A 284330-nucleotide genomic window follows, 5' to 3' on the forward strand; every position below is an offset into this window, starting at 1 on the left:
TTCCCCAGCGGTCGGCGGAATAGTCTAAACGGCAGCGAGAAGCAACTTTTAAACCGGGTCCCACCGGGACAGCCCCATGCTAAAGCAAACATGAACTTTCCCACATGACTGGCTCTTTCCTCATGCCCTACAGCACCTCCTGCTGGGCTTTGTCACTCATTTGCGTCCTTGTGCAAATCAAAACCTCTCTGTGCCTCAATGTACACAGGTGTAAAATGGATATGTAGGAACCTGCCATGTGGATCAAAAATAAAGGACACTGGGCTTAGTGGACCGTCTCTGACAGCGGCCAGCACCAGCTGCTTCTGAGGATGTGAGAGAACCCACAGTAGCAGTGTGGAATAGTCTGCTCCTCAGATTAGGTCTCTTCCTGCTTTCTTATAGCTAGAGATTGGCTTAAAACTCTGAAGTGGGAGGTTTGCCATCCCTACAGAACTGTTACCTTGAACCATGGAAACTCTGGGTATTCTCATTAGCCATATTAGCATTCAATCCATTTCTGGATCTTGTCAAGTTCTGGGCCCGACGACATCATGTGGCAGTGAGTTCCACAGTAACAGCGCATTGGGTGATGTATAGTGTTCATTATCTCCCACACAGGAGGTGTGTAAGATCATGCCTCAATCTTTGTATTGTATCTATCCTCACAACACCCCTGTGAGGACGGAAAGTGCTCCGATGGCCATGTTATAGATGGGAAACAGGCTAGGAGAACCCACATGACTCGCCCCTGGTCACACAGGAAACCTGCAGCAAAATAGGGCTTTGAATCCAGCTCTCCCCAGTACTGGGCTAGTGGTCTACCCACTGGGCTATCCTTCCGCTCTGAAAGGTACCAGAGAAATAAGGTCATCGTCAGAGCCGGGCCTGAACTATAAACCCCAGCTCTGCTCCAAATGTCCCCAAAGTTCCAGATGCTTGGATCATCCCATTATAGCAATAAGTCCCATCTGGAAAGGCCAGCTTCAGGGCCTGGGCAGTGTAAGGATCTGGGCAGGGGTTGAATTGAACCTTTGGCTGCAACGATAACTATAAAAATGGGAACTGAGCGGGGCACAACACACTAAGCCTGCAGGCAGCCTGGAACCACAGCTATGGGAGAGCAGACAGGAACAGCCCTCTGCTTTATCCAAGGAGTTGTTCACCCTGAAACCTAATGATGGCACATAAAGCATCAACGCCCAAAGCACCAAAGAACTTATAAATCATATTACAAAGATTTGCCCAAAGACAGGCACTTCACGGGCACAGCTTGGTTTGCGGTGGGAACTAGAGGGCATCGCTGGGTACCCTCCCATTCAACTCCTGCACCCCACCCAGAATGATTACGGGGTATTGCCATGGATATGCCAGTGGCTTCAAGGAAAAGGAAGCAAGAATCCCTCTCTATGCACAAGTTACATTGCAACTAAGAGAACCTCCAAGCCCCAGGAACTCCCTGGAGGGAGGCAGGTTACCTGCGCTCCGGACTTGGCATCTGTGTAGCTGTGGCTTTGGAGAGATCTTGCAGGGATCCATGCAGGACCTTCCTCCCAGGGACTGGGGTGGGCTGCTTTGTCCCCATTTCCAGCAGGCCAGCGGGGTCCGTTGGCCCTGCAGCGCTACGGGGCTCCTCCACCAGCTCCTCTGGGCCCATGCTCTCGAGGGCCTCCAGCTCGACTGTGGGAGGAGAGGGCTGGCAGCAGAGGGGGGCAGGGACAGCGCTCCCCGGCAGGTCAGCCCCTAGGGAGAGCAGGAGTGAGGGGATGAGGATGGTGCAGGGGCAGAGGGGGTGGCCTGGCACCGCGATGCACTGGAGCCACGTCGTCAAAACAAAACCCGTGCCCGCCTCTGCTCCCCATCGCCGCTGGGCTGAGCTCACCAGCGCCCCCAGGGAGCTGCCAGCCTCATGGGGTCCAATCAGAGCCAGACACTGGCAGAGCAAGCTGGAGATCCTGGCAACTGCCTCTGCATGGCGAGCCTGATGCCACCTAACCGTCACTTGGATAACAGGAGAGCACTCGCCTGCAACAGCCGGGGCTGCAGGTCAGGCCTGAGGGGCACGGGGCAGGACTGGAATAGCCGGTGCTGGGGATCAGGCCTGAGAATTAGTAGGAGTCAGGCCCAGGACGCTGCCTGGTCCCGGTTATGGGTACTGAAACTCACCCCCTCCAGGGCACTCCTGCCCTCCAAGAAGAGGGGCTGGGATCAGAGCCCCCTGCCCTCACCCCACATCCAAGGCAAAGCACTCTCGGGCCAGTCTCTCCACAGCCCCCGTCGCGCGCTGGGCCCTGGATACTGCCAATCAGATCTCAGGGAAAGCTGCTGATGAGTGGGCCATGCCAGAGTGGATAGGGGCAGGACACCTGGGTCCTCAGGATCCAGGCCAGGTGGCATCGGGGTCCTGATAGCAGCTAGCAACCAAGCCTAGCCCCCATCTAAGCACCCAAATGAGGCGGGTCAGATTTTCAAGGGGGCTCAGCACCCACTCCTTCCCATGGGCCCCAAGGTGGTGGTGGGATGGGTGGGGGTCACTGGTCTGCAATGGGAGCTGGACGATTTTGGAAACGGGGCCAGAGGGAGACAGAGATCGAGGCGTTTACCTGGGGCAGGGGGGGGAAGGAGAGAGGAGACGGGCGCACAGACCTTTGGAGTTGTCGGCCAGAAGCGGGACCCTCTCCCCCGCCGTCGAGCCTGGCTCCCGGGAGCGGCCCCGGCGGGCTGCGGAAAGGCCAGCCTTGGCGCTCCTGGGGCGGAAGAGACCAGCCAGGAAGGGGCAGAGCTCGGGGCGGCTCTCTGGTCTGGCCGGCTGGGGTCTCTGGGTCACCGGGCAGGAGCCGTGTCTCTTCACCAGCGCCGTGGCCCTGGGTGGCGAGTCTGACCGCGCGCGCTTCCGGCAGAAGAAATCCATGGGGGCAACGAGAGGCCTGGCGGAGGCAGGAGAAGGGGGTTCAGTCCTGGCTGGGCAGCTTGCTCCCACTTCGGGGGCTGGCCTCTCTCGGCAACTGGGCACCCAGAAAGGCCACCAGGGACACCGACAGAGTCAAATGCCCTCCTGGCATAATCACTGGGCCACTCGGCACTACACCCCCAACACCAGGCACATAAGCTGGGCCGTGGCTCGCCGAGCAGGTCCCTGGGTGGCACTGGGAAGGCTGGGGTGGCCTCAGCTCCCCCTAGCTCCAGCAGCACCCTGGCTCAGAGGCTGCTAGCCCAGGGCTCTGCTCATGCCCTCTCTGCAGCCCTAGCCACCTGTCGGGCTTGGCCCACAGGCCAGAATCCAGCTAGCGGGCAGATGCCCCACCCTGAGCTCACCTCTAGGAGGCCACAGGAGGGAAACCCTCTGTGCTCTGGGATCAGGACCAGCCAAGCATGGGCACAGCACCCAAGGGGAACTCTGCTCCAGGCTAGGCAGGCCCCAGGGGCCAGCTGGCTCCCTCCCGCCCATGGCCAGGGAGATGCAATGCAAGGGCCATGTTGCTGCTCACCTGCTTGGCCCTGGGTGTATCGCACCGTCCTCAGCTATAGCTCCTGGCCAGGGCCAGAGCTCCCAGGGCTAAAGCAGCCTCTTACCTGGAGGATCCCTCAGGCCAGCGAGAGCAAGAAGCTACAGCTGCTGCCACCTGCAAATAAATAACCTCCAGGGCTCCCTCGTTAGCAGCTCCTTAAAGGGGCAGTGCATCAAGGGCATCATTAGCTAAGGGCAGAAAGCGTGGGCACCCAATGGAGCAGATGGCAGCAGGGCAATGAGAGCAGTGCTGGGGGAGGGAGGTTCCTTGGCTCCCCCAGGTGGGGGCTATTTACCATCCTAACTAGGGCCAGGGTGGGATGTGGGGAGATCTCCCAGCATGAGCCCATTCCCAGTTTCTAAGCTTGGGAGGGGAGCTGGTGCAGGCTTCCCCCTAGGGCCATTCTGCAAACAGGAGGCCCCGAGCCCCTGGGGGATTAACCCTGGAGGCTGGCCCCAATCCCCTTCTGTCCTGTCCCGGCTGCCTGCCCAAATGACTCTGCCTCCTACATTGTGCTGTTGCACATGGGTCCACTTCAGGGGTGGGCTGAGCCCCAGGTGTCTCCACCAGGGGCCAGGAAGCCCTCAGAGATCCATGGGAGGAAGGGGCAGGAGAGAGGCTGAGGGTGATGGGGATACACCACGACTTGTGCTGCAGTCTGTCCTGGCAGAACTGCCCAGGGGAGGAGGTTGGCAATGACTGAGTGAGAGAACGGAGCAGGGGAGCAGAGATCCCTCCCTTGTGCGAGTGAGCACCAGGGATCTGGACACAGACCTCAGGCGTGAGCTCCGGGGGCAATGACTGAGTGAGACAACGGAGCAGGGGAGCAGAGATCCCTCCCTTGTGCGAGTGAGCACCAGGGATCTGGACACAGACCTCAGGCATGAGCTCCGGGACTGGCCACCTCCGCTAGCGAGGGGATAGGCCAGGCCCCTCAGTCAGTGCTCCCCTGCCTCCCCAGCACCAGCCTGGCTCTGGCCGACTGCCCCATCGGAACAAGGGCTTTCCCAGCCTCCTCTGGGTCTCGCCCCTTGCCCTAGGCTCGTGGCGGGCATGGCCCCAGGTGCCGCCGGCCGTGTTGCCAACTTAGCGTCTTTGTCACCAGATTTAGTGACTTTTTGGTTCCCTAGCGAGAAAATAAGGGTCCAAGTGACCAGCGACAAATCTACTGCCAGCGACAGTGATGTTCAGAGACAGACGTCACCAATATGTGTGGTCACCAAACCATTCACAAGCAGCTCACTAGTGTTCATAAAATCATGCCATGCTCTTACTACGTTCTGCTGCACCCCAAGTCAGTGTCATCCCGTCTCGGCGGAGCGGGTCCTCGGAAGGAATCGCATTCCAGGGCTGCTTGGGCTGGGATCACTAATCTGCAGGCGAGGAACAGAAGTTTGTGGGGGCTAATTAAATACGTCGCTAAAGCCAGGCGCACTTTGGAGAAAGCAGCACATTGGCCAGGGCTTGTTTTTACCCAGATGTTCTTTCTCGCTGCTCCGTAGTAGCCAGCACAGCCTGTGATGCAGGGGGAGACGGCTAACGAAGCAGGCAGGGTGGAGAGGCAGGTTAGCCAGCGAGGAGAGCCGCACGGATGGAAGGTGGGGTGAGATGAGACAGGGCCATATGCCCCAATGGAGCAGGAGCATAGTGCCCCCAGGGATGAAGCCCTGACTATAGGATCAAAGGTGGAGCTCATTTGACTTCAGTTCCCCTTTACTCCTTCCCCTGGCTTGGCCTGGGGTTCACTGCCCAGCTGTTTTCAGAAATGAACCCCCGGAAGCAGGGGGAAGGGGTCCAGCTAGCAGATTTTTGTTTTTAAATCTGCTTTCTTGGCCCCTGCAGCGCCAAGCTCAGGTCAGGTGAATTCCCCTTTCCCCCTGGCTCTGGGCTCTTCCTTTCACTCGCTTGTCAGCTCAGATCCAGGCTGGCAAGAAAGGGAGGCTCGGCTGAAATTAACCAACCCCAGCCAGGCTGGGCTGCCCTGTACTGAGCACCCTTCCCAAAGAGCAGGGGTGCCCTCCTGATGATGACAGTGTCCTGGTGTCAAACAGAACATAGTAAGAAGAGCATGGAATGGATTTTATTAACACTACTGATCTGCTTGTGAATGATTTTGTGTGTGTGTGTGTTTCTCTGCTGAATTCTCTGGCAGTTTTGTTTGGTGATATTTGTGATTCCTTTTGAGAGCTTAAACAGCTGCATCTAGGAACTTTTCTGGATTTGTCTGGTGACTTCCGGCTATGGGGATGGAGTTGGCAACACTGCAGGGCTGGCTGAGGGCTGGCAGGGACCTTCCTTTGCAGGGGCGGTTCCAGGCACCAGCACGCCAAGCGCATGCTTGGGGCGGCAAGCCGCTGGGGGCGCTCTGCCGGCGCGGCAAGGGCGGCAGGCAAGCTGCCTTTGGCGGCTTGCCTGCAGAGGGTCTGCTGGTCCCACGGCTTCAGTGGACCTCCCGCAGGTGAAGCCGTGGGACCAGCGGACCCTCCGCAGGCAAGCCGCTGAAGGCAGCCTGCCTGCCATGCTTGGCCCGGGCAGGGAGTTGGTGGGCGAGGTTGTGGGGCCGGGCTGCCAGGGGCCTCCTCCCCTGGTCCCGGTGCCGGAGAGGGAGGCTGCAGTGGCCAGCAGTGGCCCAGTTCCATGGGCCCCTCTGAGCTCAGATGCTTGCTGAGGCCACACTCCCATTGCTTACACCAGCGTAACCCCACTGGCAGCAAGGAGACACCCCGGTTTACTCCAGCACGTGAGTCTGGCCCTGTGTTTACGTCTGATGCTCTCCCCACCTGCAGCGCTGGAGGCAGGGCTGGTTCCAGCCTGGGCCCCCAGAGCCGCCTCTTTTGCAGCACACGAGGACCTGTGTGATGAACTGGGACTGTTCTGACTGTGGCCTGTGAATGCTGAGTGGGGGGTGTTGGCCTGGGAGGACGATCTGGGAGACTGAGCATGTAACCTGAGAACCCAGAAAGGGGTTAGAGGTCAGGGGACACCTCTGCCCAGGAAGCTGAACAAAGGCTGGGGGAGGAGATGCTGGACGCTGGAGTGGAGGAGTTTCAGGAGCTGGCTGGGAAGGGAGGGAAGGACAGACAGGGCTCTGACCCCCCAAAGGGGCTGTGATGCTCCCGGGACCCCAAGATGAGCCTAATTGGGGAGGATCCTGTTGTCTGTGCCTGCAAAACCTGTCTTGGACTGTGTTCCTGTTGTCTGAATAAACCTTCTGCTTTACTGGCTGGCTGAGAGTCACGGTGAATCGCAGGAAGCCGGGGGTGCAGGGCCCTGACTCCCCTGCACTCTGTGACAACCTGTCTTTGATTTTGTCGCTACCACCCTGGCCCAAGCCCAGGGCTGGCACCAGCGCCAGCCTCCAGCCTTGGTCCTGCTGCCCCAGGACGGAGACGGCACCCCGCAGTCTGCAGCAGGGCCCAGGTCACCCAGCAGACCAAAGTCACAGAACCCCCTTGGCCCAGGCACTGGGAATGGGGGAGCTCCACTGAGAACCAGGTTCACCCCTGCCAGAGACAGCCCAGCTCGTCAGCCAGTAACACAGTACCCGCTCCCCCAGGACACCTGGCTCCTTTCTGCTAATCCTGTGCCACTGAGAGCCCTGGGATGCACCTCCCAGCCATTCGCCTCCCCCAGCCCAGCCCTGATGGCACCTGCCCTGGGGTCGGGGCTTGACCACTGCGCTGCCGTCCAGCGCTTCCCCCCCAGCAGCACTCAGCTCAGGCCCATGCTGGGCTGGAGACAGGCCCAATCCAAAGGTCTGGGTTGGTCACGTCCAGCTGGTTGGTTCTGCCATTCATTGGGGGCCTCTGGCAAAGTTTGGATCTGGGTCTAGGTTTGGATCCAGCCCCACGCCCTACCCCCAGGGTCGGGGGGTCATTGACTTTATCTTCACTTTGGAAAGTTTTTGATACCATCTCCCACAGTATTCTTGCCAGCAAGTTAAAGAAGTATGGGCTGGATGAATGGACTATAAGGTGGATAGAAAGCTGGCTAGATCGTCAGGTTCAACTCGTAGTGATCAATGGCTCCATGTCTAGTTGACAGCCGGTTTCAAGCGGAGTGTCCCAGGGGTCGGTCCTGGGGCCGGTTTTGTTCAATATTTTCATTAATGATCTGGAGGATGGTGTGGACTGCATCCTCAGCAAGTCTGCAGATGACACTAAACAGGGAGGAGTGGTAGATACGCTGGATGGCAGGGATAGGATACAGAGGGACCTAGACAAATTGGAGGATTGGGCCAAAAGAAACCTGAGGAGGTTCAATAAGGACAAGTGCAGAGTCCTGCACTTAGGATGAAAGAATCCCATTCACTGTTACAGACTAGGGACCAAATGGCTAAGCAGCGGTTCTGCAGAAAAGGACCTTCAGGTTACAGTGGATGAGAAGCTGGCTATGAGTCAGCAGCGTGCCCTTGTTGCCAAGAAGGCTAATGGCATTTTGGGCTGTATTAGTAGGGGCATTGCCAGCAGATCGAGGGACGTGATCATTCCCCTCGATTCAGCACTGGTGAGGCCACATCTGGAGTACTGTGTCCAGTTTTGGGCCCTGCACTACAGAAAGGATGTGGACAAATTGGAGAGAGTCCAGTGGAGGTAATGAAAATAATTAGGGGGCTGGAGCACATGATTTACAAGGAGAGGCTGAGGGAACTGGGTTTATTTAGTCTGCAGAAGAGAAGAATGAGGGGGGGATTTGATAGCTGCTTTCAACTACCTGAAGGGGGTTCCAAAGAGGGTGGAGCTCGGCTGTTCTCAGTGGTGGCAGATGGCAGAACAAGGAGTAATGGTCTCAAGTTGCAGTGGGAGAGGTCTAGGTTGGATATTAGGAAACACTATTTCACTAGGAGGGTGGTAAAGCACTGGAATGGGTTACCTAGGGAGGTGGTGGAATCTCCTTCCTTAGAGGTTTTTAAGGCCAGGTTTGACAAAGCCCTGGCTGGGATGATTTAGTTGGTGTTGGTCCTGCTTTGAGCAGGAGGATGGACTAGATACCTCGAGGTCCCGTCCAACCCTGATCTTCTTCTTCCCAACAACACACCTTCCCTGGCTCCCCTCAGCGGTGGGTGATTGCCAGGCCTGGGCTAAGCATGTGCTAAATAACCAAGCAGGCCACGCTCATGTGGGGGGCCAGTGGGCAGAAGCGAGTGACCTGCAAGCTGCGCAGGACACCAGTCGGGAACAGCCCAGCCACAGCTGGGACAACAGCGGATGCAGGGGAGAAAGACTGAGGGGCGCTGGCAGAGCTAGGGGAAGCCCTGGGCTGAGGTAGCAGGAGGACAGGACTGAGGTGTGTTGCCATAGCAATGGAGAATCCCTGTCCACTGAGGGGCACCAGCAGAGCTGGGGGGAGTGGTTGAAGAGTGGAATAGCAGGGGGCTGCAGGCCGGGATTGAGGGGCACCAGCAGGGTGTGGGCGGCGCTCAGGAGTGGAATAGCAGGGGGCTGCAGGTTGGGATTGAGGGGCACCAGCAGGGCGTGGGCGGTGCTCAGGAGTGGAATAGCAGGGGGCTGCAGGTCAGGATTTTGGGGCACCAGCAGAGCTGGGGGAGGGGGGCAGCTCAGGAGGGGAATAGCGAGGGGGCTGCAGGTCAGGATTGAGGGGCACCAGCAGGGTGTGGGCGGTGCTCAGGAGTGGAATAGCAGGGGGCTGCAGGTCAGGATTGAGGGGCACCAGCAGGGTGTGGGTGGTGCTCAGGAGTGGAATAGCAGGGGGCTGCAGGTCAGGATTGAGGGGCACCAGCAGGGTGTGGGTGGCGCTCAGGAGTGGAATAGCAGGGGGCTGCAGGTCAGGATTGAGGGGCACCAGCAGGGCGGGGGGTGGCTGAAGAGTGGAAAAGCAGGGGGCTGCAGGTCGGGATTGAGGGGCACCAGCAGAGCTGGGGGAGGAGGGCAGCTCAGGAGTGGAATAGCAGGGGGCTGCAGGTCGGGATTGAGGGGCACCAGCAGGGTGTGGGTGGCACTCAGGAGTGGAATAGCAGGGGGCTGCAGGTCAGGATTGAGGGGCACCAGCAGGGTGTGGGCGGCGCTCAGGAGTGGAATAGCAGGGGGCTGCAGGTCGGGATTGAGGGGCACCAGGAGGGCGGGGGGTGGCTGAAGAGTGGAATAGCAGGGGGCTGCAGGTCAGGATTGAGGGGCACCAGCAGGGTGTGGGCGGCGCTCAGGAGTGGAATAGCAGGGGGCTGCAGGTCGGGATTGAGGGGCACCAGCAGGGTGTGGGCGGTGCTCAGGAGTGGAATAGCAGGGGGCTGCAGGTCGGGATTGAGGGGCACCAGCAGGGTGTGGGTGGCACTCAGGAGTGGAATAGCAGGGGGCTGCAGGTCAGGATTGAGGGGCACCAGCAGGGTGTGGGCGGCGCTCAGGAGTGGAATAGCAGGGGGCTGCAGGTCGGGATTGAGGGGCACCAGGAGGGCGGGGGGTGGCTGAAGAGTGGAATAGCAGGGGGCTGCAGGTTGGGATTGAGGGGCACCAGCAGGGTGTGGGTGGTGCTCAGGAGTGGAATAGCAGGGGGCTGCAGGTCAGGATTTTGGGGCACCAGCAGAGCTGGGGGAGGGGGGCAGCTCAGGAGGGGAATAGCGAGGGGCTGCGGGTCGGGATTTTGGGGCACCAGCAGAGCTGGGGCAGGAGGGCAGCTCAGGAGGGGACTAGCAGGTGGCTGCAGGTCGGGATTGAGGGGCACCAGCAGGGCTGGGGGGGCGGCTTAGGAGGGGAATAGGAGGCGGCTGCAGATCGGGATTGAGGGGCATCAGCGGAGCGGGGGGAGGGGGGCTGGCTCAGGAGGGGAACAGCCCAGCAGTGGGCACGGCCCAATGGAACCAGTGAAAGAAACACCCATCCCCCAGCAGCAAATTAAGGCCTTTACTGACGCGGAGTCCATGCAAACCCTGGCCCTGCCCCGGCTCTCCGGCGTCTCCCTCCTTTGGCTCAGGCTGGAACAGCGGGTGAGATGGCAGCAGGGGCTGTTCCCGCCCTGGCTCCTTTGCGGACCCCCCAGCTGTGGGCAGAGGATCCTGGCCCCCCGCCCTGGCCGGGCCGTGGTGGAGGGAGCCGTGGCTGGCCCCTGCCATGACAACGAGGGAGATCCAGCCCCACAGGCCATCGCAGGGGAGCGCCGGTGGCAGCGTGCCGGGCCAGCGGTGCCCGGTTGGCAGAGCAGTACAACCTCCAGAGAAGGGGAGGGGCCTGAAGCCCGGCTTTGGCGATGCTGTTTAGGGGGTGACCCCCTGCCTTGCAGCCCCTCCTCAAAGAATGGGCAGCTCTGGGGATCACTAATGGGGTCCTTCCTCCCTGGAGTGATGCTGGCCAAGGCTGGCAGCAGCAGGAACGTGCCCCCACCCTACCCCTGAGAAGCCTAGGGGCCGTGGAGGTGGCGTGGTGCTCCCCCCACGAGGGGCCCATCCCAGCTGGGGAGACACTTGCCTGGCTGGTCCCTGCCCTCCAAGCAGATGATGCTCTGAGTGGGTGCTGCCTGAACACCCAAATGGCCGCATTGGGTCAGACCAAGGGTCCCCCTCACCCAGTATCCTGTTTCAGACAGGGGCCAGGGCAGAGAATTCATTGCCATATGGTTCCCCCTGGCTGGCCGTGCCCGCGGGGACCAGGCCAGGATCCCGCCCAGAGTAGCCACAAAACCACGTAGAGAGCACGGAACAGCAAGTCTGTTTGTGGAGAGGGTTCCCGGGGCCTCGTTCCCTCCCTGGAGCCTGAGTCAGCAGTGGGGAGCGCTGAGGCCGTGGGAGATCGTCCACCTGTTGCTACCGTCGTCCGGTGCAGTTCGGTGTGCCCAGGGCGCTGACTTGGCAACCCTGCCCCCAGCATTGTGTACATGGTCCTGCCCACGCTGCAGGGCTCAGGCTGTGTTCCCAGGGTCTCCCCCGGCCGGCTCACTCCTGCTCCTCCTCCAGCTTGCGCGTGGCATGCTTGACCCGGTCATTCTCACGCAGGTTGCGCAGCCGGGCACCCAGGCTGGTGATCTCCTCCACGTGCCCCTGAGGGACCCAGCCCCTCTCCCCGTCCAACAGGCGGATCCCCTCGAGCCAGCCTAGGCGGGAGAGAAGGAAACATTAGGGAGGGCAGGTGGCACTGCCTGGCCTGCCAGCCGCTGCGGCTTTGGGGCTGGAGAGGGAGAAGAGCGACGAAGCCAGGGCCTCTCACCATCGCTGGTCCTCGTCTTGACCCCCAGGATGTCCGCCTTCTCCAAGCTCAGCTCGTCGTGCTCCTGGGCCTTGTACGCCTTGATGCACTGGACCTGGGCGGTATCTGGAAGCAGCAGCAAGACACAGAGGGTCACGCGCCGTCCGGAACCCCAGACAGGGCCCTTGTAAGCAGGGTTTGGGATCCGAAGGAAGGTGCTGAGGGAAACGCAGCGATTGTCATGCTCCGGTTATTATCGCCTTTGCTAGGGAGCGGCCTGGGCTGCAGCAGGAGCAGAAGCCTCCGTGGCTGGGATTCTGCTGCTGCCTTTTGCCGGTCGGAGCCGATCAGGAGCCATGTGCAGCCCCCGGCAGAGGGAAATGGAGGTGCTGCTTTTGGAGCGCCAGCAGGGGGAAGAGCACGGAGCCTGTGGCCTGTGGCCCTCAAGGTTCCACCAGGGACAAAATCTCCCTAGTGATGTGGCTGGACACATCCCCCTGGAGCCAGCCTAGCCCTGCCTGAGCTCAGCTGGGAGCAGTGAGAGGCACATGACTGTGGAAACGGTGCGGCTGGCGCTGGCCTGACAGGAGCGACTGCTCCATGGCACCATGTTACCTGTGTGTGATTGGGGCACCTGGACGCTAGGTGCCGGGGCAGGGGAGTACTCAGGGATGAGGGACAGAAACCAGAAGTCACAGCAGAGCTGCCGTGTCCAAAGCAGGGTCATGCCCCTGGGACCCGAGACCTTGGCAGACTTCATTCCTGCTGCGGCCAGGCTGGTCCCTTGCTGGGTTCAAGGAGGGGGGCGGGTGCGTTCTCAGGGGTACCTGCGTTCTCAGTGACGTGCTCCCTGTCCGTCTGGGGGTTGGACGGGACCATTGCCGAGATCCACCGCTGCTTCTCACTCCTGCAGGGCCAGATGGAGCTGGTCAGCACAGTCTCGGCAGGACAGGCGAGGCTCCCAGAGAGCCACCCAGGCCGACCCCCTGATCTGAACAGGCTCAGAACTGGGGAGAGCCAAACCCAAATCCCAGACCCTGATGCCCCAGAACTCCAGAACGGTTCTGATCCAGCCCCAGGGGCAGCGCCAAACTTGGCAGCCTGTGGACCAGCTCTGGTCCTGGCTGGAGTCTTGTGGAGCCGTCCCGATGAGCATTCTATGGTTCCCACTCCGGTAAGCCCACCTCTGGGGCCAGCTAGGTCCCTCCCTACCCAGCAGCCTGGTGGCTTGGGGGATGAGTGTGATGCCCTGCCACAGGCGGGCTTGGTGCCCATGTCAGCTGTGCCCGCTGCTGGGACACTGGCGCTGCTCAAGGGCTCAGCAGGCCCCCTGCTGGTGGAGTCAGAGACAGCCCCCCGGTCATCGCTCAGCAGCAACTCCCAGAAATGCTGGCTGTCCGCTGGCCAGATCCCCACCAGCTGGCCAGCAAGATGGGCTCCCGTCCCAGGCTGGTGCGTAACCCTCACCCGAGCCAGGTGACAGCGGGCAGGAGCCTCTTCTCCCCATCCCCTGGGGAGCTGAGCTGGGGTGTTTGGGAGTGTCCCATGGAGACGGCCCTGCCCCACTGGGCACTCACTCAGTCTGTGCCCGCAGCAAGACCTGGTGCTTCAGCCGCTGGCTGTCGAAGAGCTGGAGGTGGAAGATTTGTCCTGGGACCGCGTGAAGCTTCCTGCTCAGGTCGGTCACTTTCAGCTCCGGCATCTTGGCGTGAACAAAGACGGCGAATTTCCCTGTCCTGGGTGAGACAGGCAAAGGGAGAGTTGGTGACTGAGGGGCAGCAGCTCCCGGTGCTCAGCACTGGTGCGTGGCAGGCGCTGACATCTGGGGAGCGGGACACGCTGCTCCTGTGCCGGAGGGAACCGGGAAACGAGGCACGGGCAGGATCGGCTTTCACTCTGGGGCCTGCCCAGCACGACAGACGGGCCCAGGCTGAGGCTGCACATCCCCCAGACTCCACTGGGACCTCTCCCCTGCGGGCCAGAAATCGCCACAAACTTGTCTAGGCTCAGAGTGCCGACTGCAGGGTGAATGTGGAGCTTCGAGCACCTGCTCCCAAGCTGTGACTAACTTTCTCCTCCCTGCACAGGGGCAAGCATGAGTGGGCATGCAGCGGAGACCTGGCAGGAGAGCTATCTACAACCTGTTAGCCTAGGGTCTCGTCCCACTGCTGGGAGGACAGCGCACTGCCCCCTCCTGCTCCTCCGGCCCCGTGAGTCCGAGGGGGCCAGCACGTGAACTCCAGCCAAGGAAAGCCAGGCTGGCTAGACCCACGCGCCGCAGACTATCCCATCCATCCCATGCAGCTCGCCTGGCCCTGCCCCGCCACTCACTCCTTCCTCCTGGAGAGGAGGAGGCAGTCGTTGAAGAGGTGGAGATACACCGTCTTCGTGGAGAGCTTGAACTTGGCGGCGAGGGTGCTGCTGAGCTGCATGTCCACTTCCACCAGCTCCCCGTGCTTCACGAGCCAGCGCGACTGCGAGATCAGCGGGAAGATCTGCCCAGGGCCCCGGCCCAGAAAGGAGGAGACGTCAGAGCCGGGAGGGTGTGCAAGGCTTCATCCCGGAGACACGAGGATCACCAGACCAGGACACATCAATGGCCCAGCGTGAACCTCCTATGATGTAGCTGCACCAGGGGCTCAGCTGAAGCCTGGGGCTCAGTAAGGATTTTATTCTGGCTGTGGTTAGGGTGGCTGGGTGATCAGTGAAAGATACAGAGCGCAAAGGAATATGTGGCCATATGGACGAGGCATCCAGAGCCCATAGACGCTACGTCTCCACCCATGTCACCGTGTGAACTCGGAGCTCATCACCTGCATGTTACGAGATTGGACTTCAAACCCCACTGGAGCCTGGGTTCCCAGGCAGGGCTGACCGAGTGTCACCCTGTCCAACTCACACGGTGTTGAACCCAGATGTGTCTGTGGCTAGAACACCTTTGGGTGGGGGCACACTCTGTTCAGAGCCCGGGGCCAGATCCCCACGGGGTGTACATCTGTCTCTCTCCACTGGACACACGCTAGATCTGGCTGATTTGCCCCATGGCATCTTCTGCAGTCCCTGGAGTTGGCCCAAGACGTATATGGCCCAAGACACACATGCCCTGGCTGTATTTTCTCTAGGGGAGAGCCAGTCTCGGTCTGTGTTCTCTGGGTTCACTGCTTTCTGAGGGAAACCGACTTTCCAAGGACTCTGCCCGCCCTCCGCTTCCTGCCACATTAGTCACCACGCTCACCTTACTTTCAAAGTGGATTTTCTTGTTCAGATGAATGAGCTCCTCGGTTCTCTTCATGGACTGGACGCTGGCGTTGCATTCCTTCACGAGCTGAGGAGGCAAGGGAGCCGTTAGCCGCCACCACGTCGAATCTCCGTTCAGTCAGTGCAGAGGGGCCAGAAAGCGCCCAGGGCCGGCCAGCTGAGAATCTCCCCCAGATGGCACAGAGCCAGCAGAACTGGCCCCGGCGTCATACCCAGAGAGCCCAGTACTCCAGGCAGTCCTGGCTGGCATACAGTCCTCTGGGGATACGGGGAGCATTATTGCCAGCTGGTGGAAGTTAGAGCTGCCCCAAGGCTGCTCTAACCCATGCCAACATCTAGGGTGTTGCTGAGGTGTAAGCGATTCCCTGACAGTCCCCTCTGTGCGGCACGGCATTGCTACTCAGTGCCATGGAAAATCTGGGCCAAGACGACAGAGAGGACCCACAATTCTCCCTGCAAGGACACCTGCCCCAGTCACACACACCCCCAAATCAGAAAGGCCCCAACGTACACCCTCCCCTCTCCACACACACACAGCTCCAGTCACAGAGACGAAGCAGTGCCCATCCTGCCGTCCCACCGGCCCACTCCTCACAGCCCATGTGGAGAGAACCACGGGAGAGATGTTATCCCATTCTGAAAGCCTGTCCTGGCCTTCGTCAATTACCTTCTTGAGCTGGTTGAAGGCCTTGGTGGCCGTGGCCTCGTCCCGGGAGCCCTGCAATGTGCGTTTCAGGATGTTCTGCAAGCAGGAGGCAAAAAACACATCGAACTAAGAAGCGTCAGATGCCCCAGGTGTCAGTCCCAAGCCAAACCCCTCAGCACCAGAGATCAGGACCCCTGACCGGTACCGGCCTCACAGATCAGCAGCATGAACCCAGTGCAAAATGTCCCAGGAGCAGAACGGGTCAACAGCACCAGCTGATGCCGGAGCTACAGACTCAGACCTGTAGCGTGTTCGAGGTCGAATTCGGCTGGTGCCCTGTGAAGCCAGGGGGACTTTGCTGATCTCAGCACAGGCACTCGGTAGCCCAACGATTGTGAGTTCTCCCTGGCCGGGGACATGGCTGGTGTAGGCTGAGCCCAATGCACTGTGACCCTGCCCCTGGGGCAAACCTTTACAGGGCCCTTTGCGCTGTGCTCTGGCCTCCTGGCTAACACAGACCGGGGCAAAGCGATGGCAAAAGCTGCCAAATCCATTCCGCCCTCTCTGGTGCCGGTGAGTGTTGCCTCCATCCAGAGCCACGAGGAACGAGGTCCAGTGTGTCCTAAAAAACAACTTAGGACACTCGAGCTAATTAATAACAGTCCTGGTCCCGGGCACAGTACCTGGCCATGGGGGTGTCACGGAGTGTGGGGGAGTCAGGGCCCTGCAACCCCCACTTCCTGTGATTCACCATCACTCTCAGCCAGCCAGTAACAGAGAAGGTTTATTAGACGACAGGAACACAGTCCCAGGCAGGGCTTGTAGGTACAACCAGGACCCCTCAGCCAGGTCCCTCTGGGGGGCAAGGAGCTTAGACCCCAGACTTGGGGTTCCCTGCCTCTTCCCAGCCAGCCCAAAACTGAAACCAAAAACCTCTCCAGCCGGCTCTCTTCCTTTGTCCAGCTTTGGGCAAAGGTGCCGACTCCTCCCAGCCCCTGCCTGGCTCAGGTTACAGGCTCAGGTCCTGTCCATCACCTAAAGTCATCCCCTGCTCTCCCATTCAGACCATCCCTACTGCGTCACAGGGGGTAACACTTACAGTATTAGGGGGGAGGGGGTATATTGAGCCCTCCCACCCCTGTACTGGGAGCTCCAGGCAGCTGGGAAATCTCAGGGCAATCTAGAGTGTCTGATCGGGGTCAGTGCAAATTGGTAGCTTTCCATGGAGGCTTTGGTCTCTCCTGCACAATAATAGCCAGCTCTCAGACGGCTCTGTTATCAGCTCAAAGCACAGTCCAAAGGAGATCAGTATCTTCACCCCCATTTTCCAGCTGGGAAACTAAGGCACAAATGGGCTGTGACTTGCCCGAGGTCGCCTAATAAGCCGGTAGCAGAACTGGGAATAACACTCAGGTCTGGCTCTATCCACCAGGCCACGCTGCCGCCCTTGGTCCCCCGAAGCACCACGGCGGCAGCCAGCGCAGGGAGTTTGTTTCCGGATGCAGAGTTAGGCACCGGGTACCAAAGAAAGGGTGCGTGGATCGAGTGGGATATAAGGGAGAGGCGAGAGTGGTAGCAGGTCACTGATGCCCTACATCCCGGGCCTCTGAAAGCCTTCAGCTCCCGTCATGGGTCTAACTGTGAAGCCCCAGGGCGGCTGCTGCCCCAGTCTGCGGCTCGGATATCTCCAGCCTGTGGGAAGTGGCACATTGGACAGTCTGGGAGCTTTTTCTTCACATCTGGAGCAGACCGTCAGGCAGGGGCCATGCGGGGGAAGCCCTTGGCAGATGCTCTCCAGGGAAGCAGAGAGGGTTCCTTGTGCAGTGTTGGAAGAAAGTGACTCCCTCTGCTATTCTGTACCACTGTCACCTGACAGCTCGCGATCGTGTTATGTTTGCCGATAGCTGGGGGAAGATTTAATAACAGAGCCGGGCAGGACACAGGTGTTCCCGTCCTGTGACAATGTTTGAGGTTCAAAAAAATGTCCGGTTACTTACTGAAAGAAAGCTGAAATCATTCAGAGAGAGCAGGAGAGACCCACCCCAGAAGAGCCAGAAGCCGGGTGGTTAGGGCACTCAGCACAGTTACCAGACACCCTGCTCTGAATCAGGCAGAGTTCCCAGGCCTTGGACAAGCCACGTCGCCCCTCTGTGCCTCAGTTTCCCCATCCGTAAAATGACGCTGCCCTTGTAAGGCACTTAAAACACCCCTACCTGGCAGTTTGGTGGGACATGATCTCTGATCTACATAGAGAGCTAGCCAGCAGAAATGACTGAATGCCCTGCAACCAGGTTTTAAGCAAGCCCTGCGTCGTTGGGTTGCTAACACCACAGGCTCGGGCTTGGCATGAGAGATGGAAAGTGAAACCGCCTAAGACTGACCAGTGTAGTGCCACCGAGAGAAAGGGCGTCGGTGGGTGGTGAAAGGTGACATGGGTTTTAACAATCTCCGGGGGACATCCCGCCATTCTGACAATGGCTTTACGCTGCTTGTCACTCGGGCACAGCCCCCAGGGAGCCCATCGGGAATTCGGCCCAAGTAATAACAAAACAACAGGGCCGTGTAGTAACACTGAGCCCTCCTCAGCTGCAGCTCTCCAAGCACTTCACAAAGGTGGGGTATCCGCATGGGACGGGGGAAACTGAGGCACGGGGCAGGGAAGCGATGTGCCCAGGGACTAACAGTGGTCAGTGGCAGAGATAGGCCTTAGATTGCATGTGGTGCTCTATAATTCAGGGTATTTCCCTTTAATGCCAGGCTGGCTCTGGCCAGACTGATTCTTTCCAGTTACACCTCTGCCCCCACCCCCAAGCTCACCTCCACCAGCATCTGCAAACGCATGACCCTCTGGAAGGGCAGGATGAGGAAGGAAGTGAGAGGTAAGCGCTGACACACTGGCCCTTCTTCCAGCTTTGCCAGAATCCCTGGGAATTTAGGATTGTCCTGCCTGGAGAAATGTGGACAGGAATGTTAGCGAGTCCCCAGAGCTAGCGTGCTAGGGGCAGCACGACGAGCCAGGTCCCCAAAGCCCACCGGGGTCAGCTGAGGTCTTTCCACTGACATGAGTGGGCTGTTCAATCCGGCCACAAGCAAGCGCTGCGGCACCCAGAGCTCTCCACCGCAGCACCCAGGGGCCTCCTCCAGGAGTTGTCACCCCTGCCCCCTCACCGCAGGAGACATCCCTGCAGGAACTAGCAGGATCCCGGACAGGGCATGACAGGAGCCTTCGAACAGGAGGGGGTGGGAAGGGGAAGCTGGTGAGAACCCCCCAGCATCCCTGATGGACCAAATCCCTGAAGAGCTCAGAGGAGACAGGGATGGACACATAGAGATGGGGGAAAGGTTGAAGGAGGCTGTGGGGAACACAGGTTACCTCCCCTCCCCAAGCCCAGAGCTCTCCCCCGCCTGCTCACCGGCCCTCTAGCCTAGAGCTCCCCCCACCTGCTCACCAGCCCCCCAACCTACAGCTTCCCCCACCTGTTCACCAGCCCCCAAGCCAGAGCTCCCTCCGCCTGCTCTCCAGCCTCCCCAGCCCAGAGCTCCCCACACCTGCTCACCAGCCCCCCCAGCCTAGAGCTCCCCCACCTGCTCACCAGCCCCCCAACGTAGAGCTCCCCCCACCTGCTCTCCAGCCTCCCCAGCCCAGAGCTCCCCCCACCTGCTCACCAGCCCCCCAGCCTAGAGCTCCCCCCACCTGCTCACCAGTCCCCCAACCTAGAGCTCCCCTCACCTGCTCACCAGCCCCCCAACCTAGAGCTCCCCCCACCTGCTCACCAGCCCCTCAGCCCAGAGCCCCCCACCTGCTCACCAGCCCCCCAGCCTAGAGCTCCCCCCACCTGCTCTCCAGCCTCCCCAGCCCAGAGCTCCCCCCACCTGCTCACCAGCCCCCCAGCCTAGAGCTCCCCCCACCTGCTCACCAGTCCCCCAACCTAGAGCTCCCCTCACCTGCTCACCAGCCCCCCAACCTAGAGCTCCCCCCACCTGCTCACCAGCCCCTCAGCCCAGAGTCCCCCACCTGCTCACCAGCCCCCCAACCTAGAGCTCCCCCCACCTGCTCACCAGCCCCCCAGCCCAGAGCCCCCCCCACCTGCTCACTGGCCCCCCAACCTAGAGCTCCCCCCACCTGCTCACCAGCCCCCCAGCTTAGAGCTCCCCCCGCCTGCTCACTGTCCCCCTCAGTCCAGAGCTGCCCCCACCTGCTCACCAGGCCCCCCGCCCAGAGCTCCCCCCGCCTGCTCACCAGCCCCCCCAGCCCAGAGCTGCCCCCACCTGTTCACTAGCTCCCACAGCCCAAAGCTGCCCCCACCTGCTCACCAGCCCCCCCAGCCCAAAGCTGCCCCCACCTGCTCACCAGGCCCCCCGCCCAGAGCTGCCCCCACCTGCTCACTAGCTCCCCCAGTCCAGAGCTCCCCTCGCCTGCTCACCGCCCCCCAGTCCAGAGCTCCCCACTCAGCTCTCCCATCTGTGCGTGGCCCCCCGGGGTGGTGCTGTGAAGCAGCGAGGGGCATTTAGTGGGCGGGGGGGGGTGTTCACACACAGCAGGCGCTGGTAGGTCTGCTCCTGGTAGGCCTGGTTGGTGACGTAGGGCAGGTAGACCCGGCGGAAGGCCGGGCAGTGGTGCAGAACGATGTCGCAGATGTCGAAGCGCAGGATGTTCGCCTCCAGCCGCTCCTCCAGCTGTAGCAGGAACCTGCCGGGAAGCCAGGGGGCGAGACGGGGCCTCAGCGGGCAGGCGAACCCCAGCCCAGCCGGCCCCGAGGAAACCCCCCGCCTTTCCCAGCACCTGGCGGGGGCACTATGCCAATGCCCTGGTCACGCCCGGTGGACGCTCGAGACAGCGTTGGGAATGGTCTCCCTCCTGTCTGGAGAAGGGTTTTCAGCTCCCCCCGGCCCTGCATTAAGGTGTTAGACCCTGAGACAGGGCCACAAGAGAGCACCCGACAGCAACACACGTCTGCACCACAACCCCACGGTGCACAGAGCTCCGGCATCTCCAGACCCTGGGCCCACCTGGACCAGGGCGCTGGGCAGAGCTGCAGGGGGAAGAGCCTGAAATGGCCCCTCGGCTCACTCCTGCCTCACCCCCCTGCCCCCCAGCAGCACTTTGCAGGAGGTCAAAAGGCCCCGTCCCCTGGGAGGACTGACCTTTCACTGACGGCCTTCACTTCGGGCAGCTTGGAGAAGAGCCACTGCTTCTCCTGGGCCCCCAGGCACTCGTTCAGCTGCGGCGAGTTCATGAAGTGCTCCACCGCGATGGAGAGGCTGTGGATGTAGGAGGCCTCCGAGGTGATCAGCTCAAACTTGGCCTGCCGGGGCAAGAGCGAGCACTCAGGAATGGCTCTGGTGGAGAGGGGTACCAGCAGCTCCCCTGTCCTGCCCCACTCACCCCCCCAATCCCGGAGCCTGTCTCTCCCTCCCCCAATCACCCTTCCACCCCTAGAGCCATGCTCAGCCGGCAGGGGAGAGAGCGGCGAGCCACAGTGGGAGTAGAAAGAGGAGCAAGGGCCTCAAGAGAAAGAGGCAGGGGAGAAAGTTGGCCACTGTAGTGGGGGTGGGGGTTCTGGGACAGGGGTGTGCAGCTCCAGCAGCAGTGCAAGCAGCACACACTGCATAGAATCATAGACTCTCAGGATTGGAAGGGACCTCAGGAGGTATCTATAGTCCAACCCTCTGCTCAAAGCAGGACCACTCCCCAGATTTTTACCCCAGTTCCTAAAATGGCCCCCTCAAGGATTGAACTCACAACCCTGGGTTTAGCAGTCCAGTGCTCCAACTGCTGAGCTATCCCCCCCCCCCATCAGAGATCAGCTGCTGGGAGGCAGAGCCTGAGCCCCTCCCCTGCCCCTTTGCCCTCCTGGGGGTGTCTCAGCATTTCCTGAATCACAGCTCTGGGGGCTCCCCAAAGTCCTGGCCTGGCAGCCCTGGCGAGAGCCGGGCCCAGCACGGGCAGGTGCTGTCCACACTCTCCAACCCAAACCTAGTGATCCTCGGGATCTGACCAGCAGCCTCCCTGCCGGAGCCTGGTGCTTCCCCAGTGCAGCTCGACCTCCTGGGCCCTGCAGTTTTGCCAAGGTGCACGATTCCCATCAGCTTTTCTACTGCTTGGCTGGGTCTGCCACCCTCACCTACTGCCCAGCTCCCAGTGCCCCTCCACCCTGACCCACAGCCCCCTGCTATCCCAGCCCTGGGCTCCCCTGTTCCCCAGCTCCCGGTGCCCCTCCGCCCTGACCCACAGCCCCCTGCTATCCCAGCCCTGGGCTCCCCAATTCCCCAGCTACCGGTGCCCCTCAGCCTTGACCCACAGCCCCCTAATATCCCAGCCTGGGCTCCCCAATTCCCCAGCTACCGGTGCCCCTCAGCCCTGACCCACAGCCCCCTAATATCCCAGCCTGGGCTCCCCCGTTCCTCAGCTCCCAGTGCCCCTCAGCCCTGACCCACAGCCCCCTAATATCCCAGCACTGGGGTCCCCCTCCCCCAGCTCCCAGTGCCCCTCAGCCCTGACCTGCAGCCCCCTGCTATCCCAGCCCTGGGGTCCCCGTTCCCCAGCTCTGCCGGTGCCCCTCAGCCCTGACCCACAGCCCCCTAATATCCCAGCCCTGGGTTCCCCCTCCCCCAGCTCCTGGTGCCCCTCAGCCCTGACCCACAGCCCCCTGCTATCCCAGCCCTGGCGTCCCGTTCCCCAGCTCTGCCGGTGCCCCTCAGCCCTGACCCACAGCCCCCTGCTATCCTAGCCCTGGGTTCCCCCTCCCCCAGCTCCTGGTGCCCCTCAGCCCTGACCCGCAGCCCCCTGCTATCCCAGCCCTGGGTTCCCCCTCCCCCAGCTCCCAGTGCCCCTCAGCCCTGACCCAAAGCCTCCCGCTAGCCCAGTGCTGGTGATGGCCCTATGAATGCGTTGGGGGGGCAGGGAGGGGAAAGAGCAACTGAAGCTAACGGACAATGTGGGCCTCAGAACAATGGAACCAATGGCAGGAACCTGCCAGCCCAGGAGGGTCCTGCCAGCCCTGGGGTCCCGGGATGGGGTTGATGCCAGGCCTGGCTCTGTGTGGGCGACGGCTGACCAGGTGCTGGGAAAGACTTTGCATCCTGGTGCCCAGGCCCTGAGCAGGGTGCTGTAGTAAGTGAAGGCCCTGATAAAGGCCCAGTATGAGGCCTGAGGCCTGAACTAAAATAATGGCCAAGACTTTGCTAACATAAAGCAAAGTGAAGCTGTGAGCCAGAGGCAGGCCCTGCTCACAGAAACTGGCAAGGAAAGGGCTGATGCTGCAAGAAGATACGTACCTAAAAGGTACTAACACTAGATATCAGAACGTTCACATACTTGCACAGTCCACACAGATAACAAGGAACAGACTGATCCATCCCAATGACAGCGGCAAAAGGGTAATATGATGGATAGAGTTGTTTTGTTCAAACCAACATGTACTAGGTGAGAGGCGGCACCTTACTACGTAGAGGGGTTGTACCTTGCTACGTAGAAGGGTTGTACCTCAATACGTCAGGAGTGATGTGTAAACTGTTTGTGCCTGTGTATAAGAATGCATCCTTGGGGCGATGTCTTTGTCCGGCCTGGGGGCAGTGGAAAGTCCCGCTGGACTGAGCTGAGTCCATTGACCGTGGGTACATATTCGTAGTATGCTCAGTAGACTAGTAATCTGCGGAGAACTACTACTGTATCCAATACGGCAATAAACCTGGCCGACGGGCCTTCGTACCTTACTAGACTCTGTGGTCATTGGGGGTTCTCTTCGGGTCTGCTGTGTCAGCTCTCTGCGCAGAGCTGGGGCAGCAGGCAGAGGGAACACACGCACGCAGCCGAGTAATACCAACAAGGAGAGGGCAGAGCAAAGCACCATACCGGTAGCTTCTGACAACACCTCTGACAACAGGTGCCAGCTCCTCACCTCCTGCAGCTTGCACTCCTGAAGGCTGATGGTGCTGAGCAGCCCGCTGCCCCGCACGTCCGGGATGTCCTGCCACAGCGAGAAGGTGGAGCCGCGGGACGAGCACTGCGAGCGGAATGGGCTGCTGGGCGACAGGTTGGTCTTGGGCGGCGCCAGGGCAGCCTCCTCCTCCTCCGCCAGGGTATCCTCCCGCTGCTGCCGCTGGATCTCCCGGGCAATGGCGGCGTCGCTGTATTCCTGGTACAGGACGGCTAGAGGGGTGGGGGCGGTGGTCAGCGTCCAGGCACTGGGCCGAGGGGGCCCTTCAGCAGGGAACGAGACGCCATCCCCAGGGCGAAGGGGGCACCCCTCGTGGGGCCCTAGGGTAACCCCAGGCGGGTATGACCTGGATGGGGCAGTGGCTGGCACTATGGCTAGGAGCAGGGGCACTGGCCTGGGTCTAAGGGCCGGGGTGGGGAGCAGAGGATTGGCCATAAGAGCAGGAGGGAGGGTCCATGCCAGCTTTGCCCTCTACCATCTAGCCAGGCCAGGGGCACAGGCCAGCAGCTCCTTCCCTCTGTGCCCATTTCAGGCAGGCACTTCTCTCTGGCATCTGTGCCCTGTGCTGCCAGCCGGCTCTGGACCAGGCAGCAGATGCCCCAGGGATAGGGGCGCAGTGGCTGGCTGTGGGGGGGCCCACGTGATCCCTGCCCCGGCGTTAAAGGACTCAGCACGGCTGTCCTGCCAGCTGGGATGTGCGCTCTTGAAGGCAGAGGGGAAATCCCCCGGGAGGGGCGAGCCAGCTGCTTACAGTTCAGGAGGAACCTCGACTGCCGCCTCTCGTGCTGGACCAAAGCGCTCGGGCACCCACCCAGCTCCACCTCACTCCTACAGAGGGGAACACACGGGGTTGGGTGAGGGCTGGAGTCTGCACCCCCCACACTGACTTATAGGGTGAAGGATCAGGGCCTGGGGGCTGAGTCACGCCATGCAGCCTGATCCTGAGTTCGTTCATCCCAGTGCTGATCAGAAGCCACAATGGGACCAGGGGTTCTCACTACATTCACCGCCCCACCCAGCCCTATGGGCATGGCCCTGCTCCTCCATCGCCTGCGCCTGGCACAGGCATCGCACCAGCCCCAGGGGGGTGACATGCACCTTGCAAGGCCATCAGCATGTTGTGAAACGGGTGGGGCCGTGTGGCTGGGTGTCCCTCCCCCTTCCAAACACCAGCGTGGCCAGAGCCCACCTGCCTGGCCAGCTGTTAGCGCCAGCTGAACACTGAGCTGATCATTTACTGGTTATTTTAGGATCTTAAAAAAAATCAAAAATAAATAAGGAGAGAAAAGACTATTAGAAAACAGTGGGGCTGAGAAACGCCTCTCGTGTGCCTCTCCCCTTGGCGTCCAGCCTGGCTCAGACGTGCCTGGGGGGCTGCAGTGGGTGAAATGGGGAACATTCTCCCCACACTGTGGGGCCGGGCTTGGGCCCACAAGGTGGATTCCAGGGGGGCTCACTCCCTTCTCCATTGGGATGCTGGGTTTCTGGGCAGCGCTGGGTTTCTGGGGTCTGGTTCACAGCACTCATCGATAACTGGGTTTGCAGCCCAGTCCCCGCCAGCCCATGGCCTGGGAAATCCAGCTGCTCCGAGGAACTCGGCGTCACTTTCCTCCATCCCCCCTCTCTAGACAGTCCAGATCCCTGCAGCCTGCCCACTCGCCTGTGCTTTCTGGTGGGCTGGGAATGCCCCCCTAGGGTCGTGGGCTCTCCCCGCTGGCTTTACCTGGGCCAGACGTTCCCTGGCTCACTGGGCAGCTCTGGGGACGGGAGGCCATTGCTGCCCGTGCTGCTGCGGCTCTGCTCCCTTCCATTCGGTTTACCTGCAAGGATGGACAGCACCTTCACAGCCGAGCAGGGAGGAGCTGGGCTGGCATCAGGGCGCCCTTCCTCCCCTGCCTCCACTGGGCCATCGCTAACCTGCCTTGAACAGGCCTAACAGCTCAGGGGAAGAGGGAGAATCCTGTCATGCACTTGTGCGATGATGGGGGCAGAGAGGGAAAGCGGTCCAGGATTCCACCCCATCCCTTCGCCACGGCCATGGCGACTCCACCCCCTTCTCACATTTTCCCTGCCAGTCCGAGAGGAAGCACATGGGTAGGGGGGGAGCTGGCATTACAGATGTGCCCCTTCCGCCCGTGTCTCCTCCCAGGAACGTGGTTCTCCACCATCTTCATTCCGGGGGACCACTCAACGAGAGAGGCCTTGTGGACCACCATCACCACTCCCAGACCTCGCCACTGAATGTGGACTGGGAGGGAGGTCCCCCAGGATGGGCACCAAGGACCACAGGCCTGTACACCATAGCGTGAAAGCCACTAACCTGCCCCTATAGCGGGACACAGCGTCTGATGCAAAGGGCGTTGGAATCAATGGAAAGAAAGAAAGAAAGAAAGAAAGAAAGAAAGAAAGAAAGAAAGAAAGAAAGAAAGAAAGAAAGGCCCCAAGCCAACCATACCAGTTTGACCAGTAAGCCCAGTTTGAGAATCCCAGTACCTTCCTGGCTCGCCCAAGCCCCTTTCTCCTTGGAAGCGCTCCTGGGGGAGAGGGACTTGCTCAGCTTGAGGGAGAAGGTCGCCCTGCGCTGAGCCAGTTGCAGCTTGTTCATGAGCTCTGAGGCCGAGAAGCGCCGCCTCTCCTGCTCTGCCGAGCCCTTGGCGCTCCGGCCAGCCGAGCACGGGGGCAGCGCCAGGTCCAGTGTTTCGGGCACCGCATGCGGAGGCCCCTCAGGAGCCGGCCTCAGATCCAGCGGTTCCATCCCCCGCAGCGCGAGCTCCCCCACACGCCTGCCGTCCTCGTGGACTGGGGACCCCTGGAAAACGGCGTCTCCGTCCAGGCTGGGGGACATGTTGCTGAGGGTCTCGGGGGAGTAGACCCTGATCTTCCTCCCTGGAAGGAGAGAGGAGCCACAGTGATGATTAGGCCCCAGCTAGCAGGGAAGTGAGGCATGTGGGAGCAGGGCTGCTTGGGCCCAAAGGAGCGGAGCTGCCCAGGGAAGACAGCTCATGGGGCTGCTCCATCCCCTGGAACTCGTGGCCTGCCACCCTGGGAGCTTTTCCAGCCTCACGGTGCTACCGCCACATGGGACATCAGTAGGGTTTAAGCCCAGGAGTGCTAGCACAGACCTCTGCCATTTGAGCTGAAGGAGGAGCTCCACCCGCTAGCAGCAGCAGAAGGCTATTATCCTCTCTGTGGATTAATCACCAGAAGAGGACACGACACACACAAGGCATGTGCATAACCTTCCTCCCCCGGGACCCCAGAATGCTGAGCCCGTCTCTGCCCGCCCCTACCTGTTTCCACAACAACGCCCGACCTTTACAGCAACTTCTGGCCAGGGGGTCACAGCAAATCAAGCCCCACAGTTGCCCCCTCTGCCCCCATTGTGAGACAGGATGTACCCTGTTCTACAGAGGGGGAAACTGAGGCACAGAGGAAGCCAATGGCTGATCCTGAAATAGAATCTGGGCCTCCTGACTCCCAGCCGCCATGCCGTCCTCCCTCTAGGTACAGCATGAGCAGCCAACGTGAGGTTGCACCAGCAAACAAAGTCATGGGCTCGTGTCTGCACGGTACTGTTTGCAGACATGTTTCCAGATTAAATTAGCTGGGCCCATGGGAGTTAGGCACCCAAGCCCTTTGAGGAGCTGGGCCTCGGACCCTGGCACGGAAGGATTGTATCCCCCCCGGGGCACCAGGGCGTGTGATGTGCACTTAGCCAGCTGGATTCCACCTGCAGCCTCCTTCCCCCAGACAGCGGGAGCAGATGGCAGACAGTGGCATCTGCCCAGCCGTTTGTCACAGGTGCTGCCTCCCGAGAGGTGTGTGCCGCCCTCTATTTCTGTCACATGCGCAGGAGCTGGCTCAGCTTGGGGAGAGGGCACTGGAGTCTGCTCCTGGTGCAGCCCTGCGCTGGGCCAGGGAACTGGATTCAATTCCGGTTCCTGCATCGTCAATGGCAGTGCTAACTGGGTTCCAGCTGAACCCCTGGGCTCGCAGGCAAGGGCCCTGAAACCACTGGGCCGTCCTGCCTGTCCAAAACCAGACGCTGCACAGTAAATAACCAAAGAGCATTTTCCAGGACCTGCTGCTTTCCTATGATCCCAGAGGGCGCTATCCAATGGGGGGCTATTGCAGAGCACCGTGTGTGGCCAGGACAAGGGGCTATGCGAACAGGGCCCCCTGAATGACCTATTGCCTCCTGTGTTTGGACTGCAGCTCACTGAGCTCCTCTTATCTGCTCCCTGAACAGGGCCGGTCCCTGCAAACCTCTGGGGCCCCTTGAGAGCATGGCAGGGCCTGCTAGTTTTGCAGAAATGCTATCCCAGAATGCTTTGCAGCATCCGGCACAGTGAGTTGCTGCTCTCGTGGGGCTGATGGGCTCCGTGGTCCGTCGTTTGCTGACGGGGGCTTGTTGTGCCCACGCTGCAGCTCTCTCCTGGCATGGGTCTGGCATGGAACGCAGGAGCTGGGGTTGCCACTTCTGGGGAACCGAACAGCAGGGCATCTGGGATGATCCCGAGCCCGTTAAACTGGCCCGGCCGTGGCGACTGAGCACCCTGACAGATTTACCGGGGCAGCTACCTCAAACCAGGAACAACCCCGGGAAACGGGCCAGGGGGCCACCCTAAGCTCAGCCCAAAGGTTTGGAGACTGGTTCAGCACAGGAGCCTCCCAGAAACCCCCTCAGCACCTGCCATCACTGACATGACGTGCCCCGTAGGGGCTACAGTTGCCTCCTGGAGTCCCCAGAAATTCAAGATTACGTCATGCAATGAAACTTCCAGAAATACGTCCAACCAAAACTGGCATCTCTGGCGGGGTCCCAAGTCCAGGCTCTGGTGGGGGGTAAATTCTAGCGCTGGTATGACGCTGGTAGACCAGGTGCCAGCTCATGCCATGGTCCCCCTGCTTCCGCTGACTACGGATAATTACACAGCTGGGCGTTGGGATTGTGGAAACAGGCACTAGAGTTATCGAGTGTGCTTAGTGTTCTGACCTGACGGCCTGCTGGTGCGTGGCACCGGCGTTCATCTCACGTGTAAAGCCTGCAGCCCGTATTGTAGGGCAATGTTTGAGCCTTGTGAGCCTCTGGGGCCGTGTAAATCGCCAGACAAGAGAGACCCATTTAGGCCTTGGCTGCACTTGCAGCTGTACAGCGCTGTGAGTTAAACCCGCCTTTGGAGAGCGCAGCAGAGAAAGCGCTGCAGCCTGTCCACACTGCCAGCTGCCAGCGCACTGGCATGGCCACATTTGCAGCATCTGCAGCGGCATTGGGAGCGGTGCATTATGGGCAGCTATCCCAGCATTCAACGTGCTTTTTAAGTGCGGGGTGAGGTGGAGTGTGACAGGGAGCGTGGGGGGAGAGAGTGGGGTTTTGGGCTGCTGAGAGTGTGTCAGCTCCCTGCCTTGTAAGTTCAGACCCTCCTCCCTCCGCCACCCCCTCTCACTCACTGAAAGCAAACAGCAGCTGTTTCTTTTTTTCCCATAGACCAGATAAGCAGCTGCTCGCCGAAACGGACCCCAACCACCACCACCCCCACGCTGCTTCTCTTCAAGCAAACGTTAGCTGTAGCTGTGTTTGGTTTTTTGATAAGCAGCCCCCGAAACGGAGCTTTGAAAGGGCACTTCCTCCTCCGGAGATCACAACAAAACAAGAGAGGCCACTCCAGTTAAAAGGATTATGGGGAGTTTCCGGAGGTCAATCACTGCGTAGTAATGTTACTCCCCGTTTACACTGGACAGCAGCGTCTCAGCCGCTACGCAGCAGCTGTTATTCCTCTCGGGGAGGTGGAGTACCAGCAGCGCTGCAGCCGTGGAGACACAGCGCTGTACGTGCCTTGCCAGTGTGGACGGGGAGTGAGGTACAGTGCTCTGTAACTCACAAGTCTAGCCAAGGCCTTAGTCATGTGAAATGCTGGGCCCCCACAGCAGGGGTTGTCTGCCCAGCAAGGAAGGCCCATCGCATCAGGCAGACTAGCCTGGAACATTAACGAGAACAAAAGACTTTCTCCCCAATGAAGGTGAGGCATGCGGGTGAATTCCTCTCATTAGCTGAGTTTGCAGCTCAGAGCGGAAGAGGGGAAGGGAATGAAAAGCCCTAAACGGAATGAACGGCATCTTTATGTTGCCTGGACTTTGAGGGAAGGAGGGCAAGGGTTACTAGGCAGAAGCAAAAGATCCCCAGTGCTTCGCCTGGGTTAGCCCTGAGGGGCGTCTTTGCTCTTCAGCCTGTGGGCCGCAGACCCAAAGGGGTCCGCAGACCATGTCTACGATTCCCAAAGGGGTCCGTGCCTCCATTCGAAACACGTTAGGGGTCCGCAAATGGGAAAAGGTTGAAAACTGCTGCTCTAGAATAAACCTTCAGATTGTTTATTACAGGATTGGCTACAAAAAATTGTCTTTGGTGTAGGCTCTAACGTGCTATCGACCTGGGGTAAGCGACCGGTCCTGTGGGACGGGAAGTATTCTGAATATTGCTGTGATCCTTGGTGTAAGCGGCCATCCATCCATCCATCACAAAGGCAGACTCACCGGGGGGGCGAGACAGATCAGGGTGCCCACGGGGACTGGCTGGGACTCTATGGTTAGGGCGGTGACAGGGGTTTGCCCTTGATCCTTGGTTGGTGAAATCAGCATATGGAACTCACAGTCAATTGGGGGTTCTGCCCTAAGACTCCGCCCGGAGGTTGGCATTTATGCTGTTACGCCACTGCAGGGCAGCTGGGACCACCTGCAGCTGGGGACCTGGGACCAGACCCCTGCTCCTGTTCGAACCCCACAGGCCTTACCCTTGTGCTGGAGGAGCATGGCCGGAGGGGAGAGTGGAAGATCAGAAACATTCCTTTCTGGCCTTCAGCTCTATGCCTCCTCCCTAGCATGCCCTGCCAGATGCCCCCTCTCAGACACCCCCAGCTTGCGTGGCACTCGTAAAGGAGCATCCAAGGTGGGCAGGGCTCCCACTCCCAAGATGTGGCCAGACCCCCTCTGCCTGCCCTTCCTGTCCAGCCTCCCCCACGAGGCCAGCCTTTTCCCAGCATGCAATACTCACAGGCCAGCTTCTCCTTCTCCACCCCGTGAGATCCTCGCCCCTGGGACTCGGGCAGCAGCGGGGGGCTCGTGGGCCCACTGACGATGTCGTGGGGAGAAGAGTCCCTGTGGGGCGAGTGTGGCTTGAAGGTGGAGCTGTGAGGCCAGCTGTCCGCCTTCCCCACTCCCTGCCGTCCCTGCGGGGCAGAGATCCCTGCCACCCCTGGGTGAGTCCCGGAGCTCCCGCTCGCAGCATTGCCTCCCAAGGGGACCCCGGAGTCTGGGATCCAGCCCAGCCTGGGGTGGAGGTCTGGGTAGCTGTGATGGCAGGGGGGCCAGCCTTCGGGACTCAGCTGCAGGCTTCTCCACCCATCCATGGGGCTGCTGTGGGAGCTGAGGAGCCCCCAGCCCTCCGAGGAGCACGGGACAAGACTAAAGTCCCCTTGACTAGGAGGCTGGAGGTTGGGGAGCTCCACGAACGACAAACTCTCCTGCTTGCAGACGGCCACATGGTGCCTCGCTCGGCAAGGCCTGTCCCCCAGGGCCTGGGGCCCACCCACGGTGAGGATCCCCATCTGCTGGCTCCCCGCTCGGTATGGCAGTGACGTCAGGTGGGGCTGGAAGTCCGGCCGGGGGCGGTATTCCATCACCGAGGGCTGGCCTGCCCTAGACCTGGAGGGGAGAAACAATGGGATCACATCAGGCACGGGCAGACCATGGGCCAGGTCTCCCTCTGAGGTGACGCCAGGGCCAGAAATGCCCCCCAAGATCTGGCTGGGAGTGAGTGGGGAGCTAACCGGGTCAGTGGGGGGGGTGTCTCCGAATGGGATCAGTCTCCCACCCCCCATTAGAGGGTAGCGTCTGCAGCAACCATTAAATCACCCAGTTCTCCCAGCTGGCCTGGGCTTGGCCAGCCTGAGGGGAAAGGGAACAGGGCACCCGTCTGCCCGTTCTGCAAGTGGATCTCAGAACCCGTCTCCAGATGTCACCCTTCATCCCCACTCCCTGTCTGCTCCCGACACGGCCTGGCCGCTGAGTGCATCAGCATGTGCCCGGCAGCCCTGCAAGGCAGCAGACTTGGGTTCGAGACCCTCCGCGGCCGTGTGGGCTTGAGCAGGACGCTCAGGTCCCCCATGAGACCTGCTGCTCTTGCCCTATTCCCTGCAGCGCCTCCTGCTGGGAGAGGCTGGGGCTGGCGTGTCTGTGCTCCCCAACACCTGTTCCCCATCACGGTAACTCCTCCTGGGAGAGCCTGGGCCCAGAACAGGGAACCCAGGGGCATGGGCTGCAATCGGCACAGAGACACCCCTCGCTGCACCCCTCGTCCTGTCACACCCTCGCTGCCGCCCAGACAGAGTCCTGCCCAGCAGACCGGGGCTCTGAGCCCTGCCAACAGGCAAACAGCTATGGAACAAAATCTCCTGCCGGCATTTGCAGCTGCCTGGCTCTCCTCTGCCAAACTCCTCCCCCGCCCCCCGGGAACCTCGGAGCCTCTTGCTCCCTGCCAGCTCCAAGCCCTCGCTGGCCCCCGGGGGGCTCCCAAGTCACAAACTCCTGCAGTTGGTTTGGATTTGGGGCTCGCCCGCTGGGGGGGGCAGCGGATCAGCTGGCTAAGGGGACCGAGCTCAGGGAACACGGATGTGTCTCCCCGTGATCTGCTCCCTAAGAAGGGCTGTAGGAGAAGGCCAGATCCTCAGCTAATGTAACTCAGCCTACCACCATTGACGCCAATGGGCCAGATCCCGCCGGGTGGCATTCACTGTAGCTCCATGGAAGCCAATGACGTTCCCTGGCTGTGATCGTAGTGACACAGCTGTGGGTGGGGCTCAGGGACGGAAGAGCCAGATTCGCTTCCTGAGCCAGCCACCTCCCTTCTCTGGGCCTCAGTTTCTCCCATCCATAGAATGGGGCTAATAAACCGACCTTGCCTTGAAATGCTGGGGTGCAGTGCTCTATGGCAGGGCTGCCCACATGGGTCCTTCCCTGCCAGACCAGGCCCAGAGGGCAGCGTCGGACCAAGTCTCCCCTCTCTAAGGTCTCTCCCGTGTTCGCAGGGTCCCCTCATGCTCCTGAAGCTGCAGGGGTGTCAGTGCCAGCAGCCCTGGTTGCTCCTCCATCGGGCCCGCCCTGCTCTCCCATTGCTTGGCCATGCTAGGAGCAGGGGAGAGGAGGAGATGGACGAGGTGCTGATGGGTAGCAGGGAGCGTCCAGAGGAACTGGTGGGGACGAGGGGGGGCACCCATCCTTGCCAAGGGGGGTTGCAGTCCAAGGGGTCTGTAAGGCGCCCCAGTGGCTTCTAGGTGCCCAGGTGGCCAAGGGCCAGTGTAACCCGCTCTCCTGTGTGCACCTGAGGCAGGAGTCTCCTGCAGGGCCCAACTGTCCCAGCTCACAGCCCGGCGGGTGGCCACCCTACAATCCCCTCCCTCAGCGCGCTGGCTAGGGACACGGACCTCGCCGTCACTACACGGGCTGAGCAGGGCTGTTCTCTGAGCAGGGAGGGCGCAGCCGGTCAGAATGTACCAGACCCCGGAGGGCCGTGAGGTGCCCCCTGCGGGCACAGGGCCCCTGTGTGCCAGGCGCTGCCCTGGTTGCTGCCCAGTGCGATTCCCAGGCTCGCTTTAATCCACACAGCACCCCGGGATGGGCCCCGGCCCCCACCAGCCGGGCGCTCCCTTTACCGCCCTTCGATCTCCACTGTCCCCAGGGGTAAGGAAACAGGGCAGGCTTCCAGAGTTGGATCCAAGCCAGCAGGCATTCCCCAGGTGCCCTCCCACTCCTGCCAGAGCCAGCGTCTCGGGGCTTTGCTGAGGGCCTCTGGAGATGGGGGCGAGGTGTCAGGTCCATGGGTGCTGCCTATCTCAGCCAGCCAACCCTGGGGGGCACCTGTCATTAAGAGTCGGATCTTCCTTCCCTCCATGGTGGTGCCAGCCCACCACAAAGCCTAGAGGAACAGGAGCCCAGGGAAACATCCACCCCCTTCCAGGCCTACCGTTCCTGATGGCACAGGGGGCCACAGAGTCGGGTCAGAGCCAATGGCACCAAATAGGGCTCCCGGCTCTGGGTTCTCAACCTCAACGCTGGCCTAGGAGCCTTGCAAGATCCTGATGAAGGATCCTACAGGATGTGCCTGGCGTCTGCCTCCCGTGGTGACGAGCTCAGGAGCAGAGTCACTCTAGAATATCAGGGTTGGAAGGCACCTCAGGAGATCATCTAGTCTAACCCCCAGCTCAAGTTTTTTGCCCCGGTTCCCTAAATGGCCCCCTCAAGAATTGAACTCACAACCCTGGGTTTAGCAGGCCGATGCTCCAACCACTGAGCTATCCCCTCATACTCTGCAGGGAATGGCCCCTGGGTGGGTTAAGACCAGATCCCGTTTTTCAAGGAACCAGTGTCTGAGTTCGCTATGGTCAATGGGGCAGGTCCCCCCAGCGTTAGGACTTTCAGGGGGCAAGATGCCGTGATTTATTCTTTGTACGACAGTAGAACCTGGAGCCCCCAGCTGAGACCAGGCCCCCATTATGGCAAGCGCTGTACAATTACAGGCTCTGAAGAACTTACAGTCTAACTGGACAACTGGGGCCAGGGAAACTGAGGCCTGGAGAGGGGAGGTGACTTGCCCAAGGGAACCCAGCAGGTCCTGGGCAGGCCCAGGGCCAGATTCCAGCCACGCCCTGGCTCACTTCATACATGACACTGGTACTTTCAGGAGGGAAGCGGTGACTCCTCTGCATGAACAATGAGACACTGCTCCGGGGGAGCGCACGGTACCAGGGCTTGCCCTGCGTTCGGCGACACCGAAGGACTTTGGAAAACCTAAAGTGTTGTTCCCCGCGGAGGCTGTTTGATTGGTCACCTTTCCCCCTGCTCGGAAGGTGAAACCGCCGCATGGCTGCCCAGGTCACACCCGTCACAGACGGGCTGAGAACCCTCGCCCGGTGGCCACGGGGACTGCGTGTTAGCCGGGGAGTGGGTGGCAGAGAATTCAGCACGAGGCCTGTTCATATGGTCAGTACAACCGCCACCCCTGGCTCTGTTACAGCCAGTGCAGTGAGTTGTGTCCACACAGCCGCACCGATCACGCTGGCTACAGCTTTGTACCTCTCTGGGGCAGCGTGGAGGAGGGCTGGGCGGGAAGCAGGCAGCTGTTGCTACAGGGCTCCAAGGGGATCCTGTGGCTTTGCCGCCCAGTCCAGGAGCACAAGGACTTAGCAAGGGTTTATTGTCCCAGCCAAGCTCACTGGGCAGCCGAGCCCGGAGGCCGCTGAGTCCCTGACACAACACACTAGGGGATCCCCCTTCACACAGAGCGCCGGGAGCAAGGAGAACGTGCCAGTCCAGTGACACGGGGGGATCCCCTCTGCCAGGGACAGCCCTGAGCCAGCTAAAGCCTCTGCAGAGCATGACCCACAGGTGGAGACCAGCCATGTTTAGATCCAGCCCCCTTCACTAACTGGTTCCACATTCAGTTAGTGCTGGAGCATATGCAGAACCCAGCAGTTCAAATCCTTCCAAAGATCAAGTGCCCATTTCAACGGGGTCACGAGGATGTAGCGGGTGACTCACTGGTACTCACCAGCGCCTGGCCCCCGACCTTCAACACCTGCACGTCTGACCCGGCCCTTCCACCTGCCCTGTAGATACAGGGAGTTCCAGGCAGTTTGCTGTGCGGGGAGCTTTCAGGAGAGACCCCCAGACCAAGGTCCTCTCTCCTTGCAGTGGATAAGCCATGGGGTTTGCTGAGATGTCCTTTGCCAATATCACTCCTTCCCCAAGCTGTGCACATGCTGTCTGTGCCCTCCCCCAGACCTGGCTGCATTTCCACAGCACTGAGATTAGAGGTACTAGAGAAATTTAAAAGATGTGGATGAGGAGGCTGGGGAGGCCAGGACGGCCCGGCCTCGGGGCTAAGACTAAAAAGCCTGTCCCAGAACCCTGCCTCGGCTGCCTGTCTGCCCCCAGCCCAGGTTTGGCTGGCAGGAGCACTTTTCACCTGCCACAGGAAAGGCTGGAGTAGAGTTTATTGCCCAGCCAGAAACTGATCCCAGGTGCAGATCAAAGCACTGAACAGTAAAGACCTTGGCAGTGGAACACCACCTGCCTCCCCAGGACTCGCGGTGGCGCTGGGCCCAGGCACACAGCCAGAGCCCGCCCCAGCGGCAGGTGTGTGGGCCAGATGTAACTCCAGGCAGGTTGTGCCAGGGCTGGAAAAGGAGAGAGAGTCAGAGGGAAGGTGAAAAGGGGACAGGCAGCAGGAGAGAATGAAGAGGAGGGGAAAGCCCAGGGAAGGAGAAGGAGGGATGGGAAAAGAAGGGGAGAAAGGGATAAAGGAAAGATCAGGAAGGCAGCTCAGGGAGCACCAGAGAAGCCGGAGTTGGGCACGGTGAGGGAGTGGGAAGGGGAGACTGAGCCAAGCGACACGGCAGAAGTTTGCAAAGACTTTTTATGCAGCCCCCACCATCTTCAGGGGCAGATCTCACCAGACTCGGCAGCAATCGGTACCCAGAGGTGAGTCCGCCACCAAAAATCCAGGGCGCTGCAGGAAGTTACTCAGTAGGGGGGACTCGGAGCCAGTGTCCCAACACCGTAGTAGGGGGCACTGTGCTACAGGAAGGGGGAGGTGACTCAGTTTGCCTCATCAGGGCTCAGAGGAAGGGAGGCCAAATTTGGGGTTGTTTGAGTAAGGCGTTCCTGAGATCCAAGCCCCCTACAAAGATCCCACACTCCCCAAATGTGGCAGCTCTTCTAACACGTGGGCTCCAACCCTGGCTCTGACCTACCCCACTCTGAGGCCTGCTCAGAGCTGATCTCGCCCGGTGCTGGCACTTCTTGCCCCTCTGGGGAAGCAATATTGAAGAAGTGAATCGGGGTAATGTGTGGAACTATGGCACCGAACAAAGCAAAGACCAGGGCTCTGATCTGATGCAAGGCAGGGGACTTGCAGAAAGCCAGCTGTCAGAGCACACTCCCGTGCTGGTCATTAAACCTGAGACCCATCCACGCTTTGTCAGCTGATGTCCAGCTTTTCACGAATGGGTGTCGGGCACACTGGCTGCATTCTGCAGAGGCTCCTGTTCAGAGTTTTGCCCTCAGAGCAAAGCTTCCGCGTTAAGAGCTGATGTTCCAAAGTGCTCCAAAAATCCGTGGGCAGACTCCGGTTTTATGGCAGCAGCAATGTCAAGGAGCAGAGCATTAAACTCAAGGGAAGATGAAAGACAGTACCTTGCAGCATCATTCCCATAACGTAATCCCGGGTTTCCTGAACAATGGCACTGAGTGTGATCAAAGAAAAGCAAATATCTGCAACTCTCAGCAGCAGCCTGATCAAAGGGGTCGCCGTGCACCAGGAAATGCACCTATCACAGAAAGCCCTGTTGTCAAGACTGGCACGGTGCCCGCCTTGACCAACGTGGTGCCAGGATTCTGGCTTCAGTCAAACAGCAAGTTATTTTTCCCATGAGAAATCAAGGCAGAAAGCAAAAATCCAACTTTTAACACCAATCTACACAAACCAAGGGATGTCCTCTGTCACTTACACCCCTACAAGAGCTGTTGTTCCTTGGGAAAAGGGGGCTAAAGGAAATCTCAGACACTGGGAAAATATTCCTTACCCCGCCCTTATTAAAACAGTCCTGGCAAATCTCACTCGCCCCCAAGATATTGAACATAAAACAATAGGACTATAGAACTGCTTGAATTAAGCAGGCCACAAACTAAGCATTTAAAAACAGTCCTCTAGCCTCAAAGGCAGCATTTCTGAAGACCTTTTCCACCCTGTTAAAATGAAAACCCCAGTGCGCCCTGCGCTGGGGCTAGGGGCAGGCTTGCAGAAGATTCCCATCCCATCAGCCTGGCCTTTGAGGGTTTCTGACCTGAAGCAGGGTTCTGTAGCAGCAAGCAGAAAGAGCTCGGTGTTGTCCTGCAGGGCTCATGGGCTCGGTTCTACTGTTGCGTCTCTAGGGGAACCGTGCCGGTATGTGTGCTCCCTGCCAGCCAATCCCTCCCCCGTTCCACTACACCAAACCATGCAGGGCAATTACATGCAAATAAATGCTGGGTTTCAAATCAGTGAAACCCAACACAATCGCCTTCTCCCAGTCCTTCCTCAAGTCTTCTGATGGCAGCACCCCTATTGAGCTATTCCCTGCTGCTGTTGCCAGCTCCAGGGGGCAGAGTTAAGGTGAATGATGGGGTAGGGTGTCCTTAACTCCGTATTTCCCAGTTTTCAGTGGGCTAAGTTTATCCCTGTTCCAGAAGGGTGTGAGGCAGTGCTGGGCAACCTGAGATCCCTGTTGTTTAACAGAGGAGAGGGGCATTGTGGGCGACTTCCCAAGAACTAAGGTGCCCACAGGGTCCAGTCTTGGAATTAAGGCTCTCAACCCATTTCTGTTCTTCCATCGGCCACACCGGTTCTTCACCTCTCCGGGGAGGGGATTGGAAGCAAAACATACTCCAGCTGGGCACAGGATCCCCTCCCAGCTGGCTTTAGTGCAGGCAGCAGCATGTGGGACATGGGGAAATCCTGGAATGGAGCTGCGGGTTCCCCTGAAGTGGAATCAGAGAACAATTCTGCACTTCCGACCTGCCAAGTTCTGCCACCCGCGCCAGGGCTGGGGGGAAGATCCAGCAGCCCCCGGGCATACAGCGATCTGACCCAGTATGGCTGGGTTCTTACAGGGGTTCGATGCCAACCACTGGCCCAGGGCTAGGACTCCTGGGTCCCACGAGCTCCAGGCAGAGGAGGGCTCTGGTGGGGAGCTCCCACCGCACCCTGTCAGCTGTCCATGGAGGGACCTGAGCCAGATGGATTCCAGGCATAACTCCGCTGACCTGGATGTCCCAATGTCCATACGTTGGGGGGGCTCCCCGGGCTCCATTCTCCAGGAGGGGGCTGCCCCAAATTGCCTCATCTGAGAGGGGAGGAGGGTGGAACCCAGCGGGGACCCAGTGCTCTGGTTCTGGCCTGAGCCCCAGCGTCTACTTCGCAGCCGGAGACAGCTGACAGGAACCAGCCACTGGGGGGGTCATTGCAGACTCTTCTCCCCCCGCTGCTAACCCCTTGGGCCAAGGCTCAGCGGGCCCGTACCCCGAGTCAGAGCGTTGTAAGGGAGGCGGCGAGCTCGGAAGCAGAGCCTGCCAGGCGGGACGTGTCCGCCCCGCACATGCAGCTGGCTCTGGGGTGGAGCAGCACCGCTGGCCCGGGCGCGCAGCGAGGCCGCACGGGAGCGCAGGACGGCAAGTGGCCCGTATCCCTGTGAAAGTGCAGGCGGGAGGTTAGCGAGGCCTCCCCCTAAGCCCCGGCTCTTGGGAAACGGGCCTGGGGGTCGCTAACGGCTCCAGCGGCTGCCCGGCAGCCCGGATCAGCACCGGCCGGGAGGGGAGCGCCGCTCCGGGGTCAGCTGGCCCCCGCCACACGGCGCCCGGGCCCCGTTCCCGGCTCGGTAGGGCTGCGGACCCGGGGCGAGCCGGAGAGGCGAGTGGGAGCCGATTGGAGCCGCCTAGCCCGGCCCGCGGCTCCCCCTTCGCTCTCCACTCCCTGAGCCCGGGGGCTGCCCGTTCCCGAGAGCCAGGGACCGTCTGTGCCCCCCCCCCCCGGGACCTCCTCCCCCGCTGCCCTGCGCTCGGTTAGGAGCCCGCGGTGCAGCCCCCCGGCCCCGCTGGCCCAAAGCAAAGGAAGGATCCTGCCCCCCGGACCCGGCGCCCGCCCCCCCAGGGTCACATCTCTCGGCTGCGCGGGGGAGAAGGGACCTGCCCGAAGCGGTACCTCGTCTGCGCGCCGGCTCCCGGCCTCCGATGTCACCGCAGCTCCCCGCCGCCCGGGGTCCATCCTCAGCCCACCGCAGCTGTTCCCCCGGGGGTCCCTGGGCCGCCCCCCGCCGAGCGGCCCGGGCCCACCAGAGACGCCGGGAGCAGAAGGCTCCTCAGCGGCCGTGCGCCAGCCTGGAGCCGCCCCGAAGCATCCCCGGTGCCGAGAGATTTATTCGCTTCATCTCCGGCTGCTGCTGGAGCCGCCTGCGCCGGGGGTGGCGCTGGGTAGCCGGTGGCCACCGCTGGCCTGTGCGTGTGACTCCCTCGGTGCCCGGGCGCTGGAGCCAGGCGGAGCGGGAGGCACCGGCGGGGCTGCGCTGACTTGCCCGCTGGCTTCCGACTTGCCCGCTGGCTTCTCCGCTCCCCGCCGCGCCCTCCCCGCTCCCCGGGGGACAGGTCCTCGCAGCCAAGCAAACAGGTTTGGCCGGTAGCGAGGCAGGAGGCAGAGGCAGCCGGGAACAGTGCCAGCGGGGGAGCGGGAGCGGGCGAGCGGCACAATAGCTGCCCTGTGCTCCGGGCCGGCTCCGGAGAGGGAGAGCCTGCAGCCTGCCCCCGGGTAGCCAGAGCGGGCAGCAGACAGCCGGGCAGGGGCTCGGTGACCTGGAGTCCTCAGGGCTGGTGGTCGATCCCGGGTTCTAGTCCCAGCTCTGTCATTAGCCAGCTGGGTGACCTTAGACAGGTCACGCTCCCCCGTGCCTCAGTTTCCCCCCTGCAATAGGGGGATAATGCTCCCGCCCGCCTTGGCAAAGCACTGGGAGCTCAGCCGGTAGAAAGCGCTGGATAAGAACCAGGGGGTTGCCCTGGAGAGAAATAACTTTGCTTGGAGCCCTGCTGGGGGCAAAGAAAACTTCCAAAATATGCAAGTGCCGGTCCTGGAAACCAGCCACATCCGAGAGTGTGAACTGATTCTGGGTGGTAGCTCGCGCCCTAATGATGCCAGCGTGAAAGGCGCCGGCATTAACTATTTCACTGCCTGGCAAGCAGGCGTAGGGAAAATATCTCCTCTCTGGACTATCCTGGACCCAACAGGGCCACACCACCGCTGCCCATCATTTTCGGAGACGCACCCAGCGGAGGTTAGCTGGGCAGGTTGGTTCCCTGAGAAAAAACTTTCCACTGCAAAAAGTACGTGGGTGTCACCCACAAACACGTTATGGAGCCGTCGCAATGGACAGCCCCGATCCCGGGGTGATGGGCCCTTCCGAATCCCGAGGAGGATGGCCAGGGACGACTGACTCAGAGCCAGGCCCCTGGTCTCTTGGCCAGGGACGTGTCTCTTCCCTGCCCCTCATGCACTGAACGGAGTCTGACTCCAGAGCTGGCCTTAGTCCTTCTTGTGTTTACATGGGGGAGTGTGAATTAAACACCCACCAGCCAAATACCACTCCTGCAATCCCCACCACCACTCGTGCCATCCCCTTCCCCCCAAGTGCCTGGAAATCAGGCCTTTCCCATTTCCCCACTGCTGGGTCTGCACCAGGAACATGAGCTGTGTGAACTGACATGTTGTAATTAACACGTCATCATCGGAACACCCCCACCACCCCCACCAGCAGCACCTGGTGCAGACACAGAGGGAGGTGTTTAAGCCCAAGCCCCAGTGAGCTCCATGGGACAGGGGGAAGCTTCCCAACAGAGCACCTAGAGGAGTCATGTGTGAGCCCCTCATCAAACAACCATGACCTGCTGTCCGGTGGGCGGTGATGTTACATTCACAGCACACAGAGAAGTTAGATGAAAACATCAAAACACTCTAGCTGGAAGGGTTCGATGTCACTTCGCTTTATTTCCTAGAATCCAGACTGCTAATGCACAAGAACCCCAAACCAGAGAGACACAAAGCAGGCTGCTCCCCAAGAGAGGCACAATTCACTCCACCTTCCTTTAGGCTGGCTCTCTGTACACTGACTTCTAAAACTAGATTGCAGGCTTCCCTGCAGAGCCCCCTCACCTGCAAGCCAGGCTAGGAAAAAACCTTAGGATTTAAAGTGTGACAGCCTGTAATTTTGACACAGTTTTCAATACACCACAATGGGAATCTCTGGGAAAGCCTTTGTTCCCTTTAACAGATGCCCTTGAAATCACAGAGTAACTGAGCTAGTGAAGAGGCCCTCTGGGATTCCCCAGGAGAACGCTGTGAGGAAGTAGCAATTTGGGGGGTTCAGAAGTTGTGGCCACATTTGTTTAAGTTGTGGGTTTGATGCGGTCGGTTCATGTACCACACACACACACACAAACAAACTTGCCAGGGCTTGCTACTGGATCCCTGCTTTCCAGATGGATTCCCAGCATCTGTTCAAACACACGGGGGAGGGGGACATGCAAATAATTTCCTAGCGCCTTTGTGGGATTCAAACGCGTCCCTCTATCACTGCCTGGCAAGTCATCGCTTGCAACGGGGCGGTTTCCACACCTTGCGTTACGCGTCACAAAATGGAGCGAAAAATAACTGCACCACCTGTAATGCAGAACACGCAAAAGGGCAGTAAAAGATTGGTCGCCAAACTGAACAGTCACTACTTACAAAGTCAGCCATCTTCTCTTGGTCGTTTTACACACACACACACACACACACACACACACACACACACACACACACACACACACACACACACACACACACACACACACACAGAGCGTGGCGTTGTGACCTGGTCATGCACAGGGTTGCTGCACCGCTGAAGTTTGCAGCACCCGCTGCAGCATGTTAAGATTGCAGTCCCCCTCGTCCCCCACCAAATCCCAGCCTGCAAGTTTCTTACAGCCTGGCCCCACTGGAGATAGCCAGCCCCCCCGCAGAGCCCAGCAATGCAGCCAGGGAATACAAGGGCCTGCCAACAAACCGGGCTGTGTGGGTGGAACTGGCATTGCCAGGGCCATGTTCCCACAGGCACAGCCCACAACCTGCCCTGTGTGGCATGGAGACGTGGCCCTGTGCCCTGCAAAGCGGGTCACTGCACCCACTGATGGTGCCACGGCTCCCCTGGCAGGGCACTGCGTGGCCCCACAGCCTCCTGTGACAGACTGGCCATGAAATGAGTTCCCAGGCCACAAAACCACACCTAGCACCAACTGCAGGGGGTAGATCTGGGCAGAGAGGCTCAACTCCCCTGTCAGCTCTGTACGGGGCCCGTTGGGGGGCAGCCTGGCTATTCCCCACTGGTTGAGAGGCTGACGGCCCTCTCGCTAGTGGCTGGCTCACAGGAGAGGCTTGCGAGAGAACTGGGCTGGATTGGGACACAGGAGATCTACGTTCTATTCAATTCCCTGGGCCCAGATCCTCAAAGGTATTTAGGGCCCTAACACCCTTTGAAGTCAATGAGCGATAGGTGCCTAAATCTCTCTGTGGATCCAGTCCGGCCTCAGTTCCAGCTATTTAATGGCAGTGATATTCCTGCCTGCATCCGCCGGGGCTAGTTAGATTGTCAGGGCTCTGGGGTAGGGACTGGCTCTCACTCTGTCTGTGTGTAATGCCCACAGACCCCAGGCATCGGTGGGCGGGATCGACCCTGGGACCTCAGTGCAGGAGCTTCAGTGGTTTGAGCATTGGCCTGCTAAACCCAGGGTTGTGAGTTCAATCCTTGAGGGGGCCATTTAGGGATCTGGGGAAAAATCTGTCTGGGGATTGGTCCTGCTTTGAGCAGGGGGTTGGACTAGATACCTCCTGAGGTCCCTTCCAACCCTGATATTCTATGATTCTATGAGCGAATAGCTAAGGGTGTAGGCCAGACTCATCAATCTCTCTAAGTGGTCTGGGTGCCACTAGCTGGGACACACGCCACACCCAGGAGGTGTGTGGGTTACCTGTGCAGCAGCTGGCACATCGGGGCCCTGGATCTCAGCCAGGCTCTCCAGGCCCTACAGTAATGGGCTATTTCTGAGACAAGGAAGGATACCAGCCTCTTAGCACCAGCTAAGGGAGTTATTTGTCATCCTCATGGCAAATGCCAAAGAGGGACGTGGCCTCCTTGCAGTTTGAGTTGCCACCTGACTGTTATTCCTGGAGCACCGAGCAGTAAAGGCCTCTCTGCTTCCAGTGCTGATGGCGCTCGGGCCTGGCTGGCGAGCCAAGAGGCGAGGTCCTGCCCCCAAGCCAGAACACGTGCTCCTGAAAGCACCTCCCTGTCGCCCATTCTGGAATGGCCGAGCAGGGTTAACATGGGCCCTGGGACGGAGATGAAGGCAGCACTGGCCCGGGCACTGGGGAGAGGGAGAGACACGCCTCCATGATTGGGCTGAGAGTGGGGGTGGCGTGCTGCTACAAAGGAGATTTCTGCCCCTGGGCTTCCAGGGGAGCTCCATGCCGGGATCTCTGAATTCAGCCTGGGGCCGTGAGTGAGCTGGGTCTGGTAGGCTCAGCTGGGATGGTCTCTTGTGTTTGGGGAGGTGGTTCTGCTGTGGTCAGTGTGACAATATTGATATAAACTAGGACCATATAGAACACGGTTTGTAACCAAAGTCCTGCAGTGGCACCATATCTTATGTAAAGGGGGTCATATAAGGTGTCTAAGACCAGGTTATGGGTTGCTGGTTATAATTATGCTGTCTGTATGTCTGTATCATTTTGTAGTTGAAGTTATGAATATTGGCTCTATCCTGTCTGTATTTCAAATGTGTGCTCTGCTTCTGGGAGACACCCCAGATAAGTTGGTGTTAGCTCTCCCTAGCCTGCTTGATGGCCCATTAAGGACCATCAGCTACACAATGACCCATTGAGAGAAGGCAGATACGCCTTGTAACTCAGCAAAGTATGCAGGGACTTGCCCATGTGACTCCCGACTCCATTTTGCTGTAACTTTCCGCAGTAAGAACAAAGAGGTCTTCTTATACCTGGAAGAGCCTATATAAGGCTGATGCCTCATCTGCATCTTGTCTTCAGTCTTGCTTCTTACCTCTGGAGGGACTTTGCTACAAACTGAAGCTCTGCACAATGGACTGATGACCCATCCCAGCGGGGGATGTTCCAGAGACTTGATTTAAACCTGCAGTTTACTCCATCACTGCTACAACCCAAGGGAATTGCTTGTGTGACTTGTGGTTAGCCAGTGGGGTGAGACCAAAGTCCTCTTTGTCTGGCTGGTTTGGTTTTCCTTAGAGGTGGAAAAACCCCAGCCTAGGGCTGTAACTGACCTGTTTAAGCAATTGGTCCTGAATTGGCACTCTCAGTTGGGTCCTGCCAGAACCGCAGCGTCACAGTCAGTCACTGGGCTTTGGAGAGGAAATGGCCCTCACCCACCAGGGTACGGTGAGGTGGATGCTGCAGAGTCCAGGATCTCACTGTGGGGACAGCTGGGTGGCCACCACCATTGCACGGGGCACAATGCTGCAGAGTCCTGCTCCCTCGCTGCTGGCCCATTCGGCCTCCTGCAGAGCCATGGGAGGAGGAGGGGGCAGCTGCCCCTGCCCCCCGCCCCCCCCCAGCCACCGTGCGGGATCAGCAGCGCCGCGCAAACATCAGCTCCTCATTGGCGCTGTGTGGCCGGGCACATCCCGCAGCCCCCGCGGCCCACAGACGCTGCTCAGCGGGGGCCTGTTTGCCAAGGCTGCAGGCACCCTGCCAGCCCCATCCCCACAGGTCCCAGCTCGGAGCTGCGCTGCCGGGTTCTCTGCCACCCCCGGGGGCTGCTCACTGCTTCTCTCCGGCCCCGGAGCTGGATCGCGCCTGCCGGCCCCAGCATGGTGGAGAGTAGGACTGGGAGCCCAGGGACACTCGCGAAAAAGATCATGCTCTGGGTAAAGCCAGGCCCTGCATGATCTGGAGCTGGCGCTGAGCCGCGCGTTCCCACGGGGTAGGGGCAGCTCACTAAAGCTAAGCAGCAGCAGGCTCGGGCAGCGCCAGGCCAGGAGAGCTGCCGAGCCAGGTGCTCCGGGGGACGCCTGAGTCCTGGCTCAGCTCGACCACGCTGCGAGGGGTGGGGAGGAGCTCCCAGCGTCTCCGGGCCCAGGCCCTGCTAGCAAGGGGCGCTTGTTGGAATGGGGCCCGGGGTTCGGGGCTACTCTTCCCCCAGCAGTGGGTGCCAATGGCCCCAGGCCCACAGGAAAGTTCTGGGGTCAGCGCAGGAGCCGTTAGCAGAGCAGGGTGGGAATAGGGTCACCCTGGGCCGGGAGACACTGGCTGGGTTGTATTAGGCCCCAGGTGATGCCCATCTCCTTGCAGCCCCAGCCCCGTGGGAGGTGAACAGGACATGGGGGCTGGAGCTAGCAAGAGGCCTGTGGCCCGGGGCCAGTTGCTTTCCAGCTCAGATGCACCCTTGCGGCTCCTGCATTGGGCTCCTCCCAGGATCGGCAGCCCTGGGCTGGGTGAGCTCCAGGGACTGCCCGGAGGAGCCAGTGTGAGGGATCCAGGGTGGAGCTTTCCCCTCAGATCCGCTGCCTGGGCATGCCCTCCCCGCACTGTGCCCCCTTCCCAGGGGGGCTGGAAAAGCCAAGTGCTGCACCTGTCCCCTTTGTGGGCACCGAAGGGACTAGGGGCACTTTTCACAAGGGCTGAGCAGCCCCTCGCTGGCTGCATCACGCAGCCCTGCTGCCCGGGAGGGGCGGAACCCTCTGGCCAGAGGTGCCCCGGCCCCAGAGCAGGACATGGGGGGCGCTGCTCGGGGCACAGCAGGGTGGTTTGGCACCGTGATGCAATGGGGCCGGGAGAGCTGCAGGCATCAGGAGACGGGGCCGGGAGGTGGCCCAGGGCTGGGGGGGGGGGCGCTGCCCTGACATGATGGCACCACACGTCAAGGCCCTGCGCTAAGTGGGGAGGTGACAGGGCTGCGGGCCCCCATCGTTCAGTTTCTCCTCCCAGCCGGCGGGGAGCTGGAGACCTGAGTCTCAGTCCCTGGGGCGGGGAGGAGTCAGACCACGCAGGCGTTGGCTTGGCAGAAGAACAGGGGGGCACTCCCCCCCACATGGCTGCATCTAGAGTCCGAGCCTGCAGGGCTCAGGTCTGTCACCTCCCAGTGATTGTGCTGGAGTCTGGCCTCAGGGCTCAGCTTCTCCTGCAAGGAAACCACGCTCAGGTGCTTCTCTACGCCAGGTAGATGGGGTGCCCCCAACGCTGCCCCAGCAGTGACTGCCATCCGCATGTGCCACCCGTGGGCACCAGGTTTGTCTCATTTTTGGTGGTGTCCAGAAGGGATCCAAGCAGAGCTGACCCGTCCATAGGACAGACCAGGGCAACCGCCCTGGGCCCCATGCTTTGGGGGGGGCTGCGCTTCAGGGGGATGTGGGGTCCAGGGCAGTTAGTGGGGGGCTGGCACAGGCAGCAGCAAGCAACCCACCTGGCCCCAGCATGCCCTGCTTGGCATTGCTTGGGGGAGGGGTCGAAAGACAGAATGAGATGGGGCAGGGGCTTGGGGGAAGGGGTGGAATGGGGGCTGAGAGAGGGTGAAGCAGGGGTGGGCTGGGGCTGGGTCACTTGCTGCTGGTGGTGCCAGCCCCCCTGCTAATCCCCCAGGCCACCCTGGACCCAGAGTCATTGTGCCCATAGGACCGAGAGGGGCAACAGTCCCGGCCCTGCACTTCAGGGAGACGTGGGGTCCAGGGTGGCCTGGGGGACTAACGGGGGCCTGGCACCGTTTTTGGGAACAGAGTGGGAAATCCACTTTCACCAATATCCACTGCTTAGGGTCCTGATCCAGTGATTCACTTAAGCATGTCTGTGGTGCCATTGAAGTCAATGGGACAACTCATGTGTTGACACACTTTGCTGGCACGAAGCTTAGGATCTGATTTCCCTAAGCCGAAGAATCGACTTTTAAGACATTATCTGTGAAACCTGGGGATGACCCTGGGGAGTGGACTTTGTACCCAAATGTTTGACGTTAGTTATAAATACGCTGATTGGCACGTCTTCAACAACACACTCACCTAGGTGGCGAGGTGTGACAAAGTGGGGCTGTTCTTAATGTTTCCTCTGAATAGTGTGTGGGGGTCTCAGTTCCTGGTGGACACACTGTGTCCTGGCAACTAATGGCCAGGGCCCTTCCCCCCCTGCCCAGGGATGCTAAAGGTGGGGGAGAACAAAGAGGTCAGGTGACCTCCTGGCCCGGGAAAGGAGCTGAGCAGAGGAGGAGGGGCTGGAGGGGGTTTCAATCTGGAGTTGGCTGGGGACGGGAAGTGAAGGCAGATGGGGTTGTCTGGCTCACTGCCCCCCAGAATGGACCCAGCTGAGGGGTCCCATTCTCTGTACCTACAAGCTCTGTTTTAGGCTGTGTTCCTGTCATCTAATAACCCTCTGTTTTACTGGCTGGCTGAGAGTCAGGTCTGACTGCAAAGTGGGGGTGCGGGACCCTCTGGCTTCCCCAGGACCCCACCTGGGCGGATTCGCTGTGGGAAGTGCACGGAAGGGCAGAGGATGCTGAATGCTCCAAGGAGAGACCCAGGAGGTGAAGCCGTGTGACCTTCTTGCCCTGCAGACAGTCTGCTCCAAGGGAGAGAAGGCTCCCCAAAGTCCTGACTGGCTTGGTGGGGAGCAGTTCCAGAGCATCACCCGGGGACTCCGTGACATGAGATACATGGGCCCGTATTGGCTCAAACAGCCTCTTGCAAAGGCCGTTTGTTCACCCTCTAGCCGGGCTCAATTCCCTCCCGTTTGGCAAACAGGGCTGGGCGCATAGCTCTGCGGACGGGTCCCACAGGGCTGGAGCTTTTGCCTGGGTCCTGCCAGGTCCTGCTCTAGCTCAAACCCCAGCAGCCGAGCTCAGTTTTGGAGCAGTGGGTTTGTCTTTCTTTTCCAGAACCCGGCAATCAGGAAATCAGGCCCATGGCCCATCCCGCATCAGCAGGGGGAGGGCGCAGCTGCCCAGAGCAGCCCATGGAGCAATGCCCACCAGGAGGGCCTCACATCCAGGTTTTATTCACCCTCCTTGCACCCAGAGTGCTGGGGGGAGAGTGGATTGGTTAAACAGAGGTGGGCTTCAAGAAACCATCCTCACTGCACAATGCCAGCGTGCTGAGCTAGTTATGGGATAGCACCATGCCAGGCCTCTGCCAGGGTGGCACCTTCTGGGCCACAGGGGTTACTGACCGGGACTGCGCCAGGCTGCCTGAGAACCAGCTCCGCAGCTCCCATTGGCTAGGAACCATGGCCAATGGAACTGCAGGGCAGCACTTGCAGGCAGGGGCAGTGTGCAGAACCTCCTGGCCACCCCGCCACCTAGGAGCCGGAGAGACATGTCGCTGTTTCCCAGGAGCCGAGGTCAGCACTGCCTGGAGACTGCACCCCAAACCCTCTCCTGCACTCCAACCCCCTGCCTCAGCCCTGAGCCCCCTCCCACATGCGAACTCCCTACCAGAGCCCCCAGCCCACATCCTGAACCCCTCATTTCTGGCCCCACCCTAAGCCTCAGCCTGGAGCCCCATCCAATACTCTGAACCCCTCAGCTCCACCTCCCAGCCCAGAGCCCCCTCCTGCACCCCAACCCCCTCATCCCTGGCCCCGCCCCAGAGCCTGCACCACCAGCCAGAGCCTTCACCCTCTTGCACCCCAACCCCCTGCCTCAGCCAGGTAAAAATGAGTGAGCGAGGTTGGGGGAAAGCGAGCAGGGGATGGCATGAGCAGGGGTTGGGCCTCGGGGAAGGGCCTCACGGAAGGGGTGTTCGGTTTTCTGCGATTAGAAAGTTGGCAACCCTCATGCAGTCACTGGTGTTTGAATTAAGTATCTTCCAGCAGGAGAGCAGGGCTGGCTCAACTCGGGTAAAAGCTGGAGATCCAGGCCCCTCGGACAACCACAACCAAATTACTCACCCGACCCCCCACCACACAACCACGCCAGCTGCCGTCAGGTCATTCCAGGTTTTATTCACCCTCCTGCACACACAGCATGACAAGGAGCTGCGTGGCCTGGGGTACACACTCCAGGCAGGCTAGGCTCGGCGGAGTCGCTAGCCTTACGTACGGAGGACTTGGAAGGCGCTGCAAAGCCTGGCACGCCAACAATCACGTCTGACTTGACCCTGCAGCACCTCCCATTGGTGCCTGGTGAGACTGCAGGTGAGCGGGGCAGGGAACGTCCTCACTCAATGGCTCCCCTGGGGAATGCGCATGCACATGGAAGAAATTCAAACCATGGTAGAAGCTTTTCTATAGCCTTGAAATGATCCTCTCCCTGCCCCTCTGTTCTGGCCTGGAACAGCTGCATGTCATTGGTGCCTGCAGCTTGGAGCCGGCTTAACGGGCAGGGAGTGCGTGGCCCTGGGTCCCCCCAGCCCAGCCCTGCGTTGCCCCATCACCCCATCTCATGCATAAACGGAACTTGCTCTAAGTGGCAAGACACGGGGGGTATAAGGGTGGTAGCTTTGTCAGGTTATTAGATTAAACATGGTCGGCGAACACAAATAATTGAAATGAAGAGTCTGGTGGCACCTTAAAGACTAACAGATTTAAGGCGCCACCAGACTCTTCATTTTCGTGGCTACAGATTAATATAGCTACCCCCCCAATACAAATAATTGGGGGCTTTAGGCTCTGCCCGTCTCCACGGGAAAGACTGGATTTTAGTCATGCTAAAGCTGGGCTTTTAGCTAATGTGCTTCCAGCCTGAGAACGTAACCCCAGGTCGTGAGTTCCGTGTGCAACAAACAAGGGATCCAAAGTACAGGCGCACCCATAAAACGGCAGAAATGATTTTGCAGTCAGGGGGTCTTGGAACCTGGCAGTTCGGTAACCAGGCAGTCCCTAGGCAGTTCGACTGTACGGATGTATAGGGACTGTTAAGAAATGATCAATGCAAATGATCCATGTTAACGATCGGCAGTTTGGTTGTGGACCCCAGGCACGGATAACGGACAGGGACAAATCTTAGCTGGCCCCGGAAAGGGATTGAATATGGCTCTGCAGCCCAGTCGATACAGAAAGGATGGGTCTAAAACCATCTGGTTGAAGTCACTACATTTCAGGTGCGTTGGGCTCCTGATTCAGGGCTTCTGAGGTGCTTCATTTCCCATGCATCTCGTTAGCGCAGCCGCGCGGTTCTGGGTCAGTGGGCTCCTTTGGGCTTTATGGAGCTTTGTGCTCATTAGTTATAACAGGGCGTGTGCTCCTTGGGGGTCTAACTAATTGTGTCCCCTGTTGTGAATGGAGCCAGTACCCTACGCAAAGGTGAAGGTCTGCATGGCCCAGTTTGGGAAGGACCTGAGCTCACCCCTAGCGCTGGGGTGGAGTCAATCCACCAACAGTGACAGCCTGGTTCTGACATGGGGCCAGGACGGGACAGACACAGAGGCCTGGGTGTAGCACTGGCTGCTGGCACCTATTGGCTGCCCCCTGGCTCCCCTGCCCTCCTCATGCCCCTTGCAGTCCCGGCGCCCACAGAGGCCAGCCCTGCTCGCTCTGGCCGATCTTGGCCCAGAAAGGATGTGAGTTGGGGCTGACAGATGGATTTCACTGAGAGCCTTGGGAGGAAGGAAAAGCTGGCACAGGGTCTCTGTCCCCACGGTATCTCCGTGCGGCCGTGACAGGAGCTATGGGCCCACGGGGCTCAGCCCAACCGTGTGCACGCGGGGGGATGCACAACAGGGTCTTGCCGCGCTTGCAGTGCATATCTCCATACACCCTTATAGCGGCTGCTCTGTGCCCCGGGGCCGTTTGCCTCTGAACGGGGTGACCTGGGCCTGCCAGCCAGCCCCACTCACAGCAATTAGTAGGGTCCCGCGGCGTGCGCCAGAGTCAGCTGGACACATGGGGCCCCCGCTGCTGATTGCCTTGGAGCGTGAGCAGCTTTGGGGGCAGCGAAGCGTTCGCAGGCTGGGGGCGAGCAAGGGGCCCGCTGGGCCAACTCAGCCAGGAGCGCAGCAGCAGCCAGCTCCAGCTCCCTCCTCGGGGCTCGGGATCCTCCTCACACACCAGCTGCGTCGTTACCAACACCTAGGCCGGGCGCACATCTCTGGGTCCGATGAGCCTCGCCCTGGCACGCTGGAGGGCGAAGGTCGTCCGGGGGGCATGGCTGCGCCGTTGCTGCTTTGCTGGCCCCTCTGGATGGCTCCGGGTCCGCAGCTTCCCGCCCTGCCAGTGGGACGTCACCTGATCGAATGTGGAGGGGGCCCGATCCCAGCCAGCTCTGCCTTCCCATCGGCCAAGCCCCCGGGGGCTGCTCCCGTTAGCTCATGCTGCCGGATGAAAGGCTGCTTGCTGCGCAGGGTGGAGAGGGAACGGCACGGTTACAATCCAACCAACGGTATCGGCTCCAGGCCCGACCCTGCAAGCAAGGGGTGGGGGGGGGCCCTTGCGCTGCAGGATTGGGCCCACACGGTAGCACTGTAACTATAGGGGGTGGCTAGATGGGGGGAAGGAGGTAATAAAATCCTGCGAGCAGGGCAGAGGGTAAAACGTTGGTACTGGCGCCTCATTCCAGCTCTGCAGGGGGACACAGACCAGGGTGGTCTGAAGGGGCTAACCGGGGCAGTGCCTGGGTGGGGGTGGCATTTCCCCGCTGCAGCGCTGCGCCCTTCCTCCAGCTGCTGTGAAACCGCCAGTGCTGCAGTGAGACACCCAAGGGCCCATTTCCCTCTGGCCTCCAGCTCCCCTGCGGCGATGAGTCCCACAGCTCCCACACGAAGAGCTCAGCTCGGTGAAAGCATCTCGACCCCAGCGGTTCTCCACATGGGGTCTGCGGACTCTTTCAGGGGGCCCCACGGACAAAACCCAGAGCCCGAGCCCCAGCGACTCTTTTGGGGCTGAAACCAGGAGCTGTGAGGTTTAAGCCCTGATCCCCAGCGTCCCCCATGGGGCTGAAGCCCTGAGCCCGTGGGCAGAATTGAGGGTACACAGGGATGTTGCCCCCTGTGTTGAACTCGGAATGTTCTTCAGGTTTTCTCTGAATACTGTGGGGGGGCCGCAGTTCCTGGCCGACCCTCTGTTGCCTGGCAACTAATGGCCAGGCCCTCCCCCCCTGCCAGGCGATGCTAAAGACGGGGGAGAACAAAGAGGTCAGGTGACCTCCTGGCCCCGGGAAAGGAGCTGAGCAGAGAGGAGGGGCTGGGGGGGGTTTCAATCTGGAGCTGGCTGGGGATGAGGAGTGAAGTGCAGACGTGGGGGTCTGGCTCACTGCCCCCCAGAATGGACCCAGCTGAGGGGTCTGGTTCGTGGTACCTACAAGCTCTGTTTTAGACCCTGTTCCTGTCATCGAATAAACCTCTGTTTTACTGGCTGGCTGAGAGTCACGTCTGACTGTGAAGTGGGGGTGCAGGACCCTGTGGCTTCCCCAGGACCCCACCTGGGTGGACTCACTGTGGGAAGCGCACGGAGGGGCATATGCTGAATGCTCCAAGGTCAGACCCAGGAGGTGAAGCCGTGTGACCTTCTTGCCCTGAAGACAGTCTGCTCCAAGGGAGAGGAGGCTCCCCAAAGTCCTGCCTGGCTTTGTGGGGAGCAGTTCCAGAGCATCGCCCGGTGACTCCGTGACACTCCCCACCCCCAAACTACAGTGCAAGAGCACTGCCGGGACAGCCCCACCCTCACCGCACCTCCTTCCCTCCCTACCCCCGGCCCGGTCGGGGGTGGGAAGCCGGAGCCAGGCAGTGCAGGACACGGGAGCCATGGGGCAGGCGTGCAGCGTCCCTCAGCTGCTGCTGCTGCTGCAGGGGGTGAAGCTGCTCCTCAGCTCCCAGCCCGCTTTGCCCCCGCCGCTGGTAAGAGCTGCCTGGGCAGGGGACCCGGCTCCGTGGCTGGCAGAGCACTGGGGGAACAGGGGCCACAGGGGAGCCCTCTGGGCACACAGCCCCTATCTACCTCCTGTGCTACCCCCTCCCGTCCCCCCGAGCTACCCCCCTGCCTGCACATAGCCCCTAGCTACCTCCTCCCTGCACCCTGAGCTACCCCCTGCCTGCACTGCCCCTAACTAACCCCCCCCCTTCCCCCCGAGCTACCCCCTGCCTGCACTGCCCCCTCCCTGCTCCCTGAGCTACCCCCTGCCTGCATACAGCCCCTAGCTACCCCCTCCCTGCACCCTGGGCTACCCCTTGCCTGTACTGCCCCTAACTACCCCCTCCCTTCCCCCCGAGCTACCCCCCTGCCTGCACTGCCCCTAACTAACCCCTCCCTTCCCCCCGAGCTACCCCCTGCCTGCACTGCCCCTAACTAACCCCTCCCTTCCCCCCGAGCTAACCCCTGCCTGCACTGCCCCTAACTAACCCCTCCCTGATCCCTGAGCTACCCCCTGCCTGCATACAGCACCTAGCTACCCCCTCCCTGCACCCTGGGCTACCCCTTGCCTGTACTGCCCCTAACTACCCCCTCCCTTCCCCCCGAGCTACCCCCCTGCCTGCACATAGCCCCTAACTACCCCTTCCCTGCACCCTGAGCTACCCCCTCCCTACACCCTGAGCTACCCCCTACCTGCACTGCCCCAACTACTCCCTCCCTTCCCCCCGAGCTACCCCCCTGCCTGCACAGCTCCCAGCTACCCCCTCCCTGCAACACCCTGAGCTACCCCCTGCCTGCACTGCCCCTAACTACCCCCTCCCTTCTCCCTGAGCTACCCCCCTGCCTGCACTGCCCCTAACTACCCCCTCCCTGCTCCCTGAGCTACCCCCTTCCTGCACCCTGAGCTACCCCCTGTCTGCACACAGCCCCTAACTACTCCCTCCCTGCACCCTGAGCTAGCCCCTGCCTGCACACAGCCCATAGCTACCCCTTCCCTGCTCCCTGAGCTACCCCCTACCTGCACTGCCCCTAACTACCCCCTCCCTGCTCCCTGAGCTACCCTCTACCTGCACTGCCCCTAACTACCCCCTCCCTGCTCCCTGAGCTACCCTCTACCTGCACTGCCCCTAACTACCCCCTCCCTGCTCCCTGAGCTACCCCCTTCCTGCACCCTGAGCTACCCCGTCTGCACACAGCCCCTAAGTACTCCCTCCCTGCACCCTGAGCTAGCCCCTGCCTGCACACAGCCCCTAGCTACCCCTTCCCTGCTCCCTGAGCTACCCCCTACCTGCACTGCCCCTAACTATCCCCTCCCTGCATCCTGAGCTACCCTCTACCTGCACTGCCCCTAACTACCCCCTCCCTGCTCCCTGAGCTACCCCCTTCCTGCACCCTGAGCTACCCCGTCTGCACACAGCCCCTAAGTACTCCCTCCCTGCACCCTGAGCTAGCCCCTGCCTGCACACAGCCCCTAGCTACCCCCTCCCTGCTCCCTGAGCTACCCCCTACCTGCACTGCCCCTAACTACCCCCTCCCTGCACCCTGAGCTACCCCGTGCCTGTACACAGCCCCTAGCTACCCCCTCCCTGCACCCTGAGCTACCCCCTGCCTGCACTGACCCTAACTACCCCCTCCCTGCATCCTGAGCTACCCCCTGCCTGCACTGACCCTAACTACCCTGTCTGCACCCTGAGCTACCCCCTGCCTGCACACAGCCCCTAACTACCCCCTCCCTGCACCCTGAGCTACCCCCTGCCTGCACTGCCCCTAACTACCCCCTGCCTGCACCCTGAGCTACCCCCTGCCTGCACTGCCCCTAACTACCCCCTGCCTGCACCCTCAGCTACTCCCTGGCTGCACTGCCCCTAACTACCCCCTCCCTGCACCCCGAGCTGTTTTCAAACTTTTTGAGCTGAGTCCCATTGAGTTACATTTTTTGGCTGTCCCCCCACAGCCCAAACAGGCAGGTGGCCTGCTGAGGTGAGCCGGGGGTAGAGCTGTCGCTCCCTCCCCGGAACCTGCTGTGTGGAGTGGGCTCGACCCCCCTGCCCACCCAAAATAGAAGTCACACTACACCTATGCCCGCGTCCCCGTCCCTCTGGCCCAGAGTCCCCCCATCCCCTGCTGGGCCCTGGAGTTTTTATAAGATGGGGTGGGCTCAGAAAGAAAAAAGTTGAGACCCCCCTGGCCTACATCAAGCAGCCACCCTGTCCCGCTTTCAGTCCCGCCTGCAGGCGCCTCCTTTCCCAGGGTGATTTCTTGCCCCCCGTTGCTAGCTGAGGTTGCCCCGGGAGCCAAATTCTCTCCCAGTGTAACTCCACTAGCCTTCTCCAGCCCCACGGAGACAGCTCATGCCCTCAGCTCGAGGAGCACTGCACCCACTGGCCCCAGGGGAGAGCAGAACGTGGGTGCAACGGTCAACAGCCCTTGGCACAGCCCAGCACCAAACCCGGCCACTGCAATGCAAAGCACTATGAAAACTCCCACCCCATGTGTCTCAAACGGCTCCCCAGGGATGGACCCCACTTCTCCGCATTTCTCATGCCCTGTCCTGGTCGTTTGGGGGTAGCAGAAACACCCTAATAATCAGACCGAAATGGGAATGAAGAGAGAGGAGCAACCCCCTGCGGGGGCGACTCTGGGAGTAGCGGGGGGGCAGTTCCCCACCCTGGCACACAGCCCCCTTCAGCAGTCAGATGGGAACATTGCTAAGCCCACTCTGCCCACAGTGACCCAGCAGGCGAATGCCGGGGTCGGGGCCCACCAGGAGCGTGTGGGGTTGGGCCAGGGAAAGGCGAGCACCCTGGGTGTGGCACAAACAACACAACACACCACACACCACAGCAAGCAACAACTATCGAGAAACAGCAGCAGGAGCTGTTCCCACAGTTCGCCTTATGGGGCGTTGGATCCTAGCCTGGGCTGCCCCCAGAGCCCATTCCAGGTGAGCAGAAGGATCCAGTCTGGGTTAGTCACCTGGCCCACAGGCTAAGCCCCCAACCCCGTTACAGGTGTAGGGAAATCCAGGACTGGAGTTCGTTTTGCCAGAAGACGATTCTGGCCTGGGGTGGGGGGGGAGTGATGGAAATGAGCCAGCTGGCAGAACCTAGTGGCAGAGCAGGACAGAGACCCCAGGAGGTGGAGCCCATTGCAGCAGGCATGGACGGGTTGAGAACAGAGCCCTGCAGGTCAGAGCAGCACGCTCAGTTCAGAGCTCAGGGCACAGGCCTGGGTGCCGGGCTGCCCTCACCCTTGCTCCCTGCTGAGAGCAGAAGCCCTCAGCCCCCACACCTGCCCCGCTGATATGCCCCAGAGCTGATCTACTCCAGCCCTCGCTCAGGCTGAGTGGGGAGCTGAGTCTCCATAGCCCATTGGATCCTTGGCCTCTCTCCTGGGGCAGCTGACAAGGGCGCACCGGGATGGTGGCGTTTCCCATTAAGAATGGGTGTGACCTATGAATTAAAGTTCACTGGTAGGTATCTGGCCCGCAGACCTCGAGGCACCAGCAGGCCTAGCGCGCACCCCCAGCAGGTCCCCGCTTTGCAGGATCTCACACTGAGGCCACCCGTTCCTAACTGCCGAGTCCTGAAGTGACCCATCAGCTCCGACCTGCTTTGTGACAGGAAGTGGCTCTATCCCAGGGGTCAGCGGGCACCTGGCGGGCTAGTGCAGGAGCCCACTTCACTCAGAGATCTGGGGTCCCAAAGGGGACACGGGCTTGGAGGCTTCTGCTTGACCCTGGTGGACATTTGTCCGTATCCCAAACCCCTGCCAACAGTGCGGAGCAGAGCAGGCCCTGGTGCTCAGGAGGCTTAGGCTGGAAGAGCAGGGGAGCGGATGCAGGTGAGGATTGCGGGGAAACAGCGGAGTTGCGGGGGGATTGGACTGGACAGATGGGCACTGAATTCCCCTGCAGAGCTGTGCGTGCGGAATCTCGCACACTCGTCCACGCTCCGCTCCAAATTCCTCACTTAGCTAAGTCACCGCAGAACAAAAATGAGTCTCTCCTGATGCACCAGCGCAGAGAGCCTGTGGCAAACAGCTGGCAGAGGGCAAGGACATAGCGAGAAGCAGAGCGATTCCACGCATGGGGCCAGACCTCCACTGTCCCCCCTCCAGCCTCTCCAGCCCAGGGCCTCCCACTCAGTGGCTCGCTAGCCCTCGTCTGTTTCACAGAGGGACAAGGCCAGACCCGCGCCCACCGGCTCCTCGCACACTGACCTGGCGAAGCTGAGTGGCACTCACCGTCAGCAGCACCTCCTGGTTATCGGCCAGCGCCTGCTTGGCTAAGTACCGCTCTCGCTTGATCTTCAGCTCCAGCGACCCCGGGACATCGGGCACCAGCCAGTCGATGAGGCGCAGGAAGAAAAAGACGACGTGCTGGGGGGGGCGGGGGGAGTGGAGGAGGAAGCAGCGAGGAGAGGCAAGGACAAACAGACAGTGAGAAGCAGCGGCAGATGGACGAAGAGAGCAACAGGGAGGATAAAGGCAAGCGGAAAACAAGAAGAAAGGAAAAGGTTCAGAGAGGCTCCATTCGAAATGGCCCAGCTGTCTCTACCCTGTTAGTCATGGCCAGAGGGGAAGACTGGCCCGGTGGTTAGGGCCCAAACTTGGCACTTAGCCTTGTGGGGCATCAGGGAGTTGTGAGGCCAGACACACTGACAACCGTGTGGGCTTTGGGTCCTACTACGCAGATCCCAGCCCTACAGCAAGGGAGGGCTGCCCACCCAGCGCCACAGAGGGCAGCCGCTGCAAGCCACTGGCCCATTCATTGAGACTGTTTTAAGCAGCAGGCAGGGTGCTGAATATGGCCTGGACCCACACTGGGCACCGCCCATTGCCTCCCTTTGATTCCCAAGTTCCTGGCCCAGCCCAGGTCAGAATTACCCCCAGTCCACGTCCAGCTGCCTTCAACCCCTCCAGGTTTGCCCTCCAACCAAAATTCTGCATTCCCAGACGTTGGGAGCGTCATACCAAACCGCCAGGGGCAGGGAGCCTCTATCGGGTCCCTAATGCTACGGTCACCCACATAACAGTAACAGGGCCTCTCGCCAGAGTCCTGGAGCCTCTGCTCCAGCTGGGCTTGGGTATGCAGCACCGATTCATCGCCCAAGTGTCTCATGGACAGTCAGGAAAGTCCTCCAGATGGGGGCGCTGCACAGCCGGCCTCCCTGGCATGGTCCCCGCGCCTCTGGAGGGAGCCAGGGAGGGCGGAAAGTCAGGTGACAATGCCAAATAGTTGGGATGGGGGCAGGAAAGAACTTTTCTGGTCCTTGGCAAGGAGCCACAGCTCAGGGCTGGTTTGAGCTGGGGTCTCGGGGATCAGGTTTGTATGTCCAGAGTGACTCCTCTCCCTTCAACGCAACCGCCCCGCTCCCCCGGAGGTTTCTGATCCACTTGGAAAGAAAGAAACCAGGGTGATGGGCTTGGTCCAGGACCCTAAAGGGACACAGCAGAGAAGAAGGGGCAGCCCAGCCCCCTCCCCCCTGGCACTCAGCTCCCCGGCCTGGCCTGGGTCCAGCCCAGCTGGCAGGGGCTCCGCGCAGCACAGGGGAGTCGGTGGGAGGATGGCCGAGCCCACGCCTGCACAGTGCCAACCGAGGCTCACCTCGAAAGCGATGATGAAGCCCAGGCGGACGGACAGCAGCTTCCAGTAGAAGAGGGTGTAGTTCCCATTGGCATCCCGGAAGGCTTTGTACCTGGGCAGAGGGCAGCAGCTTAGGGGAGGCTGGCTTGGTTCCCCACTCATGGGCTTCACCTTGGTGGGCGGGGCGAGGAAAGGTACTTGACTGACATCCCTGGCAGCTCCCACACTCCAACCCCCCCTTAGACTAGAGCCCCCCGGGGGACAGGCTGGGAGGTCAGACCTCATGGCCCAGTCAGCCCTGGGTCCCTGCTGACCTGTCAGTGAGTGGCCAGCTGGTGCCAAGGGGGGCAGAGCCTTTCTGGCAGCTGCCCTTTGGGAACTGGGCTGAGACCCACCCACCTCATCTCACCCAAGCCCCCACAGTTACCCGGTGGTGAACAGCTCCAGACCCAACCCCAGGGAAGCCTTGGAAAATGGGCTTGGTTCTGCTCAGCTGGGGAGAGAAGGGTCTTAAATGCAGCTGCCCCTTGCCCTCTCCCCAGACCTGTGTGCTGTCCCACCCCTTTCCCCACTGACCCATCCCCCCTCCCACCACCTCCCCGTGCCTGGCACCTGCACAGGGTGTGGTTGCCGGTGGCCAGGTAGCGCGGGGGGGAGTAGGCCAGGGTGAAGTTGACGTAGCCCTGCAGCTGGCTGTCGTGTTCGTACTGGTAGAGCAGCCGGGGCAGGAAGTCTGAGGTGAAGGCGATGAGGAAGGCCTGAGTGCGCAAGGAGAGGGTCAAGGGCGAGTCATCCGGGGCGTCCACCGGTCCCCCAGCCCAGGGGTGAGAACAGCGCCACCCTATTGAGCCAGGGTTCCCCACTGTGGGGGGCACGGGCTGCCGCAGGGGTGGCTGGAGGCTCGGGCCACCAGCTGCCCTGCTGGGAACAATGAAGGAGAGGAACGTGGCTGGAAGGGGGAGGAGAGCGGCCAAGTCAGTGCAGGGTTCCAGGGAGCACACAGAGATGGAGGCCTGGAAGGGACCTCGAAAGGCCATCTAGTCCAGCCCCCTGCCCTGAGGCAGGATTAAGTATCATCTAGACCAGCCCTGGCAGGTGTTTGTCCAACCTACTCTTTAAAACTGCCACTGATGACAGAGATTCCACATCGTCCTGCGGTTCCAGTGCGTAACTGCCCTGAGAGCCAGGGAGTTTTCCCTAATGTCCGATCTAAACCTCCCTTGCTGCAATTTAAACCCATTGCTTCTTGTCCTATCCTCAGAGGTTAATGAGAACAATTTATCACCCTCCTTCTTGTCACAACCTTTTATGTGCTTGAAAACTGTTATCATGTCTCCTTCAGTCTTCTCTTCTCCAGACTAAACCAACCCAGTTTTTTCAATCTTCCCTCCTAGGTCATGTTTTCTAGAACTTTAATCATTTTTGCTGCTCTTCTCTGGACTTTCTGCAACCTGTCCCCGCCTTTCCTGAAATGTGACACCCAGAACTGGACACAATACTCCAATTGAGGCCATATAAACGCAGAGTAGAGCGAAATAATTACTTCTCGTGTGTTACATACAGTATTCCTGCTAATACATCCCAGAAGGATGTTTGCTTTTCTTGCACCCATGTTACACTGTTGACTCATATTTAGCTTGTGATCCACTCTGACCTCCAGATCCCTTTCCGCAGTGCTCCTTCCTAGGCATTTCCCATTGTGTGTGTGTACAACAGATGGTTCCTTCCTCAGTGGAGTACTTCACATTTGTCCTTAGTGAATTTCATCCTATTTACTTCAGACCATTTCTCCAGTTTGTCCAGATCATTTTGAATTTTAATCCTATCCTCCAAAGCACTTGCAACCCTTCCCAGCTTGGTTTCATCCACAAACTGTCTATGCCATCGTCTAAATCATTGATGAAGATATTGAACAGAACCAGACACAGAACTGATCCTTGCGAGACCCCACTCGTTAAGCCCTTCCAGCTTGACTGTGAACCACTGATAGCTACTCTCTGGGAACGGTTTTCCAACCAGTTATGCACCCATCTTATAGTAGCTTCAGTTAGGCGATATTACTCTGGTTTGTTTATGAGAAGGTCACATGAGATAGTATCAAAAGCCTCACTAAAATCGAGCTACACCACATCTACCACTTCCCTCATCCACAAAGCCTGTCACCCTGTCAAAGAACGTTCTCTCTCTAGTCACCTAAGACCAGATGGAGGGGGTCAGATGGCAGAGATCGGAGAGGGGGATTGGGCGCCATAGGGATGCATGTGGGAGCCTGAATGGGTGCCACAGGGTGCACTGCCGACCCCCAGCCCCTGGAGAAGCACCGGGTGCAGGGAAAGCTGGGGCACATGGGATTCTGCTCTGGCAACCTCCTGTTTTCAGAGCCCATCCCCAAGGCAGACAGGGCACAATCCACCCTCATGTTCACCAGGGCATGGCTCATTTAGAGCCCCGTGTGCACGGCGCCCACCCCACGCAGCTCATGCCAGGGACAGGCCAGGGGCAGGCTAGAGACAGGCAGCCAACAGAGGCAGCTGGGCGAGAGTGAGGAAGGAGGATGCCAGGGAAGCAGCAGGAGGCTGCTCCAAGCAGGGGGGCAGCAGGAATGGAGGCAGGGAGCCAGCAGGGCATGGGAGGGACAGGGTGAGTCGAGAGAGGACAGGGCATTGGATTGCTCTAGGACACAGGGGCTGCTCAGTGCCTGGCCTGGGAACGGCCTCCGCGGAGCCGGCTCTGCACTCACGTTGACGATGACAGAGGTCTGAGCCAGGACCTCCAGGATGAAGAACCAGACCCCGATGTTCTGGGCGCGGTAGGCCACCGGGCGCCGGTACTCACACACAAACTTCTGGGCGTCCAGGCGGATCTCCACCCAGTTATTGAGCAGGGCGAAGAGCGGGGCCAGAGGGAAGGCAGCCACGAAGATCGTGATGAACCCGAACTGCAGCACTGCAAGCCCAAGGGAGCAAGGAGTGAGGTGGCCACTCAGCCAGGGTCTGCTCCCCCATTGCCATCAGGATCCCTGCTGGGAGAGGCTGGGACTGGGGTACCCGGGCGCTCCCCTCCACAGCCAGCACTTCTGCCCCATGCCCTACAGCGCCCCCTGCTGCAAATGCTGGGTGCTCCCCCAGCCAGTGCTCTCTGTAGAATGAATAGCTTTTAGTTACAAACCAAACACTCCCCAGGCCTGGCCCCGGCTCTCCCTCCAGCAGCAGGGCTGGGTATACAGCTCCCTGCATTACGGCTGAAGCTCCAGTGACCTGCGGTCTGGGATTTCCACACAGGCTGAGTCACTGGGCACCAGCTGCCAGGAACCAGCTGCCAGCGTTTCCCCTAACCCGACCGGCTGCGCCCCTCGCTCACCCATCTCCAGGTACTCTTCAAAGAGCCCCTCGCACTCGATCAGCTCGTAGTCCTCTTCCCAGCGCGGGGGCTCCTGGCTGATCTGCGCGCCCCGCACCCTGGCCAGCTTGCGCTTCTGCCGCCAGGCCTTCAGCTTGCTGCAGAGGGGCAGGGGGACGGGAGAATCCGTGGGCTGGTTCTAGGAGTGTGTGTGTGGAGGTTGGGGGCTGCTTTTATACCAGCCAGAGAAAGTGAGGCACATGGCCACGTCTTGTATCACACAGGTGCTGTCCAGGATTTCCCTGCAACCATCACAGGTGGAACCTGCCATCTGCTAGAGCAGTGGGTCAGTGCCAAGGGCCCCCCAGCCTGCCCCGGGCTTGGCAAGAGGAGAAACCAGCACTGGATTTCTGAGCCATCCAGCTCAGCTGCTAGACCCTCCTTTCCCAATCACTGGAAGGACAGACGCATGCAGGCACCTGACTAACTGAATGCCATGGCCTGCCCCCTGCCTTCTGGCTCCTGCCTGGGGTGCCCTGATGGTTCCCAGCCTTATGGGATGGGGTATACCCAGACACAACCCCAATAGCTCCTGTCCTCCTAACACCAAGCTGCCTCCACCGCCAGGCTCCACCAGGCACTCACGGGATGATGAACTCCTGGACGTTGCTGATGATCTGTTTCCCCACCATGATGATGAACAGCTGCTGTGCCAGTTCGATGAGACACCCGCCGGGGCCGCACTGCAGGATCCAGGAGAGAGAGGAGCACACGGTCACTCAGGCCTGGCCAGGGTTAGCACAGCAGCTGCTCGGCCTGCACTTCCCCGGTACAGAACGACCCAGCCAGACCCAGCTTTGGGGCAGAGAGACGGGAGGTCCAGCCCGACAGCTCCCAGCACAGGCCAGACCAGCTCCGTGCTGGGATTGCATGGCCTCTCCCCTGGCAGCCCCAGCAGACTCCTAGCGTGGGAGCCCGCACCCCCAGGGTCCGTCTCAGCCTGGATCCCATCTCTGAGAGCGACCACTGGCAGCAGAGAAGCCCAGCAGGGTCCCTAAGGCTGTTGCAGTGGGACATAACAGGAGCGTCTCCTAAGGACGGGGTGATGGGACCCCAAGGGAATCTGGCTGGTAAAGGACAAACCATCAAAGCTCTTTGGAGGAGGGACTGGCTCCTTGTTCTGGGTTTGTACAGCTTCTAGCACCCTGGGGTCCTGGGCCGTAGCTGGGGCTCCAAGAGGCTCCCTTTGGTGTCCCCCGCCCCGGAGACTCACCTCCTCGTTCCTCAGGCCAAGCAGCGTGCCGTACTGCCCGGGGTACCCTACAAACCTGTGGAGACAGGAGACACCTGGTCGGTTGTTTCTCTGATCTGCGGCAGGGCAGGCATCGACGGGCTCATTTCTCACAGTGCCTAACCACTGGGGAAGACTGCCGACCGGGGGGGAGGGCTCCCCGTCTCCTCAGGGCTTCAGAGCCAGCCTGGCCGTTAGCCAAGCACAATTGCCATGCTCACCACAGGGTGACTGCCTCTGGCCTGTGTCACACAGACAACCCAATGGCCCTTTCTGACTCCACATCTCCTTGCTCTCACCCAGGCTGCCCCAAAGACAGAGCCCCCCCCAGCACCAGCTGCTCTTCCCCAGAAAGGAGAAGGGGCACGGGAGGATGGGGGCGGGGGGGGGAAGCGCTGGGTGCAGGGATCGGACCCTGCCAGGCAGTGAGATAGCTGCAGGTAGGTGCGCTAGCAGCCCCAGCCTCACCAGCTGGAGGTGCTGAGCTCAGGCATCTCTGCAGCAGACACAGGCTGGGATGAGGTCAGGGCGATTCTCTGGGGAGGCTGCTGGACACAGCCAGACCCTGCGGTTCTCTCTGACCTTCAGGCTGCCCCACCCGGCCTTCGCTCTCTCCTGTCGCCGCAGGGGGTCTCCCTCAGACCTAGCCTGGATCCACCCAGCAAGGAATGGGCCGTGACAGGGCCTGCTGGCACATGGGGGCTCCAGGAGTGGGGTCACGCAGCAGCCACACTTCCCTTCCAGCACAGACTCCCCCCGCCCCCAGCATGCCAACAAGCATCACGGAGCTCCCAGATCTGGGTGGTGGGTGCCCATCCCAGTCTCCTCTCTGAAGCAGCAGCTGCAGCCCAACCCCTTCCCTGCAGGACGGTCCTGCCAGCGAGGGAGAAGGAACCTCGCCCGAACCCTCTGCCATGCCACACGCGCTTTCCCTGCGGGGGTCATTCATGGCTGTTCTTCAGCCCGGGGGTGGGGCTCTAAGGGCTCCATCTGATGGTAGATTTAACCCCTGCACTCTTCCCCCTGTTCGTGGGGGCCAGGCTCAAGGTCAGGGGGTTCAATCCAGGGTGGGTCAGGTTTCTGGTTTGCCAGTTCCCAGCTCCAAAGCGATCTCACTTGCGCTCCAGCGACGGGAGACAGAAATCAGGACACCCAGGAGGTTTGGGGTTTTTTCCACATAAATCTGGCGTTAAGTCATCTGCTCCAAGGAATTGCAGCTGCGGCTGGGAGAGCAGGGCGGCAGAGTCTCTGAGCCAGCCAGCCAGCCGGCTGGTTGTGCAAAGCCCCTTGGGGATCTGACCCTCTTTCAGATGCGGGTAGGGGGCTTCTAATGTAATCTATGATGTGTTAACAACAACAGAAGATCCTGGCAATCACGACAAGACCCCACCAGAATAGGGCAGAGCCGTTTCACACGGGGCGAGAGGGGGCGATAGATTCAATGGTGTATTCATAAACCTTTCCCGCCTGTGGTTTTGGGGGGGAATCTCCGAGCCCACAGCTGAACAGTGCCTCCATTGTGCAGGGGTATCGGCAGACACATGGCATGGGGATCCCGGGCATGACTGGAGCAGCCAGATGTTCCACAGATGAGTCAAATCTACCTTTTTTGTCCTCCCAGGTTAACCACATCATTCCTCCCTGGCTGATCACTGAGCACCTTGGCTCCAGTCCCTCCCTACACAGGATGTGACTGAACTGGGGGTTGGCAGGTGGCTCCAAGGGAGGGGTTCCCCTCCCTAGAAAGGGGTGTCAAGAGTCGGCCACCCCTCCCCAGAACCCATCTCCATGGCCAGGTCAGAACGGTGTTTGGAAGACACGGAATTAGGGGTAGCACAACATACCATACAGCCAACCAGCATGCTAACGTGTGCCAGGCATAGCACACGCTGCCATATAGGTCATGCATCCCGACATGCATGTGCCGTGTACAGGCGCATGTGCCATCATGTGATATGCTTACGGCTCACGCGAGTGTGCATGCACCGTGGGCACGGTGCCATACACGCTGGGCACGTTTACTAGCATCATTCGTGTCAGTGCAGTGGAACGCAGCACGGCCCAGGGACAGAACGTCTCTTGAGTGGCCGCAGCCTCCAGCTCTGCCCACGGAACCCAGTTCCCTGCTACACCGTTCCCCTCCCTCCATGCCTCAGGGAGGCCCCAGCCTCACGCCACCCGGGCCCCTCGCACACAGAGCCATGAGAACATGCCATCTCATACCTGCCTTTGAAGAAGGCCACATAGAAGGGGGAGGAGTAGAAGTTGACGAACTGGAAGATGAAGACTTTGAAGGTGAAGGCATCCTCATGCAGGGTCTGGGTCCGGTGCATCTCTGCAAAGGGGACACAAGGGAACAGCGTCAGCAAGTCACACACGGGCATAGCCCAGCGGCCACGGCAACCAGTCAGGTCCCTGGGCCCAGGCCAGCAGGCATGAGGCTACGGGAGGGAGCATCACTTCCTCTGCCACTGAAGATGCCCCCTCCCCTCACTCTACACCTGAGCCATCCCCCGCTCACACCGGCGCCTCCTGCTGACAGACCCGGGCCCACACCCGTACAGGATTTCTGCAATGGTTTCTGGTCACAGCTATGCCATCAGGGTTGAGCCGGGCACAGGAGCAATACACATCCACATGGAACCCACAGTACAGGAGCCAGGGAGTTTGTCCCGCTGTGGTGACTGGCCCATGTAAGAGGGTAAGCATCTACTACTGCTGCTAGCTTATGGAGTTGCTCCTTTAGCTCAAGTGGGAAAGGCGCTTTTGGCCTTCAATCCCCCTTGGCGACCGATGGTGGAAGGGCTGTTACACAGTCGGTGGCTGGGGGACTCAAACGCCTATTGCATGAGGTTTTCTCTCCAGCAGGGCCCGTAATGACAGGGGCTCTCAGCTGGCCTGGGTGTAAAGAGGATTCAGGCACTCGCAGGAGTGTTCGGTCCCAAGCAACGCCCTGTGCAGACCAGTGGAAAGTGCATCAGCCAACCACAAATTCCATACGCCCACTAGTGACATCGGTGCGAGGCTTTTCCTGGTGGGAGTGCCCACCTGGGTCCTGCAGAGCCAGCCCCCTCCTCCCACACAAGGGACAGGCTGAGGTCTCTGTAGTTGAATTGACCTGGGATGGAAAACCATATTGATTTCAGCAGAGCTTGGATCTGTGATACAGCCCTTCCCCGAGCCCCGCCGCTGCCCCCCTCCCACACACACACACACACACACGTCTGCACAGCACCCAGAAGGTGGCCAAGGCCAGGACATGCCAGACCTTTGCAAAGGTGCAGGGTGCCCCCCAGAGCTCGCTTGAGGTGGCACCATCCAGCCCAGAAGCCAGAGTAGCCACGTTCCCCTGCACATGCGTCCGGGGCTGGGCCTAGGCTGAGGTCTTTGCAGGACAGTGGGAGCAGCCCCGGGGGAGTCCCAGCTGGGCAGCACTGCCACTAGCTTCTCCTACTCACCCCACCTGGTGAGCTTCTCCGCCAGGGAGGTGTAGACCTGGCTCATGAGAAGAATCAGCACCAGGTTCACCAGGGTGCTGCTGATGTTCGCTATGTTCCCAGCCTGTAAAAGAGCGAGGTAAGTAACACGTTTCCCTCCGGCTGGGAGCTTCCTGAGTCACAACTCACCCCTGGCTCCTAGCAGCACCAGCTCCCAAAGCGCTTCACAAAGGAGGTCAGTGTCACAAGCCCCATTTTATAGATGGGGAAACTGAGGCGAAGTGCGACGCAGTCACCTGCCCCAAGGCAGAGCCGGGAATAGAACCAGGTCTCCTGAGTCCCAGTGCAGAGCACTAGCCCCATAGCCCTGCCCCAGGTCCAGCAGAGCCCTGGTGTGGACCGGAGGGTGGACTCCTCTCCAGAGGCTCCACAGAGCTGGCAGAGCTCCAGCGCTCACAGCCTTAGGAGCTGCTGTCAGCCAACATGCCCTCCCTAGCTAGGTGCCCAGCAACTGACTGACAGCGCTGGGTCCAAGCAGGGTCCGTCACCCCAAGCACAGCCGGACCCCAGGGCTGTCCGGGAGGGGCTAGCGCCGAGCCCCTGCAGGGCACAGGACTCACCTGGGTCATGAGAATGGCGTTGCCCGTGTGATACATCACCACGCTGACGATGCCCCGGTATATGATCACGGAGACCAGGAAGATCATCACCACACACAGCTGGAAGTGGGCAAGGGGAAACCCAGGCATAAGCAGCGGGAGGTGGGTGGCCTGGCGCTGAACTTGGGGAGCGGACGGCAGGCAGAGCAGTGAGCGCCCCCAGCTGGACTGCTCCGCCGTACCAGCAAGGCACAGGCTCTGAGCCTCCCGAACTGCCAATGCCCAGCCCCGGTCTGCCCTGGGCTTGATTCTCTTGTGGGGCTGGGAGAAGTGAGGGGTCTCTGGTCCCAGGGCTGGTGTCAAACACGGAGGGAGGTGTTAGCACCTCCATGTGGGTCTCACCCCAGCTTTGGGGGACACCCTGACACTCCACCAGGCCCCTTTGCCACACTCCTGGAAGGATCCCACCTGTGGCAGCTGAAGGAGGACAGATGTCCAGTGGAGACGGGCAATCCACCCTTCCCACCTGTGCCAGCGGCTCCTTTAACGGGGGCATCTGGAGAGTGACCCCTGCAGGGGGAAGCTGGAAGTGACACCAGACCCAGGCGCTGTCCATTCTAATTACCGCCATTCTCTTTGCCACGCCTGTTAACAATCAAAGCCCAAATTGTGGGGCCTCCCTCGCAACCCGCCCCTGCTTCCCAGCTCTGCCGGGGTCGCTGCACGCTGCGCTGGGGGGGTGGGATTGGGGCGGCATAGGGAGCCCTTTGCGCCTAAGCTGCCCCACGCCAACAGGGATTAAACTCACTACTACCATGTAGTGGCCATTGCGTTGGCTGGCATGAGATGAGTTTGCTGGGTCTCAGCCCCAGCCAGAGAGGAAGGCTGCCCTGGGGACAAGGCCCGGCTAGGAGGCAGCAGAGCAGTGTTCAAAGCCAGAAGCGTGAGCTCTTGCTAGCAGGAGAGGAGGGAAAAGGACAGGGGACGGGAATTGCCATCAGCACTTTCCTCGCCCTGCTCCAGGGCCTACGAGTTTGATCCCCAGCCAGACGGTTCAAAGAACAGGGCAGTGTCCTGCCCGGGCACATCTCCACCTCTCCCGGGCAGGGGATGTCAGCCCAGGCCACGCCCTCCTCCTTACCATGATGACAATGGCCATGGAGCCTGTCATGATGCGGGAGAGGCGGTCCCGCTTGGCGAAGTACGGCTCCTTCACCCCCGTGATGGGATTCTGCTCCATCCGCGGGGCCATGGCAGCGAACTCGGGCCTGGGCCGCTCCTGCAGGAGGGGAAACGGAGCCAGAGGGGGATTCAGCCCCCATTCACCTTGCGTGACTGGTGTGGTTCCCCCTCCCAGGGCATCCCCGCTGGGGAGAGAACAGACTCTGCTGGGCAGCTGGGCATCTGCAGGCGTGCCCAGATCCTGCAGCCTCCTGGACAAACTTTGCTGAGTTAGTGTAACTATCGTGGGGTTCGCAGCGTTACAACGGCCGGTGTGTGTGTCCTAGTGTTGGAGGGCAAGTGACTTCTTTTCGAGGGAAACGGGGCTGATGCACTCTGGGAAGGTCACGTGTTTCTGAGGACATTGTAAAAACAAGGGGCCAGACACACTGAAGTCGTTTCCTCAGGAAATCTCTAGGAGGAGACACCTACTCTGCAAGGTCTCCTTTCGACGCATCGCCCTGCGGGGGCCTTTTATCCACTGCCTCTCCAGAGACCCAGAGAGGCTAAAGGAGAGACTCTCACACTCACGGGGGTGCTAGTTCTGAGCACAAGCGGCGTGGATATTGGGAGCCCAGGAGAACCCCCTGGGTGGGGTTGAAGGACTAATCACCAGTCAGAGCCCTGGCTCGAGTGGGGTGAGCTCTGCTCAGCTGTTTAGCACGTGTACAGGTTCCTTTATTGGTTAATCGATTTTCTCTGAAACACTTTTACCATACGAATCAATGTGCTTGCTGAGGGAGAGCGGGGTGGTGCCATATAACTGCCGGCAACACACCGTTTGCAGCCTCTGCAGAGAAAGCAAATTGCCAACGCTGGCCACCCGCCAGCCTGCTTTTCTGGGCAACAGCACAGTGTAAGCAGGGGGCTGCACAGCCTGGAAATAGCCCTGGCAGCAGGGAGAGAGACGCGGGTTTCCACCCACGTGAGAGGACAGCTGGGGAGGAGAAGGGTGGGGGCCCTTGGTGGGCTATTGAGGGGAATACAGGTTCAGGTGCCATGAATGGTGCCACCTGCCAACCCAGTGCCACCGCTGGAGGAGTGGGTGCATCGCCGCACTCGGCTCTGCTCCTATGTCCAGGACTGGCACCAGTTAGTGGCTGGAGACCTGAAGAGAGAGTGTCTCCTTAAACTCCTCTGGTCTGTGCCTGTGCTTTGGGGCAGGCAGTCTCGTTCCCTGCAGGGGGAGGCGTGTACCCGGCCACAGCCCCCCTCTGGCCTCAGGGAGGAGAGGGAAGGATCCCCGACACGCACGCCTGCACCCATGCTCGCTAGATGGGCAGAGCCAGCCACGGTGGATGGGTGGTCGTGGGAACCCACCTCCTCCTCTTGGAAGTCCATGCAGTCCCAGTGGTGAGCCAGCATGGCGCTTTTCCTCTTCCAGTACTCCAGGAATGTCACGGCCCAGAAGGACATGAAGACGCTGAAGAAAACCGTCCCGGGGTGATCAAACAGGTACCCGACCTGCAGGGGCACAGAGCAGAGGGGCCACACGGCCTCTTCACCAGACGTAGAAGCTCTTTCCCCCTGCAAATGCATTGCCATTTTCACCGCCTCCATCTCACACCTCCAGCATTGCTCCCTACAGCGCCTCCTGCTGGCGCGGGGGTAGCTGGACGCTCTCCTTGAACTGCTGCCCCTACGCCTTACCCACCTGGAGTTGGGACAGGCTGGCACTAGTTCCTGGGGCTGGCACCACTGTGCCATTTCCTACGGCGCCTCCTGCTGGGAGATGCTGGGACTGGAGTAGCCAGGGGCTCCCCGGCAGTCAGAGCTCCCACTCCCTCCACTCAGCACAGCTCTGAGCAGGGGGAGCTCCAAGGCATGGCTTTGTGAGCGTCTGTGCAGGGAAAACCCCAGAGGTGGGGATTTCTCACTGCATCGAGCCGGGTCCCCTTGGGCAGCCGGGTCTGGGCCCTTACTGCATTAGCCCCCAAGCGGCCTTCCCTTACCTTAGCCATGGGGCAGATCTCTGAGATGTTCCAGGTCTCACACGTGTCACAGAGCGGACACATGAGGAACTGGTCTCCGCTCTCGCAGATCTCCTGCCTGTGGGGGCGAGCACAGGGCTGGGTTAGCAGGGCACGGCTCCTCAGGAGAAACACACGGCTAGCACTTCACCAACCCCACACCCACTGCATACACATACACGCATGCACAGGTCCCCACACACACTGCCACATGTGCACACACATGTACACATACCAGCACATGCACGTGTCTGCACAGACAGGCATGTTCTTGTACAGGTAGTTATCATTAGAGAGCTCCAGAACGACCTGGGATGGAGTCAGCAGAAGTGCCCCAAACTCCCACCCATCCCCTGAACTCGGGTGGGGAGAACAGCTCAGGCCGAAACCAGCCAACATCTGACAACGTCCACCCCAGAGATGGAGCTCAGGTTCATCAGGCTTGGCTTCATCCCAGAGAACCACCCACCCATCTGTCCATCCATCCATCTATCCACCCACCCACCCACCTATCTATCCATCCAGCCAGCCATCTATCAGCCATTCACACACACACACACCTGTCCATCATACAACCATCCATTCATCCACCCACCTATCTATCCATCCATCCACCCACCCATCTATCTATCCAGCCAGCCATCTATCCATCCATCAGCCATTCACACACACACACACACCTGTCCATCATACAACCACCCATCCAGCCATTCACACAACCACTCATCCATCCAGCCACCCACCTATCTATCCACCCACCGCTCCAGCCATTCACACACCCACACCCATCCATCTCTCCATCCCGCCACCCCCCCCACCCATCCATCCGCCCAACTACCTATCATCTCCCCACCTGCCATCCAACAACCCATAATCCCCTCACCCTACCACCCCTCCTTCTATCTAGTCACCACATATCAAAGCCCCTCCTTTTGTCTCCTTCCTTTCTTCCGACAGCTGGGACCCTGGGGCTTTTGCTAGGCCTGGGAGCGGAGAGTGATGGGAGCTGCTGGAGTAGACCCTATAGCACCCCCATCCCCTTAGCCCCCCAGCACCCAGGCTGCACACTAGTAATGGCGGCTGGCGGCAGCCTGCGAATTCCTGTGTCTGAGGGCTGGATGTCGGGGGGCAGGGAGGGGGGAAGGGTAGGATGGCAGGGGTCCTCCTCACACACACCATGTGTCGTCCCCCTCCTGTGTGCCCAACCCCAGCCCCACAGACTCACGCTGGCGTGTTGGTTTCCATGGCAGCTAGGCCTGCGAGGAAGACCACAGTGCCCACGGCCGCAGCAGGGAGCAGCCAGGCTGTGTAGAAGCCTGCAGAGGGGATGGGCACGTGAGACCAGCCCCGGAGGAGGGCAACACCGGCCAGGGGAGACCCCCTCCTTCCCCTCTCCATCAAGGGTGGGGCACCAAGACTCCTGGGTTTAACCCCCAGGGCTGATGCCCTGTGTGGCTTGGGGAAAGTCCCTCCCCCGTCTGTGCCTCAGTTTCCTGAGCTGTAAAATGTGGACAATGATCCCGCCCCACCTGGCAGGCTAGAGGCAGCACTAAGGCACTTGCAGACCTCTGCATGGCACCTTGCTCGCCCTCTTCCACCCCACGCCCGCCCACGCCCCTGTGAAGCAGAGCATGGGGCACCAGGGCAGCAGCCACATGGCACGGCTGGCACTTTGTGGCAGCACCAAGGGAAGGAACCAGGAGACCTGCCCACATGGTCCTGCCCCCCGGCCCTTTTCGTATCAGTCAGGGTGCTGGGAATCTGTCTCTGCCTGCTAGGACACCGAGAGCCCTGGGCAGCGCCACCGGGCAGCACAGGCTGGGTGAGCCTGGCTGGGGGCAGAGAGAAGCCCTGGGGCTCTGTGTGTCCAGCAGGCTCCAGGAACAATCCCCTTGATCCCCATCCCAGCCCCAAGCTGGCCCCTAGGACGCTGCAGGGGGGGCACCAGGGGGTGGTGGCAGTGGGGCAGAGGCGGACAGAGGGGAGGAGGAGGTGGGCTCTCACCCAGCCAGGCGAAGTAGATGGCAATCTTCTCCCCGAAGTACTGGCGGATGTGATCCAGCGGCTGGTACCGGTACCAGCAGACCCACTGGGCCCAGAAGTGGTAGAGGACTTGGCGAGGGTTCAGGGCTTCACTGGGGACCTCAGACTCAGGCATCTCGAAGGGGCCCTGGGTCAAGGCAACAGAGAGGGAGATGGGTCAGTCACCTGCACAGCCAGGGGCGACCGTGGATGGGGCAGGGTCTCTGCGGTGCCCAGGGAGCAGAGCTGCCAACGGCTGCCCGGGACCCCCGCCTAGTGCCAAGTGAATGGCTGCAGTGACCAATGAGGACCTGCAGAGCCAGCAACTGCCCCCCTGGTCCCCGCATCCCAGCTCCAGAGGGATGTTTCTGTCCCAGCCCCCCCCCCACCCCCACCCCAGCTCCGGAGGGACGTCTCTGTCCCAGCCCCCCTCACCCCCATCCCAGCTCTGGAGGGACGTCTCTCTCCCAGGCCTCCCATCCCAGCTTCAGAGGGACAGCAGCCCACCCAGCAGCCCCTACCTCATGCAGCGGGAAGGCAGCGCTGTACACCCGCTCGTTCAGCAAACGGTTGATCCCGATCTCGGCGCGTTTCCGCTTCCCATAGACGGTGCGAGCCAGGATCTCATAGACCTGCCGACCCGAGGAGCACAGCGATGTTAGCAAAGTCCACCCTCAGCAGGAACCCAGCGAGTCCTGGCTGGGCACAGCCCTGTGGAGCTCACACACCTGAACCTTGCACCAGAGCCTTGGGACGCTAATGGGAGCCTTCGCATAGATCTTTCTGGCCCAACCCCCACGGCTCTGATGCCCCCACATTCCCCTTGGCCCATGCTAGGTGCAGGGCAGAGGGAGCCTTCCTGACCCTTCCCCAGGCAATCAGCCATGCCCTGGAGCCTGAGATTGGATTCAAACACGCGTCACTGGTTCCACCGTTTCCCACTAGCTATGGGGCCTGTGGAGGCTGAAGCACACAGCTGGGCCCGAAGCCATGAAGGTGGATTCTGGGTTGGGGTTTCTACATAGAGCTGGGGGCAGGGTTGGGTCTGGGTGGGGGTTTAAATCAACCCATTAGAGAGCCTGGGGATTTCGATCTGGCCGCCCACCATGTGATGGGCCCGTGGAGCTGCCTCTATGGCAACAAGGTTAATTACGGACCTGGGCAGAGCAGGGCTGGGAGTGGGGCAGGCCCCTGAGGTCCCCAGGCTCCCCCCACCCTACTTACGATGCGATGTCTCTGGGTGTTGCTGAAGTAGGAGTCCCGGGAGTCGCTGCCCAGGAACCTGTGGGGGATAAACAAACAGCCCCGCTGCAATCAATCGGGCCAGGGGAAGGGAGAGCAAGGAGGGGCTGTGACGAAGTGTGAATGCTCTTGTTGTGGTCTGGGAATGCTGAGTGGGGAGTGTTGGTCTGGGAAGGTTGCAGGGGAGTTGTGCTGGGACTGTCTGCATTGGGGATGGGAGACTTTCCTTGAGGGAGGATACCTGAGCACGGAACACGAGAACCCAGGAAGGGGGCTGGAGGCCAGGTGACACCTCTGCCCAGAAACTGGACAAAGGGCACAAAGGCTGGGGGAGAAGCGGGGGTGGGGGGGAGGCTGAGTGAGAGGCTGGAGGGAGTTTCAGTTTGGAGCTGGCTGGGAGACTGGAGGCGAGCCCAGATGAGGCTCTGGTCTCCCAATGCAACTCTGGCCTCCCTGGCCCCCAGATGGACCTAACTGTGGGGGTCCTGTTGTCTGTGCCTGCAAGGCCTGTTCTGGACTGTGTTCCTGTCGTCTAAATAAACCTTCTGCTTTACTGGCTGGCTGAGTCCTGGTGAATTGCAGGAAGCCGGGGGTGCAGGGCCCTGACTCCCCCCACACTCCGTGACAGGTGCTGCCTGGCGGGCTTGGCCCCTGGGCCTAGGGTTGCCAGGTGTCCGGTTTTTGACGGGAAGGTCCAGTTGAAAAGGGAAACTGGCGGCGTCTGGTCAGCACAGCTGACTGGGCACTAAAAGTCCAGTTCCCTGCAGTAACCGGCCTCTGCCGCTGGGGCGTGGGGAGAGCAGCAGCTGCTGGTGGAGCCTGGAGAGGCGACTCTGCCCAGCTGCTGCTGCTGCTCTCCCCACCTGCCAGCCGGATGGCGAGAACTGCCTGGCTCCCGCACCAGGCTCCAAAGTAGGTACCAGCGCCGTCCGGGGTGGGGGTGTTAACCGCTCTGCCCCACACACCCCACTGTGCCCCCGTCCCCCAGCCCCTCACTCCCTCCCCGCCCTGCTGTGCCCCAATCGGGCCTCACTCCTCCCAGCCCGGCTCTGCAGACAGCAGTTGAGTCCCAGGGGAGGGGGGAGCGAGGAAAGGGGGCAGGGGTGGAGAGCGAGTGACAGAGGGGGGCACACTACAGGTGGGGTGGGGGTGGGGCCTCAAAGGAAGAGGTGGGGCAGGGGGCGGGGCCTTGGGGAGGGGGGAGGGCAGGGGTGTTTGGTTTTCAGGGATTAGAAAGTTGGCAACCCTACGGCCGCCTCCAGCAGGGCCAGGGCCGAGCTGGGAGACACGAACTTGGGGGGACCCTGCGAGGTGTTGGCCTTGCTCCAGCGCCCTTGAGAGGGTCTCATCCAGGCAGGGGTTTATTCCAGGCCCGACCCCGGGGTAGCTGAGCACCTTCCAGAGTGCGGGAGGTGACATGAGTAGCAGGAAGGGTGGCCCATTGGTCAGGGCAGCTACCTAGGAGTCGGGAGGCCTGGGTTCAAATCCCTGCTCTGCTGCAGACTCCCTGTGTAATCCTGGGCATGTCACTCAGGCTCCCAACGGGATGAGGATAAACCCATCAAGACAGGGAACTGCTCTGATACTGTGGTAATGGGCCCAGGACCAAGAACCTGTGAGTCACCCAGCCCCCAAAGGGATGGGAGGGTCCACCCGACCCTGCAGAGTGACACAGAGCAAGGAAAAGGAGCCTCGAGGGGCGCAGCTGGGCAGGACCAGGCCGGCACTCGTTGAGTGTTCCCTGCACAACCAGCCCAGGAGGCAACAGCTGGGAGTTAATTCCCTGGTGCCACCTGGGTTACTTGACTCCAAACCCAGCTGCGTGGAGGGCTGGAAAATCTTTCACTGAGATGGGAACCAGGGGGCTCTGATCAATGGTTCTCGCCATCCTGCTGCAGCACCACGGACAGTTGGTGCTTGGAGAAGGCCTGGGGGTCCTGGCTCAGGAGCATCCGGGGGGGCCGATGGGCAGGACAGAGGGACATCAGCAGAGCCCTGTGGCTCGGTACATAACTATACAATTATATCGGTCTGGCGTGGGGGGGCTGCAGGTTGGGATTGAGGGGCACGGGCAGAGCAGTTGTGGGGGAAGCTATCGATTTTATGAACACCACATTCCTCCCCCCCAGCAGGTGCCTGGCGAGTTACCTATTGCTGGCCAGGAACTCGTGGGCACCCGGGGGAGGGGAGGGTGGGTGTTCCCTCAGCTCTAGCCCATTGGGAGCGGCTGCCCCCTCCGCCCGCCCAGACTCACTTGTCCAGCTTGGACCTGCGGAACGCGCAGGTGTAATAGTCCGCGGGCTTGTTGGGGACGTGCTGGTGCAGGGCGTTGGGGATGCAGAGTCTCCGCAGGACCTCGCCGGAGCTGTTCCGGTCCGGGTTGGGTTGGGCCTGTGGTCAGCAGAGAGAGCGTCAGGGTTCGGGGTGGCCGGGGAACCTCCCAGACCAACAGTCGCCTGCAGGCAGAGACAGGGCCAGTCCCCCCACTACATCCTGCACACGGGGAGCCTAGCAGAGCTAGGGGGCTGGGCTAGCAGGGGGTTGCGGGTCAGGGTTGCGGGGCGCTGGCAGCGCTGGGGGGGAGCCCAGGGCTGGGATAGGAGGGGGCTGCGGGTCGGGGTTGAGGGGCACTGGTAGAGCTCGGAGGGGGAGCCCAGGGCTGGGCTAGCAGGGGGCTGCAGGTCGGGGTTGAAGGGCACTGGCAGAGCTGGGTGGGCCCAGGCCTGGGATAGCAGAAAGCAATGGGGGGGCTGGTGGGTGAGCCGCCACGCCACCCCCCCCCCACCTGGCACACAGACCTGCAGGGGCGCTCGCATGCACAGCTCCTCAGCGTAGAACACAAGCACGTCCCACGGGGCACTCAGCTTCAGGTAGTGGATGGTTTTCCGCTCGCTCAGCGTCTCCTCCTGGGGGGAAAGCAGAAGGGGGCTGAACACGGAGCCCCCAGGGGGGCAGAGCTGCCATGTGCCAGAGTCCAGGGGCAGCTCCAGGCCAGGGCCTATAGGGCAGGGATGGGACACACAGCCCTGGGGTCAGGCAGGGGACAGCCGCCTTCTCTCCGACTGCTGCATCCTGGGGTCAGCAAGGCCTCGAGAGTCTCCCAATGCACCGTCACCCCAATCGGCCGCAGCCAGGTCTGGCTGGAGCTGGGAAGGATGTGGTGGGGAGCCAGGGCCTTGGGAAGGAGGGACATGGCGAGGGCCTGTGGGGGGGGGAATGCAGCAGGGGGTTGGACCCAGTGGGGGAGGGATGGGGTAGGGGGATGGGGCTCGGAGGGGGAGACGCTGTGGGGGATCAGGCCTGGAGAGGGGAGGGCCATGGTGGGGCTGACACATTATTGATATAATCTGGGACCATATAGAATGTGGTTGCAACCAAGGTCCTGTAGTGGCACCAAATCTTATGTAAAAGGGGTCACATAAGGTGTCTAAGACCAGGTTATGGGTTGCTGGTTATGATTATGCTGTCTGTATGTCTGTGTCATTTTGTAGCTGAAGTTATAAGTATTGGCTCTGTACTATCTGTATTTCAAATTTGTGCTGTGTTTCTGGTGGTGTTAGCTCTGCCTAGCCTGCTTGATGGCCCAGTAAGGACCATCAGCTACACAATGACCCATGGAGAGGAGGCAGATATGCCTTGTAACTCAGCAAAGTATGCAGGGACTTGCCCATGTGACTCCAGACTCCATTTTGCTGTAAAGCCTATAAAAGGCTGATGCCTCATCTCCATCTTGTCTTCAATCCTGCTTCTTACCTCTGGAAGGACTTTGCTACCAACTGAAGCTCTGCACAAAGGACTGATGACCCATCCCAGCGGGGGATGTTCTCCAGAGACTTGATTTAAACCTGCAGTTTACTCCATCACTGCTACAAGCCTGAATTAAGAACTTTGCCATTACTGGGTTTAATTGATTCCATTTAACCAATTCTAGCTCTCATCTCTATCTTTTTCCTTTTATAAATAAACCTTTAGATGTTAGATTCTAAAGGATTGGCAACAGCATGATTTGTGGGTAAGATCTGATTTGTATATTGACCTGGGTCTGGGGCTTGATTCTTTGGGATCGAGAACACCGTTTTCTTTTATTGGGGTGTTGGTTTTCATAACCATTCATCCCCAGGACGAGTGGCACTGGTGGTGATACTGGGAGACTGGAGTGTCTAAGGAAATTGTGTGTGTGACTTGTGGTTAGCCAGTAAGGTGAAATCGAAGTCTTTTTTGTCTAGCTGGTTTGGTTTGCCGTAGAGGTGGAAAAACCCCAGCCTTGGGCTGTGACTGCCCTGTTTAAGCAATTGGTCCTGAATTGGACTCTCAGTTGGGTCCTGCCAGAACCGCATCGTCACAGGGGGCCTGGGGCCCGGAGGTGGAGGGACATGGCAGAGGCCTTGGGTTGCCAGGCGGAATGCCCCATCACAAAGGGACCCTGGTGACTCCGGTCTGCGGCATAACAGGGGCCCGGGGCTAAGGCAGGCTCCCTGCCTGCCGAGAATTCACACGGCCGCCAGGTCGCTGTGGCTCCTAGGCACATGGGCGGCCAGGGAGGCTCCGCGCGCTGCCGCCAACCCTAGTGCCGGCTCTGCAGCTCCCATTGGCCGGGAACCACAATGACCCCCGCAGCCCCCTCCCGCACCCAAACTCCCTCCCACAGCCCGCACTTCTACCCCCTGCCCCAGCCCAGAGCTCCCCTCCTGCACCCCAAACCCCTCATCCCTGGCCCCACCCCACAGCCTGCACCCCCAACCAGAGTCCTCAACCCCCCCCCGTACCCTAAGCCCCAGCCCAGTTAAAGTGAATGAGGGTGGGAGAGAGCAAGCAATGGAGGGGGGGGGGGGATGGAGTGAGTAGGGGCGGGGCCTTGGGGAAGGGGCGGGGTATGTGTGGGGCCATGGAGGAGGGGCAGGGATGTTAGGTTTTGCATGATTAGAAAGTTGGTAACCCAACATGGCAGGGACCTAGGGGGTGGGAGAGAGACAAAGCAGGGGCCCGGGGCCCAGGAGTAAGAGGGATGCGGCCGGGACCGGAGGGGGGAGGCACATACCAGGGGCCCCCAGTATAAGTCTCTCCTCTCACCTTCTCCATCAGCAGCCCAGCATTTCTCAGGTTGTTGAGGAACTTCCTCTTCCAGTGCTCGTGGCGCCCGCGTGGCCGCTCGTCTCTGGCCTCATGAGTGGCCAGCTTCCCCTGCCTCTTCTTTGGGGGCCGCACCTTCTCCTCCCACACCAGCACGAAGTCTGCGGGGGCAAAGGGGAGGGGGCTGCGGTCCGGCCCTGCCAGGGGCCAGGAGTCTCCCACAGGGCTGGGGAGCAGCAGCGAAACTCACCCAGACAATGCACAGGATGGGCACAGGGGCGGGGAGACAGCAGCCCTAAGGCACTGGGCCCTAGAGTGTAGGGGGGGGCCACACTCGCCACCACCGCCCCCTGCTGGAGGGAACATCAGCCCCACTCTGGCACACGCAGCCCAGCAGCTGGGGCACCTCACCACTAGCCTCAGCGGAGATTCCCCGGGCACTGCAGCGGGCGTGACCTCGGGCACTGCAGCAAGTCACCTGCAGGCAAACGGGAAGCCCCTGCAGCCGCAGCCCACAGGAGTGAGCAGGGCCCTGGGAGGGAGGGAGCATCGTTAAGGTAGCCGAGCAAGGGGCTTTGATCATTTCGTTAGTGCTCTGGACAATGTAAGTTAGCCAGTGGAACCCTCTGCCACGATGATGCCGAGGAAAAGAGATTTAGGGAACACATGTTCGCAGAGCAAGGAGGGTCATGGGGCTGGGATGCAGGAGATGAAAGGTCACTTCTTGGCTCCGCTACTGACCCCCTGGGTGTCCTTGGGAGAGTCACTTGCTCTTTGTGCCTCTGTCTGGGGCAACGAACATCTCTGTGCCCAGCCCCCAGGACAGCCCGGGAGGCCCATTGGCAGTTGGCACAATGCAAAAGCCCGTCAAGGCTGCTCTACGGCAGAGGGCAGTGACGTAGGGTGGCTTAGAGACCCCTGGGTACCCCCTAGACTGCACCGGGCCCAGCTCACACAGCCAGAGAGGGTCCTGTGTGGGTACATGTCCCTCTCTGGGCGCCTCTGGCTGGAGCCTGCGGGGCTATTCGGAGAGCCTGGGCTGGCAGCCAGCTCCTCCCAGACAGGGGGCCCGGGAGCTGTCGAGGGACAGGGCAGGGCAAGGGGCACTCACCGATCTTCGTTTGCCCATCTCGGAAGTAGTTGCCCCTGAGGTTGGGGCTGTAGCCTTCGTCACCATGCACGTAGATGGGATCGTCCTCTTCATCTTCATCCTGCAGCGGGAAACAAACAGGGCAGGGGGCAGGGGAGAACCGTGCAGCTCCCGCGCCCCGGGCCGGCCTCATCCCTGCGCCCAAACTCAGATTCGTTGTGTCGGTGTCGGTGTAGGGGAGCAGGGGAATGTTTCAGTGCTCAGGAAACCAAGAGGAGGAACCTAGAGCCAGATGGGCTGCTTCACCCCATGGCCTTGCTGGTGCCCCTCAGTCCTGACCCGCAGCCCCCCGCTATCCCAGCCCTGGGCTCACCCCCACCCCATGGCCCTGCCAGTGCCCCTCAGTCCTGACCCGCAGGCCCCCACTCTCCCAGCCCTGCACTCCCCCCACCTCCAGCACTGCCGGTGCCCTTCTCTCCCAACCCGCAGCCCCCCGCTATCCCAGCCCTGGGCTCACCCCCCCCCCCCACAGCCCTGCTGGTGCTCCTCAGTCCTGATCCGCAGCCCCCCATTATCCCAGCCCTGGGCTCGCCCCCCCCCCACAGCACTGCCGGTGCCCCTCAGTCCTGATCCGCAGCCCCCCACTATCCCAGCCCTGGGCTCACCCCCCCCCACAGCACTGCTGGTGCCCCTCAGTCCCGACCCGCAGCCCCCCACTATCCCAGCCCCAGACTCCCCCCGGTCACGGTTCTGCAGATGGACTACAGAGCACCAGCTATCCTGAAGGCCAAACCTTCGCCTCACTTACGGCTCTGGGTCTGTTCGGAGTCCCCCACCCCTCCACCGCAGGGACACCGACTCCATTAGCTCCAGGGGAAACCAGCACACAGAATGAGCAAGAAACCAGGCTCTGTGGGGGATTCCCGCCCAGGGTTGGGCTCAAATCGGGCAGCCCCTGAACTGCAGGGACCTCCTCCAGCTCCCACTGCTCCCCGTCAAGCCAGGACAGTGGCTGAAATGGCCCCAGTAACGGACCGCGGGAGCTTTGCAGAGGCCTGGTCCAGAGCAGCTACAGACTCGGCCCAGAGCCGCGGTTCTCAGCCTCTTAACCATTGTGGGCTGCAGCCACCCAATGCAGACACTACCCGGGCGGTCCTATGGGCTGATGAGGCTGAGAACCGCTGGCCTAGAGAGAGGGGCCCAAGCTGGGACTAGAAACCCAGCTGCACCAGGGCAGTGGCAGGGCTGGGACTCTGCGTCTGAAATGAGGGAGGGGAAGGGGAGGGTTGGATTACGGGGGGTTGGGCAGCTCCCCTCTGCCCCCCAAACTCCTGCTGGGATTCTACCATGAGATCAGGGACATGAGAAGAGGGCAGCTTGTGAAATGGATGGACTCCCCCCACCCCACCCCAACCCACCCCCCCAGAACTCAGCACCACCGAAGGCGTCATCGCCCCGGGAAGTAGGACTTGGGGGGACGCCAGGAGGGTTGGAATGGAACCCGCTGGAAAAGCAGCATTTCCAGCTGTGGCAGAGCAGGGAGGGTGGGACTGATGCCAGGGGGCAGATGCCCCTGGGGAAGCCTGTCTGGTAGACTGGGAGCTGCCACCCCTGGCTGGCTCAGCTACTGCACTGCAGTGTGGGGGGAGGCTGGCGGTGCGGGAGTCCCGGCTGGGCTAGGACGAACCACGGGCGGGGACGTTTCGCTGCCCTCCAGCTGGGCACTGCGGGGCACGAGCTGTTTCTGTTGGAGCTCCCAGGCTTTAGCTGGAGCAAAGGTGCCTCCTCGGGGCCAGGGGATCCCTGCTCCAGCCCTGCTCACACCTGCCTGCCTGCCTGCCTGTCCATCTGCTGTGAGAAGACTAGAGGCTGCAAACTGAATGTGCAGTGGGGGGCTCACCACTCAAAGCCCAGGCCCACAGAAGCCTTTGGGGACAAGGCGAGAGCTGGCAACACCCCCCACATCCTGCTCTGGGGGCACTCGTGGGAATCAGAGCTGCTGGCTCCCAAGCAGCGATCTAGGGGATCTCTCGTCTATTGCACGCCCGGCTCGGGGTGACTGCAAGGCAGCAGTTCTGCCAGGGCCACAAGTGAAATGAGTTTGTCAGTCTCAGCTCAGTCTTTTGCCAGCGGTGGTCTCCGGCCAGGAAACGATACACGGTTTGGCCAGAGGCGCCTGGCGCTGGGAGCGCTCGGGGTGGGTGGGGCAGGGCTGCAGACTGGGCCGGCGGGATGTTGGCAGAGTGGTGGGTTGGGGGCACAGAGCCGGAGTGGCAGGGGATTTTCCCAAAGCAAATCCCCCCAGTGTCTACACCCCTGTCCGCGTTCCGCCGGGGGGCACGGAGGCTGGGCTGCGGGTGCATCGGATACTCTGCAAACTGCCTGGTGTTTTCCTCATGAGCGCAGGCAAGGTTTTTTAAAACAAGGACAAAACCAACTGCACCCCCCACCTCGCCCTGCCGTGGAACACCTGAGAACACTCTTCCCTCAATCACAACCAGCCTCCTAGCCTGGCAAACACCCCCAATCGCCCCCACCAGCCGCACTGCCAGGGCAAGGCCGGGGTTGCTGAGCTCCAGGATCCTGCTCTCCCGCCCTTGACGTCTGTGGCATTTGCTGGGCCTCAGGAAGAGCAGACCCCGGACCCCTCTCTCTGCAGCAGCCCTGCTGGCCCCCGGCAGCCGCTCTCCCTGGGCTCCCTCTCGTACTCACGAAGCCGGCGTAGGGCTCCCCATTGTAGATGGTGCCGGAGGAGCCGCTGGACAGGCGCGAGCGGCTCTTGTCCAGGGCGATGAGCAGGCTGGTGTCCTGAGCGCCTGCCTCCAACCCCTTCTTCCGGATCATGGTGCTGAGTCTGCGATGCCAACCTCAGGAGCCTGCTGCCATGGCCCCCCGGGGGACCAGAGCGATAGGACCCAGCAGCGATTGCCACCCCTAAGGAGAGCTGCTGGGGGCCTGGGCGCCAGCCCCAGGGCTGCACTGAGCAGCATGGGGAGCCGTGCGGTCTCGACTCCAGGAGCCCCTGTTCAAAGCATCCCTGCGCCTGGAGGTGGATGAGGGGTGATGGCAGAGGGAGAAGGCAGCATCGTAACTCCTAGTGAACCAGCAGCTGCAATGGGACCCCCCTCCTGCTCTCTGGGCACCCCCCGCGCCGGAGCTGCCAGGGGAACTGGGTCCAGCAGCAGCAGCTGCCTGGCGGCAGCTGGTAATTATAGAGCTCCAATCAGTGCAGGATGTCGGTGCTGCTGCTGGAGGAGGAGACTGGAGTCCTGGAAGGTGTGTGCAGGAGGGGGGGGTAGATGGATGCAGCTTTTCCATGCCAGGCAGAGAGCAGCGGATGCAGACCTGCTCCGGTGTGGGGCTGAGGTGTCTCTGGGCCCCACATGACACAGGGGGTCAATGGCAGTGAATTGCACGGCAGGGCGGGAAGGGCTGATGTGAGAGAGAATTACACAGCCAAAGGATTAAGGGCTTGTCCCCCTTTCTATGTGCAGAAGGCAGCAGCACCTAGTGGTTAGAGCTGCGGTCAACTAACTGGTGCCACGACAGCTTGGAACAGCGTCGTCCCCCCTGTTGGCACAGGATCCCAAAGCGCTGCACATGCTTGATGAATTAAGCTGCACAACCCCTCTCCCCGGGGAAGCAGAATCCTCCCTGTTTCACAGATGGGGAAACTGAGGCACAGAGTGGGCACCCACATTCATGGCAAGAATTGAACTCTGACCTCCTGCTTCCCAGGCCAGTGCTCTAACTGCACGGCTATGTGTCTCTCGCTCTAGCCGGGGACTGGTTACTAGCCTGAGGAACCACTAAGCCTCAAGACCAGGGAAAGCCAAAAATAAGATTCCCCTCCCCTGCAGCAAGGGAATGAATTTTAAAACCCCAGTTCACTTTGCTGCATTTCTGCCCTTTCGTGATGGTTTTGGCCATTTTGTGCAAGGAAGAGACGCGTCAGTTTCGGTTTTGGCCAGAGCCACGTCAGTCGCGCTTCCAGGCTCTCCTGCAGCAGGTCAGAGCCGCCGTCTGCAAGCCGGCGTTTTAGAAACACAGCCTCCATTGGAATCCCAGCCCATGCGCCTCGAGTCTCAGCAGCCGTAATCCTCGGGCCCTCGCGAAGCTCGGACCCAGCCCGCTCAGACGGCAGCATCCTCCAGGCTGCGTGGAATGGGGCTCTCTGCAGAGGATGCTGTTAGTGGAATGACGTCAGCTGCGGTTCTTGCGAGCATCTCTCGGCCTCTCAAGTTTGCACAAAGCCCTAGTCCCCAGTGGAAAGAGACATGAAATATTAAAGACGCCTTCATGAAAAAGAAAGCGCGAGAGAAGCCTCTGACAACCAGAGTGCAGGAAGGGAGAAGCAGAGGAATTTTAGCCTCCCAACAGCGGATGAATTAATCTATTCCCCTTCCTGCGCTCTCGCTCCCCTGCAACCTGAGGAGAAGATGCTCGTTGCCTGTTGTTTCACATGAAACAGGGTTCGCTTCCAGGCCCTGGAACCAGGCAGGAGGCCTTGCACGCGGCCCGAGCTCTGCTCCACAGCAAACGAGCTGATGTTCCCACGTGATGGGGAGGCACTGGAAGGCTCTGGTGCGGCACCCGGCTGGGAGACGCAGAGATCTGGAGCGACCCGCTGGCTGCAAGCGGCCCATGCTGACGATCTCAGTTTGATGGCCAGGAGGCTTTGGGCCCAACTGAAGAATGAGGTGGCCGAGCTCAGGCCACACCCTGCAGTTCTGTATGAAAGGCTCCGCCACATGGTCTGGCTTGGCCTCAGGAGAAGATGGAGATTGAGGGGCATCGGCGGAGCCGTGCATGGGGATCCCGGCCTGGAGCAGCTGGTGCAGCTTTGGGTTGTGATTCAGGTGCAGTGGCCCAGCTGGCGAGAAGTCCAGGACTCGAAGAGCAGGGGGGCTGTAGGGGTGGGAGTCAGGACTGGCACAGCAGTGGGGGTGGCTGCAGTGTCTGGGCTGCATCAACCAAAGGCCAGGGGCAGGGCTCTGACTCTCTTGGAGCAGATCACAGCCAGAGCCCAAAGGTCCATTCAAAGTCATGGCAGCTCTGAGCCAGTCTTTCCTCCGCAGGGCTGCAGGCCTCGGTGGGATCACACACAGCCGGCGAACTGGCCGCCGTGGGAACACATCTCCAGCCATGTGCTGTCCAACACCCGACAGATCTGTCACCCGTATTCATCGCTGCTGCTTCCCTGACTGCTGAGCCCCTTGGATATGGGGCCAGCGAACAACTTACCCCCCGAGCTGCCACCTCCTACTACTCTGCTCCCCACTGATGCCACGCAGGGGGCAAAGCACCTGTGATTCACACCCAGCTCCTTCCCCTGGGAATGATCCCTGGGGTGCCCCAACAGCTGGGAAGGATCCGCAGGAGTGGTGGGCAGGCCAAGCTGGCAGGCAGGTGCCAGCGCATGGGCAGGATCCAAATTCAGCTCCGGAGCATCCCAGCCTGGCAGAGGGCACCGAGGCTGGAGGAAAGGCCCCTGGGCTGGAGGGAGGGTGGAGGGGCACTTTGCCAGTCCAGCTTCCCCTCTATTGAGACTGGGGGCACAGGAAGCATGGCTGCAAGGGGAGGTGCTGCAGAGATAGGCCTGACTAGGGAGGGACAGAGTAATGGGGAGGGATGTAAGGCCCCAAATCCCCCTTCCCCATTGTGGCGGATCTGGAGCATGGGTTCAGTTCGGATCCTGCTGCCCACGGATCAGCCCCTCCAGTGCTCAGAGAAAGCCCTTTACACATGATCGGCCAGAGCCCCCCGCCCCCCTGGGAAGCACAGAGCATCAGCCCCTGTTCACAGATGGGGAAACTGAGGCACAGAGAGGGGAAGTGGCTCACCCACATTCAGACAGCAAGTCAGCAGCAGAGCTGGGAACAGAACCAGGAGCTCCCAGCTCCGTCTCACTGTAAAGCCAGCCCGACCCCATGTGTCTCCTCCAAATCTCTCCAGTGTGTTCCATGGGCTGGAAATCCTGCTCCAAGAGTCTCTCTTGAGGAATGGAGGCCCAGGGGGCTGCTATGGCCAGTGCTGGCCAAAAACTCCCAGGACAGAGGGGCCTGAGAAAACAGGAGTCTGGGGACGGTAGTGAATGTCCTGCCTTGCTGTTTCTATTAGCAGGAGAAATGGACGATTCGGGTCAGGTCTTGCTGTGGTGAAATCCTGTTTATTTACACACTCCTGCTCCCTTGGACACAGGCAGGACCTTTGCTCGGAAAGCCCCAAGTCTGAGCCCTCAATGTGTTCTGTGCTCAAGGAGCGCTGTCTCTCTGTCCTTCTCCAGGCCACGCTCAGGACTGCTTCTCTTACTGTCGGCCCGATTTCTCACCTTCCTCGAGCAAACAGCTTGCCAAGCAATGCCCCAGCAACTGCGTTCTTAGCAGGCTCAGGGAAGCCCTCAGATCACATGGCTTCACCCTGCTCAAGCTCTGCCATGCAGACCAGTGCCTTGGACAGTAGCCTCCTATGACTCCTCTCACTCCATAACAGGGAATTTAATTGCTCCTCCTATTTTGCCTGAGAGAAGGGTATTTCATGCACACATCGGCTTTAACCAGGCTTGTGATGGTCTTTAGATCAAAGACCTGCTTGATGGTGGCCACCGACACCCCCGAACATCTGAGTGCTCCCAACCTTTAGAGAGAGGTTGGCTTGAGCTTGGCTCCAACTCCCAGCAAAGACTCCTGGGTGGAGGGATCTTTCTTGTCTGCCTCTCATCATGGCCCCAGAAAACCAGGACACAGTGAAGGTCTCGGCCTCCATTCTCAGCTCTCCACGCCGTGACAGGGCTCAGCCCGTCTCCGGTACAGGGTAGTAGATCTCCAGCAGAGAAAGATGCTCATGTTTCTCTCTCTGGGCCTGCACTGATTCTCTGCTGCCAGCTGCTGTGGGGAGTGGAGGGCGGAGCGGTGACGGTGGAGGTGCAGGGGACGTCACTGCCAGAGCAGTTTCCAGAGGGTGCGTCTGCCTCTGCAGATCCTAGCACAGTGCTGCATGCCAAGGGGCTGCGGCTGCAACCGAGTACAGAGGGGGGGCTGAGGGGCAGAGGTCAGAGCCAAAGCTCCCCAGCGAGGTCATTCTGGGGCTTTCCCCATCCCCTCAAAGTGGGCCTGTACGACCTGCCTCCCCACTCCTCTGCTCTGCCCCTTCCCCCCCACAGCCAAGCTGAAGGAACAAGAGGGGAAATCAAACCCCCTAGGCCAAGGAGAGGGAAGATGGCTTAGTGGTTAGTGCTCAATTTCCTGTGAGACTTAATCTCTCTGGGCCCATCTGTACAGTAAGGACCATTCTGAAGTCCTTAGCAGCCCCCCAGCATCGGAGCATCTGAGCCCCCACAACGTTAACTGGATCTCTCTCTCACACATACACACACAGGGCAGGGCCGGGCTGTTATCCCCACTATACAGATGGGAAGCTGAGGCCCAGGGAAGCTAAGGGCAGAGATTCCAAAGGGAGTTAGGAACCTAAATACCTTTGATGGTCAGGGCCAAAGTGATTTGCCCAAAATCCTACAGAGCAGGGTATTGAATCCTTAGCCATATCACTGCACTGCTCCATGCCTCAGTTTCCCCTCTCACTGTCTTGTCTATTTAGCCTGTAAGCTCCTTTGGGGCAGGGACTGTCTTGCCAAGTGTCCATGCAGCACCCAGCACATGGGAGACCTGGTTTCAATGGGGCCCTCCAGGGGATATGAAAATAAAATCCTCGGGCCGCCGTGCAGTGGATTCAGTAGATCTAAGCTAAGTGGCTTTTCCCCTCACTCCCTGTAGATGAGACCGTTTAGACACGACTCCGATGGGTTGGTTGTCAAGCTCACTTCACTTCCTAAAATCCTCTTTGCTGAACAAAGCACCCCAGGAAGTGCCCCGTTGGAACCCTCCGTGGGTAGCTAGAAAGTCTGTGCCCAGAAGAGGGACGTGATGGGAGGGTCGAGGCAGGGGCAGGCGCACACGGGACACTGCCAGTGGTGCTGGATATAAGGGGGCTGCCACACCCCCCCGCGTGAAGTGGTCTCCATCACATGCCCACCCCCCCCCATACTCACTGTTCCAGTTCCCCTGGACATTGCCGATGCCAGGAGCTGAAATGAACAGCGCGCGTTTCATGGCACGAGTTGGCCTCGTATCTGCGAGTTTGGGTGACAGTTGGCAGAACCTGATCCCCATCATGTTCCGTGAAAGCCGCCCAGGGCCGGGGCAAGGAAGTTTCATGCCCTAGGCAAAACTTCCACCTTGCGCTCCCCCCACAGCCCTGCGGCAGCTCCCCGCCCCCCCCTGCCCTGAGGCGCCTCCCCGGGGGAGCCGTGCAGCACATCCCCACTCCAGCTCTCCTCTGCTCTGTGTCCTCCTCCCTGAGCACGCCGCCCCCACTCTAATTCTTCTCCCAGGCTTGTGGCACCAAACAGCTGATTGGCGCTGCAAGCCTGGGAGGTGGGAGAAGTGGAGCAGTGACCGCGCGCTGGCGGAGGAACCGCTGTAAAAAAAAATTGGGGACACCGCTTTTTGGCGCCCCCAAATCTTGGCGCCTTAGGCAACCACCTAGTTCGCCTTAATGGTAGCACCAACCCTGAAGCAACCCTCGCTTCTCAGGCCATCTGGTGTCTGTCTGCATTTGGAGCAATCCTGGAAGGGAGCTCTGGGTCCAATTCAAGGGAGCATTTAAACCCAATTCCACACCACTCTCATTCCCTCCCCCACAGGCGTTTGAGGCAGACCCACACACACAAGCAATTCTACAGTTAAAGTTGTAACTTGCTTTCCATTCCAAGCAAGATTCTTGTGGCCCCGCTCCCTTCTCTGGAGTGCGGGTGAATATTTTGAGGTTAATCACATGAGGTTTCTAAGATCTGGGACTGGAAACCAGTGTGCATTTCCCTCTCGGAAAAGTCCTCTCTCTTCAGCTGGGAAGCCGTCTCTCTAAAGTAGCTTGGGGTAGAGGCAGAGTCCGTTTTATTCCCTAGCCTCACGTGAGGTCTAGGGCTCTGAACCATTTCTGGTAACTTCCAAACGCTTCCCCCAGCCTTATCTGCACTCAGAGCCTGGGGGACTTTACCACCTTTGCCCAAGCGCTCATGGTGTCGGTGAACTCTGCAGCCAAATGGGTGGTTGCAAGAGCAGCAGATGCCACCTTAACTCTGCCTCCTTAATGTTACCTCTCCTCCCTCACAGGCCTCACCTCACCAATGGGATGAACCCCTCAGGTGCCACATGAGAGAGATGCAGGCTGTGGTGTGCACTGTCTGACTGCTCAGCGACGCGAGGTGTGGAGAAGGCACCCTGTAAACTGAGGCATCGGTGTCGCGCTTATAAGCAGCACATGGGATCTTTTTCAGGGGAAAAGGCAGTACGCCGCGTTTACTGGAGACACAACAATTAGTACATGCATTCAATCACACACACATGCCACTTGATGTTATAGTTACCAGTCCAGCGTCCGGATCAACCTAGTGGCCAGCTTGGTCGATTAGGGGTAGATAGGAGCCGGGTTCTGTTGGTTGCAATGTGAATGCTCCAGGGAAGTCTCCGCAGGATTAACCCAACATTTCATGGCAAGACACCCCGTTTATATAGTGAGTTTCCTTCACTGGGACCAGTTTTGCACCATTATGCTGTAATCAATTGTTACTTGATGAGTGCGTGTTTTCTTACATTGTTTTTCTCATCCTCTATCCTGTTCTTTCCTCAAGTCTCTCAGGGAGTTACCCCAGGCTGGTTTTGATCCCAGCTGTCTTGTCCTCATTGACAGGTGCCTGTCCCACCTTTCGAGTCGTCGATCTGCCCTCCTCTGACATTTCAACAGGGGCATTTGCAACCTCTTCGGTTCCTCCCTAGAACATCTGGTCCGGCGACGGCCTTCACACTCATCTCTCAGCACCCATTCCTCATTCACACACAACACAGAACTGATCTACACGGAACATTTGAACAGGAACATCACACTGCAATGTGAGAGATCACGGCGTCCTTTTACTTATTTTAAAATACTAAACCTACAACAAAGTGATGACCCTAAAAGGTCTGTTACTGCCTTGAAATCAGCTCAGATACAGATTCTGGCTGGTGCATCTTTACCAATGGCCAATTAGGCCATTCCTTCCTGCTTTCATGCTATGTTATTATTCTTTATCCTTCATTTTAAATTATACAAAACACAAACATAAAATCCTCCTACGACATTGGCTCAGGCACGGGGGCCGCAGGCCAGGGGGGTTGGTGCAACAAGGAAAGAGTCAATTTCAAGCGGTTGCGCCTGAAGTGCCACCTTTAGGATACGATCGTTGGTCTGCAGAACCCAACACTGCAGGGCGCAGAGGTGCTGCTGGGGACAGGGTGGGATGGATAGTCCTGCAGGACAACCCAACCAGCACTGGCTTTGCTGGGGGCCGGGCTCCTGGCTAGCACGTGGGCCCATGTTGTCAAACCCAGCCACTAATTTTGTGAGCCGGAGTTTTCAGGGCCTGACAGTTACCCACAGCTCCACTAAGGGCAGGGCAGAGTGTCTTGTGGCCAGGCCACGGCACCCGATGATGCCAGCTCTCCTGTGATCAGCACAAGCAGGGGGCAGCAACTTTCCTCAAGTCCCACAGAGATCTGGACTGCAACCTGACGCCTCCATGCTGCAGGCAGAGCCAGCACAGGCTAAACCTCCACTCTGTCCTCCCCCCAGAGGATAAACTTCAATTCCATCCACAGACAGGTGCTATCGACGTTGTGACAGGACGTGCTCCCCTGAGCCCCAAGCCAGCCCAGATACTAAGGTAACGGGAGCTCCAGAAGTGCCTGCAGCCGAATGATACATTAGCAATGCCACGTCCGAACGCACAGTGGGCTACGATCCCCCCAGCTTGCCTCGTTGCCTTGGAACTCACTACCCCGGAGCCCCAAAACTCCCCAGCCCCAAACAACGCTGCAGAAAGTGCTTCCTCTAGTGCCAGCCTCCAATGGCTCCTGTGCCCTGGCGCCCGGGATGCTGCTGCCGTCCTGGTTAGCTACAGGGATGTAGGAAGGAGCATGCAGGCTGGACTGGCTCTGATCAAATCTAAGGTCAGGAGTGGTCAGTGATTTTGGGTACCCAGCCTGAGAGGCTGGGGGCTGAGGTGCTCTGACCCCGAGTCATGTCAGTGTCAGCTGAGGGCGTTTAGCTCCTCTGGAAATCGGGCCCGTCCTGTCTCAGGGCAGGGCTCCCAGAAACAAAGGTCCCCAGATCAATTTGGCCACAGGTTCACGTGATGCCAGTGCCTAGCAGGGTGCCTCTATGTGATGCCAGAGCCAGTGGGAACAGGGGGTCCCAGATTTGGAGGCTAGAGTGAGTCCTTACATGGCTGCAGCAGAGTCCCACCAAACCAACCTTTGGCAGGCCTCTGGCTCCACCTGCCGGCAGCACCCTGCGTTTTAGCCAAGCTGATTTCAGCCCAGGGATGTCTCCTCTGTGCCAAGCTGCAGTGCTGGGACGAGGCCGGCCATCACTTGGTCCTGGTACCAGAGGTGCTCCGCCAGCCCGTTCAGCACGTGCGCCACATGTGCCAGCCCAGCGCGGCCGTCCAGGGTCCGCCCGTCGGCCAGCCGGGGCCCATTCACGCTCTTCATCCGCAGCACGGGTAGGCGCCAGGCTTGCCGGAACTCGGCCAGGTCCCGCTCGGTGACGTCGGCGTGCATGAACTGATCGAACCTGGGCAGGCACTGTCAAGGAGGCAGCACTCAGCATGGCACGTGGATGGCAGCAGGACGCCAGCACGGTGCACCACCAGGGCATCGCCCCACAACCACCGCACGGCTCCACCCAGATGGGCCACGTTCCGGCTGGGGGTCATCACCAAGTCCTGATGGGAGGAGGTGGTACATGAGTCCTTCCTCTCTCAACATCCTCCCCTCAGGCTGCTTGGACAAGGGGAAGGGGGCCTGGCAGCACTGGCCCATTTGCCCAGCTCTCTGCTTGCCACGGGACAGAGCGACCCGAGTGCCGCTCAAGCCCAGGCAGTGCGGAGATCTGAGGGGGGGCTCTACAGGCCTGCGATTGGCGTGACGGGTGCTTACAAGAAACCTGAGACAGAAACAGGGACTCTGCCCCACTGGACCCCAGTCACACCCACCCCCGTTACCCTCCAACAGCCTGACTGCGGGGTCCCATTGGGGGGGGGGGGGGATGGCGGTGCTCTTCCAAGCTCCGCCTGCCAGATGAGTCTCGCCTGTGAGTGGCTCTGATGAGAACCCACCCGCAGGAGACGGGGCACTTGCTCCACACAGGATCGTGCATGTTCCCCGGCACTGCTGGGCTAATGCAGCCTGGCTCCCCGTTGGGAGGTCTGACTATACTCACGGGCTGTGCATAGGGTTGCCAACTTCCTAATCGCAGAAAACTGAACACCCTTGCCCCGCCCCTGCCCTGAGACCATGCCCCTCCTCCAAGGCCCCGCCTCCCGCTCCCTCCATCCCCCCCTCTCCATCGCTCACTCACTCATTTTCTCTGCGCTGGGGCAGGGGTGCAGGAAGGGGTGCGGGCTCCGGCTGGGGTGTGTGCTCTGGAATGGGACCAGAAATGAGGGGTTCAGAGTGCGGAAGAGGGCTCCAGGCTGGGGCAGGGGGATGGGGCACAGAGGGGTGAGGGCTCCAGCGGGGGGTGTGGGCTCCGGGGTGGGGATGGAGATGTGGGGTTTGGAGTGCAGGAGGGAGCTCAGGGCTGGGGCAGGAGGTTGGGGTGTGGGAGGAGTGCGGGCTCCAGCTAACGCTTACCTCAGGCAGCTCCCGGGAAGGGGACGTGCTGAGCCCCAACCCCTGGAGAGCTCAGGGAGAGGTACAGGCGTGCAGCTCCGTGGGCCCCGTGTTTCTGCTCCCGCAGAAACACCCCACACCTGGGCTGCAATCTCCTGCTCCCTACTGCAATCAGAGCAGGCACCTCCCAGTTCTGCCTTCCCTGGCTGCAGCCTCGCAAACCTGCCTTCCACGTGTCAGCACTGCTGGGCAATAGCAACGTCCCGCCGGCAACCAAGAGGTTGCCAACAAGCAGAATCTACCACAGTTAGCAGTGGTGAGATGAACGGCACAGTTCACACCTCTCCGAGCGACTCCCCCAGGCTCTCTGCAGACTCAGACCTGCAGCAGTGACGCTCCGCTAATGTTTTCGAGGCTTTAATCACAACCTAGTGATGTCACTCCCCCCCACCCTCCCCATGGAAGCGGAGATTCTGCAGAACAAGACAGCAGTTTCAGAGAGGTGTGGGGATGGGGTGTGGGTACGTATTGCCTGTTTCTGAGCCCTGGCCTGACTAGTGCAGTGAGAATGCAGGAGATATGTCAGTGAGTGCCCTCCAACCAATCTCTGATAAGGAGGGAACCAGGAACTCCTGGGTTCTATTCCCAGATTTGCCACTGGCTCCCTGTGTAGCTTTGGGCCAGTCCCTGCCCTGCTCCATGCCTCAGTTTCCCCATGCGTGAAGCAGAGCTAATGATGTTGACTCTCCTGACAGATGCCTGTTAGGACCAGTTCCTGTCTGCATAGGGATTTGAAGGTGTAATTACTGTGTATGTGCTAAAAATTCCCAGCTTCCTCTGCAGCATCACAGGAAGCAAACAGCACTTCCTGTGTCTAGCTAACCCCCACCCCAAGCAGGGGAGGAGCTTCTACTGCTGTATGAGGCGCATGAGGGTGCCAGGTTGGGAAACCCCAGTGGTTGGCGTTACTAGAAGCAATCGACAGGGTGGAGTGGAGCCAGCGCATCAAGGATACTTGGAGCCAATCACTATTTTGATGAGGTTTTCGGATCCCTCCGTGACGCGGGAGATCTGGCTGGGGAGGTCATCCAAGGACGAGCGGTCAGTAAAAGAAAAGAGGAAGAGGATGCCGTCTGCCTTCTCCTTGCAGGCCTAAAAGGGGGCGACACTGTGGATGTCAGACGGGGTACACACAGCTAGTCTCAGCCAGTGCAGGGAGGGACTGGTTAGCAGCCATACCCCTGGACTGGCAGACACATGCGTGTTGCATTCCTGACTGCCACAGACACCTGTGTGATCTGAAACGAGTCATTTCCTCCTGCCGGGCCTTAGTTCCCCAAGTGTGAAAGGCCAAGCAGCATCAGTCCTGGCTAGCACTGGCCCAGCAAGGTGTGCCTGACGTGAGCAGGCCCAACTGTCATTTGCACCAAGGCCAGAGGGGCATGAAATGGAAATGAGAATCAGGCCCAAGGAGTTCTAGAGGCATTTCCTTCTGGAGCCAGGCTGCAGGCTGTGTGTCATACAGGCCCAGCCCCAGGGAGACAAAGGGGAGGGGAGGGGAGGGGGTCTCTGGCCCTGCTGTGAACCCTCAGCTTTACCCCTTCCCATGCAGGCTGTGCCGCCAGCCCATGCTCTCGCTCCTGACAGGGGTGGTTTATTCCTTTAAGAGACCCATTCCTCCCCGGTGGTTTTGCTGTGGTGTAAGTGGGGTGCAGTTTATAGCACCCAGAAGAAACAGGCTTACCCTCCGCCCAGTTCTGAATATCCCCCAAACTTCAGAGGGGCTGAAATCCAGACCCAAGTTCTGTGCTTGGTCAGTCTCAGCTCCCCAGGAGACAGCAGGGCATGGCAGCTTCCCTAACCCCGGGGCTGACTCACAGGCAGGATGTGATCAAATTTCTTCAGAGCTGCTTCTCCGCAGTCCCAGAAGTGGAACCTGAAGATGAGGGCCCTGCCGCTGTCCCTCAGCTTGGCCGGCCAATACACCGTTGTCGTCTGGATCCCTGCAATGAGATCGCCCGCTGCTTTTACCTGCCGAGCTCTCGGAGGGCTGCCAGAGCCCTTTCTCGGGGCTTGGAGGAAGCCATGTATTCAGTGGCCAGTGCACAGGAAACATGGCATCTAATCCTTAGTCTGCCAATGACCTCTTGGGACCTTGGGCTTCATAATCTCTGGGCCTGTCTCCCCATCTGTGACATGGATCTGACATGTACCAACCTCGCAGGGACATTTTGAGGTGTTATCAAATGATGCCTGCTACGCTCTTTGAACAGCGGGCCCGGCAGCCATGCTAAGGCAGCAGCATAGGCCATGGACAGGACTCTGAGCTGGGAGTCACGAGATCTGGGGTCTATTCCTCTCCATGCCATTAGTTTGCTGCGTGCCCTTGGGCAAGTCCCAGCCTTGTCCTGTGCCTCTATTTCCCCACCTGTAACATGGGGAACATCCCACTGTTGGCCAAAGTCATCGGCCTTTAAAGGATGTTTAAGAACAAACAGTTTCCAGGGAGAGTCCGTGGCTGAGACAGGAGAATGACACAGTGCAACGAATAACGACACTGCTCAAGCAGATGCCCGAAGAACAACAGTGCTGCACGTATACATCCAGCAACCCGCTGCTGTTCTACCCACCTCATCGCGGCCCTCACCTTCCCGCCAGGAAAGGGTTAGCATTTCTGTTTCACAGATGGGGAAATGAAGGCCCAGGGGAAATGAGATGATTTGTCCAATGTCACATGGTGGCGGAGTCCTAAACAGAAGCCAGTGTCTTGAGGCCTCAACTCTCCTCTCGCCACAAAACGCCAACCCCTGGCTTTGGCTTGTGATGTCATTCTAGAGAAGTTGCCCTGTCCGCATAATACCTGTGTGCTGTGAGCTTCTGGGAGAAACCACTGCACACCGGACTGGATGCTTAACAGGAAGCATCGTATCTGTATTGGGGAATAGGAGGATGTCACGGAGTGCGGGGGAGTCAGGGCCCTGCACCCCCGGCTTCCTGCAATTCACCAGGACTCTCAGCCAGCCAGTAAAGCAGAAGGTTTATTAGACGACAGGAACACAGGTTTTACAGGCACAGATAACAGGATCCTCCCCAGTTAGGTCCACCTTGGAGTCCCAGGAGCACCACAGCCCACTTGGGGGGTCAGAGCCCTGTTTCAGCTTCCCTCCATTCCCCAGCCACCTCCTGAACCTCCCCTCACTCTCCAGCCTTTTTTCCAGCTTCCCGGCAGAGGTGTCACGTGGCCTCTCCCCTGTTCCTGGGTTCTCACGTTACAGGCTCAGGTATTCTCCCTCCAGCCAGTCTCCCATCCCCCAATCCCGTCCTCCCTCAGCATTCACAGACCCCAGTAAGAACAGTCCCAGTTTGTCACAGAGGGAGAGGAAATGAGGCCAGAAAAGAGCATCTGGACATCCGGCCTGACCCCTGAAGTTGGCCCTATTACCACTTGCAGCCAGTTCCAGGCTCCCTGCCCTGCAGCTACCCCGAATTCTCTCTTGCAGTGGGTTTATCTCACAGGCCAGTCGCTTGCACTGGAAAGAACTCCTTCCTGCTCCCTTGCTGGAAGTTTTTCTTCCCAAGCCGCTGCTCGGCTCCAGCACCTGCTGAGACGGAGGGAGACCCGTCCTCCCCACCCACCCCTGTGGTGTCTGTGCTCTGGACACAATAGCAGAACCAGGAGGAAGCCACTCAAACCCAGCTGGGTTTCAAATAACCGTGTTAAGGAGCTAGATACACACAACCCGAGCTCCACAGATACACGGGGGCTCTGGTAGGTTCTGGTGGCTTCTGCAATAGACAACAGGGAGGCCTCCCAAGCAAGTTAAAGGGACACCACCCAATAGACCCATACACTGCAATGCAGAAGATAGGAGGGTCACTGACAGCAGGGCCCTGGCCCAGAGTAGACCAGCATGGGGCTGACCCAGCATGGGTACGGAAACCCCTTCTGGCTCCCTCTCCTCTAAGTCATCTCTTGGCTTAGAGCGAAGTGTCCTGCTGCTAGTGATCTTGCCAGCAGTTCTCAGGAAAGCGCCGCCTCCCAAAGAAACAGTCCCCCGTCCTGTCTTGCTTCTCCCCAGTGCTGGGAAGGCTGAGGGACAGCCTCACTCCCTGTCAGTGGCTCTTTGCCGCCCTCCAATCAATCACCTGTTGTTTCATGATGCGCACTGGGCACCTCCAGGCCAGCCAGCTTGGCCACCATTGCGGTTTTACCTACGCCGCTTTTCCCAGAGACAAAAATCTTATAGCTGACAGTGTCGGCGGCCATCTGCGGGGGGAGCACTGGCCTTTCAATCAGTCCTGGAACGAAACAGCAGAACTCGTCAGCGGCCCTACATCCCCCACCCAACTTCCACAAGAAGCAGTTTTGTTTTGAGATCACGGCTCAGTCTCTCCACGCACCCCAAGTTGGCTGGGTTTTAACTCATTTATCCCAGAATGACCCTTTTCCTATCCTTTATAGATCCACAGAAGTCCAGATGGGCCCATTATGATCATCTAGCCTGAGCTCCTGTATGACGCAGGCCAGAGAATTTCACCCAGCGAGTCCTGCACCAAGCCCAGAACTTCTGCTTGAGCTGGAGCGTGTCTTTCCAAAAGACACTCAGGTAGAATTTACAGGCCTACCATGGGATGGAGACTGCACCCCGTCCCTATGTACATTCTGCCAATGGCTAGTGACCCTCCTCCCTGTTACAAAAGTGCCCCGTATTTCTAGTTAGCTTCCAGCCCCTGGATATACCACACCCCGTCTCGTATGTAACTACATAAAGCGTCAGGGGACGCAGTAGGCCTGGAGGGGAACAAGGGCTAGTAGCGGGAGCTGGACACTGAGTCCCAGTGGTGGGCTCTGTCCCTGGCTCTGCTATTGACCTACTGACTGGGCTTCAGCAGGTCACTTCCCCCCCCCCCGGGCCTCACTTTCGCCATCTGTTAAGTGGGGATAAGGATAATGACGTCCTCACATATAAGAGCACAACGTAAGAATGGGCAGACTGGGTCACACCAAGGGTCCATCTAGCCCAGTATCCCCTGGCCAATGCCAGGTGCCCCAGAGGGAATGAACAGAATAGATGATCATCCAGTGATCCATCCCCTGTTGCTCATTCCCAGCTTCTGGCAAACAGAGCCTAGACACGCCATCCTGGCCCAGCCTGGCTAATAGCCATTGATGGACCTGCCCTCCAGGAAAAGACAGTTACCTTTTCTGTAACTGGTGTTCTTCGAGATGTGTTGCTCCTGTCTGTTCTACAATAGGTGTGCGCGCTCGACACGTGCACCGGTGCCTCAAGTTTTTCCCCCAGCAGTTCCCGTAGGGGAGTGCCCCTAGCAACTCCTGGAGGGGTGCTTCCATGGCGCATTATAAGGGCACTGAGCACTCCCCCCACCCTCAGTTCCTTCTTGCCAGACAACTCCAGCAGCAGGGAAGAAGGGCCGGATGTAATGGACATGAGCAACACCTCTGGAAGAACAGTTCTAGTGATTGTTCCTGTGTATTCCACAATAGGTGGTTCCTAAGCTGTATCTGTTGGAGGTGGGAGGAGTTCACAAACTCTCGGGACGGAGCACAGCCCTCTCGAACCCAGCATCTTTCCTGGTCTGGAAGACGATCGCATATGATAAGGTGAACATGCGTGAACTGAAGACCATGTGGCAGCCCTGCAAATGTCCCGGATGGGGACATGGGCTAAAAAGGCAGCCGACGAGGCCTGCCCCTGAGTCGAGTGTGCCCGCACAATTGACGGCGGGGGAATTCCCGCCAGACCATAACAGGTACAGAGGCACGAGGTGATCCAGTTGGAGAGCCGCTGAGTGGAGATCAGCCGATCCCTCATGCGTTCGGCCAAGGCTTAGTCTGCTCCAGATAAAAAGCCAGAGCCCGTCTCACATCCAGCGTGTGGAGGCAGAGCTCCTCACTGGACACCTGGGGCTTGGGGCAGAGGACCGGCAGGAAAACGCCCTGACCCATGTGATAGGCGGAGACAACCTTCGAGAGGAACGAAGGGTGTGGGCGGAGCTGGACCTTATCCTTATGGAACACTGTGTACAGGGGCTCAGAGGTCAGGGCCCTGAGTTCCAAGATCTGCCCAGCCGACGTGATTGCCACCAGGAAGGCTGCCTTCCATGAGAGATGGGACCAGGAGTACGTAGATAGCGGCTCAAATGGGGGCCCTGCGGGGCAGCCCAGCACTAACTTCAAGTCTCACTGCAGGACTGGGGGCCTAACCTACGGGAAGAGACGATCCAAACCCTTAAGGGAGAACACTGTGTATCCCTGCACTGGCGGGTGGAAGGCCGACACGGCCGCCAGGTGCACCTTGACAGATGAGGGCGCCAGGCCCTGGGCTCTAAGGTGAAGGAGATAGTCCAGGATAAGATGGATTGGGACAGCCACCGGGGAAACGCCCCATTCAGCCACCCATCGGGAAAACCGAGAGCACTTTGCCACGTAGGCTTGACGCATGGAGGGTCGCCTGCTTTCTGAGAGGATACACTGAACCCCTTCTGAGCATGTCCTTTCCTCCCGGCCTAACCATTGAGCAGACATGTTGTGAGGTGGAGTGCTGCAGCGCTGGTCCTGGGAGAGCAGGTCCGGGTGGGATGGTAACGGCCACAGTGGGGTGACAGCCAGGCTCATGAATGTCCTGTATCAATGCTGCCTGGGCCACGCTGGGGCAATCAGGAGGACCCAAGCCCCGTCCATCTTTATCTTTCCCAGGACCTTGCTGATCAGCAGGAATAGAGGGAAGGCATCAAGAAACTGGCCTGACCAAGACAGGAGGAAGGCATCGGAGATAGCTCTCCGTCCCAGCCCACCCCTGCAAGCAGAACTAGGGACAGCAATGGTTCTGTCAAATCACAAACAGGTCCACTTGGGGAGTTCCCCACTCTTGGAAAAGTCTGTGCACCACCTCCAGGTGAAGAGATCACTTGTGCTGAGAGGCGCAGTCTCTGCTCAAGCGATTTGCCCTTGAGTTCTGGGTGCTCGGTACGTGGTACAATGCAGGCAAATGTCGTGGGCTATGCAGAAGTCCATGTGAACCCTGACCACCCTGCCCTCCAGGTGCAAGCAGAAGGCCACGCATGCCAGCTGGACCGCCCTGAGCTCCTTGATGTTTATGTGGAGGGCCAGGTCCTGTGCAGACCACAGACCTTGGGTCTGAATGTCTCCCACATGATTCTCCCCACTCCAGGTCTGATGCATCGGACACCAGTTCCATCAATGGGGGCCTGCCTCTGAACGGAACCCCACAGACCATGCTCCCCGGGGAAAACCACCATTGTAGGGAGGCGATCCCCAGTTCGGGCACAGTGAGGACCTTGTCCATCTGTCTCTGGCCTGGGAGAACACCAAGGCCAACCAGAACTGGAGGGGCCTCATCCTGAGTCTGGCATGGCGAACCACCTACGTGCACACCGACATGTGAGCCAAGAGCTGGAGACACGCTCTGGCTGTTGTCACTGGAAACCTTGTGACTGTGTGTCAATAAGCCCTTTCAGGGTCTCAAACCTGTCTGGAGGGTCTAGAACTGCCCCGATAAACTCTATGCGCTGTACTGGGACTAACATGGACCTGGTGTCGTTCACCAACAGGCCCAGAGTGGTGCACAGGCACAGGAAGGAGCGCCATGTGATCCTGCGACCGGGAGCTGCCCTTGACCAGCCAGTCATCCAGACAGGGGAAAAGCTGGACCCCACGGTGCCTGAGGTAGGCCGCCTCCACCAACAAACATTTCATGAATACCCAGGGGCAGTGGACAGGCCAAATGAGAGAACCGTAAATTGGCAGTGTTCCTGTCCAGTTGTGAACTGGAGGAAGCGCCTGTGCCCCTCGAATATATGGACGTGGAAGTACGCGTCCTGCAGATCGAGGGCGGCGTACCAGGCCCCGCGATCCAGGGAGGGAATGATGGAGGCCAGGGAGACCATGCGGAACCTGAGCTTCACCCTGTACTGGTTCAGGTCTCGCAGGTCCAGGATGGCTCGGAGCCCTGCTTTGGCCTTTGGGATAAGGAAATAGCGGGAGTAGCACCCCTGGCCTTTGAGCTCCGCTAGCATCACTTCCACTGCTCCTAGGCCCAGGAGCTGCCCCACCTCCTGCTCAAGCAGGGCCTTGTGCTAGGGGTCCCCCAGGACGCACGGGGGCGGAGGGTGGTTGGGCGGGGTAGAGGTAAACTGGAGGGTGTAGCCCCGGGAGATGGTGCTGGCGATCTATCGGGCCGAGGGCAGCCGAGACCACTCCAAGAGAAAAGCACACAACCCATTGGAGGAGGGAAGCTTTATTGTGAGTTGATCCCTGATGAGAACTGGTAGGTGGCCCCCGGGCGCCCCATCAAAACTGCCGTTTCCCTGCCTGTTTGCCCTTAGAGGGCTCAGGCTGGGGGGCAGACCAAGATTGCTCCTGTGGGTGTTTCTTATAGTCCCACAGCTTTTTATGAGGGGGCTTGTATTCAGAGAGGGTGGCCTGGGTGGGAGCCTGCTGAGGCTTAAACTTAGGTCTAGTGGGAGCCGGAACAGAGAGGCCAAGAATCTTAAGCGTAGTGCAGGATTCTGTCAGGCCATGCAGTTTGATGTCCATCTGTTCTGCAAACAGAGCCTTGCTGTCGTACGGGAGGTGCTGCAAGGAGTTCTGCACCTCACTGGAAGACCCAGACAGCAGGAGCCACGACGCCCTTCTCATGGACACCGTGGAGGCCATGGACCATGCAGCCGCATCCGCCACATCCGATGCTGCCTGCAGGGTTGCCCTGGCAGCTGCTGTGCCCTCCTTCACCAGAGCTTTGAACGCCTTCCTGTCACGCACCTGAAGGGACTCCTCGCACTTGAGCAGAGAGCCCCACAGATTGAACTCATACCGGCCCAGGACAGCCTGATGGTTTGCAATCCATAACGCAGCTCGAGAAACATTTATTCATCCTCCCAAATGAATCCAGCCTCCTTGAATCTTTATATTTTGGAGTGGGGGCTGGTTGGCCCTGCTGTTCCCTGTGGTTGACTGACTCGACCACCAGGGAGTTAGGGGCAGGATGGGTGTATAGGTATTCATATTCCTTGGCGGGCACAAAATACTTGCGTTCTGCTCTCTTAGAGATGGGGGCAATGAGGCCGTGGTTTGCCACAGGGCATTTGAAATGTTCACCACCCTCATGGAGTGGCAAGGCCACACCCTGCCTGGCACAGAGGCGGACAGGACATTAAACAGGGAGTCTGAGGGTGTCATGGAGTCCCCGGGTGATGCTCTGGAACTGCTCCCCACAAAGCCCGTCAGGACTCTGGTGAAGTCTCCTCTCAGTGAGCAGACTGTCTTCAGGGCAAGAAGGTCACATGGTTTCACCTTCCTGGGTCTGACCCTGGAGCATTCAGCATCCTCTGTCCCTCCATGCGCTTCCCACAGCGAGTCTGCCCAAGCAGGGTCCTGGGGAAGCCACAGGGTCCTGCACCCCCACTTTGCAGTCAGACGTGACTCTCAGCCAGCCAGTAAAACAGAGGGTTATTAGATGACAGGAACACAGTCCAAAACTGGTCTTGTAGGTACAGAGAATGGGACCCCTCAGTCAGGTCCATCCTGGGGGGCAGTGAGCCAGACCCTCACGTCTGCACTCACCCTTCATCCCCAGCCAGCTCCAGACTGAAACCCCCTCCAGCCCCTCCTCTATGGGCTTTGCTCCTTTCCCAGGCCAGGTCACTTGATTTCTTTGTTCTCCAACACCTTTAGCATCCCGGCCCCGGCCATTAGTTGCCTGGCAACAGAGAGGCGCCATTTATGGGCACTGGCCCTTTGCTCTGCAACAATCTCACCCCTAGAGACTTAAGAAATGCATAGGGGAAACTGAGGCACCCCACCATATTCAGAGGAAACATTAAGAACAGCTCCACTTCGTCACAGAGGGCTCCTCCACCTGCTCTGCCTAAGGCTGAGGTTTGATGCCATCCTTTTCAATACTTCCTGGTGGGCTTTAGATTCCTCCTGTGGGACGGAGGGAGGAGGGGCCACAATTGCCTCATCTGGGGAGGGGGAGGAGGCAGATGCGGTGCTTTGTGTGTCCACCGGCACCAGAGGATCTACCACCTGGTCGCTCTCTGGGCACGGCGCCGAAGATGCATGTCCCACCGACTCCTTCCTCGGAGGTCTGGAGGGGGAGGCCCACGGCTGTTCCAAGGCTCCAGCCACCAAGCGAGTCCCCACTGGGGGCTGCGTCGGGGGCCACAGTGCCCACGGGTACCACTGTGCTTGCCATGGGGCCCGGTGCCACTGCACCAGCCGTGGCACCGGCAGAGCAGGCTGTTCAGCCTGACCAATGATGGACGACTACGAAGGGAGGCTGGGCTGGTGTACGACCTGCCACTGTTCCTGGACCGGGAGGAGCTGCAGCGCTGGGAGCGGTGCCAACCATGAGACCATGATCCCGATGTGGAGGAACAGTATTGCCGGTAGCAGCTGCTCTGTGATCGGCTCCGGTAAGCAGATCTGCAACGACGAGGTGCCAGCAATCGAAGCCCAGGGCTGCGGAAGTGGTGCCGTGGTGGGGTCCTGGAGCGAGATGACGAACGGGAAAGGTGTCGACGTTCACATCGCAACTGGCTACGATAGCCCCTCTGAGAAGAGGGCCTTCGGCGGTGTCTGCCTCAGTCCCAGCGGTGTCTGCTCCTCGAGGCGGACCGGTGCCTGGAGTCTCTGTCAGATAACCTGCTGGGGGTTGATGGCAACCTGTGTGGACTACACACAGGACAGTTGCTGAACGGTGAACGGCATCAGAAACATTCCCTCAACTGTGACCGGTACCGAGTCGGGGTGACTGAGGAGATCCCAGGAGCGGCTTGCCTCTGGACCACAGGGCCAACATTGGCGGTGTTCCTTGTACCGGCATGAACATGACGTCCCAGGCCGCTTGCAGGACCTCTGGTGTGGAGGGCATCCAGACATCTGGAGAAGCCCTCTCCAACTGGGCCGGGCTACTTGGCTCAACCTGGATCGGAGGCCTAGAGGCCGACAGGGACCCGAGGACTGCCCAGCATGGGTCTAGCTTCTCCCCCAGTCTTGCTCCGGTGCTGCGGCAGAGAAGGCCTCTTCTTAACCTTCTTGGCATGCCCTGTGGACGGGGAGCGGTGCCGACTAGTAGATGGCGCCAGGGAGTCGCCGCGCACCGACACTGCAGTACACAGAGCAGACTCGGAGCGGCGTGCCGGAGTCGGGGTCGACGCCGACTCCATCAGGATGGCCCGGAGCCTAACGTCTTTCTCTTTCTTGGTCTGAGGCTTGAACAACTTGCAAATCTTGCAGCAATCGCTGAGATGGGTTTCACCCAAAACAGCATAAACAGTCTCTGTGCGGATCACTCACTGGCATCGCATGAGTTAAAACCCGGGGCGTGGGGCATGCCCCAGCCCGGCCGCACTAACTAAACTCAGTTAAAACTAATCAAACTACTAACTACAGGTACCAGGCACTGAACGAACGAGAGTTCTGGGGAAGAGCTGCAGCAAAGCTGGAGCAGAGCAGTTCCAAAGCATCTTCATTGATGGCAAGAAGGAACTGAGGGTGGGGGGAGTGCGCAACTCCCCTTATACTGCACCAGGGAGGCGCTAGTTCAGGGGTCGCTAGGGGTGCTCCCCTACGGGTACTGCTAGGGGAAAAACTTCAGACACTGGTGCACGTGGCGAGCACGCACACCTATTGTGGAATACACATGAACAATCACTCGAAGAAGAACTTATCTAGTTCTTTTTTGAACCCTGTTACAATTTTGGCCTTCACAACATCCCCTGGCAAGGAGTTCCACAGGTTGACTGTGCATTATGTGAAGAAATACTTCCTTTTGTTTGTTTTAAACCTGCTGCCTAGTAATTTCATTTGGTGACCCCTAGTTCTTGTGTTATGTGGAGGAGTAAATAACACTTCCTTATTTACTTTCTTCACATCAGTCAAGATTTTATAAAACTTATTCATATCCCCTCTCAGTCCTCTCTTTTGCAAGCTGAAAAGTCCCAGTGTTATTAATCTCTCCTCATATGGAAGCTGTTCCATACCCTTAACCATTTTTGTTGCCTTTCTCTCCAATTCTAACATTTTTTTGGGATGAGGTGACCAGATCTGCATTCGAGGTGTGGGTGTACCATGGATTTATATAGTGGCATTCTGATATTTACTGTTTTATTATCTATCCCTTAATGATTCACAATATTCTGTTCGCTTTTTTGCCTGCCGCTGCACATTGAGCAGATATTTTCAGGGAATTACCCACTTTTTTTTTTTTTGAGTGGTAACAGCTAATTTAGACCCATCATTCTGTAGGTATAGTTGGGATGTTTTCCAATGTGCATTACTTTGCATTTATCAGCATTGAATTTCAGCTGCCCAGTCACCCAGTTTTGGGAGATCCCTTCATAACTCTTCGCAGTCTGTAACTAGCTTCAGTAATTTGTATCATCTGCAAATTTTGCCACCTCACTGTTTACCCCTTTTCCCAGATCTGTGAATATGCTGATCATCACTGATCCTAGTACTGACCCCTGGGGGACACCACTATTTACCTCTCTCCATTCTGAAAACTGACCAGTTATTCCTACCCTTTGTTTCCTGTCTTCTAACCAGTTACTGATCATGAGAAGACCTTCCCTCTTATGACACAGATGCCATGGGTCTTAACCAGCACACAACAAGTAATGCTTTGCCCTTCCATCTAAGGATCTCAAAGCACCCTGCAAACAGTACTGAATTAACCCTTATGATCCCCAGTTTACTGAGGAGGAAATTGAAGCCATGAGCCTAAAACTCCTGCTCCCCAGACCCATTCGATAATGTCTATAAATGATCTGTTGTTGAATTTGCAGTTTTATTTCCCCAGTGGTACCCAAAATCAATGGCCAATCAAAGCCTCAGTGGGAGGCAAAGGCACTCAGCAGCCTGATTCCCATCACTTTCCTCAATTACTGCTGCTTAAGCGTGTCCCACAGAGTCATCTCGTCTCACCAGCTGCCTCTAGGGCCTGCAGCGGTAATGGGTGCAGAGAGGACTCACCGAAGAATTTCCGCTTGTTTTTCCGCAGGATGGTGGCTAGGTACTCTTTGCCCTCTGGGGACTTGTGCCAGTCTGGGACGATTACAGATCCAGGGGAAACTGCCATCTCTGGCCAGGTGGCTGCGAGAGTCAGTGTCTGCTACTGGACCATTGTCAAAAATCTGTGTAGGAAGAGAGAAGGGAAGGGAATTAAATCTGGAGATAACAAATTTACTACCAAAGAAAAATACAATAGGTTTACTCTGATTTATGACCACGGGCAATTTAGTTCCTTCTCCGTGCCTCAGTTTCCCCTCCCATCCTTTGTCTAGGCTGCAAGCTCTTTGGAGGCAGGGACTGTGTCTCACTATGTGTCTATGCAGCTCCTAGCAGAAAGGGGCCCTGATCTCAATAGGGAGCTTTAGAGGCTACTGAAATATAGACAATTACTAATATTAATGGGGTTAATTTAAGAGAGAACCGGCAGCTGCCAGATCGCTCTAAGGGAGTGGCCTAGTGGACAGACACTGGACTGGCACTCAGAAGAAAGGGATGATATTCCCAGCTCCCCCACCAGACAACCTTGGGCGAGTCCCTTTGCCGTTTTGTGCCTCAGTTTCCCCTTTCATAAAATGGGGCTAATGATACTGATCTCTTGTGTGACACGCATTGAGCTCTACTCACAACAAGTGCTATGTAAGAGCTCAGGATAATTATTATTACTCCAGACCCCAGGCTTCCAAAGCAGAGATGATGCCTGGTGTTTGTTATATATCTGTGACTGCTGGCAAGGTGGTCTAGGCAATTCTTTTGTTTGTGTTTATTTAAATACGGCTGCATAAAAACATTGTCTCTATCACAAACAGGACTCAAGGGCTGGGAAATCCTAGAATCACTCAGTTTTACAGATGATATTTCTTTTGGTGCATTTAGCACGGGTGTCCGGGACTAGACTGATGGCTTGGAAGAGCTGAGTTCTCCAGCTAGCCTCTGGCTCTTTAGCAGCACACATCTCAAGAGAATGGCTTCTGACAAGAAATGAAGACAAATGCCATGCCCAGTTGAAAGCGGGGGGGAATTTAGATGGGCAGAAAGTAGTGTGATAGACCCAGGCCAGTTGGGAACAGCAGAGTAGTAGAAGGGAGATAGCCTGGCCACTGGATTAGCAGTTTTCTGTTCCCTGAGTGACCAGAGCAGGGGCTGCTCCAAGCTAATGAGAACACCTGACTCCAATCAACCTGCAGTCAGGTGAGGCTGTTAAGCACCTGACTCTAATTTATGCCGCTCTGATGCTATACAAGGGCTCACTCCAGTCAGCCCAAAGGGAGCCAGAGGAGAGGAAGTGTGTGTGAGGAACTGGGAGCAAGAGGCACAAGAAGCTGAGCGTGAGTAGGCATCTTGCTGGAGGAGTGAGAAGTACAAGTGTTATCAGACATCAGGAGGAAGGTCCGGTGGTGAGGACAAGGAAGGTGTTGGGAGGAGGCCATGGGGAAGTAGCCCAGGGAGTTGTAGCTGTCACGCAGCTGTTCCAGGAGGCACTCTAGACAGCTGCAGTCCATAGGGCTCTGAGCTGGAACCCGGACTAGAGGACAGGCCTGGGTTCCTCCCAAACCTCCCAACTCCTGATCAGACACAGGAGGAATTGACCTGGACTGTGGCTTCTACCAGAGGGGAAGGTCTCCGGGCTGTTTCTTGACCCCCAGGGTGAATCTGTGAGGCGAGCAAATCTGCCAATAAGTGCACGACCCACTAAGCTAGAGAAGCTTTTGTCACAGTAGTTACTTGTAGCCTAGCTTGAATCTGGCCAGGCCAATGGGAGTAATTCCTGGAAAGTGCCAGGGGATCCTTCATGGTGGTAAGCGCTCAGGACCATGCTGTATACTGCTACGGCAGGAGCAGAATGCCATGCCAAAGCCCTGATTCCATGCCGATTCCGAGGGAATAATGCCACCTAGTGAATCACTATCACCACTACCTTCTGCTCCTGGGTGTTCCTGGAAGCGCTCCCAGCCAGACACTGCCTTGGCCTGACATGGAGATGGAATTTCACTACACAAGGTGGTATTGCTGAAGGCCATAACAATGAATAAACACGATTGTTCATTGGGGGCCCTGCCCAGGGTTTTGCAAGCACTCCCGGTACTAGCACAGCAGTCACAGTGGCTGTATACCCAACCTCACGTGCGCCTCTCAAAAGGAGGGGGAAGTCTGAATTGCTTTGATCCTCTTCTTAAGGAAAAAGGCAACTGATCAAAGCAAAGAAACTAACAAGCTGGGAACAGATGTGTTAGCTGCATAAATTATTCCTCTGCCAGCTGCTGGACTGATTTTCTAGACATTCAACAGAGTCGATGGCAAACAGTCAGGCCTAGACCTGCTGATGTGTGGGGTCTATTCTTCATGCACAGACTTAATGCTGGCCCCCCTCTCACACCAGACATTAGCCCCCCCCCCCCCCCATTCAATCCTATGTTACTGTGCATTGTTAAACAGCTGTCACATTGCACCCCAGAAGTGGATGCATTTCAGTGGCAGGTGAAGTGTTTCTCCCCTCCAGGTAAAGTGCCTTGGACACCTCAGGCTGAAACACACGACCTGTTATTAACTCACCGATGTGACCATCATTTTCCCACAGGTGGTATCTCTGGCTCATGTTCTTACTATCCCAATGTTATTCATCCCTCCTCCCTCTGGCAGGAAACTCCATGCAGCTGCTGCGGGTGCGTCTCAGGCTCTGTTCACCTGCCCCACAGGTCTCAAGGGCAGAGGAAAGCTCGGGGGCCCCCATGGTAAGTGCCCCCCCTCACAATTACACAGCAGCCTCCTGCGGGGGAGCTGGTGGCGGTCCGCAAAGGGGCAGGGGGTGGTCAGCGCTGCCAGGCCGCACGGTGCAGAGGGGGAAACTGAGTCACGGAGCAGGGAAAGGAGGGGCCCAGGGTCACACAGCAAATCCCTGGCAGAGAAACGGGGGCAGGTTTTGGGGTGGGGGAGGGGAGCAAGTATGACCCGTGACAAAGGCCGCCCCCCGCGCGAGGACTGACGAGCCCGCCCCGCCCCCCCGGTGCCTGCCGCTTCAAGGGGGCCCCGCTCCCCGACCTCACCTGCAGGCGCTTCCGTCTCGCCTGCGTGTGACCTCAGCGCGCACGGCCCCGCCCCGAGCGCCCGCCCACGCCCAGCTCGGCAGCGGCGCATGCGCGAGGGCTGCTCCAGCCCCTGCCCGGAGCCCGCGCAGCGAGGGGAGCCCCGCCCCCTGCTGGGAGCTGCCTGGGTCTGCACCGGCCTGCGCCCCTTGGGCACTGAGGGAGAGAGGCTGGCGCCGGGCGCCCCCAGCTCCTGCCCCAGCAGAGGAAGGTGCCTCTGGCGGCTTAGCAAAGACACTCGCCCCAGCAGCGTTGGCTACTGGCCCTCCCCGGGGTTAGTTCAAGTGGGGCCATGGCAAGGAGCCAAGGGCATGAGCTGCTGCCTGGGCCGTGCATAGAGCATTACACAGCCGTGACAGCTGGGCAGAACAACCCAAGAATGGCCAGACTGGTCCATCCAGCCCAGTAGCCTGTCTACCGACAGTGGCCAATAGCAAGTCCCAGAGAGTGTGAAGCTAACAGGCAGGGATCAAGTGATCTCTCTCCTGCCATCCATCTCCATCCTCTGACAAACAGAGGCTAGAGACACCAGTCCTTACCCATCCTGGCTAATAGCCATTAATGGACTTAAACCTCCCCGATATCTAGTTCTCTTTTAAACCTCATGCGTCTGACGAAGTGGGTATTCACCCACAAAAGCTTATACTCCAATACATCTATTAGTCTATAAAGTACTACAGGACGCTGTAGCCTTTTAAACCTTGTTATAGTCCTAGCCTTCATGGGCAGCCCATGGCTATATAAAAGAGCAATTAGACAGAGAATAAAACAAAGGCTTTTTTTTTAAGTGATTCCTAACATCCTGTTAGCTTTTTGACTGGGCGATGGAGGTGATCTCCACGCACTGTCCTAGGAAGCTAGAGCTTTGCCCTTTCACTGTTGTCAGGTAGTGACTATTAGGGTGATAAATCTCTAGTGTGCACTCTATCTCCACCCAATTCCTCTGTCCCATTCCTTGACACATTCAGCACATTTTCCTTGTTTGTATTACAGTAGGGCCTAGGGATCCCACTCTGGAGTGAAAGCCCAGCGTGGAGGGTGCTGTACAAAGAGTCCATCCCCAAAGAGCTCAGACTAAGGTCACCTCATCTGACCTCCTGCACACTGCAAGCCACAGAAGCTCACCCACTGTAGACAAACAAAAGCTCTGCAGGAACTAGCATTAGTAATATCACAACATGCTATTTATCTCAGGTAGCAGCTTTAAAAGTAGGGTTGTCATGTGTCCCGTTTAACGGCCATGGTGCCTTCTGAAAGGTCTGAATTGGTTACGATATGGTTCTGAAAAGGGAGGGAAAACTGCACTCAGGGCCTGTTTCTGAGAGGCCCTGAAGTGAATGGGGCTCAGCGCATCACTGGGGAGGCTCAGGACCTCTGAAAATCAGTCACCCAGCACCCCATGAGACAAAGGGGTGCCTGATAAACGATCTCAAGTTTTCACTGTATTTGGACACAGTGCCCCTGTGCAAGACTGCAGGTGAGATTTTAGACCCGCTAAGCAAGTTGGATCCTGATCTTGCACCAATGAAGTCAATGGAAGCTTCACCACTGAGATCACTGGGCCCCAACTCCCACTGAATGGGAATTGAGTGCCCAAATCCCTTTGGCTTCTTTGAAAATCACCAGCCTCTGTCATTTTAGTTATTTCAAAGTTGTGTTAAGCTCTTTATTAAGGGGCACCACAGGATCAGAGATGGACAAGGTACACAACCAAAGGATGTAGAGGATCTCATAGTGGGAATTCCCCGACTGGCACACTTACTCAAAGGAATGGAATTGTCCTCTTGCAAGGGAAGGCAGTGTAACAAAACACAGATACATTTAAGGGAAACAGTTGAGAATCTCCTCCCCCTCTCAATTTAAATCTCAAAACTTAACCCTTAAGGCTTGTTTGATGTCTGTCAAACGCAGAGCAACAAGCCCTTAGGACAAGGGGAGAGGAAGGACAGCGGGCGCAATATTTGGTAAGAAAACCAATACACAGAGTTTACATGAAAGCTACACTTAAAACCCAATCATTTAAAAACAATTGCCAGACAGCTTTTTCTCATTATTTATTTGTTAAATTGCTAAAAATTCGTTGGGGGAAAAACATTAACAAAAATGAAATTTACACAGATTTAAATATCAATGAAATCCATTTTCATTCCTACACTTGGATGAGCCTAAAATGACAGTCATCCTGTATGCCTGAGTCACAGCACCAGCTACATTGGATCACACTTTGTGCGAATTACATGAAACCTGTTTGTTTGGGGACAGGATGGGGGAGGATATAAAGACCCACGTTTCTGTCACTCAGAGACCACTTTGGGAGCCATGTTGAAACTATGCAGAACATGCCTTCTGCAACACACACAGGGCAGAGGAGGGAAAGGCAAAGAGGCTAATTTCTCTGTTCCTGGGTCCTTCCACTCCAGTCTGCTGACTTAGCAGAACATGAATGTGAGGCCACAAATGAAGCAAAGCAGTGAAACATCATCATGCCAGGATCACCACACAGACTAGAACAGATGGAAATATGAATTGGGAAATGCCACAAGCAAGACTGGGAAGACCCCCTTACGGTTTCCATGTGGCTTGCAACCCGGTATGAGGCTATTATGATCATGGCCTATAGAATTACCCAGACCACTTCCTACGTCACTTTGTACAGTTTTATCTTGTGCAGTGAACTTCAAGCACTTGAGGGCTGGGGCATGACGAGTGTGTGGGGGAAGGGTATAAACTCTATAGTGACAGACACCAGTGTAAATTCACTAGCAGTTGGCTTTTTAAAACTTCCAATTTTTGCTCTCAAACCACCCCAGGTGAAAGACAGACATGCAAATGAAACATTGATCTCATCCTATATAGGGAAATCCCACTGGAGTTCTGATCAAGCTGGGGCAGAGGACGGGGAAAAAGAATAATCCATCACTGGCTACCCACCTTTGCTACGTTAAGCAGCAGCAGTGAACCCAATGCCATCTTCATGAAAGGCACCTCTGCAGCCATGGAAGGGGTTAAAGCTTCAAGAAGAATGTTTTAAATATTGATAGAGATACTGTGGGGGAGGGGATGTCTCGTTTAATTAAGACAAAACTGGCGTACATGTTAAATATAATCAGAGCTCGACTTAAAGGTTCTAGAGAACAGCATTTAAAGGTGCCCACACCCTCAGATCAAATTTTTCAAGGTTCAAGTGACACTGGAGGATCTGGGAGATATAGACCAGGCTTTTATGAAACCCAGTCCAGCATTAATAAACCAACAGTGATTGAATTTGTTTCTTCTTGTAAAAGGATTTCAAGCCACCCCACCACCACCTTTGCATTTTACCAAACTGATCTTTGCATTCAAGAGCACAGAAATTGAAACAGTCTGTGGGCTAAAAAAGCAGCGTGCAAAGAGGTACCTTCAGTGGCTTTTGGTCAAAAGGAGGCAGGTTTTACTGGAGACATGGCAATAAATAAGGCTGTGGTTGGGTTTCTTTCATCTTTAACCATCAGGTTCAAACCAACCATTTGGGGCTTGTTGAACAAGCCAATACCTTCTCACTGGGGACAGAATGGGAAAGAATACTGGCATTAGAGAAGGGATTTTCCTTTAAAAAGGCTTGTGATTCTAGATTTAGAAAACCATCTTAAGTGACCACCAAAGGTCCAGCAAAACTCAGTGGCCCAGTGGAGACAGTTAAAAGTCCAAACAAAATTATATTGGTACATCCAAATGCACTGACAACTATTGCAGATCTGCCTACTGGGCAGGTTTCACTGTGATTAGGAAAGGATTTCCTACTTTTATGCCACATACGTATTAAGATTGATTTTGTGATTAGTCTGATCAAGGAATGCAGGCAGTTCCTGAACATTTTCTCAGCGCTCAAACACCGCTGCAGGACTGTGTGTGCTCTGTCGTAAACTAAATGCTCCTCTCTTTGAGCAGCCCTACAATGCACCTGCAACAGCTCTCAATATCTCTGGCCAAGACAAAGCTGGAGACTATCGTGATATAGCGAGATAGAGGAAAGCTGAGCTTTGTGCTCAGGGACAGTATTAGCACCACAATGTGGTGTACCGCAGGGGCAGATCGCTTTCAGGCAGGTCTGGGTATTGGCTTCAAAGTGTATTTGCTCGTTCATTATTGTCTAATGAGACATTGTGCAGCCTCGCTTGTCAGTCCCCCCTGCCCTTTATTTTTTTTAAAAACCAGCACTGCCAACTTTCTAAACCTGCTGAACTTTCACTGGTGTTAGCAGCAAGCGGTTTTTGCTTTAGAACTAGATGTAAAAACAACAAATCTTGAATCCTGCACTGTGTGGAGCCCCAGTGACTACATCAGGGCTCTGTGTGAGTGCAGCCCATTGTAGAACAGGGGCCAACAGATTTAACAACCCACCATATCACATGAAAATTGCAGTCTTCAGAAGCAGCCAGGATCACAGGCTAGTGAAAGTTAAACCTAGGCAGGGGCAGCTCCAGGCACCAGCACACCAAGCGTGTGCCTGGGGCGGCAAGCTGCGGGGGGCAGCCTGCCAGACACTGTGAGGGCGGAAGTCAGCTGCCTTCAGCAGCATGCGGGTGGGAGGTCCGCCAATCCTGTGGTTTCGGCAGCGGGTAGGCCAAAGGCGCAGGACCAGCAGACGTCCCGCAGCCATGCCACTGAATCCACGTTACCAGTGGACCTCCTGCAGGCGTGCTGCAGAAAGCTGCCTGACTGCCATGCTTGGGGCGACAAAATACATAGAACCACCCCATAACCTATGGCAAACTGGTGCCCCTTTGTGGATTAGCCAGTCTCTATTGCAATTCTTCCAAGCTGCAGAGGGAAGGAAAGAGAATTCATCCAAAAGTGTACCTCAGTTCAAATCCATTTTGATGCCTTTTGAAGTCTTTGTTGATTTAGGTAAGTGAATTCTCAGCATCAGTGATTACCATGGAGGCTGTTAATGCTGTGCCAGCATTCCACTTCAAACCCTACTTCGCAGGTATTGGTAACTTGGCTGAAAAAAATCCCTTCCAGACTAAAATTTGCCATTTCGGTGATTGCCAAAATACCTTGTACACTCAAAGCTATAACAAGTTCAAAGTAACTGAATACAAAACACTCTAGAGTAAGACTAAAGGAATAGCAAACTGATAAAATGTAATCGGTAAAGGCTGGAGCAGCAGCTTTATAGCTGAATTTCCCTTGCTTTGGTTGGTTGATATTATAATTATAATGTTACTTTGGATTAATGTTATTTTCTGATGCATTATCCAGCAGGATAACTTTAATGTAAACATGAACCAGGGAATCTGAGCAGTAGTAACTTCATAAATTACTAGCTCAAACAAGCTATGAAAGAATCCAATAGGATGTGTGGCTACAGTTTAGCAATGTACTTAAGCACATGCTTAATGTCAACAGGACTTCAGCATGTGCTTAAGTACTTTGAGCAATCTCAGCCCTACGCACATGTTCTCTCTGTTTGATAAGCAAAGATGACCTAAGACATCCCAGGGCAGTTGTCTGCACATATACAAGTACAGAGTGGAGCACTCTTAAGATAACAAAAGGATCCAGAACAAAATCTTAGGGGGGAAAACTTCGAAGTCAAGCCTTAAGGATGCACATAGCCACTGAGTCTCATGAACATCCTACCACACATGTACAAATCAGTCTAAAATTGTAACTTCCACTCTTGAGCATTTTCAAATGTCAATGATGTATGCGCTATTTTGGCAGCTTGCAACTCAACTGTCAGGGGTTCCAAAGTCATCAATCCCAGCTGTTGGATTGATCTAGGGCAGGACTTTACTTGGTGGGACACTAAAGTGGGCTGTATAAATAACTGAAGTCTGGATGATCCTGGCATTTCAATGCCGAACTGTCCTTTCTCCCTTCCAACTCTCCCATTGTATAGGGCAAGAACGGTACTATCAGGCCAAAGCGTGTAGGAAAAAAGGCATCTGTCATTTTGCTGATTAAGGATTTACAATAATGGCTGCGGTACTGGTAGATGTAAAAAAAAATGCTATTTTCCTTATGCAGCCACATTCAACAGATAAGCATAGGTATTTATCAGTGCATACAAGCATACAGCCTCCTGCCTGCAAGTATTCAATATGTTCTTCCAAGACCATTCTTATCAGCATCCCTATAGGGACTGTAATTATAGAGCGAGAGATGAGGGTCCCTCTATACTCCTGAAAAATTCTTAAGTTATTGGATCGTAGACATTTTCCCACCCACTCACCCAAATTCTTGGTCTAGTTACCAGCAAAAAAATAAGGCGCAGTGAAGCTCCTGCTAGAACACAGCAACAATTCATCCCATTGGAATGGAGATTTCTCCCCATTTGTAAACAATCTCTCTCCCTCGCTCGGTTTTTTAAACAAGACTTTCTGAACCGAGCCCAGAGCCAGGATCATAGACTGGAAAGTGGAGGGCAGCACTGCAATTGTGTTTGGCTTTTATTGGTTTGTCGTTCCCTAGTTCACAGTTTAAATGCCTGCGTGACAGAGGAAGGGTTAAAAAAAGAAAGCCACGGAAAGGGGGTGGGGCAGGAGGGCAGGGGTCGAACAGCTTCTGCCACATTATCTTTTTGCTCGCACAAAGTACAAGGCGTTTGTTTTGGGATAGTACTTCACGTTCTGTTTCTTGTCCATGAGGCCACCAAATATGATCAGTTCCCCCCTGCCTTGCACTACGGTGTGTAGGCTGGTCTCTGGTGGCCCCACCACGGAACTGCTATTAAACACTTTCCATTTGACTTGCCCTTTCTCCTTGGTGTCTTTAATGTCCAGCACATACATCTGCATGGGTTTGCAGTTCATGCTTTGATACAAAGGCTTGCCGACATTCAGAGACTGCGGTGGATGGTGGCCCAAGCGACGAGCAATCGGAGGTAAGGAGTGGCTGTCCCCTTGGGCAGAGCCTGGACGTGGTGCTGGTGCCACCTCGGCACTGCTCCCACTCTGGCTACCAGGAGATCCTGGTGAAGACACTAAAGGAGGACTTAATGCTGCTGAACCGGATGCCCCTTTGGAAGACAGGGCCTTGACAGCCTCCAGGCTTCTGCGCAGTGCGCCTGGCGACACCGCCCCTGGAAGGGAGCTAGTGACATGAGGTGGGGTATGGATTCCATTGGTCTGCTCTGGGGGATTTCTCATGCTTCCACCAACTGTCCTATTGTCCACAGCATCCATTTGACAACTAATGGAACCTGGTTTCTGATCCCAATTCAAATCTACAGACCCTAAGCGTAGATCTTTCTGATCTGGTAGTGATCCTCGTCTCGGCGCCAGGGAAAGTCCAATTTTCAGGTCATATCCTTCAGCAGCAGAAGGCGTGCTGGGCGATATGGCCTGTACAGGACTGTCCAATGAGGCACCCCCCACTGCTGCGGCTCCAGGGGATAAACTCCCACCGTTCAGTACAGGTGACCCATCTCCTCTGGATGGGGACAGGCTCCCTTCCCGGGAGCCTGATGGTGTCTGTCTTTGTGCTCTGGGTCTCAGGGTGCCCCAGCGGCCATTCACACAAGGAGCTTCATCGGTACTCCTGACTGGAGATTGAGAGCGGTATTCCCGTGTTTCAGGAACCAGGGCTGGCGGCGTGGCACTGATAGGAGATGGGCGAGAGTTCAAGCTGGGGCTGAGTGGAGCTCTCCCGCTGGGAGCCTGGCTGAAGACCACAACGCATTGTCCCACCTAAAAGACGAAAAATGAGCGCACTGTAACAAACAGCTGCAGAGATGTTCCTAAACCCCTATGGCTGTGTTAGTGCGTTGGGGAAAAAGGTACGCTGGAAACCAAACATGCAATGAATCAGCAGTCACGAGATATTCCATATGAGAAACCCTAGCAGAGACCATATCATGTTAATGATCCAGGAGATCTGACTCAAATAAATAAGCTTTCCTTCCTGACAAATTCCTCCCAGTAATACCACCCGGCCACATTTCCAACCCCCTTACCCTGCACGCGGGATGGCACCATAGTTCAGGGGCTCCATGGTCTTCGTTTTCCACTTTCAATGGCTGCCATGTCCAGGGGCTGGTGCGCATGTGCAGTAGCCAGGCATCCTTAAACAGCTGCAAAGAAAAGTGACACAAACCCAAAGCTTAGGCTTAGTGCAGAGAGATCTTCCCCAGAAACAAAGATTTCCAGAAGCCATCTGCCTACAGATGGCAAGGAATCCTGGCCTGGAAGTGAGAGCACAGGGTGAGTATTCCAGGTTCTCTCTCTGACTATCACTATGGGATTTTAAGGGCAAGTCACCTCTCTGTGCCTTAAGTTTTTCACCCAATCAGGGACAATTCTGGTCTATCGCAGAGGGGATGTTTGTAAACTGCTCTGAGATCCCTGCATGGGTGCTAGAGACCTGAAATGCATTTTATGATGAGTTATTTATGGGCAACTATAGCACGGGTGACAACTACATGAAGTCTACAATTCAGTTGCCAAGCCCATCAGTCAAGATTGCTCTGCAGCACACCAAGAAGCCGACCTATGGAGTTGCTATTGTGATAATGTGCAGCTACAACCACTGGGGGGCTCCTGTGGCCATATACAGAAGCTTGTATCACGAAGAAGAGGCACACATTCTGTGTTTGTATTTGCACACTTTATGTACTTACTGCATTTGGACCGCCACAACCACCAAGGATTAAAATGGTTTCATCATCTATTATGATCTAAAGGGGCAAAGAAAAGGATTACAGATTTTGGAGAATACAACACTATTTTAAGCAAGACCACCACTGGTTTGTCATGAAGCTGTGTGGTTTTGCAGGACCCTAAGCAAAGCAACATCCCCATCCAGCTCCCTCAATGTACCCATCATATCCTTCCTGCCCCAGCCTACTCGCAGAACCTCCTTAAAGAGAGAAGCCCTCTCACCAGCCTGCCTGAAACTCTGCCCCCTTTGCGACTCCACCTAATATTCATGGACAATGAATCCACGAGGTAGAGTCAAAATGCAGCTTGCCAAGTGGAGGGAACTAGTAGGGGAACTGAACTCTGTTCATTTGGCACTCAAACGCCCACAGTCTGTATTTATATGGCCCCCATTCCCATGCTATCCAAGTGCTACGGTGAGGAGAACAGTATCAATACCCTGCTGGTATCAAAGTCAGACAGGACAGGAGATGGGGAATCTCGGGTGGCGCTCTGGCATGCATGCTGTAGGACTCTATGCAGGGTGTCAAGATGGGCTCCAGAGAACTAATGGTCTTACTGGGAACTGTCCATGTCAGTTGAAATCTGGTGAGTCTGGTAACCCAGGGGTCCCCCACAGGACAAACACAAATGGATCTTTATATATTGAGACAGATTGCAGTATTTGGCTCAAAATGTTAAAATGGGAAGGTTTGGTTTTTAGAAGTGTTAATCACAAGTCTTGGCACATGCACAGAACACACAGAGATATTTACCAACTGGCTCACATCAAGCAGTTTTAAAAATGCATCCTCTCAAAGAGCTGAAACAGGTGGAAAGGGGGCAAAGGCCTGGCATGCTGAGACTGCAAAGACGGCTTAGAAAGGGGAATTACTTTTTAGAAGCCCCTCAGGAGAGGAAGGAACGCTGACCACAAAGTGAGCAATGGGATTTTGCTTCTCTAACTTATCCTTGACACTTCGTGCTGGTAACTAGAGCTCCTTGTAGAGCTCACCGCAAGGTACTGCACTGTTTGCTGAATAACTGCAGGAGACAGTCACCTGAGACTGGCCGCCACGTGGGTGAGGGGTAGGCCCAGAGATGTTTGGCTTGGACCAAGCCCACTGCTCGAGATCCAGAATCCAGATGTCATTACTCCTGCAAGGACAAGATGACAAACATGGAAGCAGAGGTACAGAGACAGTTCCTTGGGGATCTCAAATAAGCATCAGTTAGGAAGACTGCACCACTGTTCTCATTACAGACAGTAGTGCCGAAACCACAGGGCACATTAGGGGAGTTAAACTACTGATTCAGGATTACATGTTCCTCCCACAAGCAGGGGATTTGTGTGCACTGGTGCTTCAGAGAAGCACAGAGAAGGGAACCAGTAATGGGCCAGTGGCCATTCAGGAGCATGCATCAAGTACTGATTAAGCTTTGTTCCAAGATGGGGCAGCAATGGCGAGGGGGGGACCAGCAGGCCCAAGGCTTCATAGACACACCAGAATTTAATATTTTCATATATACAAGTTTTCCCACCCAGAGCTGAGGCCGTGCACCAGGAACCTGACTTCCCCTCCGTTATTCCAGTCCAGGGCACTTTCTTGAACTGAGCTTGCTGATGCAGCGCACCGGGAAGTGGATAAACAGTCCTTAACTGAGACCACTAAATTCACTTTCATTTTAAGAGCTATTCTGAACTCAAATCCTCCCAGGTGAAAGTCTAGGGCGCCATGTGGCTGGACCACAGCGCACAGCCTCACTGCAGGTCCATGTGGGCTCGCTCAGTGGTTTCGCTAAGCGGTGCTTTGCTTATCAACTTCACAAGGAGGTATGTCAGCAAAATGAACAAGCTCAGCTCAAGAGAAGAGCCAGGACTGGCACAGCAGAGGGGGAGGTTAGGACCATGGTGCATCGTCACAGCTCTGGGTGGAAAGCTTGCATCAATTCTGCCCCCACCGTACCTGACCCTACCCAATGTTTGTTCCTCACTTTCATGTTCACAGGATTCCCAGTAACATCTCGGAGGGAAGAAAGTTTAGACTTACATTTGCCGAGATCCTAGGGAACCTCCGAAGACAATCATTTTGTCGTCTATTACACAAGAGGAATGGCCTGCCATGGGAGGGGGGCCGTGCGTTGTCACTATGCAGTTCCACCTAAGGAAACAGGTGAGGATAAATTAAAATTTGTGAATTATGAGGTTACAAATTCCCCTCAGATGTCCCCTCCAGAGATGAAAAAGGCAGATGGCCAATTTTTTTAGAAAAACAGTCTTACACCCTTAAATGGAAAACTGCCTCCTGAGAAAGTGCACTGGCTCATGACTTTCTGGTGCTGCAAACTCTAGCCCCTGGGATCTAAACGCTGGTTATTGAAAAGGGGGGCACTATCATTTGTTATATACCAAATACCACAGAGGCCACCAAGAGGGTGGAAAACGGATTTATAAAATGTAAATGAACATGAAATAAAACAAGGTGACGACGCAAACAACAAAGAGAGAAAAAGGATAAATCTGAGATTGAGTATTTTGACTAATACCCTGGTATCAGAACCAGCAGCACAATTTGAATGGAGGGCAGATAAAGTTTAGTTTGGAACCAAAACAGGTTTAAGTTAATAATAATAGTGCAGTTTTCAAACTCAAGTACAGCCGAGGCATGTCAGCGCGTACTGGAGTGTAGCTGAGCTGGGGAAGTCAGTTGTCAGAGAACACACTAGCAGTGCGGAAAAGAAAATACATTTACTTTGCTGGCTTTATATCTGTACCAAATAAATCCCTTCGGGGAGGAAATGGGTTTCTAGTTCCTTAGCTGGGTGTAGCACTTTACAGGCAAACACAAAGGAAAGGCCCTTTATGCAATCTGAAGACCAGAGAGATCAGCAACTTCAAGAATTAGCTCAAGTCTAAATAATATCACAAGAAACAGCAGGCTCTTAAAAGACATTTTATTACAGAGAAGAAAACCTCATGGAAAAACTTCTACAAAGTCCAAATATGACTCAATTTAATATTTGAAAATGTTAGCCTGCTGCAAACTGTTTAACATGACACAGAAAAAGGCTCTTCAATTGATAGTACTGGTATTTTAAGTAACATTTGTCCTCAACTATTATCATTAACTGTTTAGCTACAGCATGCACTGCCCACAACTGCAATAGATAACTGGGCCATTTGGTGATTAAATGCCCATATGAAACAGAGGCAGGATTCATCACTACTTTATTATGGCACTAGCTCACATGGTAACATTTCCATTCAGAACTGATGGAAGTGAACATTTATTCTGGGAAGGGAGTGGCTAGAAAGAGAGTTTTGCCACCATCTTTAATATACTTTTCTGATGTTCCTAGATAATCTTAAAGGCTGACAGAGCAGACAGCAATTTAGAAATATGAGGTCTGCCTGCCTGGATTGGCTATTAGAGCAAGCTTCGCCACCATGGCTGGAGCCCCTGTCATCTCCTGTGACCCCAGACCTCCTCCATCCTAATCCTGAGATATGTCCTGACCCGACAGGGCCAGAGTAAGGGACACAGAGTAAGGGATAGCTCAGTGGTTTGAGCATTGGGCTGCTAAACCCAGGGTTGAGAGTTCAATCCTTGAGGGGGCCACTTAGAGATCTGGGGCAAAAATTGGTCCTGCTAGTGAAGGCAGGGGGCTGCAGTCGATCACCTTTCAAGGTCCCTTCCAGTTCTAGGAGATTAGTATATCTCCAATTATTATTTTATTAATTTTATTATAGATGACACCCCCACCTCCACCAGCTAAATCCGAAATACCGCCTGGGATGTGAGGCTTCATCTGTTCCTCCTCTTCCATTCCATGTGTCATATTTCTACCTCATCTTATTCTCCTCGAACTTTTTACTTTAAGTAAAATCCCTAGGTGTTCAATATTCTATTTGGCTTTTTTTTTTTTAAGACATAATAAAGAATCAAAATGAATGACCAAATGAACATGTTCCAAATATCTACTTCCACTCTCAAACTGTGCACCTATAGCACCCCAGCAGGAAAGAGTTAAGAAAAAAAAAAATTTTAGTTCCATTTTAGTTACTACTCTAAGAAAATAAGGAAGCTACGGCCATCGGGGGGCTCAGATAGTAGGACTTTCGGCACTTCAGGTCTCTGGACATTGCTTAGCTAGATATTTTACCCAGGGTCACAAGAGCTTCAGGACATCTCACCCAGGATCAGAGAACGTTCATTTCTCCTTCTGCCTATATTTTCTATCGGTCACAGAGCGATTCAGCCAAGCTTTTAAGAGCAGTTCTGTATGTACAGACAAAGTGTATGGATACAGTTTCAAGGTAAAAGGCACGTTTCCAATCCAGACTCTCAGAATGTTCTCTTACCAATTTTTGGAAGGCGAGTAGGTATGTATTTCATCAAAGAACCTCTCCGGCTGGTGCAGAGGGTAGGGGCTTGGCCGCGTCCACCCACCAAACAGCACAAGCAAGTCCTTATACACCACTAAAGTGGCCCCAGCCTTAGGTGATGGATAAGAACCTGGAGGGGAGCAGAGAAAGGAAAAAGTTAGCAAACAGCATTTCAAACCAGCAGCCAAGCTGTGCACAGATCTTACTGAAATGTGACAAAATGGAAACTCCCCTCTAAAAGACAGAGAGGAAAAGATGACAAAATTAGAGTAGGGAGCATGGGAAGAAAGCTACTGCCAATTTGTGTCATCATAATTAGTACAAGCCTGAAAGCACATCTCACATTTGGCAAAACATCTGTCAGTCAGTGACAGGAAATTACTAGCTTTCTAACATATCACTTTAAATTATTGCTTTAGTGCTGAATAAAAGCAATAATTACCTCCAAATAACTAGATCTACTGGGTATTTACAAGCCACAGCATATTCTGAATCTCATTTTATGGAATTGGGAAGATGCAAAATTAACTCTACATATTCCCAGCAGGGAATAACAGTCACATCTCAGAATCCGGAGCAGTGGCAGACTGCAGATTCCAGATGACAGGAGAGAAATCTTACAACACGAAGCCCCTTATCTAATAAGTAGGTTATCTCAAATTTGCTGCATTTAAAGTTCTAAGGGCTTACTGGTGCCAGTCTTGGTTACATAGCTCAGATGAGGCATTCTGGGCTGTACTGCTGGTGCACATAAACAGAGGGAAAGGTGGCTGTAGCTTGGGCTTGAACTCTGTTGCAATATATTACCCAAGATCAGAGGGCTTTTATTTTCTATTTTACTAAACCAGACAAAGAGCACTGATCTCAACTCACACTCCATGCCACCAGTACATTACTGAACTGTTTATAATTTTGACTTTTTATTTTTTTAAAAACACTTTGTCTTTGTAATTAGTCATACTACTCAGAATTGGTTCTTAACATGACTATTTTTGAATTGGCCAAGGATAGTCTGCTCCAGAGCAGAGAAAGTCCTCTCTCAAGACCAGTTAGAAAAGGATCACATCCCTTTGAACTACCAGGGAACCTGCCACAATTCACTGAGAAAGTGCAAACCTCCCCTGTGCTAACAGATCGAGGTGCTGCACCGTGACCTTGCTGAATAAACAATCTGAGGCATAAGACATTCTGGATTACTTCCCAGTCAAATATTAAAATTGTCCCAGGCAGAACAGACACAGTGACACTTCTCCCCCAAATACCCTCACATCAATCACCAGATCTGAAGTGATTCCCCTGTACTTTGCAGAGAAGCTTTCTAGCACCTTCTCACCACAGTACTGTAGTAAGGTCATAATGACATCATCTGTAAGGAAACACTACAAAAAGCAAGGGTAAAAATCCAACTGTGCCCACAATTAGAAAGGCACACTTAAGCAAGCCTGACTGCAGGAACTGATGTGCAGTTCTAGGCAAGGCCATGCATTTGGCCGAAAATGTTCTATTATCTAAAATGCTCAGCTAACAGACCCAAGCTAATTAGTTTACAGTGTTAATAGAGCAGTTTATAGAGAGGCGTATTTCAGTGGGTAATGAGACAGAACCAAGACTATTTTTGAGAAGTCAAAACAGCTATTTAAACATTCCGGCCTTACAGGGGACTTGTGAAACTTCTCTCAATGTCTGTAAAACGCTTTGAGAGTTTTGGATAGAAGGTGCTACAGCTGTGCAAAATCACTAGTCCAAGCCTGAATCCCAGATGACAGGAAGTTAGAAACCTACATGAAAGCATCCCCCAACACAAACCAAGACGACAGACTGTCCCCTGAGCCCCACGGTCCTTTCTTCCAGGCATGAACATGTTTTGTTGTTGCTGTCAGATGGGTGACTAGAGGGCAAAGGGGGGAAAAACAGAGCCCAAATGGTAATTCACACACAAATATATTTACAGAAGCTCCAAAAATATTTAGTTTCCCTAATGGTTAAAATGAAGTGGTTCAGATTTGATTGCTCTGTGTCACTGACCAAATTCTTAACAATATCCACTTTTCATGGCTAATTACTTGGCCGCATGAAATTAAATTTTCCCAATGCAACTGTTTCGCATTAAGAGCTCCGAGAACCCATGAGTCTTAAGGAACTAGCCAAGGAGATTGTCTTCTTACACCACTGGTGCCAGGTGAATGCAGAATTAATGGATTCCCATCACAGAAAGATTTAATATGGTGTATGCTCAATCCCCTAGCTTAGTGATGAGAATAGATATTTAGCAAAAGTTCATCTCCCACTGGAAAGGCAAATGCATCTTTCTTTTCTATTGGAGAATAAGACAAAAATAGAACACTACTCTATTAAATAAAGGCTGACTGGTTTGTAAGCATGCAATTAATATGCTGGTACCAACTCCAAAGCTAAAGATGCATTCTGATCAGTTCTCAAAATGGGTCAGAAATTAGTTTTAAACAAAAAAAGCATGCTAAAAGCTGGAACCTGGGAAGAAATCACTACAAAAACACCACAGACTGACTTGATTCCTCTATAATGTACTGTATCATGTACTCAGGTAAAGTGACAAGATTTGTCACTGCTAGGACCTGAAGGTCAAATTCCTAACTCAGGGCTGGTCTACACTATGGGGGAAAATTGATCTTAGATATGCAACTTCAGCTACGTGAATAATGTAGCTGAAGTCGAAGTATCTAAGATCGAATTACTCACCGTCCTCACGGCAAGGGATCGATGTCCGCGGCTTCCCCTGTCGATTCCGCAACTCCGTTCGGGTTGGAGGAGTTACGGAATCGATATAAGCGCATTCGGGGATCGATATATCGCATCTAGATGAGACGCGATATATCGATCCCCGAGCAATCGATTGCTACCCGCCGATACGGCGGGTAGTGAAGACGTACCCTCAGATACACACACAACTCCCAACCATGCCAACTGGAGTTGTTCACCTGTTTATGGGGGCAGAATTTGGCCCTGATTGAGACGTTTGGTCTACTAACAGATGGTGAACAAGTGCATTACAGGAGTGGGGTTTTATTCTGACACGAAGGAGAAATCACAATTTGGTAAGCCAGGAAAGTACTTTCAGAAGATTTAAAGCTTTAAGAAGCAATTTAGAAACCATATAAAATGTGAGACATTTCTACATAGTTTCCTGTGAAGATGGAAACAAACAGAATAACTGTGAAAAACAAGTACACAAGAATACACATCCACCACACTGATCTAGTTGTGATCAAGCAAGGGAGTGACAGAAGGTTGTTTCTGTTCTGAGCAATGGAATAACCAAATTGCACCTTGTGGTGGCAGCAGCAGACGCTTTTCTGAACTGGGGACTTTTAGAGAAAGGCTAACAAATGCAACTGAGAAACCACTGTGATAGAAGCCAATCTGAAAAAGACTTCATCTCAACATGCTAAACCCACCATGAACTGAACACAATCTCCTTGGCTGGCCGTCTACTGACGCCCCATGTCACTTTGCATATTCAGGCATTTGAAAAGGTCAAGAGCTTTTTGGAGAAGAATGTGAAACAAGAGTTCTGTCTGTGCACTCCAAAGAAGGGAGCTGACAGGCAGCCTTCCCAAGTCTCAAGTGTGCATAATACAAAGATGAAGTATGCCATCAAAAACGTCACAGGGACAGGCTCAACTACTTGGAGCTGCAAAATGACTTCTTTAAACAGCATTTCAAAGGCAAACAGTTCTTCAACACAGGTGGGCTTATTTCTCTTTATGACTAATTGTCTGTTAGAAGCAGAGTGACATACAACAGTTCTCAAACTTTAGCAACCTGAGGACCCCCATTTTGATTTCAAATTTTTTGTGGACCCCCAAACCTCCCACTCAGCCCCAAGCCCTGTCCTCACTCCACCCTCTCCCCCAAGGCCCTGCTCCACTTCTCTCAAGTGCACCCCATTCTCACTCCTCTCCCTGTGTCTCCTGTTCCACGGTGTGCAGGAGGCAGGGAAGGGGAGGAGTTGAGCAGCAGGGCCGGTGGCCCCAGACATGATTCCTCCCCATTCCCTGAGTACACCCTGTCCCCAAGCCTCTCCCTCCCTCTCAACACCTCCTGCATGCTGCTGAACAGCTGTTCCCCAGGGTGCAGGAGGTGCTGGCAGGGACGTGGAGGAGTTCATCTGTGGGGCCTGCAGACTCCCTGGAGTACCTTCATGGACCCCCATGGGTCCGTGGACCCCAGTTTGAGAAACACTGCACTACAAGGTGAGCTGTCAACCACAGACTGAGATCTAGTGGGCTCTGTTTTAGAATAAAATTACTAGCTACATGCATCAGCTGACTGTGCTCACCTCCGGGTACTTCCCACTTCAACCTCGCTCACCACTGATTACGATGATGATGTAAAGAGTCTTTATGGGAAGCCCAGTTCTCAGATATTGTTCCTTGAGGGTAAGGATTTCAGCATGCAGAGGGCCTAGCAATGACGCAAGGCACTGCATCTTCATGGCTGTGCCCATTTTGCTAGGTGAGATGCTTCTGGTTACTTAATTTTCAACTGATGAATCTGCCAACTCATGAAGCAGACCTGAATCTTTCAGAGAGGCCCTCTCCAGCCTCCAGGGATGCTTTGAAAAGTATCCTCTTCTCCCCCCCCCCACCCCCGCCTCCCTGAGGCCAGGTCTACACAGAAAAGTTAGATGTCAACCCAGCTACATTTCTCAGGGATGTGACAAATCCTTACCCCATGGCAACATAGTTAAGCCGACCTAACCCCCAATGTAGACAGCGCTAGATTGATGGAAGTATTCTTCTGCCGACCCAGCTACCTCCTCTTGAGGAGGTGGATTAACTATAGCGATGGGAGAACTGCTTCTGTCACTGCAGTGAGCATCCATGCTGAAGTGCTACAGCAGTGCAGCTAGAGCGATTCTAGTGAAGAGACAGTCCCATCAGAAACTGTCTATTTAAGACAGACGCTTATATTGCAAGTATTTTAAATGTTTAAAATACAGGTACCGTAGTACATTTGGGGACGGGCAGTCTAGTAGTCTCACAGAGCTACACCGTGGTAGCATGTGATGTGCAAAGTTCAAAACTAGCTCTGTCCTTTTACCTGCGTGACTCCAGAAGGGCCAGCAGAGACGCTCCTCAGGCCGCAGAATGACCACCATGAAGTGGGGCCTTCGTGATGACAAATGAAATAAGAGAAAATAAGAACGTTCTAAGGGGAGACTTTGTGGACTTTCTGTCTAGGGAGGTTCCAAGTCTACACTATGATTTCATATTTGGAAAGCGCTTTGTTTAATGGTTGGAGCATGCATGGCAACTGGAGCTCTAACACCCCCCTCTCCAGCGCTATTGGTCATACCACCTGTTTGAGAACAGCAACTTGCAGCAGAGGCTGAGAATTTTCCAGAAAAACAGCAGGACCTCACAGGTTCCTGCTTTCCCAAATCCCTACAGTTCATTTAACGGCTTTAGAAACATCTGGGCATGTCCCAATATGTCTACACTGCGTGTGGGAGTGAGCCTCAGTCTGGGTCACAGACTCGCACTAGTACGCTATAAGTAACTGTGTAGATGTGGCTTTTGGCCTGGAGCGTGGGCTCTGAAACCAGGCAGGGGGTGGCCTTCCGAGCCCAAGTTGCAACATCAAAGCACTGTCTCTCCAGTTCTATTGAGCATGCTGGTGTATTATCACATGTCAGCGTACCCACACTGGCAGGCTCGCTGCCAGATGCAACGTAGACACCCACTCTCACCTTCCCTGGAAAGTTCTGTCAGCAGCCTTTAAAAAGGAACTTTGAAAACAAAACTGGACAAGACACTAGAAAAGCAACAATCCTGCCTTGGTAGTGAAATGGGCTTTATTTTACCTCTAACTTTTATTAAGCTGATTGTAAGGGCGGAGAAGCATTTGCAGAGAAGCCACCAACATGCTGCTGGGCCTTAGAAAGACAGCAAAATAACCCCCTAAAATTCAGGGATACTGGGCATATCAGAGATTGCAGGAGCAGAGGAGTGGTGACTTTTCAATACATGTGGACACTGCCGCTTTGGTAAAAGCGGAGCAGTACTGGTAAACCCTGGAGCATAAAATAAAGACAGTACAAGCAAGGCAGTGAAAATGCAGAAAATAAGGCCAACTGTTTGTCTTGAAGCCAGATTTCCATGGGAGAAACTCTGAACAGGCATGGGTATCCGCATGGATTTCACTCTCCAGGATAATCCTGCACGCACTTAATCTTATCAGACACAAAGTCACTGGAACAAATTTAACTAAAGTTCCTTGCCCTCTGTCCCAAAGAAAGGATATAAACCAATGAGTACGGATGGTGAAATCTGGATAATCACATACATGAAGCAACATTCTGTGCCATTGTTAATTGGTGCAGATGTTTCCCAAGCTTTTTGGCCCTCTGTGAAATCAGCCAATGGCAATATATGAGCAACTGCAATGGAATGTAATTAATCAAAATTCTCCTGTGTTTCTACAGTAAGTTTGCTACAACTGTGCAGCAATTCTGAAAAGCTCATTTCTTAGGACCGATTCTGTGCAATTCATCTTGTAACTAACCTCCAGACCCTACAGCAACTCCTCCCAGGAAAACCTGCAAACTGAGTGGCTGTCAATCGATTTTATAACAGATATGAGATTTAACAAGCTGTGCGCATTGATGGAGATTGTTGTACGTGCATGGCTGAAATTACTGCCTTCAACCTCTTAAACCACCACCCCAAGTAATTCCCCAAAGAAAGCATCAACTGTCAAGTTACTGCTTAAATAATGCACATTTCCTGGAAAACAAAGAATTCAGCACTCCTGTTCTCCAATACTACTTGTCAAACAAAGAAATCCATTGCACTAATTCTGAATGATCTATAACAGCTGGTCTGATGTTCAAGCGCACGTTTATTATACTGATTGCTGGGCTTGCAGTGACAATATTTAATAAACCAGATCTTAGACCCTGGCACATGGAACTTCATTCACCTTCATCACATGGGGCATAACTTGGTCCCAAGGACAGGTGTGCTGCATTCAACATAATTCACTACATCATGAGGCCTTCAACAGTTTGATATCTATAAGTCCTACCAAAGGATTAAGGAAGAGAAAACTCCTTGCCTTTGTGATCCAACCCACATTTTTTTCTTCAAAAGCCTTTCCCAAACAGTTTCCTGAGTGCAGAGGTGACATGAGCTGTCCGAGCCTTGGATAGCAGCAGTTCAGAGGTCAGAAAGCAAAGTGGCTGGCAGAGAACAAGGTTTCCTGGTGACCACAACATATGCATCAGAAATAGGAAATAATATGGGGGCAAGTGCTAGAAGAAGAAAAGTCAAGAAGAAATCTCCACGATGTTCCTTGAGGGTACTGATAAATCACAGTTCCAACTCAGTATTAAACCACACAGTCTGGGGAATACTGTAATACAAAATATTCAACTCCTTTTTACCGGTGCCGGATAATCACCTTTCCTGTTTCTGTCCTGAGACATTAAAAACTAGGCAAACATTGAGATTCTGAATGGTCCCAAAAGACATGAATTTACTACTAGCCTAGACTGGGCCTTCTCAACACAAAGACCCTAAAGGAAGAGTCAAAAAAGCATTGTTCAGTTTCTCCTTTGTAGAGCCACCCTCTTTCAATGCCCCTTGTAGTCCGGGTTTGGGGGGAACCCCATTAATTTGCTCCTCCTGCTCCCAAGGCTTCTCATATAGGAGAGAGATGTGCCCTCTGGAGCATCTCACATGGGAATTTAGTTTAATACAGAAAGAATGAAACAAGTCCTGAATTTGACTTCACAATATAGTCGAAATCCTGTTTAATGCATCTAAGGCACCTGGCACACAACTAGCAGTACACAAAATCCCAAATATCTTGATAGGAAAAGAGCGTAAGAAAACCTTTCCCAAGCTCCTAACTGGTCATTTGCTACAAAACAAACTGAGGCACCCAAGAAGATCTTACTAAATACATATGCAGCACACCTCTCAATATTGAAAACTGCTGCTTATTCAGAGAAAGGTTTCCTCTCTGTCTCACTCAAGTGTGGCATTCCCATCCCACCCCCGCGAAAAAAAGTTACCCTGGCCCAAGGCCCAGGAATATTCAGGCTGTCTCCAGTGAAGGATTTAAGGTCTGATATCTTGCCACCCTACGTGCAGAACTAGGAACATGGGTTCTATCCCACTGGAAAGGGGAGATTCCCAAGCTTTCCAATGAGACTGACAGCACTTGCTTCTGTCTCGGAAGATCTCGAGAGAGTCACAATTCTACTGTCCCAAGGGAACAGAAAACTACTGACAGTCGTTACTAGAGGTTGACTGACTGACTCTCTCTGAGCCGTGTAGAATTGGATTCATGAGCTTTGTTACATTAACATTTGTCAGGAATGTTCCCACAGTTGCAGAGCGCTCGTGTAAACAGAACCCCAGATTCCCCCCACCCCATTTGTCGTTTATGGCCGGTGTAACCAAGTTGTTCTGTAACATGCAGCATACACAGAATGTGTGATGTGTGGGGAAAAGGGCTTTTTCAGCACTAGTCTGGGATGAGCACCGTAACGTAACTCCCTTGTCTCTTTGCCCCTTGTCAGTAATATCATTCCAACAAAGCACTGAGTAAGCCTTAGTAAGCGGTCACCAAGTATTCCATATAAACACAAGCAACTTGACAGCAAATAGCAAAGCATGAATTAAATTCCCTGAGATCAGTACCGTTTTAAGCTCTTTTAACTCATGTGTAGAAGCAGAAAGCCAGCCAGAAAACCACCCTTTACTGCAATGCTCTGCTTAATTGCCATGTTTTTTCTGCCCGATATTGTACTCTGCAGGATTCAAGTGATCTGAATAATAGTGAAAACATTACACACAGCAATGCTGGGGCTAATTAAAGAGCTTTCTGCTGGGGGGGGGGCCACGAGGGGGGAGGGAAGCTGATCAGCTCCTGCTGCTCATTTTCCCTTAAGGATGAACATGGAGAAAATGCAAATTGCTTTATTATACTACAAAGTGCTCATATAAAAATAATTGGTGGGAAGGGGGTTGGGTGTGTACGGCTGAGCAGATGAGGGCAGTCAATCTGTTCTCTGCTTCGCAAGCATCCCATTCAACAGCATTGCTAGTTAGTGGCTCTGTTTTATTCACCATGTCAAAAGGAACATTTCCTTTTGGGAGGAAGAGAAATAATACACAAAATACCCGTCAACAAAATATTGCGGTTTATATTTTTACACTAAGTGAAGCGCCTTTCCACAGCACATGTACAGATACTTACACCAAAAACTGAGCAGGGGAGAGCAATGGCTCTACACGCATGGCTGGATTTTCCTGCACAAACATGATTGCACAGGCTGCATGAGCTGTACAATCCCTGGCCTGATGCAGCATGTTTAAAGCCCTCTGTACAGGGATTGTTGACTGGAGTGTATTTTACAGCAATGAGCAAAATCTCTTGGCTCTTTCAGTCCACGTCAATAAAATCAGAGAAGTTACAGGGAATCATTTATGTGCAGTGTAGCTGAGTTATAACTGCAGTGGGAACCAATGAAATTAAATTTCATGGCTTTGTATCGTGTGAGCATCTCAACCATCACATTGTATTTCCTTAAGAACATCCTGTTTGACTGAATATTCAAATAAGCTTGTTCACTAATTACCTATAGCATGATGCTAAAGAAGGACACTATGGTTCTTTCAGCTTCTTGTCACTGAAACAAATAGCTGTTTATTTGAAACTGGGGGACTCCTAATATACAGATGCTCATGTTCTTCTGGATCTGGCTCTCTGCACTTTCATTAAAATGGATGAAAATAAGTGTTGAGGGAAGGGATGCAAGAAAGTGGGAATCACAGCATGTACAGGTCAGATGTACCTGGAGACAGGCCCTAGCAAAAAGTTCCAAAACCAAAACACTACATGCTGGAGTGTGGGAATTTCAGGATCCAAGCCTGGATACAATTTTTACATTTGGTTCACATCTGTAAATCTTACTGTTAAAACCAATTGCCCCACCCCCTAAAAAATGTTGTGGGTGGCAACATATCTTTTAGCAAAAAAACTGCTAAATGCTTTTTTTTTGCTTTAAGTTCTCTTAAAACATGAAATGCACTTTCCCCCCTATTCTGGTAAACTGCTGAAGATAAAGCCCTTTGAATTTTTCCATATGCAAAAATTCACTTTTGGGCTGCAAACAGACCTGATTTAGGCTAGTGCCTTTTCATTCTGGATGCATCAAATCTAATGATTTTTTTTCTAAGTTTGATGATGGACAAGTTAAAAACTGAAATGTTTTTAAACTAAAAAAACTAAGGATGAAAAATTCAAACAATTTAAACAGACCCCTTCTAGTGACCGAAAGTACAGAACAGTCTATTGCATTTCTTTAAAGGTATAATGCTGACCTGTAAATATATTTTTCATTTGAAAACACTACTACTTATTAGCATTTAATTTTTTACACTGGTTAAAGGCATACTAGTATAATTAATCTTACTACTTTTATTGAAAAAGGTTATTTTTCTTTGCATGTGACCCATGAGCATTTATTAATTTTGCCAATTTCATCATGATCATAATGTGACTTTTCTATAATACGCTGCGACAACTATAGTTTTGGGCATAAGGACAACCCCCCCTCAAAAAACATTAATACACACGAACATAGAGAAAATTTACATATTCAACCAACATTAGGGAGTATCACTAACACAGAGGAATGATAAGGGCTTTAACTTCATGGAGCAAAATCAGACAATAGTAAAGCACATTTAGCAATATGATTATTTTAAATGATCTATTCTACTCCTACCAATAAGTGTCTCAACAGTCCACAGTAAACATTAGGCCACAGAATTTTAGAAGGGCCTCATTGTGTTGCATACAACATGCTGCAATTCTTTAATTTCTTTCACCTGACGATTTCCATATGCTTTACAAATGTTGGCAAATTACTTCTCAACAAAACATCTGTACTATAGGCATGATACATATTGGTATCACTTCATTCCCCCATTAAAGCACAGCTGCCTCTGGGGTGGGATAAAGGTATCTAAAAACAACACCATGCAACAGTTTAGAAGAGGAAATGAACACAGTATGCAAATAAAATTGCACGGGGAATTTAGGCAGTTTATCAGGGTGAGAATCTGGCCAAGAATCCAGGGACAATGCTTCTAATCCAGTTAAAAATGCCACATTGGTCAAGGCCTGAGCTTCATTTTTCAGCTGAAAGTCAGCTTCCTTAAGTACACTGATCCCAACACCATGCTGGGACACTGGTCCGATCTGCCAGGTTGATCTGCTTTCTTCCTAGGGCAATCCATTAAAGATATAACAAACAGCAGCCCACTGAATTAAGACACAGATAGCACATATAAACACTTAAGGGTTGCATGTAAGATTTTTTTAAAATGTATTCTTCTAAATCAAGAAAGATTAAGGTTACAGACTTTGAGACCAACAAAAAGCAAAGTGTTCCAAGAGGAGCCTCTTAGAAAGCTGCATAACGTAGCAGTTTCATGTGGAGGACTCGGCCATGATTTCCAAAAACAGGTACCCAAAGGTAGGCTCCCACGTGGCTGATTTTCACAAGTGTTGAGCACCTAGAACAGAGGCTGGCAACCTTTCAGAAGTGGTGTGCCGAGTCTTCATTTATTCAGCCTAATTTAAGATTTTGTGTGCCAGTCATACATTTTAATGTTTTTAGAAGGTCTCTTTCTATAAGTCTATAATATAGAACTAAACTATTGTTGCATGTAAAGTAAATAAGGTTTTTTAAATGTTTAAGAACCTTCATTTAAAATTAAATTAAAATGCAGAGCCTCCCGGACTGGTGGCCAGGACCCAGGCAGTATGAGTGCCACTGAAAATCAGCTTGCATGTGGCCTTCGGCAGCTGTGCCATAGTTGCCTACCCCGACTCAGAAGTTCCCAGCAAAGTCAGTAGCAACTACTGGGTGCTCAGCACTGTTAAAAATAAGGCCAAGGGTTTAGGGTCTAAATAAGGACTTAGGAACCTAACTATTTTTGAATAGCTTGGTCCCGTTATTTACTAACATGAACACAAATAGTTTTCCCCAATTTTGGTATAAAATGCTTGTCAGCAATATTTTCCATGTAACATGAGGTCATGTTTTAAACGAGCACGCATTACACAAAGCTCCACAAACCCCTAATAAGTCACCCTCCTTTTCCTGTTCACGGCTCTTTACATGCTAACTTGGAAGAAAGGAGTAGTGAAAAATTCCTGACACCATTTTCTTTCTGACAAAGCGGCCTGTAAAGGGAATAGTGGGAAAAATTCTTATATTACTCTCAGGAGGGATTCATGCCCAGGGACCTTGTCTGTCAGAATCTAAATCTGATAAGGTTAAAGCAACAAGTTATTTTTCATTCCTTCCTACTACAACCACATTGATATGGTCTTATGGAGGGGCTGTTTTTTTGTATATGTTTCTAAGGAAATAAAAGCAAAGATTGTTCCAGAAATAAAGATAAGATGCTGAATACAAGAAGAGATTTCCAAAATTACTTTTGCTGCACTAAATGAACGCTGGGGAAGGGAAACAGCAGATCCGCAGGGTCAGCTGCTTGAAAATTCAAGCTGAGGGTTTCTGGTAATATAAATCACCTCCCAGAAACATGAATAATTCTGGCAGTCAATAAAGGAGTTTGAGGAGTTTGTTTCTTTGCATTTACAATTTCATTCTCTGAGGACATGCAGGTAGGTGAATGCAGTTTCTCATGAAAATTAGCCTCTGCCTGTGCACAGGATGAACTGAAAGGACTCTTACAAAAAGGCACACAATTGGAATAAACAGTGTAGGTGTATTTTGCTGAACACTTAAAACAAATGTATTTTTGAAATGTATATTTCTCATTAACACCACTTATCTACAAGATTGTAACCCAGAGTCCTTCTTGTCAATACTGCCTTTCCCCATAGAACAAGCATGCTTGTTTGATACTGAAGCGGTGCTGGCATTGATTTGAGCATTGAAGTATTTCTTTTGAAAAATTAAATTACAAATACTGATTAAAGACTAAGTGCTAAGTGTTGTCCCTAACTAGCAAAGTATTCTTTGGAATGCCTAAGCCACCTCATTCCCATGCATGCACGTTTGCTGGTCCTTACAATTGTTGCCATCAGGTAGGAAGCGTCTTCCAGCTTCTAACGTTTTCCTTTGTTAAAATCCAATCAGTTACTTGTGTGCACTCAGCACCCTTTCCATAAGGGAAGAGATATGAGGGGAGAGCAGCTAAGAGGAAAGGGTGATCTGATGTGAGGGGCACAAGTGGAAAGACCCTATGGAAAAAATATAGAATCTGTAAGCTATCCCAGTGATTGAGATTATTTACACAAAAGCATTGGGGTGTTTACGCTGAAGTCTCCCAACAGATATTATACAATATTTACACAGGAAGTTTTATCCTAAAGGAAAAGCAGCACCTTACATTATATACATATGTATATGCAGCCTCCTCTGGGGTGTAGAGTGCCAATCAGTGCAAACCACACTGTACAATGGAGGGAAGGAGAATTTCCCCCACCCACATTAAGAGCACTGGGGCAAGTCCCTCATCTTACAGAAAGTGTCCTTGGATCCAACGCCCACAGGGCAGACAGGTTCCCCGTTTGAGATCTCATCTGAAAGACCTACCCAGTACACTGCATGGAACTCAATGCATCTACTCTCGGACAAAGAGCTAAATCAGATCTACCAGGACCTGAACCTGTTCCAATGCACTGACCACTTGGATTCCCTCTCTGCATCCTGGCGGCTTGGAGAAAACCTCGAAATCCCACACCACCACCAGGAAAAACAGAAGACTGCTTAAAACGTTTGATTCCTTTTGAACAATTTCCCTCCTCGTTTCCTCTGGTTGCTGTCACATTTTCTTTTCATCTGGGCAAGTCCTGCTAAACAAAGCAACAAACATTCCTACCACACAAGGCTACACTCACTGCCAGTGGCAAGCAGCTCCAATAAACTAGCACACATCATAACTGTGAAGTGAACACTATTTCCCTAACGCCACAGTCCACACTATAGGAAGCATGTACTGTTGCATGCCCTTACAGTGTGCGGGTTGGCAAAAAGCAGGTAGTGATCTGCATGCCGGTCTAAGCCACTTAGAGCAGAGACTGTTGCATACTGTTGGAGTTCGGCAAATTATGGAATCTATGTGCCGTGTTGAGGAATAAAAGATGGAATGCCCGTTCCATTTACCAACACCCCTTCTTGGTGGCCACAAGACAGCATACCCTAAAGAGACCATCTCCTCAAAAGCAGCAAAGAGGGCCAATGGGAGCAGAAATTGATCTGGTTCTCTACCGACGCCATGCAGTCAGTGCAGAGCGGGCAGCTGATGAAGGAGATGCACCAGATGAATGAGCATTTGGCACTGTGGCAAAATAGGAATGAGATCAGAGCTCATCCCAATCAGCTGCACCAGTAACGAGGGAGCTCAACTCCCAGCTAAAGAGCTGGATGAGGGAGCCCTCTGCATGCAGCAATGGCACTCCAGCTATAAAAACGGTTAGCTGTTAATGGTTCTGTCCTGTTTTTATTTGCATAGACTAACCTATTCAGAGAAGGGATTTCTTCCTTCATCTTGCACTTCAGGCATGAAGTACCATGTGCACTTCAGCATAATGGATGGAGCAGAAGAAAGCAATGAGGACCAGAGGTGCACTCTCTTTCTTCGGGCTGGCAGCATTCTAAACACCCTCCTCACTCTGAAGTCATAAGGGTCAAGGAGAGAACAAAATGAAAATCGTAGGGTGACTTCATGTACTCTACGATAAGCTCACACCGGGCCTACAAATGTCACTTCTGTTATTCCTGTAACTGAAATGATTTGGAGTGCTCTGGAAACCTGCTCAGAGGCATTGATAAGGAGAATTCAAACAATGCAGGCTGGGTCAAAGGGCACACTGCAGCCAGGCACTGCGGCTCCCAGGTATGAGCAGAGTGGGAGGATTGCGTGGGTGGGGAGAGAAGCTGGCACCGTGACAGAAGCAGAGAAGTCATACATTTCTCTCTGAAAGACGTCAGTGTTTTTAAAAGGTCCCCCAAAAGAGAGGAAGCAACTTTAAGAGCCATAATCCTTTTCATACAGGAAAGTCATTTCGGGGCATGAAATAAAGCTGCTGTCAGGAAGAAACAATTCTATCAGATTAAAAATTAACGGAGTTAAGATTATGTCTTCACTACAAAAGCAGCGAGTTTTCACATCGAGATAGAGAGCTCTGTGTATAATCCCAGTGGAGACAAGGCACAGTTAGTTTCTACCTTAATGTAGCTTGTCAATGTCACCCCCATGTCCCCAGCATGGGGGATCCCTTGACTAACCAGAGATAAAAAACTATCCCCCAAACTGGGGACATGGGGGTGACATTGACAAGCTACATTAAGGTAAACAATTACCTGTGTCTGGCTTGTCTCAGTGTAAGCACACACGTTTTTGTGGTGAAGATATAGTCATAATTGGCCTGACAGCTCGACAGCACAGGAAGCCTGAGAGCTGCCACAGGTCTCTGGATCCCTAAACAGATGGTTACAGAACTCATGCTGGGTTTATGCCTGCAAACTGTAAGCCTGTGGGGGCAGAGAACACATTCCCAACTTTGGTACAATTCTTCCATCATTCATCCCTTTATTACCATGACCATTCACACAATAACATTAGGGACTGCACCACATATGACCTCTGTTGGCCTCAGAGGAAGCAGTTCACTTCCCAACATGGCCTTATGGAATGCCATATTCATTGCCTTCCAAAAGGAAATGGTACTCTCAGAATATAGGTATTCCCAGGACCTCATCTGGATAGGAACGATGGAGAATCCAGCCTCAGACAAAGTAGTTAGCTCTGCTTTCAACTGGGTTGAAAAGTAGCACTAATTGCTCTCTTCATTCATGAGACAGAGGAAAACTAAATCATTCACAGGCTAACTGCAAACAAAGAAAAGGCCAGAGTAGAGAAATGGAGAAGGATTTGCAAGTCAAGAGAGGACAGATCAGTGTTGTGAAACAAAACACTTTGGCTAGGTCTACACTACCACAGTAAATCAACCTATGATATGCAATAACAGTTACGTGAATAACGTAGCTGGAGTAGACACACCTTAGGTCGAGTTACCGTGGGGGGTCGATGGGAGAAAATCTCCCATCGATTTATCTTACTCTTCTCGTTGAGGGTAGACTAGAAAGCAATCTGCAGTCGATTTGGAAGGTCTTTACTAGACCTGCTAAATCGACTGCCGGTGGATCGATCTCAGAGTGTCGATCCCTGCTGTAGTTCAGACCTGTCCTTAGATTAAGTGTCTAATCTCCAGTATGTCTCACCCCTTCTGAACACAAATAGTGATTGATTACCCTCCCAGGGGCTCTCCCTCTGCTCCTGCACGGACACTGCATGGATGAATTCATTTGGAACATGAAAAGTAGCAGCTCTAGCAAACTTGCAATTTCCCATCCCTCAGCCTTGAAATTTTCCATAATTTAAATTTAAAAAATCCATTAAAGACATTTTCCACAAATGGAGATGTGTCAGAAGGCAGGAAGCATAAAAGATCAACTATAGCAGTCTCTCTCAGTCTTTCCAGACTACTGTACACCTTTTCAGGAGCCTGATTTGTCTTATGTACCCCTAAATTTCAGCTTACTTAAATATGACTTACTTACAAAATCAGGCATAAAAATATAAAAGTGTCACAGCACACTATTACTGAAAAATTGCTCTCATTTTTGCCATATAATTCTAAAATAAATCAATTGGAATATAAATGTTTTAGTTCCATTTCAGTGTATAGTCTATAAAGCAGTATAAACAAGTCATTGTATGAAATTTGAGTTTGTACTGTCTACACTAGTACTTTTTATGTAGCCTGTTGTAAAACTAGGTACGTATCTAGAGGAGTTGATGTACCCCTTGGAAGACTTCTGCGTACCACCAAAGGTTGAAAACCACTGAACTACTATGGGAAGAAAAAAACAGACCTAGACATATGAAAGAATTATACTAAGACTGGATTACCACGGGGCACACGATAATCAGATATGTGTATTAATTCAGCCATAGTGACACAGTTGGTAGTATACCAGTCTACTAAGAACACATATGGGTTCAAATAAGATCTAGTAACCCCAGGGCCAAACGCTGAAACAGTCGCAGGAAAGGGAAGTTATGTAATGTTGCTCTATAAGTGCTTCAATAGTGAATGCATGATTCATGTTCTATACAACTAGTAAATGGAGGGAACAGAGCAGAAAAACTAACTCAGAGCAAACAGATTGGGCAAAAATACCAACAGACTCTGCAGTCCTAGTGTCCTATTCCAGAGTATGTTCAGTGTCTGTGTCTGATGAGGGAAGGGTTACCAACTCAAATCTAAGAGCATTCTTCTCTTCTCTCTTGCTAAGTTGTTTTTTTTTAAAAAGCTGCACTGTAATTCAGGTCTGACTTTAATCCTGGTTTTCTACTGTAAAATGTTTACATCCAGAATAAATACTACTCAGCACCAAAAATTCCAACTGTGTTTCATTTTAAAACATTCTATACTGAACTATTTGATGGCGAAAGATAGCAGCTGAGGCCAAAATTAAATGATTACTCAGTGAGCCTTCCTAGGTTTTGACCGGTACAATCAGCTTCTTCTGTGTTCTCCATACCAGATTATCGGGGCTTACTTCCTTGTGCTCCTTGCATGCCTCCTGCTATGGCATGGCTTTACAGTACTTTAGACCAGAGATTCTCAACCTTTTTCCTTCTGAGGCACCCCCAACACGCTATAAAAAACTTCACGGCCCACCTGTGCCACAGTAACTGGTTTTCTGCATATAAAATCCAGGGTGGCCTTAGGGAGAGCAATCACAGCAATTGCCTGGGCCCCCATGCCACAGGGGCCCCCAGAAAGCTGCACTGCTCAGGCTATAACATTCCAGCTACCTCAGAGCCCTTCTGAAGCCAAGAGTGGGCCCATAGCAGTCACATAAGTGGTGTTCATGTATATCATGATTTGAGGAAGGTATTGTTGCCCATTACTTTATATCTATCATGGGATAAAAGTTAATAGATTCCAGGTTTCTGCTTTTAATGCCTGCAGTCTCTAGTGCACTGCAGTTCAGGTCCATGACTGATTTTTGTTAGCACCCAAAGTTTCAGGAATAGGCAATTTCTTTCGGTTGGATTATCCCTCATCCCCAGCTACAGAAGTGACAACCATCTGTGACAGAATTCTGAACAAGGAAGCTCATGTTCGAATCTTGCCAGATTTAATCAGTTACTGCTGTTACAAAAACTCACTACCATCTCTCAGCAACATCTCTCACTGTTCCATGAGCGCTACAAAAGCAGAACTTTTGTTCGGCCTGAGTCTTTTGGGCTGCTTTGTCAAGGTTACACCACAGAATTCAAAGGCCAACGACAGTACAAAAATGACTGAAGGCCAACCTTCTTGCTTTATCATGCCGCAGCCAATGCAGCCTTCCAACACCAGAAAGACTGCATCTAAGGCCATGTCTACATCTAAAATTTTGCAGCGCTGGTTGTTACAGCTGTATTAGTACAGCTGTATAGGGCCAGCGCTGCAGAGTGGCCACACTTACAGCAACCAGCGCTGAAAGTGGTGTTAGATGTGGCCACACTGCAGCGCTGTTGGGCGGCTTCAAGGGGGATTCGGGGAACGCGAGAGCAAACCGGGAAAGGAGACCAGCTTCGCCGCGGTTTGCTCTCGCGTTCCCCGAACCACCCTGCAAACCGCAGGGAAGGAGACCTGCTTGCTCGGGGGTTCGGGGAACGAGAGAGCAAACCGGGAAAGGAGACCAGCTTCACCGCGGTTTGCTCTCGCGTTCCCCGAACCACCCTGCAAACCGTAGGGAAGGAGACCTGCTTGTTCGGGGAACGCGACAGCAAACCGGGGAAGGAGACCAGCTTCGCCGCGGTTTGCTCTCGCGTTCCCCGAACCACCCTGCAAACCGCAGGGAAGGAGACCTGCTTGTTCGGGGAACGCGATAGCAAACCGGGGAAGGAGACCAGCTTCGCCGCGGTTTGCTCTCGCGTTCCCGGAACCACCCAGCAAACCGCAGGGAAGGAGACCTGCTTGCTCGGGGTTCGGGGAACGCGAGAGCAAGCCGGGGAAGGAGACCAGCTTGATTACCAGAGGCTTCCTCAGGTATGCTGGGATACCTGCTTATTCCACGGAGGTCAAGAAAAGCGCTGGTAAGTGTCTATACTTGATTACCAGCGCTGGATCACCAGCGCTGGATCCTCTACACCCGAGACAAAACGGGAGTACGGCCAGCGCTGCAAACAGGGAGTTGCAGCGCTGGTGGTGCCCTGCAGATGTGTACACCTCCTAAGTTGCAGCGCTGTAACTCCCTCACCAGCGCTGCAACTTTCTGATGTAGACAAGCCCGAAGAGCAGAATGTTGGACAGATGACAAGAGCATCTATCCCAGCTCATTCACAGCCTTTTAGATTTACTGAATTAACATCAAGTGCATCTTCCCACTTCAGCTAAAGAGGGGAATTGTGATCCTAAAGCTCAAGTGGCTAAGGTTTGGTGAACCCTGCGCTTGCCATTGGGTGAGAATGTTCAGCATCCTGCTGATCAGTAGAACATTCACCTAAATAAGCGCATTCAGCATTCATTGTGCTCTTATCACCATCACCCCCCGACACACACACACAGTGTAGAGGCTGGGAAGAGGAAACATGCATCAGTGACTCCTGGGGGAATTGTGCACCAAAAATTCTGTGCAATATTTTAAAATTCTGCATATTTTATTTGTTAAAATAATGCAATATAATCACGCTGATTTCAATTATTTTGGTAATTTATTTAAACGACAATACAATGGATGAAGAATGGGGGTGGGGAAGCATCAAAGGAAATTCCCAACCCCCTCAGTAATGTAGCTGGTATAGACCCTTTACTTCTGGTTATTAGTCAAAAAATATATGCAGCCATATGCTCAGTGTTATATCCTAGGCAACCGAAGAGCAGGTGAGGGTTGGGGACTCAAACTCAGAAGTTATATTGGCTACTGACAATCTCCAGGAAGGTCAGCAGCAAACAGGTCATAGAGCAGATTTTGACAGGAAATGTTTTCAGTCCAAAAATTTAGTCCAGTTCTAATCACTAAAGCACCATAAGCATTGATAAGGTCACACTGTCCTTTACAATAAGACTCCTTTACACAACTCTGGCAACGTAAAAGGAGTCTTATTTTTACACCTGTTTTATACTCCTGGGGGAATTCACTAAGAACAATGGGAACAATTCACTAAGCAGGCAAGCGGCTACATTCTGCTCTGCCTGAGAGGACAGAGCCTGCCCCATGCCTACCTCCCCAGAAACACCGCAAAACCCTGCCCCTCCACACAGAGGGTGCTGCAATAGCAAGTGAGACAGACAGTGTCTTTCTCTCATGCACGTGAATGCCCAGCCTCCTGTCCCAATGTGATTTGTCTCTCTACCAGCTGTTCCAGGTGCCCAAACTGACCTACCTGCCTGCACTGCCAGGGAGGGGCACATGACCCCTCTTGCAGTTTCCCTTTGCTTCCTCATCAGAAGTTATTTTTCTGCGGGGAAGCGAAGAAATCTGTGGGGGCCGTGAATTCTGCACATGCGCAGTGAAACAAAATTCCCCCAAGGGTAATCAAGGGAAGGAGAGAGTCACAGACAAAAGGAATAAGGTTAATAAAGCCAGCTGCTGGAGCGATCATCCGATACAAGCACTGTCTTACTTAAGAAAAGCATATATCACCCAGAATATTCTAGATAAAGCTTTGAAAGTGAAAACTTTCTGCTCATCACACTTTTGGCTGAAGCATTACGACCAGGGTAGGAATGTTCTTTCCCAAAGGAGTTGGACCTATAAAAAGGGTCCTGTGACAAGACAAGCTGTCTCTGGAGAACAAGGAAGGGGTCAGTGCTTTTAAAAAGCCAGAATTAGTTTTCCCTTGTTTATGTTTTGTTAGGGCCCCAAGAGTGAAGCTGTGAGCCAAGGAAGAGAGGCTCCCACTTCCCCAGTGACAGAAGGCTGGGATGGCCTGGTATAGGGACAGGAAAGCACCAGGAAGCAGGTTCTGGAAAGCTTTACCCTCTGCTCTGACTGGAAGGGGTTTCACATGCATGTTCACAGCAAACAGGAAGATGTAAGCCGTGAGTGTACTAAACCCTTCTGATATCAGAGGAGGAAGGGAAGGCCATTGCCCAGTGGGCACTTTTCACGGCAAAGCAAGCTCAAGAAAGGGAGGAGTTTGGGAACTGTAAAACAGACAGCTTTCCGCCCCAGGTAGCTGTTGAGAAGACAACACCAAGAAAGGAGGTGGTGGCTGCTTAGCTAAGAATGAGCTGATGAGGCAGAACCAATGGGGAACAGCATTTGGACGTCATGTCATGGTTATTCCTGGGATTTTATCACTTTGGGGAACCAGTTGGTATGTTGTCATGGTTGTGATGCTAAGATAAACACCCGAGTTCTAAAATCTGATCCCTGTGACCTCCCTCAACCCCCCTTCCCCCCACTAGTGAACAGGGGCATCCTGACAATCTACTGTGGACTATGCCTTAGGTCTTCCTCTACTCAGTCAGGAAGAGTATTTTCAGGTTTGACACAAGACCTAAGCACACAGGAACCAAGTGCAGAGCTCCAGAGCAATACAGGTCTGTCGCATCTTACGTGCATTTAACATGCGCGATTTCAGCTTTACGTGGTCGGCAAAAACAAAAAAAAGAAAAACAAAATTTTAATACTGTACCTGTAGTGCGGGCGATTCTGCCCACCATTCAACTCAATGTAATTTTGACTATACATGGTTTTCGCTTTACGTGCTAACCGCGGAACGGAACCCCCGTGTAAGATGAGACTCACCTGTATAAACATATGAACTGAATGGGAAAAGAGACCAGAGAAAAATGTAGATGATCAAGGAGTTCCTTTGGCAAAGATTAACCAGAATGACGACTCTTTGGGGATACACTCTTATGCCTATTTATCAAACAATGATCTATTGCTACACCCGGGTGGACTGATTACTGTAAACCAGGGGTCCCCAACCTACAGCCCACCAGAGCATTTCATAAGGCCTGCAGCCTACTTCAACCCAATTTACTAACAGCCGATTCATTAGCATTCTGTCGGCACGTTTACATCATTTTAGTTTACAGAAGTGTGTAAACAGACAATACTATACATAGAAACAATCTACCTAAATACATACCAAACAAGCTGAATGTAAAATATAAGTCAACACTGGTGACTTCAAATCTTATTGAAATATGTAGAATCTGCTTGGCCCACAGTTGTGCTTAGGTTTATGTGGCCCTCCTGTGTAATAAGGTTGGGCACCACTGATGTAAAATATTTCCCCAACTCCCTTTTCCCTGTCTTGAGGGGACATGGTTCACTCTCTTGGCTAAGGTAGGCTCCCAGCACCTGTGTCCTGTCGTGGTTTCTAGGCACAAAGAAGGAAAGAATCCTATTTGGTGCATTTCACACTGGCCAGGCACATTCTACATATTCCAGAGATCCCACATATAACATTAATGCCTACAGCCTCAACTAGGGAGCCCAGCCACCTCAGTCCTGAATACTGGTAAATCCTCCAAGCCTGGCTGACCTATTTTCCTCCTTAAACCAAACCTCCAGGTGTCCTTTCTGAACTCCCTTCCACTGCAGCTGTTGCAGGCTACCACATGCATTTGTCTCCCTCTCTGGCCCTGGCTCTCCCTCCTCCAGTTGGTGGTGAGCTTGCACGCAAGCCTCCCAATGACCCTGGCTATCAACCACCTCTATACACACTCCCATCTGCCCAATACAGATCTGCATGGAGAAGTGGAAACTGCAGATTGCTGGGACAGGGATGTGGCCAGAAGAGTGCAAGGGTGTAAAGGTTAGAGAGGCTCCCCTTTGCTCTGTTTCAAAATCTGCTACAGGGTATTAATATTTTAGCTCTATTAATGCTAACTACATTGTTAATTAAAAAAAAAAAAGACACTGCCTTGGTTACAGATACAAACAGAGCATTCTGAAATCTCAACAATGGGGGGTTTCCTTTAAACCAGAAGGCATTATTTCACTCCTCCCTATGCCTTTGACAGAAAGCAAGCACTGGCCAATTTTTTTCTTTGAAAGCTAAATATTTACTGCTCGCTTAAGCAAAATATCTCAGTTGGGAGATGCTGTACCCAGCTGGGTTGTCATTTAGTCTAATTCCCCCAAAGGACAAAAACAAAATGAAGACAACAGGTATGAACAAGTAAGTCCTTCACCTGCAGCCAGTGTGATCCATTTATGGAATTCTGGCAGTAGGGATGGGACTGGCATTAAGACCTTTCTCAGCTCATTTTAAAATCCTTAGATTGGACAGATGCCAAAGCATTCAGCCTGGCACTCAGTCAACACACTTCAGCTTGCTTTAAGGAGCAATAGCCAGGTCTTCCTCACTCTCAACAAAACAGCTGTCCAAGAGGCAGAGATAAGATGGAATATGGGAAATATCGAATAACTGATTCCTGAGCCTATGGAATGGGATCAAGATGCTCCTTGTATTTCCTCCAAATGGAAAAAACAGATTCCATAGACACTAAACTAAACTAAACATGTTTCATGCGTCTTCCTCAAGGACCAATTGGATCTTAATATATGATAATTAAAGGTGTACATACTTTGAACTACCTCTGGAAGCAATTCCATTGTCCACTTAGCCATCAATTGTACAGTACCAAAATTTCTTCAAGACATAAGCAGTTTCCTCACTACCTAAGAGACACCCATTCTAAATAAGCACAGAAATTTGCCATATCAGATCAAAACCTTTGCCACATCTAGTATCTGGCCTCCTGCAGAGGCCCTGCCTCTAGATTAAATCTCACCCCATAATGTGTCGCAAGTTAAATGTGTATTGGATCTGAAAGACAGGGAGTTGGGATTCCCTTCCTATCCCCTGTAGGCAGACAGTTTACACTGAAGCATGAGATTTAATTTCCCTGTGCAGAACCAAGTGTTAATAAAATTAGCTCTCCTTTCAAAGCCCATCTGCTTCATTTAACCTCTGCCTCAAGATGCAGTGAATTCCACATGTGCCTTAAATGTCATTTCCTTCTACTTGTTCAAGGACTTGTCTGAATTTAATGTCCTTACTCTGTTTTTCTGCTTTTGCCCCTCCAATTTCCTACTCTTTTCTCCAGGCAGTAGAGAATGCTGTGGCAAGGACATCAAAAGGCAATTGTTATGTGCAAGAAACCACCAGAAGCACTAGCATGGGTGAGTCATCGCATCTGAAGACAGATGGAGAAACGTGCTCTGTTCAGCTAGATTCCCTGTCTGAAGATTCAGTTGCGATCTGATCTGGGCACATGTGCTGATGACAGCATGCAAAAATATTTCCTCAGGGAATCTTCCCATGGGACTTAACTCTGGCATATTCCCACAGGACTTGCTCTTTAAGAGCGCTATTTGTTAGCATAGTGCACATTTTTCTGTACACATTATGGACAGAGGGATCTGCATGCAGATCTGGGTGCTAGCATCTGGAGTCATTAAACACAATCAGAACATTTTTTAAATAAAAACAAACTGCAGGCCATATACTACATTCAGCCTCAATGAAGAACCACTGCCAGTTGCATCGTCTTCCCCACTCCTCACCAGATTAAACGCATTCAGGTTGGGACAGCATTGCAACAACAGGAGAGGAAGAAGAGAATAAGCCAAAGTCTCATCATGCACATCTGAAGTTACTGCATTGTAAGAAGACTGAAAAAACCCTGCGTTTGATTAGACTGCCCATTACATCTGAGCGCCTGCAAGGATTAGTTATCAGAGACAGATCAGATCTCCCAGACCTTCAAATACAAGAACTTCTTATATCAGCAATTTGAGCCTCAAAAACAAACAAACAATCTTGACATTTTCATCAGCTCCCCCTTTTTAATTGTGAGAATGGTCTTAAAATCATTACCATAAAACCCCTCATGACTGCAATCTTGGAACATCCTTGTCTTCTCCTCACTAAGGCTATGTCTACGCTACAAACCAGTAACATCTCCTGTGTAGCCGCTCTTGTCGGCATAATTAAACCGCTCCCAATGAACAGCAGTAGCTATGTCGGCGAGAGAGCATCTCCCACTGACATAGTGCTGTCCACACCAGTGCTTTAATCAGTGAAACTTATGTCGGTCAGGGGATGGTTGGTTTGTTTTTTTCCACACCCTGACTGACAAAGTACTAGTGTAGACAGCCTAACTCAAACCTTTATACACTTTGAGCTCAAGTCTAAGCGCTCACTACATTCTTATTTTTAACCCTTAGATACAAGACATTGGATTTTGTGATTAAAAAACACATTGTTAATATAATCTGCACCCAACTCTCCAAGGTGAGCATGAAAGATACTAAGGGTAGTGGTCATCTTTCTTCAGTGTTTGTACAGACCCTAGCGCAGGGGGTCCCAAACTGGGGGTTGGGACCCCTCGGGGGTCACGAGTTTATTATTGGGGGTCGCGAGCTGTCAGCTTCCACCCCAAACCCTGCTTTGTCTCCAGCATTTATAATAGTGTTAAATACATAAAAAAGTGTTTTTAATTTATAAGGGAGGTCGCATTAAGAGGTTTGCTACGTGAAACGGGTCACCAGTACAAAAGTTTGAGAACCACTGCCCTAGCACAATGGAGTTCTGATCCATGACTAGGGCAATGCCAGGCACTAAGATATCACTACTTATTTGTGTTAACACTGTTCTCCCATTGGCTTCCTTTGTTATAGCAGGGCACCTCACATTGAAATAAATTCTATTTCATCTACTTTCCATCTCATTTAATTTCAAAGAGCTGCCTACTTCTGCAGTTGTTACATTTTTGCAACTTAAATCCGAGTTACATGGAAAAAAAACATGTTTAAACAGAGTTTTAATGTTTAAAACCACTGTGGGAAATAACTTTTAGCCCTTTTCTGCTCTAGCTCACAATATGGGGATTGCATGAGTGTACCTGTTTCCCACGCTCCTGGTTGCTGTGGGTAACCAGCTGAGACATGTTTTATGCACTCCTCCAAATAACTGAACTGGCAACCACCAAAGTTATTCAAAGCTGTCAGCACTGGGACAATGACTTCTATCAACCCAAAAAAAACAACAGGGAGTCCGGTGGCACCTTAAAGACTAACAGGTTTATTTGGGAATAAGCTTTCGTGGATAAGATACATAAAATGCATCTGAAGCTTATGCCAAAATATATGTTAGTTTTTACAGTGCCACTGGACTCCTCCTTGTTTTTGTGGATACAGACTAATACGGCCATTCCCTGATACTTTCTATCAACCCAGGCTCTCACAACTTCCACCTAAATGTCACTCATTCTACATAGCACAAACTAGCATTAAACAGTTTGCTAGCCCACAGAAAAAGCATTCGTGGTACTTGCTCCATAGCACAGTTCTCTGGACGGAAGGACACCAAAATACTCTGTATTTACCACCAGATATAACCTAAAAAGCATTCAGCTAAAGAAGCTGTAAGTATCAAGCTGTGCGGCCCTATAGGGAAGACACTTAGGTACAGCTTTGGGTAGTTCACTGTAAGGAATAAGAATAAGAGCAACCAAAGATCTTTAACATCCATCACCTCTCACCTGATGCCAGAGGCCGGATCCACTCTTTGCTGTTGAGGTCAAGTCTCCAGAGGTCATTGAATGCAGCATTGCAACTGCTCTGGGTGCAGCCACCAAACACATACATTGACTGATTAGCATCATAGTAACATGCACCTAAAAAGGAGACAAAAGAAACAGTCAGTTAAAATTATCTCCCCCACATTTTTGATAAAATTAGGGAATTTTCTCACAGTACAGAAAATACTTGTTATAGTCCTTTAAATAAACACTGAGTAGTCTATAAGTATCACAGACCAAAGTAAACCTACAGCAAAATTGCTGTAAAATGATTATCCAGTCCAGCGGGCCTGTTCCTGAAAATATAAAAAACCCTGTCCCCTCAAAGCTCAGCTGGGGCTTGTCTACACTGCAACGTTGTCAACAAAACTTTTGTCTTTCATGGGTACTTAACCCTCCCCAGCAAAAGAAACATTCTGCCACTCATGGGGCTAGACAGACAGCATTCACACACGCTGACCCTTAGCAACAAGGCTCTGTGGACACAGCCTTGTCGCTAAAAGCTGCATAGTGTAGACAAGCCCTCAGATTAGCTGAGAATAGCACATTCAACATGCTCACTTCTAAGCTAGTCCATATCATTTGTATTGCTGCCAAAAGCTTTAGTAAGAGACAAGGTGAATGAGATAATAACTTTCATTGGACCAGGTGAGACATGCTTTCAAGGTACACAGAGCTCTTCAGGTCTGGGAAACGTACTCAGAGTGTCACAGCTAAATACAAAGTGGAACAGATTTGTGTTAACTACTTATGCTAAACAATTTCACCATCCCCTCCAGTTACAGGAGGGAAAAGAGGGGAGGAGGAGGTTGCTAGTGGGCTACAGATTGTTGTAATAAGCCAGGGTGGCCAAACTTATTGACCCTCCGAGCTGCATACGACAATCTTCAGAAGTTCGAGAGCCAGGGTGCGCCTGCCAGGGCTTCAGCCACATGAGAGACACTTGAAGGGGCTTGGGGCTTCAGCCTCTCTCCAGCAGAAGCCATGAGCCACACCAAGCGTGCCCGAAGTCCCAAGAACCACTCCACACTGTGCAGAAGCCAGAGGTGATGTGGGGGGGGGGGGGGGACATGGGGTCATGTGCTTTTCCCCAGATTTTTGCCAAGGTTTGCTGGCCCTGCTCAGTCATGGGGTGCTGCCAGGCCCCCTCCCTGCACAGCAGATACTGGAGTCAGCAAGCTGGGAGCTGCAGCAGTGGGGAGAGGCAGCAGAAAACAGCTGGGAGCTGCAGGGAGAGCTGATGCTTTTGCTGCTGCCTCTCCTTGCAGAAATAACAGTAGCCCCTCCTTGCAGTTTCCAGCTGTTTGCCATTGCCTTTCCACCTGGAGCTAACATCTGGGAGCTGCAGGGAAGGACCACTGAGGTTGGGAGGAGTGTGCCTGGAGAGGCGAGACTCAAGCTGTTCGGGGGGGTGGGAGGGGAAGGGAACCTCTAAGTTGTGCCTCACCCCTACCCCACTCTCAGCAGGCACCCATTGTCTCTGGCAAAATCCTCTAGCCCAGGTCTGCACAACTCAGCGGCGAGGGCCATATTACTCCAAAGAAAACAGCTGAGGTTGAAACCCCCCGGCCTCCCCGAAATACCCCCCCTCAGTGCCGCCCAGCCCCCCCTGAAACATATCCCCTGCCCAACACAAACACAGGGGCCGCAGGGAGCCTGGGGGGAATGGGAGGGGGCAGCGTGATAGGGGCCAGGGAAGGTCCCTGGACCAGGGAAGGGGGTAGCAGTTGGGGCAGGGCAGGTGCAAGACACACACACACACACGCACACACGCACACACCTACCTCTCCCCTGGGGATTTCCTAGCTGCCCAAAGACAGTTCAAACCCCCCACCCGCTCCCTCCTCGATCACTACGGAGGCCACCCTGGGACCAACCAATGCAGTAGCCCCCCCAACCCCAACTAAAGGGTGGGTTTGGGGGGGGGGTCTTGGCCTAGTTCCCCTCTTCCTCCCCCGAGCTGCAGCTCGAGTCCAGGCCGGGCGGCACTTACCAGCTCTGCCTCGTGCCCAGTGCTTCCCACCTCAGCGGGCCCCGGAAGTGACTCACCTGCTGTATGCCAGGCGGGGGGAGCGGGAGATGGAGACCCGTGCGGTTCTGGCTGTTAGGGTGGTTGGAGCACAGCATGTGGGGCTGTGAGGCAGGGCGCCCCCAGGCAGGCGGTGACCCCAGCAGCCCCACCCCACCGCTTGCCCAAACGCCACACAGTGAGCCCCCAGGGGCCGCATGTTGTGCAGGCCTCCTCTAGTCCCACCCTCCGGTTGCAGGGCAGAACTTCCTAGCTTCCCCCAGTCTGATAGCTGGAGAATGGGGTGGGGGTGAGGTGGGGGGGGAAAGAGTCCGCAAGCTGCACTTTAACTGTAAAACCACAGTTTGGCCACCCCTGTACTAAGCCATAAATCCAGCGTCTCTGTATTCAGCCTGTGATTCGCCTGGTAACGTTATGAATTTAAGCTCCCGGGCTTGATTTCCTTTGAGAAGAAGGACGGATCGGTCAGATAAAGTGATGGTTTTGTAAAAAGTGTTCACCCACAGATTAAAAGGTGTTTCTGTCTTATCACTTTCCTGTGTGAATTCTTTACTACATAACCCTAGCTGTCCTAGGTACCAAAGCCAGGTAGCTATGCCCTTATTTTCCAAGACTGAGAGCACTGTTCCTTAATTATCTTGTCAAACAAAAACATCCCCTTAAAATGCATCATATTTTATATTAACATTCTCCCCAGGTCTCTCAATACACTTAGGCCCCGTCGACACTGGCAAGTTTCTGCGCACTAAAGCAGCTTTGAGCGCTGTAACTCCCGAGATGTGCACACTACCAAGTCACTTAGGGCGTAAAAACTGCACAGTTGCAGTGCTATAAAAAAAGCCACCATGACTGCACTGGGGCTACAGTGCTGCGGTGCCAATGTAGACACCGTGGTGATGTCAGCACTGTGATTAGCCTCTGGGAAGTGTCCCACAATGCCTGTTCTCGCCTCTCTGGTCATCAGTTTGAACTCTACTGCCCTGCCCTCAGGTGACCAACCGTCATCCCAACCCCATACACTCCTTTCCAAATTTGAAAGTCCCCTTCCTGTTTGCTCGGTTATGCGTTCAGTGGTCTCAGCGCATCTTTCCAGGTGACAAAGCCTGTTCCATGCACCAGGTGATCCCCCGCTTGGAGCAATGCCGAGCATTTGGAGAGAAGAAGCTGTGCAGTCCCAGCTGCGCTCCGGCTGTAGAAATTATGATACCTACGGACAGATTTCACGATGCATGATAGAACGAGGCCATGACCGGGACACACTGCAGTGTAGGGTAAAACTGAAGGAGCTAAAGAACGCCTATCACAAGGCACAGGAGACAAACCGCCGCTCTGGTGCTGCGTCCACAAGCTGCTGGTTCTACAAAGAACTGGATGCGATCCTTGGTGGCGACCCCACCTCCACTGCGAAGGCCCCTGTGGATACTTCGTTGGCTCACATGCCAGTTGAGAGTAAACTGATCCAGGAGGAGGACATCTTGGATGAAGAGGGGCAGGGGGACCCCGAGGCAGAGGATGACTCAGAGGCCAGAGATGCATGTAGCCAGGGGCTCTTTTCTACCCTGGAGGAGCCTAGCCAGTCACAGCAGTCAGAGCTTGGCAAAGCGCAAACAGGTGAGGAGGCCCCTGGTAAGTGGATCTGATTTTGGGAATTGCTGAAGCGAGTTGTTGGGGCAGGAGGGTTGCAGGAAGCAGGCCTGTCTCCCACAGCATGCCTAGTCTGAGCGGCGGAACAGGCTGTTGATAGACTCCCTCACTTCACAGGAATCTCCCTCAGATCTCCAGGAAACTCTCGTGGAGATGCTGGGCAAACCACTGCTGCAGGTTCCGCGGCAGAGCTGCTTTGTTTCTTGCCCCATTAACAGTAACTTTCCTGTGCCACTTTGCCGTGACCAGGGGGGAGGGGAGAGAGATGGGACCATTGCTGCACACAGGCTGGCCGCATAGCCGCAGGTTTGGAAAAGACCCTCCCTTGATTCCCTGCTCACCCTTAGCAGAGAGATATTTTCCATAATGAACACAGCCTGTGGAAAATGTGGAGACAGGAATGATTATCAGGCTCTGCGCAAGAGCCACGTGCCCAGTGTACAGCAAGATCCGGGAAGAGTGATTTCTCCTGCCCCTGCAGCTACTCACCATTTTGAGGGTCCTGTGGCTCACATGTGCTTGCCTGGGGTCAGCCAATTAGTGACAGGTGTGCGAGTACTGGCTGTGTTTTAAAGCACTGAATCAGTGTTGTCTGTGTTGCAAACAATACTGCTTCTGTAAAATGTTACATTTAAACTTCACAGAGATGATCTTGGGAGACCAGCCTCCCTTATCGCCAGCAAAATGGCTACACAGAATTAGAAAGTGTCCAAGAAGAACTAAGGAGGACTTTCTGCATGAGGTTATGATGCATTCGGCCGCCGAGAAACAGGAATTGAAAGAGTGACAGGACAGCGAGGAAGACTGAAAGGAGAATGCAGCACGCCAGAAAGAAGCCACAGAGCAGCTCCTAACAGTTATGGAGGACGACGTGGACACGCTCCAGGTAATACTAGCTCTTCAAACCGAGTAGCTCTGCCCCCCCCCTGCAGCCACTGTTGCAAAACTCTTTCCCATGCGCCCCCCAGATACTGCCAACACTCTTATCAACCTCCTGGCTCCACTCTAGCCGCAGTATTCCACTCCTCCCCTGTCACAGTCCAACACTGCGGACTCCCACTACCCACTGCACTCAACACCCATCCCTCAGCTGTTTGGCCCTGCTGAAGTATATCATCCACCTCATTGTACTCCAAAGGAGAAGGTTGGGTATGATTCCTGGACATATACAAATCTGTAGCCACTCCGGGACCCCTCCTCCTCTTGAGAGCTCTCTTTCCCCCATGCCCCCTCCCGACTGAATTTTTTCATTTGACTCTCCCCTCCAGTTGTCTTTTTATAAAATAATTGTGTTTATTTGAAAGCCAATTTGTGCAAAGCCACCCACAATGTCATGCACGTTGTCCAGAGTCACTGTCTTTCGGAGCAGGATGCGATTAATGGCTCTGCACACTTCCATCAACACGACTTCAATGGTCAACTTTCCCACTCCAAAGTGGTTTACAACCGATCAGCAGCAGTCTGGAGTAGCTAGCTTCCACAGTGCCATCACCACGCGCTTCTCTGGTGACACGGCAGCTCTCATTCTTGTACCTGTGCCGCAGGGCTGGGGCAAGCTCATCACACAGTCCCGTGAATGTGGTTTTCCTCATGCGAAAGTTCTGCAGCCATTGCTTGTCATCCCAGACGTGCATGACAATGTGATTCCACCACTCAGTGCTCGTTTCCTAAGCCCCAAAGTGGTGTTCCACTGTGGTCAGCACCTCCGTGAATGCCACAAGCAATCTCGTGTCGTAGCTCCTACGTGTGGAGAAACCAATGTTGTACTCCTCACCTTTGTAGTTTAAGGAATAGCTTCACTGCCACCTGTGACATGTTGGTCAGAGCGAGCAGCATACTGGGCAGCAGTGCGGGATCCATTCCTGCAGCCTGAAAGAGGCAGGGGGCACAGTACACAAACCGTTGAAAGACGGCTCCAAATGCAGACAGAAGCACAGGGATTGCTGAGATGCGAAGCAACGCATCACGGGGCATTGAGACTGGACCCAGGATGCCCCGCGACCCCCTTCGCCTTCCCACAAGTCTTAGCCGCAAAAGAGAATGAGGTGTTCTGTGGGATAGCTGCCCAGAGTGCACCGCTCCGAATAGTGCTGCACGTGCCACAAGTGTGAACTAGCTATTGCACAGGCAGCTGACAGTGAGAACACACAACAGTGGTTTTCCTTCTGCGCTCTGAGCGGTGCTGTAACTGCCGGCACTGTAACTTTGCAAGTGTAGATATGCCCTTCATAGGCACCTACTTCTACTCGTGCCGGTTGGGTGCTTGACCCCCCTTTGCCCCCAGCCTTGCCCCAACTCCACCCTTGCCCCATACCCATTCCAACCCCTTCCCCAAAGTCCCCACCCCAACTCTGCCCCCTCTCTGCCCCTATTCCAACTCCTTCCCTAAATCCCCGCCCTGGCCCTGCCCCTCCTCCCCTGAATGTGCCACATTCCCACTTCTCCTCCCTCCATATTGGAGCTTGCTAAGCCACCAAACAGCTGTTTGGTGGTGGCAAGCGCCGGGAGGTAGGTGGAGGAGCAGGGACGTGGCGCGCTCACAGGAGGAGGCAGAAATGAGGTGACATGGGGCTGGGATAGGAGCTTGGCTGCTGGCGGGTGCAGAGCACCCATTAATTTTTCCCCATGGGTGCTCCAACCCTGGAGCACCCATGTAGTTGGTGCCTATGGTGCACAGAATCCTCCAAATTAACAGGACTACGGTGTAGAGCACATAGCCCGAGTACATGAAGATAGAGGGAGATTTTAAGGAACATAATATTTTAAATCTACAAAGAACTTTTTGTCCTGAAGCAGCACAGAACACTTCAAGCTGCCAAAAGGCAGCTCACTTTTGGGTGGAGCTAGCAGCAGCTGATGTGAAGCAAACCACATAAGAGTGAAAAGAGGGTAAAAAGTGGAAATTTTGGTTACGACTGAAGAAAACCCAGATTCTTACACTAAGACATGGATCTATAATGCCTACATTTTCCCATCTAGGTTTTTATCCCATGGTATCCTCACTATGGGATCGGAGCACCTTCAACAAGAGTAAACAAGAACATACTGAACAGAAACTATAAATAAGTCCTATCTGCCCTAAAAGAATGACAGCAATTTGTTCCTGCCAGCGTTTGAACATGAGGCTACAGGAATTCTGGATATACACTCTCTGAAGTCCAGACTACTAAACTATCCCGACTAGCGAAAGAGGCAAACATGATACAAGATGAACTTCCTTATTTGAGTATTTCCCCTCAGTCTTGGGTTTCCTTGTTATATCTTACTATAACGATCGCTTTCCCTCGTACGTTCAGGAGTCCTGTACAGTTATTTCATCGTTTAGTGTGGCAAGGACACCCTTTTTCACGTCTCTCATCTAAGCCAGTGTCAACGACTGGGACATGAATGACAGACAGCTAGCTGGCACAGGATCACCCAGATAAGACAAAGGTCAGGGAGAGGCAGGCTGGGGAAAGCAACTGGAAGAATTAGCTGAGCTTTCATAAGCCTCCTTGACTGAGGCTGAGCATCTGCTGTTTGTAACTTGAGCTTGCAAACTGGTGAAAGGCAAGAGGGGGGAGAGAGATTTTAAAATCACAACAACTATTCCAGATGATCAGGTTAACAAACTGCAAGACTGTTTCCAGTCTGTGCTTGGTGAGGTTTCTCTCCCCTCTGGGATGCAACTTCGCTAGTTATCCATGCCTTTGTCCCCTAAAGATGAGTCTACTGGAATACACTCTACATGGGGCTACACCAAAAAAACTATTCAGAAACGTACAAAGTACAGAATTCAGCTGCCCGCTTCCATTATGTTTCAAGCAGAGAGCACGTTATACCAGCACTCCATGATCTGCATTGGCTGCCTATTAGTTTCTGGGTGAAATGTAAGGAGTTGGTTTTGACTATAAAGCTATAAGTGGTTTGTGATCTACGGAAAGAGACCGCATCTCACGATGAACAATTCTGACAACTGCAATCAAGCTATCAGTCCCCTGGTCTACCCAGGAATTCAATCCATCCTGGATCTGAAATAGCTCCAAAATTTTAACCTTCAAGGTATGCTGCAAAGTTCACCTATTTCCTCAGAGCTTTGGCAAGAGGCACATGGCATGGCTGGAGGTGGGGGAGAAGTTTATTTCCTGGTATTTAATCTATAGTGTGATTGAGGGCCTGCCTAGACAAGTTATTGCATTTGATTGTGCATTTTTAATATTGTACAAGTATTGGAGTTCTGCAATACACTGGAGAGGGTTCAGAGAAGAGCGACAAGAATGATTAACGGATTAGTAAACATGCCACACCCCTGGCTTCAAATGGTTTCCATCACATACTGGGTTTACAGTTTGGTTCAATTCCTCTGAGCACCTGAACTATATAAATTGTTCCAGCACTCCTGAAACATGCCTTATAGTGATAGACTCAAGGAGCGCCATCTGTTTAGCTTAACAATGAGAAGGTTACGGTGTGACTTGATTACAGTCTATAAGTATCTATATGGGGAACAAATATTTAACAACGGGCTCTTCAAACTAGCTGAGAAAGGCATAACACCATCCCATGGCCAGAAGTTGAAGCTAGATAATTCAGAGTGGAAATAAGGTGTAAATTTTTAACAATGAGGGTAATTACCTATGGAAACAACTTACCAAGGGTCTTGGTGGATTCTCTATCACTGACCATTTTAAACTCAAGATTGGATGTTTTTCTAAAATATCTGCTCTAGGAATTCATTTGGGGAAGTTCTATGGCCTGTGTTAGCCAAGTGGTCGGACTAGATGATCACAATGGTCCATTGAGGCCTGGAATCTATGATTAATCAAGTATCCTCTCTTTAGCTCCGTTCTCCGCTGAAACATCAGCCCACGAAGATGGCCTGTAATGTCAGTAAAGGCTCGGCGTGCCCATTTGCTGTTCCAAAGCTTGATTACATTTTGGAAACCATTTCAAAAAGCAAAACCGTCCCTCTCCAAAACAGAGGGCATTGAGAACTGGCACTTAAGTTTCCATCAGGATTCACTGATTGAATACGTATCAGTACAGATACTTCCAACCATTAAGAAAATCCAAAGTTCTACAGAAATGCACTGAACAAAGTGATAGTAATGCCAATACTAATATTAAACATAAACAACAGAAGTGCCCCCCTGAGGTGGAGCTTACAGGAATGTATCTTAATTTTAGTTCAAGGAATCTTTAAGGGAAAATGAAACCCAGCAGAAAAGAGCAAGTTGTAAATAACCCCCACACACCCACACACAAAAAGAGATGTATGTACAGCAAGACTGAAGTGTTCTAAGCCTTGGGGAAAGGAAAGGGTATCAGCTGGGGTTTGCAGAGAGCACTGATCACTGTCCTTGTCAGGGACAGGGATAGACCAGGAGAAGAACAAATGAGAATGTCAAAGTTCAGCCAGTGAGCCTATGATGTAGATCATTAGCCACAGGCTGGTCTAACACAGAAGTGAAGGAGCAGCTCTAATTACGCAAACAAAACCTCAGCAACAGAAGTGGAAGTTCAAGACCAAGCACCATTATAAATAACCTGCAAGACAAGTGAAGCAAAGCTATACAAGCAATAGCAGATAGAAGGGTGGTAATTCCACCAGGAAGGACAGAAGGCTGAAAAGAAAAGGAAATGCGAGGTTGTCAGAGTTCACTGGAGCTGCACCTTTTACAATATTAGGGCTCTGTCTCTATGAACCCTGATATTTGCTCTCCTTTGACATAAAACTCAAGGAGGACACAGTGTATTTGGAACCTGCACCAGCCCTTCCCTTCCTCTAAATCACAAGTTATGGAAGTAACCAACATCTTGGTGGGAGTAACTGGAGTCAAAATATCAGTGACAGAAAATAGAGAGAAATGTGGAATAAAGGGAGCAAGTGGAGTGATCCTCAAACTCTGGTTGCCCAGGGGAAATCCTTTAGGGTAGGTCGCTGTTACCAAAGGTCACTGTTCAGAGGAATTATTCTGAATTCAAAGTCAGTTTATTCAGTACTAGTAAAAGGGATTTTACTGATCAAATGCCCCTGCCATAATTCTTCAACTCAGTGATATATTTGTAGTGTCAATGACCCTTTATCACATTCATCCCACCAAAGAGAGCCACTAGGTCTAAATGAATTAGATGTAATAAAACTACATTCAACCACTGACAACTTCACTCAGCAGGGGAAGCAATGAAACCCATCTCCTTTTAGAAAAGCCTCATTGTCTGACCTGTGACTTGTCATGCAGATCACCTGCTTCCTCTATTCAAAGTTCACAGAAAAGCCAATAGCTCTAATGCCCTTGGCTTTCACAGAAAAGCCCAGTGCATGAGCTGACCACACAGCAGGAGCTGGGGATTTGCAGATACGGAGCACACCGGGACAATGGTCCAAGTCAACATCTTACACAGAGCATGATCATTTGGCACACACATACCTATATGTATATACATCTTACAACATGTTCAAAGGCAGTGAGTATAATCTAATATTTTTCCTATTTCTCCTACTTAGAATACCATTGCTACATAACAGAAGCGCTTAACATCGACCACACCCACTCAAACCTAAATTACCAATCACAGAATGAGTATTGGGATAGATTTTAGGGTGGATGATACAATGCACCATCCTTGCATTATATTGTGTCTGTACCATTTCCCAAGCTCTGGCAATTCACCTTGAGGCTGACCTGCAGCACTGCTTGCTATACAATCCTGGGCCTCTCCTTAAGCAGAGACTGCCAAGTTTTGCAATGTTTTTGTGATGCAGGCACATGTCTGATAAGGACTAGGCTAACACCACGTTTCATTTTCACATAGTGGCTCAATGCATATTCAAACCCCAGTCTCTACAGGTGAAAGGCCAGGGTACTAGCCCATTAGATCAATTTCTAGCCTCCCATATCTTGCGCAATTTAAATCAATAGATGCACGTACAAGTTTAACTTCATCTTGTTCAGATACAAAGAGATAATGGAAAAATACAAAAGCATTAGAGGCTGCCTGATGGATTCCCCATCAAACTGCAAACCAATCATTTGCTAATAGTGGCAGGTTAAGAGTTATTTAAACTCCACCTCAATCCAAACTCTTGGCAACTGCTGCTTTCAAGCAGCATCACAGTGCAGGCAATTTATTATTTTTTGAAGGGAGGTGGCAGCATTCTTCTCCTCTATTTGGTTTTAAAAACAAGCTAGCCAGACAGGCACCATGACGTCCGCACAGTATGTATTTTAATCATAGACCAAAATAATTTAAACTGTGCTTTCCTGCCTCTCTTTAGCAAACCATTTAAAGCTTCTGGAAAAGGAAGGCAGTTCAATTTATGCAAAAATGACAGTACAACTGAAAATTCCAGTTGTACATATTTAAAGGGCCAGCATCAATCCACCAAGTAGGATGGAAGATGAGGTCCATTAGAAGAAGTTGTGCTTAGAGCTTTTTGCTGGGCAGATGGCATGAGAATTTGAGAACTAAGGGTAGATTTTTCAAAAGCAACTAAGATTTAGGCGCACAAGTCCCACTGAAAGTCAAGCGGATTTGTGCTCCTAAAATCTACTCTGACCACTATCACCTAAATAAAACAGAAACATTGTAAAACACTCCATTATATTTGAATACCTAGAGATGATCAACAGCATTGATTTCAAAAGTTATCTTATTTTAAACACATTTGTGTCTCTAAATTTTGTCTATTACTTCTATGCTATATCACAGCTTCTTATGTAGTAGTCCGAGACAGCCAGCGTAAGGTCAGCGGACTAGAACCGAGAAGGCTGGATTCAATACATAAATCCTTTCAGAGCAAGGAAAGTGGGCAATTTGTTAACTTTACTAAATACAACAAAGAGCATCAAAACTCTTGAGTATACGTACAGCAGTTACCTTCAAGGTCAGAAATAAAGAAAGTTTATCTGTCTCACCTTAAGAGGAAGGAAAAGAAATGGGCTCTATTTATATCCAACTTGCATTTCCCCATCACCTTTCCCAATGAAAATATTGCAAATTCTTTGTGAAGTCTCCTTAGTGGACCTGACTATTGGAGTGTAAGGACAGGCCTTTATATACAATGGTTTTCTTAGTGAAGGGTTCCAAAGCACTATAACAAACTGGTAAATGTTATCTGTACAGATCCCTTCACTCACCCTTGCAGTGCTGCAATTGCTGAGGTGCAATACAGCAACTATTTAATAGTACTGTCCATAGACATGGCATTGCAATTTAGGACAGAAAGTGAATACCACCACCACCACCACCAAAAATTTAGGGAAGCAAAACACAGTTACTAGAGTTAGAATTTAGTGAAGTCACCAGGCCTAAATCCCTACTCCTATGAAAACCATCTCTGGGTTTTTGAATGACCTTAAGTCATCAAAATCAGTTTCCATCTCCCGTCAAAGGCTGCCTTCCCAATAGTATACTGAACTCCTAACACACTGCAGCAGTGCTTCAGTATGGACTCAGAGGAAATAGTGCTATCCACTAAATAATCAGCTACACTCCCTCCAACCCCTGGGGGGTTCTTAGAGCTCTTATCCATGCTTGACCTTGCTTAGCTTAAGAGAGCTGACAGCACCACAGCAACGGGTAGTAAGACTGCAAATTAAACCATATGTTCCACTAGGCCTACAATAACTGTTTACACTACCTACATCAAAAGCAGGAATAGATTTGCACTGATATCATGTCAGTGCCAGTATAGACTATTGCTCCAGACCTTATGAAACTAAACCCTGCATTCCTCTGCTCTGGCCCCCCAGCCCCAATGTCTGCAGTGAAAAAATTCCCATGGTTCTACTTTATATATTAAAACTGTACAAAGGAAAATACATAGTTGGTCTTGTTCCTATTATAGTAAGACATCATATGGGTGAAAGCCAAGCTGACCACTCTTAAAGCAAGCACCACTATAGGTATGTTTTTCTGAGGCCTTGGCTACACTCACACTTTACAGCGCTGCAACTGGGGTGTGAAAAAACACCCCCCTGAGCGCTGCAAGATACAGCGCTGTAAAGCGTCAGTGTAATCAGGGGAGCAGCGCTGCTGCACGCTACACCCGTAAGGGATGTGGTTTACATGCAGCGCTGGGAGAGCTCTCTCCCAGCGCTGCTGCTCTGACTACACTCACGCGGCAGCGCTTTGAAATTCCAAATGTAGCCATACCCTTCACTCTCCCCAGACCCTTGTATAGGTGTGAACATACCTAAGGATGAACATGCCATCTAGGCTGCTGACAGCTATTCAGAATTTTCCCAATTAAAATAACTTCATTAGCCAGTATTCTGGTAACATGCTTCACTACTGAGAAAACAAGATTTGGCATTTAGAAGTCACTGCAGAACCAAGTATTCCATTGAGGGATCAATTCTTCTGGCATAACGTATTACATTCCTTTGCTGTCTGCCATGACCTTTTGATGTAGCTATGAGATCACATCAGCCATTTGTGTTTCACTAGATGAGTCACTGGTCTATTGTAATTGTATATTTTTAGATTGTACTACATTTGTATAATAGGTTCTTATTTATTCTGATCAAGACAAAAGCAGAATGACTTAAGCTTGCTTGAGTTTTATAATACACTTGGCAAAAGTCACACCTATACAATCTTTTAAAAAAAAAATGGATTTTTTTCTACCTCCAGGCTTTAATGTAGGAATCTTCAAAAATATGGAACAATTGATTACCTGGAAGTCAAGAACCAGAGGTCTCTTCGCCCACATTGAGACATTATCCAAAAATCTGACCAAGGACAGAACCAAACAACTTTATTTGAACCAGTTTTTCTGAATACAAAACATTTTAAAAACCCTCTGAACTCGCTGAGGCTTAGATTGGTGTGTGGGATGTGAGTTTAAACAGATACTACTGAGACACTTCTTGGGGCACTCAGGGCTGAGAGTCACGTTATTACCACCTGCCTCCTACATGAGGGGCTCCTGCCTAATCAGCATGTCGGCCACATTTTCCTCTGGGCTACACCGGCCATCTTTGCCTAGCAGGTTGACAACAGCTGCGCCCCAGTCCCCATGTCCCTACAAAGTGTCCCCCTGGAGTATCCAGTTCCTGATCACTGGATACCCACAGAAATCCTAGATCCCCTGCTCCCAAAGGAACAGTGTACCAGTTCTACCATAGACCATCACTCCTGTATCATGCACAGCACTTGAGTTCAGTTACATAAAGGAATTTAAGAAAGAATAGAGATTCAAATAAAAAGCAGAGAGAGAGAGAGATGGGAACAATCGGTTATGTATAAAATGTCACAACCTGCATTCTAAAGCCTAAACTTAACTACCAAGTTATCCTCCTGACTAACAAAACTTCTCTCATCCAAAGTTCTCTCCAATGTTTTCAACCAAGCCTAGCTGAGATCCCTTTTCATGAAGCAAACTCGCTATCCATTTACTTCCTAGATGAAGGATGCTAGTGTGTGTGTCTACACCCTAAATATATCAGAACAGACCGCTCTAAAATTTTCAGCACTAAAAAAGAGGAACTTGTGGGAATTTTCACAGCTTATATGTAGTAAAATATTCTCAAATTTTTGCTTTGGCAGGGGGGTTTTATTGGGTTTGGCGAGTTTCTCCCAAACCTGGAAATCTGTATCTAATCCCTGGCTGCCCCCTTAGCCTGTCTACTAAAGGCAGCTTAGTAAATAGTGCCAGATGGGTGAGGGAAAGTCGTAAGAACAGTGTGCAAGTCATCGTCAGGTGGCTTACTAGCACTGGTACTAAAAACTGAGGGATGTGGGTATGCGCATGGGTGCACACAAATTCCATATTCTGTGCATCATTCGCTTAATATATTACTACTTGGGAATATGAAAATGTTATGACTGACGACACTTGGAATCCTACCAACCACTCACTTTATATTTACCTTTTTAAAATGAAATCCTGTTCCCAAGAGCCATCTCCCAGAGAGGCCAGAACCAGTGATGTAGATGGACAAGGACTGAATTTTTGTTATTTGTTTGCGGATACAGACTAACACGACTGCTACTCTGAAACCTATCATTATAGTTAGCTTATGTTTGTCTGCATTTGTGTGTCCATGCACATCTCCATACCCAGTTTTGGGCAGAAGCAGGCATACCATGATAAAAGCTGCTCTTCACATATTTCTGATCTGTATGGTGACAGGAAATACAGAAGTCTTATGAAAGTCAATTCTTACAAGATTTCTGCATGAAAATGGTTAATTCTGAACGTCAATTGCCTAGCACAATATGACTAGAACCTCTAGGAGCTACCGAAATACAAATGAATTGTCATTTGATTTACGTCCCTGCATGTGAACATTTTTCAATTTTGTTAGAGAAATTTAGAGGTAAAGCAGAGATTCACTCCTAAACTAAGCAGCATCAGTTGAGTTATTGGCTTCTATGAACAAATCATACCAATATAAAAAATGGGATTGCTTCAGTACCTCTAATCTACAATCCTGCATGCTTTACATGAAGTAAAATATAGCTTAGCCTCCTCCAAATAATGCAGAAATATGTAAACATTATCTACTGCAGCAACCCGCAGATGCCAATCCAGCTGCCGTGTACAGGCTCCAATTCATTAGCTCTACCCATGTCACTGCACTGAAGTCATTAGTGTGAAGCTTCTGTCATTTTGACTGCAGAAAGCTAAGAGGGACTGAATATTTAAGAAGAAAATTAGTTAAGTCTAAGGGTGGAGTTTTAAAAAGTGCCCGAATGCCTTAGGAACACACATCCCACTGACTTTCAATAGTTGTGCTTCTAAGTCACTCAGTCACTTTGCCTCTTAACTTAGCATCAGAGGGTTAACAACAAATGGTTTAGGACATATCTATTCTTGTACACTGTTTATGTTGTCAGAACAGCATATTACACATACATGTAATTTTTACCCAACTATAGGGCTGCACACTACTGCTACATCTTGGGTCAAAGTACAAACATCTTGTACTATAAAGTCTCTGCAAACATGACAGTAGCTGCTAGGGGTGGAACACACTGAATTACTGGATTCTCAGAGTTCATATTTCCTTTCTAACTGTGTACTTACTGTGTGAGAAGCGCTGTGTGATTGGGGTTCCAGGATAGGGATACGTGCGACTCTCCCACTGAATATTTCCTTCTTGGACAGCCTTGATAAAGCCATGATAACACTGATGTGCCACACCTAGAAAAGGGAGAAAACAATACTTTAGTATGCTTCTGGCACAAACTTATAGTCACAAGACTAGGAAGAAGTTGTTCCTCCATGATCAGCATTGCACAATTTCCAGAGGAAAACGAAACCCATAATAAACCTGAATTAGGCATGGCTTAAGTCACTTGTCTTGATGAACAAATAGTTCAACTCAATATGGCAAATGCTAAGGGAGCAACAGGAATAAATGACAGTGTAACCATTTCTCCCAGAAGCCATGCATACTGACTTCTTTCTGCAATTCCAGGTCGGGGAAGAAAATGATAAAAAGGGTAATAAATACAGTGTAATGAATGAATGTCATAAGGCTGGTAATGAAGGAGCAGCATGGAAGGTGTAAGAAGGTGGTTAGTGATCAGAAGGTAAGTCCTTGCATTTTGACAAAAGGACTATAACTGCTCCAGTGCAGGCCCACAGAGGATTCATGAGAGGAGAAGACAGACAATTCAAAGCCAGTGAGTGGGCTCAAAGGTGGTAGCTGGTTATAAATGATTTGCACAATTTTTCTGTTTTTAAGACTTCAACAGGCTGATGACAGAATAAATCCTTTGTGCAATCTAATCACATACACATTGTCTGTATCAGTTATCCTCTCCTGTCCAAAACCTGCAGCTACTTAGGGTAACTTACCAGCACTGTAAGATGACCATGTTCTAGATGAGTCTGATTCAAAGTCAAGTGCTTAAATTAGAGTCAGAAATAGTTTAGAGGGCTCAACAGCTGAAGACAGTGAGAATCTGGAGGTTTGGGGGATTATAGGTCAGTGTGCTGAAGGCTAGACTACAGTTAAGGAGAGTCTCTGGAGAGGATATACATGGGGGATATACAGGCTGGTGGTGAGAGACAAATGTATTGACAAAGAAGCGAAGTAACAGCGGCAGGCCCAATGAACCTCCCTCCAAGCACAATGCAATACCACTTCATCTGCCAGCAGGAGCCAGATGCTGGAGAGACCAGGTGAGAGATGGATGTCGGAGATGTCTGGTGTCTATAAATATCTTTTTGCATTGGTGGTGAATAGGTGCTTAGTACACACTTTGGGGCATTAGAAAATAGGTGTTTTCAGATAAACAATGCCTGTGTTCTATGCTGCCACGCAAGCCTGCTGTGCCCTAATCACCACACATATCTGTGCACAACTGCTTCTTTGCCGGATGAGCATCTGCCTGTTTGTTGAAATGAACCTTTGAGGAGTCACAATACATTATAATGAAGTTCTCCGAGCACGTTGGCTGCTATTGGCAACATTATTTTAAAATAAATTTACAATTAACCATTCCTATTAGAACATACTTCAATTAAAATCTGTTCATTTCTCACATTGTTAAAGGGGAAATTTAGCTTCTTCACCTGTGGCCACAAAGGCCCCCATGCAGAGCGGGACCAGAACCAGAGCTGCTGGTTCTGTATGTGGGGTGCGGATTTCTGCTGAAGGATTTGGCCCTGGGGATCCCCCAGACATTGCCCCAAGTGGAAGGAGAAGTGTCTACTAAAGTCTCAGGGCTGCAGTAGCTGTCACAGAGCAGCCTGGCAGACGGTCCATGGCCTGGAAACATCCGCTCCTGACAGCATTCACAAAACCTCCTGAACCAAGCCACATCACTTAAACCAGATACAAGAGGAGAGGATTTAGTTCTTAAAATTCTTAGCAAACAAATACCAGATTTGCCTACCAAGGGAATAGCTCACTGAAAGCTGGATTCTAGTTTCAGTTACGCATCGCTGTCACGGAGACTGGTCTATGCCCCAGACTGTCTCCTGGGAGTGACCCCTTCAGTGTGCCAGGCCCTAAGGACCCACACTGTTCAACAGGGGCAGGCCTGTGGCCTCCAAGATTGGGCTGGCGGCACCAGCATTCCCAATCTCTCTTCATGGCTCCGTGCAGCAAATCCAGCCAAGCCAAACTCCGGCTGGAGGCTTGTACTGTGACCTTTCAGGGCACAATGATCTCAGGGGGTACGTCTACACTGCAATTAGACACCCACTGACTCGGGCTCGCAGGACGTGCAGTCTGAGATTTGAAGCCCCTCCCACTTTGCAGGGTCCTAGAGCCCAAGCCTGGAAGTCTACACCACAGCCTGAGCCCCACGAGCCCAAGTAAGCTGGCTCGTGCCAGATTCTGTTTTTTAACTGCAGTGTAGACATTTGACTTGGTACCACAAAACATTTTGATTAAAAAACTTAGAATATAAAATTAACATGGCACATACTAAATTGATTAAAACTGGCTAATTGATAGGTCTCAAAATGTAAATGTAAAACAGGGAAATAAGTGGCTATGATTGCTAATGGGGGTGAGCAGTGGAGCGACTTTAAAAGAACCTAGCCAGATTTCTTTTTCCTCCTTTGAGATGCTGGAGAAGCAGTGAAGGAGAAATACACTGAAGGCAAACAGATTAAGGTTTTTCTAACAAGGCTTTGTTAGAAAGGATTTCCAGCTAGGCTCAGCTGGAGGGTAATTAACAATTTCTAAGGGCTTGTCTACATCACAAAGTTGCAGCGCTGGTGAGGGGGTTACAGCGCTGCAACTTAGGAGGTGTACACATCTGCAGGGCATCACCAGCGCTGCAACTCCGTTTGCAGCGCTGGCCATACTCCCGTTTTGTCTCGGGTGTAGAGGATCCAGCGCTGGTAATCAAGTGTAGACACTTACCAGCGCTTCTCTTGAGCTCCGTGGAATAAGCAGGTATCCCAGCACACCTGAGGAAGCCTCTCCTTCAAGCAGGTCTCTTTCCCTGCGGTTTGCAGGGGGGTCCGGGGAACGCGAGAGCAAACCGCGGGGAAGCTGGTCTCCTTCCCCGCGGTTTGCTCTCGCGTTCCCCGAACCCCCGAGCAAGCAGTTCTCCTTCCCTGCCGTTTGCTCTCGCGTTCCCCGAACCCCCGAGCAAGCAGGTCTCCTTCCCTGCGGTTTGCAGGGGGGTTCGGGGAACGCAAGAGCAAACCACGGGGAAGCTGGTCTCCTTCCCTGCGGTTTGCTCTCGCGTTCCCCGAACCCCCGAGCAAGCAGTTCTCCTTCCCTGCGGTTTGCTCTCGCGTTCCCCGAACCCCCGAGCAAGCAGGTCTCCTTCCCTGCGGTTTGCAGGGGGGTTCGGAGAACGCAAGAGCAAACCGCGGCGAAGCTGGTCTCCTTTCCCGGTTTGCTCTCGCGTTCCCCGAACCCCCCTTGAAGCCGCCCAACAGCGCTGCAGTGTGGCCTCATCTAACACCACTTGCAGCGCTGGTTGCTGTAAGTGTGGCCACTCTGCAGCGCTGGCCCTATACAGCTGTACTAATACAGCTGTAACTACCAGCGCTGCAAAATTGTAGATGTAGACATACCCTGAAAGACAAGTCACAAACCAGTTTTTCCAGTCTCTCTCTCATTCTGAGAAGTCCAGTTAAAAGCTGTGGGGTTGGTTGGTTTGTTTGACCTCGCAAACCAAGATAGCTCAGGCAGAGCACAGAAACATGTCAAGCAAAGGAAAAGAGCCATACAACAGGAGCTGGAATTAGCCAAATTCCAGGCTGAGGAGATCCAAAAGGAACATGACAGACAGATGGCCAGAGATGAGGCTGCACACCAGAGGGCTATGGAGATCCAGAGGGAGGCCCAGAAGCATGCCCTGGAGTTAGCAAGGGCTAAGCAGGAGTTACCAGCCAACCCTAACAACCCTTCTCTAGGTACTGCTTTCCATCCCAGAGAATTCCCCACCTACAAGGCAGGTGGTGATACTGAGGCCTTCTTAGAAAATTTCGAAAAGGGCCTGCCATGGGTACAGCATCTCTACAGACCAGTACATGATAGAGCTGAGGCCACAGCTCAGTGGACCCTTAGCAGAGGTGGGGGCTTAAATGCCTAAGGAGTCTCTCAAGGTTACCCAGGAAGGGGAAGGTTTTGGGGGGAAAGGGAGTGATCCAGACACTAAGAATTCTGGATGGTGGCAGCAAAACCCGATCTAATTTAATTTTAAATGAAGCTTCTTAAGCATTTTAAAGACCATATTTACTTTACATACAACAATAGTTTAGTTCTATATTATAGACTTATAGAAAGAGACCTTCTTAAAACGTTAGAATTTATTACCGGCATCCAAAACCTTAAATCAGAGTTAATAAATGAAGACTTGGCACAGCACTTCTGAAAGGTTGCCAGCCCCTGCCCTACACTACTTAATATTTTTCTCAATGACCTGGAAGAAAACAAAATTGCTGATACAGTTTGAGAATGACAAGAACTGGGGGAAATGGTAAATAATGAAAAGGGCAGGTCACCAATACAATGTGATCTGGATCATAAGCAAGTCATGCAAGTATTAACATAGCTAAACATACATCTAGGAACAAAGAATGAAGGCCATATTCACAGGATGGGAGGGACTCTCTCCTTGGAAGCAGTGCGGCTGAAAAAGATTTGATGGACATGGTAAATAATCAGCTGAACATCAGCTCCCAGTGCAATGCTGTAGCCAAAAGGGCTAATGAGATCCTTGGATGCATAAACAGGGGAATTTTGAGTAGGAGCAGAGAGGTTATTTTACCTCTGTATTTGACACCTGTGCAACTATTGCTGGAATACTGAGTCCTGTTCTGGTGTCCAGAAGGATGTTGATATATTGGCGAATTCAGAGAAGAGCCACAAGCATGATTAAAGGATAGGAAAACATGCCCTCTAGTGATAGATTGAGCTCCTTTAGTCTATCTTAAAGAGAAGGTTAAGGGGTGACTTACAATCTATAATCCCCTAAATGGGGAACAAATATTTGATAATGGGCTCTTCAACCTAGCAGAGAAATGTAGAACACGATCCAATGGCTGGAAGCTGAAGTTAGACAAATTCAGACTGGAAATAAAGGTGTAATTTAACAGCGAGGGTAATTAACCACTGGAACAATCTACCACGGGTTCTCCATTACAGAATTTTTAAATCAAGACTGAATATTCTTCTAAAAGATCTGCTCTAGAAAATTTTTGGGGAAAGTTCTCTGGAGGTCAGACTAGACAATGGTTCCTTCTGGCCTTGAAATCTAGGACAGTGGAGATTCTAGAACTTGACGAGATTTTCCCCAAAACTCTTACTGAAAGCCCCGTGCTAGGAAAAAACCCAAAAACCCTGAGTATTATACTCCAGGATTTGTGGCAGGAAAATTTCAAACTAAAGCCCTACATCCCTGGGCAGTTGGTCCCCAGGAGGTCACATCGGAAATGTAACCTGAATTATATGATTTCAAAGCAGATATATCCTGACAAACAGGAAAAATTAAGCCTTAGAAAACAAAGCATTTACCTCAAGTGACCCTCTCTGCACTGTAGGGTACAGATGAGCAACTGCTTTTGCTGTAGTTTATAGTAGCTGCTAAACTGACATGGCTGCTAAACAACTCCCCCCACCACAGTCCCAGCGTTAAAGACTAACTAGTCACTCAAATGCATGCTGCTTGAAGTCACTCATCCCTGTTGTACACAGTACGCCTCTCCCACATTCTTTTTTCGGGTGAATCACTAATTTCTACTTCATTCCAGGCTTCTCCTTTATACCTTTAAGCCATGATAACTGAAAGAACAAACAAGCAGGTGACTGCACATCACATAGCAGCAGAGGGTGAGAGTTTCAGATGAGGGGCTGATCGCTCTGCTGCTTGAGGAGTGCTGGAGAAGGGTTTGTTACCTCCCGTAACTTGATGTGCTGAAAGAATTTTGCATTGCTCACTTCCAGAAGTGCTCCATCTGAACTATGACGGTCAAACTCAGAGCAGGGGAGAGAATACTTAGAAGCGATACAGAGCTTTACATGTTCAAAGGACTCAGCAAACATCCATTCTCGATCTTCCCATGAGGTAGGCAAGTACCAATCCCATTTTACAAAAGAAGATTGCACAAAGAGACTTCCAGGCTCCCCACAGAGCCAAGACTAGAAACTCAGGTACACCTGCCTATTTCACTTTTCCCGCCAGCAAAGAGCCAGCAGTAACTTTTGCACATTGTTGTTCAGCTCCGATCTGCATACTACAACGGCCAGCGCACACCGCTCCAGAGACAGAGAAAACCCCTGCCCCAGAGGGCTTAATCTAAGGGTATGTCTACACTGCTCATGTTACAGCATGGCCGCGGCAGCACTGTGACATGGGCAGTGTAGTCAAGCTTTATTGCTGGGGGACAGCTCTCACAGCAATAAAAAATAACCACCCTGAACGAGCAGTGAGCTTTAACGTCAGGAGTCTGGCACCCAGCAATAAAACGCTGTCCATGCTGGCACTTTTCAGCGCTAAAACTTTTGTCACTTGGGTGGATGCGTTTTTTTCACACCGCTGAAAGACTAAAATTTTAGCGCTGAAAGTTGCAGTGTAGACACAGCCTTAAAAAAAAAAAAAACACAGATGGAGGGTTTGGGACAGCAATTAAACAAGCTACAGAGTATCGGGAAAAATCGGCAGAGTTATTTTTGTTGTGGTTGTTTTTTTAAGGGGGTAGAAGTAAGCTGAGGGGGAATTGCTGCAACGTGTCCTCCCCATCCACTCAAAATCTTTTAAACAGAGATGGGGATTTGTGCTTTACCTGCAAGTTAGGTATTTTACAGAAATACCAAGTGGTGATACACAGCTTCCAGGCAGAGAGAAAAAACCTCTGCATTTCAGTGGCCCTCACCTCCAGGAGACCAAGCAAGTGACATTTTCAAACTGCCAGATAAGGTGGGAGAAGGTGCAGAACTCCCTGCTCAGAGAATGCAGCACAGGTCATTTAACGAACGGAACACTGACGGCAACTGCAGGCCTAAGACACATCCCACAGGTGTGACCAGGGAAAAAAATGCAATGAAAAAAAACACTCTGTGTCCTATAAGGCAAGTTTGCCTTTTATAATTCAGGCCTCTCTCCCCTGACAGCTCTCAGCCCTAATCAAATCCAATACCATCAGTACAGTATTTACTGTCTGATATTAATTCCCACATATTTTTCACTGTCCTCAACTTACTATGCTGCATATTTTTGTTTTGAAAACAACTGCCCTGTAGGATTCTGTGCATTTATCCAGTCCACCCTGGGGCAAATTACGGCAATTTAATTATCAAGCAGGAAACCTTGATCTAAATCATTGATTTTCATCTTGTTTTGCATTAGTACTTTTTAGTTATTTTCCTAAAGAAAGGCTGATTCTCATTAGCTGATAAGCATTAAAACATACTGATTTTTCAATTATAGTCTTTGCCCTAAATTTGATGCTTCTTTTCACTAACCAGGCAGATGCGCTATATCTGTATGTATTTATTAAAGTAATTTGTAGCTTAACCTACACTTATTCAGTCTTAGTTTATTATATTAGAAAATGAATTGAATTAGAAATTGAGGTGAATGCTACATTTCTTATTTACTAGATGAATATTTTTACTTGTGTCAGGCTCCGTTTGGATGAAAATTTGAGAATTAAAAACGCAGAAAAACAGCATTGAGGGTGGCTTTATTGTTTTTTTTTTAAGTAAAAAACTACCTCAAATGTGCTGGATACATAAGAAAAAAGTTTATCAAAACATGTTTTGAATTTAAAACTAATTTATTAAACAAAGGCAGTATTATCTGTAGTTAGTGAACTAAACTGATTGTTTCTGGTCACCATGTTTGGGATTTTAGAACTAACGGATCTCAACCTCACATGTAGTTTTCCTACTTTTACAGCTCCCAATTAATTTTACTTTGAACCAACTGCTCACTGAACTGAACTGAACTGGCTGAATAAACTAAATGAAGAAAATATTCTCTTCACCAGCAGAAGAGGCTACATTGTCAAAGTGTTAAAACTGCTTTTGACAAACTCTGATTCCAGGTGCTTAGTCAGTGACTTCCCCTAGTCCAGTAGTCTGACTTTAAAACTTGCACAGCAAGGATGTACTATTTTTTTATTTTAAAAAAACTATTAGATTACAGTAAGATTAAGCCTAAATTTAGGTTGTAAATTTCAAATTTAATTTTAAATAGGTTTATTAAAAATAAACCTGTATTTAAATAAAACATTTTTTAAAACGAATTGATATTTATCCATTCCTGGCCAGTTCTCATCATTCTAATATCTGAGCATCTTGTGACAGGGAATACAGGTAGTGGCCAGGGACATGGGAGCATTTTGTTTCTTGGAAACAAGACATTGGTTGAGGCATCAGCTGCTGGGGAAAGGAAGCATCCTCTCCCCTTTGTTCTGGGCAGACAGAGGTGAATTTAAATTTGGGAGAGGGTCTACCTAATTCATTGTACTTTATAGGGTGCCTATTGCTACAGCATCTGAATGCCTCAATCTTTAGAGTATTTCTCCTCCCAACACCCTTGTCAACCAGGGCAGTGTTGTTATCCATGTTTTACAGAGCGGGAGCTAAGGCCCAGAGAGGCTAAAGGCTTTGCATAAGGTCACACAGGAAGTATGTGGCAGAGCAGGAGACTGAACCCAGGTTAGCAACCTAATCCTTAGACCATCCATCCTCTGCATTTGGATTCCTCATCATCGTCATCCCAGCAAACCCTGAGAGTATCCACCTTTCCCACTATAACTTATCCAATATCTGCCTGTACATCAAAGGATGATAAAGCACCTTTGCTGGAGGCTTCTGCTACAATGAGCAACACTGAAAGAACGCGGATATTTACAACATCGGTATTACGCTTCGAAATTAGTATTACATTGAGGTAAACAGGAATAGCTCATAGCCTGGAACATTAGCCCTAGGGTATCTGCAGACACAGGCAGATATTACTACATAAATTTCATAATATGAACTGCATGTAAATTGATCTTCTAAACCACAAAAGCCAGGGACTTAATTCTGTTTTCACATGAAGGCTTACATTCTGGACCACAGTTATGCAGCAATACGTGCAGCCACATTTATCATAACCTAGTCCAAGATTTGGACCTTAGCGTCCAAAATATGGGGGTTAGCATGAAAACCTCCAAGCTTAGTTACCAGCTTGGACCTGGTAAAGCTGCCACCACCCAAAAAATTAGAGTGTTTTGGGGCACTCTGGTCCCCCCCAAACCTTCCCTGGGGACCCCAAGACCCAAATCCCTTGAGTCTCACAACAAAGGGAAATAAACCTTTTCCCTTCCCCCCCTCCAGGTGTTCCTGGAGAGATACACAGAAGCAAGCTCCGTGAATCTAAACAGAGAGATTCCACCCTCCCCGTTTCCAGCCTTGGAAAACAGACTTACCGAGAGTTAATCTCTCTTCCCCCTTCACCCAGAGGGAATGCAAAGTCAGGCTAGTAAATCTAACACACACAGATTTCCCCCTGACTTCTTCCTCCCACCAATTCCCTAGTGAGTACAGACTCAATTCCCTGGAGTTCCCCACTAAAGAAAAACTCCAACAGGTCTTGAAAAGAAAGCTTTATATAAAAAGAAAGAAAAATACATAAAAATGGTCTCTCTGTATTAAGGTGACAAATACAGGGTCAATTGCTTAAAAGAAATATGAACAAACAGCCTTATTCAACAAGAATACAATTCAAAGCACTCCAGCAACTATAGACATGTAAATACAAAAGAAAAAAAACAATAACTCCTATTGTTTTTTATGATCTCTGTACTCACAACTTGGAAACAGAAGATTAGAAAGCAGGAAATAGAAATTCCCTCATAGCCGAGAGAGAGTCAGACAGAAGACCCAAGAACAAAGGACTCTCACACAAAGTTCCCTCCACCCAGATTTGAAAAAGTCTTGTTTCCTGATTGGTCCTCTGGTCAGGTGGTTCAGATTACTTCTTTCCAGGTGAAAGAGACATTAACCCTTAGCTATCTGTTTATGACATTAGACATGGAGCCCTGGACCTGCTACCGTGAATGGAGGTGAGGGATGTGAATGCAAGGCAGGAAACAATGCATATACCAGTACCTTGGGGTACTACAGAAGTAGTCAGCTGGCTAGTTTTATCTTTGACATTTTTGACAAGCACAGTACATAGAGTCTGCCAGGTTGGTGTGAGACCAGTAAGCAAACACAACACCCCACGTTTTTATAGTAGATAAGAGACTTCACTATGAGGTGCTTTACTGCTAGTCCTACCTGCACAGAATGAAGCAAACAGCTTTAGTTATTCTTCTGGCATTCATTCAGTAATCACAACAAGACTCTGCAACATCCAGATTAAGGTGTGGAGGGAAGGGAAAGCAACAGTGAGAGCTGAATTTTAAAAACACTGCAAAAAGATTGGACAGGAAAACTAATAGATCTTTTATCCTTTCATTTGAGGAAAGACCTCACTGCTGCTGTTTGTACCTTTGATGAGGCGATACCACTGTTTGCAGACAAGGGCAGCGGTTTTGTGCTCCTGGTATGGTGAGAGGAAGGACAGGATGTATTCTAAAACCTCTTCTGGCAGCTCCAACATTGATCGGTTATGCCTGTTCTCCTCAACCTCCAGCTCAGGATGTGGCTCATCGTCTTGCTCCATTGGTCCTTCCACCACTGCTTCTTCTGGGTCCACAGCCATGAAACTGTCATCTTCGCTGTCTGAGGAACTGGCCATGGCATTCCACTCCACAGCTTCAAGAAAAAGGAAAAAAAAAAATCACATTAAAGTTATATAGAAATAGCGTGCTTAGAAAACCCTCAATCATGGATTTAGACATCAGATCTACATCAAGTTCTGCGTCAATAAACTGCAAGGCAAAATATTTTGATATTTCAGTCCTCTGAACTGTGATGCCCAAAAAGTATGGCTCTGGGCAAAGGTCATCTATATTTAGGGTCAAATGTTCAACGTCTCTTCCCCACTGCCATCATTGAAGCAAAAAGTTTGTCTATGTTTGGAAAGTGAGTAAGCCACCTCCTTCCCTTACTGGCCTGCGCTTTGAGAGACTTGTTTTTTATCCCTCTATCCCAGAGATCCAGCAGATCCCCATTACAGCTCAAATGGCAAACCTGGAAATAGGACTTAAAAAAAACCCTAATGCAACTCTCCTCTTGCTCAGCAGCCTGAGAAACTATTCAGAGCAATACTGTCAGTCCCTGGCCATGAAGAACACCTACAGCAGTGACACTCAGACGGAGGCTCCCAAGCTGCAAGTGGCTCTTTAATGTGTCTCCTGCAGCTCTTTGCAGCACATATAAAAACACTGCGATTTAATTAACCAATTTAAGTTGTAACCAATCAGGAGCTTGAACTATGTTAACCAACTGTAGTTGATAAAAGAATACTTGGCCAGCCATTTTGCTGCGAGAATCATTCATACATTATATATATATATGCGCGCGCATACAAAATCTTTCCTGTCATAGGAATATATAGTACTGGTAAATGAAACAATGAATTCTCACATGACTGTGGCTCTTTAGGGTAATGATTGCTAATCTGGCTCCCAAACCAGCAAGGTCCAAGTATCACTGCTCTACAGTAAGTTCTCTAGGTCAGAGTTTTTCAAAGTTCAGGTCACAACTGTCACGGAGTGTGTGTGTGTGTGGGGGGGGGGTCTGGTCCTGCACTCCTCTTCCTGGGACCCACAGTGACTCTCAGCCATCCAGTAAAACAGAAGATTTATTGGACAACAGGAGTGCAGGTTACAGCAGAGCGTGCAGGCACAGTCAGGACCCCTCAACCGAGTCCTTCTGGAGTTTCAGGGTGCTTGGGTCCAGCATAGGATCCCCTGAATTCCCCTCATCCAGCCCAAAACCGAAACTGAACTGCCCCTCCTCCAGCCGGCCGGCGGATTCCTTTGTCCAACTTTCCAGACCAAGGTGCTACCCCCCTCCCCCCTACCTGGCTCAGGTTACAGGCTTAAAGATCCTATCCCTCACCTAAAGACATCCCCGGCTCTCCCATCCCTCATGCAGACAGCCCCTACTCCATCACAACAACCCAGTACTGGATCCCGACATATAAGGCACTGGGTCGCTCTGATCAGCATCTCCGACCAGGACGTTAAAAGGCAGGTTAGTGCCTTCCTGTTCCAACATCATGCTGTGCCCCGGAAGTGGCCAGCAGTGGGTCCAACTTCTAGGCAAGTGGGCCACGAGGCTCCACGCGCTGCCCCTGCGCCAAGCACTGGCTCAGCACTCCCACTGGCCAGTTCCCGGCCAGTGGGAGCTGGGGGGAGGGGTGGTGCCTGCAGGCAAGAGCCGCACAGAGCCACTTGCATACCTCCGTCTAGGAGCTGGACCTGCTGCTGGCCGCTTCCAGGGCACAATGTAGTCCACGGGGCCAAGCCTGCCTCTGCACCCCAGCTGCGGTGCTGACCGGGAGCCACCGGCGGTAAGTCTGCACCCCAACCCGCTACCCCAATCACCTGCCCGAGCCCTGAGCCCCCCCAAACCCAGAACCCTTTCCTGCACCCCAAACCTCTCATCCCCGCCCCAGAGCCCTGACCCCCTTCCGCACCAGCCCTGAGCCCCTCTCACACCCCAAACCCCTTCTCCTCAGTTCCACTGGGTCACGGGCATCAATTTTCTTCCACTGGGTCCCCAGAAAAGAAGTTTAAAAACCACTGCTCTAGGTAACTAATGTTCTTCACGGATGGGCTCCCAAAGTTGGGGGCTATTCAGTTTTTCTTGGCTGGAGGGTTGGCAGCCACACAGAACCTTGGAGAGGGAGAGCATGGGCAGGAAGGCAAGGTGGACAGGGATCCTTGGAGCTTCAAAAGCAACAAGAGAAAGTATAGCCCTTCACTCTCATTCCTTTCACTACTCCTCTTTGCTAACCCTGTGTTTTGCCAGTCAGGCAACTTTGCTTCCAGGCTGTGATAACTATTCAGGGAACGTGGGAGAGGGGGAAGAATAGGAGGGGGGTTTATCCACACTCCCCTTTGGCAGCCCCCTCTGCTCCACTGCCTGCTCTTTCATTTTGCTCAGAGGCTTGTTGCCTTGTCCATGCTGTAATAGCATTAGAGAGAACGCTGCCTAAAGCTGGTGAACAGGCTGGAACCACTACACACGTGTCTACAGGATTTCACAACCGTGTTAAAGAATCATGTTTAAAACCTACAACAAAAGCTCTCTTGACTTAGTTTAGCTGTAGTGTGGATATGGATTGCTGTGTTATGGTTAGCCCTCCCAAACAACTCACAACATGACAGAAACAAGCTAAAGGAGCTACTGCCTCGGCATGTTGTCAGCACCACGCCCCTGCTAAGTGTGGCAGTGATAATGCATGACAATGGCACAAGTGGCCTACTTTAAGTTAGCAAGATGTGCGAAGTAATCAGTGGAACCAGCCTTATGCTGGAGGCCACCACCACCAGTGGTCACCAGAAACAGAATGATTGTTTAGGGGGAAGGGGAGTTTTAATAAAACCATGGTGAAAAACTGAGTTTCCTCTTATGGGTTTTTTTAAGTGTATTTAATTTATGCACAACATTACAAAGTCTATTACCATGATCGTGGGATCAATTTCTAATGTGGATCTAATCCAATACACGACTTGTAGCGACAATGTTCCATCTTATCTGGGCTCTGACCCCAGGCTTAAGTTTTACTGATAAAGAGGAAAACAGAAAATTGAGACTATAGAAGCTCATTAATGTTTAAATGTTTAATGTTTAAAAGCCTTTAAATGAAATTTGCTGCTACTAAAAGTTAAGGTTGACAAGATGTCGCACATTCATTTTAATGGTTCTCTTCAGGTATATATCTAGAGATCACCACAATTAAGAAATTCAGTCCCATATCATCTGTTAATGTAATCAAGAATGGGTCTGCAATTCCCCAAGCAAGGAATTCACCACAGGGCCCCAACAATGGTAGGGTCTTCTCCTCTAGGAGGAGAGAATGGGAAAGTTAAAACTTGAACTGGGAGTTGCCTGCTGCTGAAAGAAAAGGAGGAGGCTGGATCATGGAGCTAAGCGAGGCCTCAAGCAAATGCCTCAACCTCCATTGCCTGCGTTTATGGCCAAGGAAAGGGTTTAATAAATTGTGCGTGTCAATGAAACACAGTCAGTCTAAAGTATTCAGAGGTCACAGCTGCTTAAAACTAATTGTTAAGGGACATATGGTTACCTGTGCCACCACAGAGTAGTGAAGTTGAAAGCAGGAAAAGACCTGTTTGCTGTCATCTCCTCATTTTCTTCACTTCACCCAGTTTGAACAATAAAAACAGTAATAGTCGGAGTCACTTTTCTTATCCCTGTGCTCTAATGTTTGGGTTTAAATATCTCCTAGTTTGAAACCCAAACCAATAACTTATTTATATTTATAAATGTGTGAAAGCTTTTTTTAAATAAAAACATGAAATAGAACCTAAATTTGGAGCCAAAACTAGCTGGCAAGGCCTTTTTAATGAAATAGTCCCCTTTATCTATTTAATCAGTGTCATAAACAGACTGTTACAGGTTAATGTCTCTTGTACCTGTAAAGGGTTACAAGCAGGGAACGGGACACCTGACCAGAAGACCAATCAGAAGACAAGATACTTTTAAATTTGGGCGGAGGGAGGCTTTTGTGTGTGTTCTTTGTCCATTGTGTGTTCTTCTCTCAGAGGGTCTGAGAGAGACCAGACATTACTACAGGCTCTCTAAGTTTCTTTTCAAATAGTAAGTAAAAATAAGCGGGTTTAAGCTTTTTGATTGTTTTACTCTATTTGCAATTGTGGATCTGGCTGGTTAACTTTTATATGTGTAGTTGCTGGGAATATTTTGATTTGTATTGGTACTGGGGGGAAAGTCTCTTTCTGGTGTCTGTAAGCTATAGGACCCTGTAATATTTACATCTTGAAGTTACAGGAGATAATTCTTTACTTTTTCCTTTCTTTTATTAAAAGATTTCTTTTTTAGAGAACCTGACTGATTTTTTTTTCTTGTTTCCCTTGTGTTATTCCAGGGGATTGGGATAACTCACCAGGATGGGGGGGGGGGAGAGATAGAATCTCTCTTTGTTTTCCTTGAATCTGTTTGCCTCTTTGTGGAAGGGAAGGGAAGGGAGATGCTTCTCTGTATGATGATTTAAGAGGTTGGATCAGTATCTCTCAGGATAGCCCAGGGAGGGAAATGTGGGGGGGGGGAATGGTTTATTTCTCCTTGTTTTAAGAATCCAAGGGATCTGGGTTCTTGGGGTCCCCAGGGAAGGTCAGAGTGCCCCAAAACACTATATTTTTGGGTGGTGGCAGTGCTATCAGATCTAAGCTGGTAATTAAGCTTAGAAGATTCAGGTGCTAGTATCTCATTTTCTGAACTCTAAGGTTTAGATCTGAGAAGGAATGCTATGACAATCAGACACTTGCACATGGTGTCCTTGTAAACCATTTGATTTTCATGACAGAAGAGACCACCCTCACCTTGCCCAAATAGTGCCAGAAATTAAAAGAAAAAGCTTTCTATTAGTGAAGGTCTTTCAGCCAGTCACATTTCCATTATTGTCCATCTTTAATTGTACACTTCCTAACTCATCACAAATACAAATCAAAAGCTCCATTTAGAGGTCAGTTGTGTACATAAAGATTGGCTTTAAAAGTAGGAGGAGTTTGCTCCTGATACAGATTTCTAAAACATTGTTAGCTTATCCTGCAGAACATTAATTTGAATATAGCTCTGTGTTAGCCACATGAACAGTTTTCTCTTGCTTATGCAGAACAATGGAGTCTCATATATTTGACAAAAATAGAGATCCAGTTCGTAGAACAGGAGGCGAGTCATCACTTAATCTACTTGTTACATTTACTGCAGAGTTTTAGACAGAAAAGTACTTACTTGATAATTTACTTAGCTGGCTTACAAGTAAGTTGCTATAGTTTAAACAAATAAGAAATAAGTAAAAGATTATTTGAATACCACCTGTGTCCAGCTGTCTATCCACAGCAGGTATGGAGAAGAAAACAGTAGGCAAACTAGGGGTTTATGGCCCTTCAAGCCTCTGTCAGTATCTCCAGCTATTTAGATAGGACTAAAAGTAATAGGATAATACAGGGACAATAGTGCCAGACTAGGAAGTGTTCGCTGTCTTAAACCAATCGCTGCTGGCAATTCTGCCAAACATGTGGTACGCATGTTTCTGTCTTCATTAAGACCATCCTAGTCATTTTAAAAACATCAAATCCCATTTCCCAGGAGAATGACTAATCCCATTTTAGTGGAAGAATTGTGGTAATCTGAGTTTACACACACACACCCCACCCACCCCTGTCAAGCTAAGGCATCAGTGGGATGGGTTGTGCTGCGGCTGCTCCATAATTACATGCTCATTGCTAGTTCAAACCAGCTTTTAATGTTCATTTCAATGATACCATAATGAAGAGCAATATGTCTCCATGCTCCCAGGGAAGGGTTTGTTTTTGTTTTTTTTAATTTAAGCAACAAATTTCCTTTTATGTATAGATCTATTTTAAACAATGTGCTAAATTATAAATGTTGATTTGCAGGTGATACAAAGTGCATCAATCTTTTTCAGCTTTTCCAACAAACTGATTAGTTTAAGATAACTTTGCTGGATTATCAAGGAACATCTGATAGCTCCTAGAGCCAGGAATTAGACAGTCATTCAGAACACTGCTACCCTCTTGCACAGATTCAAGAAAGACTATGATGGGACGATGCACCCTGGGGATGGGAAGAGAATCTAAAGGGAAATTAGCAGTTTGTTTTCTCCCCAGACCTGACTTTTACATCATACGTTAACATAGCAAGCAGTAAGTTAGGAGACTATTATCTTTATGTAGCCAGTTGAGGGAGTAGTCTGACAGTAATGTGACTACAGCATGAAGGAGTCCAATTTACAACGCGAGATGGACTTGTTAGCAGGCAGCTACCAAGTGCATGCTCCCAAGCCTCTCCAAGCCTTCTCCACCAATGAAGGAGAAACTCCAAAGTCAAGTGATCTTGACTTGCTCAGGAAGCTAACAACCTAGAATAGCACTAAAAAGGCACCCAATGAGAAGAGAAACTTTGAACAACTATTTGTCCTGTTGAGGGCGAGGGAAACATTTTCCAGTTGCCAGAACATAGTCATTCTTCTCAAATAAAGACGCTTGATCTATATCTGATTAATACAGAATGTAATATGGAAGGGAAGGGGAAAGATCACTGGCTGGAAGAGTAGCACTGAATTTAGGTAAAATCAACACGTAAAGTACCTTTTCTAAATAATGAGCTTAAGGATTAAAATGTTAGCTGACATGATATTTAACTCTGTGGGTAAAATATACTTAATAGGTATAAAATTTAGTTTATAATATAAATCACAACATTAAATTAACAAAGTTAATAACAAAATAGCAGGAGACCCAGATCTCCCTATTGAAGTAAGTCTGAAGTTAGAATTATCAAACATTCCAACATTTATGTTAGTTGGAGAAGGGTGAACTCAAAGATGGTATAAATAATATAACATCCAATATTATAAAGATGTTTGATAAGATTAGATACAGATTGGTTTTCAAGAGAACCCCCCCCCCCCCAGCAGGGAATTAAAATGCCCATATAGAGGAAGTATAACCCAGACTCCCACAACCGGAGGGGACCAGATGATAATGGGAAATGCACAGATAGGGAGGGAAACAGGATAAGAGAACAAACAGGCGTTAAATATTGTTATGTTTTAATAGGAAGATTAATAAAAATGTCAGGGCTCAATTAAAAAATTTAAAGTAAATCAGACTTAGGATCAGGCACAGCAATACAGATGTGTAAAAAAGGGAAAGCAATATACGTTGGAGTTTTAAAATTACTGTATGATGGGAACTATCTAAAATGTCTTGTTTAAAGAGGCACAAATGTCATGGAGGCCTGGCTAAGGGGTTCACAACTTTTAACCAATGGTAATAATAGGTGAGAACAGACTTGAATTCATGAGTGAGTTTATTAATGTCATGACTGTTACTGTTCAAGGGATGAACAATCCAACAAAAAGCAAAGGAGTATTCTGCTCACTGAAAAAGGATTTCCCCAGTAGCTACAGGAAACACTCGAAGAAAAATGATAAATACCTAAATACTTCTTGGACACAGATACTGTCTCTCTCTCCAGGGCAATCTAACAGAAGAGAGGTGGCAATACTCTCTGCTAAACGCTTCCCTTTTGTTGTTTCTGCACAACTCAGAGACAGAGGGCAGATACGTTTTAATTAAGGGTTCCTTGAAAGGTAAACTTCTCACATTAGCCAATGTGTATATGCTCACAATCAGGGGCGGCTTCTCTTTTTAATTTTATTTTGTAGGGTCTTAAGAAGTTTTAGGGAAAGGGATACTGTTCCAGGGGAGGATTTTAATGAGATGCTTAATCTCACTCTGGATCAAATGGACACAACAGGTGATCAGGAGGGGCAGGAGCAAATTTGTTGCATCAGTGAGGACCTGATGGGCATCCGGTGGGAAATGAATCCAGATGTCAGGGTCTACACATTCTTCTACTCATGGATCTTATTCCAGGAAGGATGTGATTTTTGTTTCTAGGACCTTGGCTAATTTGGTCAAAAAAGCTGATCTGGAAGTTATTACTTGGTCTGACAAGCGCCTGCATATATCAGATTAAAAGACTGAGGCCTGCTCTACGCCACACAGTTAAATCAACGTAAGGCGGCTTACACTGACCTAACTGTGGATGTGTCCACACTAAAATTTTACTTCCACTGATGTAACTGCCCTGGTAGACTGACTTGGTATAACTCCATCTCCACGAGCAGGGTAAAGCCAAGGTTGATGTTGTTAGGTCTACCATGTGTCAGTGTAGATGCTGTTGCTTATGTTGATGGTTACTGGCTTTCAGGAGCTGTCCCACTATGCCCCCACACTGACAGTACAACCGATACAAGCGCTCCTGGCGAGTACGTGCACCGCTGACACAAGATGCAAAGTGTAGACACACAAGTGATGTAATTACTGCGGTGGCTATATGCTGATGAAAGATAAGTCGACAATTTTGTAGTGTAGATATGGTCTGAGTGAAAAAACAAAGGGCCTGGTGGTTGAAATAGCTTGTTATATGACTCCCTCAGAATTCAAAAGCTGGAGGAAGATTTTCAAAAATTATATGGAAGAGATCAATAAAAAATGTTCTCTGGGGTGCTGGAAAGGTCAGAACCTTATAACTGAAGCATTATATCTCAAAAAGATGAGAGCTCTTAAAAGAGTTTGGTTAAAAAACTTTCTGTTTTAGAAGGTAGACATGAATCTACAGGTACTAAAGGAGTGTATAGAAAATAAATATGATGAGAGAGAAGATTCACCTGTTACAAATACATAAGACTGAGCAAACAGATATATTAAACAAATTATGAAAAGGACAAAGATATGTTTTTAGCCAGAAAATTAACAAATAATCAGCCAGCCATCCTGGTTAGAAATAAAAAGGCATTAAACAGATCTCTGAAACTTTTTCCAATCTTTGTACACTTCAGAACATTCAAACCCTAAACTTACAGATATTTGAGAAGTGTGAAACTACTTTAGCTCTCAGAGGAAGGTCTTGATAGGTAAATTACTGCAAAGGAAGTTGAAGGTGTAACTGAGAATTTAAAACCCAATAATAGTAATAATCTGATGGGTTTTCTGGGGAGTATTACAGAGCTCTAAAGCAAGTGCTGGTCCCTGTTATAACTGAACTGTTCAACGGTATATTGCAAGGAAACAAGATTCCAGATTCCTAGAAAGAGGCAAAAGTGTGGTCACTCCTGAAGGAAGAGATCTTACAAATTGTGCAACATACAGAACTATTTCTGATTAACGTGGATGTTAAAATTTATGCCAAGAATTAGCAAGCAGATTGAAAATCATCTTGTCCAAACGTGTTCACCCTGACCAATTTGAGTTTGCTGCTGGCAGGCATTTATCTGGTAATATCAGATGAACTCTGAATTTCATCTGTAATGTCAATTTTAGTAATCTTCCTGAGTGCTGCTTCCTTTAGATGCTGAGAAAGCCTTTGAGCGACTAGAATGGGAGTACCCGAGGCAGATTTTGGTACAGTTTGGTTTGGAAATAAGTTTTATAGGGACATAGCTGCCCTATATACTCATCCTTGACTTTCTGCTATGATTAACGGTCATTAATCCCCCCCTTTTAATCTATCTGGCAGTACGGGACAGGGTTGCCCATTATGTCCCTGTTTGTTTTGGCAATAGAGCTATTCTCAATAAATGTTAAAACAGCCCCTTGGCAAAGAGTATCAAATCACCTTCTGGATCAGAACACAAAATAGCTCTGTATGCTGATGATGTCTTCTTATTTTTTCAGGATCCAGAAGACTCAATTAAAAATTACAGAACAATTTACTTTGAAATTTGGGCAGGTATCAGGTTTCAAAATGATAAATCTGAAATTTTAGGAATTAATATTCCCAAAAACGTCAAATCAAACTTTTGTCAGCTCCATGAACTTAAATGGAAAAAAGAATCTTTAAAATATTTAGAAATACACACTGCAGAGAAACAAAATTTTTAAGGCAAATTGCCCTTCACTGTGGACTAAATAATAAAAGGCCTGGATATCCTGAATATGATATTTCTTAGTTAGGCAGAATAGCCATGATTACGGTTGAGTATCCTTTCAAAGTTATTATTTTTGTTTCAGTGCACCCCTGACAGGACATTAAAAACATGGCAGGATGTGCTATCAAAATTCATACAGAAACATAAAAGACACAGAGTGAGTTTGAAAGTTCTGTATAACATAAAAAGTAAGCTTTCCCTAATTTGATTAGAAAGGAAAAAAAGTGGTCCAAGTAACTACAGTCCTGTTAGTTTGACATCTGTAGCATGCAAGGTCTTGGAAAAAAATTGGAGGAGAAAGTAGTTAAGGACATTGAGGTCAATGGCAATTGGGACAAAATACAACATGGTTTTACAAAAGGTAGATCATGACAAACCAACCTGATCTCCTCCTTTGAGAAGGTAACATCTTTTAGACAAAGGAAACGCAGTGGATCTAATTTAGCTCAATTTCAGTAAGGCATTTGATATGGTTCCAAATGGGGAATTATTAGCTAAATTGGAAAAGATGGGGATCATCAATATGAAAACTGAAAGGTGGATAAGGAACTGGTTAAAGGGGAGACTAAAACGGGTCGTACTGAAAGGTGAACTGTCAGGCTGGAGGGAGGTTACTAGTGGAGATCCTCAGGGATCGGTTTTGGGACCAATCTTATTTAATCTTTTTATTACTGACCTTGGCACAAAAAGAGGGAATGTGCTAATAAAGTCTGCGGATGACACAAAGCTGGGAGATATTGCCAATACAGAGAAGGACCAGGATATCATACAGGAAGATCTGGATGACCTTGTAAACTGGAGTAATAGTAATAGGATGAATTTTAATATTGAAAAGTGCAAGGTCATGCATTTAGGGATTAACAACAAAAATTTTTGTTATAAGCTGGGGACGCATCAGTTGGAAGTAACAGAGGAGGAGAAGGACCTCAGAGTATTGGTTGATCACAGGATGACTATGAGCCGACAATGTGATATAGCCGTGAAAAAGCTAATGTGGTCTTGAGATGCATCATGAGAAGTATTTCCAGTAGAGATAAGGAGGTGTTAGTACCGTTATACAAGGCACTGGTGAGATGCCATCTGGAATACTGTGTGCAGTTCTGGTCTCCCATGTTTAAGAAGGATGAATTCAAACTGGAACAGGTACAGAGAAAGGGCTACTAGGATGATCTGAGGAATGGAAAACCTGTCTTATGAAAGGAGACTCAAAGAGCTTGGCTTGTTTAGGCTAACCAAAAGAAGGCTGAGGGGAGATATGATTACTCTCTCTAAATATATCAGAGGGATAAATACCAGGGAGGGAGAGGAATTTTTTAAGATCAATACCAATGTGGACACAAGAACAAATGGATATAAACTGGCTATCAGGAAGTTTAGACTTGAAATTAGACAAAGGTTTCTAACCATCAGAGGAGTGAAATTCTAGAACAAACCTTACAAGGGGAGCAGTGAGGGCAAAACATATATCTGATTTCAAGACTAAGCTTGATAAGTTTATGGAGGGGATGGTATGATGGGATAGCCTAATTTTGGCAATTAACTGATCTTTGACTATTAGTGGTAAATATGCCCAATGGCCCGTGATGGGATGTTAGAAGGGGTGGGATCAGAGTTACTACAGAGAATTCTTTCCTGGGTGTCTGGCTGGTAAGTCTTGTCCAGATGCTCAGGGTTTAACTGATCGCCATATTTGGGGTCGGGAAGGAATTTTCCTCCAGGGTAGGCTGGCAGAGGCCCTGGGGGGTTTCGCCTGCCTCTGCAGCGTGGGGCAAAGGTCACTTGCTAGAGGATTGTCTGCACCTTGAAGTCTTTAAACCACGGTTTGAGGACTTCAATAGCTCAGACATAGGTTAGGGGTTTGATACAGGAGTGGGTGGGTGAGATTCTGTGGCTTGCATTGTGCAGGAGGTCAGACTAGATGACCATAATGGTCCCTTCTAACCTTAAAGTCTATGATTAAAACGTGATCAACAGGGTTAACGACAGACCACCCAAACACTGGGTAAAACTCAAAATAGGACAGGAGCCCAAATATGGCTATTTGTAATTATTAGGTTAAAAAGAAATTTAGATCATCAAAAATTTAAAAAAAAAATAAAAAAATCACCCACTCATCTACGCCACATTGGCAGCTTTGGACAGTTTTTCTTCTTGTCAACCAAGGCCCTTTCATTGATACTGCCTAAAAATAAATTCCTGGTTATTAAAGTGCCTATTTGTTGCAGCTAAGAGCTGAGATTATGCAACTCGGACAGCTGTTTGTGTGTCCTATTTGAAATCATACCAAGAGATATGTAATAATATAAACTATATAAAAATCTTGTATTTTCAGTATTTATAAGTCAAACATTTTATTGTGAAATTTGGCTACAAGGCAGCTCTATCTAGACCTTTAACCACATTTGTGGAGTTGACCCAGGAACAAGTTGGAACAAAATTTCTAGAATACATACAATTCTGATCGAAAAATATGTTGATAAGAAAAGCAGACGAAAAGATGAGAGGAATTTGGACAAATTATATGGGAAAGTGGGTCTCTCCTCTATATGGGAAAGGGGATATACATCCTCAATTTGGGGAGCTCAAGGAAAATGCATAAGTTACTGTGTACATGGTACTGGATTCCAGTTAAGAGCCATCGTATATTTGCTGCTACAGAAGCTATCCACTGGAGGGTTTTCACGGATACGGGAACATACTTGTACATGTTGTGGTTGCATCCAAGAATTAGACAATTTTTGGAGGAAATTAAAGAGATACATCTTCTGACAAAATGCTGGGTTGCTAGCATTCCCCAAGCTGCTTACTTAATGCTCCAGTAAAGGATCTGCATTTTAAACAATGTGACAAGGTTTATTTTTATCTTTAACAACTAGACTTTGTATTGCCCCTTATTGGAAAAAGGTGATTCCTCCTCCTACGGAATTGTGGTATTATAAAACACGGACTGTCCTTGTAATGGAAAAGCTTTCACACCAAGTACCTACACAAGAAGAGCACCAAAAAGATGATAAGTATTTTGAAATTTGGTCACTCTTTTTCATGTACTCAGAAGAGGAGGGCTCCCCTGCCAATAAACCGGAATCCTTAGCCAAGTTCTTTGAACAGTCACCTGATCCTGAATAAGTAATGTACGATGTATGATAACATTTTACTGTAATTAAGTTATTGTAACTTAATAAAAGAGGTTTGCTTTTTTTTTTTTTCTTTTCAAGTTAGATGGTAACTTTCCTACAGCTGGAAACTGGGGAAACACATTAATCCTGTTATTTAGAACAAGGCCAGATTGAGAATTACAGGAGTATGGAAGGTGTTTTAACTTAAAGATACGAATACATCAGCATAAGTGGAAAATCAATCATAATGTACATGCACAAGAGGACTAAATTAACGCTGCCTAGGCAACTTTAATTTGGGCGTTACCTGACCTGAGCGCTTAACTTTGCAACCAGGGCTTTGGAGAGGAGCCTGGAGCTGGAGTGCGGAGCAGCTCCGGAGCAGTGGAGCTACAGGTTTTTGCCTGGAGCTGGAGCGGAGCCGGAGCACAGCTCCAAAGCCCTGTTTGCAACCTTTATGTTCTTCTGGCATATATTTAGACTGCATTAAAAACAAAGTTACAGCTATTTTCATGTCTGTTGTCTTATCTATATAAAATATTAATGTCATTTAGAGTTAGTGACTTGCAATAATGACGACTGACTATTTTGGACGAATACTGATGTTCCTCGATTTCACAAAAAGAGGGAAAGTACAACCATTTCGTGAGTGAGAGAGAAAAATGACTGGGGATGGGAATCAGAAATAGTGTATTTTTCACCTATTGAGTTCAGAATGACTGTACCCAAGTAGATTAATATTTTAAAAAACAAACACCCGTTGCTGAATCAAAGCATGGAAAAATTCAAACCCCCACAGAATTCTCTCCTGGAATCAATGAAGTGAAAAATGAGACAGCTGGACCATTCTGCAATTAACTAATACAATCATTGCAGGTGACCAATGTGTGTGTCTAGCTTACATCACGTATATATGCATGTCATCTTTCAAAGTTCAGTAATTTCATACAACACATTCTCCTCCACATGCAGGATGAGTGTTGCCAGGTGATCAAAGAAGAGTAATTTTCATTGTCAGCCATGAAACACAGCAGTTTATTTTTACCAATAAACTTGCACAGAAACAGAATCAACAAAGGAACTGTGGAACGTGTCCTGTGAACAGAAGTAAACAAGAAAAGTTCTGTATATATAGCTTTTAGGAACATGCACTGATTGTAAATTTTAAACAGAACTGCTCTGCTTTTGTTAGGTTCTTTCCTGAATTTCTGATAGGCAAAACCAAGTAAAATTCTAAGAGAGCTAGTCTAAATCGGATGGGCTGTCAAAACCTTTGAAATAAAAGTTAAAAATATAAAAAATCAAATTTACAGATTGCTAAGAGCTACAGTTATATCATCTGATGCTCTCAAAATCTTCTAGCGTCTTTACTCCCTAATACAGCCAATGTTATGACAAAGAATGCCTGGAACCAGAATGATTTGACATAACTGCTGTTGCTATCAGCAAACTGCATGCTACTTAGACAGGAACAGACAAAAACATTTACACCCGCCTCCAAAATTTAACAAATGCGAACCTAGAAATTAACAGTAACAGAGTACTCATGGGTGTTCATGTTTCTCAGATATCTACCTTTGTCCTTCGTGTCTATTTCTGGCTAGCAGACGTATGGTAAAACATTTTTAGTTGCTCAGAGAGGACCATGCTAAATGAAGGTGCACGTCTCCTTCCAGGACCCATTGCAACAGCTACCTAGTGCACTATGGCTAACAGAAGCCAAGTCTAAACTCAAGGGGAAGGGACTAAACAGTTGGACCATATGGAAAGACCTGCCCAAGGGGATCAGGAAGAGCTCTAGCCATCTTCCCATCAAGCTGCATAATTTACCTCTTTCATAAAAGCATTATCCAAAAATACAAAGATATAAAATATTAAGTTATCCAAACTGCCATTTTCTGACCAACATCCAACTGCAGCAGCACTAACTGTTTGAAGCAAAACCCTATCAGGGACCGTTGCAAGGTCTGAGCACTTCTGATACTCAATTGCTAGTGTGGACAGGACTCTAGTTAGGTACACTGCACCTCTGAGAAAGGTACGTAGTTTATCCTGCTCTCAGTTTCTTGCATCATCATCCTATCCAGAGGGCACAGAGCTCTTGGTGTCACATTTATAACATTCTGCACAAAACTGCTTCTCTATTTAAGGATCCCACCCACATTGCAATTAGTTCTTAAAAACTCTGCCATACACATTTTCAGCCAGGGTCTATTCAAAGAATCTTTCTTTACATTGGGCATGGTTACAAATAGAGTATCCAATTCAGATTACCAGGTTTCCAGTAATTAGCCCAATGTAGTCACTATTGTCATATGTATATAATTTTAAAATTTATGAACCAAAAGTGACATAATATATTTCACTATTTAAGTCTTGTCTACACCGTACTTAAAAAAGCCCCCCTGCAAAAGACAAAAGTTTTCTTGATGCAAGTGGCACTGTGAACATATCTCTGTTGGCAGGAGTGTTCTCCTGCCAACAAAACTAATGCCGTTCATGGTGCTGGAAGTATTTTTTTGGCGAAAGTGCAGAAAACGCACCAAAAAGGACCATTTACACACGCTGACTTTTAGCAACCAGGCTGCGTTGATACAGCCTTGTCACTAAAAGCTGTGTGGTGTAGACAAGCCCGCAGTCCACTTTCGGTATGTATCTCTCTTTATCCTTCTCTCTCCCTTTCAGCTATTATATGAAACATCTGGTGCCCAGTCTGACTTCCTGTTCACCTACAACCAGCTACTCTGGTCCTCTGTACAACGATGTTCTCCCCTACTCCATCATCGGTCTCATGTCTGCCTATAACGTCTATGAGGCTGCAGCGAGACACTCTATTTCCCCTAAACAGGTATTATTTCCCCCTCTCTATATAGGCTAAAATCTCAGGAAGTATAATCCTAGCAAAACTTTCCAAATAGGGAGCAAGCCCAGTCAGCAAGTTCAATCTTTGGCACAGGCGAGAAAATTAGTTGCCAATAGCAGGGTGGAGAAACTAAAAGCTAGTTGTCCAGGTACTTTAGAGCATGTCAGCACTGCAGGGTTAGCCTGAGTGATCAGCATCTGGGTTAGCCTAGTTCAAGTGTCAGCAGCGCCACTTGTTCCATTCCGTTCTTGTTTCCTTTTCCCCAAATGAATCAGTTAATCCATTCTAATACTAAAATCTTCACAATTTAGTTTACGCTTGACTACATAAAGAGCGCCCTTGTACTGTATGTAGAAAGTGTACAGCAGGGGTAGGCAACCTATGGCACATGTGCCGAAGGCAGCATGTGAGCTGATTTTCAGTGGCACTCGCACTGCCCAGGTCCTGGCCACCAGTCCGGAGGCTCTGCATTTTAATCTAATTTTAAACATTTTAAAAACCTTATTTACTTTACATATAACAATAGTTTAATTATATATTATAGATTTTAGAAAGAAGTTCTAAAAACATTAAAATGTGTTACTGGCACGCAAAACCTTAAATTAGAGTGAATAAACGAAGACTCGGCACAGCACTTCTGAAAGTTTGCCGACCCCGGTGTACAGTAGATGAAGATACACTGTATGATATTGACTAGAACAGTAGAAAGTGCTTTTAACTAATTTGGCTACTAAGCACCAAGTTCCAGTGAATGCACCCCTCAAACATTTATATTTAACACTAATTATCTGTGTAATCTTGAAATTCTCTATGGAAAAAAATCACAGGAAGTGGACTGAAAGGAAGTTGAAACTGGTGGGGCACTGGTATTACAGCACTCAACAGGATTCAAACATGGAAACAATGAAATTACTATTTACTCTCCAAGCAGAAATAAAAGAAATGAACCTAACAATCCCAGCCAGGAATGCATTAAAGCCTGCTGTATAAAATCATGACATTAGAAATAGTTGGATTCTTTCCACTTTGGTAGTTCATGGTTTTCTAAACATTTTAGTTTCACAAATATTCCTCCAAGCCTTTCCACTGTTATTTTTCTCATGCAAACACCCCTCAAATGAGTAACACACTCCAACTCCACAAAAATCTGCATACAAATAGTTCTACACAACTTGATTTGTTACTGTCAGAAAAATCTGTGTACAGAAGCAGTGTTTTACAGTGGGCAGGGAGTGGCTACCACAAGATTGTTGTAGAATTAGTCCATTCCACCTACCTTAGAAAAAAAATTGTTATGATCCCACTCCAGAAGATTTATTACAGAGAAACAAAACTAAAAATAAGAACCTGTTACTTGGAGAAAAAGGATTCTGGAAACAGCACCAGTGACACTGCCACTAACTAAATTGCTAGATGACTTTGGGCAGATCACCTATCTGTATCAGCTTCCCCATCTCTAAAATGCAATAGTGATGCCCACCTTCACAAAGCACTTGACATCTGCAGAGGAGAGTACTATTAGGTAAGGAAGTATTTCTGCCACTGAGTTAATAAAGAACAGATCAGGGCATTCTTGCCTTCTTTCCCTTATGGAATTATTCAATACGATTCTTGTTTTATTTTGAACTTAGGTTTCCCAACAGTCCATTCAGCTATACAGGAAAAAAAAAGGCAGGACTTGCTACCAGACATCATTGACCAGCAAGTTTAGCACTTTGAGGGTCCACTATTTACATTATAATGTAGGCTTCAGTTTATGTAAGCTATAAATATTAATTTGTGCAGCATTAATACTCGAGATCAAGAGTGCATCTATAATGAAGTCATATGATGGCACCACATCAAAAATATATAGTCAAGTCTTCAATCACCCCCAAGATGTAGACAGAGTGGAGCCCAGTTTTATTCTAACAACTTATGATCACATCAATAGGACTGCTCTGAAGCATCCTTTAATTTGTCACCTGATGTATATTCTCCTATTTCATTTTCTGAGAGAAAAGTGTTGTTATTCCAAAGCAGCATGAACATTTCAAAACATTTACAAACTAGCTCCAAAACCTCACCAAAAAGAAAATCCAAACCACTTAAAATAAGAGATCAATGAACAAATTCATAAAAAAACAACAGGGAGTCCGGTGGCACCTTAAAGACTAAGAGATTTATTTGGGCATAAGCTTTTGTGGGTAAAAAATCCACTTCTTCAGATGCATGGAGTGAAAATTACAGATGCAAGCATTATATATTATCATTTGAATATATAATATATATAATCATTATAATATTATATATTATAATATATAATGCCTGCAACTGTAATTTTCACTCCATGCCACGAAAGCTTATGCTCAAATAAATCTGTTAGTCTTTAAGGTGCCACCAGACTCCTTGCTGTTTTTGTGGATATAGACTAACATGGCTACCCCCTGATACTGAACAAATTCATGTAATAAAATTCAAGTCAGGCTACTGCTGATCAAATTTATCTGACTGGCGCCAAAAGCTGTGCCATTGCAACTGGCAACACATTTTAGAACTACTTTTCTCATTTTATAGGATTTCATTTTTTCCTCCCCTCCCTTCCCTTCCCAGATACATTTAAAATGGAACTTGCTTGTTTTAGGAATCTGCTCAAGTGACCATTTGCTGTAGTGTAACAAAAACAGTGGGGAAAGTAGATGAAAGCAAAAAAAAAAAAAAAAAATTACTGTTTTGATCTTAGACTTGTCTTGAAATCTGATAAGAACCACCACAGACTGTTACATTGCTTATATATAAATATTAAAGCATTACTGTCACAGTTACCCAGTATCCCTAGCCAATCTCTCTGGCCAGCACCCCCTTCCAGGTCTTCGGCCTCAAGCCTTTACCTTGCTAGGGTGGCATCCTGCAATTCTTCCGCTCAGACTTGGTCCTGGGCTACAGCGCCCAATTACCAACTCTGCTGCCTTAGCAGGCCCAGTTGGGTTTGGTACATGCAGCAGACTTCCCTTCAGCTTCTCCACACCTTCCCATACACTCACTTCCCCTGGGCAGCAGGCAGAGGGAGCAGGATCTGGGCAGCAGCTGCAGGGAGAAAGTGCCTCCAAGTCACACACCAGCTGCTGACTGTCCACTCACTGGCCCTTCCTGCTTCCTTCACGCTGCTGCCGCCTGGAGTGCACTCCCCACGCAATGGGAACTGGAAGCAGGAGATGAGTAGCTGTAGCAATGCAGAGGAAATGGCCAGAGCCAGCAAGCAGACAGTCAGCAGTCTTGTAGCAATCACAACCCATCCACAGGGAGAGAGGGGCCAGCTGGAGCTGCAGGACTTGGAGGGGGTAGGGCTGAGAGAGCAAAAGCAATGAAACCAAGAGGAGTGAAGCTGGGGAGAGGGAGAGGATGAGGAGCAAGGTGGGTACCCAAAAAGGACGCAATGGAATAGGTAGGTCACCTTAGCAAAAAGTTTGGGAACCACTATGGTACAGCTTCTTCAAAACAAGGTATTTATCTATCTACAGGAATGCAGCAGTCAGAGAGGGGGTTAAGACAAAAGGCCTACACGTCTTACCTAAAGCTTAGCATCTCCCTCAAAGCAAAGGCAGGCCCAACGTATCCCCAGGTAGATCTACACTACAAAATTAAGTCAACTTAAGTTATGCTGACATTCAATTAATGTGGTGGTGGCTGTATCATTTTTTCACGTCAACCCTACATTCCTTCTGTGGGTAGTGCACGTCCTCACCAGGAGCACTTCCATCATTTAACTGGCAGCGTGGGGCATTGTGGGGCTCTGGGCTGTCAGCCCTGGGGGCTCAATCTACACGGACACTGTGGAGTTATTAGGTTGGTGTCGTGGGCGACTTACATCAGTGGGAGCAAAATTGTACAGCAGATACTTACAGAGAGTTACATTGACGTAAGCTCCCTTACCTCAACCTAAAGCTGTAGGATAGGCCAGGCTTTAGGCCTGGTCTACATTTAAAATTTAGGTCAGTGTAGCTATATCACTCAGGGGTGTAAAACAAATCCAAGCCGCAGAGTCACCCGTAGCTATGCCAACCTACTCCCTAGCATAGACACAGCTAGAAGCATGGAAGAATGATTCCATCAACCTAGCCGCCCCCGCTCAGGGAGGTGGTGTTCCTACAGCAGTGGTCACCAACCAGTCAATTGCAATCGACTGGTCGAGCCTAGAGGATCTCCCAGTCTACCACAATCTCCGGCGGCACAGTGTGGCTGCGGCTAAGGCAGACTCCCTGATTACCCTGGCCCGCTGCCCTGGGAGTCTCCCTCCGCGTGCTGCTTCTGCCTGCAAGCATTGCCCCCCACAGCTCCCACTGGGCAGGAGAGTTGCGGGGACACTGCTTGCAGAGAGGGGCAGCACATGGAGCCACGTGTCCCTCCCCCCCAGGGGCTGCAGGGGCACATTGGCCCCTTCTGGGAGTGGAGTGGGGCCAGGGTAGGCACCACCACCGACTGGGAGCAGCCAGAGGTAGAGTGCTGCCCGACAGGAGGTCGCACCCCAAGCCCCACCCTGAACCCGCTCCCAAAGCCAGCATCCAGCCCTGAGCTCTCTGCTGGAGCTAGCACCCCATACCCCTTTCTGCACCCCAACCCTCCTGCACCCCAAGCCCAAGCCCACATCACAGAGCCAACACTCTGCTCCACCCTAAGCCCCCTCCCAGAGCCAGTACCACATACCCCTGCGCTCTTACCCTCCCTCCCAGAGCCCACATCCTGCACCGCCTCCCACACCCCAACATTCTGCCCCAGCCCAGAGCCCCCTCCTGCACCCAAACTCCCTGCCCCAGGCTCAGCCCAGAGCCTCTTCCCACACTGCGAACACCTTGGCCACAGCCCAGAGCCCGCACCCTCTCCCGAACCCCAAACCCATGCCCCAGCCCGGTGAAAGTGAGTGAGGGTGGGGGAGAGCAAGCGATAGAGAGGGGGGGATGGCGTCAGCGGGGCAGTCCTTTGGGGAAGGGAAGGGGCAGGGTAGATCCTGGTTTGCCCTTAGATTCAAAAAGTGATCGTGGGCATAAAAAGGTGAGAGACCACTGTCCTACAGTGAAGGAAAAACAGTCCAGCACTTCAGACTGCATCCACACCATGGGGTTATGCCACCCTAGCTGTGCCGCTGCCATCCCAGTGGTGTAGACATGGCCTCAGTCAGCATTTAATGAGACACTCAAGTAGTTTACAATTGTCGACCTACCTTAAAAAAACACTTATCCAATGGGAGGGGTTCGTCAGAGTCTAAATCCTGAGGGTTGATTTTGTTTTGTTTTTTCCCCTTAAAGAAATCACCTAACAGAAGAGAAAATTCTCAGGTGACGTTTTTTGTTGGATTTGCAGATTGTTTCGTGCCCTAACAGCTAATGCTATCTGCCCACAGACACACTGCCAAGGATGCTGGTGGAAACAAGAACCACGGGAGTAATTCCAATTCCATTAAGAAGCAAGAGTAGAAAATGAACATTTGCCAAATGGGAAAAAATGCCATGGGTAGGTAAATGAAAATGGCTGGCTTTTCTGTACTTAGCCACATCCTTCCAAAGATCGCAGAGCAGAGCAGGAATGCTCAAGCTGTGGGGCAGGGACAATGCAGGTGATGACAACCAGTTACTGGACAGGTCACATATTAACAGCTTCTGCCCTGCACTACAAGCAGTATTTTTAGTTTGAACTAACCCCCTGGAAGATCATAATCTCATACTATGTAGCAAACAAAATGCTGTAGCACTGAACCGAAGGAAAAATGCCTAGGAATAAAACAAAGCGAGATAATCAAGCCTCGCCTGTGCCACTAGCACCACCAATACCCCAAAAACCACAGGAGATATCCAAGCTTCACTTGTCTGTCTTAGTGCTAAAACGGGCAAATCCTATTTTCTCAGTCAAAAATATGGTAGAAAAGCTATTTACAAAAACAGATCGTACAGACTGTCAAGTCCAGTGGAGTCAGGTGAAGAGCACTGAACATACGTAACTGAGGGAATGGAAGAAGGATAGCTCAGTGGTTTCAGCATTGGCCTGCTAAACCCAGGGTGGAGAGTTCAATCCTTGAGGGGGCCACTTGGGGATCTGGGGCAAAATCAGTACTTGGTCCTGCTAGTGAAGGCAGAGGGCTGGACTCAATGACTCTTCAGGGTCCCTTCCAGTTCTATGAGATAAATAATGTATGGAGATATACCTTTTAATAACTCAAGGAATAAAGTTAACAATTCTAAGAGACTAATTGTTTTAAGCACTAAGTGACAGAGGGAAGAATAGCAGGGAGAGAATAGATGTTTAAGAGTGTTAGGGATCCTGGGGTAGATGGAGAGGTAGGGAAGAGATCCTGTAACGTGTGTGTAAAAGTTTTAAATCAATCCTTGAATTTCTGGCCCTCGATAATAAAGGAAAAACACTTCCCTTAGGGAGAGTCTAGAATTCTTTTGCGAACTCCAGTTAGTTCGCAAGGGAAGAGTAGCACTACAACTGCGATTGAAGTAAATGTCACTAAAATGTTAAGAAACACCTGACATCACTTGTGCTGGAACAGAATCCTTTTCCTGATCTTAGTCCAGCAGCAGTGTAGGAAAATGGAAGAGGGATTTGGGCATTACACTACTGTACCTAGCAAATCTGACATTCTTCTGCAATGCTAAAGCACTGGAACACCAATACTAAAAATGGTGCATGGGGTAATGAGCTTCGGGGAACAGAATGACGCGCAACATCCCTCGTCTGCAGAGACATAAAATGGCTCCATCGGATTGAGTCAGACTGGGGCATGGGAAGACGTTTTCTGTAAGCTGTTTCTCATCGCCACCAGCTCTGAGAGTCCTTGGGAGTGAGGTTTGAAGTTGAACTTCCCCCCCCAAACTGCTTTTCAAAAGGATACCCAAAGAAGGGAATCTACCACCTTGAGAAGGAAATAAATGTTTGTGTAGATTCCTGCTGTTTAGCAATTGTTTTCCGTAAGTAGTTCTTTCCTGTTGAACATTTTAAAACAAGTACAGTATTACTATACATAAAGGACACCAGATACAAGCCTGTAAAAACCCATTTCAATTATACAGTGTCCTGTACTGTGTGTTGTTATAAATCAAAATCATAGGACTGGAAGGGACGTCAAGAGCTCATCTAGTCCAGTCCCTTGCACTCAAGGCAGGACTAAGTATTATCGATTCTAGACCATCCCTGACAGGTGTTTGTCTGACCTGCTTTTAAAAATCTCCAATGATGGAGATTCCACAACCTCCCAAGGCAATTTATTCCAGTGCTTAACCACTCTAACAGGAAGTTTTTCCTAAAGTCCAATCTAAACCACCCTTGCTGCAATTAAGCCCATTGCTTCTTGTCCTAGCCTCAGAGGTTAAGAACAATTTTTCTCATGCCTTTTTGTAAAAAGCTTTTATGTACTTGAAAACTGTTATATCCCCACTCAGTCTTCTCTTCTCCAGACTAAACAAACCCACTTTTTCCCAATCTTCTATCAAAGGTCATTCTAGACCTTTAATCATTTTTGCTGCTCTTCTCCAGACTCTCCCCAGTTTGTTCACATCTTTCCTGAAATGTGGCATCCAGAACTGATCACAATACTCCCGCTGAGGCCTAATCAGCGCAGAGCAGAGTGGAAGAATCGCTCCTCGTGTCTAGCTTGCAACACTCCTGAATGATGATTTTTTTTTTTCTAGCAGTGTTATAGTGTTGACTCATATTAAGCTTGTGATCCACCATGACCCTCAGATCCCTTTCCGCAGTGCTCCTTCCTAGGCAGTCATTTCCCACTTTGTATGTGTGCAACTGATTGCTCCCTCCTAAGTGGAGTACTTTGCATTTGTCCTTATTGAATTTCATCCTATTTATTTCAGAGCATTTCTCCAGTTTCTCCAGATCATTTTGAATTTTAATCCTATCCTCCAAAGGCCTTGCATCCCCTCCCTGCTTGGTATCATCCACACACTTTATAAGTGTACTCTCTATGCCATTATCTAAATCAGCAGTTCTCATACTGTGGATTGGGAGCCCAGGTGGGTCTAGACCCCATTTTAATGGAGTTGCCAGGGCTGGCATTAGATTTGCTGGGGCCTGGGTCCGAAGCCTAAACCCAAGCCCGCCACCTGGGGACAAAACTAAAGCTTAAGTCTCACTGCCCTGGGCTGACGCTGAAGATCGAGGGCTTCACCCTGGGCAACGAGGGTCAGGTTACAGGCCCCTGTCCCAAAGTTGAAGTCAGTGGGCTATGGCTTTGGCCCCGGCCCCCTGCCCAGGGCAGCAGGGCTCAGATGGGCTCAGGCTTTAGTTCCTCCTCCTGGAATTGTGTAGTAATTTTTGTTGTCAGAAGGGGGTCTTGGTACAATGAAGTCTGAGAACCACTGATCTCAATCATTGAAGATATTGAGCATAACCCAACTGTACATTTTAAAATTTATTCCATCACCAAATTCTGGTGACAAACTGAAAACAGATACTAGAATTTTTAAAACAAAAGTTTGTAAAAATATTACTGCAAAAATTCAGGCAAAAAGCTAAAAACCAAAAGCTTTTACATCCACAGCTGACATTCAGTCCTAGTCCCTTCTCCACATATTTTTGCATGTACACATGCTGCATAAAATTTAGACCTTGAATACCTAGGCACACTATAAAATATCCCTCAAATAAATTTGATGGATTTTTCTGTTTTGTCACATAGCCTTATTACTACTTGAAGTCGCTTGCATGCCAGTTTTACTCTTTAAATCTATTTAAAATCAAGTGGAGAAAAAAACTCTCCTAGCAGAGCTGTCATAATAGACAATAACAGCACTAAAGAGGTTGTTCTGTGGCATGTAATTAGGTATTGCTAAAGTTCACAATGCATATTGTTAGCCCAACAAGCTTTGGATCAATTACACTTTGCATTAAATACATTTGCCTGCAGGTCAAATAGTTACAAAGCTGGGTCAGTAATCTGTGTGCCGGGCAGGATTCCCACTGGGTGGCCCACCTAACTACAGGACTAAAATCTTGACTGAGATCAGAGTGTATTGCACACTTCCAGCAATCAAATCTGATTAAACCACTCAAAGATATTCTATCCAGACTGAGCCAAATATAAAAGAAGCTTGGAATTGACACAAACTGTGTAATCTGAATTAATTAAAAAAAGGACCTTCAACTAATTTAGATACAAACTTGATTCTATTTTGAAATGGTTCTAATCTCATGGACTAATTCTCTGGAGTCTTTTGTGGGCACATGCTGCAGATTAACTCCATATGTGAACACTTATTCTGGAATAAGTGCCTTGCTCCTGTTTAACTTTCAAAGTGGTTTAAGTTAATCAGGAACAACTCCACAAGCAGACAAAATTTAAGTATCCGGATTTTTTTTTTTTTTAAATGCATTGCTCTAGATGAGACTGAGAAGACACTGTTATTCTAGCCGAAAGTACACAGGAAATGTTTTTACTCCCATGCTCCCTCTGCTGGCTCTGAAGCAGCTGTTAACCAAAACTACTTTGAGAGCTGCGCTTTCCTATAGCAAAAAGAGTTGGTTGATTTCAGCTCCATCAGAAATAAAAGGGGAAGTGCATGCTTTCCAAATGAAAAAGGGGGAAAGGACATAAGTCAGCAAAGAGACAGTTTTCAGGCTTCATAATGTATTGGAAGATTTAAGATTTTTTTCCAATCCTAATATAAGTTGAGGACAGAGTACGATGCTTTTATTTTGATGGCGGTACAATGTCTGTACAGAACAAATTATGGAACGTCAGCAAGAATGTGGGTGTCTTTCCAAAAGTGCCAAAAATGAATCGTTACCAAGAACCCAGTTCACATTTGATAAAGGCTACAAGACATGTCACAGTTGGAGATTTTAAATAAACAGAGCTCAACTCCTTTCTCAGGATATTGAACTGCAGAGCATGTGAAGCTGTATTAGTAAATTAAAATTAAATCCACTGTTTAGAGGTAAACTCTCCAGGTTACTATGCAGGATTGTTCCTCTTCGTGGTGTCTGAAAATTATTTTTTAACCTACAAAGACCACTAAAACCTAATCAACTTGCATGTAGGTTTTAGGTGCATAAAATCAAGCCTACAGTTATGTCATTAGGGAGACATATGCTACACTTCTAGAACCAATAATGCTTTGTGTGTAGTACTAATAAGAGTAATAAAACAGAGGCTATGTTTGCAGATTTTTATTAGACTAATTGGTTCAGTGTTGTCTTAAAATACAATATCTCTATATTTGACCAATTAATACACTTTTTTGCAGGATAATTACACTGCAAAATTGTTTTTGCTGAAGAAAAACAAGAACTGTGGAGCTGATTTAAAGCAACCCAGGTATGTTCAAGGCTGCTTTTTCCAGCTACATTGCAGTAGACAGTCACTTGTAGCATATTAATTTTTTTTTTTAACTATAATAAAGGATTTTTTCCCTGTACTACCACCATCTGATCAATATGAACCATTGTTTCCAATATAAACTATGGAACAGGTACTCGCATGACTGACACCTAGGTTTGACTCACTCTTCCGTCCTACCCCCTGTAGCCAGTACATTACTCTTCAGTGTCCTTCCCCGCCACCTCCAACCCCTAGATGCACAAAGCCAGACTGTGCATCAAGGAGAGCATAGACTAACTGACAATGAACATCAGCAAGGGATGGGAGACAAAGGTAAAAATTCTCAACAATAAGCAAAGACGTTCATTTTCAAGGTTTACTTTTTGGAATTTAGGTTTAATAGTCAGGTGGACTGATGCATTTGGGGATTGATCGTTTCTTCAAGGTGCTATTTGAGAGATCTCGTGCAGGAGTAACAATACATGAGCCATACTGTTAATTAAGGATCTTCCTTAATTTTTTAAATGTGTGGAAATACTATCTGATCCTCAAATGGTCATCTGAAGACTGTTTATATTTAAGCTAGCCAGCCACCAAATACACAGCACAGGTAAAATGGCAACTGGCCACATGGCAATTATTTATGTTGATAAATGTTTCTGGATTTAATCCTAATTTTGAAAACTATATTTGGTGTATAAATCAGATTTTTTTTTTTAAAAAAGGACTGACAGAGCTGGAAAATGGAAGGCAAAACTATTTCTCCTTTTTTAAACTGCCAAAAGAATATTTATGAGCAGTGTAATAATGAACCTGTGTAGTCCAAATGGACAGGTGGTAAATGTGAATAACTACATATTTGGATAGATCAAAGTGAAAACCCAGACTAACAACGAGCATCAGATGGCATTAAACAAACAGAATAGATCAAGCACATGGGACAGATGAAAGGGAACCAAGAAAACAACAGTCACAAGAATTACCAATAAAGGGGTCAAGTTAACCAAGCACTGAAATAACCACAAACCATGTAATGGAGCCGGACAAAAAGATTAGAGGTAAGATCTGAGAGCCACATGCCAGGACAAAATGAGAACAGAAGCAAAGGAGAAGAGTTGTCTGAGAAAATATACAACTGGTATATTACGTCCGGTCACAGCAGTAATACAAGAATTTCCAAGTTGAAAAAGACTAGTTATTTGCATGACAGCATTAATTCAGCAGCAGGACATCCATGTTTAAATTAATGACAATGAAAGAAAGGGGTTAATGCTGCAAAACACCAAATGAAAAGCGTGCAAGCCTACTGCATTGTCACACAAGGTCAGGGAGATAACCATGTGTCAATTACACTTGTTCGGACAGTAAAGAAGCAGCCCATCCTGAGTGACAATTCCATACAGTTCGCAGCATTCGCGGACTGGAAAGATCCTGCTAGATTGCACCTGCTTTCATGAAATTTCAACAGGCCATAAGGAAACAAAAACACAAAAGGAAAACACTGGCCATCTGGGTACTGCACCCCTAACACCAAAAACAGCTTTTAGAGTTGGGAATATTAAGTCAGGAAGTAGATACAGAAAAACTTACAGGGATACTTTTTAAAAAAATAACTGTTTCCATTTGTATATTGGGAAATTTGCCCCCAGTTCCTGCCATTAAGGCCTGTGCCTCAAAACCTTAATTTCAAAAAGATAAATACGAGCCTAATGCTGAGTTCCACAGAGTAACCTTAGTGACACTGTCATTCAATAAAAATGAAATGAGAGAAATTAAGACACTGTCATCTGACTTTGTATATTAAACGGAGCATGGAGGCGGATATAGCTTTGTCTAGAAGGATGATGGAGGTTTGTAGAAAGAAAAGTAATTAGTTATTAATATTTATATATTTTTTTAATGTTCAAAGTCAAGCAATTAACTGCAGCTTCAAGGAAGTGTACTGGTATGACTGAGACATCAAAAAAGTTCAGATTTCTGACAAGTAAAGTATCCACCAGATTCATGCCTAGCCTCTGAGAACCAGTTCAAATCCTCAATAAAAGTAGTTTTCAGCACAAACTGAAGGTCAAAGTTAGGGTTACTGGCAGAGCACTATATGCTGCTTCACTCCACACCCAAATCTTTGGTTTCTAGTTCTACTAGTCTCTGAATAAGCATGCATACTCTTAACGAAGGGTGTTTGTAGAGATGCAAGTTCTGTATTTACAACAAAGCAAAATCATACTGCATCCAAATCTTAAGAACCATGATGCTCCATTATCCAGCTTGCAATGTTGATTAAGAAATTCACATAACGAGGAGCCTTGAGACATTTAATTTGAAGGTAGGAAGAATACCTGGAATGCCATGTCACTTACCATCAAAAAGCGACAGTTACTGCAAAAGCAAAGGAAAGGCTCAGCATTCAGGATTTAATCACTCTCTAAAGCTGTTCGAATGCACTGCTTTGAAGAGTTGGCTATTGCAACGATCTTTCTGCTTAGCAGCTATGACATAAAAAAAAATCTAGGTAATGCTAGTTTGTCACGGATAATACCATTTTAGCACCTGCACCCGATAATCTCCTCTGTATCCGATTCATATCCACTCAGATGAACGGTTTATTCTATACTATATACCGTTAAGAACTGTGATCACTAACCAAGCTTGCCCTAAAAAGATGCTTTATGACATCCGCTTAGTTAATCATAACCACAGAGCCCATGAATTACGTTGTATGAACTAGGTCAGTGGTTCTTAACCATGAGTATCCGTACCCCTGGGAGTATGCAGAGGTCTTGCAGGGGTACATCCACTCATTTAGCTATTTGTCTAGTTTTATAGTATATAGTATAAGTCTACATAAAAAGCACTAGAGACATCAGTACAAACTAAAATTTCATACGACTTGCTTACATTGTACTTACTTTGACCAATGTTTATATTCCAATGGATTTATAATTATATGGTAAAAATGAGAAAATAAGCAATTTTTCAGTAATAGTGTGCTGTGACATTTATGTCTGATTTTGTAAGCAAGTGGCTTTTAAGGGCTGGTCCACACTACAGGGGGAAATCGATCTTAGATACGCAACTTCAGCTACGTGAATAACGTAGCTGAAGTCGAATATCTAAGATCGGATTACTCACCCGTGCTCACCGTGTGAGATCGATGTTCGCGGCTCTCCCTGTCGATTCCGCAACTCCGTTGGGGTTGATGGAGTTCCGGAATCGATATAAGCGCCCTCGGGGATCGATATATTGTGTCTAGATGAGACGCGATATATCGATCCCTGAGCAATTGATTTTAACCCGCCAATACGGTGGGTAGTCTGGACGTAGCCTTAGTGAGGTGAAACTTGGGAGTATGCAAGGAAAATCAGACTCCTGAAAGAGGACCAGTAAGTCTGGAAAGGTTGAGAGCCACAATCAACTTTCATGCTACAAAGGAAAGGACGACAAAATCAATTAGTACAATGTTAACTACCTATTAACATTCCATTTCATACTGACCAGGATCAAGGAGGAAGGAAACATCTTCTTTTTTTCTACATAAAGTTTTTTCAATTTTTTTTTTAAAGCACTACTACTTTTAGCTGACAAAACTAATGCAACAAGCCACTAGCATGTATAATTTTCAGTTTCTAATTCAAAAAAATGTACGACACCAAAAGTATGTTATTAAAAAAAAAAACACTTCAAAGACAGCATTTCATATGTATAAACCTGCTGTTCAATTACAAAAAAGTTAACCTAAGTTCGTTCATAAATAATATTTTTATTATAAATTCCAACAGCATTCAGATAGTAGGTGTTCCACTGCCTAATTCTGTACATTTCACTGTGGTAATTAACTCCATTTTATAGATAAGGAACCGAAGGTAGCAGAGTCTCACAGCAAGTTGCTGACAGAGTTGGAATTATAATTTCAGAGATTTCTGGCTCCCTAACCTGTGCTTATAAACTACGACACTGCCTCTCTATATATTAAAAAGAATAATCCACTATTCCTGAGAGCTCATTTGATATTTCTGACAGTTAACTGAGAACAGTTAGGACTAAACTAAAAACACAAAACACAATAAGCAAAATCTGAAAGGCTGGTGGATACCAATATCAGAAAGGTAAACACAGAACTCTGCAGAGAACTCAAATGTTTGCCTTCTTGTTGAGCAAAGGAGTTTAACATGCAAATTCAAATGTGTCAGCATTTGTCACTGGCATTCTCATTCATAATATGACCAGGGAGCACAAAGAAGAAATAAATACTCTGATCACTAATCTGTAAATAAAAAATGACACGTATTTAGTATACTGCAATTCAGAAGGGAAGATATTTTGCATCTCTTCATTGGGGTCTATATGCATAGGCAAGTACATTGTTGCAGGGACATTGGATGCATGTAATTATGACTGCACCATGTGTCCCTGCAACAGTCAAACTACGATTTAACAAATATTGAGCTGACTTGTAAGGCAACATTTCTACTTACATATCAAAATCCTGCCAAGCTACCATTAACTCTGTAGCTGGCAGTCTGGAATCCCTTATGCTAACCATCAATAAGCTCTGCACTAGCGATAGAACCTGGAAGAGCTAAGACTGCTAAAAATGATATTTCTTACATGACTAGCAATGGTATTGCTACACATGCATGCAGGAGGAAAAGCAGCTCTGTAAACAGGATTCAGAAGGAACACTGGTCTCATGTGGAGTGTTGATATATTTTAAGCAAGCCAGAAGTGATTCATTTGGATTCTTAAGGACATAATGCAGATGGGGAAGAGAAGGATAAGTACCACCTCCATTAGCTCACTAGCCAGCCAAACATCACACAAACATGAAGAGTACAACAAATTGGCCCTAAGGGTGGCAAGCTATAGGGGACACAATGGCTATTCCGCATTATGAGGTGGTAATTTTTTCTGGATTCCCCTGTGATCAGGCACATGCATGGTCAGACCTGACATTAAGGTTTATATCAGAGAGAGGAGGACAGGACAATGAGAAAAAAACAACCATCCCAACGACTAAGACAGGTCAAGAGATATCTGGCCCGTTAATAGAAAAACAATGCAAATCTACAAAAATGTGAAATTAAAGTTAAGTAAAAAAAATCCAGCTTTGATACAATACACCTTTACCCCAATATAACGCGGCCTGATATAGCACAACTTTGGATATAACGTGGTAAGGCAGCGCTCGGGGAGGGGGGGGGGTGGCTGCGCACTCCGGCGGATCAAATCAAGTTCAATATAATGCAGTTTCATCTATAACGCAGTAAGATTTTTGGCTCCTGAGGACAGCATTATATGAAGGTAGAGGTGTACTAGAGACAACTCACAGATTAAATTTCTAGTTAGATTGTTGAGAGAGACAGGATGGGTGAGCTATCTTTTATTGGACCCACTTCTGATAGTAGGAGAAAGACAAAATTTTGAGCCACACAGAGCTATTCTTCAGGTCACTAGTTCTCATTAGCAATTTACAGATTCTGAGTTTTATAATAAGTCGTTTTCTCTAATTAGATTTGTCAAAAGAGGGAAGTATATATTTTCTTCTCTCTCTCTCTCTCTCTAGCCTGTCTTTCAACTATTTTCAGAATTCGTTTTTGTTTAGATTATTTTTATAACATTTTAGCAAAATGTCCTACAAAGGCACCACTGAGAAACTTTTTTAGAATACTACAAATAAATTACTCAGGCAATTGGAAAATTCAATAAACTTTTGGTCTTCTATTGCATTTATTTAGCACTTTTCATCCAAAGATCTTTCAAGAGTTCACAAAGTATCCCCATTTTAGAGTGCTCAACTGAAGCAAACCAGGGTGCACGGAGAATCAGAAATGAAATCTCCTGACTACTAGCTCCCCATTTTTAGAAAGACAGGGTGATCAGGTGGTTACAATCACAATGAACTATATATGTGGGATCATTTCATCAACTCCTGGGATGAAACATGATATCTAATAGCACACAAAGCACATGATCTAAAAAGTTTGTAGTCCAAGAGTCAAAGATGCTCTCTGAAATAGGCATCGGTGACAGCCCGCACACCTGCTACACAGTTTATAGGTCTCAGAGTTACACTTTCTAGTACTCCAGGGACAAGCTAATGCTTGGCCCAGAATCATCATACTCAAGTAGGCTCCTACAGTTTTAAATTCATAATGGTTTGTTACTACAATCATCGAGCTACCCCAGAGTGAAGCAGATGGGAGGGTCTAAGAGTGGGGAAGGGGTACAGTACAAATTCAGCAAGACAGAAAAGTTAACTTCCCACTTATCCCTTGAACTGCTACCTTTAATCTAAATAGTTTTAGCTCATATACTTTACTCCATAGACTGGACCACGTAAAAAGGGTAAAAAAGCCACTGCCACATGTCTGTAAACGTATTCACTCAAATGTGAAAGACACCTTCCTTCTCTTAAAAAAAGAAATTTACCTGACAACGCAACCAAGAGACATTTAAAGATTAGTGATTTTCCATCCACTTGTGTCTAAAAAAAGAAAATCTTACCACCATAATGCACACAAGCAAAAGCCTCATTAGAATTTGAGTCGGATCACACATAACATCAGTCAGAGGAGTAAACCAATGGCCTTCTGAAAATATAGTTTATTTTTAAAGAATTAAGCCTTTCAAAGAAGGTTCATCTTCCAAATACAACTAGCCCCTCTCTTTGTGACTGGGAGTTCACAGAGAAAAGAATTGAAAATTTCAGTACAAGGGTATTCACAAAAATTTATTATAACAAATGAAACACCTGTATTATCATAGTTCCCCTTGCACACTTGAAGTATGTAAGAATTTGTTATGATTTAAACAAGAGCAGTTTGGGGACTTTGGACACATTATAAAACACCTCTTTCATGGTGCCTAGTATCAATTCCAGTGTGATAAAAGTTTAGAAATGGACAGTACCAGGTCCCCCAGCAAACAAAATATCATTGTTTAAGCACTTACAAAATTTGGCACCTGAATCCAGTACAGGTTTTTCTGATCAGTACACAGAAAGATGCATTTGCTGCTTTTTCATATTCAGATGTTTAATAAAGAGTCCTTACCTTTCATAGAGAAACTTTATGCTTATGCAGTGGCTTTTATTCTGAAGGATCCCAAATCACTTCGAATACTAGTAAGTGAGTGAACATATGTAATGAAATGCATCCACCTCTAAGACAGTATATCCTGTTTGTGCCAGCAAAATTAATATTTTTTCAACCCCTAGAGGGCATTTTAATTAGGCAGAACGTACACCTACCAAATTTAAATTTTGCCAAGACATCCTTACCACTGTGAAAAATGATAGTCTTTCACAGCAAGACCTTGCTTTTAAATCTCTTCCAGTACACAATCAGCATAGTACCACCACACATCATGCTATGGTGCTGGTTCAGTACCGACTCACAAAGTAACACTTTCCTCTCTGAGTTCAACACCATTTCCTGCAGATCTCTGGGCTGTTTTTAGAAGCTCTCCTCAAAATAATGACTAGATTAACACTACTGATCTCGTTAGATCTGACAAGATCACAGCCAGAGGGGGTACAGTTACAGATATAGCACAACAATGCTCATGTAACAAGCAAGCAAAAATTAATTCAGGTAACACTAGGAAACCACCTAAAACCAACGAATGACCAGTCCACTATGGAACTCAGGAACTTCACAGGACAAAATAAACCAGACAAACATTTTAAAATGCATCCAAGTCATGTGAAACAATATAGACTGTTGGAGTATAAATCATACTTCAATTCACATTAGATGGGAGATAAATTCCAATTTTTATTTGTTTGTATTTACAGGCATTTGGGTGGTGTCCATTTCCCTGCTAGAGGAGCACACATATATCAATGGTTTCTAGCAAACTAGGGAAGAGGACATACCACAAAACAATCTCATGGGAATGAACTGAAGCTCTAGGACATTCATGGCACTTTAGATTGTAAACTCCTACAGGCAGCGACAATATTTTCTGCATCGAGCACAACACCAAGCCCAGTATTGCCACTTTAACAACAATACAGATGTCTCACTGGGCTATATGTATGTATTTTGGAAAGGAAATTTTAATTCAGCTATTTGAGACAATATGACAAATTTTGTTTTCTTAAGCCCATGTCCAATATCAGAAATGTTGAATTTCATAATCCCACTGGCTTTTCAAAGACGTCAGTGTTTATTAATGTCAAATTTGTTAGAGACATGAATCAATATCTTCTGACTAATTTATCTAATAACCAAATACAGGGGGGAAAACATCACACAGCCACAAAGGTGTGTTTATATAGACTGGTAACCTCGTCAAGCAACCCTATGTCACAAGATGTGGAAGCTGCATAAATTGGCAATTACCTCAGCTGACTAAAGTACAGTGTAAGTGTATTGAAGTTTTGAACACACATTTTAAAAAAAACATTCATATTCTGGGAATGAATCGATAAGCCTTCTCTCTCCACATGAAACGTGTACCTTGTCCCCTGCCAACTACAGTTCGTGTCACTCTTTCCATTAAACATATGGAAAGAAACACTAAAACTAAATACAGAGCCAGACTGTTTGAATATTCTAACAGAAGGACTGCCAAATGCACCTCACCAGCAAAAACACAGGAACAAATGCCCCAATTCAAACAAAAATAGTGGAAGTAGTATCCTCTAATACCAATTACCTAAAATGCTCCAAGTAAAATTTAATCCAGGCTCCTTACTACCAATGAATGATCTGAGATATTGTATTTTAACCACAGCTACAATGGGAGTCCACTTTGTGCATGAGCCTCATTCTTTAAAAAGGTTCTTTTACAACTTCCTTGAATTTTGAGAATGGAAAAATTCATTATTGAAATTGACAAATTTGAGTGCTCGCAAGAGAGTTTATTTATCAAGAGACAGTAAAGGCAGATGATAGAAAGCTGTTTGTTTTACTATTATACTTGCAGTCAGAGTGTATGAGAGAGAAATGGTGCACACAGCACTGAAAACTATCACTACTGCATGCAACAATGTAATCTCTTATTAAGAAAGATGTCTCTACCCTTCCCCAAGTAAGGTCCAGGGACAAAACCCTAGTAAGAATCCCAGCATCCTTCCCTTCCCAGAAGCTGGGTTAGGATATCACTTCTCATCAAAGTACTGCCCCAAAGCATGATGGTGAGGGTCCCCTAATATTTCAAGTCAGCATCTAGTTAACAGGTTTAGTCTTCTGATTAGCACATCAGATAAGTTTTTCATGCCCTGACTATAATCATTGTATTGTGATGTTGCATCAGTGTGTCATGACAATGCAATGTCATCATATAGATGTGACTTCATAATGCACACAATACTGGGACACCATATACTGATTCTTTCCAGCTTTGCTGCCATTAGATGGCAAGGCGGCTCGTAAAGGCTGAACACTGCTACTCTTCAGTTTAGAATTTAGGTTAATAACGGTATCTCAAGTGCAATCAACCCCTCCTTTAGAAATGACCATGCCTAGATCAAATCTGTTTTTCTCTGCCCAAATAAAGTCTCTCTTGCAAGGTTCCACCATTTACTGGCCTGCAGTGTAAACAGTTCTCACTATAACTGAAACCATTTTAATGTAAATTATATGCCCATCAATCAGCATTAAGCAAGCCTCACAACAGAAGTCCCATAATTGGGTTAGTTTATAAGCAGGAAAGAGTTACAACAAACGGATACCATATACTACAGCCACACATTTCAATACAGTCAGGCTTCCTATGCCTTTCGGTTTTTTCCCAACACCTCCAACAGCAGAGATCAGAACACAAAATCAGGAATGCAAGGTGCCAAGGTTCCACCCTCAGTCTCGGAAGCCGTGAAAAAAAAAAAGACATCTACTCTCAGAGATGGAATATGTTAGGATTCCAAACTTAAATTCCACTGTGCAAAATACATCACGCAGAGAGGCTTGGTTCCATCTTGCTTACAACAATACAATGTAACCCTCGTAAGTAAAAACTACGCATTTTGAGACAATTCCACTGAAGTAACACTATTCAGTTCATCATTATAACAAAAAACCCTTCTTCACTAATATCACCAGCGAACCAGGCTAAAAGAAGAAAGCCAGAGAAGGTGGATAATGTAAAGTAATACCCATGCTACCGTCTCTTGCTGTTTATATTACAGGTTTCAGAGGGGTTGGTGGGTTAGTCTGTATCAGCAAAAACAATGAGGAGTCCTTGTGGCACGTTAGAGACAAGGAATTTATTTGGGCATAAGCTTTCGTGGGCTAAAACCCACTTCATCAGATGCATGGTGTGGAAAATACAGTAGGCAGGCATAAATATACAGTACATGAAAAGATGAGGGTGCCTTACTGAGTTGGGGGAGAGGGGGGGTGAGTTCACCACTAGCATTAACACCATGTAAGCTTCCTAAATTCAATGTATATATTATCACAGAGACCCAAGGCACAAAATGCAGAGCCCAATTTAGATTCTGAATTCACACCAAGTTCTCCAGGGATCTGAAATATTTTCTTTGGACTCATCTTTATTTTTATACGTATAAAATGCCATTTCTACTGGCAGCTTCATTATAACACCAGCCTTCTTATGAAGACGATTACAAGTGAACACAAGTTTTCTCAATCCTGATTGTCTGGATCTGTGTTACCTGAAATTTATGCTTAGCGCTGCATTGCTGAAGTTTGTGTTTTTTAATGAAATCCCAATTTTTTGACAACTTTGCCTGTACCAAGACATTAGTACAATCAGGGTTTAATGCCTTTTACAAAAACAGAATGTACTGGAAGAAATCCCTTTTCTCAGAATGTGCTCTCACTAACGATATCCCAGACAATTAATATACTGAGAAGAGGAACAAGCTTTTTCCTTATTCCTAAAATGGTGAAGTTGCGACATCCTCTCAGAAGTTAGTATTTAGTGAGTAATAAAAAAAAAAGCAAATGGAAATCTTAGCACAATTGTTCCTCACACAAGCACTGTGCCATGATGGTGCAGAACCATCCTCCCATTCAGCATAGCAATCAGAATAGAAACTTAAAGAATCATGCCTCAGATGTAGACTACTCTGGACTGACTAGGTTTTGGCAGGAGCTGCGGTGCGTAATCTGGAGTGTAACTCCCTTATCAGCATTATATCAAAAGACAGTAAAAATAAACAGCTTTCGTTAGACACAGAGAACTCAAGCACTTCTCTAACAAATGGGAGGAGCAGTGTCTCCAACTCTTGTCCCCGGATTTGCTGTTGAATCGCCCCTTCCAGACCTCCCTCCCTGAAAGCAGGCACCATCACACCAGGGCAGAACAGGTCTTTCCTGAGCACAGCCCAGAGCTGGTTCCTCTTTGGGAAAGACCAATTAACACTGCAGGTGCTTCCACAATCACCTCCTCTCTCTGAGCCCTGCTGAGAGGCTGCAAGCCCCCCCCGCCCCCCCAGACCTGGGGGCAGCAGGAGGCACATAAAGCCTCCGCCCCCTCCTCACCCCCCAGGCGCGGAGAGGACACGCCTGCCCCAGGCTTCCACTCCCCTAAATCAGAGCCTGGTTTGGGGGGCGGGAGCTTCGGGGTTCTTCCCACCCCCGCCCCCCCAAGCGGAGCCTCTCCCCCCAAGTTTAGGCATTAACTGCCTCCCCGCGGCAGCTTCCCAGCCCCTTACACAGGGGCCCCCGCTCTAGACAGACGATCCCCTCCCCCACACACAGTCAGGGGGTTCACCTCATGGGGACCCCACCCCCTCCCGCAGCGGCCCTCGGGCCCCGCCAGTCGCCCCCGCCCCCCCCGGCGGGACTCACCTCCCCGCCGCCGCCTCGCTTCCTGCCGGGCCCGGGTAAAGGCAGGAGCCGGGGCCCTTCCCCCTGCTCCGCGGCCGCGCTGCCCAACCCCCCTCAGAGCAACGGGCACCGGGAGCCCGAGCCGCCCTCGGCCGCCGCCATCTTCACTCCGCTCGGCAGCATCGCAGCCGCCACGGCTCCAGTCCAGCCGGGAGGGGGAGCGCAGCGCGCAGGCGCGCGCCGGCCAGGTCACGTGACGTGTGGGCGGCTGAAATCGGGTTCGGAAGGTCACGTGAAAAAGAGAAAGGCGTCATCCTGAGAAGGTCAGCACAGGGGGCCGCTCTGGGGGCCATATTGGGAAGGTCACACGGCTGGGAAACAGGCCTGTAGGAAGGGTTAACCCAACCTGGCGCCATGTTGGGAAGGGCAGTGGCTGGGAGTAAACGAGTAGCCATAAAGGGCTCTCCCAGCAGGGACACAAATGAGAAATGACAGGCGCCATGATTGGAAGGTCAACGAAGAAGGGCAGGCTGAGCGCCATACTTAGAAGGGCAATTTTCGCACAGGAAAGGGTGTGGCTGTCACGTTGAGAAAGGCAAATATTGGTAGAGCGTGAGGGCAAGGAAGGGCGCCATATTGGAAGGGTCCCTTAAGAGTGCGAATGCGGCCATCATATTGGGAAGGGCATGAACGGGGTGGGCGCCATGTTGAAAAGGGCAGTTATGGAGGGAGTGCCAATGCTGGGAGCCATGTTGGGAAGGTCATTTGCATACTAAGGAACGTGCCGTTGCAGCTCCTGTCCCCCAGCCCTTTGCACCCTACCCTGCGTGCATCTGTTAGCTGGGCCGCATCCTGCATAGAGACCCTGTCCCCAAGAACCATGCAGGCCCATTCCCCCCGATCACCCCTCTCCTACCCTCCCAGGGGCAGAGCAGGTAAACGAGGGTTTTCCACAAAGGAAAGGTGTGAGGTTTGCTGCAGCTGCCTCTACCCACAAACACCCCAGGGACCGTTACTAACAAGGAGTCTGCTTCAGGCAGAGACCACACCTGGGAAACCGCCTAAAGGGCCAGAGATTGGACAGGATCCTGAGCAAGTGAATATAGGTGAGACTGGAAACATTCGAGCTACCTAAGTTACAGCAGTCACTGCCACGTCTGCTATGACATGGGAGGGAAGGAGAGTGTAAAGATTGTTCTTGAAATGTCAAAGATTTTTTCCCCTAATGCCAATATATTTCCCCTAAGGGTATATACAGCGTTTCTCATTTCTATATTTTAACCCTTAGATTTTATTAATGTCAACTTTTGTGGTATGTAGTACCTGTAAATGGGTAATGTTATGTAGTGTCATAGAATCATAGGGTTGGAAGTAACCTCAGGAGATCATCTAGTCCAACCCCCTGCTCAAAGCAGGACCAATCCCCAAATAGCCCCCTCAAGAATTGAACTCATAACCCTGGGTTTAGCAAGCCAATGCTCAAACCACTGAGCTATCCCTCCCCTCCACAGGTGTCCTTAACCTATTGTTCACAAAGTTTTTGATGTGTGAATTTCTTTTTCTTTAAAATTAGAATTATTATACAGAATTATCAAGGGCCAAAACCCAGCAGCCAGGCCAAGTGTTGTGGATTCACAGGGTCTGGTCTATGCCCCAGTCAGTAACCAGTGCCTTGCGAATGACCCCTTTAGTGTGCCGAATCTCAAGGACACATGTTTCTACAGGGGCAGACCCATGGACATCAAGACTGGGCCTTCAGGCCCCAACAATCCCTGTTTCTCCCTCTGGCTCCCTGCAATGAATCCAGCTGCCTGCAGGAGGCTTGTCCTGGGCACCTTCAGGGCACAATGCTCTCAGTGAGTATTGGCAGTGGCAGCCTTTCCAAAACAAGGTAAGAATGTATTAGTGACCTGGCTGCAGAAGCTGACAATCCTTAGGTTGTCACAGACAGGCAAAGGTTCAATATAGTCCATCCTGGTCAAGCCAGTGTAATGAAGGCTGCTATCAGCTCCATCTGGCTCTGTGGCCTTGGTCCCAGGTGTGAACCGCTGGGTGCCTCCAAAAGGTAGCCCTTACTCCAGCTGCCTGACACTTTTGCCAGTCTGTTCTCCAGCTGAGGTCACATGTTCCACCTCCTAGGGTTTCTTGTGTCGATTGTTCAGTCATGGGGGGTGGGGATGTCTCATTATCTCTGGATCCTCTATTGATCTGCGTTGTTCTCAACCAGCTCTGTAATGACCCAGTCATTCCACCCAGACAGCTAGGGGACACACACACACCTCATGCCCCCCCGCACTATTTCAGCACTGGTATTCATCCTTTCACATCCACTGGGTAGCAATGCAAAGCACAGTGGGGAACTGAGGCATGCAGAGGATTGATACAAATATTACGGAAAATGTAACCACTCCTCCACACCCAGGCCAAGTATTACAGCTGAGCAGCAACGAGATCCCTAGTGGGGAAAGAATTGTGCTCCCAAGCCCTTGACATGACAGTGACGCCCCTCCACTGAGAGTGTTCCGGCCATTAGTGTGGCGGAAGGACTGAACAACGTGTACAGCAGCAGATCACCTGATCCTGTCCTTGGTCCACCTACATAGCCCTTATGGATGGTTGCTCAGGGAAACCCTGTGGCCCTGGGCTCTGCAACACTGAGACACAGAAGTGGCGGAATGGGACTGGGGTGGGTGGCAGGATGGCTAGCGGCTTGCAATGGAAATATAGTGGGGCTGATCTGTGTTTCCACCCCAGGTGTCACTCCCTGTCAACTGATGGGGGAGGAGCAGTGATAAAAGTGGGACCCGGGCAGGGGGGCTGGATCATCCACCACGGTGCACAGGATCAGGCTGGAATGCAGGTAGGAATCCTCCCCCTCTGCCAAGTCTCAATAGTTCCCCTCGCTCCCCATGCACCCCACTCCTCCTCCTCCTCCTCCTCTGTGTGACACCACAACCTCCCCTCAGCCCCAGCCTCCCTCTACTCCCCATGCAAAGCACCACCATTCTACCCCCTCATTCAAAGCAAGTTTCCACTCACTGCCTCTACTGAGGCACATGCCTGCAGAGGTGAGGGCCAGGACTTGCCTGCGGGTATAAATCCCCCAATATTTATGTGCATAGACTTCAGCACATAAAATATTATGGGGATGAGTCTTAAAGTAAAATATTTCAAAGCATCTCATAGACTTTAAAGTCAGAAGGGACCATTATGATTATCTAGTCTGACCTCCTGCACAATGCAGGCCACAGAATCTCATCCACCACTCCTGTAACAAACCTCTAGCCTATGTCTGAGTTATTGTAGTCCTCAAATTGTGGTTTGAAGACCTTAAGCTGCAGAGAATCCTCCAGCAAGTGACCTGGGAGCCTAAGTGACTTGGGAGCCTGAGTCCCATTTTCCCAGTGCCTAAGTCACTTAAGTGCCTTTGAACATTTTACCCGCAGTCACTAGACTGGACATAGGCAGTGCATAGGGATGCTTCCCTCTTCCATCCCCCCAAGGGACTGGGGGGATGCAAAGGCAAAAAGAAGGGCTGGGGCCCCTCCAAGATAACACTAGTGGAAGTCGCTGAGGCCCTAAATCTCAGCCTGTGTGTAGGTGAACAGAGAAGCTTCCACAGCCATTCTCACCTGGTTTATTGCCCAGGACACACACATCTGTTCCGGATTCTTTTTTTAAAACGTGCCTTGGGACATTTCAGTTCCTTCTGGAAAGACACAGAAGCTGCCTAATGTTGCACGTGGAGATCAGCACCTCTACGAATGTTACACCCCTTCCCCCCTTCCCCCCCCAACTGCATGCAATGCATTGCCTATGCTTTCTGTCCTAGAGGCAACTGAGTCAGGCTGACCCTTTATATAAAAATATCCGTGTGGATAGCTGGAATGTATTCACAGCCTTTCTCAGTTCTGCAGTGGCTTGCAGAAGGCTTTGCCTCAACGCATGGCCCCACTATATTTGCATTAGATTCTGCCCAAAAGATGCAGAAGCTTTGCACTGCAAGATCTTTTCCTCCCACAGGCTGGATGTTTTGTTGGCGTAGCCTTCCAGAGTTGAAGACGACTGTACGGGCCACGTCTGAGAGCATGCAGAGAGAGTGGGACTGCAGATTTAGCTGTGTGGGGTCGGGGCTGCTGAAAGGGGGTGTCGGACAAGTGTAGAACCGAACCCTGTTCAGGAGGCTTTTAGGTGGAGTTTGTAGGATGCCAGTCGCCATCTGCTGGTACATTGCAATAATTACATTGTCACCATTCATCAGGGTTTGGGGAGAGCTGAGGAGATGTTCCCGGGATGATGGAGGTGAGGTATTGTAGATGGCCAAGTTGAGGTATGTTCCAGTAAGAATGTTTGCTTTGTAATGCTGCTGGGGCACTATTATGTTGTACGTTTAAGTGTTGGGGGCCCTAGAGTCCTCGCAAAGGAGTCTTTTTATGATGTAAATCTAAATAAATAACATGAAAATAAAGCTACTGCATTGCTCTGCAGTTGCGATGCACAGGAACACATAAGGCTAGGAAGAGTGCATGGCATTTACTTTTGGGAGCTTCTGTGAAAGGTGGTGGGCCAAGTTCATCCCTAGTGTAATATGACTGATTTAAGGGGAGTTGCACTAGAGCAGTGGTCCCCAACCTTTTCCGGGTGGCAGGCGCCGGATGACAAGCCACCGAGGACCGTGGCCGGCGGACAAGCATCCGCCAAAAAGCGGCAACATCAAGAGGTGTCGCCGCCAAAATCCCGCCGAAAATCAGTGGCATTTTGGCAGCAACACCTCTTGATGACGCCGCGTTTCGGCGGCATTTCAGCAGATGCTTGTCCACTGGGCAGTACATGGGCACTGCGTTGGGGACCCCTGCACTAAAGAGTCTTTCAGCCTATTATGGCTAATCTTCATATCAGAAATTCAGGTTAACCAGTGAAATAACAGCAGGAGGCACAGAAGGGCCTTCAAATGGGGTTCTGTGCCCTGCACTTACAGCAGATGAATTCTACACTCTATGTAACACTTCACCAGCCTTCTCAGAGCATCGCTGAGAGCCCAGTGCTGGGAAGGGCTGAGTGACCAATTCCCTTTCCACTTTACTGGGAGCTGAAGACATTCGAGGGTGACCAGATAGCAAGTGTGAAAAATTGGGACAGAAGGTGGGGGGTAATAGGCACCTATATAAGAAAAAGCCCCTCAAATAGGGACTGTCTCTATAAAATTGGGACATCTGGTCACCCTGAGACATTCAGCCCCTTGGCAAGATGAGTCCAGGCCCTAAATGCCTTCACTCCCCACACCCTAACCCAGTGACATATCCCAAGTGCTCGTAGAGTTCAGGTTTGTTACCACTGTTTGAATTAGTTAATTTTAAACCACTGTTCAAAGGGCTCATTTGAAACCTTGCCACCACTAAGCATTGTCAGAGGGAAGCGAAGTAAATAGAAATTCCCTGGTTTTTATCTGTTCTCTGTCCAGGAAGCTGAAGGATTAATGGTTTGTAGAATGTTCCAGTGTGACAAGTGCCCTCTTGGCTGACCCGGTGGGATTGATCTGCAGACCAACCTCTAGAGTTCAAAGCATGAGCTACGATAGCTGGATTTAAAGCTCTGTAGCTGAGGACTATGACAATTCACATTTTGTGTGTGGATCAGCACGAAGGAGGACCAGGATCATCAGGCTGAAATGGACCGGCTCGGTCATCACAGGCAACTTCACCATATAATCCCTGTAACACACACTCACTAGTGGGTTACACCATTTTCAAGATACTGTATAACTGTGTGGCACTGGGGTGATGTAATCTGTATTCTCCCAGCAAAGAACAGCAGTAGCTGCCAGGCCCTTTGTGGCCTAAAAAGTGGTGTCTCCACCAGTGATCTAAGCCTCTTCCCTCCCTCCCCATATTTTTGCTCCAGAATTTTGGCCACTGTTCAAACTCAAAGGAGAGCAGATCCTCCAAACTCCAGTCAAATCACACCTTCCAAGCAAAGGCCTCAACATATTGGACATATATAATTAAGCTTCACAACACCCCTGCACGGCAAATAAGCAGTAAAGAGCCTGACCCAAAGCCCATTTAAGTCCATGAGAGCTTTAGGAGTCTCTCCATTTGCTTCAATTCTGCTCCTGTAGAGAGAGTGCCATGTGCTGGATTATCACCTGATGTCTGAAAAGGGCTTACAGATATAGGTGCAGCCTGGCAACACTAGGTCACCAGGTCTCTGACCTGTACCAACTGGCTGTTTATCTCTGAGGATAGGAAATATATTGCCCTCTGAACACCATCTGACCTGAGACCTGGCTCTTTGAGATTAAAGGGGATGAAATCTCTCATCGACTGCTGTAGTTGGGATCAGCAAAGGTGCAGCCTCCTGGATATTAAATATCAGGGTTGGAAGGGACCTCAGGAGATCATCTAGTCCAGTGGTCCCCAACCTTTTTCATCTGGCAGACGCCAGACGACAAGCCACGGAGGACCGTGGCGGCGGACGAGCATCCACCGAAATTCCGCCAAGCGGGCACATTGGGGACCCCTGATCTAGTCCAACCCCCTGCTCAAAGCAGGGCAAATTACCAGATGGGTTTAAAAAAACCCAAAAACCTCAGTTCCCTAAATGGCCCCCTCAAGCACTGAACTCACAACCTTAGGCTTAGCAGGCTAATGCTGAAACCAATATAAGAGAGCAGGGCATTTTCCAAGAGAAGCCTTCACTCTTGGCAAGTAGCAGCTAGACTATGTTAACCTTCAGGGAAGGTTGCAAGGCCCTTCTTTATCCAGCCTTTTGGGGAGGGGGTAGAAGCTAGCAATTTGTGGTAAGAGGGGTATGGTGGTACTCCAGTACCCTGAGTTACCCTCCCGCATAGGTCAGGGCAGGATGTTGCCTCTGTTGTCAGCTCCAGCACCTCCTGCAGGCCACCAGCCCCAGACCTTAATCCAAGTCACCCAACTTCAGGCCCCTACCAGAAACAAGCCCAATCAAAACCAAATATTCTTCTGCGCTGTTTCTTATCCTCTTACAAACCTTACCTCAGGGCTCCCTCCCATAGGGGCCTGCTCTGCCCCCTATGAGCTTCCCTCCACAGGAGAGTCCTGCCCTTTCTGCAGTCTCGCCTAGATCTCACCCCAATTTTTCCAATGGCCAGTGCTATCCCTATAGTTTTGCTTAATCTACCAGTCCCAGACCTTCCTCAGAGGAGGGGAACAAACTCCCCTGCCTGAGCTCCCTCAGGCTACTTATCAGGCCTATCTGTCTCATCTGGCTAGGAGGCCAGGTGCAGCACATCACTAACTGGAATTGTATCCCTTACCTTGCAGGTGAAGTGATGAGGGGTAAGCTCCATCACAGGCAGGATTGATTGGGTTGATTTAATCTTCAGTTAATACTTTTTTGAGGTTGAGGTGAGGAGCAGCTGCCAGCTCAGTCTTTTTGATCGGGCTAATGAACTGTTGACTAAGGCGCAGAGGTCCAGATTTTGTATATGCCTAATACCATTCAAAATCTGGGCTTTAGAGACTAGGGTAGGGTCCTTGTGTGGACACTAAAAGGAATTAGATAACTAACAGCGATTCCTATTGTATGTAGGGTAGTCGTGGCCGAGTCCATCCCAGGATATTAGAGAGAGAAGGTGGAGGAGGGAACAGCTTTTAAAGCTGGTCCAATAAAAGTCGTGACAGCCCCCACCTTGTCTCGCTAAGGGTTACTACCAGCAAACAAAGCTAGGGTTAGTAGAAGTCAGGGTTGCAGCAGGACATGCTCCATCCACTCAGAACTTTCTGAAACAGGTTTCCTTTCTGTGCCATCAAATGTCACTTAGGCCACGAACAAGGTTCCACATAAGTATTGACCTTGTGTTTCTATGACATCCCTGTTTTGTGAGGATACGTTGTTAGCCCATCACTGAAACCCAACCTGGGCTGCTTTTTGTCTGCTTGCTGTCCTTTGACCTCTCTGGCCTGGGGAGGCCTCCCAGCAATTCAAGTTCCCACTGGCATAGTTCTGAGTGTCACTGGAACACACAAGCCTGCCCACCACATCAAGGGGCAGTCCCCCAGGGACTGGCCCAAAACCTTGAAAGAATGGAAGTGAATGAAGAGGAAAGACCTGTGCCTTCGTGCCCACTTTCACATTGAGTACACTGCTATCAATAACATACTCCAGCGCGCCATTAGGCTTTCCCAGCCATCACCAACAGATCCCCAAAAGCAACACATCCACCAGCTCCCTGTGACACAAAACCTTACCAGTGACCTCATATGCTTCTACATCCCTTCTATCCACAGATCGGCACAGCTGGTGGTGTCACTGTACATGCACTTAGGAAGCTATTGTGCTTTACCCATTGCTGAAGTGTTGCCTGAGAGGGCAAACTAGGGACTTTAGGGAGGCAGATGGGAGTTTGGCCACCTCTGCTCTTACAAAATGGCTTGGTAACGTCAACAGCCACAAGGAGCCGGGACTGTGGAGTTACATCTCATCCAATAGCACCACAGCATCTCTTAGGAATAGCCTGATGCATTAGTTCAACATTAACACACAGCAACGGCACCTGCCATCTGTTAAATTGTCAGTCCCATTTTGCAGCACCAAGGTGCTTCTGGGATGCCTCTTATCCAAGTATTGGCTGAGCCTAAACCTACCTCCATTGTGGGAGGCAATAGGTACCCCAGCACAGAGTGGCTGACTACTGGCAAAACCAAAGGTTTCTGTCATTCCCAGCGCTGGTAACACCTGTATTAGAGAGTGAGACAAAGAAGGTCTTTGCAATATGTTGCTGTGCTCTCAAGAAATCAACAGCTGCTGGAGGCATGAAGGAGACAGGTGTGTTCATGGCCCGGGGGAGGGGACAGGCATGTTCATGGCCTGGCTGCCTGTGACCAGAGGGGGGGGGACAGGTGTGTTCATGGCCCGAGGGGGAGGGACAGATGTGCTCATGGGCTGGCTGCCTCTGGTGGGGAGGGTGGGGTGTGACAGGGGTGCTCATGGCCCCGGGGGAAGGAACAAGTGTGCTCATAAGCCGGCTGTGGCCAGAGGGCGGGGACAGGTGTGCTCATGGCCTGGCTGCCTGTGGAAGGGGATGGGGACAGGGGTGTTCATGGCCCCAGGGGCGACAGGTGTGTTCATGGGCCGGGGGGGGGGGCAGGGATGCTTATGGCCCGGGGGGGGTGTTCATGGCCCTGTTGCCTGTGGCCAAAGTGGGGGGGCAGGGGGCTCATAGGCCGGCTGCCTGTGGCGGGGCTGGGGACAGGTGTGTTCATGGCCTGGGGGTGGGGGCAGGGGGGGTGGTGGTCATGGCCTGGTTGCCTGTGGCCGAGGGGCGGGGACAGAGGGGCTCATGGCCGGGGAGGAGGGGGGACAGAAGTGCTCTTGGCCCGGGGGGGGGAGGGGTGCTCTTGGCCCGGCTCCCCGCTGACTGTCCGCACCCCGCCCCACTCAGCCGCGCGCCGGGCAGTTGGCTGTACAGTGCGCATGTCCGCGGGGCGGGGGGCGGGCAGTAGTGCGCACGTGCAGAAAGGGGGCCGAGCTTGGCTCCCAGCGCGCATGTGCTGAGGGAGCGGCCGCCGGCTCGCCGATCGGTTGCGCGGGCCGTGCGCATGCGCGGGGGGCGGGCTGGCGCGGCGGCGGCGGAGGGGAGTTAAAATGGAAGATGAGGAGGTCGCTGAGAGCTGGGAGGAGGCGGCCGACAGCGGGGTGAGGATGGGCCCGGGGTCGGGCTCGGCCGCGTGCGCGGGGGGCGGGCTAGGCAGCGCGGCCTGCCCGGGGGACCCCGCCTAGGTGGGCTCAGCTGGGCGGCAGCGAGGAGCCCGGGCCCCTGAGCGCCTGCTAGGCCTCTTAAAGGGGCCGCGTCCTCATTCCTGCTGGGGCCCTGCCCCCGCCCGGCCGGCCCGTCGGGACAGGCAGCTGGTGGCCCACGCGCGGCCCCCTTTCTACTGGGCGCTGGGTCCAGGGGGGCAGGATTGTGCCTCCTGTTTGATGGGCCCGCCCGCGCCCCATCTCTTCTGGGGAGGCGGGGTCGGGTCAGGGGTTGGGGCTGGCCCGGGTGGTGACACGCACGTGCCTCTACCTGCGTTTTACCCTCCATCGCTTTCCTCCCTCCGCCCCCACCCCAAAGAAGCGTCGGGATTCTGTGGCAATGAATCGGGGCCTCTGGGCGTGATCTTCATCCCATGTCGAACAGTCATACGAGTTCTGGCCTTGGCTTGGAGTCAGGGTTCCTATCTCCAAAGGTAGCTTGACACCAAGGAACCATGGGGAAGGTGCTGAAAGTTTTGCTGAGAACTCGCCCACTCTTGTGAAAGAGTCCAACGAAATCTTGCTTGAGAGAGATGCAGTGATACTTGCAAAGTGTGGTGATGGTGGGTGGGGTCTGGCTCATCACTTGCTGCAGGTGATGTGACTGGTAAGGTAGCTGGTACTTGATTCTCTCAAACGTGCAACATTAAATTCGTTCACTAAAGAGCTGGTATCTCTAACCAGAGGCTGACAAGCAGCATGATTCCTCTCTTTTTTTGACAATGTGCCTGGTTTTAGTATTGCCAAGTATTCCCTTTGTTTCACTTCAAATATCAATCACCCATTTTTGATCTTCAGTAGCCAGATCAATAACTTACATTTCTGTAGTGCCTTTCATTCTAAAGAATCCCAAAGTTGTTTTACATGCAGCACCGCTGAAATGCGATCATCAGTTGGGTGGTAGTGCTAGTGTAGTGGTAGGCAGTATGGTGCACACAGCTGCATAGTGAGGGAAGGGGAACTGTTTGTGATATGGAGGTGGAGGGAGAAGTACACTATCATCTTCAGAGAGTGGACAAGCAAAATAACAGTAAGCTCTTAAATTGCGAGAAGATAGAATTTGGTCTTGGACAATGTCTCTCTGCTTTCTTGTCTACACTTATTAATTCATTTCTCCCTATCATTATTTGGGTAAAACTATGTGTTTTCTCTGTAAAAGGACATTGGGTTACAATTTGTTTGAAAGACATTTAGCTAAATAAGCCAGGAGTGGAGTGATACTGTTTGCCAGTGAAGCAATTATGCAGTCTGGCAATCCTGTGATCATCATTGCTATTGAAATTTGTTTAGAATATTGATGTTAATTCCCCCTCTTGTTAAAATGTTCCATGAAGTTACGTAACTCTTGTCTGCAGGGCTGTTGATGGTGATTTTGGCCCAGACCAATGACTTGAAGAAATGTAGGAATTCTAGGCTTCCACGCCCCCGGTCTACACCCTTGGTAGTTGTTTCTAAGCTTCTCTTCCAGGAAAATCTCGTCTTTAGTGGTGGTACTCCTTAAAGTGCTTTCCCAGCGGGTCCAACAGTGGAAACTGCTGTAATCCTCATACGGCTCAGTGGAGAGCAGACTGACCGCATGGTGCTAACTCTTCCATGCTTGCAGCTGCTTCTACGGTTGTCCAGTCTCTTGATGCCTGTAACAGCAGCTGGAAGAAGGAGCAAACTTAGCTACCTCCTATAGAGGCTGCTGCTACATAGGAGAGGAAACAGCAGCTACCCTCAGGTTGGAGATGCCAGCCACCAACTGGAGACTCTAGGCGCTGGCAGTGAGACCAGGGCCACCTGTGGTGGGGAGAGGTCCCATAGGAAACATACAATGAGTGGTGGGGGAGATGAGATGATAAAAGCAGACAGAGTGACTCTTCATGAAGGATAAAATGCTTGCCATTCTAAAAACATCTGTAGACAGGCACGCTTACTCTTCATGTAAACTGCTATATGGCTATAAAATTTGAGAACTGCCTTAGGGTACGTCCACACTACCCGCCAGATCGGTGGGTAGAGATCGATCCATCGGGAATCGATTTATCACATGTAGTGTAGACGCGATAAATCAATCCCCAATTGCTCTCCCGTGGACTGCTGAGCTCCAGCTCAGCAGGAGACGGAAGCAAAGTTGACAGAGAAGCTGCAGCGCGCTGCAAGGATGTGAAGTAAGTAATTAAGTCGATCTAAGATACATCAACTTCAGCTACACTGTTCCTGTAGCTGAAGTTGATGTATCTTAGATCGATTTCCTCCCCCCGAGTGTAGACCGGGCCTTAGTGGAATCACTCTGCTACTAGAACCATGAGGGAACAGCTATGTGCAAGAGCCCATAAACTGACCTGATCATCTGTTGCTGATAGGTCATTGTTTCTCCTCTCTCTCTCCTTCACCTATTCTTTGTTCCGCGTAGAGCATCCCCAATGACTGCAACATGCAGAGCTTACCCAGTGGAGCGCAACTGCTTGTCAATTTCCATCTGGAGAAGCACTATGGGCAGGTGAAGCAAGACAGGTTAAGTACTTAACTATTGGTAGTTAATATTCTACCATGGCATGTAAGACAGGGGTGGGTTTGGAAAAATGTGTAAGCCATTCTGTAAATGGTATTCTTTTAAAAATGTATTTGTAAATATTAAAATATCTGTTCTTTAAATAGGTACTCCTGAGTAGTTTAGGCCTGAAATTTGGGCTTAGTTTTTTAAAAAACAAACCCTCTCCTTTATTTAAAAAACAACAAACAAACCTGAAAAATAATAGAAACCTTTCTTTGTGGATTTTAAGACTTGATATGAAAAGTTTCACTTGAATTTATACGTGCCTCTACAGTATACCTAGTGCAGCATTGCTTTTAGTGCATGAGAGCTAGATAGTTAAATTGATTATTCTGGTCATTTGTGAAGATGAATATGGTGCAAAAAATAGAACATAAACTGTGAAAAGTAAATGTCTTTTTAAACATATGATCAGTCTAAGGTATTAGTAACCAGCAAAAAAATATATAAACTTGACTTTTAATTTGATAGTGTCCCTATGGACAATTTTATGAATAACTGTTAATTATACCTTTAGGAAAAATTAACTCATTAGTTGGTACTCTGTCAGTTGGGCAATATAGAACTTGTAGATTTATGGGCATTTATATTTTATTTTTATCTCCTGAGTAGTAATAAATATGTGGGGGGGAGGGGAATAACCTATGAAGGATTTTTAAAGAATTGGGCTCTTGTATTCCCTTTTGCTGCAGCTTGTCCCGAAAGTTGTCTTGTCTGATACTCTGAGGTATCAGGAATATCAAGTCTGGTCTTCGCTGGTTTTGCTGGAGGAATTCCTAGAGGTCTAAAAACATGTATTGTGGCTCTCACAGCTGAACTGAAAGAATGAGTTGGTGAAACTTCAAAATGTTCATTGCCCAGGAGTCAGAGTTTCAAACACGCTGATTGGAAATGGCCTTTCCCTCTCAATTCTTGTGATGTCCTGTCATCAGAAGGTATATCTGCACCACGGCGTGTAGACATACCCAAAATAGCTTTAATGTTGGGCACCAACCGCAATGAAACTGCAGCAGTATCGGATTAGCTGCCCTAGTACAAGCCTGCCAGGGAGCCTGGGCACGTGCTCAGGTGGCTAGCCCATGCTGCTGTGGCTTCACTGGTATTGGGACCTGAACTAGGTAGATTAAAGCTTGCTTGAGTGTGTCTACATGTGCTGCAATCACACTGCCAATTGCGGTGTAAATATACCCAGAGTTTTCCAGGGCAGACAAGACTTTAATTTCTTATGTAAAAGAAAACAGAAGAAGTTAAAACAAAAAACCCTCATAAAACAAAAACCTTTTAAGCAAATCAGGCATAACTCCAACTCCTTTCTTTGCTGGTCACCTTTAAACTAATAAAAATCAAGAAATAGAGAATTAAGAGAGATCAATTTAAGTCTCACTTCTGAATCTAGTCGCAAGTAACACCTGCAATGAGTATAACAGAGTGACTAGAAGAAACAGATGTTTTTCAGTTGGTTTACTTTATGCATTTCTGTCTAAGGCCCCCATTCCTGTATTATCTGAACAATCACAATCTTCAATGTAGTTATCCTCACAACACACCCATGAGGTAGGGAAAAAACTGCTTGTTCCCATTTTACAGATGGGGAAACTGAGCCATGCATGGTCTGTGGCAGAGCAGGGAATCAAACATACATCTTCCCATAAGTCAGAGCCTAGCATCCTAGCCACTAATATAACTTAAGTTTTCTGTTTTTGTGCGTCCTTCTGTACAGCTATAGGGAGTAACATTTTTTTTTTAAAGTAATTGTAAAACAACAGCAAATTGGCTGAGGGACTAAAGGTAGATGTAGCACCTGGAACCATTTTTAATCTATTTTTTGAAACTGAGTAGACTTCAAGCTGGAGACTTCAGTTCAAGGCTAGAATGTCCACCTTATAAATGTATGGGGGAGTGTGGAGAAAAGGGGTCATTTGGAGCCAATGGTATGTCATCCTGAGCTCCATCCAATTTGCCTGCTCTGTGTTGGTTTGATCAACTATTTATCAACAGTATTTTGCAAATTATGCACTATATCAGTGCCTCAAGACAGGAATAGGTTTGTATTGATACAGTGTTAGTTTAAGTATCAGAGGGGTAGCTGTGTTAGTCTGTATCTGTAAAAAGCAACAAAGAGTCCTGTGGCAACACGCGTCTGACAAAGTGGGTATGTATTCACCCACGAAAGCTTTTGCTCCAATACATCTGTTAGTCTATAAGGTGCCACAGGACTCAGTGTTAGCTTGTTTTCACCCAGCTAGAAGTCTTCCAGAGTATACAGTTTGTTTACTAATCTGAGTGAAGGTAACCACAGCTGTAAATTGGGTCTGACTAATAGTTATTTATAAAATCCTGATGATCTCTTTGGCTGTCTTCTTTGAAGACAAGTACAGCAACAAATGTGTTCCTCCAGCTTCAGAGTTCATGAGCCAAATACTCTGACAGATACTGTATGGAATTTAACCTTTTATTTTTTGCTCTTCAGTACAACGTTGGTGTTTAAAAGTATAGGGTAGAAGGAAAGCCTGCATGTCTGTAAGAATAATCCATGGATTTAAAATTAATTATGATACGTGGTATACCAGATGTACAATTTAACATCTTTTATTAGAACACACCACCATTACTTGAACTTGGTAGGAAGGAAAAGCTGCCATTGCTTATGGGCTAGAAGGAGTTGATGTGTTTCTGTTCATAAACAGAGATATTAGTGACAATACTATTCTTCACTACTTTAGCTGTCAATGTAATTCTGATCTTTACGTAAAATTGACTCTTTCTGTAAGCCAAATTCCAATTAGTTGGTACAGACCTGTAGTGAAGCAACTGATTCCAATTTGTCCTTTTTTAAAAAAAAACCTAGCTGTTGAATCTTCATGTAAAAGACGGAAACATGAATGTAATCTTTTCGATAAGTCTTGCCAACCGCCATTTCCAGTACTGCTGTGCCGCTCTTTTCCGAAGGTGTTATCTCACTATTACCTGCAAAGAAACTGATAGTAACCTAGGCATAGTGTTTTTTTGTTCTTTGGAAACTTGTTTCTGTTCTCAAACTCTGGCTTCAAATTTAGCAACTTAATAAGCTGACTTATTGGAACATCTCTTCTGAAAGCAGTGGGAGGGATACATTCGGATTTGCTCGACCATCTTCCATCATAGTAGTACTGGTCAGCTGATGGTGCTGTGGGTTCTTCGGAGGAGTAATGCTAAAAGATGAATTCTAATGGCTCTTTATGGAGGCTTAAAACTGATCTGGTGTAGTTCAGAGTCTAAGTTTCAATTGACTTTGAACCCTGGCCACTTGGCTAGAATGCATCTTGCTGCATGGCGTGCCATGGGGAGCAGACGGTTCTAGTTTTTCTAATGCTTAGCAGGCAGAGGATACATAAGAGTGATTGAGCAGAGTAATGATTGTAATTCTGATTGCACTTTTTTTTTTGCATTTGCATTTTTACCTTTCACTCATGGTTCTCATAGGGCTGTGAAATGGGTTAGCAGACGCATGTAAGTGGCAGTAAGAGCTCAAGTCTTCTGACTCCCAGTTCCTTGACTAAATCATGCTGCCTCTCTATATTAATATGGAGTTTAATTTAGGATTTTTCACAGCCTTTTGCAGTAAATTCTAGTTGACCTGAAATGTGATCAAACCACAACAGCTAAGGGGAAATGTTATTTGAGAGCTGTGGAGTCTGACCCTGTGACTGCCAGTCAGCATTGTCCTCTTGTCATAAAAGAATTCACATTGAATTCGGTGGAACACAATGAGATTTTAATGTGTGAACAAAGAATCATACAAATATGGCTTCAGTGTAAGGTTTACATCTGAAGCTGTTGACGGGGTTTAAAATGTATGAGGTACAAGGATGAGTTTTGATTTCAAGGATTACAAAGGAATTTGTGAAATACTATTTAAAGGCTTTTATATCCCGTCAAAATTCTTAGCTGTTCCGAAGCCACAGAACATGCGTTTCTAAGGATTTAATGTAGTCTTGCAGAACAACTGTGGCACGTCCTATTTCCCAGTTGTCTAACTACACGGGCTGCTGCTATGAATTGGCTACCTTCAGAAAACCTAAGCCCCAGCGAAGCTGAAAGTAGTCTTGACTGTGAACCTTACCCTGACTACAAAATATAGCCAGGATTTAATGGGAGTAACCTAGATAATTAATCAATGGAACTATCTGATTCCCAGCAGCCTTAGGAATCAGTGTTCTCAGAAATGTTTCATTAATTAATGGAAGAGAAATTAATGGGGAAACAAACTAAACATATCTTAGAGTTAATCGTATGTAATGCCTTTCATACTCAAGAATATCCCAAAGCACCTTATGAAGCAATGGGTTGGATATTAGTGATTGAATGGCTGCATTATGCACTCAGTAATGGCTCATGTGACCTTGAACGTTTTAAAACCTGTTCTCACTAAATAAGGGAATACTAGCCAGGTCCTCCTTTATCACCCTACTCTTCATAAAATGCCATAGGAGCTTTAACTGCATCCTTAAAAATAAGTAGAAAGGACCTTGTTTAACATCACTGCTGAAGGATTCAGCCCCTAAAGCCCAATAACTCAGTTTATTCACTCTCAAATGGGATTTCTCAAGTGAGTAAAGTGAGCAGGATTTAGGGAGTTTCTTGTGTTCAGCAGTAATTTGTGCAAAGTACAGAAAAGGGCATGGCTGCTGTTCAGAATCATAACTTGAAAATGTTCCAGCGTTTTAAGGTGACATAATACTTCTCTCCTTAGTGACCATTACAGCTTGCTCCACCAATATGGAAGTTTGGGATTTTATCTTTATTTTCTACAAAATAACTCCAGTCTTGTGTTTTCAGTTTACTAGACTTCTTCCCTTACTGTTCCTCAAAGTGAAGGAAAATGCTGTTCAAGCTTATTCTTAAAGAGCAACTTAAAAGATTCTCTTTCAGAAAGTGAATAGTTTTATGAGAATATTGCCAGGATTTTTCTGGTCCCTTGTTCTCAGCAAGGGAGAAATTGACTGTGCAGGAGAAATAGTACAACAGGAATACGCAATTCACAAAGTAAACTAACTGGAAAAAAATAGATAATTGTTTGCTAGCTTTCAGTTCCAGTAACCTTGGGTATTAACTTTGTTTTGTTTCGGACATAGTGCTTCATCAAATAGATGAGTTTAAGTTTAACATTTAAAAAAAACTTATAGCCTGTTCAGGAGACATAGGAGAAATAACAGTACATCTGAAGTGTACGTGTATAGAAAAATCTTCAAAAATAAGGCAAATTATCATTTCCAGGAATTCTGCCACTGGGGAACTTCAGGGAATTTCCTTCACTCGCTATTTTAGTCTCTTGGGAACTGGAGAACTAGGTGAAGATTCAACCTCAAATCAGGCTATTCTGGATGCACTAATTCTTGCTCTTCTCCCTTTCCACCACATCACCACAAATTGGAGAACTGTACTTACCCAGTGTGGCATCTAACTCTGTACTGAACTGTGGATGCAGACTCCAACCAAAAGATGCCTGGAATGTGCATCTCTGGGTTGCCTTGGAGATGGACACCGCTCATCTCTATGTTCTAATGCATGCTGCAGAACACTAGTCCTGTTAGTGGAATTCTCAACCAAGATAAGTGACTGAAGGTAGATGGTGCTTGTGGTAGATTTGCCTTTTGTTCTGAATGATTCCTTCTTGGTGGATGAGACAGATTACTTTTCACTAGGTCTTGATATTTGTAGCATTTGTCTCTAATACAGATGGATGGAGCTTTTGATATTAAAGACCTACTTTATGATAAATATACAGCTTCTGTTAGCCCATGTCCATAACAGGCTTTTAATGTCAAAGGATATGCAAAACACTGTGCTTTCTGTTAGATTCTCTTGAGTCTTAAAAAGTGACTGAGACAAAAACAGCATAATAGGAATTTTTATTAAATTTAGTAATCTGTTCATGGATCCCTTTGCAGGGGGAAAAGGGAAATGTAAAATGGACTTCCTTAGCTATTTTTAATGTAAACCTGATATACAGGAAATTGTGAAGAGGAGGTATCCTCCCATAAAAGAATCCAATAATCTCAAAAGATTAACATAGCTCTCGTGCAGTGTGACCAACCCACCTAAAGAGTATGATTTTCTAATAGTAAGTCTGATTGTCTCTCATGTAAGCTCGTGCCTTCCAATTGCTGTAGTGCTTCTGGCACCCAAGAGTCATAAGTCAGACCTTAATTTTAGCATGTTATCTGCATAGCTCAGTGACACAGTTCAGCATGTGAGGATAGTAGTTGAAGTTGGTTGAGGATCAACCGACAAAAACAGATCTGCTGAGAGCCCCTACGGTGATCTTCAGTTTCCAAGTGTTGAGACCAAAGTTTGTGAGGTGCATTGACTTTTCAAGCCCTAAATGTATGCAATATTATGGACTGCTAGATGTGTGGAAGAGAGGTCACTAATGTCCTGAATTTTTTTGCTGACCAGTTGCAGGACACTGCCCAGTAAGCTGGCAACATAATTTGAATAGGTAACATTCTGCAAACTGTAACTTGAATTTTCTTACCATGAGTGCAAAATATAGCAACACCTAATAAAAAAACGATCTCAAGTAGAGGTCAAGCATGTGAGGTAATATTGTTTGTTTCAAGAGAAAACATATAGTTAATATCTGCATAAATACACATGAATTACCAAATGTCTTGGTAAACTCCCTTGGTGGTGCACTAGCCACTGGAGTTCTAAAGGTAATTGGAAGCTCTGAATTGTCTGTTGCTGTTCCTAGTAGGTGTCTGACTGGAGTTAGAACCCCAACACAGGTGGTGGGGAGGATTATTTGGATCATGGGTGTAAGGAGAGGAAGTGGGTGTGAGAGTGGTAACAGTAGGGAAAAGCTGATTCTGTGCTGCCATATCACGCTTTAGAAGTAGAGTAGTGAGGGGTTGTGAAGTTGACCAAGGAATTGCACTGCAGGGAGTCAGAATCATAGATTATTAGGGTTGGAAGGACCTCAAGAGATCATCTAGTCCAGCCCCCTGCTCAAAGCAGGACTAATCCCCAAATGGCCCCCTCAAGGATTGAACTCGCAACCATGGGTTTAGCAGGCCAATGCTCAAACCACTGAGCTATTCCTTCCCCTCATGAGAAGGAAAGAAATAGAACGCAGAAATAGGAGGGATGGTGGGAGAGAGCAGCTCTGTATACGTTCTTCTACTATGTTCATCTGTAGTATCAGTTCTGTTGTACTCAGCTTAAGCGGTTCTACCATATATTTGCATTATATCAAGATTTAGTACAACTGTATATAGTCCACTGACTGACTTTTTGATAGGCTACAATGCCAGCTGTTTGTGAGAACACTTTGGATTCTTAGTCTATTTCATTAAGAAATTTGGCATGTGATTTCTGTGACCAGCCATTTCACGTCTGAGTTAGAGCAGTAGCTATGTCTCCAAATCATAGGGGCTTGTTCAAGACTAGGCATGCCATGTTGACTAAGCGTGACTAATCAGTTGCTGAAGATCCAGAGCGCTCAGCTGGACCATAGATGAGGTGTGTGCACCTTTCCTCCAAAACACTCGTCCCCTTTGCAGTGTCATCCTTAGTGGATTACACAGGTACTCTTAGAGTCTGGAAGGGCATTCTGAGAAAAACTGATAGATTATTTTGAAATGGAAAAATGGGGATCTTGTCTGTCCAGTGGGAAGATTGTTGAGATCCAGTATTGTTTCCTATTTTTCATGTGGTATCTTCGCCGCACACACAAATTGCTCCCCCTTGGATTCATGTGACCAAACTTACTGAGGACTTAGGTGGCACGAGAAGGATAAGAGGTGATGGGTCACTACTGACATGGGCTATAAGGGAGAAAACTGAGTGAGTGGGCTGGATCTAGTATGTGACATCAATATTGATCATGTGTGATCACAAAGTGTTCCCATCTTCACCCTATTCCAATTACAGGAAGTATCTCCTCTTGGAAGAGTACCCAGTCATTCTAATTACAGTGATTTGTGACATGGCCAGGATATTCCTTTGTCAACTCTGCTCTGATTGTGAGGCTGTTCTAGCCAAGGAAATGAAAGAAATTATCAGGAGCAACTTGCAGTTGTTAGTATGATTGTAATTAGGGGTTTGGTCAGAAGAAAGTTAAGAGGAAGTGTGACGTTAGGTTTGCCTACCTAGCAAGTTAGTATAGTGCAAGCCACAGCGTGAACCTAGAGCACGCTAATTTAACATGCACTATTGTCCCATGCGGATGCTGCTGCAGCTCACTAAAAGTTCCTTAGAGTGCTTTGATTCTGTTTGAGTGCACTAAGGAACTATTAGTGCACTTTAGAAGTGCACACACAATCGATGTTAGTGTGTGTGAAACTTGTGTGATCTAAGTTTTCATTCTGGCTTGTGGTTGATTTCCTCACCATGTAGACAAGCCCCTTGTCTCCCATTCCAAGTGCATCCAAGGAAGTGGTCTTTACATGCACAGAAAAGAATCTGATGTGAAAACCATAATAGTTTTACAAGAGAGGTGGCTTTTAGCTCTGGAATTGACTTGACTGAAAAGGGAAGTCTCTGGCACTAGCGCTCTGAGGATGGTTATAGAGAAAGTAAAGGGTGGGCAGGGAGGTAATAAGAGTTTATGGAGGTGGGAGCCCTCCAGCATCACCAAAATGAGATTTCAGAATACTTTGAATTCTCTGCTATAAAAAAAATATTTAATCTGTGTGCCATGAAGCCGCCTGTGAGGTCCTAAAATTTGGCCCATAGCCCCCTCTGTGTGACTGCAGGGTGTTGACAGCTGAACAGTTCCAGACTCTTATTACTGATTAATTTAGAAAAGCAATTTCTGCTCCTGTCAAGGAAGCAAAACCCTCAAGCAAATACTATGGCTTTGTTGTATTTTTTAATCTCTCTGGAACATGTGCAAATTGGTTGAAGCCTTTAGACACCTGGCAAAGTGCCAATGAATCTCTGCTGGTGCAAAGCAAAGGTGCCCCCCCTTAAATTTCTGATATCTAGAGAGTGATTATATTGGAGAACAGGACTCATTTCTAAGATACAGATTGAAGATGTGATGTGATGCAGCTTAAAGATAGTACTTGCATGAGAAAACCTGGGTAAGTTTTTTTTGTTTGTTTTTTGTTTGTTTTGTTTTTTTCTCTTGCCTAGTCATTTTATTTAAAATTGTGAAATGGTATTGGTACTGGCTACTGTGAGTTGCCACTAGGTATAAATACATCAGGCAAATATTTGGTGTATCATTTGGCAAGTAGAGATTTGGGAGCAGTAATGAGAAACTATTCAGTGATGTTCCCCAAAACACAGGTTTTTTTTCTTGAGCCAGTACTCTGTAAGGAGTTCAGCCCGGTAACGTTCTAGAGTCAGACATGTAAGAGAAACCAAAATAGGCTTTCCAACCTGACACATTGTAAAGCTTCATGTGCTTACAATAAGCCCTTCACCTTTTCTGTAGCTTCCAATTGCATTTCCATAGGGCTACTTTTGAAACATGTAACACCTTTCTCTGTGCTGTCCTGGCAGGCATTTGTTCCCTACTGCTAGCTGCATGTTGAGTGTAACAAAGAGTCTCCTCTTCCATGTTTCCCAGCAGGCGATTATAAAATTTGTCTCCTGTTTAAAGGAGTCATGGGAGAGGATTGGCTTGGATGTTCTGGACACAAGACTGATTTTGAAGCTTGGTCACTGTGTAGTGTTCAAAGTAACTGAAATAGCACTGTGAATTAAAAGCATCGAACCTGTAAGCTGGTTGTGATGATGCCCTTTTCCCATCCTACCCCAAATAAGAGTTGTTAATGAGATGTTTGAGGAAGCACCCTTCCAGTTATCTACTACCGTGAGAGGTAGTTAAGCACTTGGCTTTCACAACTTTTTAAGAAAGCTCTTTTCTGTAGCAGGAAATGACCTCTTTTGGACTTGTGCAGACAGATGAGGCAGCTCCTTCACCTTGATTTGATCCTCAGACTCACCACTAGCCAGTACAGGTGACTTCTAGCTCCCAGCCAAGATAGCCGCATCTCTACCTCCTGTTCCCAGCCATTCTTTCTGTTCTTGCAGGTGGTCAGAAGTAGGCTGCTTCTGAGATGCTTTATTTATGGATACGCCCTCAACCTTCTGTGTAGCATTGCAACTTGCTGCTAACTTTTCTGACAATATCATGAGTCTTTATGAGGTTGCAGGTGCCTAGAACTCTGTCACTGTCATAGTCAAATGGCTTAACTTTGGTTTGGTTTTGCAACTGAAAAACCTGCCAAACCACTCATTGTCCTTTTTTCCAGTTAAAATCAATTTGCTCCACTCAGACCACTGTGGCTTCTTGAACACACAACTCAGTTGAACATTATGAAGATGCCATCTGGTAGTACCTTTACCAATTTCAACAGTCGCCTGAGCTTTTGGCTACCGGTTTCTCAGTCTGGTGGCCCAAGAACCCCACAACCACTAATAAACCATATTTCTATAGAACCAAGTAGGGTTGTCAATGACTTAGCACTTGCATCCCTTCTCTGTTCTTGGTATAGTGGGGAATTGCTTCTCAAACCCCATGTAGCTGAATGGATGGCAGTAGGTCACATAGCTTCTGACCTGATAATGCCTTTCTGTGGCTGGTGATGTCAATGCAGACTGCCTCTTTCTGTAGGGGCAGGCTTTCACTGTGGTTCTGGTTGATTGAGTTCATGTAGTAGCTTTGTAAGCTAGCAAATGGGCTGAGGACAGGAAGCTGAGCAGGTGGTATTCGGGCTGAGGGTTGGAACTTCCTTGAGCCCTGCTAGTTACCACCTTCGTGACTGAATCAAGGAGCAGCAGCTACCCCAGTGGTCTGTCCCAGTGTAACTGTACCCGAGACGCTCAGGTATATTTTCCTTTTCCTCTTCCTCAACAGAGTGTATAATATGTGAAACCGTTTAGTGTTACACTGGTTGTTACAGTCACATTTCACCCCAGAGGAAGCTTCAGTGGTGGCTTAAGTGTTTGGGGAATCCTTGGGATCAAAGGTGCTGTTCCAATTAGATGAACTGCCACTCTGTCACCATGAAACTTTAAAAAAGCCATTAGTATAGGTCCCAAATGATCTTTAATGCTTTGCTGATCTCCTACTTCTAATACCATTGAATACAGTGAAATGTACATGACCCTTTCATATAAGGGTTTTTTATTTTTCAGATTAGTGTCTTTCTGTGTGTGATTTGCAAGCAAGTAAGAGTATTATTGTAATGGAAAAAGTGAGACTAAAGAAATTACAGGTTTCCTCAAGTAGAATCTGTAAATTCTCTATAAAAGGAGAGAGGTTTCACACTGTTTTTTCTCACATCCCTTACAGGAAATAGATAGACGGTTGGAAAAGAAACTGAAGATTACACAAAAGGAAAGGTAATGGTGATCTTTTGGTCTGAAACACTCTTGATCTAGGCTCCCCTGCCTGGAGTTGCACACTTGCAGGTTCAGAGAGTTGACACAGGGAGGGTAAATTGCATTAGATGCATCAAATTTAGTGGGTAACTAACCTCCAATTTGAGCTAAGAAGTGGGGAGCTTGTATTATGCAATATGTCACTTTGTGGCATCTCTAATCCATAGCAGTGTAGCTGAAAGATGATTGAAGATAATTTGATCCCTGAAGTAGGGTATTCAAGAGCAGATATAGCCACACCTATAGGTAAGCCATTTAAAAAACAAACAAAAAACTGGGCAGTAGAATGAAGAATTGAGTGGAAGTCAAGTAACTCCTTCATGTACCAACCCTTTTTTGACCTGCTTTGCTCTGTGTCAGAGAGACTTTTGTGCCTGTATTCTGGCTTGGGCAGGTTACCTAGAGGGAAAGCTCATACTTCATCCCGTGCTGCCACAAACATAGCACTTGTCATTGTTCTCAGTGACGTGAATTGTGTTTATATCTTCCTGCTTGCTCTCCCCTACCTCCCCAAAAAATTCTAAACTTCTGATGAGTGTCAGTCTTTGGTTCAGCTTTCTGGTAGTTCAATAAGCTAATGCCTAAGATAACAGACTTGTGATTTTTAGGTGGGAGAGAGACTGTACCAAAAATCTGTGAAGTGGGGTTGTGGGGCCATAATTCCAGAAAGTAAGGGGCTGGAGAGAGAATATCAAATGCTGGTGCATGCTGTAAGAAATCCTGAGATGACTTAAGTACATTTTCCTTCCTACATCTTCAATTGTAGGTGCCTACATTTTATTTTTTTTAGCACTCAGGAATGGGCCAGATGCCTCTCAAAATTATAGAATACTTCCTGCCTCAAAGAATGCACAAGCTAGCTTGGGACACCCCAACTCAGGAACTTTGAGCTTTAATTTTTAAGATTGGAACTGGTAGCAAAAATTTCTAATCATCATCCCACCCAGTTAAGAGTGAGATTCTCTGGTCAGTGTCCTAGCACCCCTCCTTTTCTCTCCCCCCCTACTTTCCTTTTTTTTTAAGGAGAAGAACCAAAGCACCAGGTCTGTCTTCTGCTCTCCTGCACGTTTGACTTGAGTGGGCAAATCTCAAATAAGCATGCTGTCTACTACAGTATCTGAGTTGCAACTATAACAAGGCTTTTAATTGTTGCAAGACGCCTCCTAGTCACAAAGATGGTATCCGGCTGGCAGGGCTCCCGCTCCCAGCAGTTAACATTTTCTGTCAGTGGGCTACAGATGCTAATTAGATATTTGTGTCTCTTCTTAAACAGCAGAAAATCAAAATCTCCTCCCAAAGTGCCGATTGTCATTCAGGACGACAGCCTTCCCTCAGGTCCTCCTCCACAGATCAGGATCTTAAAGAGGCCCACAACTAATGGTGTGCTTAGTAACCCCAACTCTGCGAGCAGACCAGCTTTTCCGGTAAAGTCTCTGGCACAGAGAGAGGCAGAATATGCAGAAGCCAGAAAACGAATTCTAGGCAGCGCAAGCCCAGAAGAGGAACAGGAGAAACCCATTCTAGACAGGTGAGAATGGCTGGGGCTTAATGACAATTCTAGCTGCATCCCTGAACTAACCCCTGTAGGAAGTCCTTCAGCAAATGATTTCCTATAGATGGAGGAGGAGCCAGGCCAATACGTAATATTTCACATGACGTGCAGGATAAAGCTCACTGAGAGGTGGGGGCATCCTGTTAGCACATGTGATACGGTATAGCTCAAATGCACAGAAATTAAAGCAAATGCTTATTGGAAGCAAAGATGTTTAGACACAGAGCGAGGGCTTTTAAACGCCTTCATCGAGGACAAAGCCTTCTCTGACATAACCAGGGGAATAGGCAGCAGGAGCAGATTGACTCTGCAAGGAAGGACTTGCCAGATTTCATACAAATATCTTTTAATAGTAAAACAAAAGGATTAGATAGACTCGGATCTGTGCAGAATTATATCTAATCGGGGAGCGTAACTTTTCAACAAAATGCGACTGTTTTCCCCAAGCAAGGGGGCTGCGGAGTTGAGTCTTGCCTGTGAATATCAAGCTGAGCTGGCTATCCCAACTCACATGGTGTAGAACAAGCGGAATTTACATTCCCCACAGCCATGCTGCTTTTATCACTGATTGGAGAGGGCCAGACCAGTCGCTCCAGAGGCACTTTCCCTCCCCATATTGTATGGTCTGCCCTGCCTTCTGATCTACATCACATTGGCTCTGTAGTCCTTTTCCAGTGTATTCTCCAACTAAACATAACTTTGGAGGGAGGAACAGCTTAACCTGGAGTCCTGTTTCACCAGCACAGCAGCCACTCTTTCCAAACACCAAAGGACTGCAATTTAAAAATCAAAGGTGCTGCCTGGGGTGGAAAAAGGTGCATCATTTAAATGACTCTTACAAAAGAGAGCAATGATGCATGTTCCTAAAGAACATCAGCAAACAAAGCTGCTGTTAACAACACCAGAGCAGGATGATTTCACTCAGGTAGGGTTGGGGCTTGGACTTTGAAATTACCTGGGTTTTGGCTGCTGAAGAGCAGGGCTTGGGGAAATGGAGCATTAGTCAATTCTCAATGGTCTGTGAGGTCCTGCAGAGTGCAGCAGCAGCACAGACAATAGCTCTTTCACCATGGCGGTGTCTTTCCACTGAAGGACTCTTCCCTGTCTTAGTTGGAATTGCATGGGGGTAAGGTAGAAGTATTCAGTCTTAAAAAGACGGATTTCTTTCCTGCAGGCCAACAAGGATCTCCCAGCCAGAAGATTCCAGGCAGCCCAATAACGTGATACGGCAGCCACTGGGTCCTGATGGTTCACAAGGCTTCAAACAACGCAGATAGATATGGGCAAGAGATCATGCTGTCGAAAGCAGGGTCAGCTGCCACGGGTTGCACTGCCGTGGTGGACAAATGGACTTGAGCAGAGGGAACTACCTGGTTTACTTGCACTGTGATCCCTTTGCTCTGCCCACTGTGACCTTGAACCCCATGCACTGTGACTCCCTGCTCCACCCACTGTGATTGGCACACCGAGGGCTGTCCCAAGTCACTGTAAAAGGAAGGGGGGTACGTTAAGGACTCTGAACAGGTGCAGGGTGTCGTGTGTGCCACTTCAGTTGAAGCTAGCGCCAGCAATAATGTTTATCATACTCATTAACCTGGGATTTAAAAGAAGAATGAGAAGCTTCCCCAAATGTGCATGTTGTGTGTCTCTCTCTCCTGAGCAAGTTCTGTTTCAAAGGATCTTTGTTTTTTGTTTGTAAATCAGATCAACGTTAAACCGAGTGCATGGGAAAGGTTTTAACTGTTTAGTTTGTTTTAATTGAGAGAGGTAGTTGGTAGTGTTCTAAAAAAGGAGTTTCTAGGCATTTCCACAATATAATGGCTAGGATTTGGCAAGCTTAGCTTCTCGTTCTGTATTTTCATTGCTGCCAAGCAAATGGAAGGGGACTCCTAGGTACCTGGGCTTTCTAATTGCCTTGGGCCCAGAAACCAGTGGGGTCCAGTGGCCTGGTTCACTTACTGCACCTGTCATAAGCTTGGTTAGTTTTCCGCTGGCTTGAGGAAAAACTTAGTAATACATTTCTTGTATTTGGGGAGAAGGGAATGTAGACAGATCCCATGGAGACACCTATTGCCTGCCTGCTGCTTCCAGCAGAGAAAGCAGGGTGAAGGAACAGGGCTCTGTTGCATCTAGGTTTACAAGCTAGGAATAGACTAGTTCAATACTGTACTGGTCTACTCTGGTTAGTGCATGGAAAACATGGCAATGAGCCTGGCTCTGTGCAGCATGTGCTTGTCGGAAAGCTGATGTGTGGCAGGAGGCTGGGCAACCACTGCTCCAAAGGTTTGAACCCTAAGTGGCTTGTGATGGGCCGATGGTTTATGGTACAATTCCAGTGCTGTACTTGATGCATTTACTTCTAGAAATCAGAGACATTGGGAACAAACCATGTTCAATAAAGTTTGGAAAAAAAAATCCCTGTTTTCATGCATTGGTGGTAACAAATGGCTTTCCTCTAAGCTCTGCCCTCCAGCCCCAGAAAAAGAAAGGGATCTGAGGAAGAGTTCCTGGCCATGGAAGAGAAATGTAAGGTACCACCAAATCAGCTGTTGCAAGCTGTCAAATATAGCTACTCCATTGCTTCTCCTGTGCCCGGTACTGTCTTGTTGCGTTGTCTAACTGTAGATTAGTCAACAAGGAAGCTGATCAACTCTTAATATTAACAGTCTCAAGGGATTAGATGAACACTAAAGCTCCCTTCTGCTGGAGCAACAAGAATGTATCTTGTATGCTGGAAAGGCTCCAGGAGTAGAGATGTCTTAGCATGTCGCTAGGACCTGGTACTGTAGACAAGCCTTTGTGGCATAGAAGCAGATTCTCTTTCTGTGACAGCAGCCAGAGGCCAAGAAGGATTTAGATGGTCCCTTCACCTACAAGGACCATGGGCTAGTCTACTTCACTGTGTTTCCAGAAGCTGCCTTTCCACACAGCTGGTTTTTTGGAGGATGTATTCTGTACAGGTGCATTGTGACCTGTGCTTAATAGGTTGAATAGTGGGCACCTGAACTTATCCTCTTTTGCCTGAAAGGAAGCAGCTGAACAGAACCTCTGCCTGCAGTGAGTTGTGTGGGAGATTCCCATACAGTAAACCAAGACATGTACAGAAATACAGCAAACAACTGGTAAAATAAACTACCTGTATACAAAAGATGAAATCTACTAGAACATTGATCTTTTAACTGAATTTCTTTTCTGTCCTGCCCTCCTGCGATTCCCTAAATCAAGTGAGCCCATGGAATGCCTGTTTAAAGGAGTACACTTTTTTTTTACACTCTGCTGTAATCAGGGAGGTGGGCACAGGTGTACAGCTGTTCCATAGGCCTGCAGTTGGGCTCAAGTCTGTGTGGTTTTATAAGACTGTAATCTGATGTTTACCTAACTTCCTCTCAGGTAGGACTTGGAATGTGCTGCGTGAGCACCTGTACGAGCCACCAGCAGCTGCTTCACAGGAAACATCTTTCCCTCATGGCAGCAAGGAGAAACTGATGGGGAAGAGTAGCTGGATGGGGAAGGGCAGAAGAGAAGAGAACGGGAAAAGACATTAGCAATAACTGTGTAGTCACCACGCCTTTCCTTAATCGATAATTAAAATAGCTATTACTTTGGATGGCCGACTGCTGGCAAAAGCCTCCTGATGTAGCTTCTGATATCTTGCCAATGTTAGGACAACAGTATCCCTTTTCTGCCACCTGGTATCCTGTATATCAGGGGTTTAACGTCCTTGCTAGCTGCTCGTAGGACAAAATCCAGTCCTCCAGCCTCACCCTTGCATAACTAACATAATCTTATGTGGGGGGAGCTAACCAGAGCGCCCCTCTCCAGCGTATTCATCCTTATAGCATAGTCAGGATGCTTCCAACCTGCGGGCGGGGGGGGCAGTGTTCCTGGAGAAACCTACCACTAGGCCCCCTCTTCCAGGTGGACAGTAGGTCAGTGATCCTGTCCAGAAATCAGTGTTGGGATAAGTCAAAGGCCCTGTTTGCAGAGGGGCTAGAGCTCTTGTTCTAATACACATTCATAGGGTTTTTTGTGTGTGTTCTTAGGGGCACTTTATGGTTCTGTGTGTGTGTATGCGTGTGCATATGTGTATTCGGGTGGGAAGAAGTGCAAAGCTGTGTGCATCTGCCACAGGACACACAGCTGCCTGTCTCCCCATGGAAGTGCTCCTAAGTATGCAGAAAAACATTTTATAAATTGTATTTTGAATAAATGTGTTAAACTTTTTTAAATGATGTTTTATTTTTTTCAAACTACTATGCATGCCCTCTTCCTGGAGTGCCCCAGGGCTAAACCGAGCTCTAGAAGCCGCCCTGGGAGTTTATGATCTAAACTGGAGTGAGAACACATGCAAGAGGCACAACACCAGGAGGGGAGGAGAAGGGGTTGTGAATAACTCTTGGCCAAGGGGAATTTATTCCTGCTGAGAGTGAATTGAAACTACTTGACTCCTATATAGTCTCCTTGTTTGGGTTTCTATAATATGCTTTTAATGTACTGGGCAGGTCATTGAAATAAGGTCTCCTCCCATGTACGTGAAAACTACTTGAATTAAAAGCACTTTCTGAGGGCAGGGGATGGGAGTGGTCAGAACTCTGGCTGCTCAATGATGCTGGCTCTGCTATTGAGGGGGGAGGGAGCGAGCACTAGAACCTAGCTACTGCTCCCTTGCCTACCTGGACAGGTAATCCCAGCAAAGTAACGGGAAGCAATCGTCCCTGGGATGGTAAGTAACCATGGATGGAGGCAGGATGGTTCATGCAGTTCTCCTGGATCTTAGGCTCTCTCCATGTGATCCAGACTATGGAAAAGTCAGAGTGCCGCTGTAATGGGCTAAGCAGTCCTAAGGCACCTTGTACTATTCAGGATCCTACCGAAATGTTTCTGAACCCTCAAGTCTCTTACACAAGCAGAGTGGCCTTCAGTGGTTCCTTTACAACTTGTGATTTAGACAACAGGATGGGTGGAAAGCTGCCTCTGTTCTGCAATACACACTTCCCTTCTCTTTTGAGGGTCTCCTGCATCACAGAAACTACCCGGTTCTGTGCAATTCCCAGGCTGTGGGGGTGGTGGCACAAACACTCTTACGTGAGACTGGAGTGAACTGAGCACCAGGAAGCATTGTGTGCACATCCCTGAGTGGAGGGAGATGGGTTTTTCTCCTATCACGGGATGGTACCTCAGGGCCTGGAATGGTCAGTCACCATATTTTTAGATATCCTACTACATCACATCCTCCAGCTTCACAGGTGCGCTCAAGCTTAGGAACAGCTATCTACTCCTTTACAACGTAGTGCCCTGTCTACATACACTGTGGCACACTTTGGTGTCGTGGTGCCGTAGGATAGACTGCTCGGGACCAAATTCCTAAAAGCAACCATAAAACAGAACTAAACTCTCCTTTTGTGGAGCTTCCAGTTTTCACTCCCTCTACTGCTTGTTGTGCTGGTGGGAGGACATAATTGCTACCTCTCAGCTGATAACGCTGTAACTGTGGTAACCCATGTTCTGTTCACTTAGTCCAACTAGAGCTGGGGTCCAGTGGCAGAAGTGCAGCAAGTAGGATATTATGTTATTTCCTGCTGAGAACTCTCAGTGGAAGCTTTAGAATAGGATTTCACGGGGCTCTTGTGAGTTCAGACTTGCCTTTCCTGCTGCAAACCTATTGTTCTTCCAGCTGTCCGTGAAGCCAAGGGGCTGGCCAGTGGCCTTCTGCATTGACCTTTGTTACAGCAACAATAAATAGCTCATGAATAGACCTCAACTGCACTATCTAATGTGACCTTGTATGTGGGCATCTCAAAGTACTTGAGACATGTAACAGCAAGACATGGAATACTGTGTATTACAGCACTGCATAGGTGCAGAATGTAGGGGGGCAAACGTTCTGGAGCTGGGCAGTGGTGTTACCGTGGAGTAGAGGGGAAATGGCTATGGTGGGAGAAGGATGTACCATGCAGCTCAGGATGGCATAGGAGCCAGCCAAGAAATAATACGCAACCGTGTTCCTGGCCATTCACATGAAGAACAATCAATGTTCATCCATTTATAAAGCTGGAAAAGCATGCATCTGACGAAGTGGGTATTCACCCACGAAAGCTCATGCTCCAGAACGTCTGTTAGTCTATAAGGTGCCACAGAATTCTTTGCTGCTTTTACAGATGGAGACTAACAGAGCTACCCCTCTGATACTTATAAAGCTGGGAAATTCTCAGACAAAACTTTAACCTACTCAGATTGCTTCCCTGTACTTCCCACCTATGCAAACCACAGGCTGCTAGGAAAGAGCAGTTGAGTCATCCAGCACCACCCCACATAAGCTCTAGTTCCCCTTTGCAATCTCACCTCCAGCTCCTTTCCACAATCCCGCATCCTGTGTAGCTTTACCTTCATCCTGAACAACCACCTGACAGCCTTAACTCTAATGCTAAATATTAAGGTGCCATATACGGCTTCTTGTGATACATGGATGAGATGATCAGAACACAGTAACGTGTTGTTTCATGTCCTATTTATTAAACATTCCTCTCAGCAAACCTACCAGTTATCCCTGCTGGTCCCTTTGCCAGTTTAATTACTGGGCTTGCTTCTAGCGTCACTGCCTTCTAACCTGCGTGGTTCTTGGAATTGCTCACCATTGCTCCTCATCTTCTCTCTTCCTTGATGACTCAGCGTTTGCAGGGGCTTGGGAATACAACTTTCATTAGCTCACCACCTCTGCTTGTATCTGGGACCTGGTTCCCTGCTCCGGGAACGTTTCACAGAGGACTGAGTTCAGGGGACATCTTGGATGACACAGCAACAACCCAAAAAAGAAAGTCCCTTGGAACTAGCCAGGCTGATCTCAGAGCCTGGGACGGGCTGGTATACTGTGGTGGGGTGCCTGGCAAACTACATTAACCCCCTTGACTTTGCAGTGCAAGGATTCCTCGATGCTCTGAATCGCTATTGGGGTAAATTAAGACTGATCCTGGTCCCACTGAAAGCAGTGTTGAAACTCTCACCAACTTCAACATGAGTGGTTGTGAGGCCAGATCCTGGGAGCTGATGAACGTTCAGCTCCTACCAGAGTCAATAGGAGTTGAGGGTGTTCAGTACCTTCTATTGCCTGGCCCTACAAATCACATCTCCTGTGGACGAGTGTATTAACAACTGATGATTGGGATGCACCTGAACAAAAGGATTACCAATATTCAACCTGCTTCTGCACCCACTGAGGTCGGTGGAAGTTTGTTTTAAATGTTTTGTTTATTGCTTTAAATAAATAATCAGACCACAGAATAGTGTCCCCCAATATGGCCATCAACAACCCAAAGGGAAACTACACTACACAATGTAGGTAGTACAATGCCAGACAAGCAGGACCCAGGCATGGCACTGCTGTCTTAGAGACAGCGTTAATGTATTTGCCTTGTGGGGCAGGGCAGGGCAATTATACCCATTGTACAGATCAGAACTGAGGCCCAGAGTGGGGAAGTGCTTTGCCCAAGGTCATGCAGGAAGTCTGTGGTGGAGCAAGAAATTGAACATGGGTCTTCTAAGTGAGCACCCTAATACCTACGCCATCTTTCCTCTGCTTTAAACGCTCCTGAACTGAAGGTGGGAGCTGGTGGCTGTTCACCTCTGGGTCACTGCTTCCAATCCAGCCAAGGGCCATTTAGAGGTGGAGGGGTAAGATAGACAATTCAGGGAACCAGAAGTATGCAGTGGAAGATGGAACCTGTTGGCAACACCAGCTACTTTCTTAGCTTTTCTTTAGCCCAAATGTACGAGTTTTCAAAACAATGAAGGGCCATTCCACCACCACCACCCTGCAGATACCGGCTCACGTGAGATAAATGGGAAGTCTTTAGCAGGTTCTATGGGCTCAACTAATACCCGAAGAAAACTATACATCCATGGCTACCATTTCCCTCCACCGCATCTCCAGCAAGGATAGTGTAAAGTTTTAAGGCCCTTTATTTGGACAACAGCTGAAGGCAACAACCAGGGAGAATATAGCGACAACCCCTTTGATAAATGGACACGTATTTGTGTGAAGGGAGGCAAGGAAAAGAAGAAAGTGTTTACATAATTCGTGCAGCAAGAGGTGTGCCCAGAATGAATGGCGGGCACAAAACTTAATGCCAGGCCTAACTGCTTGCTGTGCATCCTTGCATCCGTCCTGGGTATTTGTGATGGAATGCACCCCGCTGTTCACATCCTAAGCCCTATTGTAACAATCTTTGTACAGAATATGCCTTATGAGGTGTCAGCTGAAAACTAATAACTCACTGATCAATAATATGATGAAAAGTGTGTAATACAGTTACGGACTTCAGCTGAAACTATGCCTGAAGTGTGTTTGCTAGACAATTCTGGGGAAGGAGTGAACCTGTTTCTTAAAGACAAAGGACAAGCTGATGCATCTAGCCAAGTGGTCATCAAAACTGATGGGCAATCGCCTGTCAAATGGCCATTCTTTGGCGAGGAGCAAGAGCAGGAACAAACAGATCAGCATCTTAGCAAACAACAGCATGGACCCTCTTTCACCACCAGGCTGCTGGATTCCATCCACACAGCAGGAATGAACTTTATCTAGGCACAACCCTCAGGAAAATGCATTTCAAAAGGTGACTGAACTATAAAAGTGACGGACAAAAACATCCCAGTTCTCTCTCCACATCCATCTCTCTCGTTCTTTCACCTAAGACAACAAAAGAAACAAGCCTGTTTGACTTTGGGCGAGATTCTGACCTGAAATTTGGTCGGCCCTGTTGCTGGTAGCACGTGGTGAGAACTTTATCTTGACCCAGGTCTAGCTTGTTAAGTTTTAGTCTTAGGAAGGATTTTATCTTTATTTCTCTTGTAACCATTTCTGACTTTAATGCCTTATGCTTGTACTAACTTAAAATCTCCCCCTTTGCAGTTAAATAAACTTGTTTTATTCTTTAATTAAGAACAGACCAGTGTTGCCTTTAAATTGAACTATGTGGGTAACTCCATTTCTGGTAGCAAACTGTTTTATATTGATCCCCTTAGAGGGCAATAGACCTCATAGATCTGGACTGTCCAGGAGAGGGATAGACAGTGCAGAACACACATTTTGGGGGAAAATCCGGGAGTGGGAGTGTGTTGGAGTCACCCTGCAAGTGGTAACCAAGGCTTGGTGGAAGCCAGAGTGTGACTGATGTGTGCCTGGTGGGCTGCAGCTATATACAGACACGAAGGGTGTGACCTGCAGGCTGTTTGACCCAGGTAGGAGCTACAGCAGCAAAGCATTGTGAGGGACCCAAGCTTGCAGGGCAGGGGTGACACAGCCTCTCACTGGTCTGGATTGCACAGCAGAATGTCCCAGTGTTTCTAAGGGATATGTTATCTTGGTATCAGGTAGGAGATGCAGCTACTGAAGGGAAAGATAATCCAGTGGCTCAGACTCTCTCCGAGAACATGGGAGCCCTTTGTTCAAGTCCCTGGTCTACCACAGGCTTCCTGGGTGACCTTGAACGAGTCATGTCGTCTCTGTGCCTTGGTTCACCATCGGTACAATGGGAAAGATAGTTCTGCAATGCCTCACACGTGTGGAGGGGAAAGAGAGGAAAAATAAACTAAAGGTAGCAAGATGCTCAGATACTCCAGTAATGAGGAGCCATGCAAGTACCACAGACAGAGATTTGTATCTGCAGACAGAAACTATGCGAGCACATTTCCGAGGGTACACACTGATCCAGCAAAAAAGTGGCTGAGCTACTGAAACCCAGCGTGGGTCTTAAAACAAATGACTCTATACAACATGGCTAAGCGACAACGGAAGGGTGGGGGAGGACAGCAACAGTCTACACACATCTAAAGATGTAAAGCCCCAAGAAGGAAGAGGGGTTGCTCAAGGAAGGGGTGCAACTAAGAGTAATGGGAAGAATTTAGAAAGGGGAAACTGAGGCTGACTTTTATCCTGCTCCAGCCCGTTTGCTGTGAACACTTTGGAGCATGGAATGCTCTTCGTATGTGGTTGGCACCCAGCATGAGGTGGGCACTGTCACAATTAGTGCTGATCTCTGCACTATTTCAGGCTGTGGTGGCACTAGAAAATGTGAACTTTTCTGGAGATTCCTTACTGGAAAAGAGAACAGTTATAGAAAAATATCACCTATGCTATTGAGCTCTTGCATCATCTGATGACTGATGGGCAATAGCAACTTGCTTCTAGCCTGCCATTGTTATGCAGACAAAACTACACAGGATCGTTTCAGGGGGCAAGACAAAGATGCCACATTTATTATGATAACAATTTGATCTATAACCACTAGCTAATACCTTCATACTTATACACACACTAAATGTTCTGCAGCTGCTTGATAGTTACCAGTCCTGAATGTAGCTTGAGTTTGTGGCTTGAGTTCGCGGCTTGGGATCGTAGCTTGTGGTGGCTAACTAGCCAGGAAAGCCGGGCACGAGGAAAGGCTGGGTCTGCCCTCCCAAGTTGGCAGCAGAACATTACCCTCCAAAGTCTTCCATCTCACCCATCCTTTTTTGTAGGCTTTAGTTTGAATCCAGAGTCTCTAGGTCTTGCTGTGTCACGCTGCTTGGGGGTTCGGTGTGACTGATCACCCGTCAATTGCAGACGTGACTTTCAGCCTCGGACCTGGCTTTGATCTTCCTTCTATTGTACCTTTATTCTTTTCTTTTCAGGGTGGACTCTTCTTACTTTGTTAGGGCTCTTGTCTGCATCTTCAGCCGCTGGTGTTTGAACTCTATTTCACAGGACAGGCTGGGGCTGGAGGTTGATTCCATCACCCATACATACCTCATCCACACATCAAAACTAAACTAATAAGATTACAGCAGGGTTTTGCAAAAATAAAGGTTGGAGGAAGCTTTTACAAAATGGAGTAAGCATTGTAAAATGGAGTTTGAATTACAATATGGCAAACAGCGAACAGAAGTAGACAAGTGTCGTGAATGGCAAACAGTGAACAGAAGTTACAATACTGAAACAGTGCAAGTCTTAGTGATTTAAGCAAGAATTGGATTGACAGTGAAACTTACAAGGGCAACTGGCTGAAGGCTGTGGCTCTTAACAAGCACCTTAATTGTCAGTTAGCCAGTTATTGGGGTAACCGGTTTTATGAGTGTATGTTGTTTCATTCATAAACTTTACTTATGAAGTTACATTGATAAAGTGAAAAATTAAAAACAATTTCATTCATCAGTTCTACACCATGGCCCATCTCATTAGCATGTCCTGGTACTGAAGGGCCAGGATAAGCTCCTCACACAGCAACTGGGATGTGGGTTTTCTCATGCAGAAGTTCTGAGCCCACTGCTGGTCATCTCAGATCAGCACGATGATGGTTTCCCAGCACTCAATGCTTGTGGTCATGGTCCAGAACTGTTGGTTAGCATAAGATGTTTCAGCCATTACAAGCAGCATCAGCTGTCTCCACCCCTCCATTTCTGCATGTGCTGATCTACTTTCCCTTCTCATAGACTCATAGAACTGGAAGGGACCTTGAGAGGTCATCTCGTCCAGTCCCCTGCACTCAAGGCAGGACTAAGTATTATAGATTCTAGACCATCCCGGTCAGTGTTTGTCCAACCTGCTCTTAAAAATCCCCAATGATGGAAATTCCACAGCCTCCCTAGGCAATTTATTGCAGTGCTTAACCATTCTGACAGTTAGGAAGTTTGTCCTAATGTCCAACCTAAACCACCCTTGCTGCAATTGAAGCCCATTGCTTCTTGTCCTATTCTCAGAAGTTAGGCAGAACAATTTTTCTCACTTCTCCTTGTAACAACCTTTTTTATGTACTTAAAACAGGCCATGTCCCCTCTCAGTCTTCTCTTCTCCAGACTAAACAAACGCAGTTTTTTCAATCTTCCTTCCTAGGTCATGTTTTATAGACCATTAATCGTTTTTGTTGGTCTTCTCTGGACTTTCTCCAATTTGTCCACATCTTTCCTGAAATGTGGCCCCCAGAACTGGACACAATACTCCAGTTGAGGCCATATAAACGCGTAGCAGAGCGAAAGAATTACTTCTCATGTGTTACTTACAGTGTTCCTGCTAATACATCCCAGTATGATGTTTGCTTTTTTTGCACCCATGTTACACTGTTGACTCATATTTAGTTTGTGATCCACTATGACCCCTTCCTAGGCAGTCATTTCCCATTTTGTATATATGTGCAACTGATTGTTCCCTCCTAAGTGGCACACTTTGCATTTGTCCTTATTGAATTTTATCCTGTTTACTTCAGACCATTTCTCCAGTTTGTCCAGATCATTTTGAATTTTAATCCTATCCTCCAAAGCACTTGCAACCCTTCCCAGCTTGGCATTGTCCACAAACTTTATAAGTGTACTGTTTATGCCATTATCTAAATCATTCATGAAAATATTGAACAGAACCAGACCCAGGACCAATCCCTATGGGACCTGACTTGATATGCACTTTCAGCTTGACTGTGAACCACTGATAACTACTCTCTGGGAACGGTTTGCCAATCAGTTGTGTACCCACCTTATAGTAGCTCCATCTGTATTTCCCTAGTTTGTTTATGGGAAAGTCATGCGAGACAGTATCAAAAGCCTTACTAAAGTCCAGATATACCACATCTACCACTTCCCCCCATCCACAAAGTTTGTTACTCTGTCAAAATTATTAGGTTGTTTTCACCCAATTTGCTCTTGACAAATCCATGCTTTTATCTATCACTTTATTATCGTCTATGTGTCTGCAAATTGATTGCTTGATTATTTGCTCCATTACGTGTCCTGCTACTGCAGCGAAGCTGACTGGTCTGTAATTCCCTGGCACCGAGCTGCTGCTGAAACGTTCTTCACCGTGTTTCACACCCTGCACCTGCCTCCCGTTCCCGGGTTGGAGCAGCGCGGGTGCGGCACGAGCCATTGTTCAGGGGAGAGCCAGGCCTCGCCCCCCAGTCACACAAAGGCCACAGCTGAAAATCAGGGGGTGCCGGAACGGGACTGGCTTATTCAACCACCGCCCACACGGCCAGACGGGACAGACAAGTTCCCCTGTCCCCGGGAAAGAGCTCCCAGAGCGGCTCAGCCGAGGGCAGCGCTGGGCCTCATGGGATACGGGCCTGGGGCCTCACAGGGTGAGCAAGACACTGTGCGCTGCTGTCGCTGCCCAACTCTATGGGCCAAGGCCTGTCAGCCCCCGCAGAGCCTCAGACCTCTGGGGGGGGCTTAGGGAGGGAGACACTCCAGCTTCCGGCCGTCTGCTACAGGGGGGAGGGGAGAAACCGTTTTTCTGGATAGGACGCTCTAGCCTGCATGTTCTGCCATCGAGTCCAAGGGGAAGAGCCCCTCCCCCTGCGGGACGCCATAGGTAATAAGCAGGAGGAACTGGAAGTGCTAATAAATAAATACAACTATGACATTATTGGCATTACTGAAACTTGGTGGGATAATACACACGACTGGAATGTTGGTGTGGATGGATATAGTTTGCTCAGGAAGGATAGACAGGGGAAAAAGGGAGGAGGTGTTGCCTTATATATTAAAAATGTACACACTTGGACTGAGGTGGAGATGGACATAGGAGACGGAAGTGTGGAGAGTTTCTGGGTTAGGCTAAAAGGGGTAAAAAACACAGGTGATGTCGTGCTGGGAGTCTACTACAGGCCACCTAATCAGGTGGAAGAGGTGGATGAGGCTTTTTTCAAACAACTAACAAAATCATCCAAAGCCCAAGATTTGGTGGTGATGGGGGACTTCAACTATCCAGATATATGTTGGGAAAATAACACTGCGGGGCACAGACTATCCAATAAGTTCCTGGACTGCATAGCAGACAACTTTTTATTTCAGAAAGTTGAAAAAGCTACTAGGGGGGAAGCTGTTCTAGACTTGATTTTAACAAATAGGGAGGAACTTGTTGAGAATTTGAAAGTAGAAGGAAGCTTGGGTGAAAGTGATCATGAAATCATAGAATTTGCAATTCTAAGGAAGGGTAGAAGGGAGTACAGCAGAATAGAGACAATGGATTTCAGGAAGGCGGATTTTGGTAGCTCAGAGAGCTGATAGGCAAGGTCCCATGGGAATTAAGACTGAGGGGAAAAACAACTGAGGAAAGTTGGCAGTTTTTCAAAGGGACGCTATTAAGGGCCCAAAAGCAAGTTATTCCGATGGTTAGGAAAGATAGAAAGTGTGGCAAAAGACCACCTTGGCTTACCCTTGAGATCTTGCGTGACCTACAAAATAAAAAGGCGTCATATAAAAAATGGAAACTAGGTCAGATCACAAAGGATGAATATAGGCAAATAACACAGGAATGCAGAGGCAAGATTAGAAAGGCAAAGGCACAGAATGAACTCAAACTAGCTATGGGAATAAAGGGAAACAAGAAGACTTTTTATCAATACATTAGAAGCAAGAGGAAGACTAAGGACAGGGTAGGCCCACTGCTCAATGAGGAGGGGGAAACTGTAACGGGAGACTTGGAAATGGCAGAGATGCTTAATGACTTCTTTGTTTCGGTCTTCACTGAGAAGTCTGAAGGAATGTCTAGTATAGTGAATGCTTACGGGAAGAGGGTAGGTTTAGAAGATAAAATAAAAAAGAGCAAGTAAAAAATCACTTAGAAAAGTTAGATGCCTGCAAGTCACCAGGGCCTGATGAAATGCATCCTAGAATACTCAAGGAGTTAATAGAAGAGGTATCTGAGCCTCTAGCTATTATCTTTGGGAAATCATGGGAGACGGGGGAGATTCCAGAAGACTGGAAGGGGGCAAATATAGTGCCCATCTATAAAAAGGGAAATAAAAACAATCCAGGAAACTACAGACCAGTTAGTTTAACTTCTGTGCCAGGGAAGATAATGGAGCAGGTAATCAAAGAAATCATCTGCAAACACTTGGAAGGTGGTAAGGTGATAGGGAATAGCCAGCATGGATTTGTAAAGAACAAATCATGTCAAACTAATCTGATAGCGTTCTTTGATAGGATAACGAGCCTTGTGGATAAGGGAGAAGCGGTGGATGTGATATACCTAGACTTTAGTAAGGCATTTGATACGGTCTCGCATGATATTCTTATAGATAAACTAGGAAAGTACAATTTAGATGGGGCTACTATAAGGTGGGTGCATAACTGGCTGGATAACCGTACTCAGAGAGTAGTTGTTAATGGCTCCCAATCCTGCTGGAAAGGTATAACAAGTGGGGTTCCGCAGGAGTCTGTTTTGGGACCGGTTCTGTTCAATATCTTCATCAACGATTTAGATGTTGGCATAGAAAGTACACTTATTAAGTTTGCGGACGATACCAAACTGGGAGGGATTGCAACTGCTTTGGAGGACAGGGTCAAAATTCAAAATGATCTGGACAAATTGGAGAAATGGTCTGAGGTAAACAGGATGAAGTTCAATAAAGATAAATGCAAAGTGCTCCACCTAGGAAGGAACAATCAGTTTCACACAAACAGAATGGGAAGAGACTGTCTAGGAAGGAGTATGGCAGAAAGAGATCTAGGGGTCATAGTGGACCACAAGCTTAATATGAGTCAACAGTGTGATACTGTTGCAAAAAAAGCAAACATGATTCTGGGATGCATTAACAGGTGTGTTGTAAACAAGACACGAGAAGTCATTCTTAGACTCATAGACTCATAGGTCAGAAGGGACCAATCTGATCATCTAGTCTGACCTCCTGCACAAGGCAGGCCACAGAACCCCACCCATCCAATTTTATAACAACCCCTATCCCAGGATCGAGTTATTGAAATCTTCAAAACTGGTTTGAAGACCTCAAGCTGCAGAGAAACCACCAGCAAGCGACCCGTGCCCCACGCTGCAGGGGAAGGCGAAAAACCTCCAGGGCCCCTGCCAATCCGCCCTGGAGGAAAATTCCTTCCCGACCCCAAATATGGCGATCAGCTAAACCCTGAGCATGTGGGCAAGACTCACCAGCCAGCACCCAATAAGGAATTCTCTGCAGTAACTCAGTTCCCATGCCATCCAACATCTCCCCGCAGATCACTGAGCAGACCTATCTGGTGGTAATCCAAGATCAATTGCCCAAATTAACAATCCTATCATAACATCCCCTCCATATACTTATCAAGCTTTGTCTTAAAGCCAGGAAAGTCTTTTGCCCCCACTACTTCCCTCGGAAGGCTGTTCCAGAACTTCACTCCCCTAATGGTTAGAAACCTTCGTCTAATTTCAAGTCTAAACTTCCTAATATCCAGTTTATACCCATTTGTCCTCGTGCCTACATTAGTACTAAACTTAAATAATTCCTCTCCCTCCCTAACGTTAACCCCCCTGATATATTTATATAGAGCAAGCATATCCCCCCGCAGCCTTCTTTTGGCCAGGCTAAACAAGCCAAGCTCTTTGAGTCTCCTTTCATAAGGCAGTTTTTCCTCGGATCATCCTTGTAGCCCGTCTCTGAACCTGTTCCAGTTTGAATTCATCCTTCTTGAACATGGGACACCAGAACTGCACACAGTATTCCAGATGGGGTCTCACCAACGCCTTGTATAACGGTACTAACACCTCCTTATCCTTGCAGGAAATACCCCGCCTGATGCATCCCAAAATCGCATTTGCTTTTTTAACAGCCATATCACATTGGCGACTCATAGTCATCCTGCTATCAACCAGCACCCCAAGGTCCTTCTCCTCCTCCGTCGCTTCCAACTGATGCGCCCCCAACGTATATCCAAAATTCTTATTATTAGTTCCTAAATGCATAACCTTGCACTTTTCACTATTGTATTTCATCCTGTTTCTATTACTCCAGTTTACAAGGTGGTTCAGATCTTCCTGAATAGTATCCCTGTCCTTCTCCGTGTTAGCAATACCCCCCAGCTTCGTGTCATCCGCAAACTTTATTAGCACATTCCCGCTCTTTGTGCCAAGGTCAGTAATAAAAAGGTTAAATAAGATCGGTCCCAAAACCGATCCTTGAGGGACTCCACTAGTGACCTCCTTCCAGCCTGACAATTCACCTTTCAATACGACCCTCTGGAGTCTCCCCTTTAACCAGTTCCTTATCCAACTTACAACTTTCATATTCATTCCCATCTTTTCCAATTTGACTAACAGTTCCCCGTGCGGAACCGTGTCGAATGCCTTACTGAAATCTAGGTAAATTATATCTACCGCATTTCCTTTATCTAAGTAATCCGTCACCTTCTCAAAGAAGGAGATCAGATTGGTTTGGCACGATCTACCTTTAGTAAATCCGTGTTGCAATTCGTCCCAATTACCATTGACCTCTATGTCCTTGACTACTTTCTCCCTTAAAATTTTTTCCAAGACCTTGCATACTACAGACGTCAAGCTAACAGGCCTATAATTACCCGGATCACTTTTATTCCCTTTCTTAAAAATAGGAACTACATTAGCAATCCTCCAATCATACGGCACAACCCCTGAGTTTACCGATTGCTTAAAAATTTTCGCTAACGGGCTCGCAATTTCACGCGCCAGTTCCTTTAATATCCTCGGATGGAGATTGTCCGGGCCCTCCGACTTCGTCCCATCGAGCTGTTCAAGTACGGCCTCTACCTCAGTTGCGGTAATATCCACTTCCATATCCACATTCCCGTTTATCATCCCTCCATCATCCCAAGGTTCACTAGTCTTATTAAAAACTGAAGCAAAGTACTTGTTTAGATGTTGGGCCATGCCTAGGTTATCCTTGATCTCCATTCCATCCTCAGTGTATAGCGGCCCCACTTCTTCTTTCTTTGTTTTCTTCTTATTTATGTGGCTGTAGAACCTTTTACTATTGGTTTTGATTCCCTTTGCAAGGTCCAGTTCAATGCGGCTTTTAGCCTTCCTCACTTTATCCCTACATATTCTGACCTCACCAAGGTAGCTTTCCTTACTGATCCTGCCTTTCTTCCACTCCCTGTAAGCTGTCTGCTTTTGTCTAATCCCCTCTCTGAGTTGTTTGCTCATCCAGTTTGGCCTACGACTCCTGCCCATGGTTTTTTTCCCCTTTTTCGGGATGCAGGCTTCCGACAGTCTCCGCAGCTGCGACTTAAAGTAATTCCAGGCCTCCTCCGCATTCAAATCCACTAATTCCTCCGTCCAATCCACTTCCCTAACTAATTTCCTTAACTCTTTAAAATTAGCCCTCGAGAAGTCAAAAACTCTAATCCCAGATCTACATTTGTTTATCCTTCCATCTAGTTTGAACTGAATCAGCTCATGATCACTCGAAACAAGGTTGTCCCCTACCACCATTTCTTCTACGAGGTCCTCACTGCTCACCAACACCAAATCTAAAATGGCATCTCCTCTCGTAGGTACTTCAACTACTTGATGAAGAAATCCATCCGCTATCACATCCAGAAAAATCTGACCCCTATTATTCTTGCAAGTACTCGTCCTCCAGTCTATATCCGGGAAGTTGAAGTCCCCCATAATCACACATTTCCCCTTTGTGTTTACTTCATTAAAGACATTAAAGAGGTCTCTATCCATATCCCAATCAGATCCCGGCGGTCTGTAGCACACGCCAAGCACTATCTCAGGGGAAGCTCTAGTTGCTTTTTTACCCAATGTGATTTTCGCCCAGACAGACTCTGTCTTATCCATTCCATCGCTTCTTATTTCGCTACAGTTAATGTCATCATTGATGTACAAGGCTACTCCACCACCTTTGCCTTTCTTTCTGTCTTTCCTAAACAGCACATAGCCTTCAATACCCGTGCTCCAGTCATGAGTACTATTCCACCAGGTTTCAGTTATCCCTATAATATCCGGTTTCACTTCCTGCACTAGTAACTCCAGTTCCTCCATCTTGTTACCTAGACTCCTCGCATTAGTGTACAGGCCTTTTAATTTTTGGCGTTTGGCATCAGTGACATTCTTTCCCCTGTCGTGCAGAGACCTTTTACCACCAGCATCACCCGCTACTCTGGTTTCTCCACTATTCCTCCTTGGATCAAATCTTGGGACCACAAGGGTATCCCCTCTCACTTTGTTTACTTTCCTCTCCAGGTTACATTCCGGCGTGGAGATCTCCCGAACATCTCCCAACCATCTCCCCCAACTTCCTAGTTTAAAGCTCTCTTGATGAGGTCGGCGAGCCTCCATCCTAGAATTCTATTTCCTCCTTGCTTAGATGAAGTCCATCCTGAGCGAACAGTCGTCTTCCGCTTTAGTGTGCACTGGTTAGGCCTCAACTGGAGTATTGTGTCCAGTTCCGGGCACCGCATTTCAAGAAAGATGTGGAGAAACTGGAGAGGGTCCAGAGAAGAGCAACAAGAATGATTAAAGGTCTTGAGAACATGACCTATGAAGGAAGGCTGAAGGAATTGGGTTTGTTTAGTTTGGAAAAGAGAAGACTGAGAGGGGACCTGATAGCAGTTTTCAGGTATCTAAAAGGGTGTCATCAGGAGGAGGGAGAAAACTTGTTCACCTTAGCCTCTAATGGTAGAACAAGAAGCAATGGACTTAAACTGCAGCAAGGGAGATTTAGGTTGGACATTAGGAAAAAGTTCCTAACTGTCAGGGTAGTTAAACACTGGAATAAATTGCCTAGGGAAGTTGTGGAATCTCCATCGCTGGAGATATTTAAGAGTAGGTTAGATAAATGTCTATTAGGGATGGTCTAGACAGTATTTGGTCCTGCCATGAGGGCAGGGGACTGGACTCGATGACCTCTCGAGGTCCCTTCCACTCCTAGAGTCTATGAGTCTATGAGAGTCCGAGGGGAAGAGCCCCCCCCTGCGGGACGCTCTAGCCTGCAGGAGCTGCCATAGAGTCCAAGGGGAAAAGCCCCCCCCGCGGGACGCTCTAGCCTGCAGGCTCTGCCATAGAGTCCGAGGGGAAGAGCCCCTCCCCCTGCGGGACGCTCTAGCCTGCAGGCTCCGCCATAGAGTTCTCCCCCGGGTGGGCGGGGCAGCGAAGGCCGCGGATTTCCGGTCCCTTCCCGCCGAAGATGGCGGACAGCGAGTACGAGTCGGTGCTGTGCGTCAAACCGGAGGTGCACGTGTACCGCGTGCCGCCGCGGGCCTCCAACCGCGGGTACAGGTGAGCCGGGCCCCTCCCCCGCCCGGCCCCGGCGCCTCCGGGCTCCCACCGGGGCAGGATCGCGGCGGGGGCGGACCCGGGACCGGGGATCCACTGAGCCCCCCCGGGACCCGCCCGTCTCTGGCCGGGGGGATCCTCGCGCGGCTCCAGCTGGGAATCTCCGTGGGGCCTGGGCCCGGGCCGGGCTCTTCTCTCCACAGCCCCGTCTCCAGCCGCCCGCTCTCCGTGATCAGGGCCGCCCCCCCCCCATCACGAGCATTTATCTCCCCGCTCGTTTCGCAACTGCGGCACCTCGAGGTCACAGCCCAGAGCAGGTTTCAGCGTGCCAGGCGCTGTACATAGGGAGACAGGCTCTGCTCCGAAGGGGAGAGTGAGAACTGAGGCTCAAGGTGGGGAATGGCCCCCACCCATCTTCACCCCGGAGATGTGAGTTACACTGGCTCAGACATCACTTCCCTGAAGTCTGGTGCTGTGACCAAGGGAGCAATCTCGTGGCCTATCCTCACTGGGAAAGCAGGTGCAGAGCTGACCCCTGAGGTAGCTGAGACCCCAATTGAGCGTGGGGAGACATGGGGAGGGAAGGACAACAGCCAAACATGTTTGCCCTGGACTTGCCCAAGATCAGCTAGCAGGGCAGTGGCAGAAGCAGGAGTACAAGCCAGATCTTGCTAGTCCTAGTCTAGGGCTTTATCCATTAGATACACTGCCTCTCAATTAGGCTTTGAGTATTAAAATCATTCTACAAGCTATGTTAATTTCTAAGGAGCTCCTTTTCCCCAGGGTTGTAGACTGCATTTTTGTCATTAGTGGTACGATGTATTCTGCGTCAGACACGTACAGCAATCGTTACCCAAGACAGCATCAGAGACTGTTTTAATATGCTTAGTTTTTTTTTAAATAGGTAACAAGGTAGGGAGAGAATAGCAATTGAAACAGGCAGCATGGAGAGTGCGGAAAACATCAGTTAATACAACTGACTGTCACACTGTGTAGAACTGCGTTTGAAACACAGAGCAAAGAAAAGTGAAGTGAAAGCTCATTGCATTATAGCAGTGGCTCTCAGTCTTTCCAGACGACTGTCCCCCTTTCTGGAGTCTGATTTGTCTTGTGCACCCCAAGTTTCACCTCACTTAAAAACAACTTGCTGACAAAATCGGACATAAAAATACTCAAGTGTCATAGCACCCATGTACGGAACAATTGCTGACTTTCTCCTTTTTTTAACCATATAATTATAAAGTAAATTACAGTATAACTATTGTACTTACATTTCCGTGTGTAGAGCAGCATAACCAAGTCATTGTCGATATGAAAATTTAGTTATAGCCTCTTGTAAAACTGGACAAATAGAGGAATTGATGTACCCCCTGGAAGACTTCGATGTACCCCTGGTGGTTGAGAACCACTGCATTTCAGGATGTTGACCCCTCACCCTGTTTTCTTGCAGCCCTTCTGGGATTCTTGGGCTGACTTACTTTATAGGAAGTCGTCATCTTCTCAGCTTTGGAATGCGAGGTCTTTTAATCCAATGGCTAGAGATGGAAAAAAATAATGAGTTCCTTAAAGTGATCATTTTAGATCCAGTCTCGACTTGGTTTATAGACTGCAACAGCAATTGCAAACCACAAACCTGAAGGAAAAAAACGCATGGGCTCTTTAGCTCTGTTCTAGTAGATCTGTATTGTGTGTTTAACAGGGCCCAGCAACAGTGCATCAAACTGGCTGTGTTCACTCACTCTATCAGGGATTCACCTGTCACGTTGGCGGAGGTCATGTAAAATCTCATTGTGGTCACATGAGGTATTTTGGTGGCATCTTTTATACAATGCAACAAGCTCAAAACTCCTTAGAAGCACTCCTGTGAAAAAATGATCCCCATTTACAGATGGGGAAGTTGAGGTTCAGCAATGAAGTAAAATGCACCAACTTTCACACTGTGTCAGTTAAAAAGCCAAGAGAAGAGCTTGAATCCTGCCTGCCAGTCTCTGCTCTAACTGCTAAACAATGCTTCCTTCTCCCAGATACTATCCTACTGTGCAGCTGCTTCTTTCAAAGGCCTGCATTTTCAATTGTATTAAAACCTCCTTTGGAGGACAGGCCTGCAATTCCACGCCATGGCATGCTGAGGCAAATGGCTGAGCATAGGACGGTGGCGTTAGGTGGCGATGAATACCACATCTGTCTTCCAAAGCAAACATCTGTGCAAATGGGATTTCAGCTGACAGAGAGAATTGGGCAGAAAATCCAAGAAGGGGAGGTTAAACACGCAAAAAGATCTTTCCAAAACAAATCTACGTATTAACCTGACAGTGCTTGGCCTGGATTATGTAATGTAATTTGCTTGAGTCATAGTTATATCCTGCTCCTGAGCTCTGCGCCCCATTTGTTTGTTTAATTTGCCTGTTATGTCCTACCGTAACCATGTCATCGTTGATCCTCCAAGCTGCTCCCTGTGGGCAGAACCCCACGGCCTTCTGAACTGGTGAAGGGGCCTGCCTGGGCGGAGCAATGTACAAGATCAGGGCCTTATAATGTAAGCTTTTTGGGGCAGGGACTTTTCTCTTCTTGTAGGTCTGTAGAGTCCCTACTGCTCTAGGGCAGAGGCTTTCTTTTTGTTCTGTGCATGTACAGCGCCTAGCACAGGGGGAGCAGCGATCCCTGTCCTGGGCTACGATGCAGCAGTATGGCGCAATTAATAATAGTAGCCTAGTAAATTCCTTTATGGTGCCCTAGGCACTGCTGCAATACAAAGAGTGATAATAGAGGGACTTTTGAAGCCGAAGATTTGAGTGACTTTTCTGACGTTAAGTCTTTTTCTCCCACAGAGCTGCAGAGTGGCAGCTGGATCAGCCATCATGGAGTGGCAGGCTGCGGATAACATCCAAGGGGAAGATGGCTTTCATTAAACTGGAGGATAAGAATTCAGGTAAAGGAAAAGCCATACAGCATTCATGTGCTTTACACCTAGGGTTTCTCCCCTCCGTTTCCTTCCTGAAAGATCCCAGATGTAGGGTGACGTTAATTGGAAACTGGGTACTGGGGTGTTTTTACAAGCTGGAGTGGTGCTAAAACCAGAGAGGCTGCCTGCTCAGGAGGCTGCTTCCTTTCCCTGTCCTGTAATTCTTTGGAGAGGGTTGCCACTTGCCATGCAGCTTTGCTGTGGGCTTTTACACTCCTTCATCTTGTGCATTGCTTGGATGTCCCCGCAATGGGTGCCTTGGAGAAAAACTCGCTTCAGTAACAGGATTGGAGCTGCCGTCTTCCCCATGTGACAGAATGACTTCATGTGGGGGCTGAAAAGTGCCTTGGAAGCTAATAAAGAGGCCGGGGAGAAGGAAGTATCTGCGGTGTGAAATGAGCCGGGTCTGTGCTCTTGATAAAAAGCTGCAGGTCAACAAGTGGGAAAACTCGTCTGGCTCACCTGTGAAGTCCACAGAAAAGAACTTTCCATCTCTAGCCCCAGCCCAGTAATTCTCCTCCCAGGCTGCTTGTCCTTCCTGGGTAGTGGATGTTACAGCAGAACGTTCGGTGTAGCTCCCGTGGCTTAATGATATGTTGCTTTTGTGTTCACAAGCAGATGTACAGACACTGTGTGAGTGGTGCATCCTAGGAAATACCCTTCTGCTAGGCTGGAGTGTTCACTATAATTCTCCCATCTCCCCAGGCAGAAACCTTCATCATTGCAGCCCTCACTCTGGGTGATGGGAACTCCATGTGGCTCCCTGGAGAGCCCCGTTGTTCTTCCCACACCAAGTTCAGGTCAGAAAGGGGTTGGTCACTGAAGATAAACAAAGTTCTCTCTCTCCTCACCCCCAATTGCCTGGGCTCTCTGTGGCTGCAATGTCCTTGGCCCCTCTTTCTCCCAGGATTTCTTGTGTGGGAGTGCATTGCTCTTACGGTCAGCAGAGTAGCCAGGAAGTGTGTTCATTCGGGGTCAGTAGCTGTCAGAGTCTTGTTATCTAAAGCTGGAAGAATTAAGGGGTCTCAGTCTAAAAGAGGAAGTGTGGTCTAATTGTTAGAACCCAGAATGAGAATCCCTTAGATCCTGGGGATAAAACCTACCATTCAGGAGTGTCGTCACACTTAATTCGTTGTGTGTAAAGTGCTGTCTCTGTATGTATTGTATCCTGGTGAAGAATGGGAGAACACTGGGGTATTGAACTATTGTGTGTTTCCTACTCTTGTTTCTAGGAGAACTTTTTGCCCAGGCACCTGTGGACCAGTTTCCTAGCATCGCTGTAGAGGGTGTGACAGATTCCAGCAGATATTTTGTCATCCGGGTTGAAGATGAAAGTGGTATGGGCGGTGATCAGATCCCTTTTCTTCTGCAAACTGAAGCATACAGATCTTGGGGAATAAGTTTCTTTAGAAGGTTTCCATTATTATTATTCTGATGTGAAGGGTTCTTGATTTGAAAATGATAAATGTACATTACATCTAAAGTGCAGCATAGAAGTGTAGGGCAGTGGATTGCACAGGAGATTGGTAATGGGATCAGGAGCCTCTCAGTCCAGATCCATCTTAAAGTCAATAATGATCAGAAATTGTTACTGTCAGACTATGGTTCAGCCTTGTGCATGAAATGACTTCTCTGTCTACACTAAAGCTGATCAGAAAAACTTTCACAGGACCATGTTATGTCGGAAATTGCAGTTCCATCAAAATTGAAACACTTCTGAAATCATGTCAGTTTTTCCAAAATTTAGTTTTGGAGAAAAAACAAAATAAAAGTTCTGACAAAGTCAAAACGTCTCATTTCCACATCCTTGGTGCCAAAAACTTCATTTTCTTGTTTAGCAATTCCTTTTCATTTTGAATTTGTTTTTAAATTTTGTATTATATGTAATCTATAATACAGATCAAAATTGAAATAGTTTTGATCAATCCAAAACAATTTTTTCACAGAACTTTCGTTTTCAAAGAATTTATGAATTTTGGGGATTTGTTTCAATTCAAAACAAAGCCAGATTTCAAAATGCTTTGTGAAGTAGGATTTCTATCCTCCACTCAATTCTAGTTGTCACACTGAATCAGTTAAAAAAACAATTTCGTTAAGCTGTGCAAACCCCTATGTGAATAAATGAATATTTAGTTTTAAACTGGTTATGTCAGTTTGGTTTATGCATGTAAATTTACCAACAGAAGTTAAACTGATATAAGACCAATATAAGAGAGTTCAGATGCAGTTACGCTGGCTTAATGAAGTCTGTTTAAAATTGCACCTTTAATTAAACTGGGATGACTTTGTGTAGACCAGGCAATAGTCCAGTTCATAGTAGGAAGTGACACCACGATACAAAAAGCATTCTTGATTGCCATTCTCAGCAAAGAGGCCAGGGCTAAAATAGGCCACAGGTCATGGGTGAGAAGCAAGTGGGAGAGGATAGGGAAGCACCTACTGGTGCTGGCTATATTGTATCATTTCTGTGGATAAACAAACTCTCTGTCTCCAGCGCTGTCAATTTAACACCATTTGCCAATATTAAGTCCACTTAATTTTTTTTAAATGAGTTTCACAGAACCATCTCAAGGTTGCAAGATTCCAGGCCTAGATGTTTTATGACCTGAATAAAGGCTGGCTGTGGTGCAGGGTGGAGAGCTGGCTATTGCAGTGGGAGGAGAACCTGCTTTCTCTTAAGTGTGCGAGTGAGAGAGAATATAGGGGAGAAGGGTGTCAAACAGTGGAAGGTCCTGAAAGGTAAATTTAAACTGCTGAACAATATTCTCAGGGCTGAGGGGATAGGCTTCACTTTAACCAGAAAGGAACCAAATGACGAGAGAGTGTTCAAACCTGGAGTTAGGGTAAATGTCGCGGATTCTGAGAGGCTCTTAAGTGGGGCTGCAAACTGGGTGCCGCAGGGCACCCAAAGAAAGGCATTTACTAGGAACTCTGATTTACTTGTATAGACCTGGGCCCCCATTGTGCAAGGTGCAGTATGCACACAGAACAAACCCAATGGCAAAGGCCAGGGAGGATGCTGAGGTGCGGCTAGGTGTCATTGAACAGTATCTTCTTGTGGTGGAGCGTTCACGTCGGATATCTAATACTGTCTCTGCTTCCCTTCTCCCACCTCTTTAACCCTTGGAGGGGGAAAGCTAGCCTTTAGCCCATGTGATCTTGGGACACTCATGATGCTGGAAAACTCCAACCTGAAAGCCAGCTTTTGGGTCTTCGTTTGGGATAAATTGGAAACATAGGTCAGCGCTGTTGGATAGATGGGCCCTTTGATCCAGCTACCCTGTAGAGGAGAAACAATTGCTCCCGGCTGCTGGGCTGAGCAAGGCAGAGGCTGGGACGAGAAATTGAATTCAGTGATTAAATATGCTCTCCTGAGTCCTAAGAGAATGGCAGGGCTATGAAATGTTAAACCACAATGCAGGGAGAGCCAGTGTCTCCTCTTCACTTGTGGAGGTTTGTTAATTTATTATTGAACCTGGCATTCGCTCTCGTTTGTTTCCCAGGGCGCCGTGCGTTTATCGGAGTTGGATTTGTAGACCGAGGGGACGCTTTTGACTTCAATGTAGCCATTCAAGACCACTTTAAGTGAGTTTTCTTCTCTTCCTTTGCTTTCTGGGCTGGGCCATTTCTGTTGCATTCGCACAGTTGGTGGTGTTCCCCAAAATTGCTGGGGTTGTAAGCTGTTCGCTCTCGACTCACTAGGGAGGGGAAGCATGGTCAGGGGAGTGTTATGTGGCAGACAGGTCCTGTTGAGCCAGTTTAGTTCCTTTCTTTATACAGAGAAACAAATGTGGAACATCTTTGTCTTGCCAAAATTTCCCAAGCTCCCCATAGAGGAGGTGAGACTTATCCTTGCTGGGCCTTCACGTGCCAGTCCCCATGGGTGCCTCCCTGGCTGCTGTTTCCCCTTTGTCTCCTTCCTTCAAAGTGCTGGTTGCCATTTTTGTTCTCGTCCCTTGGCCAAATGAAGGGGTGAGCGACCACCTCTGAGAGGCTTGAATATAGTTCTACCCACTAGCAGAGAATGAGGCTGTGCACTAGCCCAGGGAGGTCATTTGCTCCTCCCTGCTCTGCGGGCCTGTCAGGTGAGCAGAGCAGTGAGAAAGTGACTGAGCAACTGTCCCTTCCAGGCATTGGACATGCTGGCTGATTCGGTTGGGCTGCTGTCACTTTGACCAGCAGGAGTAGCTTTCTCTGCGTAGCTTCCCTGTGTGTGACTGCAGCTGGCTAGTCCTCAGGCCACATAAGCATATTGACAGAGCCACTGCTGCACTCGGGCAGGCTTTAAAAATGAACTTGGTCACATAGTCCCTTAAAACAGCCTGCTGGTTTTCTGCACACTTTCTTCCCTGCCCGTTACCGTGGGTATCCACTGAGCTGCTTTCAGGAGTCCATGCAAGTCAGATTTGTTTAAAGGGACAACTCAAAATGGCTCCTGGCACGGCTGAGAGTGCCTACTTCAGGGTAGACTCTCAAAACACAAGGCAGAGACCCCAAGCTGGTGGCGTGTTCTGTAATTAGATTTCACCAAGCCAGTAACAAATGTGAACTCCTAACGCACAATAACAGGCTTACCATGGAGTCACAGACAGCCCTCTTGGTCACGACAGTCTATCTTGCCACCTAGGCAAGCTGGACTTAGTGACAGCTGGTTGCCATACACCAACGCTCACAAAAAGATTCAAGTTGCTTCCAGTCCCAAGAGACCAGTCACTTACCCGAGGTCAGTTTGTACTTGAGATCTCACACCCTAACCGACACTTGTAGCCAATCTTATAGTAAACTGAGGATTTATTAACTAGGAAAAAGAAATGAGTTGTTTACAACATATTTTACACAAAGGAGTTGTTCTGTGGTTCCAAAAGGTGACAGAGTTGTAATAATCTATCAGCAGTGAATGTCTTTTAGGGCTCACCAGGTTGATCCTGGGAATCTCTGCGTCTGGGCCCCACCTCCAGCCCTGTGGGAGTCAGAATATTTTCTTGTGTCCCTGTTTTATCCCCTTCTTCCAACTTTCAAGCTGATGGGCTGGGTTTGCTTGTGCATAGCACCTTCATGGGCGTGAGGGGGCCATTTACCAAGTCTTTGTATCGTGATGTTCCACAGTGGTCCATTTAGTTTTGATAGTCCTTCTCGATGAGCGGTGGACCAGTCCCCTAGGCTGGGTTCACAAGTTCGGAGCAGTCATTTTTACAGTTATAAAGCAAACCTTCCATATCTTCTTATAGCATGGGATACAGACGTGACAAGTTAAATTAATGCATGCAGCAATTTACGAGCATCCCATAGCTTCTCAACACATTCTTACATGTCTAACACCTCTCCTGAACAATACTAACATACGGGTGAGCTGGCACCTGGTCTGCCAGCATCACAGCCCAACTGAGAATTTTGTAAAAATAAGTTGTTATAAAACCTGGTGAAAAATACACAGCATAAGTAGGCTGGTTTTGAGCAAATAAGCGTTCCCCTGTAGAGTGTGCTTTCCAACCAATGCAGTATTAACAGCAGAGCTGACTGAATAATTTCAAACCAAAAATGAATTTTTATGGTTTCTCATTGAAACAAAAAACTGAAAAAAGTTTCTGTCAGGCAGAAGCAATACTGTTCGACTGTCTATTCACAGCAACAGTTTTGAAACCATCTGTTTTTTATTTTTTTCTAAACAAACTGTTTGGACGTTTCCAGGATGTTTATTGGCAGAAACTCTTCGCTGAATTTGACCAGTAGCTTTGGTGCCCCCAAAATGGATTATTTGGCAAATAGTAAAAATTTTGCCCAGCTCTAATTGAAGCCCAAAGTGAAACTGGCTTCATTGATTTTAACTGTCGGGGCCCAGAGAAATGCAAAAAAAACCCAAATTGGATTTTAAAAATTAATTGTTAAGACTGTGCCAGCAATGTGAGAAATGCAGCTTGTTTCCAATATGGGATTTGAATGGGCTGCATTCCTTGTAGCAGCGCCATGAGCAGCTCTCGTATGGGCTCTGTCCTCATTTTACCCCTCTCGTTTTCCCTGCACAGGTGGGTTAAACAGCAGAGCGAGCTTGCAAAACAAGCCCAGAACCCGGATCAGGGACCCAAGCTAGACCTGGGCTTCAAGGAGGGACAGACCATCAAACTGAACATTGCGGTGAGGTGCTTTTCTTGCTTCCACCAAGTAAAACTCCCCCAGCACCCTCCTTCGAGGCAATCCCAGCGCTCATCTTGCCATATGGAGTTTGATTGTAGAGTTTGTTTGAGACACGGGAAAGCTCAGCTTTACAGGTGTGTAAGGCTAACTTTCCTGGTACCAGCCCTCTAAGAATGATCAGTCTGGCTCTGCCAAAGCCAGATACTGGTTGCAATTTTGATGAGGTCGTAGCAGTGTGACGGGGTTTTGCTAAAATTCCAGTAACCCTGTGCTCAGTCACACCAACATGTTAGATGGGTTTAAAAAAGACAACGTGTGGGGAATGTTTCCAGACCATCTCCCTGTTCTCTTCTGCTAAATTCAGTTTTAGTAATGGGCAAAAAATGACCTGCTTTAGCTAGTGGAGGTAGCCAAAGCCTGCAGCTCTTGTCCCTTCCTCCCTCCCCACTGTCTGCCTGGGCTGCAGCGGGAAAGCACTGGAAATCAGGTTGCTGGAGGAATGTTAGTGTAATACATCAGTGGGGGAGGAGGGGGGAGTTGTCCCCCTCTGCCCGATCCACAGAGGATGGGAATCTGTGACCCCTCCCAGCTACAGAACTAGTCTCTAGCTCAAGCTGTACAGGCTCTTGCATTTGGCACTGGAGGTCCCTGGTGATGGCCAAGATGGCAGTGGGACTTCAAAGGGAAGCAGCCTCTCTCCTGCCCTGCCCCTAGACTCTCTGTTGTGCTCAGCAGCATAAAAGAATCAGTGGGTGTAAGAGGCTTCCCATGAGCAACAACTGGAGACAGTTGTGCCAGAGCACCGTCTGAGGCTCACAACAGCTGCAGTGACGTTGATGTTACAAATCGTGTATTTTTCATTTCCCTTTAGAACATGAAGAAAAAAGAAGGAGCAGCTGGGAACAGCAAACCGCGCCCAGCAGGGCCTGGGGGCCTCAGCCTGCTCCCCCCGCCTCCTGCAGGGAGATCTCCTGCTCTGATCCCTCCTCCAGGGGAGCCGCTTCCATCATGCCCTGCGGATTCCCAGCCAACAAGTGGTGCTAGCACAGGTCTGTGTTCATGGGCGAGCTTCATTTTCTTTAGGTCTATTTATACCTGCCAATGCTGCTTATGTGCTGCCCATTACCCTGTATCTGGGAGCATGTCTGTGGCACTTCTCAGCACAGTGTGAGAGAGATCAAAATTACCTCTAGGAAAGACGCATCTTTTCTTTTAAGCCAGTTCCTTTCACTGACGGGCTGATTCCTTCCAGTTTGGAGATTGTTTCTACGCTGTTTAGGGGGATCCTTGTTTAGACAGGTGCCTTGTGGTGAGCTGTGAACATGACAAGATTCAGGATCAGTCTGGCAAGTTTGTTCCATGATTGCAGAACTCACTGGCTCCTACACCTTTCCCCAGTCTAACAGGATTCAACCTGGCCTCTGTCAGCTGCAGCATCCCAAATGAGTGTAGCACATGGTGGGGAACATAGAGAGAAGACTGGCCCTCAAGTAACTCAGCCCTGGGCCACCCGAGCTTTGAAGATGAGAAGAAAGGTCTTGAACTAATCCTAGAATTCAACCCACAGCCAACGCAGGGGCCTGGTGTAATGTGTTCACGAGTTTTTGATTCTGTTTAAATGGTGAGGTACTCGCCTGCTGCAGTGTCCAGATATCTCCCTGCACCAACCCCACGTGATGTGAATTGCAGTAGTATGGTGCCATGTGACACATGCATTGATCACTGCAGTGTTGTAAGGGACGGGCAGCTGAAAACCCTTCTGAGGACTCTTTAGTGGGGCTCAGCAGCAGCTGAGAAGTTGGCCAGCTGTGCAGCTAGATCTAAGCAGACTCGAGAGAGGATGTTTGAAGGGAACTGACATGACTAACTAGCTCAGGTAATAGATCTGATACAATCCAACTACTTGAATCCTCATCACCCAGCAATCACACTGGTGGTTAACTGGTGAATGGCAACCACATAGGCTAGGCAGGCCCAGTCCCGTCATGGCAGAAATTAACATAAAACCTCCTCTTTCCCTGAGACTTTGCAGCCTGCATTTAGCACAGTGACAAAAGGGAGGCTAAAGCATCAGCATAGGAGCTAACAGAGGTTTCTGTCCTGGCCAGTCATAGTGTAACAAACGTGTGGCATTATCATGTGGTTTCTGATCGTTATCACCTCCTCCGGGCTTGCATCTGCATGGCTTATAAACATTGCTTCCCTTGGGAGCTCCTGCACATACCTTGAGATGATGGACATGTCTCTGGTCTCTTAAGAGACCACCTGTTTATGCCCACATGGTACCATCCGCCATCCAGCGAAGGAGCTAGTTAAATCTTACTTCCAAGGGAATTGCTCAGGTAGGATCAATATGGTCACTTGGGTTTACGCAGCTGTGTTTCCAAAGCAGTCCTGTGAGACAAAGTTCAGTGAAGCTGGACAACATGTTAATTTCACTTCTCCTGTCTCTTCTGTGGAGCACTAACTCTGTGCTGGACCCCAGGATTATTTTTGTGCCAGTGCCAAGATCTTGTGATCACTTTTTTTTAACTGTGGAAAAACCTTTTATTAATAATCCCTTGCCCCTAATTAGTGCTTTTTAATCAATAGATCTTTGTGAAGTGCTTTGAGGTCAGTATCCTCCCCACTTTACAGATGGGGAAACTGAGGCACACAGTGGTGACTTGCCCAAGGTCACCCACAGGCTTGTATCAAAAGGGATTTGGAGCAATCACATTTCTGAATTGCTCTGCTCTGGCTCCACTCCAGCTCCGGGCAAAAATCTACTGGTCCATGCTCCACTCCAGAGTCCTGAGTAGCAGAATCATAGAATCAAAGAATATCAGGGTTGGAAGGGACCTCAGGAGGTATCTAGTCCAACTCCCTGCTCAAAGCAGGACCAGTTCCAACTAAATCATCCCAGCCAGGGCTTTGTCAAGCCTGACCTTGAAAACCTCTAAGGAAGGAGATTCTACCACCTCCCTTCGTAACGCATTCCAGTGCTTCACCACTCTGAGTGAAAATTTTTCCTAATATCCAACCTAAACCTCCCCCACTGCAACTTGAGACCATTACTTCTTGTTCTGTCATTTGCTACCACTGAGAACAGTCTAGATCCGTCCTCTTTGGAACTCCCTTTCAGGTAGTTGAAAGCAGCTATCAAATCCCCCCTCATTCTTCTCTACCACAGACTAAACAATCCCAGTTCCCTCAGCCTCTCCTCATAAGTCATGTGCTCCAGCCCCCTAATCATTTTTGTTGCCCTCCGTTGGACTCTTTCCAATTTTTCCACCTCCTTCTTGTGGTGTGGGGCCCAAAACTGGACACAGTACTCCAGATGAGGCCTTACCAAAGTCGAATAAAGGGGAATGATCACATCCCTCGATCTGCTTGCAATGCCCCTACTTATACAGCCCAAAATGCCGTTAGCCTTCTTGGCAACAAGGACACACTGTTGACTCATATCCAGCTTCTCGTCCACTGTAACCCCTAGGTCCTTTTCTGGAGAACTGCTGCCTAGCCATTCAGTCCCTAGTCTGTAGGGGAAGTAGAAATGGGAGTAGAACCCAGGTGTCTGGTGATCAGAATTCTGGTTTGTTCTGACAGCACTTTGCATCTGTGAATGTAAGAGTTCAGCCTGGCAGATGCATTGTGGGAGGCCTGTGAGGCTGGGAATGTCTATTGTATCTCTAGACAGAGACAAAAATTGTGACCTCTCATTGGTGCCATGCGTAGTGTCACTTTTCAGCATGGAATCAAGCTGTAAATATAAGTGGCCACGTTAGGTTTGGCTTTGGCTAATGCCATCAGTCTCCGCCTTCCGAGGCCACTGGTGCTGCTGCTTGGTCTGCCGTAGAGATCTCGAAGAAGCAGCTCAAGCCAGAAGTTGCACCAGTTCAACTAGTTGGCTAAAAAACCAATGTAGGTAAGCCAGTGAGAGGAGCTAGGTGGACATAGCTAGCTAGGTTTCCATCTGTCTTGTATTGGTTTTATTGGTAAAGATGTGGTGCCTTCCTGGGGCCATAAGGAACTGGGGTTGGTGGGAAATAACTGATGGGGGTGAAATCTGAACTTTCTTTTTTCTTTTCCTTCCTTTGAATTTCCTGGTTGCCGGCAGATGTCTCTTTGTCTTGGCCACAGCCCGGTGGTGCCACCACAGCTGCCAGCGCCGATATCTGGGGAGACTTTGCCACAGCGTCAGGGTGAGGCCATTCCTGCTTTTCAGTGTGGTGTGTAGCTGAGGGGTGGCTGGCTGGGTGGGAACGGTTACATTGTATTGGGAGCCCTGGAGAGCAAATCCCCATCACCACTGGATAGTTCAGCCTTGCCAGTGGCAACACAGGCATCCTCCGGGATGCTCCTGGTGCACGTCTCCCCTGAACTAGAAGAGCACCGTTCTCGAGCGAGAAGGGATGGCTGTCCTCGACCCCTTTGTTTAAACTGCCAGCTAGGTGAAGGGTGAGTTAACATGGACATTCATGTTAGAAACAGGACTGAATGCTCCTGTATTTGTTGGTGTTCTTTATTGTCCGCTAACTTCCCTATTGTCTGTCACTGCAGCCTGTTCAAATGGTTACTGTTAGCAAGCCATTAACAGCTCATGCAGGCCCCTGGGGCATCTCAACCACAGGCTTGTCTTCACTAGCAAGAAAAGGTGGGTTTACCCTAGGATAACTACCCCGCGCAGCCATCCTGTTGGGAGAACAGGAGGAGACAGGGCACTGTTGGTCTACTGCAAGGTAAACTAAGTGAGGTCACCACCGGGTGTGGGGGACAGTGTTGACCTTGTCTTGCTACCTCCGGGAAGCACACAAAGTGCCTTGTCTCCGTAACTGCTGCACCTTTCTCACTGTACAACCCCCCTTTCAAAGCAGTGAAGGTAAAGCGTGTGTGTGAACTAAGGGTCTGTCTTGGCTGCAGTTAGCCTGGGTGACTGGTAGTGAGTTAGCGGAGCCTGGGTGTGAGCAGCCTGTCCAGTTTCTGTGTCCTCACTAGTGCTATGCGCCCCTGGGTGTGTTGCTAAGACTTCTGGGGGACACAGTCCATCATTTTTTGCTGAGTTTCTCTATGATTCTTTCCCAGTGAATTGTGGGTGACCTTGTCTGTCCTTTTGAGCACCCAGGAGAATCATGGGAAGGCGCTGGAGGACTGTCAACATGATTTTAGCCTGCATTCTTACTGCAGGGCGGGAGGGTTCTCAGCCCCGAGAGAAAGCAGCACCCAAGCTCTAACTCTGTCCCGCAGCCAGGCCAGCTAGCCCAGGTTTAAAGCCCAAACAAACTTGGATGGGAGGGGGATAGGGGAGCCTAGGTTATCTCCACAGTGAAGACCGACACTAAGAGGGGTTTTGGTTTTGATCTCTTCAATATGTGGCAGCTTGGCCAACATTCACAAAGTAACCAGCCCTTCCAGAGGCAGCCCGCAGCCTTAGCCCAAACTGCCTTCAGCATCTCAAAGAATGGTTTTGTTTCCTTCCAGGTCTGCATCTACCCAGAATCAGCAGAGCCCAGGCTGGGTTCAGTTCTAAACCAGACATCCCATCTGCTTTCCTGTGTGGATGCTGGGGAAGGAACCTCTTCTCTTCACTGTGGACCAAAGCCTGGGGGAAGCCCCCCTGCAGCCTACACTCTGAGCTAACAGGCCACTTCAGGAGATCCCAGTCCATGACTGGTTGCAGCCTTTGTAGCTTTCTTGGGCATTACAAGAAAGGGGCGAGAGCTATGCAAAAACCAAAAAGTGCCCTGTGACTGCAGTGTGGAAATAAGTGCCCCAGCGCTGGGGAGTGTGGGAGAGTGATGCCTTAAACTCTGAACTCTCAACAGAAACCAGCAGCCCCAGCGGCTAGGGCTCTTAATTCTGCTCTGAGATCACAGCAAACCATAGAGGACTATAACCCTGGAGGAGGGGGAGCGATTGTCCCCCCCTTTTCCAAACCAGCACACTGTGGTGTTTACATATTTCCAACAAGGATGCTTTTGCGTATCGCTTTTTCCTCCCTCTCCTTATTTGCAGCCTGTTGACTAACGTAACTGAGGATAGCCAAAGACAGTAACTCAACCCGGTCCCCTTCGACAAACAAGTGCTTTATTAAAGAGCTTGTGGTGAGAAGGGAGCGAAGAGCAGTATCAGAAGACTCCAATTTGGATTCAATCTTGTTAACATTTGCTGACTGATGTGCTAATGGGCTCTGCAATAGATGTGGAATGACACATACAATGCAAGCACGTGCGGCAAGGGATCTGCAGGGTTAACAACCGGCTCCCCCTGCCACGGCAGCTGGGTACTGCCATGAGATGCCTTAGCTGGATGCGTGGGGCACTTCTCACCTTGAATAGTTTGTTGTTGGGGTGGTTGGTGGAAGAAATACTCCTCGTCTGGCAGTGGGAAGGACAGTGGGACTGATATCGAGGCAGCAAGACCTTTAGTGCTGCCAAGAATTGTTCTAGTGTCATCCCTGCCAAGACTTTTCAACAGCAGATTGTTGCATGTCTTCTGAAGTGCTGCCCTGTCGCTGAGACGTGCCTCTTTGAAAGGTGCTAACAACCAGCCTGAGAACTTCTGAGCACTTAAGATTAACTAGAATAGGTAACTGATGGGGAAAGCTGTTAATTGGACTACTCTGGTTAATTAGCTATATCTGAGCAAAACTCTGAAATTCCTTATAAGTTTTCATGCTTTGAGACTAAGTCTCTGACATAGCTAGATGCAATGAAGGACAGAGCTTTGGTTGCCTTTTTTATGGAGCTGGGCTTAAAATTTCTCTTTTAAAAAAATATTTTCTTATCTATTTATTTCAAGGTGAAGGCCTTTAACAGTATGAAGTCCTGCTATTTTTGTAAGTGTTCCAACTTGGTCTGTCTGTCTTTTATTATTATTTCAAACTGGATGATGAGGATTTGATTTCTGATATTTAAAAAAAAAGAAATCCTGAGAATGTGTTTAATTTTGTCTTTGAGCCCCTGGAAGAGCACCTAGGAAAAACAAGTGGGAAATGTAACATTTAATTAACAATAAAATGTTTTGAGGGTAAGTATGATTCCTGTTTGTTTTCTGGAGTTACCTGACCTGGATTAAACAGGCTCTGCTGTGATTGTAGGAGATGATTCCCTGATTTATTGTCTGTCTTCTTCCTGATATGAAGAAGGGCACAGCTGGGCACCAGAAGTATATGCACTGAAATACCAAGGCGGTTGCCAAAAGTCTGAGGGCATGGGGGGAAGGCACAGTACAAAGGTGCTGAATAACAATGACCTTAACATCTAGCACGACCACACAGCACCCAATGGACGGAAGGGTACAGATAACCTGACGTGGATGGGGTCTGTTGAACAGCTGGAGTGATGGCTGGCAAGGTGTTCTCCTATGGTGGTGAGAAGAATGAATTGGGTGGAACGTTCAGAGTGTAGCATTTACGAGGCAGCATGTGACAACCAGTAGCGTAGATCTGGCTTGTACCCGACCCTGCTTCCATTGCCCTCAAATGTCAAACCCCCTCCCTAAGAGTGAGGGCAGTGCCACCTGTCTTTTACCAAGGAGCTAAGAGCAGAAGCGAGACTCCTGCGCAGATGGGAACTTTGGAAAACGTGTCATCTGGCTGGCGCCTCCTGCTGGGGAGAGATCAGAGCCTCCTAAGGGCCTGAGCTGAAGCCAGTGGAAAGTCTCCCTTTGTGTTCAGTGGGCTTTGAGAGCGCGCGTGTGTGAGGAACGCTGGTCGGGACTGATTGGACAAGCAAATCCTCTGCCCCATCTGCTTGCCCCGTCATGATCTCCTTTTGCTGCTAATCTGCTCCTGTATTAACTGGCTAATAAAGCAGGAAGAGAGAGGCCACTGTCTAATGTTGAGCAAGGGAGAAAGGCTGAGAGAATCCTGGAGCCCTGGGATATCCAGCTGGATTATTAGAGACACATTATACCAGTGAGTCTTAGCCCACATGCAGTGTCTCTAGGCTTGTCCCTCTTTTGCACCGGAAGTGAAAGCAATTTTTTACCCAGTGTTCAAGACTGCTGAGGGCTTCACAGTACAAATAAACAGTCTCTGCCCTGAAGAGCTTACAGTCCAAGGCCTTGATCCTGGAGATTCTTATCTGTGAACTGTGCATGGGCCAGGTGGCAGGGGTACTCTTCCCTTTAAGGCCAGTACCTCCCACTGGTCATCCCTCCTCATCATATGGTGTGGCCCTTTAAGGGTTTGGGTCCCCTCAAGCTTGGCCAGAGACCCGTATCTCCCTCCTGACAAGAGGTCTTTCTGGACTCTGCAGTTCCCTGCCTGCAGTGAGATACCCAGCAGGACAGAGTGCTTACAGCCCAGTATCTCTGCTTTGCTTTCTCTTTGAAGATTATGAACAGGGTAATTGGTTTTTTCTAAGCAAGCACCTTTATTCTTAAGGTAAAAGCATGACAGAAAACTAAAAATAAAAGAATCGATGTGCATGCTAATAAGCTTACCAGAAATCACCCTCTGCCTACAAAAGGACTCTGGTCCATGTCAGTCCTTCCACCTCTCCACAGAGGAGTGGGGCCCTCCCCTGGGTGAGAAGGTCCTGTCTGTTGGCTGGATCAGAAAAAGAGCCCTGAGGCAGTTTAAACGCAGGCTATTTATCCCCAAGTCCTCTCTCTGTCTGCTGGACTTGGGAGAATCCAGTTTGCCTGAGTTCAAGTGAGCCTCCGCAGGAAATGGTGCCTTTCTGGAGGTGTTACAACCTGACAATCACCCCCCCCCCCCACACACACACACTGTTCCTTGTCCCTGGGGAGCCATGGTTACTGTCACTGGAATTCCTGACAATCTCTGGCCCATAGTGATGCATAAACATACAGTGAAATCTCCCAAAGGTGTTGCAGGAAATTGCCATCTCTGCATCGGGGGCACTGGGGGAAGGGTGGAGAATTATCTTTTAGTCCTAGATACTAAGTGGTCACCCTTGGCAGGTGTCATTTCCCTCCCCGTCCCCCAACTAGAAGTTTGGGATTTAAGAAATTGTCACTTGTGAGTCTTAAGGATGGGTTTGAATCCTTGGCACAGGGAAAGGGTCTGGGTGGACCAGGGCCAAAGAACAGTGATTGAGGAATGGAGGTGTAGGGCCAGTGTCCTGAGAAATCAAATCAATGACAGCAGCTAGCATCCTGCACTGTTACTGATGTGTTCATGATCAGGGTCGTGGTTAATCTGTAGCACTGGCCAGTTCACTGAAGGCATCTACGGAGAGAGGAACCCTTCACGCCAAGTCAAAATTTCTGAACAGAAACTGGCAAGTCCTGGAAAAACCTGACTGCTATAGCAACGTGCGGCTGATTGGACAGACGGGTTGTGTTTACCAGCCGCCCTGTGGTGTCATAACCCCTAGCAGCTAATGAGCTTAAGGAGGGCAGCACGTAGGATGACAGGCTAAGTTACGGTGTGGGCGGCTGGGCTCCTGGTACCTGGTTACCAGGAGGAATTCGAGGGGTTAGCGTGGCCATGCAGGAGCAGGCAGTGACCTTGTCCAACAAAAGAGACCTAACCTGAATGTCACGCAGCATTGGCAGCAGGTGCTGAGCTCTATAGTAACCAGCCCTGGGAGAGTCACCAACACGCCCGTAAGCCCCAGAGCAACCTAACGGAGATCACTGCAGGTGAGTGCGAGCATGAAGGTGGAAGGAGAACATGAGGTTTAACACTGATTGTGCTCCCTGGCAGTGGTGGGAGCAGGGGCTGCCTGGTGAATGAGGGGTTAAATCCAGCTCAGCTTCCCTCCACCTCCTGAACAGGTGCTCAGGGAAAGGGCTCTGACAGTGATTGCTTTGGAGACAGTGGAGGGATTTCTTAGGGAGTTTTAACATTGCCTTTCCTGCTGGAGCTGGTTTGATGTCTTCTTGTTAACACTTCTCAAGGGTCAGACCTCGCTAACGGCAACTGGCCTGGTGTCTGCTGGGTCACCCCACCAGGTAAACAACACTGGGGAGGAGAGTGGATTTAACCCAACTCTGCAGATGGAAAACTGGCCAGGGTGTCAATCTCCCTTTGTGAAATCCAGAGGAGACAATGTGTGTGAACAGTACGTACAAATGTCCAGTAGTGGTACCACGTGACGGTTGGGGTTCTTGGTAGCCCAGGCAAGAGGCATAGAGTTGAGGCCTTTTCAGCAAAAGCAAAGATTTTATTAGTGTGTCTCTTTTTGGCTGTTGCACAGAAATATATCCCTGACCAAACCTCCAGCAATTTCTAAAATCAAAGGAATTAAAATACAGTTTTATCCCGAACCAAAATCAATCTTTGTTCAGCGCTAAGAGGGTGCATTGACACTACAGAATTTCACACTGCTGAAACGACTGCCACTAGCAATTGTGTAAGACCAGGGGCTGGGATGAGTTATAGACCCCTGTGTGAGTTTAGTCCATGCACCTTCGTTTTCACAGTCGCTAGCTCTTGTTAGTTGCACTGCTATTGGCAAATGGTTATGCAGTCTGCTAGCCCAGGCTCAGTAAGCTGTGGTTCACCCTGGGCATGGATCTCTCTCTGTAGCCATGCCAACTTGTGCTGGGATCCTGTGCGATCTCTCAAAGCAGGGCTGGGCTTGGGTCAACCGTTGGCTGAGAGACCTTCAAGGCACAACCTCGGCGATTCTCTAGGTGGTGGTCTTCCCTCTGAGTTACCGCTGACCCAGACGTAGGTTGCTTGGCTGATTTCCACATGAGATGCTGCTGTTAAAAAGCCAGAGACGCTATTTTTCTGGCAAGAGTTTCACTCTTTAGCCCTCATGTCCTGGCCAAATTCTAATGCGGTTAACCTGGGCCTGGTTTTGTCTGAGAATGGGCCATGTATTGTTCTCAAGTAACAGCTGGTGGCTAGAAGGGAGCAAGATTGGAGCCAACGCTGCAAGATTTCTCTCGGGGCAGTGCTTCATGCGTAGCCCGTTTCACTGTTTGATTAATCGTTAGTTTCACTTCCTGTCTCATGGGCTGAGCATTTTTATAGCACTTTTGGTTTCTGCTGCCAAATCGTGGCATTGTACCCGCTAGCACAGGTCCTTAGACCTGCGCGGAGCCCCATGAACTTTCAAGAAGCCCTGGCCCATGGCTCTGGGACTGTAGGACCAGGGCTTAATTTAGAACAAATGTATTTAGGCTGTAACCTGCTTGGAGCAGGGAAAGAGGTTCACCAGCTGGATGTTGGCCAGGAAATACGGCACCAGAGCTGCTGCAGTTTGAGTTTGGCAGCAGGAAGTTCCTTCTTTTCCTCCCTCGAGCCTGGGCAATGGCTAAGAGAAGCCCCCTCCCCCGCGGGGAGATTGGAAACAGTGGCAGCCAGAGAGGAGGCAGGCATGGAGCAACGAGAGCTTGTGGTGGAGCTAGGGGTCTCTTCTGCAGATCCTATGTTAAAACTGGGCTCTGCATCTCTTCCATGCTGTTGCTGAAGAGGCCACCAGACAGTTATGGGGAAGGGGGAGAGGATAGGAATGGGGCCTGAGCATCATTAGTAGTGTTATTTTCAGGCCTTGGGGAGTTGGTGTTCTGCCTTCCTGGACAGAGAATCAGCTGACGAGTAGAAAAAGGCGCTGATGCACTTTTCTGAAAACAGATTAAAGCCTTCAGATTTTTCTCTATAAGGAGCTTCCTATTTTTTTAAGCTAGTCAATTTAAAAAAAAAAATCAAGCTGGCGTCCCTTTAAATACATTCTCTGTCGTTAAATACTCCAGGGAGGAAACCATTATAAATTTCCTTTCCTATGTTTTATAGTGTTAATGTGGTCTGTCAAACATCTGGCACATTCCACCCCGAGATGGCTGCATTTTTGCACCATGTGAAATGATTCCTATATATTCAATTCTCTCAAATCCTTTAGGGTGAGCACTGACCATTTACATTTCTATAACAACCTGCCACTGCCTGACTATATAACTGTGGGCATGTTTCTACACCTCTCTGTGCTTTCTTTACCCGCTATGTATAATATAGGTGATGCTAACGTTGACCCTGCTTTGTAAAGTGCTTTGAGATCTACAAATGAAAAGCATTGTTTGTGTCCAAGATCTTAATACCTTGCTGGAGAGTTTTATTGCTGTAAAATGTTTGAGAGCTCTGAATTCAGGGCATGTCACTGAGATGCCTGTAATCAAGAAACTAAACTTGTTTGGAGTCAGTGGAAGGGAAATGTAGATGATAAATGAAAGTTGTCATCCAATCAGAGGGACAGAAATTACTATGTGCCTTAGCTGATCAATCGTACAGCTCAAATAGCCAATTCTGACTGTCAAATGAGCAACCAAATCGTTCCTCCAAAGCATCTGTAATTTCCAGGTGTTTGTAAAAACCATTGGTTCAACAGCTTTACATGGCAAACACGTTTATAAATGTTGTGATGTGAACAGAAAAGTAACAAGCTGAAAAAATGGCTATGTTCCTCAAAACACATTGTTTGTAACTGACAGCTCCACTAGCTGTAGCCATCTCACCGAACAGGGGGATCTCCTGGGCTCCTTCGAGGGGGAAGGATCCAGTTTAGTAGGAATGGCCCAGGGCTTTTTCAAATGGGTCTTGAAACAGCAGCCTCCAGCTGCTAATATCTGCTTTGTGCATGATGCTCGGAGCTGTTTGCCAAGCGTGGGAGACAAGACATTCACTTATACGTCAATACAAGCTCAGGAGGATTAAACAGCTTTAAAACCGCAATGCAGCATGCACGCCCAACCTCCAGCCATAGCCTAGTCCAGTTACTGAGGCCTTTCAAACTATAGCGATCAAGTTATCTGGTGAGAATGTGTTGGATTTCATGAGTACTTGCAAAGTTATCCTGTGTTTAATGCTGAGAAAAGTAAGTACATGGAAAGTACCCTGGAGTACTAGATGGAGCTGCTATAAGGTGAGTGTGTAACTGGCTTATGCTTAGATTGTCAGCTCTCTGAGGCAGAAACTTTGTACAGCACCTAGCGTCGTGAGGTTCTGGTCCGTGACTGGGGTTCCTAGGCATTAGGATGATACAAATCATCCATAATAACCTGAAGTGTGTGCATCCCAAACACAGCAGAAGATACTGAGGGACTGGTAGCCAATAAGTGAAACTGACTAGTGCAGATGGGGGGCTAAGCAGGCTACTAAAGGAAGCCAGCAGTAGCCCTGGTGAAATGCGTGTTAGATGGCAACCATTTCATAATGGCATGTGTTCTTCTGCTGTTAAACCCAGGCCCGGATTGGGCTTTCGGTGCACTCTGGATGAGCCAGGAGCCAGTGCTGAACCGGGATGCTGGTGGATGGAGGGTGGCCCCGATCCCCGTGCATGTAGATTGGACCCAGTTGAGGATTCCAGTGCACAGACTGGCTTCATCCTACAGTAGGTTTTTTTATGGGGCATGCATCCCTATGGTACCAAAGGGCTGAACCGGCTTAGTGGGGCCAAGTCCTCCATGCATGTATAGGGACCGCTGGTGCACAGAGCCAGGAGGATGGGTGTATGGGGCGAGACCCCATGAAATCAAGAGTGGCCTGTACTGGGAGCATCCTGGGGTTTTTGGGAGACCCTGGGGGCAGGGGCTTCACCCCCTTAGTTTTGGGAGGAGAGAATGTGGAGTGCACTGGGGGGCAGATGCAGGAGTGGGGTGGGCTCAGACATCCCCGTGGGGTGAGACATGGAAGGAGGGAGACCCCACTAATGAAGCATGTGGGAGGCCCTGCCCCAGGGGGATTGTGGAGGCAGCAGGGCAGAGCACCCCATTTGTGTGGAGTGTCCAGCAGCATGTCTCCCCCCTCTCGGGGGGGGGGTTGTGGTGGGAGGCCCTGGGGCTCTGACTGTGAAGGGGGAGGGGCAGGACCAGACCCCTGCTGAGGGCAGCTGCTTGCCCAGTCACTTATAACTCTGTAACCTCCTTCCCCTTCTTCTCTCTGCCAGCTCCTCCCTAGCTCACTCCCCCCACACCACATAAATACAACACTCTGCAACGGCTAGAGGCTTTGGTGCTGAACACAAGGACCTGTGTGACAGGCAGGGCACTAATGACCTCGCCGCCTGTCTATGGCACACCAGGCCTCTCACACATCCGGGCAGAAATGCTGCTCAAGAACTGTGTGCGCCTCAAACACTCGTCTCTTTCACCCACGGAAGCTGGTCCAATAAAAGATCTCAGCTCACCCGTCTCCCCCTCCCATTACAGGGTCGGGAGAATAGATTCAGTGATAGACTCTTGCAGGAGAAAGGTTGAATCATAGAATCAGCAACACGCACCTGGCATCGTTATCTGTGATGTCTTCTGGCAGCCTGGTGGGATCCCAAGCAAGGATCAGCATGCCACTGAGCTAGGTGCTGATCCCAACTCTTATCTAGTGCTGTTCTTCAGCAGATCTTGAAGCGCTTTGCAAAAAGTCAGTATTGTTAGCCCCATGTTACAGAAGGGGAAACTGAGGCATGGAGCAGGGACATGACTTGCTCAAGATCACTCAGCTGACCAGTGGCAGAATTGGGAATAGATCCCAAGTCTCCTAAGCCCTAGGCCACTGCTCTAACCCCTAGGCTATGCTGCTGAAGAGCACATGTGCAAGATCAAAAAACAGTCCCCCAAAAGCCTGCTGCTATCCCACATTATGGCTCTTAACACCTGAGGCCTGTGAGCATCCAGTTTAATGATACTTCTTGGGGCGTGTTACTGCTGCCATGAACTATTCTGGTTACCGGAAAGCAGGAGAGGCCTGCACAGAGGGATTACGTTGGCACAGTCTGAACAGTAATCACCCAGCCAAAGCACTGCTGGGATCTGGATCAAGACTAAAAAGGGTCCAGATTTACCAAAACCCAGTCTCCTTCCCCATCGCTGACTCATTGACCTTCCAGCTCCCCTGACCTTCCCCGCACCCTCTTCGGTTCCCGTCAGATGCTCTTGGCTGCCTGATCCCAACCCTCCTGCCTTAATCCCCCTGCTCCCTCCTTTCATGATGTCTGTTCTGCGTAAAACGCGTCTCGCTGCTGAGCCATCTGCTGCTGCTGTGTTTGTTTATCTGGGTGATGCTGAATTGTTGTGCTGCTTCTTACCAGCAGAGGGGGACCTGCAAAGAGTGACTCAGAACAGACAGGGATGGAGGGACCTGGGGGGCTCCCTATCCTACATGTCACAGCATGGGAAGGATCCAGATCCAGATCCAGAATCACCCTGGTTCAGGCCTGCCCCGCTGCCCTGCAGGGTCAGCTCACAGTATCATGAGCACGTCCACCTTAGCTCAGCAGGGCTGGGCGTAAGGGGTTGAGAATAGTCAGCAGCGCTGTCCGTAAACCCAAGGGATGGCGGCAAAGCCCCCTGCGGGAAGAGGAGGTGAGGTCGAGCCAGCAGAAGGGTTGGGTCTGTGGCACGGGTACTTGTTCTGGGTGAGGCTTTAAGTCTTGTTTGGTTTCCTTGAGAGCACAACCCTTGTTTACAATGTGGGTCTCCTCTAAAAAGTGAATCCGAATCTGAATCTGGGAAGTGGCCCCGATCCGATTGGCCCCAGGTGCATCCCAGCATCACACTCGTTAGACCCTCCCATAGGGTCTAACGCCCGTTTCCCTGTAGGAGCCAAGGCAGCTGGCAGAGGGGGGAGCTGGACTCTTATTCCTTGTGCGTTGTTTGCTGTTCCACCTGCACAACCCCACTGAAAGCAGTGGGAGTGGCACAGCCGGCGGGGAAGGCAGAATGTGGCCTGATGGAGCTCTATGCCTGGTGAGGTCAGAGAAGGAGAGGCCAGCTTGACTGTGAGTCCAAGGTGATGCTGCAGGGGTGGCAGTTAGGGGGAAATATTATTTTCCCTTTGTAAAATGAGCCCCCTCTGTCTGCCATTTGCACTCGCTGCATCTTGTCCGAAACTGAGCCCTGAACTTGCAATTTGCCCACCCAGCTGCTGCAGAATGGTTCTGCGTGGCCACCAGGGCTCAGCTGCCTGCTTTTTAGGGCAAGATCAGGGCCTTACGCTGCAAGCTCATTGGTGAAGGGACTTTATGTTGTTTGTCCAGTACACCGTACTCTACGGCCCCGATCCCGATCTGGCCACCACTGCAATATAATAATAGGGATGGTTGAATTGAGGCCAGTGAAAATCAGCCTTTTCATCGTCATGGCCTAGATTTACTGAGGCCTGGTCTACATCTTCAAATAGCTCAACCAGGTAACGTCGCTCAGGGCTGGGGAAAATTTCTCGCTGTAGTGAGGTCGACCTAATGCCCACTGTAGATGCAGCTAGGTCAATGGAAGGATTCCTCAGTCAGCTTAACTACCAGCTCTCGGAGAGGTGGATTAACTGCAGCTGCAGAAACCCCCCTTCCACTGATGTGGGAGGCATCGAGGCTACGGCGGCCCAGGTGCAGCGCCAGAGCTGCACAGCTGTAATGCGGAGGTGGCCGGGCTCTGCCCAGTTTGTCTGCTCGTGCAGAGTTCTAGCCCAGCTGCCCTTTATTCAGTGGGACTCCGCTGGAGGCTCACCTGAGCCTTTCATTGTGTAAGGATGGGACTCTGCGGGGAGAAGATCCTGTGGCTTTGAAAAGCCCATCGTCCACATCTCTCAGGTGGCAGAAGTCTTGCTGGGTGGTGAGCTTTCCACCTTCTTGGACCGGGAGCCAATTGGACCTGACAATTCAGGTTCTTCTGCCCTGAGATCTGATTTAGGATCAAAGCACCTGGCAGGACGGCCTTTGGATTTCAGGGGTTCAAATCCAGTGTCTGCCAATTCTCCCATAAAATCAGGGGTGTTTGAGATCTGAGCAGTCAGCTGCGGAACCAATCTGTCTGTCAGATGTTTCAAAACGGACGCCTACGTGTAGAGCAGCACAGCAATATAGGTAGGGCTAACAGCGTCCCAAAAGGGTGTTTCTAGTGTTGACATGCTTACAAGCAGGACTTCTGGGCTTAGCTGCAGCTGTTAATTTCTTCCTCGTTTATTCTCAGTTTATTTGTATGAGATTCTCTCAGTTTACAGGCTGATTTTAAGATGAAAATATCTGTTGTCTGGGAAGGATTCTTACCAACCTAACCTCTCTATGGATGGCTTCATGGGGGACACTGGGCTCTTTCAACCTTGGCTTCTACTTAAGGCCTTTCATTGTCAGTTAAAACAAAACGAGGAGTCCTTGTGGCATCTAAGAGACTAACACATTTATCTGGGCATAAGCTTTTGCGGGCTAAACCCCACTTCATCAGATGCATGGAGTGGAAAATACAGTAGCAGGTATAAATACACAGTACAGGAAAAAATGGGAGTTGCCTTACCAAGTGGAGGGTCAGTGCTAACGAGCCAATTCAATTAAAGTGGAAGGGGGCTATTTTCAACAGTAGAATACCAAGGGAGGAAAAAATCACTTTTGTAGTGGAGATGAGGCCCATGTAATCAGGGTGGCCCATTTGAAAGAGTTGACAAGAAGGAGTGAGGAGCAGTTGGGGGATATTAGTTTTGGTAGTAACCCATCCACTCCCTGTCTTTATTCAGTCTAATCTGATGGTGTCCAGTTTGCAAATTAATTCCAGTTCTGCCATTTCTTGTTGGAGTCCGTTTTTGAAGTTTT

The 284330-nt window shown here is 50.4% G+C and overlaps 6 protein-coding genes and 2 long non-coding RNA genes across 20 annotated transcripts; 3 read left to right on the top strand and 5 right to left on the bottom strand.

Annotated features, from left to right (window-relative positions):
* Positions 1-10056: 10056 nt before the first annotated feature.
* On the bottom strand, positions 10057-39327 carry ARHGEF19 (Rho guanine nucleotide exchange factor 19). 4 transcript variants are annotated; one of them, XM_030537287.1, is made up of 16 exons: positions 39249-39327; positions 30510-31159; positions 25955-26347; positions 25185-25281; positions 24213-24289; positions 23423-23673; positions 20667-20827; positions 20059-20211; positions 18339-18468; positions 15543-15617; positions 14853-14942; positions 13949-14112; positions 13195-13353; positions 12445-12524; positions 11639-11743; positions 10057-11525 (listed from the first exon to the last, which is right to left on the bottom strand). In XM_030537287.1, exons 2-16 carry the CDS (start codon positions 31132-31134, stop codon positions 11368-11370), a joined length of 2718 nt encoding a protein of 905 aa, XP_030393147.1. In that variant the 5' UTR covers positions 31135-31159; positions 39249-39327; the 3' UTR covers positions 10057-11367. The 4 variants fall into 4 exon arrangements, with proteins under 4 accessions (XP_030393147.1, XP_030393148.1, XP_030393150.1 ...); XM_030537288.1 differs by lacking the exon at positions 39249-39327 and adding an exon at positions 37357-37423; XM_030537290.1 differs by lacking the exons at positions 30510-31159; positions 39249-39327 and adding an exon at positions 37357-37411.
* LOC115636773 (anoctamin-7-like) lies at positions 33201-82656 on the bottom strand. Of its 5 annotated transcripts, none has more exons than XR_003997047.1 (25): positions 82503-82656; positions 79812-79911; positions 78701-78861; positions 76429-76536; positions 75885-76021; positions 73613-73670; positions 72910-73020; positions 72371-72536; positions 71592-71682; positions 70349-70445; positions 69717-69860; positions 68317-68454; positions 67197-67295; positions 66598-66700; positions 65363-65474; positions 63122-63176; positions 62494-62591; positions 61870-62006; positions 61250-61455; positions 59122-59267; positions 58531-58621; positions 57168-57302; positions 50797-51410; positions 34567-34571; positions 33201-33211 (listed from the first exon to the last, which is right to left on the bottom strand). XR_003997047.1 is itself a non-coding variant. In XM_030537293.1 (23 exons), exons 1-22 carry the CDS (start codon positions 82632-82634, stop codon positions 57187-57189), a joined length of 2511 nt encoding a protein of 836 aa, XP_030393153.1. In that variant the 5' UTR covers positions 82635-82656; the 3' UTR covers positions 49063-51410; positions 57168-57186. The 5 variants fall into 5 exon arrangements, 3 of the variants coding, with proteins under 3 accessions (XP_030393153.1, XP_030393151.1, XP_030393152.1); XR_003997048.1 differs by lacking the exon at positions 34567-34571 and adding an exon at positions 36237-36241; XM_030537293.1 differs by lacking the exons at positions 33201-33211; positions 34567-34571 and having other exon boundaries at positions 49063-51410; positions 61345-61455.
* Positions 82657-82749: 93 nt separating this feature from the next.
* Positions 82750-108678, bottom strand: CPLANE2 (ciliogenesis and planar polarity effector 2). Of its 4 annotated transcripts, none has more exons than XR_003997049.1 (7): positions 108599-108678; positions 105519-105679; positions 96647-96799; positions 94379-94503; positions 93516-93652; positions 91140-91460; positions 82750-82833 (listed from the first exon to the last, which is right to left on the bottom strand). XR_003997049.1 is itself a non-coding variant. In XM_030537296.1 (6 exons), exons 2-6 carry the CDS (start codon positions 105622-105624, stop codon positions 91199-91201), a joined length of 783 nt encoding a protein of 260 aa, XP_030393156.1. In that variant the 5' UTR covers positions 105625-105679; positions 108599-108678; the 3' UTR covers positions 89407-91198. The 4 variants fall into 4 exon arrangements, 2 of the variants coding, with proteins under 2 accessions (XP_030393156.1, XP_030393157.1); XR_003997050.1 differs by lacking the exon at positions 82750-82833 and adding an exon at positions 89105-89400; XM_030537296.1 differs by lacking the exon at positions 82750-82833 and having other exon boundaries at positions 89407-91460.
* A 6378-nt stretch (positions 108679-115056) lies between these two features.
* On the bottom strand, positions 115057-212720 carry FBXO42 (F-box protein 42). The gene is made up of 10 exons (XM_030537412.1): positions 212547-212720; positions 174374-174640; positions 163993-164109; positions 148265-148399; positions 121625-121778; positions 119313-119423; positions 118323-118419; positions 117243-117299; positions 116580-116696; positions 115057-116313 (listed from the first exon to the last, which is right to left on the bottom strand). Exons 2-10 carry the CDS (start codon positions 174621-174623, stop codon positions 115198-115200), a joined length of 2154 nt encoding a protein of 717 aa, XP_030393272.1. The 5' UTR covers positions 174624-174640; positions 212547-212720; the 3' UTR covers positions 115057-115197.
* Positions 212721-212770: 50 nt separating this feature from the next.
* Positions 212771-216925, top strand: LOC115636952. Of its 2 annotated transcripts, none has more exons than XR_003997115.1 (4): positions 212771-212848; positions 214250-214416; positions 215280-215385; positions 216549-216925. It is a non-coding gene; the product is annotated as an uncharacterized LOC115636952 (long non-coding RNA). The 2 variants fall into 2 exon arrangements; XR_003997114.1 differs by lacking the exon at positions 212771-212848 and adding an exon at positions 213314-213631.
* Positions 216926-222100: 5175 nt separating this feature from the next.
* SZRD1 (SUZ RNA binding domain containing 1) lies at positions 222101-239931 on the top strand. 2 transcript variants are annotated; one of them, XM_030537657.1, is made up of 5 exons: positions 222101-222200; positions 224701-224787; positions 236132-236181; positions 237494-237748; positions 238947-239931. In XM_030537657.1, the coding sequence occupies exons 1-5, from the start codon at positions 222150-222152 to the stop codon at positions 239047-239049; spliced, it is 546 nt and encodes a 181-aa protein (XP_030393517.1). In that variant the 5' UTR covers positions 222101-222149; the 3' UTR covers positions 239050-239931. The 2 variants fall into 2 exon arrangements, with proteins under 2 accessions (XP_030393517.1, XP_030393518.1); XM_030537658.1 differs by lacking the exon at positions 224701-224787.
* Positions 239932-257632: 17701 nt separating this feature from the next.
* On the top strand, positions 257633-273872 carry NECAP2 (NECAP endocytosis associated 2). The gene is made up of 8 exons (XM_030537656.1): positions 257633-257768; positions 260594-260694; positions 261960-262064; positions 264231-264312; positions 266751-266859; positions 267731-267908; positions 270959-271043; positions 272320-273872. Exons 1-8 carry the CDS (start codon positions 257677-257679, stop codon positions 272366-272368), a joined length of 801 nt encoding a protein of 266 aa, XP_030393516.1. The 5' UTR covers positions 257633-257676; the 3' UTR covers positions 272369-273872.
* LOC115636936 lies at positions 266302-284330 on the bottom strand. Its single transcript, XR_003997110.1, has 4 exons — positions 284230-284330; positions 280806-280812; positions 269324-269333; positions 266302-266312 (listed from the first exon to the last, which is right to left on the bottom strand). It is a non-coding gene; the product is annotated as an uncharacterized LOC115636936 (long non-coding RNA).

Source organism: Gopherus evgoodei, chromosome 18 (assembly GCF_007399415.2).
Source record: "Gopherus evgoodei ecotype Sinaloan lineage chromosome 18, rGopEvg1_v1.p, whole genome shotgun sequence".
Classification (NCBI taxonomy): domain Eukaryota; kingdom Metazoa; phylum Chordata; order Testudines; family Testudinidae; genus Gopherus; species Gopherus evgoodei.

Coding starts and splice junctions, on each gene's coding strand:
- ARHGEF19 (XM_030537287.1), bottom strand. CDS start 31,134: ATGGAATACCGCCCCCGGCCGGACTTCCAGCCCCACCTGACGTCACTG. Junction 26,348..30,509: donor GGAGAAGGAGAAGCTGGCCT/GTGAGTATTGCA, acceptor CTCTCCTTCCAG/GGAGGAAGATCAGGGTCTAC. Junction 23,674..24,212: donor GTCGAGGTTCCTCCTGAACT/GTAAGCAGCTGG, acceptor CCACCCCTCTAG/CCGTCCTGTACCAGGAATAC.
- LOC115636773 (XM_030537291.1), bottom strand. CDS start 82,634: ATGATCCGGAAGAAGGGGTTGGAGGCAGGCGCTCAGGACACCAGCCTG. Junction 73,021..73,612: donor ACACCCAGAGACATCGCATC/GTAAGTAGGGTG, acceptor TCGGGTCGGCAG/GTCTATGAGATCCTGGCTCG. Junction 66,701..67,196: donor ACGCCATTCTCATGACCCAG/GTGAGTCCTGTG, acceptor GCTCTTTTACAG/GCTGGGAACATAGCGAACAT.
- CPLANE2 (XM_030537296.1), bottom strand. CDS start 105,624: ATGGCAGTTTCCCCTGGATCTGTAATCGTCCCAGACTGGCACAAGTCC. Junction 94,504..96,646: donor TGCGCATCATGAAACAACAG/GTGATTGATTGG, acceptor ATCTCATTGCAG/GGATCCAGACGACAACGGTG. Junction 93,653..94,378: donor AATTTGATCACATCCTGCCT/GTGAGTCAGCCC, acceptor GCCCCCTTTTAG/GCCTGCAAGGAGAAGGCAGA.
- FBXO42 (XM_030537412.1), bottom strand. CDS start 174,623: ATGGCCAGTTCCTCAGACAGCGAAGATGACAGTTTCATGGCTGTGGAC. Junction 164,110..174,373: donor GTGGTATCGCCTCATCAAAG/GTACAAACAGCA, acceptor TCCCTTTTCTAG/GTGTGGCACATCAGTGTTAT. Junction 148,400..163,992: donor CACACAGCGCTTCTCACACA/GTAAGTACACAG, acceptor TCTCCTTTTTAG/GTGCATGTTACTATGATGCT.
- SZRD1 (XM_030537657.1), top strand. CDS start 222,150: ATGGAAGATGAGGAGGTCGCTGAGAGCTGGGAGGAGGCGGCCGACAGC. Junction 224,788..236,131: donor TGGAGAAGCACTATGGGCAG/GTGAAGCAAGAC, acceptor CATCCCTTACAG/GAAATAGATAGACGGTTGGA. Junction 236,182..237,493: donor AAGATTACACAAAAGGAAAG/GTAATGGTGATC, acceptor CTTCTTAAACAG/CAGAAAATCAAAATCTCCTC.
- NECAP2 (XM_030537656.1), top strand. CDS start 257,677: ATGGCGGACAGCGAGTACGAGTCGGTGCTGTGCGTCAAACCGGAGGTG. Junction 262,065..264,230: donor CCGGGTTGAAGATGAAAGTG/GTATGGGCGGTG, acceptor TTTGTTTCCCAG/GGCGCCGTGCGTTTATCGGA. Junction 266,860..267,730: donor CCATCAAACTGAACATTGCG/GTGAGGTGCTTT, acceptor ATTTCCCTTTAG/AACATGAAGAAAAAAGAAGG.